Source organism: Sciurus carolinensis, chromosome 2, assembly GCF_902686445.1.
Source record: "Sciurus carolinensis chromosome 2, mSciCar1.2, whole genome shotgun sequence".
Taxonomy (NCBI): Eukaryota; Metazoa; Chordata; class Mammalia; order Rodentia; family Sciuridae; genus Sciurus; species Sciurus carolinensis.
Window position 1 is genome coordinate 198,081,616 of NC_062214.1, and position 281,290 is coordinate 198,362,905.

The 281,290-nt window shown below is 47.9% G+C and overlaps 7 protein-coding genes, 2 long non-coding RNA genes and 1 pseudogene across 34 annotated transcripts; 5 read left to right on the plus strand and 5 right to left on the minus strand.

Moving 5' to 3' along the window:
• Positions 1–934: 934 nt before the first annotated feature.
• Positions 935–8,076, minus strand: Bag5 (BAG cochaperone 5). 4 transcript variants are annotated; one of them, XM_047538547.1, is made up of 2 exons: positions 7,998–8,076; positions 935–5,117 (listed from the first exon to the last, which is right to left on the minus strand). In XM_047538547.1, exon 2 carries the CDS (start codon positions 5,087–5,089, stop codon positions 3,746–3,748), a length of 1,344 nt encoding a protein of 447 aa, XP_047394503.1. In that variant the 5' UTR covers positions 5,090–5,117; positions 7,998–8,076; the 3' UTR covers positions 935–3,745. The 4 variants fall into 4 exon arrangements, with proteins under 4 accessions (XP_047394503.1, XP_047394505.1, XP_047394504.1 ...); XM_047538549.1 differs by lacking the exon at positions 7,998–8,076 and adding an exon at positions 7,022–7,206; XM_047538548.1 differs by lacking the exon at positions 7,998–8,076 and adding an exon at positions 6,498–6,988.
• LOC124975979 (cytochrome c oxidase assembly factor 8) lies at positions 6,732–32,775 on the plus strand. Its single transcript, XM_047538550.1, has 5 exons — positions 6,732–6,900; positions 17,725–17,922; positions 18,906–18,969; positions 29,673–29,763; positions 32,515–32,775. The coding sequence occupies exons 1-5, from the start codon at positions 6,778–6,780 to the stop codon at positions 32,618–32,620; spliced, it is 582 nt and encodes a 193-aa protein (XP_047394506.1). The 5' UTR covers positions 6,732–6,777; the 3' UTR covers positions 32,621–32,775.
• LOC124974267 (heterogeneous nuclear ribonucleoprotein D-like) lies at positions 14,336–15,128 on the minus strand (annotated as a pseudogene).
• Positions 32,776–36,240: 3,465 nt separating the features above from the next.
• On the plus strand, positions 36,241–40,993 carry LOC124975980 (uncharacterized). The gene is made up of 3 exons (XR_007106945.1): positions 36,241–39,331; positions 40,321–40,425; positions 40,523–40,993. It is a non-coding gene; the product is annotated as an uncharacterized LOC124975980 (long non-coding RNA).
• Positions 40,994–53,462: 12,469 nt separating this feature from the next.
• Positions 53,463–110,566, plus strand: Klc1 (kinesin light chain 1). Of its 14 annotated transcripts, none has more exons than XM_047539815.1 (17): positions 53,466–53,665; positions 65,105–65,155; positions 77,206–77,467; positions 79,716–79,946; positions 82,606–82,684; positions 83,148–83,373; positions 84,882–84,969; positions 85,560–85,661; positions 87,858–88,031; positions 88,364–88,463; positions 90,362–90,411; positions 90,484–90,551; positions 91,862–91,970; positions 94,948–95,109; positions 100,921–101,051; positions 109,895–109,961; positions 110,215–110,566. In XM_047539815.1, exons 3-17 carry the CDS (start codon positions 77,207–77,209, stop codon positions 110,269–110,271), a joined length of 1,905 nt encoding a protein of 634 aa, XP_047395771.1. In that variant the 5' UTR covers positions 53,466–53,665; positions 65,105–65,155; position 77,206; the 3' UTR covers positions 110,272–110,566. The 14 variants fall into 14 exon arrangements, with proteins under 14 accessions (XP_047395773.1, XP_047395775.1, XP_047395774.1 ...); XM_047539816.1 differs by lacking the exon at positions 65,105–65,155 and adding an exon at positions 68,658–68,703; XM_047539817.1 differs by lacking the exon at positions 65,105–65,155 and having other exon boundaries at positions 53,463–53,665; positions 94,972–95,109.
• Positions 107,202–119,492, minus strand: Xrcc3 (X-ray repair cross complementing 3). Of its 7 annotated transcripts, none has more exons than XM_047539828.1 (9): positions 119,146–119,477; positions 116,135–116,220; positions 115,886–116,028; positions 114,089–114,229; positions 113,030–113,242; positions 111,302–111,456; positions 108,888–109,100; positions 108,690–108,736; positions 107,202–108,603 (listed from the first exon to the last, which is right to left on the minus strand). In XM_047539828.1, the coding sequence occupies exons 1-9, from the start codon at positions 119,221–119,223 to the stop codon at positions 108,375–108,377; spliced, it is 1,305 nt and encodes a 434-aa protein (XP_047395784.1). In that variant the 5' UTR covers positions 119,224–119,477; the 3' UTR covers positions 107,202–108,374. The 7 variants fall into 7 exon arrangements, with proteins under 7 accessions (XP_047395784.1, XP_047395788.1, XP_047395789.1 ...); XM_047539832.1 differs by lacking the exon at positions 116,135–116,220 and adding an exon at positions 116,438–116,589 and having other exon boundaries at positions 115,886–116,085; XM_047539833.1 differs by lacking the exons at positions 116,135–116,220; positions 119,146–119,477 and adding exons at positions 116,438–116,586; positions 118,265–118,279 and having other exon boundaries at positions 115,886–116,085.
• Positions 119,493–119,803: 311 nt separating this feature from the next.
• On the plus strand, positions 119,804–146,584 carry Zfyve21 (zinc finger FYVE-type containing 21). 4 transcript variants are annotated; one of them, XM_047540620.1, is made up of 8 exons: positions 119,804–120,004; positions 129,856–129,906; positions 130,347–130,515; positions 131,155–131,230; positions 131,317–131,408; positions 131,869–131,916; positions 133,848–133,990; positions 141,732–146,584. In XM_047540620.1, exons 1-8 carry the CDS (start codon positions 119,867–119,869, stop codon positions 141,792–141,794), a joined length of 780 nt encoding a protein of 259 aa, XP_047396576.1. In that variant the 5' UTR covers positions 119,804–119,866; the 3' UTR covers positions 141,795–146,584. The 4 variants fall into 4 exon arrangements, with proteins under 4 accessions (XP_047396576.1, XP_047396577.1, XP_047396578.1 ...); XM_047540621.1 differs by lacking the exon at positions 141,732–146,584 and adding an exon at positions 134,131–134,720; XM_047540622.1 differs by lacking the exon at positions 131,869–131,916 and having other exon boundaries at positions 141,732–146,299.
• Positions 134,808–222,638, minus strand: Ppp1r13b (protein phosphatase 1 regulatory subunit 13B). Its single transcript, XM_047540619.1, is given in 18 exon segments — positions 134,808–135,944; positions 136,693–136,892; positions 138,786–138,952; positions 139,767–139,900; positions 139,973–140,110; positions 140,752–140,786; positions 140,789–141,520; positions 142,649–143,150; positions 143,474–143,643; positions 147,370–147,550; positions 149,892–150,032; positions 153,211–153,407; positions 154,509–154,683; positions 157,327–157,428; positions 174,855–174,931; positions 179,469–179,588; positions 190,127–190,274; positions 222,363–222,638. Coding segments are annotated over 18 exon segments (3,270 nt in total). The 5' UTR covers positions 222,372–222,638; the 3' UTR covers positions 134,808–135,902.
• LOC124977215 (uncharacterized) lies at positions 147,626–158,907 on the plus strand. The gene is made up of 4 exons (XR_007107124.1): positions 147,626–151,474; positions 155,712–155,844; positions 156,814–156,936; positions 157,088–158,907. It is a non-coding gene; the product is annotated as an uncharacterized LOC124977215 (long non-coding RNA).
• Positions 209,110–209,679, minus strand: LOC124977214 (eukaryotic translation initiation factor 1-like). The gene has a single exon (XM_047540624.1). It carries the CDS (start codon positions 209,625–209,627, stop codon positions 209,286–209,288), a length of 342 nt encoding a protein of 113 aa, XP_047396580.1. The 5' UTR covers positions 209,628–209,679; the 3' UTR covers positions 209,110–209,285.
• Positions 222,639–281,290: the final 58,652 nt, after the last annotated feature.

Here is a 281,290-nt window from a genome sequence, read left to right on the forward strand (position 1 = left end):
CCTTAGCACACCACAGTGGGCACTACAACAGCACCCTGCTGTGGTCCACTCGCCTGTGTGGCCCTTACCAGGAATTCCAGTCCCAGCACTGTTGTTGTTGTTTTGGTACCAGGGATTGAACTCAGGGGTGCTTAACCACTGAGCCACATCCCCAGCCCTTCTTCATAATTTCTTGAGAGGATCTCGCTGAGTTGCTCAGGGCCTCATCAAGTTGCTGAGGCTGGCCTATGAACTCGAGATCCTCCTGTGTCAGCCTCCTGAGCTGCTGGGATTGCAGGTGTGTGCTACATCTGCTCCCCGCCTCTCCCAGCATTCTTTTGAACCTGTGCAACTTGCTTTCCATTTTTGGTCTCTCAGCAACTGCAGGGCCAGACAGGCTGCCTCTGCTTCTGCCTGGACCACTAGGAAGATCGAGGCAGAAAGAAGACAGAGGCACTGGCAGGAAAGTGCTGGAAACAGGATGTTCACACTCATGTGAAGGCTCCTGGGAGACAGGCCACCATACAGAAGAACCCAAAGGGTACTCAGTTCAGGCATGCAGGCACCAGAATCCAACACCTCCACTTGGGGTCGTGCAAATGCCTTTAAAAGCACAGCCTAAGACTCGTTTTAGGGAGAGGATCTTTTGAGAACCACATCCCTGAGATGCTTTCTACAAATACAGTCCACTCTGTGCTGGGACCTCAGGCAGTCCTGGGGATGGGGGAGCAGAGTATGAACCTGACCGGCCATAGATTCACTTCCTGGCTGTTGAGGTGGCCACCCAGGGATGCTCACTTCTGCACAGCAGTGCCACCGACTATAGGAAGGAACCCCTTACCCCCATGTCTCACACACCAGGCATAAGGATTCCTCCCCCAGGAGGAACAGAGGTGACATATACAAGGACATGAGGCCAGCAGAGAACAGAACACACCTTGGACTCGCATCCTTTCTCCACCACCAAGATGAGCTAAGAGATTCGTTTTATTTCAGTAATAATTAAGGGAATACTAATTTGTCTATTTCAAGATAATACTGAACTATTTTAGATATACCAATACAATAGTCATACAGTGAACAGGGGCAAGACAGGAGCCAGTACACTGGGAGACACACCTGCATACACATCAAAATCACTGATAAACACTTCTCCAATTATTAAGGGAAAAATACCCAATTGACAAAAAGCTGCAAAACTGTTAAAAATGTTCTTGTACAGAAGCTTAGACCTTTAAAAACCAGATAGAAATCCACAAAATAAAACAAAGAAAAAGCAATTGAATTTCACTATAGCAAATATATAGGCATTTTAGCAAAATAAAGCATTAAACTGTACTTAGTAGACTCATTCATTACATTTATTGTAGTAACTACTTTGTCACAGGGTGGACTCATCTATTCGGACAAAGATGATCTGAAAGCGAAGCTCACTGAGTTGGGTAAAGAAAGCAAACATTCCCAGCCATTTTTTTGCACGAACATGGATGACATTGTTTAATGCAGACCCAAGGCCACACATTTTTGGAGAGTAAATTTTACTGGTAGTACAGAGTCTCTTCACGAAAGATCATAAAAATACAATACAGTGTGATGAGCCCAACTTAAAAATGACATGCAGCAGTCCACATCCACACACGGCTAAAAGAGGACGAGAGAAGCCGTCTGGTGTCCACTAGGGCTCGTTTCGGGAGGTAATCGGGTGTAGGGAACTAGAACAGGTTGGAACTTGGGACTGAAACCATGCCCAAGTTCCAAAAGTCACATAAAGGTAAACGATCATCTCCGTGACCAAAAGAACCCATGTGAAACCCTCGCCCAGCAGGGGAAGAGGTCAGCGTCCTGTGCTCAGGCAGACTCCGAGCTCAGTGATGGGACACAGAAAACATCGAAGGGACAGGGAATCTGCTTTCATGGGTCAATGGACACTTCTAAAGGCTGGTATTTGACTCTTTAAAATGAAATTTAAAATTAAGCACAACCTAGGGAAGGATACACCGGAAGTGATTATAGTGTAACCTTGGTTGTCCAGTAGGTATAATTTAAAAACTCAAGATTTTAAGAGCATTCCAAAATTATGACACAGAAGAGCAATCCTAAAACAACTTGACCTAAATGAGATTCCAGTGGCTTGTACTGAGAGCCTGCTGCTGCCTGGAGCTGGCCTGCAGTGGGTGGGACTTACAGCCTGAAGACCCCACTGTCCTTTGACTCTGGGCTCCAATGTTTCTCACTTTAGTAGGAAAGGCGAGGGAGTCAAAGTGAAGATGAGGGCTATTCTTTCACTACCTTCAAGGTATTTAAGGTCATTCCTTTTACCTGTCGTTTTGGCTGTTTAAAGTTACATTTTCCCTGCACAGTTACCAAATCAGTATCTCTGAAACAGATCCCCAAAGGGTTCAAAAGATGTGCCCTCAGAGGATCATCCAGTGAAAGGTGACTAGATAAAGCAGTCTGACAGGCACTGCAGAATTTGGGGGAATCCTTTTGCCCACATTAGCAAGCAACTATAAAACTGGATCCTCAGAAAGTATTTATTAAAATAGTCCCTTTGGCAAAGAAAAACACTTCATGCCTGATGGATTCTAATAGTTCTTTCAGGCATAGGAGAAATCCCCACACCTGTTACTGTTACTAAGGAGTCCAGCAGGTACCAGGGCAGCCTTCAAGTGCCCCCAGGCGCAGGTGGCATTTAGTGGGCTGGTAGCGGCAGTCAACTTCCTCTGATAAGCTATGCACACCTGGTCCTGCTGGGCTACTGAGAGCCTGCTCTGATGTTCTGAGATGACTGGGGGTCTACCAAGCTTGTCTTTTTACAGCCTTGACCCACGGAAGTCCAACACGGGCTGCAGGTACTTCGGCTGTTTCAGTGCAGCCTGATGTTGGTGAGCGACTCCAGCTGCATTCTCTACAGGTATGGGCGTCGCCTTTTACTTTAGAGGTCAACTAGTTTTTCTTTTTTTATGCTCCCTTCCTACTAATCGCTAAGGAAAATCTTAAGATCAGATCTTACATACAGAAACGACTTGAAGGTATCGATGATGCTTTGTCCCTTCTCTGGTGCAGTCTCAAAAGGTCTTTTGGTTGTTAGTTTTCATAATTTTCTTGTGCTGCACACAAAAATAAGACTCACTTTCTTATAAAATACAGAGTATGGGGGAAAGCAGACACTGTTCTTTGAATAAAAATGTTCGTGAAAGGAACAATATAATAATTAAAAAAAAAACCCACCACATTAAACTGGGTGGGACCAATCCTGCTTTATATTTTTAAAAAAATCCTCTGGTTCATTTAGTATAATAAAAATTATTGTTGTACTGCTTTTGTGCTAGGACTTCACTCCCACTTAACAAATTCCCCCGTCTCATAATTTCCCTAGTATTATATAAGCTTCCATCTATTCCTAGCTTGTGAAATTTCTGCATGTTATACTTGTACAACCCACTTAAAAACTTACAAATGCTGCCTTTATCTCATGTTCTGAATAAAAACACACAAAACAAAATAAACACAAATCAAACAAACCACACCACATCGTTTGGATAAAGATCCAAATGGAAAAGTTAATGTGCTGTAATGACATTTGTTTTGCAACATCAAGAGCAGCAGAGATACTGAATATAATTTGCTTAAATCATAAATACTGAGATTGAGATATGCATGTATAAATCACATGTAGGCTCCGTGAACTGAAAGCTCTCTATAAATACATAGAAGTCTATATAAAGTGCAAAACCATCAAGATCAACATGAGATCTCGGGCATTTTAGTACTCCCACTCATCAGATTTCAGGTCGAGATAGCTGAGGATGTTCTGAGCGAGCTTCACGGCCTGTTTCCTGGCAGCCTTACACTTCTCTTCTCCCTGCGGGTCCACAGCATCCAGGGCCAGCAACTGCTTGGTCAGCAGCTCCTCCAGCCGAATATAGTTCTTATCGGATCGATTTCCATCAAATGAGAGGACTTCTCCCTGGATCTCAGACAGGTTTCCAAGAACGTTCCAGACCGCCTTATGTGATGGGTGCTCCTCACAAGCAAACAGCTTCCTTTTTTCAAGGGCTTCCTTCAGGTCGACATAAGTGATCAGAGTTTGCACTTCAATCACTGCTCTTCTCCTGGCTTCCCGGATGCAGGGATTTTTTTCAAGACTCACTTCATCCAGTTGTCCAATCAAACCCTGCAGTTCTGTCTTGGAGCTCAGGTACAATTCAGGAGGACTCTGAGCTTGGAGAAGTTCATTTTTTATTTCTCTCATCCTCTTGAGGACCTTTTCTATTTTCAAAATGGAATGGTTCTGACCCAGGTCAAACGCATAAGTAGTATCGGCTTCCTCTTCTAAATCCAAATACTTCAATAATTTGTTGATATCTTCGACTACTTCCCTCCGATAATTTCTGATTTCTGTACGTCCACACACATCTAAAGCATCCAGGTCAGCAATCAAGCCTGAGAGCACACATGATAAGTGCCTGCAAGTCTCAGTACTGTCCACTCCCATCAGAAGTGCGATCAGAGTGCCTCTGGCCTTGTTCACCTCGCACATCACAGAGTTGATTTTGGCGACAGAAGGATGTGCATCCTCAGAAAGTGGCAGGGAAGGCTGCTTTTTCATGCAGTCTTCAATAATCTCTTGCACAGCACAGATTTTGGTTAGAGTGTGATACCTTGCTTTCCGTAAGGAGATCTTCCCTCCGGTTTTAACATGTGTCAGCCTCAGAATGATATCCTGGAGGCCTTCCTCAAACTCATCTGTCACGCAGTTGCCTCCGCTGTAAAAAGGCACGATCTTCTCTTTCACAAGGGCTTGGGCTTCCTTAAAGATGTTCTGTATTTCGATCCGGTGTGGGTGGTTTGCATTCTGCTCCAACTCTTTGAGAAGGCGTTCTGTCTCCTGTGCTGCCCTCTTCCTAGCTTGCTGAATATCTCCTTTTCCTTCTGTATCCACAGAGTCTATTTCAAAGAGTTGTTTTGTTAGAATTCTCTCCAGTTTCTTATAATTCTTGTCATCTGACAGACCACTGAAGCCGATTACTTGCTGTTCTATACTTTTTACTTCCTTTTGGATTTCCTGAAGCCTACTAATAGAAGGATGTTGGTTTCCCATATCCATACTTTTGTTGTGTTCAGTTTCACAAGCACTAAAAGATAACAAGAACGATAAAATTACATCACAGAGTCTCTGCAAAATGACAATCATATTAATTCATTCCACGATTCTCATTTTTAAAAGATACACTTAAGTTGCCTGGCATGGCGGTGCTTGCCTGTAATCCCAGAAACTGGGGAGGCCTAGGCAGAAGTATCCCAAGTTCAAAGCCACTTCTCCACAACTTAGCAAGACCCTATCTCAAAATAACAAATAAAAACAGTTGGGATGTGGCTCAGTGGTTAAGCACCCCTGGGTTCAATCTCTGGTACCAAAAAATAAGAAAGATAATAAAAATGAAGATTTTCTTGTCATTGCGATCCAACAGACACTCGAGTACAGAAGGGAGGTGACTTACCAAGTCCCTATCCTGAAAATACATGAACATGGATGTCGTGGTTTGGTTTGGTTTTGGCACCAGGGACTGAACCCAGGGATGCTTAATCACTGAGCCACATCCCCAGCCCTTTATGTATTTTATTTAGAGACAGGGCTTAGCTAGGTTGCCGAGGCTGGCCTTGAATTTGTGTTCCACCTGCCTCAGCCTCCCAAGCTGCTGGGATTACAGGCGAGGGCCGGCGCGCCGTGGTTTTTAGGAACTGCAGCTACTCAGAGTCGTGTGAGCCGGGGCTCCAGGTCCGAGGGTTCTTCAACGCACACGCCTTGGTAAGGCCAGCCTGGCCCTGGAGCCAGCTCAAGTCCCCAGCTCAGAAGCTGTTCTCGGGAGCCAGCAGGGAGCCTCCCACCCCGCCAGTCTGTACACGCTTCAGACGTCACCAGGCCAAGGAGCGGGTCCAGCCCAGGGCCCACTGCTGCCGCGTGTGCAGCCCACGCCGCGGCTCCTCCCGCAGGGCTCCGGGCTCCCCCGAGGGGCGGCCACGCCGAGCGCACGGGCCGGCACTCCGGGCCGCCCCACGCTCGCCCACCCGGGCGCTCCGCGCTCCGCCACTCGCCTCCCATCGAGAGTCGCTGGGCCCGGGCGCATCTCCCCGCTCCCGGGTTTCGCCCAAACGGCTCACTCGAGGAGGACCGGCAACCGAAACCCGGCCCGGGGGCGTCGGGCCCGGGCAGGCCCCCGCCCGCCCCCGCCGCGCTTTACCCCGAGGTCTGGGCGGCGGCGGTCTTGGCTGCCGCGGCGGGCGGCGAGGTGGCAGACGGCCCTTCACGGGGAGCGGCGCCGGAGCGCGGCCCCCAGCTGCATCCCCTCGCCCCTCCCGGCTAGGTCTGACCCGGGCGGCCGGTGAAGGGGCCGGCGGCGGCAGCTACTGGCCGCGGCGGCCGCTCCCCGCGTCTCGGCCGGGCCCGCCGCCCGCCGCCTGACCTCACAATGGGCGCGGCGCGGGAAGGCCGCGCGCCGCCACCCGGCGCTCACCTGTGTTGCCGGCGCCATCGCGCTCCGCCGCCTCCACTTCCGCAGAGCCGCCGAGGCCCGCCCCGCCCCCGGCCAAGCAGCACCCCGCCCGGAGAAAGCGGTGGTCGGCGTGGCGCCGCCCCTCGAGCCGCACGCCCACCCCCACAGCCTGTCGTTTCCGCAGGGCATGCGCATGGTCGGCCGCGCCGCTCCCTGCTGGAGCTTGGCGGTCTTGCCGTAAGGCGGCCCCGAGCGCTGTCGCGACTCTGTCGTGCGGCGCGGGAGCCAGCGGCCGCGGGCCATGGAGGCCGCGCGACGCCCTGTGAGGGTTCTGTGCCCGGCTCTCTTTCGCGCCTTTGCGAGCCACGGCCGGCGGCTCGCCCCGGAGCGCGGCGCCGAGCGCGGGGACGCGGCGCCGAGCCGGGTAAGCGGGGCAGAGCGCGGGCGGCGCCGCCCGAGGGAGGCGCGTGGCCCTGGGCCTGGAGCGGCGCGTGGCGCCCGGGACCCGCCGCGTCGGTGAGGCGCGCCCCTTAGCGGGAGCGGACCTGGGCCGCGGTGCCCGGTCGGAGGCAGCGTGACTGACGCTGCGCAGGGCGCTGCAGATCCGTACTCCAGCAGAGCGCCCGACAGCCGTTCGCCGTGGTCGGTGGGGCCGGAGAGCGTGGCTAGACGTAATTACGGACGGACAAAAAAGAGCCGCTGAGGAGCCGCCGGCAGAACGGGCCCGCCTAGTAAATGGCTGGCTTTCGGCACGCCCCCAAGTCCCGTCCGGTCTGCAGTTGGAGCCACGGCCGCCAGCGCCACGGGTCCCCAGGCCCCGCCCGGCCTCTGGCTCAGCGCCCCGCACAGCCGCCCTGCCGTGGGGCGGCCGGGTGCCGCAGCGATCGAGCGCGCCGCGGACCGCGGAATCCCGCCAGGACCCCCCAGGGAGACGGCCCCGTGCTGGGAAGAAGCAGCACCCGGGGGCTGGGGAGATAGCTCATCTGAGTTCGATCCCCAGTACCGAAAAAAAAAAAGAAAGAAAGAAAGAAAGAAACAGCACTCGGGCCGGCACTTGGCGCCCCTGTAGTCCCGGGAACTCCGGAGGCCGAGGCAGGAGGAGCACCAGCTCTAGGCCAGGCTTGCAATTTAGGGAGGCCCTGTCTCAAAATGAAAAATGTTGAAAAGGGCTGGGCCGAGCGCGGTGGCGCTTGTCTGTAATCCCAGCGGCTCGGGAGGCTGAGGCAGGAGGATCGAGTTCAGAGCCAGCCTCAGCAACTGATAGGCGCTAAGCAACTCAGTGAGACCCTGTCTCTAAATAAAATACAAAACAGGGCTGGGGAGGTGGTTCAGTGGTTGAGCGCCCCTGAGTTCAATCCCCGGTAGCGCCCCCCCCCAAAAAAAAAAAAAAAAAAGGCTGGGTGTGTAGCTCAGTGGCAAAGCGCCTGTGGATTCATTCCCCAGCATAAACAGGCAGCACAGCATCCTAACAAGAATTTCTGCATGATCAGAGGGCCCCTTTTAAAGTAAAAGAGGTCTTACCAGGGTCTGGTCCTCAGGCTGAGACCTCTCTGCCTTTTGTAGTCGGGGTGTGCTGCTTACCTGTTGGACTGCCTGTTCTGTGGAAGGTGGTGAACATGATGACGCTGGCTGGGGGGGGCATCTGGCCGTGAGTCAGAACTTGCCTGGTTCTATCCTGAAGACTAAAACTCTGTTTATTTAGAATCTAAATGCTCCATTATACTAGATGTTGGACGGCACATAAGAGAACAGTTTTTGCCTGGGGGCAGTTTGTATTTCCTCTGTTTGTTACCAGCTTTGTTGCTTCCTGAGTAATTAAATTTCTGCAGCACAGATTGTTGTCTTACTGACTGAGTATAAGTATCAAACTTTGAAAGTAACAGGTTGAAAACCTTTTGTTTTTGTTTAATATTTTTTAGTTGTTGATGGGCCTTTATTTGATTTGTTTGTATATGTGTGGTGCAGAAAATCCAAACCCAGTGCCTCACACATGCTAGGCAAGTGCTCTATCACTGAGCTACAACCTCAGCCCTGTTTTCTTTATCTACATAGATTTTATGTTTTAATCCTGTATATCTGTATATCTAGCTTACTCTGCATGTTTTTTGTTAATTCTTTGCCTTCCACTGCAGTTAAGGAAACCTTCATAATTTACTTCCATCTCTGATCTCTGGATACCAGTTTCTTTCTTTCTTTTTTCTTTCTTTTTTTTTTTTTTGGTACTAGGGATTGAATCAGGGGTACTTAACCACCAAGCCTCATCCCCAGCCCCTTTTTATTTTGAGACATGGTCTGGAGAAGTTGCTTAGGGCCTAGGACCTGGCTAAATTGCTGAGGTTTGCTTTGAACTTGTGATCCTCCTGCCTCAGCTTCTCAAGCCACTGGGATTATAGGTGTGTGCCACTGGACCTGACTCAGATACCAGATTAAAAAGATTATAGATATTAAGGGTTAGGCACCACTCTTCCTCTCAAACCCAACTTAAAAATGCAACCCTTAATAAAGTGTTCTTTATTTACTCCATACCTGCTTATACTTTATTCATGTAGTACCTATGTAGTTGTCCTTAAACTTGTCTGCACATTAGAGTTAATCTGGAAGACTTTAAGAAGTACTCAGGGCTGCTGGCAGGTGGTGCATGCCTACAATCCCAGAGATTCAGGAGGATTGCATGTTCAAAGCCAACCTCAGCAATTTAGCAAGACCCTGTCTCAAAATAACAAAAAGAGCTGGGGATGTGGCTCAGTGGTTCAGTGCCCCTGGGTTTAATTCCCAGAACCAAAAAATAAAAAAAATAAAAAGTACTCAGGACTGGGGAGGTGGCTTGGTGTTAGGGAACTTTCCTGGCATGCTTGAGGTCCTGAGTTCCATCCCTAGTACTGCAAAAAAAAAAAAAAAAAAAAAAAAAAAAGTAGTACTGAGTCTGGGTATGATGGCATACACCTGTGATCAGAGCCACTTGGGATACCTAGGATCATGAGTTCAAGGCCCACTGGGCAACTTAGTGAGACCTGTCTTAAAATAAAAACGACTGAGGATGTGGCATAGTGGTAGAGCACTGTATGGCCCCCCAAAAAAGTATGAGGGCCCACTCCCACAAGATTTCTGATATGATTGTTCTGGAGTGTGGCCTACTTGTCATCATCCTTGAGGGTGAGGCTTTTGAGTGGTGCAAGTTTGAGCACCACTGGTTTCATTATATGCATCAGCTGCTTATAGTTCTGGTTTTTAACATGTATGATAATACTCAATATTTACTGAGTGTTTTCATAAGTTAATATTTTAACTGATTTAATTCCACAATTTTATGAAGTAGGTGTTTTTATAATCTCCATTTCACAGATGTAGAAATCCAATCTCAAGGCCTGTGTGTAGGGAATGTGCATATCCTATATGAGGAGGATAATTTAATATGTTCTAGTAATTTTTGGATGAAAATGAACAAAGAAACAGCCCTTTAGCATGGGAAGGTAATATTTACAAATAACAGTAATGGAACCACATTCTCACAAATTTGCCCATGTTTTCCTTGAGGAGGATGTTTTTCAAACCTCCAAATGCCGATTCAGAATAAGCTTCATGGGAAGGAAGTGGAACTCAGGATAACCTACTACAGATATTGATATTCTCACATTTAAAGGCTTTTTAGTTATAGAGAAAATAATAATAAGCATGTAGTTCATAACTACTATTTTATTTTTATCTATTATTATTATTTTTTTAATTAAGAGATAGTTCTCACTCTGTTGCCCAGCCTGTTCTCAAACTCCTGGACTCAAGTGATCTTTCCATCTCAGTATCCTGAGGAGCTGGGACTACAGGTGCATACTGTCATGTGTGACTTATATTGTTGTTTTATGGCACTGGAAATTGAATCTGTAGCTTCATGCATGCTAAGCAAACTCTACCACTGAGGTGTACCCTCAGTCCTACTGTTTTACAGAAGAAGAAATTGAGGCCCCGAGAAGTAAAGTGACTTGCCTGGTATTACACAGCAGAGCCAGGACTAAAATGTAGGTCTTCTCACTCCTGGTCCAGTGTTGTGATGGGATCAAATGTTTTTTCTTCATTGAATTGATTACATTGTGTACTGTTTACTTTGTTCATGGGGGAGAATTACACTGATTTATTAAAGTTTTTTTTTTGTTTGTTTGTTTTAACTTTTGGGACATTGAAGACATGTTTAAATACATAAAACAGGCTGCCCAGTGGTGGAGCACTTGCCTAGTGTGTGTGTGGCCCTGAGTTCCACTCCCAGCACCTTCAAGAGCTGGTGATTTTCTGATGTTAGGTCAGTGTTATCTTCCAGGATAAACCCAACTTGGGGCTGTCAGATCAACCTTTTTGTATGTTGCTGGCTTTGGTTTGCTGACTTGTCTAGCCTCTAATTCATAAGTGAAATTGCCTTTAATTTTCCTTGCTGGTACTGTCCCCCAGCTTGTGGTATCAAAGACAGTTAGCCTCAGAATGAGCTGTAGTGTGTGCCTTCTTCCTGTCCCAGCAGTTATTCACTAAGGTTTCAGCTCTTCTGTGACTGGTGAAACCTTCTGGAGCCTTGGGCTTGAGTTCTTGTAAGAATGGGCCAGGTGCTGGGGTTGTGGCTCAGTGGTAGATCGCTTGCCCAGCATGTGTGAGGCACTGAGTTCGATTCTCAGCACCATGTACAAATAAATAAAATAAAGGTTCATTGACAACTACAAAAATATTAAAAAAAAAAAAAAAAAAAAAGAATGGGCCACTTTTAGGCTCTTATTTTTGAATGGTGGTTTAGAGTTACTAAACTAACAAATAAGGGTGAGGCTTTGCACACTGACTTAAGATAGCTGAGGAAGCCTTTTCTGCATTCCTAAAAATCACACCCTGTAGTCTGACCAAAATTTCAGCGGAGACACTTGTCCAATAGTGGCTGGTGTTTCCTGCACAAGTTCTTGAGGCTCAGGGGTACAGTACAGAGATAAGTGAGTGGCATCTCACGGGGGGCCTTGCAGGCAGGACTTCCTGTCATCATGTATTCCCCCTGCCTGTAGATGGCAGGAGGGAAAAGCAGGCTGGCACACGTTGAGGAAATCCAAGCCTTTGTTGTGGTGCCAGAGGATGCACAGGAAGCTTCTAGATGAGACTGGGCCTCCAGCCTAGCTGACTCAGGACTGGGGTTTGGGCAAGCCCGTGAGAATTAGATGGAATGAGGTTGTCGCACAGCAATGGAGTGTGAGCCTTGAACTAGGCCTTGGATCCAGAGGTGGTGGGAAAGAGACTGTCAACTAGGTCTTTAAAAGTAATAAAAACCATGAACAGAGCGTTACCAGAGAGGGTGTTGTCCTGTTATATAGGGTCATTGCCATGTACAGGGAGGTGTTCCTCTGGCCTACGTGGTTTTCCCTTGCAGTTGGTATTCCTGAAATTGGCAGACTCCTTAATTGACTTTCTAGAATTAAACTGATTTTGGACTCCTGATGAGTTATCATCTTTATGAATTGCTAAATTTGGTTTGCTGATTTTTCTAGAATAGGGAACTGAGGACCATTACCCTCACTGTGGGAAAAGCTTTTGAGTTTCTGCCTCAGAGGAGTCTGGAATGATAGGGCAGGAAGTGAGGTAGGACAGAAGAAATAAGCAGATGGGAGATATAAAGGAAGAACAAGGAAATAAGATGTTTAATTGAGGAGTTCCACATGCTTTTCCAGCACTGTTCCTCCCAAGTTCCTGAGAAATCTGTAAATTTACCCATATGCTCTTTTTTTTTTTAATATTTTTTAGTTGGACCCAATGCCTTTATTTTATTTATTTATTTTTATGCAGTGCTAAGTATCGAACCCAGGGCCTCACATGTGCTAGGAAAGCACTCTACTACTGAGCTAGAACCTCAGCCCCTTAACTGTGCACTGTTAATCAACCTCCCAATAAATAGATTTAGCAGAGAGATGACATTTTAAGAATCCTGTAATTTAGGGAATTTTCCAGTGTTACCTACTCATCAGATAGTGAAGACCACATCAGCCTAAGGATCCTGAGATCACAGACTTAGATCATCCCTATGTATCTTTCCATAACGCCCCCCACAGCCTTCCTCACCAAGTTTCCTGTAAAAGAAGATCCAGGAACCCCCAAAATGCACCTCTCACTCTCAAGATGGCTCACATTTTCCCTAGGACAGAGAGAATCTGCTTTCCTAAATAAACTTCCCCCCTTTTGCCTGGCACCCTCTTTATTGGCATGTAAGCCAGGGTACCTTCTGATCCTGAGTCAATTCTTCCTCTTTCTGCGGAAACTCATTACCTCCTGCTCCAAACCCTGGCTGGTAGAGGTGGGAGTGCTCCTTGGTAGAGAGCCAGGCTGGGGCACAGAGCTGGGTACAGGGAAGCCCATATGGGGCCATCCAGCCCAGCAAGTTACTGGTAAAAAATAAAAGTGATTCCAACAACTGGAAGCTTGACTCCCCTCTTCCCAGGGATGAAGTTCAGCCTGACAGGTGAGGGTATACAGGTTCTGCCTCCCCCAAGGGGGCAGGATTGCTAGGCTGCCTGTCCCGGAAGTGTCAGGTTCCAGCATGCCTCTCAGGTTTGCGCCCACAGGGAACCTGGCCTGCCCACGCACCGCCCTCTTGCCTGAGTTTCAAGACCTGGCATCGCAGCTTATGCTGTAAGAGCTATAAATTACAGTCATTATCCACATTAGCAGGGAGTCTGCCTTTTACAAAAGCCTCATGCCTCCTTAATAGCAGCTGCCTGGTGAACAAAGAGAAGCATTTGTTTTTAGGGAAAAGCGGAAAACTAGCCTGTCATGCTTGAAGTTAAAATCTCTCAAATTACAATGGAAAAAAAATGGAGAATGGCTGGAAAAGTAAGAAGCAGTAGACAGGTATGACAAAGCAATGCTTGCTTTGTTAGGGCAGGCAGCCTGTAAAGGCCCCTCCTGGCAGGAGTCTGAGAGGAAGAGAGGAAAGAGGTGGGGAGATGGGGAACAGCCCTCTGCAGCGCCTGTCTGCTGGAGGAGAGCACAGGTGCAGGGGGGCCCTGATTCGCCAGTCTGTTGGGACTCGTCTGTGCCAGTATCTACACACTATAGTTGCAGAGGCTTTGGGGAAAGTCCAGAAACCTTTTTTGTTTGTTTGTTTTGCAGTGCTGTGGATCAAACCCACTGACCTGCATCCCAGTTTTAAAAGTAATGAAGTAGTTTGTGGACCTCAGTTGTCAATATGGAATTTATAAAGAAGACTGTCATATTTTGTTATCATTTTTAAATTGTGTGCTGTACATTCTCAAGAAGAAAAGGTGGATAACAACAAATATCCATCATGTTGAACATTTCCCAGCACCTCATTCCCGGGGGGCGGGGGTCTTTATCAGGGAGTCTCTCTGCCGCCGCTGTCCCCATGGCTTCTCTGTTCCTGTCCCTGCAGTTCCCATACCATCGCCACCTGCCCATAGAGAATGGCTCATGCTCACAGCTCAGCAGGCCTCAAGACCTTTCTTCTGCCCTCAGGGATCTTCAGAGTTTAGGCTTCAATTTGCTGTGCAAATGCTGGTTAAATTTGATAGAACATTCCAATTTATGATAGCAGTTTTTACAACATCTATAATTCATCACTATATCCTATTCATGGTGATTGGTTTTTTTCCTTTTTTAAAAATCAAAAAAGATTTAACATGAAATCATACAAATAAAACTTGTATAAACACAAATGCACATTGAGTCATAAAAGCAAAGGACAAAGTAAAAACAAAACTATTTGGTGGCGACATGCAGTTGAACACAGTTGTGTCTTGTACATTAAACAGTTGCCTTAGATCAACAGCAGACCGGTCTTCAGTGTAGTCGTACAGGATGGATTTCTCCAGCATCCTGATGATTGCCGTCCCTCAGAAGCCATCAAGTGCTGGCTGACCACTGTCGTCTGCATAGCCCGTCCACAGTGCCCACAGTTAGACCCAGTGTCATCATATCTGCCGCAGCCACCGAAATTCTGGTCTCCACCATGGGCACTGGATTTTCTGCACCCTTCATCATATGGTTCCTAAGCCCTTGGTCCCAGTAGGCCCTGGGCTGGGCAGCCAGTTGCAGCCCCGCTTCCTCCCCATTGTTCTTGCTGCCACCCATGAACCTCTTTTATGTGCAACTTGATTTCACACTTCCCACGACCAGTTTGGTATCTGCTTTCGCACATTTTCTTCTCTAGTCTTCATCTGTAAATGTGACAGAGCAAAATCCTCTTTCATTTGTTCTTAAATCCACAGGAAGTTCAATGTTTCCCATCTCACCAAAGTCTCCAAAATATTCTTTAGTTTGTTCTTCAGAAGTGTCTGGATTCATTCCATCCACAAAAAACTTTTAGGGGATTTGTTCCCTTTAAAACTTTGCCCTTTTGAGGGCTATCAACTTGCCCTCTAGTTTTTACTTCCAAGATCTTATCAACATTAGCAGCATCTTTGAAGAGGACAAATCAAACTCCTCTTGATCGTCCAGTGACTGCATCTGTTTTAATCGTGCACTACAACTTCCCCAAGTCAAGAGACATATGCAGTCAGATCCTTCTTGCTGTGTCTCAGCTGGAGACTCCAACATTTTACTGACCAATCCTGCTTATGCCCGCTGGTGTTGATCTTGGCTCCCTCTGAACTCCTCTCTGCTGGTACTCTCTGTCACGTTCTCCATGGTGTCGGTGCTGTGGGCACAGGGAGTGGTCAGCAAGGGTGCTGTGGGGGCTCACTCATGCTGGAGGGAGGCATGTCCTGGCATGCATTGTGGGTCCCAGCTGCAGAGTATGGTGTGAAGCTGGATTGAAAATAGAATTCTCTTTGTTTTGGTTGTTACTGAGCATTGAACCCAGGGGTGCTCTACCACTGAGCCACACCCCCAGCCCTTTTTATTTTGAGGTAGGATCTTGCCAAATTATCCAGGCTGACCTTGAACTTGAGATCCTCCTGTCTCAGCCTTCTGAGTCACTGGGATTACAGGTGCATGCCATACCCAAATTTTCCCATTCAAAAAATTTACTTTATAGCCAGGTGTTATGGTGTCTACCTGTAATCCCAGCAACTGGGGAGGCTGAGGCAGGAGGATCTCAAGTTCAAGACCAGACTCAGCAACCTAGAAGAGGCCCTAATCGACTTAGCAATACTCTGTCTCAAAATAAAAATAAATAGGGCTGGGATGTGGCTCAGTAGTTAAGCTCCTCTGGGTTCAATTCCCAGTATCAAAAAAAAATTTTTTTTTTAGGCTTTATTGAGGTCTGATTATATGTAATAAAATGAATATACTCATTTTTAGTGTATAGTCCACCGACTTTTGAAAAAAGATTTAGATCTGTTCAGTCTCCTTCCCAGAAAGTTCCTAATGTTGTACAAGTGGAATCACACAATGAGTACCCTCCGTGTGTTGGGCAGTACGTCCCTGTCTGTGCCTCAGTGGTTCCCCCGTGCTGAGTGGTGTTAGGTGTTCCTGGAGGGAGTGCGCCGTTGGAGGTGGGAGTCACGTCGTGGAGGCCATGTCCAGTGTGCATCCCGACGGGCCTGTGCATCTGAGTCACCCACACTCCTGTCGCCCCTCCTCTCCTGCCACCAGCTCCTGTCTGTTCAGAAGGACATCAGTGGGACTGTAGAGTGACTTCTTCAGTTAGCATGCTGCATTTGTGATCATCCTGTGGCATGTCGAGTGGTGGCCCCTGTGTGGACCCACCAGACCAGCTTTTCACAAGCGGGAGGGCAATTGTGCTGTTTCTAGATTCTGGTCATTATAAACAGCGTCTTCCGACACTTGCATGCAGTTTGGTGTGAACGTGTGTCCATTCCTCAGATGAACACCTGGGAGTGGGGTGCGGGTTGCACGTTGTGTGTGCCTGTCTTTGTGCTGGCCTCATTTCTGGAGGGTTGTCATTTTGCGTTCCCAACAGCACAGGATGGAGCTGAATTGTTTCTTGTCCTTGATGACACTGGTATCACAGTTGTTTCGACCATTCTGATAGGTATGGCTATGGCATTGTGGTTTTGGTTTGAGTTACCCTAATGAGTAATGATGTTGAGCTTATTTTTATGTGTTTATTTGTCACATATGTTCTTTGGTGAAATAATTGTTCAAAAAACCTTTCTTTTTTTTCTTTTTTTTCTCAGTACTAGGGATTGAATCTGGGAGTGTTCTCTCTCTGAGCTACAGCCTTCACCCTTTTATTTTGAGATAGGGTCTCACTTAGTTGCCTAGGCTGGCCTCAAATTTGTGATAACCCTGCCTCACCCTCTTAGTAGCTGGAATTATAGATGTACACCACCAAGCCCAGCTTTATTAAAATATTTTGCCTATTTTGAAGTTGGGTTCTTTTTTTCTTATTGAGTTTTGTGAGATCTTTAGGGGACAGGCCCTATTGCAGAGGTGCATATGTTTTCACCCAGTTTATGGCTTGTCTTCTCATTTTCTTAAGTGTTTTTAGAAAAGCAAAATATCTGAACTTCAGTGAAGTCCGATTTTTGTTTTATGGATTGTGTTTTTGTTATATCTAAGAAGTCTTTGCCTAATCTAATCTAAGGTTGTAAAGTTGTTGTTGTTTTTTTTTTTTTTTTTTTTTGGTGGTACTGGAGCCTGAACTCAGGAGCATTCTGCCTCTGAGCTATACCCCCAGCCATTTTTAAATTTTATTTTGAGACAAGGTCTCATTAAGTTGCTGAGACTGACCTTGAACTTGCAATCATCCTGCCTTAGGCTCCCAAATTGCTGAGATTACAGGTGGGCACCATCGTGCCTGGCACTTGAGTTAGTTTTTATATGTGGGGCAAGGTAGAGGCTGAATAAGAGTCTTCTCTTCCCTCCCCTCCCAGCCTCCACCACATCCTCCTCCTTTTTTGCACTGGGATGTAGAATTATTCCAAACCATATGATGAACATGATATAATGATGTTAATATTCATTATAGTTATTTAAATTCTACCAGGTTAGGGTTACACATGCCCCGTAGTCTAAATTATTCCAGAGGCTGAGGCAGGAAGACCACAAGTGCAAGGCTAACTTAGGCAAGTTAGAAAGACCCTGTCCCAAAATAAAAAGTAAAAAGAGTTGGAGATATACACTGATCTATATCAGTGTAAAGCACCCCTAGGTTCAATTCCTAGCATGTTAATAAATAATTAAATTTGGAAATCCCTAGGCATGTTGTGGTTTTAAGACAAGAAAACCAGGGAGGGACTTTAATAAACGCAGGAGGCTGATTTCATAATGTTCTGGACTTGTCTGGTTGTGTGTAATGCCGTGCATTTCCTTCAAGGTTTCAAGATTCTGCCCTCCAAGAAAATCTTGCCATGACTGGATAGGACCCCCAGATAAATATTCAAACCTTCGACCTGTTCACTTTTACGTTCCTGAAAATGAAACACGGTTGGAACAAAAGCTTAGAGAATTAAGACAAGAAACACAAGAATGGAATCAGCAATTCTGGGCAAACCAGAATTTGACTTTTAGTAAGGTAAGTATAGGTTTCAAATGGGATGAGAAATAATACACATGGCCACTTGAGGGTGCTAAGTCTTTAGTGTCTGTCTGGTGTGTCTCAGCCCCTCCCCCATGTGGCGTGTGTTCATGCACACACAGGCATGTGTAGTCCTTTCTATTTTGAATTTTCCTTTTTTCTGTGCTGGAGATCAAACCCAGGCCTCATACACAGTAGGTAAGTTCCCCTACTGAGCTGCACTCCAAACCTGGGTAGACCTTTTAACTTGTAACTGTACATGGGAAGCACTGGCCCTTCTTGGATCATAGATCTCAAGACTTTTGAGGAAGGAAAGTGAGCAGTAGAGCCAGAACCAGAAGTACCTGTCTTACCTATGTGTTCATGGTTGTAAAAATTTAGCATCTGTGACATGTTGTCATTATTCCTGATATTTCTTTTTCTTTTCTTTTTCTTTCTTTTTTTTTTTTCCTCGAGGTACTGGGGATTGAATCCAGGGGTGCTCTACCTCTGAGCCACATCCTTGCCCCTTTTTATTTTTCATTTTGAGACAGGATCTTCCTAAGTTGCTGAGACTGGACTTGAATTTGTGATCTTCCTGCCTCAGCCTCCCAAGTAGCTGGGATTATAGGCGTTGACCATCACGCCCATTAAGATTTCAAAATTCTTAACTGCTTACTCGAACGAAGGGAACTATATGAGAAAAAAGTAAATATATTCTAATTGAAAAAGAAAATATTTGAGCTTCATTTATCCATTTGGATGGACCAAGTCAATGGAGTCTATTCCTCATGTTTATAAACAAGCTGCTTCCCAGAGTTTATTGAATATCTAGTTTTAAAATCCTGTTTCAAGCATGAAACTTTCAGCCAGATTGAGGTGGTTTAAAACAGGCTTTGAGATGAGCCATTCCTCAGGAAACCCACGTCAGACTGCTTTGGAATGTGCTGTGGCCAGAAGGAAGTGGAGACCGAGGGAGTTCTGACTGTGTCTTCTTTTAGGAAAAGGAAGAGTTCATTCACTCGAGACTGAAGACCAAAGGCCTGGGCCTGCGCCCTGGATCAGGTCAGTACATCCATGCTTCTGGCTGACATGGTGTTGGTGTGAGCTGGTGGGAAGCTGGGTGTTGAGGGTAGGAGGGGAGTCTATGGCAGGCCTCCCACCCCCCTGCAGCCTCAGGGTCATCTCCTCCCTTCTGCTGCCCCAGGGGCTTCTTTCCCTTTGTTGCCTCTTACACGGGGACTAAGTCCCCACCAGGACCGTCGCTTCCTCTTCTCTCTTGGAGTTCTGTGGTGCCCTCTCTGGTTGTTAGGTCCGGGTGGGTGACTTCCAGCCTGAGGTCCCAGGCTGGAACCCCCCTCCGGTCCCAGGCTGGAACCTTCCTCCCCACTCCAGCTCTTCTTCCTGGATTCCTGAGTCGGTTGGTAAGCAAAAAGGCAAGAGAAGCAGAAGGTGTTCCTCACCCTTCCTTGGTTTCCAGGTCCATCTCTGGAGCATTTCTCAACACTTGCTGCTCCCTGCCCTTGAAATATTGCTGAAGTTCAGGCCTTGTTTATTCTTTTCCTGTTGCAGTAACTTCCTAGTTTTTTGCCCAACTTCCAAGCTTTAAATCAGAGGCAAGCACATTTTTTCTGTAAGGGCTAGACAGTGAATAGTTTACCCTTTGTGGGCTCTGTGGGATAACTTCTGGAAATACTCCATGATGCTGTTGAGGACAGTGCTGTGTCCCAGTAAAACTTTGTACAGAAACAGGTGGTGGACCATCTTTGGCCTGTAAGTGGTTTGTCAACCATGCTTCAAATCCATTATGTGCACCACAACCAGACTTCCCACCAGTGCAGGTCTCACAGTTGCCACCCAGCTTAGGTTCCTGGCCTTTCCTCACCACAGCTTGACAGCCTTGCTTCTCTTCTGTGTAGGAACCTGCCTGGCCTGGCACCCCTGCCCCTTCTTCTCTCACCTGTTTTCTGTCCTGTCCCTGCTGGCCAGGCACTGCCAAATTACCTCAGTCCCCTTTATCTACCAGTACTTCTATTTTCTTTTTGACCCAAAAGTCTAGTGCTCAAAATAACCTTTGACATTTTCTCTAGGTTTTGTTATTAGGCCTTAATAACATTTCATGCTGTTTATTAATTGAATGTCTACTGTCAAGACATTATTCTCTTGCCAGGCATGGTGGTGCATACCTGTAATACCAGTGGCTTGGGAGGCTGAAGCATAAGGATTGCAAGTTCAAAGCCAGCCTCGGCAACTTAGGGAGGCCCTCAGCAACTTAGTGAGACCCTGTCTCTAAAAAAAATATATAAAAAAAAGGGCCGGGGGCCAGGCACGATGACTCACGCCTATAACCGCAGCTGCTTGGGAGGCTGAGGCAGGAGGATCACAAGTTCAAAGCCAACCTCAGCCAAAGGAAAGTGCTAAGCAACTCAGTCAGACCCTGTCTCTAAATAAAATGCAAAATAGAGGACTGGGGATATGGCTTAGTTGGTAGAGTGCTTGCCTTGCAAGTACAAGGCCCTGGGTTCAATCCCCAGCACTGCAAAAAAAAAAAAAGTAAAAATAAAATAAAATACAAAATAGGGCTGGGGATGTGGCTCAGTGGTCGAGTGCCCCTGAGTTCAATTCCCGGTACCAAAAAATAAAAAATAAAAAAAACTGGGAATGTGGCTCAGTGACTCAGTACCCCTGGGTTCAATTCCTGGTACCAAAAAAAAAAAAAGAGGGAGAGAGAGAGAAAGACATTATTCTCATGGAAAATACAGAATCATTGATCCCAAAAGCCAAGTCTGTCCTTGGGCTGAAGTACCATCACTCTCTCATGAATCCCTAGCCTGGCCAGGATTCGCATAGAAGAAGGTGCTAGGGCAGCAGGGCAACTGCCTCTCGGTCTTGGGCAGTGCTGGGGACTGAATCCAGGCTGCCTCCATGCCTGCTAGGCAGGGGCGCCACCACCGAACTGCTCCCCAGCCCAGAAGGAGAAACCTGAGTCCAGCCTCACCTGTCTCAGGTGTGCTGACAGGCCAGGTCTGGGAGGACGGCAGCAATACAGTACTGTGTCCTGTCAGCACACAGGAAGGACAGCTCAGCATAGGGTCCTTGCTCTGCAGGCACTGTGCCAAGTCCTTGTATGTATCACTCACAATGACCAAATGAAGGAGGTGCAATGATTTTACCATTCTGCAGACAGGAGCCTAAGACCTGCTGACAGCAAAATCCCTATCCCAGATCCCTTGATGAGGAGGTGGGACCTCGATTCTACCTGGGGAGCTAGGTCCCCGGGCCTGCAGGGTCTCAGCAACCCTCAGCTCATCCCCTGCTCTGTGTATGTGGGGGTCTGTATCAGGTGGCGGCAGGCTGGCTCCTGCTGCAGACGCGTGTTGGAGACTAGCCACTCTCCTAGCAGATGGAAGGTTGCTTTCAGTCTTACTAATATCATAGCATCCTGTTGATGGTTCTGCTAAATGTTGAAAGACTGGCCTTAAGTCAGATTTTAAAATTGATGGGGTAACAGAACAGCAGTATGTATCAAGGAGAGGGAGCACAAGTGGAGCCATCCACTTTGTGTGGGGATGGAAGCTGCATGTCAGAGGACAGAAGTCCCAGCTAGAAGGGGTGAGTATGTTCCCCAACCTACTGGACATCATGGTGGCTGAGATAAGTAGTGAACTGTTCTTGAAGGGTGCTGAGCGCGAATGTAGTGTTGTCACCACAAAAATGACAGCTCTTGGGGTGGCGTGTGTTAGCTAGCTGGATTTAGGCATTCTGCAGTGTATAATTGAAAGCATGCTGTTGGTGAACTGAGGGTGCAGCTGGGTGGCAGAGCACTTGCCTAGCATGTGCCAGGCCCTCGTTTGATCTCCAGCACCAGAAACAAACAAAACAAAGCATCATGTTGTAGCCAGTAAACACAAAAAATTTTATCTGTCAATATAAAAATCAATGGATTGGGGCTGGGGAGATAGCTCAGTTGGTAGAGTGCTTGCCTTGTAAGCACAAGGCCCTGGGTTCGATCCCCAGCACCCAAAAAAAAAAAAAAAAAAAAAAAAAAAATCAATGGATTGCTGCAGGCTTCATTGATTGAAATGAGGGTGGGGTGACAGGCAGGTCTCCAGAGTGGGTCAGAACACACATGTTAAACACATTCCAAATGAGTTCAGAAGCTAATTATTAGGAATCAAATATTCAGGGACCAAAGAGTTGAATACAGAACTCGTAGCTGAAGAAAGTAACAGAATCAGGAGAAATAATAGCCACCTAAGCTTGGTAGTGAAGATAGAGGACATGGCCCCTCTGCTTTCAGTCACTGCAATGAGACGCCTGAGCGACTAATCTTATAAAGAGAGGGTTAGCCAGGTGCGGTGGTGCACACCTGTAATCCCAATGGCTCAGGAGGCTGAGGCAGGAGGATTGCGAGTTCAAAGCCAGCCTCAACAATTTATTGAGACTCTGTCTCAAAACAAAAAGGGCTGGGATGTAGCTCAGTGGTCAAGTGTCCCTGGGCTCAATCCCTGGCACAAAAAAAACAAAGAGAGGGTTTGCTCAGCTCTCAGTTCTGGAGGTTCCGCTCCAAGATCAGTGGACCTGTTGCCACGTTGGATGGCAGTGGCAGGAGCATGTGGCCGAGCACACTGCTCACTCGTGGCCAAGAAGCAGGAGCAAGAGGAAGGGGCCCTTAGTCCCCTCTGAGAGCATGCCCCTGTGACTCAAGGACCTCCCACAGGCCCTGCCGCCTGAAGGTTTCTCTGCCTCCTGTTGTGCCATCTGAGGATCATGTCTTCAGCACGTGACCTTTGGAGACATTCGAGAGCCAAACCTAGAGCAATGTGGGAAGTGAAAACATCCTGTGACATCACAGGAGGCTCAGCACCAGGGGTAGGTGGAGCAGGTCCTCTGCTGTAGCCTGTCTCCAGTGGAATCAGCAATGCCAGGACTCCTTCCTTTCCCCTTTCATTTTTACACTCCTCTACTACTCTTTCATCCTTACTGTAAGCTGGCTTACTGTGTCCCCCAGTTCGACCCTCCACAGTCATGAAGCCAGCCTGAGTCTGGCCTTTCCCCAGGCAGGCCTCCAGCTGTGCTGAGTCCTGTCAACCAGGCTGGTGCCATGGAAACGCAGGATGGAGGCGGGCTGGGGGACTGGGCAGACAAAGGACTCAGCGTCCAGACGTGTACAGTTAGGCATGAACGGCAGATGGGTAAGCACTAGTGGCAGAGATGACACGGCCCGTTTAGACTTTTGAAAAAGCTTCACCTAGATTTTGTTAATAATAAAGTGATCGTGAGGAGAAAAGGTTGTCAGACTCCAAACTTTACAGTGCATCTGAAGCAACACAGCGTGGTTTTGTGCTTCTGCATTCATGGGGAAGGTTTTCCTGCTGAGACTCTGCTTGTGGGGTGACCTTGATGGTTCCATGTCTCATTGTGGGGAATTCGTGAGTTCAGCAGGGTGTCCCTGGCAGAGTTTTCTTTAATTACAAAGGACAGAACGTGTCTCTGTCCAAGATAATGGGTTAGTTAGGGCCTGGGTGGCCCACCCTTGCTGTGTGTTCCCTGAATGACCAGCGGTGCAGGGAAACTCCTGATCTTCTCCAGGTGCAAAAAGCAGAACATGGGGCTGGGGAGGTAGCTCAGTCGGTAGAGTACTTGCCTTGTAAGCACAAGGCCCTGGGTTCGATCCCCAGCACCCCAAAAAAAAAGCACAGAACACCCTCATTTCAGTTCTGCGGTCCCCCAAATTAAATGGGTAGAGTGGGCAGCACAGTGGGTGAGAGGGTTCCTTCTTGTTTCTTTTATCACTCAAGTGCTTGTGCTTCAGGGGAAGGAGGGTGCATGGAGCTGGGTTCCCCATCAGTTGGTGTCTGAGGCACCCCATCAGTGGCAATCCCTCCCACTATGTGACCCTGGCCACGCTGGGTCAGTAACAAGCTGCAGTGCTGAGCTGTGGTGAGAGCCACGTGCAAATGTTCCTGCTACTCCTGCTTTCTGCAGAGCATCAGCCTGTGGGTGCTGGGGCTGAGGTGCCCGCGGGCCTGTCCCAGGAGCCCCTTGGGAGTCCTCAGGCATGGCAGCTCTGCTTTTATCTGCTTTCAGCATCCCTCCTGCCAGGTCTCAGAGCCACCTTGTGAGGGTGTGCTGTTGTGATCACATGCTGGAGATGAGGGAACAGGTGCAGGAAGTCAAGGCCACTTGGCCAGTTGGGGACAGACCATGGCTCTGTCCATCCAGTGGAATAGTTCCACTGCTGCCATTGAGAGGAGCTGCTTTTTCTACCTCATGTGGTCATGAAAGGCCAAGAGGGGCCTCAGAGGCTGACTTGGGCACACAACTCTCTCTCTTTTATTTATTTATTCATTTTTTTGGTACTGGGGATTGAACACAGGGGCAATTAAACACTGAGCCACATTCCACCGCTTTCTTATTTTCTATTTTGTGACTGGGTCTTGCTATTGCTTAGGGCTCTGCTAAGTTACTGAGGCTGGCTTCAAACTTGTTATCCTCCAGCCTTGGCCTCCTGGGCTGCTGGAATTACAGGCATGCGCCACTGCACCCAGATACTGGGGGGCACACAGCTCTAAGGACGGTGTAGACCACCTCCCTCAAAGCTGCTGCTGCCGCTTGCCCTCATCCACCTGTGCCTACCTCTGGGCTCGGCTCTGGTGCCCTTCAGCCAGGCACCACTGCTCCTTATTCATGGCACCTCCTTTCTCTTCCACCTGCCCTCCTGCCTTACCTGGTCCAGGGCCTAGAGTGACCCCCTCTACCCCACAGGGCCCTGTTCATCTTCAGACCAGCCTATGTCACCTTCCCTGTGAGCCTTTGTCACTTGCCCCTCAGGTAGTGCTCGCACTTTTGCTCGAGTAGCTTCCATCCTTCCAGTGAGTCACCATCCTAGAGTCCCAGCATGGCACTTCTCCCTGGGACAGGGTGGAGGGGGCAGAGATGTGGACGTGCTAGTGGGGCAGGAGGGGAGCCTGCACACAGAGGGTGCTGGGACACTGCACTGCCAGGTGTGTCGACCAGAGAAACTAGCAGGGAAGTGGGAGAAATAAGGACGAGGGCACTGGGCAGCAGGAAGACTGGCCAGGATAAGGACATGTGTCCGTGGTAGTTGACAACTGCCGAGCCTGCAGCGAGAGCCTAGGCCTGCAGTGTGCCGTGTCAGCGGGAGTGCGCGGACACCGCTGCCTTGAGCAGCTGAGTAAAGGGAGGCACAGACAGGAAGTTGCCCACCTGCTGAGTGAGCCGGGTGCAGGTGGCTGTGGAGCTGGCCTCTGTTGTGAGGGGACAGCCCTGCTGGTTTCTGTCTGGGAGCATGCACTTGGGTGGGCTCCCAGCTCTGCCTGACCTGAGTGTCCAGGGGGCCATGGAATCAGCACAGCCGTGCTGCCAGGCTGCCGCTTCGCTGGGGGTGAGGGCGCTCCACCCCTGCAGGGCAGGAGCAGGAGCCTGGCTGCCCCTCGCCCCAGCCCTGCGTTTAGTGCCCAGGCTCTTCCGGGAGACGGTAGTTCCTGTTCAGGGGCTTGGGCTTCTAGGCCAGGTGCCCTTCGCCCTTTCCCCACCACGCAGTCTCATTCCCTCGCCACTGCTGGTGCAAGCGCCAGACCCTGAGCTGCTCGTGGACCCCCCCCAGGGCCTTCTCCAGGCTCGTGAGGGGTGATTCCGAGAGTGACAGCACCCGCCCATGGGGAAAGGCTGTGCCGTTCCTGCACCAGCCCCCACCCAGCGCCCTGTTGGTGCTCAGAGCTCGCTGAGCAGGCAGCACCCCGCCCTCCCCAGGCTGGAGGCCCCTTGCTGCCCCTTCTCACAGCTCTTTGGTGGGAGCCTGCGTACACTGGTCAAGTGTGGTGAAGCAGGCACGTGCTGTGGCCTGCATGGTCGTGGGGTCTCCTGTGAGCCATAGGTCTGATGATGCAGCACATATATTTCACCCTTAGTCCTTTTTTCCCTTCTGAAGTGTAACCCACATACCTTAAAATCCACCCTTTGAGAGTGTGTGATTCCAGGTTTTTGGGGTTCACAGATCGTCCTCGCATTCTGTCCAGTCCCAGGATATTTCCATCTTCACAAAGGGAAACTACCCATTTCAGTTCGCTCCAGACCCTGGCAGCCACAGTCTGCTGTCAGTTATCTGGAGTTACCAGTTCTACACGTGGTGGTCTGCCTGCCTGCCTGCCTTCACCTGGGGTACCATGGGTTCAGCTCATCCACGTTGCAGCCTGCCTCCGTGCTTCGGAGACCCGCCTGTGGCTGAATACTGTTCCATTCTATGGGTGGAGCGTGTTTTCTCTTTCCCTCCTTGAAGGGTGTTTGTGTTCCCTCTCTGACTCATGCGACTGTGAGCAGGCGTGTGTAGTATACCTACAGGAGAGCTGCTGGATCTGCAGGTCTCTTCCTCCTGATGCCAAGTACATGGTAGTGGTATTCTGTTCTGTTGTTGTTTTGGGTTGTTTTCTTTCTTTCTTTGCTTTACATGGGATGGAACCCAGGGCCTTGCCATGCTAGATAAGTACTCTACCATTGAACCACACCCCAGCCCTTTTATTTTGAGAAAGGATCTTGCTGATCCCAAGTTGATCTTAAACTCGTGATCCTCCTACCTCAGCTTCCCCAGTAGCCAGGATTACAGGTGTGCCACATCATGCCCAGGTACATGGTTATCCTTTTCAGCCCTCTTTGTCCAATTCTCCAACACTATTTGAGTGTCTACCAATTCAATTCTGATACTGTACACCTGGAGTTGGTATCAGATCCCACAGGATAAAGGGCTCAGTCCCCAAGACTACTCCCCCTTCAGAGGCCAGTCCCTTCTCCCAGACTTGTGACTGACAGGCTGTCAGCCGGGGCTCCCTGACCTCTTTGAAGGCTAAAGTGACTTACTTCTACTGGTTTATTACAAAGAATAACCATCAGGAAAAACTAGATGAGACACATGAGGCAGGGTGTGGGGCACAGACTTCCATTTCTCTTCCTCATGCTATCTCCCAGCACCTGAAGAGTATGCCACCCTGGAAGCCTTCTGAACCCTAAGGCGTAGGGGCTCCCTGGAGGTTTTATTAGGCAACAGGGTAGGTTAAATCATTGGCCATCTGTGATCAGCTCCATCTCCAGCCCCGCCCTGCCCTGGAGATTGAGTTAGACTTCTAATCAAGGCTTGGTCTTTGTTTTTTTTCTAATTAGTTATACATGAGAGTAGAATGCATTTTGACGCATACATAAATGGAGTATAACTTCTCATTCTTCAGTTGCATATGATGTGGAATTACACCAGTTGTGTAGTCATATATGCACATAGGGTAATAATGTCTGATTCTACTGTCCTTCCTACCTCCATACCCCTCCCCTCCCTTCACTCGCCTCTGTCTAATCCAGAGTACCTCTATTCTTCCCTAACCCCTCCCCCTTATTGTGAATTAGCTTGCACATATCAGAGATAACATCTGGCCTTTGGTTCTTTGGGATTGGCCTATTTCACTTAGCATATTCTCCAGCTCCGTCCATTTACCGGTAAATGCCATAATTTCACTCTTCTTTAAGGCTGAATAATATTCCTTTGTGTTTATATACCACATTTTCTTTATCCATTCATGTGTTGAAGGGCATCTAGTTTGGCTCCACAGTTTAGCTGTTGTGAGTTGAGCTACTACAAACATTGATGTGGCTGCGTCACTGTAAACCAAGGAGTGGAATAGCTGGGTCTAATAGTGGTTCCATTCCAGATTTTCTGAGGAATCTCTGTACTGCTTTCCATGGAGGTTGTACCAATTTGCAGTCCCATGAGCAGTAGATGATTGAACTTTTCCCCCACATCCTCACCGAGACTTGATTTTTCTGGCACCCAATCTCCATCCTGAAGTTATCCAGGAGCCAAGAATTGCCTCATCAGAGCAAAAGAAGCTGCTGTCACTCAAACCACAGTTTGACCAGCACCACTCAATTATGCATGCCTGTTGTCCCCACATCAGCTCTCCCTCTATTTAAACCCAGAGCTCTTGTCAGGGCCCCAGAAGGCAGGGCTGCGGCCTAGGGCCCTTGCCTCCCTGTGTAGTTACCCTGGTTCAGCTTCCTTTGCTGCCTTCACAATCATTCCTGTCTTCAGTTGGCATCTTGGGGCAGGAGGTTCAAGTTTGTTGGGACCCTGGAGCTGGGACCTTTGCCCTAAAACTCCAGTAATAGTCTTATTTAGGTCCGTCTTGTTGTTTTAGGCACACATGACAGTGGAGTGTATTTTGATATATCATACATACATGGAGTATAACTTATTCCAATTTGGATCCCATTCTTATGGTTGTACATGATGTGGAGTTACACTGCTTACCTGTTCATATATGAGCAAAGGAAGTTATGACCGATTCATTCTGCTCTTTCCTGTTCCCATCCCCTCTCCTGTCCCCTCGTTCCCTTTGTCTAATCCAGTGACTCTGTTATTCCCTCTGCACCACCCTTGTTGTGGGTTAGCATCTGCATATCAGAGAGCATTCCACCTTTGGTTTTTGGGGTTTGGCTTATTTCACTGAGCATTATAGTCTCCAGCTCCATCCATATGTTTGTCTTTTTGTGTGTGTGGTGCTGTGGGTTGAACTCAGGGTGGTGGGCATACTAGGCAAGTGCTCTTAACATCTGAACTGCCAAACTACATCCCCAGTAATTTTTAAAATTTTATTTGATTTTCTCTTATTTATTTATTTTTTTGGCAGTACTAGAGATGGAAGCTAGGGGCACTCTACCACTGAGCTACATCCCCCAGCCCTTTTTTTTAATTATGAGGCAAGCTCTCACTAAGTGGTCCACTTTGGCCTTGAATTTGCAGTCCTCCTGTCTCAGCTTCCCGAGTAGCAGGGATTTCATCAAACCTGGTTTTAAGCCTCTTTTTCTAACTTCTTCCTTCTGCCTTCTTCCTTCTTCTTCTTCTGATTAAACTCAGGGGTGCTTAACTACTGAGCCACATCCCCAACCCTTTTTTGTATTTTATTTACAGACAGGGTATCACTGAGTTGCTTAGCACCTCACTGAGTTGCTGAGGCTGGCTTTGAACTCGAGATCCTCCTGCCTCAGTCTCCCAAGCTGCTGGGATTACAGCCATGCACCACCATGCCCAGCTTAAGCCTATTATTTTTGATGTTATAGTGGGTGGAGTTGTTTTCTTAGCTTTATTTCAGATTATTCATTGCAGTCGGGTGAGTGACATATGTCTATAAAACCCCAGTTACTCAGGAGACTGAGGCAGAAGGATCACAAGATTGAGGCCAGCCTGTGCAACTTAGTGAGATACTATCTGTAAATGAAATTTTAAAAGGGTTGGAGATACAGCTCAGTGGTAGGGTGCTTACCTAGTATGTGCAAGCCTGGGTTCAGTCCCATATGCTGCAAAAAACAAACAAAATGAAATGAACATCAGATTGTTTATTGCTAGAAATCAATTGATATTTGTTGATCTTGTATCCGCAAGCTTGCTGAATTTGTTTATTAGCTCTAATAGGTTTTTTTGTTTCTCTATTATCCTGAAGTCTTTTTTTTTTTTTTTTTTTCCTTTTGGTGCTGGAGATTGAATCTAGGGATGCTTAACCCTGAGCTGCATCCCCAGCCCTTTTTATTTTTTATTTTGAGACAGGGTCTCACTAAGTTGCTTAGGTCCTTGCTAAGTTGTTGAGATTGGCTTTGAACTTGAGATCCTCCTGCCTCAGCCTTTTGAGTGACTGGGATTACAGGCAAGCACCATTGCACCTGACTTGTCTTGAAGTCTTAATGTATAAATTCACTTTTACTTTCAGGTCAAAAAGCAACATTGAATGCAGAAGAAATGGCTGACTTTTATAAGGAATTTTTAAGTAAAAATTTTCAGAAGCACATGTATTATAATAAGTAAGTGTTTCTTTCCTTCCTAAAAGTTGGAGTAGGCAGAATTGTTTTCTGACCTGAATTGAGCAACATTGAGGTTTATACCAGAGGTAGAAGCTGCATGATTTTGTCAACTTCACTTAACGTTTTTTGTTTGTTTGTTTAGTTGTTGGTATACCTTTATTTTATTCATTTCTTTATATGTGGTGCTGAGGATGGAACCCAGTGCCTCACACGCACAAAGCAAGTGCTCTACCACCAAGCCACAACCCCAGGCCTATATTTTATTTTATTTTATTTATTTTTTTTTGCAGTGCTGGGGATCGAACCCGGGGTCTTGTGCATGGAAGGCAAGCACTCTACTAACTGAGCTATCTCCCTAGCCCAGGCCTACATTTTAAAATGAAATGGCTAGCCACAGGTGATTGGCATGGCAGCACAGTAGTTCCTGCCCCTAGTCCACAGGGGCTAGCTCATCCATGTGCTTCCTTGAGAAGCCCTGCCAGGTAGGAAGGGCACAGGGTGAGTGCAGAATGTCTGGCTAGAAGGGAGGGAAGCGACTGTGGGGGCTGACCAGATGTCAGGCAGATGTGTACCTCTGCACTCATGACAACTGACAGAGGCTCACAGGTCGCCTCAGTATGGCCAGGCTACCGAGTCGTCACTCTGGAAATTGGTAAATGGAAGGAGAGACTCCAAAGCATGCACAGCTCTTCCACTTTTCCTGCACCAGCAGTGTCCCACAGTGACCACAAAGCATTTCCTCTCGTAGGAGAAAGACAGCCAGTGCAGAGAGGTGGCTTAGCAAGTTCCTGTTTTCCAAGTGAAATAACAGATCTAGGCAACAGTCACCCTAGCAGCCAACACCCCTGGCTGGAAGACTGGTGGGTGGAATGATAATGGGTCAGGACTACTCACCTGCGGCCCCAGCATGGCTCCATGCCGTGGAGCAGAGCAGCCCTTGAGACAAGACAGAAGCACAAACAGTGCGCTGTGTGGGCTTCTTACAGAAGACGGAGTCTCATGTGGTCGGGACTTCAGACAGAATGCTGGTTTGCAGGGAAATGCTAAAGGGGCCATGTAGAAGACAGTTTTGAATGAAGTCTGAAGATGCCCAACACCGAGGATTCTGCAAACCAGTGAGTCAGGCTCTTCAATAAGTAGATAGGAGAATGACCACAAAAAAGGGCCCAGGTGTGGCTGGGTGGTAGAGCACTTCCAGCATGCTCAAGGGCCTGAGCACCATCCCTGGCACCAAAACCAGGCAGGGACAGGGGAGCTGTTGTAGTCTGGACAAGGCTTCATGCAATGTCTAGGCCTTGTTTGGGTCCTGATTGACACATGGCACCTGTAAAGAAATGTTTGGATGAAAGAGGGATTTGGGCAGGGGCTGTGTATAAGCTAGGGATCATCTTGGATATAGTGATGGCATTGTGATCATGGGTTTTAAAAAGGCTTTACTGGGTCATAGATAACATGTAAGGTGTCCTGTGTTTCCAGGTGAAAGACAGAATGGTGGTTGAGACCTGCTTTAAGATATGAGCAGTGACAGAGTCGGGTGGGCACGTGAGACCAGACCAAGAGGACAGGGAGGGTGGTTGAGCTGAGTGAGCTCCTGAGAGGAACTTCAGCCAAGATTAGTCCTGAAATACCTGGTTCCGTTCCTAAGACTAGGAGTGTCGCTCCGAGCTGGTGAAGCTTTTAACTAAGTGAGTGTGCCTGATCCCCACTGCTGATGTGGACGCCCAGGGCTCACCTTCCCACCCACACAGGGTCAGCTGTCTGCACCAGTGAGAGGAGTCTAGCTTTTCCTGAACCTCAGACCATTTTGTCTCCCCAGAGCCATTTATCTTAGGCTCTGCTCCTCACTGCAGCCTCACCTCGGTCAATAGAAACGGAATGTTCTCGGTCGGAGAGTGGAGGTGGCAGAAAGCCAGTGCGCTCCCCTCCAGTGGCTGCTTTAGTGCCCTGGGTCATTCTCCTTGTTCACACTGAGGCCCAGAAACCATTGTGTGACTGAAGCAGAAGCTGCGCAGGCATGCGCCGTCTTTGCGGCGGCCCCAGCTTGTCCCAGCTTGTCCATGAGGGGAACTGGTGCAGTTCCCTTCATGGGAGCTCTCCAGGCTGCCCTCGTTCATAGGTTTCTGTTGGCTACTGTCCAGTAACCAGCAGGCAGTGCAAACTCCACCAGCAGTGTGACCTGTCCCTCAGAGGAGCCTAGGTCCCCTTTGAGAGGAGCACACAGAGCCTCTCAGTGCCGGGCTTGCCGGAGCACTTCTGCTGTGTGCTCTCATGCAAGTGAGGGCCATGTTAAGACTGGCCCCGGGGCTGGGCTGTGGCTCAGTGGACAGCACTCGCCAAGCATGCGTGAAGCCCTGGGTTGCATCCTCAGCACCACATAAAAATAAAAAAAAAAAAATGAAGGTATGTGTGCATCTACAACTAAAAAATAAGAAAAAAAAGACTGGCCTGTATTTCCTGCAGAGCCTGCTGGCTGTGGCTCTGTGGTCCCTCTTGCAGTTGTCCCTCTTCTCAGTTGTCTCTCCAAGAAGACCACTAGACATAGGATGGGCTCTTAGGAGTCCTTCAGCAAGACCAGAGGACAGGGGCAGGTGCTTTACTTGTACCTGTCCTGGTGGGGGGCAGGTGGGACACCTTCGGTGAAGACATAGCTTGGGGAGGAGGGCAGAAGGCAAAACTCACCTCTGTGGGAGCTGCGTGCTTGTCAGGCCCTGTCCCTGGGGCTCATCCTGGGTGCCTCCTGTTTCCCTGCAGAGACTGGTACAAACGTAACTTTGCCATCACCTTCTTCATGGGGAAGGTGGCCCTGGAGAGGATTTGGAACAGGCTGAGATGGAAGCAAGAGAAGATGAGCACTTAGGAGTCCATCCTGATGCTGGCCATCAGAGCCTGGGTTCCACTTACAAGGGCCCTGGGCCTCCATCTCCTGTCGGGGCCCACTGCTCCCTCCTGACCTGGGTCTCTGGCTGGCTTGTCATCACAGATGCAGTGTTAAATAAAGCCCAGTACAACATGCCTGTTTTCTGAGTCTTGAATTACACCAGTTCAGGATAGAACAATGTACAAATGTTAATAAAGCTTCACTTGAAAAAGTGACTCAGTGGTGAGAATCATTTGGAAGCTGGTTGCCAAGTGCAGTGTCCACTGGCTGCAGTGTTACTCCCCTGTTCCATGAGTTAGCAGCATGTCACTGAGTGTGCAGGGTCCAGGCCCTGACCATAGCACAGTTTTCTTGGAATATGAATAGGTGTGGCAGTCTGTCCATGAGGCTGGCGATGGTGAGGGACTCCAGCAAGCTCTCCTGCTCTGTCTCAGTGAGGTAGAACCTCTACTTCCATCATCACAAACTTGTAAGGGGAAATGCTGGGTACTGAGGGCAGAGAGGGAACAGAGTGTTGCGGCAGGGGGACTCTTGGATGACCTCTGTTAAGGTTTGGGTCTGAAGTGACCGCCAGCCAATGGCGCTGTTGGGAGGAGGCAGGTCCCGAGGGGCGAGCCCTTGCAGGGGCTCTTGGGGCTGCCCCTTGCTCTCTGCTCCCTGACCTGCATAGGTAAGCAGCTTTGCTCTACCACATGCTCCCTGCCATGATCGTTTGCCTGACCACAAGTAACGCAGCTGGATCCAGCCAGCCATGGATAAAATCCTGACACCAAAATAAACCTTTCTCCTCTCAGGTATTTGTCACAGCAATAGGAAGCTGGCTAGCATGTCCCTGGGAAGCACTGCTGCACGGGCCTTCTCAGACCCTGCACGCCCTGTCCCTTAGGTACTGAGCCCCTCTTAGCCCTGAGTGGTCTGCCCGGGACAAAGACAGCCCAGGCATTGAGCACATTCTCTGCTCCTCAGCTCAATTGGTGGCTAGTGGCCAGGGCAAGTGTTTATATGGTGCAAGGACTGTTGTACCACAGTTTTTCTAATCACATCCCAGGTCACCTGTCTAAGGTCCTCAGGGATCCTAAGTCCTGTTTCCTGGGGTTTCCAGGAAGAAAAGGTCAAAAGAGCTCTGGTCAGGGGTAGAGCAGGTAGTGTCAGGACCAGAGATCTCTGGAAACAGATTGCCTGTCCCCACAGTGGGCAAAGCCCCAAACAGTGTCAATCAGGGGCCCTCTGCAGAGACACTGGCTTCCAGCTAATGGGTGACTGGTGGTTAGAGCAGTGACTGCAAGCTCAGAGTGGGAGGCAGAGCTGTGGGCCAGGCAGAACTCACCCCTGCCCTCTGGAGCCCCTCAGATCTCACCAAGAGTGCTGTGGTCAGTGGTGGCTCATGAGTGAGCCAGAGACAAGCACAGCCTTGGGGAGACAAAGCTCCTGGAGAGCCATCAGGGAGGCCCTGACCCAGGCCCAGCCAACCCCAGCCAGCCCCAGCACCTGTGGGGATCGCAGGTCAGGAATCAACCCAGAGAGCACCAGAGGTCTCCATTCTGTACAGATCCTGTGCATCTCCTGCACCTGTGCCCTGTCATGAGCTGTGTGGCAAATTGGCAGAATAGTCCTGGCTGAAGACCTACACTGTGCCCGAGCAACTGTTTGTTGCTCTGCATTCAGTGCCATGAGGTTTGACTCGATTCTTGGTGTTCACCGTGCTGCTGGATTTCAAGTGCCCTACGCAAAGTGACATGCCGTGCTGTGCTGCCTTCTTGCATTCCTCCACCTCTTTTATTGTGGTGCTACTGACGGAAGCCAGGGCTTGTATCATCCAGCTGCATCCCCAGCCCTTCAGCAGCACTTCATCATCTCGTTACATGTTTGCCCTTGAGATCATGAGAGCAGAATTTAACCAATAATTTAACCAAGAATTGCTTCTCTGTGACAAGTACTGTCTTTTTATTTTCTCTGTCAGTATTGGGGATTAAACCCAGGGCTTGGTGCCTGGGTAGTGCAAGCATTCTACCGCCAAGTTATACTCCCTGGATATTTATACATTCAAGATTAAATAAGGCCTGGGGATGACAGACTGCTTGGTGCTTGCCTTGAACACATGAAACCCTGGGTTTGATCCCTGGTGCGCCCCCCAAAAAAAAACCAAAAAAATGAGCAACTGTGGTTAATGACCTTAGGTTGTAAATAAATGTGACTAAATTGAGGTTACTTTGATCCTAAAATTTTTATGCTGTTTAAAAAAATTTTTTTAGTTAAGATTATTCTGTCATAGCTAGTAGTTCAAATAAAGTGTTTCTGAGAGTTTTTTCATTTTGGTACTGGGGATTGAACCCAGAGGCGCTTAACCACCGAGCCACATCCCCAGCCCTTTTTATTTTTTATTTTTTTTTTAAATATTTTTTAGTTGTCAGTGGACCTTTTTTTTTAAAAAAAAAATTTTATGCAGTGCTGAGAATCAAAACCAGTGCCTCGCACATGCTAGGCAAGAGCTCTGCCACTGAGCACATCCCAACTCTTTATTTTTTGTTTTGAGACAAGGTCTTGGGGCGGGGAGATAGCTCAGTTGGTAAAGTGCTTGCCTTACAAGCACAGGGCCCTGGGTTCGATCCCCAGCACCGCAAAAAAAAAAAAAAAAAAAAAAAAAAAGAGAGAGAGAGAGACAGGGTCTCTCTAAGTTGCTTAGGGCCTTGCTAAGTTGCTGAGACTGGCTTTGAACTTGTGATCCTCCTGCATCAGCTTCTTGGATTGCTCTATGAGTTTTAAAATATCTACAAAATAAAGGCTATTCCAGTAATGTATTTTATATTGTTTTCCACAAAATGTTAGCTTGATAAAATATTTTTGTTATTTAGACTATGACTAAAGGTCTTAAAAAGTAAAGTAAAATTGGCTCTCCACCTCCCTCTGTTGGGTGCTATGGACAGTGTCATTCATTTACAGTGCGGCCCTCTGCAGCACCAAGGTCAGTGGCAACAGGATGAGTGGTCTCTGACCGCGGGGTCTTTCCCTAGTCCTGATGCTGGGGCAGGAGCCTGTCTGCCCCAGGCCTTGGCTTCTTTTTTTTTTTTTGGGGGGGGGGGGTGCTGGGGATCGAACCCAGGTCCTTGTGCTTACAAGGCAAGCACTGTACCAACTGAGCTATCTCCCCAGCCCTGGCCTTGGCTTCCTTGGTCCTAACAGTGCCGAATGGGGACGAGGCGCAGTTCCTGACCCTTCCAGGCTCTTCAGGAGTGCTGTGCCTTCCTCTGCAGGGGGCTTGCTCCAGAGATGCAGGGGGCTCCAGCACTGCATGTGGAGTGCCGAGGTCTGTGCTTTGCTCACCCTCCACACTCACATGTTGGCTGCAGGGAAGCCTGGCCCCCAACCATGCCTGGGTGCTCCTGGAGGGTTGTTGACCCCTTTGTCCCTGGAGGGCAGGGTCCCGAGTCTCCTCCCAGCACACCCTGGGCTGTCTCTCTGCAGAGAACCGGCTACTTCTGAGCCTTTGTGTCCCTGGCATCACCAGTACTAGACAGCAGAGAGCCACAGTGGGTCTGGTGGCAGCCCTTTGCTTCTGTAAGTTTGCAATGAGTATCTTTCATGTACGACCGAGTTTTGTGTTTGCTGATGTTTTTTGCTACTGGCATTACTTTTTTTGTTTCATTTTTTAAAAAACAAATATATAAGTAGCTGTATTCAGTTGACATTTTTGAAGTTAAAAGGTAAGAATGCCTCTGCTTAGAAAGTAAGCAGCACAGGAAGCAGTGGACTGCGGGGAGCCGCCTTCCGCCTCCTGAGAGAGCCTGCTTCCCAGGGCAGGGGGTCCTGCTCAGAACGCTCTTGACGCTTTTCCCTTAGGTCTTGTAAGATTCCCTTTCACACCTATACTGTTTGTTTTTATTTCCAAGCAATTGCTTCTTCACATCTATCTTCTGAATTTGTGCTGGAGTGCCTGGATTTCTCTTCAGAGACTTTTCAAGGTGTGACCCATGTTTCTGAGGGTCTTGGGGTCCACCTTCATCTTGGACAGCTGTGAATTTCCAGTTGCACATGCCCGCTTCTTGACTGCCACCTTGGTTTCTCCCTGGCTCCAGGCTCTGGGTGTTGAAGGGGTAGGCAAGGGAACAGCTAGGACCTTGTCCCTTCCTTGATTGGGTGAGCACCCAGCCCTGCTCTGTGCTGGGCACACTCAGACCAACAGGACCTGGGCGAAAGAAGGGTGGAGACGGTGAGCCTGCCCAGCAGAACCCTCTGCCCTGCGGCCCTCTCCCTGTGCACCAGCTCTCAGAGGCTGGGCTGCTGTCACTGCAGCCGCAGTCCCCATGCCACACAGCTGGCTGCCATCCTCTGCAGGGCCCGTCCTCTCCCTGCTCCATCCAGTCATCTGGGCGGCCCCTTCTTGGCCTTTTCTTTCTGCTATTGCTAAGTACAAAAGAAGAAATCTGGATTTTCCACCTGTTTTTAACGGTCATAATCAGTGTCTTGCAAGGCCCCACCCTCCACCATGCTACGTCACACTGTGGAGGGCGCATCTGGGGCTCAGCAGGTCACCAGCAGGGTCTGGCCTGAACCACCCCTGCCGGTCATCAGCCTTGCCAGGGACCAGACAGCAGCAGCTCCTGTCTCCGTCCAGTCCCACAGACGACACCAGCCCTGCTGGATATTACCCACTTCTACATTCCCTCCCACTGCCCTGGGTGGGACCCTGTTCTGCCTCCAAGTTGATGGTGAAGTTGCCCCTGCAGGGCTAGCTCTGCACCTTGCCAGCTGCTGAAGTCAGCCCCAGAGCTCAAGCTGCACAGGGCAGTCCCAGGGTACTTGGCACCCAGGTGACCCCTCTTCCCAGAGGTATTCTCTGACCTCTGCTCAGGGCCCTGCACTCTGCCTGCTGCACAAAGCCTCCTCCTCAGGACCTTGGGCAACTCAGCTGAGCCCGAGACAGGCAGAACCCCAGTGGACTTCAGGACCAGCACCTTGCAGGCAGGACCTGGCTGCCAGAGGTGTCCTTCCGCAGCCTCCAGAGCCCTGGGTGCCTGGAGGTGCAGCCAAGGCTTATCGTCCAGGACGCAGCCTAAGACTTGAAAGGAGCCAGGGAGAGCAGGTGCTGCGCCTATCACATCTTGCTGGGAGGCGGGGTGCATCCCTCTCAGGAGTCCCTTCCTGATCCTCCTGGGTTTCCTCACCCGCACTGCAGAGGCCGAAGGAAGACAGCATCTGTGGGCACAAAATGCTGCTCTAGCCGCCCTCAGTGAGCAGCACACACTGCTGCAGCCATGGCCTCCCACCATGGACTCTCACATCTGCCCCGGTGACAACCTGGTCTCCCATCCCCCGCCCCGGTGCCCCACTCTGCCTTCTGCCTCTATGAACGTGACTGCTCTGGGGACCTCACCTAAGTGGAATCCTACAGGACTTGTCCTGTGACGGGTTGACTTCACACAGCTCAGTGTCCAAGTCCACTCTGTTGTAGCCAGGGAATAGCGTTTGCCTGCCCAGACTGTCACAGCCCTGGGAATGGAGCTGGGCACTTGACCACCCAGGTCTCATGGGTCCCGCCTTTCTGCCCTGTGCCCACGAGCTGGGTGGCACCTCCCCTCACAGGGCAGACACTGCTCACCAGGCTGATCTGCCAGCAAAGTCATTTCTTCACTTGGATGCTGTCAAAAATAAATTGATCCATCTTCCAGAAATGTTCCGGCTGCTTCCAGCTGCATTCTGAGCCACTCACTATTGATCGTCATAATTGTTTCCACTTTGCTCTGAGTCAGTCCTTTGGTGGAAAATTACAGGGGGAGCAGCTGGAGGAGGGTGATTTGGGGAGGAGGTGAGTGGCCAGAACAGCGTCCATCCCCAGGTCTCCCTGGTTGACGGCACCACTGCCTCACATGCCCACTCATGCCCAGGGGCCAGCTGGCCATCGAGTCAGGCTTTGGTGCTGGTGCAAAGCCAGATTGGTAGGCAGAGGGCCTCAGAGAGGACCGTTCCCCTGCTTTTGCCCCCAGCCCTAGCTGCACCTGGCAGAGCACAGTAGCCCAGGCTGACTGCAAAGGACAGTCAGTGACTTGGGAACAGCACCAGGCCAATGAGCATCTGATTTTGGAATTTCAGCAATCCAACAGTGCTGGGGACTCGAACCCGGGTCTGGAGCTTGAGAGGCATGCACCCTATGTGATGGGCTATATCACCAGCACCAAGCATCTGATTTTAAACAGAAAGCAGTGTCCAGCATGGAGTTGGTGGGTCCCCAAGCCTGGCCCCGTGGTCAGGACATCCAGCAGCCCTGGCATGTCAGGAAGTGGGGCGCATTGGCAACACCTCTGACCATGGGCTTTGGAATCCCGCCACCTGGTTGTGGGCACGAGGCCGAGCATTCACAGCGGGCCTTGACCTCTAAAAGGACAGAGCCGTGACTGTCTTGACCCACTCTGCCCCCCGCCCCGTGCCTCTTGCTGCCTGGCAGAGCAGGACTTTGGTGGATGTTCCAGAGCCGGTGAGCCTTTTAACAAATGGCAGCAGACGGTGTCAGACCTGCCAGGCCTGACGCTGCTTCTCAGAGGGCTGCGCACTGTGACTCCACAGGGCTGGGCTTGGCCCGGCCCTGCCCAGCTGCCCTTTGGAATCCAGGCTCTGCTCTAACTGGCTGTGCTGTCCTGGGCTGAAGCTGCTGTCGGGTGCAGGTGGGAGGACGGGCAGGACTTGTGTTCACTGCAGGTATGAGGGAGTTGTGTGAACAAACAGGCAAGCCAGCCTCCTGGAGGGCAGGCAGTGTGCAGCAAAGGTGTGTGATTGTCACAAGGTACTGTGTGCAAAGAGTAGTCAAGAGAGTTTGGGGCAAGCAGATGGCACAGGAGTGGATCCAGCTGGGGACACCCCTGTGGGTACTGTGACTAAGGGGTGCAGCCGGTGCCCTGCAGCTGCCTGGCCAGCAGGGTGCCCAGTGTGGGAGGAGGCCTTCGGGAGGACACAGGTGGGTGGGTGGGCAGACCCTTAGACCTTGGCCTTCACTCCAGTTCCGTGGGAAGCATTGAGGGTTCTGGGCATGCCAGAGCTACAACCTGATCACTCTGCCTGAGGGGTCCAGGGCCGTGTGGGGGCCCCACCCAGGCTACTACCAGGCCCCGGCTGGTTCCCAGGGGTTGATGGAGACAGTGATTCCCGGGACTGTGCCGTCTGCTGCCATAGAGGAGCCATCAGCTGCCTGTGGCCATGTACGTTTCTGTTAAGTCAGTGAAATTAGAAACTGGTCACTTTCCAAGTGCCACTGGCTGCACAGAACTGGTAGCTACTGTACTAGACACCACAGGGGTGTTCACTGCCACCACCAGAGCCCTGCAGGAGATGCCATAAGGTGTGATGTTCCCTCTTTGGCCAGTAGTCACTTTCTCTGTGTAACATCTCTCACGAAAAAGGCCATGGTGGACATGGGATGCAGAGACTGTCCACCACCCTTTGGGATCAGGTGTGACTGGGTGGGATGAGGGACCTGGGCTGGGGTGGGGCCTGGACTCAACTGGGCACTGGGCAGGATGGACAGGGAGCCCCAGAGGGGATCAGAGTCTAATATGTGTGTTGGGGGGATGCTGTAAGAGTATGTCCACCAGGAAAGCTCAGTACTCCACTGAGGATGGAGTGGATCCAGATGTGCTGACCAGACCCCTGGAACTTTTCCCGTGGTGCCTGGTGGGGACACGGTTTTGCAGATGGTGGCTGCTGACCCCATGTTGCCAGGAGCACTTGCAAGGGGGCCCTTTTGGAACCGAGAAGTGCTACTCACGCAGACCACACCCAGAGTCCGAAGGCCACAGGTGAGGAGCGTAGCTTGGGTCCCCTTGCTTCCATGGTGAAACAATGCTATTTTGGACACGTTTGGTTGAATAAGATATTAATTACTTTCATCTTCAGTGCTGGAGATTGCGCCCTGGTCCTTCCGCAGAACTGCACCCCAGCCCAACTGTGTCATCAAACAGCTATGGAAGGAACAGAGCTCCAACACATGCAGCTCCTGGAGCCTGGAGGATGCTGTGCTGCCTGAAGGCCACCACTTGCCAAGGGCACACTTGTGTGACTCTGCTTACATGAGGTCCCTAGAGCAGCTGAGCCCACAGACAGAAGGAAGAGTGGTGGTCACCAGTGCTGGAGAGGTGGGGAGGGAGTTCTGTTTAATGGGGACAGAGTTTCCATCTGGAAGATGGTGGTGGTTTGAGGGTTACACAACAGTATAAACGTACATAATGTCACCAGACTGCCCAAATAAAGTGGCCAAAGTGAAAATGTTCTGTTATTTTGCCACAATTAAATTTTTTAAAAATTAATTAATTGATTAATTAATTTTGGTACTGGAGAGTAAACCTATGGCACTTAACCACTGAGCCACTTCCCCAGAACTTTTTATTTTATTTTTTTAATTTTGAGACAGGGTCTCACTAAGTTGCTGAGGTTGGCCTTGAACTTGCGATCCTCCTGCCTCAGCCTCCTGAGCTGCTGGGGTTACAGGCATACTTAATTTTTGTTTTTATTTTTATTTTTTGGTGCTAGGAATGGAGCCCAGGGCTTCGTGCATGTGACGACACACACTACACTGGGCTGTGCTCCCAGTCTAATTTTTGCAAATTTTAATAAAATTTAATAAATTCTTATAAAATTGGCTGATGAACAACATATGAGGGTATGCATACATATACGACGTATATAAATCTATGCATATTAAAGTTAATGACACCAACTTTTTTCTTTGTTCTTTTTCTTTCTTTTTTTGTGATACTGGGGATGGAACCCAGGGCCTTGCACATGTTAGGCAAGCACTCTAATGCTGAGCTACATCCCCAGCCCCTACTCCCCTTTTTCTTAAAATCTTGAGACAGGATCTTAAGTTGCTCAGGCTAGTCTCAAACTTGCCATCCTCCTGCCTCAGCTTCCCAAGTCCAAGCAGCTGGGATTATGGGGGTGTGCCATAGTGCCTGTCTTGCTTTTCTTTCTTTTCTTTTTTTTAATTGGGGCTCTCAGGAAGTTTCTAGTGACACGGGTTCGCAGAGCACCTTCTTGGACAATGGAGCCGTAGTGACAGGCGGAGAGCATTTCAGGTTGGAGAGAGCCCTTGCAGCCGCTGGACTTGCTGGCAGGTCAGCTTGGCTCACAGAGGGCTGATAGTCAAGCTGGGCCTTGGTGGGCAAGTCCATTGGCCTGTTAGACGTTCAGGTCAAGGAGCATTTTCTGCACAGGGCACTTGCCAGGAATTAGGTAGCCCATGGCCCCCAAAGAGCATCTGCCCGGACAAACTGAAAGCAATCGGCCTCCTCCTCCTTGAAGAGGCTCTGGGCACACGTGTAGAAACAGCTTATGGCACCTTATAAATATGTACAATTTTTATGTCGTTATACATCAGTTGAAAATAAATCTAGGGGGCTGGGGAGATAGCTCAGTTGGTACAGTGCTTGCCTTGCAAGCACAAGGCCCTGGGTTCGATCCCCAGCACCGCAAAAAAAAAAAAAAAGAAAAGAAAAGAAAACTAACGTAGGTCAGGGGTAAAGTGCCCCTGGGTTCAATCTTCAGTACCAAATAAATAAATAAATACATTTAATTAAAATCAGAACAAGAGGGGCTGGGGAGATAGCTCAGTTGGTAGAGTGCTTGCCTTGCATGCACAAGGCCCTGGGTTCGATCCCCAGCACCAAAAAAAAAAAAAAAAAATCAGAACAAGAACCGGCAGTGGGATGGAGCTGCGCTGAGAAGAGAGCAGCAGCCAACCTCAGTAGGTGCACTCGCTCCCCTGGCAGGAGGGCTGCGCCTCCTGGGCCAGCCTCCCTGTGGACAGGCCTCTGGCTGCTGAGAGGGCTCCAAAACTGCACCTGCATCTGGACCCTGCTTCTGAGTGTGGCCTCACTTGGAATCGGGTCCTCGTAGCTGTTGTCATGTCAAAGATCTCAAGAGGTCACTCTGGGTGGGCTAACATCCAAAGGACAGTGTCCTAGGAAAGGAGGGGGAATTTGACACACACAGACACCAACAGGAAGGGCATGTAGCGACAGAGACTGAGACCAGAGAGATGCGTCTGCAGACCAAGAAGTATCAAGGGCTGCGAGGAGCCTCTAGGAGCAGGAGAGGGTGCGGAGCGGGTGGCCAAGCCTCTGGAGAAGGAGCCTGCCCTCAGGTTGGTGCCCAGCCGTGGCCTCCAGAACTGTGAGGAGGGACTTCTGCGCTTTTCAGCTCACAGGCCATGGTGATTTGTTACAGCAGCCACAGGAGACACACACTTGCAGAATCAGAGCCGAGGAGGGGGACAGCAGGATTCTACAGCTCTTGGAAGAGACCCAGCTGATGTGAGGTCCTGGGTGTGGAGAGGAGCTTCCTGTGTGCCAGGGACTCAGCCTTCTGTGCAGCAGATTCCAGAGAACTGATAGAGGATGCTGGCAAGGCCCAGCCAGTGGGCTCCCCGAGGAGCCGGCCCCAGAGTACACCACAGTAAATGCTTCAGGCCCACTTCCTGCAGCTGCAGTGGGTCCAGTGGCCAGACCGGAGTTGAGCCCTTGCCACCAGTTCTCCCTCTAGTAGCCTCAGTTCTCCATCTGTACAGGGAAGGTGCTCCCTGCCCTGACTGGTGCTCATGAGAAATGGGTGTGAGGTTTTCTGGGCCTTCAGTGGGGGACACGAGCCATACATGGTTATTGAGGTTCTGTGGGCAAGGGAGTCATGGGGGCTGGAAGCAATGGACCTCCCTCAAACCCACACGGCTCACCCCCAGCTCTCCTCCCTGACGCCTGGCTGCTCTTTTCAGTATGCTCCATCTTAGCCCCCAGCAGAGCCGTCTCCATTTGCTTGGTTCCTTGCTCAGTGTCTGCTATATTTTCCCAGTCCCAGACCCTGTCAGGGTCTGTCCTGCAGGGCCGAGCAGTTGGCACCATTGGAGCTCGTTCACAGACTTGACTGCACGCCACCTGTGAGTGGGGACCAGCTCTGTCCCCCACTGCAGGAGCTGGCTGCAGTGTGCCGCTGCTGAGCCTCAGCCCCATTGTGACTGGCTTCCCATCCCAAGCCCTGTCTCCTGGTGCTGCCAGAGGCCTGTGGTCCCTGCTGGGCCCTCTTGTGAGCAGGAGGAGATTCATGGCTCTCTTCTGCCAACATGGCTATGAATCCACCAGCTTATCCTCACCCCAGAGCTCACCTGGGGTGCTCTGCTGCAGGGCTGACTGGGTGAGCTGGACCATCCTACGACTGCTGAGCTGAGGGCAGGGGTGCTGCCTAGGGAACGGGGCTCATGGACTCAGAGATGGAGGCCACCCTGCTGCATTTCCTGTCCCCATCCTGCACAGCCTGTCCCCCAAGGTGGATCCCTCTAGGCCTAAGACTGTAAAGATGGGTCCAGGTGGCCTGTGACCTGGGGAAGTGGAATCCAAGGGAAGCCTGGGAAATTTCCTTCTTGAAAAATCACTTTAGGGTTGGGGAGATAGCTCAGTTGGTAGAGTGCTTGCCTTGCAAGCACAGGCCCTGGGTTCAATCCCCAGTACCACAAAAAAAAAAAAAAAAAAAAAAAAAAAAATCACTTTAAAAAGTTTTCTGTGGTGCTGGCAATTGAACCCAGGGCTTCATGCCCGCTAGGCAAGTGCTCTACCACTGAGCTGCACGCAGCCCCCACAGTCCGATGTGTTAAAAGCTTGGTCCCCAGGCTGATGCTCTAGGAAGGTGGTAGAACCTTTGAGAGGTGGTTGGGGCATGCTCTTAAAGGGGATTGTGGGACACCAGTCTCTTCCTCTCTCCCCTTTTTGCTTCCTAACTCTGAGGTGGATGACTTTGCTCTGCCATGCACTGCTCCCATGATGTGCCACCACAGACCCCATATGGGGCCAACCAATCATGGGCTGGAACCTTCAAAGCTGTGTGCCAGAATTAACCTCCTCTCTTTTAAATTGTTCTCTCAGGTATTTAGTTATAGTGATAGTGATGGGAAGCTGGCAGACAGAGTGAGAGGATTTGGGAACAACCCGGGGATGTCAATGTGCCCACAGAAGCCAAGGAACATGGGAGAGGAAGCTCTTGGGGCTGCCTGGTGACAGCAGCAGGCTAAAGAGACAGTTGCTCCCTCTGCTGGAAATGTAGCACCTAGGGGAGGAGAGAAGAGGGCAGGAGGAGAGGAGTGGGGTAAGTGGGGAACTGCGGGCCACGCTCTGCCCAACCTGGCCCCTGCTGTGCTTCTCTGTTAGGGCTGAGCTGTGACCCCCAAATCTGGATGTTGGAATCCTATCCCGATGACTCAGAACATGATCGTACTTGGAATCAGTTACTCTGCAGAAGAAATTGACAGAGATGAGGTCATACTGGAGGAGGGTGGGTCTCCTGTCCATGATTGCCTCAGAGCAGACCCTGCTCTGGGGCTGCTCCCCAACACACCACCCCTCCAGGGGTCCTGTAGCGGCCCACTCGCCGTCTGTCCCATGCCGTCTCTGCCTCTTGCACTGTCTCTATCTCTTGTCTGTCTCTCCAGCCCCCAGTCACTCCCCCCTGCCTCTCACAGGGAGGTGCAGCAGGCTGCTGGAAGTCCTCTGGCACCAGGTGCCCCTGATTTGTGGTGTGGTCCAGGATGGTTTTTCTGGCCTCCTTGGGGCCTATAGCCTAGACCTTCCTGCAGTCTGCCAGTTCAAGAGCCAGGATACCCTGTGTCTCAGCACTCTGTGTTGGGTTTTGTGCCTCACAAGAGCAATTGCTGATGCTGGGAGCTGTTGGCAGCCGTTCTCTTCCAGTGTGGATATCTTTTTAAAATTTCTTTAGTTGTATATGGACACAATACCTTTATTTCATTTATTTATTTTTATGTGGTGCTGAGTCTCGAACCAAGTGCTCTACACTGAGCCACAATGTGTGGCCCCTGGAATTTACCAAAGTGAAAACCTTTGTCTCCCAGATCACTGCTACTCTGGACACTAGGGCAGCTGACATGCAGGTAGCCTTGGTGAACTATGCACAACCCCAGCCCAGTGTGTGGGTTTCTTAATTTTGGCAAATGAACCTCAGTAATGGAAGGTGCTAGGGATAGGGGAAGCTGGGAAAGAGGCGTATGGGAACTTTCTATACTATCTTTGAGAGTTTTCTGCAAGTCTAAGATTATTCCAAAATGAAAAGTTTATTAATAAAAAAAAAATGGAAACAATTCACCTGTGAAGTACTCTTATCAAACAACACTGATTCAGGATCAGGTCTAGCCTTTAAGTCTTCCAGGAATGTGAGGACAGGGTCTTGACAGAAGACCCTACAGGGACACAAGAAGCACACCCAGATTTTGGGTATCCATGGGACTAACACCCTGGGCTCTTCAGTCAGAAAATATTAGCAGCAGGATAGAGAGGAACCGATAGTTTCCAGGAGACTAAAGAGATAGATTACAGAGCATGTTGCATGAAGTACCCAGCAAGGCCCCTCCTCCAGGGACTGCGTGTCAGTGGGCTTATTTAGTATTTCCCTTCTAGATGCTTATTTGAACAAACCAACTTCAACAAATCACTTATAAACTGGGTGCAGTGGCACATGTCTATCTTCCAACTATTCCAGAAACTGAAGCAGGAAGATCAAAAGTTTGAGACCAGCCTGGGCAACTTAGTGAAACACAATCTCAAAGTAAAAAATAAAAAGGGACTGGATGTAACTCAGTGGTAGAGCATGTGCAAGACTCTGGGTTAGATACCCAGTACTGAAAAAAAAAAAGTTTATGAGACAATTGGAGAAACCTGAACATAATCTTGTAGTTGATTATATTGGGGCATATTTTGGTGGAATATGATAATGTCTTGTGATTATTTTTTTTTCCAATACTGGGAATTGAAACAAGGGGCACTCTGAGTCCCAATAAGTTACACCCCCCAGCTCTTTCTAGTTTTTGTTTTGAGACAGGGTCTTGCTAAGTCACCCAGGCTGGCCTCCAACCTATAATCCTCCTGCCTCAGCCTCCCAAGTCATTGGGACTGTAGATGTGTGCCATGACTGGGTCCCCCAGCTGCCAGTCCTTTTTTTTTTTTTTTTTTTTAACACAAGCAAGTCACAGACTGGGAGAAAATAATCACAAAACATGTATCTGACCAAGAACATGTAAAGGATTCCCACAACTTAGTGATAAAAAGACAAAGACAACTCTATAAAAAAGTATCTAAAGGCTTGAGCTGACATTTCACAAAGATAGAAATATAAATGGCCAGTAAGTAAGAGAGATGTTCAACATCTTAGTCATGAGGGAACTACAAATTAAAACCGCAGAGAGGGGCCAGGTGTGGTGGTGCAAGCCTGTAAACTCAGTTGCTTGGAGACCATGAGGGAGGCAGGAGGATGGTGAGTTTGAGGACAAACTAGGCAACTTAGCAAGACTCCCTCTCAGAACAAAAAACAAGTCACTCTCCTCCCTGAGAGGATCCAGTGTCTCTTTTCTTTTTTTTCCCTTCTCCTTTTCCTTCTAATACTTTCTAAAAGGCAGAACATCCCTGGGTTCAATCCCCAGCACTGCAAAAACAAAACAAAATAAAACAACCACAGAGACACTTCATATTCTCCAGAATGATTCCAATTTAAAAGACTGACAGTTGGAAATATGCGCTTGCCTCGTATTCGCAAGACATGGGTTTGATCCCCACTACTGCAAAAAAAAAACCTGAGGACAGTGGATGTTGGTGAGGATGTTGGGTAACTGGAAGACCCATGCGCCCTGCCGAGCATGCATGTGGCCTGTCACTCAGGAGGAGGTGGGGAAGCACTGTCCAGACCAGACTCACACCTGCTCTGTGACCTCGCATCCACCGCGGGGTACTGACCCAAGAGAAATGGAACGGTCAGTTCCCAAAGACTTGTCTGAGTTCAGGTAAGCTTTGTGCACATCAGTGGAGGCCGAGTAGCCCGGGTCTCCAGGGACAGGCCAATGACAACGTGGCACAACGTGAAAGATGCCATGATATGAGTGGAGCTGAGGAGGTCACAGGATCCTGTACCATACTGGTTACTTGTAAAGAGCTAGAACGGGCAGCACCTATGGTTAAAGAACAAGAAGCCCAGAATGGGTTGTCTGGGGCAGGTATGGGCCTCTCGGGGGCTGCAGGCTCAGGACTGTGGTGGAAACCTCCCATGGCTTGGTAGGTTTCTACCACGCTGATGACCGTTGTCTCAAACTCTTCAGATCACTGTGCGTGTGTCAGAACCCACAGAATTCACAATACAATATGCAGTACAGAGTGAGCCTCAGGTCGACTCGGGGCTTAGTCGATGCATCAGTATGGGCCTCTCAATTTTAACACACACTACGCTAGCAAGGTGTGATAATGGGAAGGGGAAGTACATGGGAACTCTTTGTATTTTTTGTTCAATATTTCTGTAAAAATCTAAAATGGCTCTGTGGCTGGGATTAGTGCAGTTAGAGGTAGAGGCCTTGCCTAGCACATGCAAGGCCCTAGGTTCAACATCCAGCATTGTCAATGATAAAAAAAAATAAATAAATAAAATAAAATGGCTTTAAAAAAGAAACTAGCTAGGCGTGGTGGCACACACCTGTAATCCCAGCAATTTGGAAGACTGTGGCAGAAGGATTGTAAGTTTGAGGCCAACTTGGGAAATGTAGTGAGATTCTTTTTCAAAATAAAATAAAAGGGCTGGAGATGTAGCTCAACGGTAGAGCATTTGCCTAGAATTCATGGGATCCTGGGTTCCATTCCAAATGCTGCAAGGAAAAAAAAAAAACTCTTCAGTTTCTGAAATAAAGGTACATTTAATGCAAAACAAAACTCTTTGAATGTCATCCTTAAGGTGTGTGTATTCCACAATATGTAAATATTCTCTAAAACTACAAATATTGAACTTAAGGATATGAATGCTGAAGCAGTCGGGGGTGAAGTGTACTGATGTTTGCAACTTAATTTGAAATGCACCAGTAAAGGAAGAGCTGATGGACACAGATAGGAAGAGAGACCTTTGATAGGTAGACTCTCAGTGGTGGGTAAGTGGGGCTTTCCTGCACACATTTCAACTCTTCTGTCCATGTGTATTCACGGTAATATGTCAAGAGACACTGATGCAGAATCTCTGTTCCCAGCACCTGGGCCCAGCACCAGCTCATGGTGTTTGTCAAGCCGTGTTGGAACTGCTGGGACCACCCTGATGCTGCCCCTCTCCCAGTTTCTGGCAGGGCTCTTTCTAGATACCCACGTGCAGTGGGTCAAGTCTCCATGCCAGATGTGCGCAGGGCTCAGAACTTACCAGGCACACTCATGATTCAGAAGCCAAGTAGGATGAATATTCTGACCACTTGAAGGGTGGGCCTTCCAGCTCCCAGCTCAGGTTCAGAGACCTGTTTGGCCTCAGTAGATGTGAGATGAATGTACAAACGCACATGCAGCCAGAAACACTTTTGCGTGACAGAGATGTCCTCCCTGTCCACCTTTAAGCATCAGTCCTCATCTGTAGATCTCTGTGCAAAAGTGCTGTACGTGGCTGGGTAACTGCCCTCTGTCTTTTTTTCTTTATTCTTTGTTTTTGGTACTGGGGATTAAACCCAGAGGCACTTAACACTGAGCTACATCCCCAACCTTTTTTATTTTTAGGCAGGGACTTGCTAAGTTGCTTAGGGCCTCACTAAGTTACTGAGGCTGGCTTTGAACTTGTGATCCTCCCGCCTCAGCCTCCCAAGCTGCTGGGATTACAGGTGTGTGCCACTGTACCTGGCTGGGGTAGAGCCCCCCCCCTTTTTTTTTTTTTTTGGTTGGGGTCTTTTCTTTTTTGGAACTGGAGATCAAACCCCCAGGGCTTTGCATATGTAAGGCAAGCACTTCACCACTGAGCTACATCAGAGTCCTGGGCAGTGGCCCTCTTGAGGCTGAGGTCTCCTCCTCCAGCTGTACAGTCTACTCGCTGTCCAGGTGAGGGTGCAGTCAGGACATGACAGCAGGGACCTGAGTCTCCAGAACTGAGAAGCCCAGTTACCACCCCCTGGGTTTCAAGACAGGGAGGAACTGCCACAGTGGCCTGCCAACCTCTAGGAGAACCTCTGGCCCCATTTCCTTGGGGGACTTGGGCTCTCCCAGCAGGACCCAAGCCTCAACCCCCAGCCTTCCAGAGGAACTGGTGTGGGGCAGGGACAGTGAGGGGCAGCTTAATGGAAGCCCCTTTCCTCATCCTTGTGCTGCTACTGCTTTCTGCTTTGTTCTGAAGGAAGCTGCCCCTGGAGCTTTGTGTGGGGCAGCTCTAGCCCTGTAAAGGAAAAAAAAAAAAAACTGTGGAAACTACACAAGTTCCATTTTTAGAATTAAAGCCTGAGTCCAGAAAGGGTGTGACCTGCCAACAGCAAGGCAGAACTGAGCCCAGATTAGCCCGGTCCGGATGCCAAGCAGGCACACCCTGTGACTCGTCCCCAAGCCTCCTGCAAAGCCAAGAGGGGCCATGGGCTGCAGAGCTGGCCTGCGCTGTCCCCACCCCTGCCTGTCCTTCTAGCTGGGGAGCACCAGAGGCCACCCCTCCCTACCTGCGGACCAGCCCTAAGTACTGCTTCCCAATTGGGCCTCTTGACTTTCCTCTCCTCTTTCCCTCCCTGTGTCTTTCTCTCTCCAGCTACTTCTCCCTCCTTCCCTCTCTTCCCCCTTTTTAAAAAAGGTTAAAAAAAGAGAGGCTTGAGTGTTTGAGGGAGTATGCTTCTCTTCCTGTGGGAAGAGGTGGAGACCTGCTGGATCCTTCTCACAGCCAGGTGAACATCTCTGGGCTTCCAGTCCCAGCTCCTGCAGGCTGGCAGCTCACCAGACCGGGTTCCTTCTTCTCTAATTGCACAGTCTCACACCTGACAGACAGGAACACAATGAAAATAAAACTGTGTGCTTCCAGTTTATCTCTGATTCTCCCAGCACCTAGCAAGCTGCAGGAGGTGGTGGTTAGCCATGGGTCAGTGCATACAGGTGGGCTTTTCATTCTCCTGGGACCAGGATCTCCGCTTCACTGGGCTGCTGTAGGTTGCCTCCACACTTGCAGCTCCAGCCCTGACCTCTGTTTAGAACTCCAGGAGGCCTGCTGTTCTCTCCCATTGGGACCAGGGCAGTGAATGGACCCAAGAAAGAGAGATAGAAATACAGAGGGCAGGGGACCGGGCTGTTGGGAAAGGGGAAGGTGGAGAAACAGGCAGGACAGAGGAGGCAGCACCCACCACGCAGTCTGCCTTTGTCAAATGGGAGAGTAGTTTCAAGGGAAAAGGGGGAGAGCCTGCTCCCCTCTCTGTTGCTGGAGGAACCTCTTGTCCTGCCTTTGGGGGTGGGGTACGGGGCCAAGGTCCCTCCCTTAGGGCACAGCCTTTTCTGCAACCCTCCAATCATTTGCTTGCCCCAGAGATGCTCAGAGGCACGAGAATCTGCATAAATAAGGGTTTAGGCTCCATTCTGGTAACCCCCGTGTTTGTCCTCAGGGCCCTGTTCCTCTAGGCTAACTAGGAAGGGCAGATAATGGGTTTGTTGCCCTGCAGTAGCCCTACCAAGGCTTCCTCAAAGGAAAGGCAATGCTCCCATTGGATACCAATTTATTGGCTCTTCTGGTGCCTACACAAGAAGCAGCAAGCGTTCTGTTTTCATTCCAAAAGCTGGATGACAATCCCTCTACAGCAGGCAGCAAGCAAATGCTGGAACTTGCAGGGTCCCTGCAGCATCTGTAAAATGGGGACAGTGGTACCCTACCTAGTTGCTGTGAGGGTCAGAGCACAGGCAGGTGGCTCAGTGAGGGGGTTGCTCTTCATCTCAGAGAAGGGCCCTAGTTGAAGATGAGCTGGAAACTCCTGTGATTCAGCTCCTTGCTGGGCAGGCATCCTGAGAGGCTCCACTAGAACTGTTGGAAATTTAGAAGAGTAGCGCACAGCATCTGTGTCTTTTGGTACTAGACAGCACCTGGGGAGGGTGGGGAGGACTTCGGACATTAACAGCTCCTAGGCCTGGCAGGAACTCTTGAGGACCATGGCAGAACTCAGGGACTCAAGGGGATCCCACGTGTCTATTCCATCAGAGGGGCTGGCTAGGCAAAGGAGACCTGGAGAAGGGTCCACCTGATCTACCTGTTGTAAATTTGCCCCCACGGCCTGCTATGCAGTCTGTGGCAGGTGCTGGGCAGGGCTTGGGGATGAGTAAGACATAGGTCCCTCCTGCCTAGTGCCTCTAGGCCCAGGGGCAGGCAACCATGTAAACTGACCACAATGCGCATCAGGGGAAGGGACATGTGGGAACTCAGAGGAAGGCTTGTTCAGGCTGGCACAGGCAGGGAAGGCTTTTTAAAGGAAGTGACACTTGGCTCACTCTTGGAGTATCTGGGGACAAGGAGGAGGGAGAACATTCTAGGTACAGTGCACACAGTCAGGGGTGAGATGGTGGGGGAAGGACAGGGTGAACTCAGGGTCAGGCGAGGGTGTCCAGGGGACAGGGGGACAGACAGCGGCAGCACTAGGTTTTGTGGGCTCTGTAGACCAAGCTAAGGAGTTTGGACTTGGTGCTGTGCTGACAGCAGCATGGCAGGATTGATGTGCGCTGGATGACTTGGCCTTTTCTCCTTCCCCCGCACTCCAGGCTCTTCCTGCCCAAAGACTGGTGCTGGAGTGTTCTATGCTGGTCTTGAGGGGCTGGTTTCTTCCTGACCTTTGGGTCTCAGTTCACTTACCTGCCTCAGATCTCAGCAAAGTCAGATATTTCCCTGTCTTTACCACTTGTCTCTCTCCACTAGAACTGAACTCCTGGAGAGCAGGGGTCTATCTGCCTTGTTCATCAGTGCATCCTGCTCTTCTCCCCACAAGGACCACAGAAGCTAAACAGACACTGGTTGAAGGGACAGAGGAACAAGAAGATAAAATGGTGGCAGTGGGGATGGATGAATTAAGTAGAGTCTTGGCTACCCATCAAAGAGTGCCATCAGAGAGAAGGCAAGTCCAAGAGAATTTGCTGGGGTGACAGGAAGCAGGGGAGCAATTAGGGGGCCCAGAGGCACAGAAAGAGAAATGGGCTTCTATTCAACTGGTTCTTCTCTTTCCTGAGGCACTTGGCCATGAACCAGGTGCTTTGCAGGTGTTCTTGATGGTGACTGTTGTGCATCCTGGAATGTACCAGATCCTAGGGCAATGGTTGATGAGCAGGTGACATCCAACGTGCAGTTTGTCTGGAATCACTGAGGGTAGTGTGGAGGGAGTTTGACCCTGGCCCTCTGCCTTTCCCTGCTCCAACCCGAGCTGCTCTGCTACCGTTGGAGCTCCCACCCTTGTTAGCCCACCTTTGCATTTATAGAACAGATCAAAATAATAGGGCCTCCCTGGGAAAACCGAGGAACATCTGCCTCCTTAGACTGCAGGTGTGACTGCAGGATGCCCAGGGCTGCAGGCGCCGGTGGTACTATCAGAGGAGGGCAGCAGTTCCCACGGCGGGGCGGGGGGCTGGCACCTGCATCCCTCTCCTGCAGGCACCTGGAGCCCTGGCAGGCAAGCTGCGCTTGCCGCTGACTCAGCGCCCTCCGGCCGGCTGCTGAGTCAGGCCTGCAGCTGGGGTGCATGCGGCAGCGGGAGCCCCAGAGCTCCCTGGCCAGCGGGCGCGCCCTGTAGGCTGGGTGGAGGCCGAGCGCCGGCCAGGCCCTGGACCTCCTCCCTTCCTTCAGGAGGCGGGATCCGCGCCAGGTCCGGGTGCCGGGCGACCCCCGGAGCTCGACCCCGAGAGTCTCGTGACCTCGTGCGGGGTCTCGCGGGAGACCGGCGGCGCTGCGGATTCGCAGGCCCGGTTCCCGGGTAGAAGCCCGGCGCGCCACCGCCCAGCCCGGCGCGCGCCTCAGTTTCCCCGGCGCGTCGCGCTGCGCCCCGCCCGGCAGCGCGAGGGCGGGTGACGTCACGGCGCGCGGCATTGTGGGCGGGCGGCGCCGGGACGCCATTTTCGGCGGCGGAGCGGGCGCGGCGAGGCTGCGGGAGCGCGGGCGGGCGGCCGGGGATGCTGCGGGGTGGCCGCGGAGGCGCCCCTCGCTGGTGACCGCGGCTCCGCGCCTCGGGCGGCCGCTCCCAGCCCACAGCGCGAGCGAGCGCGGCCCTCCGGACGGACGGTGAGTGCGCGGCGCGGACGCGGCCCGGCCCTGCCCACCACGGCCCGACAGGCCGGCTCCGGTCCCCTCCTCGCCCGCGCCCCTCCGGGCTCGGTCCCTGTTCCCTCCTCGCCCGCGTCCGTCCAGGCTCGGGTCCCTGTCTGTCCCCTCTCACCCGCGCCCCTTGGTGCTCGGGTCCCTGTCTCCTCGCCCGCGTCCGTCCAGGCTCGGGTCCCTGTCTGTCCCCTCCTGGCCCGCGCCCCTCGGTGCTCGGGTCCCTGTCCCCTCCTCGCCCGCGCCCCTCGGTGCTCGGGTCCCTGTCCCCTCCTCGCCCGCGTCCGTCCAGGCTCGGGTCCCTGTCTGTCCCCTCCTCACCGCGCCCCTCGGTGCTCGGGTCCCTGTCTGTCCCCTCCTCGTCCGCGCCCCTCGGGGCTCGGGTCCCTGTCTGTCCCCTCCTCGTCCGCGCCCCTCGGGGCTCGGGTCCCTGTCTGTCCCCTCCTCGTCCGCGCGCCTCGGGGCGCGGGTCCCTGCCGGCTCTCCACCCGCGTGCCTCGCGGCTCGGGTTCCCGGAGGGCGCTGCCGCGACAGCTGTGGGCCGGGAGCCGAGCGGCGGGGCTGCGGCCGCCCGGGGAGGCGGCGAGGGGCGGCGAGGGGCGGCGGGCGGCTTTGTCCGCGCACCGCATCCTTCCGGTCCCCGCCTTCCGCGGCACCGCCCTGAGCGACGCGCTGTCATCCGCGCCGCCAGGCCCCTGGCTGCCAGGCGGGCCTTTTCTTTCACTGACCGATCCAGAACCTCCCAGGGGACCGTGGTCTCTGAACGTGCGGCAGCCCCAGTCCTCGAGTGCTTTTCCGTGTCGCATGTGGTGTTCCCCTTTCCTTAAAATATTAAAGGGTTAAAAAAGTAAAATTAGGGCTGGAGTAGAGCCTAGCATGTGTGAGGCACTGGGTTCGATCCTCAACACCACATAAAAAAATAAAATAAAGGCCCATCAACAACTAAAAAAATTTTTGAAAAGTAAAATTAACGTGTGATGGACTGGTTGGTTTTTATAAAAAGGGTTTTAGACCATTCCAGGTCTGTTGTGTTAGAATTATTGCAGCTTATTTTATTTAAATATGTTAATTTGCATATTAAGTGACAACAAGGAGTACCTGCAAAAATGCTATCTTTAAAAAGTGTGAGAACAGAGTATTTGAGATATACCGTTTAAAACTACTGTGTTAAAGGCAGTTGCATCTTTCATTCTTTTTGTTAAATTCCAAGGCTTTTTTTGGGGGGTGGGGAGCAGCATGACTAAGCCTTTGATCAGAATCAGCTTCAAATACATTGTAATAGGTCAGTGAAAAACCCATTAGGAAATTGGAACAACATTTTAAAGTCTCTTAATCATATTACAGCTAAGGATTTACTTCTTTCATGGACTGGCTGTAGGCCTCAGTTTTGGTGGGGCATTTGACTCATTGTTTCCTAAATATTTGTAAGGATGCAGTGGTACTAAATATTTAAAATTTCAGATTGCACATGTGAAGACAGGTACTCTCCATCATCAAGGAATGCAATATCATCTTGCAGTTGAGCCTGGCAGCCCTCTGATGGTCCTGAATGGTGTGGGACTGGGCAGTAGCTCACTGCAGCTCCTGCTCACTCTCCTGTCTTGGCAGTGTCTCCTGAAAGCACAGTGCATGGGGATTTTCCTCAGACAAGGAGGGAGGGCACATTCCTGGGGAGGGTCACAAAGTATCCTAAATATTTCACAGTTAGCACTTACTCATATTTGTCTAAATGTTTACATTTTTTAAAAACATACATTCTTAAGCATGTTCATGTTGAAAAAAGTGTGTAACTTTCTAAACAGTCATAAATAATTTTGAAACATGATGGTTTAAACAGAAAATGAGAAATAGAAAAGTTGAAAGTTGAGTGAATTAAGTGACAGAGTGATTAAGTTTTTTCCCCTCCTGGCCCTGGGGATTGAACCCGGGGACACTCTACCACTGAATTATATCCCCAGTTCTTTTTTTTTTTTCCTTTTCTTTTTTTTTGAATATTTTTAGTAGTAGAAGGACATATGACTTTATTTTATTTTATTTTATTTTATTTTTATTTTTATTTTTTTTTTGGGTGCTGGGGATTGAACCCAGGGCCTTGTGCTTACAAGGCTAGCACTCTACGGACTGAGCTATCTCCCAGCCCCCTTGACTTTATTTTATTCACTTATTTTTATGTGATGCTGAAGATCGAATCCAGTGCCTCACACATGCTAGACAAGCGCTCTGCCACTGAGCCACAACCCCAGGACCCCTCCCCAGTTCATAAAAACTTTTTTTTAATTTGAGGCCGAGTCTTTAGCTAACACACATTCATATTCTCTCTCTCTATCTCTCTCTCTCTCTCTCTCTCTCTCTCTCTCTCTCTTTCTCTTTCACTGGGGATTGACCCAATGAACACTCAACCTCTGAGCTGTAACCCCAGTTTATTTCCAGCAGGGACTCACTAAGTTGCGGAGCCTTGACCTTGCTATCCTCCTGCCTGTTCAGAGGTGCTAGGATTACAGGTGTGTGCTACCATGCTTGACTAAGGGCTCAAACTTTGAATACTCCTGCTTTAACTTCCCAAGTCACTGGGATTACAGGAGGGATTACACTACACTTAACTAAGGTTAGTTTTAAGTATGTGAGTGAAATATCAGGAACCAGGATTTGATGTTACAAAGACATGATTATTAGTAACCTGAGCAAGAGGACCTGGTAAGTTTTTGTCAAATTTCAAGGCACAGAGTAAGATTTGGAAGGTGTGGCTTTAAATGACTTGAGAATGCCCTGAATGGCAGGCCCTGCTAAGTGGCCAGAGATTTGGAGGTGAAAGCTGGCAGGTAGTCTGGCAGGGTGGAGCCACTGAGGTTAGAGGCCTAATATGATACACCACTGAGGCAACCATCCTCAGAGACACTAGAAGGAAAGTGCCAGTTGTCAGGGTGGCCTGGAGCTGTGGGCTGAGGGTGAGCTGCTGTGGAGAGATGACAGGGAAGATGGGCTGGGAAAGTCTGTGGAGCCTGTGAAGGACCTTAGAGGCTGCTCTCATCCTGGGGCTAGAAGGAGGGTTGGAGGACTAAGGAGCTAGGTGGCATTTAGAATGGGCAGGGACTGGTGCTCTGGCACAGCATGTGTGAGGCAGGTGGGGCAGCTGGTGCTGGTGACTGGGATGAGCAAGTTAGGTAGCCATTCACCCCAAGTGAGGCCTGTGAGTCTGAAATTAGGCAGGAGGTGCAGAGGAGCAGTTGCGTCTGGTGGTTTTAGGGTACTGTGGGCCTGCCTTGGTGCAGGGAAGAGGCTGCAGGTGGAGGGAGAGGGTGGCAAGGACCCCCCATCCTTGTATCAAAGCAGGCCTATGCAAACACTAGTGGGCCATGTCACTTCTCTGCTAAAATTCTCACCAGTGCCCTCTAGGACCCGGCACTATCTGGCCTCCCTCCAGCAGCTCTGCCACTGGGGGCACCACACCCTCTGTGGTGGTTTGAGCCACATACTGCACTCTGTAGCCCTTGCCCTGCCTGACTTTTCTGCTCCTCACCTAAGTGCTGTGTTGTTTTGCTCTATCATTTTCTTACTTTGTTTACTGTCTGGTATAGTCCTCATCTCAGGAAGGGCAGGGGTTTTGTTTCTTGTACTCACCATCAGTGCTTGGCACCCAGAAAGTACTTCATAGGTGTTTGCTGAAGGAATGCATCTACAATGACTTCCTCATCTCTAACTTGACGATTCATTGGCTGGTGACATCCATCACAATAGGGAAAGTGGGAGGAGGACAAGGTGGTCTGTGCTTTTGGATATAAATCTGGGGTGCTTGTGGGGGCCGAGGGGGTAGCTGGAGATGCAGGTCTGGAGTCAGACAAGGGTTGAGGCTGTGGTCTAAACTACATCGTGTTGAGGGCCAGGGTGTTGTTGGTAGTGACCATCTGGTATATAGACAGTGGAGCAGCCCTAAGAGGAGAGCGCTTTGGGATACTGTGGGAAGAGGTCACCATTCAGTGACTGAGTTCGAGGAGGAGTGGGTCTAAAAATGTCTGTTGGCTCTGTCCTCTAGACCAGTTACCAGGCTGGGAATATAGCTCAGTTGGTAGCGTGCTTGCCTCGTAAGCACAAGGCCCTGGGTTCAATCCCCAGCCCCACAAAATAAATAAATGAATGAATAAATAGACCGGTTACCAATGATCTTTCAGGTTTCCCTGGAAGCAGGAGCCCAAGTCAGTGGTCTGCGTTCTACCTAGGGCATCCTGTGTCTTTCCACCTACGTGGCAAACTCATGGATCAGAAATAAATTGTTTGTTTTAGTTTTAACATATGTTTGGAGGCAGATGAAAGCAATTTGGATCTGTAATTTTAAAATATGCTTCTAATATGTGCTATCTATACTTAATAAAATGGGTAATGCGTATCAACACAACAAACATTTTTCCCCCCACAACTGGAGATTGAACCCAGGGGTGCCCTATTATTGAGCTACACCTCCAGCCCTGTTTTAAATTTTACTTTGAGACAGGGTCTCATTAAGTTGGCCAACCTGGCCTGGAACTTGCTATGGTCCTGCCTGGGTCTCTAACTTGCTGGGGTTACAGGTGTGTGACATCATGCCCTGCAGCACAACCAGCCTTTTAAGCTGAGCTGCATGCGTAGGTAAAGTAGAAGTCACATCTTGGTTCTGAAATATCCCAGTTAGCCCAGCTGAGATTGTGGGCTGTTCCTGACTTCCACTGCACATCATGGGTGTTTGTGTCCAGGACCTCTGGGGGTCACTGCACTGCTATCACTAAAATGTCACAGTGATGCCAACACTGTTCCAGTAAGATCAGAGCTGTTGCTGACTCCATGTTTCTGGTGAGGAGTGGGAGGTGAGAGGGCAGTTAGGGCTGCAAGGCATCTGCTTCTGCAGTCAAGCTTGGAAGCACCTTGCAGTACTTGAGCTTCACCCTGAAGTGAGTCTTCTAATTGCCTTTATCAGGGAAAGCTTTGCGCCCACTTTCACTTTTTTTTTTTTTTAAGAGTTACATTTTAACCACCTATACACACACTGTTCAGTAGTGTTAAGGATCTTTGCATGTTTGCAACATGTCTGCAACTCTGTTTAATCTATGGTACTGAGACCCTGAGTCCATGAATCACTGTGGGAACCACCTTTCTGCTTCTGATTTGTGGTTCTGGCTTCCTACATACTGCGTATGAGTGGAGTCCTACAGCTGTTGACCTTCTGGGACTGGGGCATTTCACTAGGCGTAGTGTTTCCAAGGCTCTTCCATAACTCTTCCTTTTAACTAAAACATCGTGAAGTTCTAAGGACTTTTGGTGTGCTCTTTATATTAATTTCCCATGGGTGCTGTGCTCAGGTCTTACATGATAGTGTCCTTGCTGTTCTCTTCTGGAGATGGGGTACTCTGCTGAGCTCTTGGGTTGTGACAATTCACTTCTCTTGGTGGTAGGACCAGGGTCCTCCTTTCCTTGCTGACTGGCTGTCAGTAGGAGACTGCTCTTGGTCCTAGAGCTGCTGTCTCTGCCCCTGGCCTCCTCCGTTCTTCAAAACCAGCATGGAGAGTCTCCCTACTCTGAATTCCTCTCATACTTTTGAGTGTCTGCCTGCCTGCCTCTGACCACTAGACCCACTCTTAAAGAGCTCATCTGATTAGGTCAGGCCTTCCTAGATAATCTCCCTGTCTTAAGGTCAACAGCTTGGGACCTTAATTACATCTGTAAAGTCTCTTTACAGAGATTCCTGACCCGGTGCTTGATGGAGTAGGTGTGTGCAAGGGAGTCTGGGGGAGAAGTGACTCTTAACCCCCCAACATAGCATCTCACAGTTATACTGTACTCTCAAAACAAAACAGTTTGTAACTACCTTCCAGTTAATATCTGAGTAACTTCTGAATAATACAGTATTAAATATTGGGAAACATTTTTTTTAAGAATAATTTATTCTTAAAAATTAATTTATTCATTTTTATGTGGTGCTGCTGAGGATCAAATCCAGTACATCACATGTGCTAGACAACCACTCTGCCACTGAGCTACAACCCCAGCCCCATGGGAAACATTTTTTAAAAACTTAAAATATAATTTACATATAGTAAAATGTTAAGATCTTACTTATGCCATTTTGTTGGTTTGATTAATTTGTATCAAGATACAGCCCAGAAATTTTTATATGTTTTCCTATCCAGCCCCTTCCCTTCCTCCCTTTCTCCCTCTCTCTCTTTCATGGTGACAGTGATTGAACCCAGAATGTGGCTCTACTAATGAGCCACATCCCCAGCCCCACCTTTTTAAAAATATTTTTTAGTTGTCAGTGAATTTTTATTTTATTTATATATGATGCTGAGAACCAAACCCAGTGCCTCACACATGCTAGGCAAGCTCTCTGCCATTGAGCTACAACCCCTGTCCCCCTCCCAAGCCCTTTTTATTTTATATTTCGAGAGAGGGTCTTGCTAAAATGTTAATGGCCTCACAAAATTGCCCAGACTGGTCAATCTTGTGATGCTTTTGCCCTGGACTCCCGAGTTGCTGGGATTATAGGTGTGGCCAGTGAACCCAGCATCTTATTTTGTTTAGCATACTATTTTTAAAATTCGTGGTATGCATGTGTCCCTTTCTGTTGTCTTGATGTGCATCTGGGGAGCTGCTCCTCTTTGTACAAACTGTGAAACATACATTTTCATTTATTTTGGGTAAATATCCAGGAATGGAATTGTTCCAGGGTAGAGGTATAATTAACTTTTAGAGAAACTGCCAGTTTTCCAGAGTGGTTGTGCCTCTTTGTGCTTTGCCCAGCTGTGTGTAGTTCTGGTGGTTTGCATCCTCTCCAGCGTTTGGTACTGCCTATCTGTCATCTTGTCCACTCCAGAGGTGTGTGGCAGGTCCTGATGGTGGCTTCTGTGTGCCTTGGCTTTTTGTGACCTGCTTTTGTGAAGTGCCTGTTCAAGGCTTTTGCTTCTTTAAAAAACTGGGCTGGCCGAGTGGTGCTGTCTGCTGTGTTAGGATTCAGCATGAAGCCTCCTCAGATGAGGCTGCCCACGCTGGGACTCTTCAGCTGCAAAATCACGACAAATAAATCTCTTAGGGCTGGGGCTCAGCTCAGTGGTAAAGTACAAGCCTAACATTCGTAAGGCACTGGGGTTCAATCTCCAGCACCTCAGAGAAAACAAACAAAACATAGAACAGGAAAAATCTCTATAAAGTGAAAGAAAATTAAAAGTATAATTTTTTTTTTATTATTATTAAGTATAGAAGTTCTTTACATATTTTGGATACAAGTCTTTTGCCAGATACATGTGCTACAAGTATTTTTGCCCACTCTCACTTAACTGGTTGTGCCTTTTAATAAACCAATAGTTTTTTTTTTTTTTTTTTTTGTGATATTGGGAATTGAACCCAGGGGTGCTGTACTGCTGAGCTACATCCCCAACCTTTTTTGCTTTTTATTTTATTTTTTGTTTTTAATTTTGGTTGGTGCTGGGGATTGAACCCAGGGCCTTGTGCATGCTAGGCAAGCACTCTATATCCCCAGCCCTTTACTTTTTATTTTGCGATGGGGTCTCCATAAATTGTCCATGCTGGCCTGGAACTTGTAATCCTCCTGCCTCACCTTTCCAAGTAGTTGGAATCAAATCCACTTTGTGCAGCAGAGTGGGTTTTCTTTCTTTCTTTTATGTAACCCTTTGTGCAGCAAAGTGGGGTTTCTTTCTTTCATGTACTGGGGGTTGACTCGGGTAATTTTACCACATCCCTAACCCTTTTTATTTTGAGACAGGGTCTTGCTAAGTTGCTTAGGGCCTTGCTAAATTGGTGAGGCTAGCCCAAACTAAGATTCTCCTTCCTTAACCTCCTGAGTTACTGGGATTACAGGCGTGCAACACCATACTTGATAAGAACTGCTTTTTAAAAATGTTTTCTGGGACTCGGGTTGTAGCTCACTGGTAGGGTACTTATCTAGTACGTGTGAGGCACTGGGTTCAATCCTCAGTACCACATAAAAATAAATGAAAACATAAAGGTATTGTCTCCATCTGCAACTAAAAATCTTTAAAAAAAGCAGATAGCTTTATAATTCCTTCTAGAACATGGAAAATAAAGGAAATATTTTTTAAAATGTTTTCTATAATTATCTTTCTTTAGAAAATTATTCCGCTCATTAGCACTTAAATATGTAACCCAGTCTTGTGACATTAGGTTATCTGTTGACATTTTTCCTGTTTAATCAAGGCTGCTTTCCCTGCCCAGAATTAAAACTGCCCACACTAATGTTTTCTGCCCAGATTCCTATGGCACCCTGCTCTGCATCCTGTTAGTCATACAGTCAGCTGAAGCTGTTCATTCTTTTCTGCTTGCTCAACCAGGGACATTTGGACTCACTCATTCTTGTTTAGGAAGAAACATGTTCTACATTTTCATATAGTCCTCTTCTCTGTAGAGTTTTGCTAGGTGATGGGCCTGTGGTCTGGCAGATCAGTGATCTTGCTGCAGGGGCTAGCACCTGACAGCTGACCCAGAGATGCAAACATCTCTTTGCTCAGGTACAACCACAGTTCTAGACAGCCCTCTGGATTTCTAAAAGAGCAAGTAAGCTCTTGAAGGTTTACATGCACACCTTGAAATGGGTGGTGACATTTGGTTATTGCAGAGCTGAAGGATCTAGCACAGAGGTAGCTGATTTCCAAACAATCCCTCTGGCTTTGGGAGCAGGCCGGGAGAAATACCTGAGGGTTTTGGACCTCATTTTCCTGGTTCTGAAAGTCTGTCTACAATAAAATCCCCCGGGAGCTGGGGTTGTGGCTCAGTGGTAGAGCGCTTGCCTAGCACTGGGTTTGATTCTCAGCACCACATATAAATGAATAAAAAGAAGGTCCATCAACAACTGAAAATTAAAAAAAAAAAAAAAAAAAAAATTCTCCAAAGGCAAACAAATGTTTTTTTTCTGTATAGTAGTGCAAGGTGTTTGGGGTGTAAACATTCAGAATTGCTGCCACTTTTGGGGTCTGTCTTTTGAACATGTTTCACTTTCTGTGGTTACTTTGTCATCATAGATTCCTCTGTTGGGTTCATTCTTATGATTCAAGTTTGAAGAGGAGATAAAAGGTTAAGTTATATTAGAGGAAAGAATTAGACCAAGGACAAGTAGGAAACCATGAGTCAGAACACTTTCAGCTCTAGGGATCTTTTGGGAAGCTCTGGAGATGAGCTTCGTGCCCCAGAGGTAGTGCTGGAGGAGCCTGACCCACAGGCAGAATGTGGGCATCTCGTCCCTCCCTGCCTCCCTTTCTTCCTGAGGGTGGGACCCAGGGCCTTGGCAGTTAAGAAGTGCTCTACCACTGCATTCCACCCCCCACACTGCAGTGATTCTTCGTTGGGAAAGGGTAGGAAATTGGGAGATGGTTAGCTGTACAGAACTTATTTATTGTTATAATACATTTTCCTATATAGAAAAATGCAGGGGCTGGGGAGATAGCTCAGTTGGTAAAGTGCTTGCCTTACAAGCACAAGGCCTGGGTTCGAACCCCAACACCGCAAAAAAAAAAAAAAAAAAAAAAAAAGAAAAAGAAAAATGCAGACTACAGAGGAGTGCCATATTTGTTTATCCAAAGATGTCATGGTTTGAAAAAGACTGAGATTCCAGGAGACCTTTTGGGGTTTTGCTAGAATGTGAACCTTAACTTTGATGTTTAAACCATCAGATCTTCCCCACTCATCCCCTCTCCTCTGCCTCCACTGGACCCACAATATGAATGTGTTTCGCTACTTTCAAGTCATATTCCCCCTTTGACTCTTCACTATAAAATTTTTGTTCTGAAATTTCAGAACAATAATACATATGTAATTTTTACTGCTGGTATTATCATTGCTTTGGTTTAGTGATGATAGGTAGTATATTTGGAAATTTCTAAATATACTAAAGACAACATAATGATTTTGTTAATATTTATTAAAATGGGATTATGCAATAAACTAAAGATTTGAGAAGTGAAGCTTTCTGCAACTCCTTGACAAAGCTAAAAAAGATTAGATCACAAAATTGGTTGTTTTGGTTGAACTTGATTTAATTTGAGAAATTTAATTCAAGAGTGCTTGCCTCGCATGCAGGAGACCCTGAGTTTGATTCCCAGCACTGCAAACCAAACCTGTACATGTTTTTATTGCAGTGTAAATCAGGTATGATAAAATTCACAGGGTTTTGCAGCCAACATGTCCAATTCAAGAGTGTTTTCATTACCGCCCCAAATACCTTGTATCTGTTAGCAGTCACTCACCATCCCCCCTGGGCAACCACTAACCCATTTTCTGTCTCCATGGACATTTCATGGAAGCAGAATTATATAATATGTGGCCTTTTGTATCTGGTTCTTTGAGGTGGCATACTATCCTTATTGTTGCATGTATCAATACTGTGTTGTGTGTGTGTGTGTGTGTGTTGTGCTGGGGTGGAACCCAGATCTCTCCTAGGCTAGGCCATTGCTCTATCACTGAGCCACATCCCCAGCCCTTCTCATTTTTATCTTTTACTTTGAGACAGTATCACTGAGTGGCCCAGGCAGGCCTTAAACTTGTGATCCTCCTGCCTCAGACACCCAAGTTGCTGGGATTACAGGCATGTGCCATCACACCTAGGCCTGGCATGATTTTTTTTTTTTTTGGGGGGGCGGGTACTGGGATTAAACTCAGGGGTGCTTAACCACTGAGTTACATCCCTACCCCCTTTTTTAAAATTTTATTTGAAGAAAAGGTCTTGCTGAATTGCTTAGGACCTTGCTGAGTTTGTGAGGCTGACTTTGAATTTGTGATCCTTCTGCATCAGCCTCCTGAGCCACTGAGATTACAGGTGTGTACCACCATGCCTAGTTTTTTTTTTTTTTTTTTTTTTTTTTTTGTAGTTGTAGATGGACAGCATGCCTTCGTTTTATTTGTTTATTTTTATTGGTGTGAAGGATCGAACCCTGTGCCTCACATGTGCTAGACAAGTGCTCTACCACTGAGCTACAGCCCCACCCATGAATTCTTATTATACTTACTACATGTGTACCTTTTAGTTTTGTTTTTATCAAGTTATGCATTCTTTGGTTTTCTCTTTGTTTTAAATTAGATTTTTGAGGAATTCCAAAGATTGAATTTCTGCCTTCCCTCCAGCTTCCCCAGTGCTGACGCCTTGCATCAATGGGTGCATTTGTGGCAACAGTGGAATAAACACCAGAATATTATTATTAACTAAACTCTTCTTTATTTGTGGTCACTAGGTCTTCCCTTATATCCTTGTTCTGTCTCAGGATCCCATCCAGGACACATATCAACTTGATCATTTTGCCTCCAGCTCCTTAGACTTAGACTTCCCTTGTTTTTGGTAACTATCTTAGTTTGTTAGGGCTTTATGATAAAGTATCAAGACTGAGCAGCTTATGAACAACAGAAATGTATCTCTTACAGTTCTGTATGCTGGAAGTCCATGAGGTCAGGGGCGTGCCCAGCATGGTTGTGGTAAGTGCCCTCTTGCAGGTGGACTGCCACCTTCTTGTGTCCTTACAGGGTGGAAAGAAGGTGAGGGAGCTCTCTGGTCCCTTTTATAAGGGTACTAATTCTATCATGAGAATCTTCTCATGACCTAGTCACCTCCCAAAGGCCCTATCTCCTAACACCATCACATTGGGAGTTCAAATGTCAACATGAATTGAAAGATGTGTTAACTTTCTATTACTGTAACAAATACCCATGATAATTAACTTATAGATAGAAATGGTTTATTTTGACTCACAGTTTTGGAGGTGTCAGACCACAGTCTGTTGATTTTAGTCCTGTGACAAGGCAGCATGTCATGTCAGAGAGTGTTTTAGAGCAAAACCATTAACCTTCCCACCAGGATTGAAAAAAGAGAGATGAAGAGATGAGGGTCCCACAGTCTTTTTCAAGGACATGCCCCCAGTGAGCGTTAGACTTCCTACTGGGGTTGGTGTCTCTGTCTTTCTCTCTCTCTCTCTCTCTCTCTCTCTCTCTCTCTCTCTCTCTCTCTCTCTCTCTCTCTCCCCCCCCCCCCCTCTCTCCCTCTCTCCCTCTCTCCCTCTCTTTCTCCCTCTCTCTCTCCCTCCCTCCCTCAGGTCTTGCTCTGTTTCCCAGGCTGGCCTTAAATTCCTATGCTCCAGTATTCCTCCTGCCTCAGCCTCCGGATTAGCTGGGACTACATGTGTGTGCCCCTGTGCCTGGGTTAGGTCCCATCTCTCATCTCTTAAGGTTTCTACCACCTCCCAGTACTGCGAAGCTGGGGGCTAAGTCTTTCAAACATGAACCTTTTGGGAACTTTTAAGTTCCAAACTACAGTAGGGGAATCACACATTCATTCTGTTGTAGTGACCTTGACAGTTTTAAGGAGTGCTGATCTGGCCCTTTGTGTAGATAGTCTTTCAAGTTTGGTTTGTTTGCTTTTTTTCTCTTTTTTCTCATGACTAGACCAGTGTTACAGTCTACCAGAACCCCTTGGTGAGGTGGGTGATTCTAGGCTGGGGCACGTGAGACACAAGATGTTACAAGATGAGCCTGGAGCTTGCAGTACTAGGAAGGAAGTAGCACTCAAGACCCACAGGGATGGGCGTGTGTCAGAGGACACAGACTGGGGTACCACATGCTCAGAGTCAGAGCACTTGGCTAGCATGCACAAGTCCCTGGGTTCATTTCTGGAGGGGAGAAAAAAAAAGAATAAAAAAAAAAGAAAAAGAAAAAAATAATGGAGCCAGTTTGAGAGCTCCCAGTGACTAGAGCCTGAACAATCTGAGCAATGCACTAAGTAATGTGGCTTTTTTTTTTTTTTTTTTTTTTTTTGGTACTGGGGATTAAACCCAGGGATACCTAACCACTGAGCGACATCCCCAGCTCCTCTTTTTTATTTAAATTTTTAAATTTTATTTTATTCATTCTTTTTTTATGTGGTGCTGAGGATCAAACTCAAGCTCCATTCCTAACCTTTTTTTGTTTTTTATTTTGAGATAGGGTCTCACTAAGTTACTTAGGGCCTTTTTAAATTGCCCAGGCTGATCTTGAACTTGGAATTCTCCTGCCTCTGTCCCGAGTTGTTGGGATTACAAGTGTGTGTCACTGTGCCTGGCTTAAATAATGTATTATTAATAATTGGTAGATGAGTATAACCTAAACTATAAAATAAATATCCTTAAGTCCATACTGATCTAAATGATGAAATATATCACCAGGGTAGAGGCAGAGGAGAGAGATCTGCCCTAGACACTTCCCATGAATTGCAACTGTTCCACTCTCAAGGAAGAGAGCCCAGTTGAAATTCCTTCCTGCCCTGCCTGTGGACTGTGCTGAATAGTCTTTCTCAGGAGCGTGTGTGTAGGGCAGTCCTACAGGGGCAGGCTGCATGCACCGCCCGAGCCAGGTGCCAGGTTGTCAGGTTGTCAGGGCGCTGATGGCAGTGTGGTCGGGACAGCACATGGGCCTTGTTTGGGACAACTTGCCCTCTCAGATGTTTTTTTGTTTGTTTGTTTTTTTTGGTGGTACTGGGGATGGAACTCAGGGCCTTGTGCTTTCGAGGCAAGCACTCTACCAGCTGAGTTATCTCCCCAACCCGCAACTTGCCCTCTCTTCTGTCTCCCAGAAGTGACGCTGCTTACTTCTTCCAAGTGAGCTTTGACTCTTCCCTGCTTTCTACTGTTTCTGTGTCTTGGTTTTCTGAGTCTTTGTCATTATTGACCTCTCGTCATTATTGACCTTTGGGGTTTCCCTCTTTCTCTGCTCCTCCTATCCATACCTGATTTCTGTGGGCTTCTTCACAGCCTCCCACAGATCAGCTTGTCATTTGTTTGGCTCAGTCTTAACCGTTTGAGCACATTTCAGTACCCTGAGAAAGATGCTCTGGAGGTAAAAGGTTTTGAGCTCTGATCTGTCTGAAAATGCTATTTTACTGTCACAGTTGATTGAGAGTTTGATTCTAGGATTCTAAGTTAGAAACAGTTACCCTTCAGAATTTTGGAGGCATTTATTTAATTGCCTTTGGAATTCAGTGTTGCTCTCAAAAAGTGTGAACGTAGCCAGGCACAGGTTCAATCCCCATTCCCCCCCCCAAAAAAAATGTGAACCCTTTTTTTTTTTAGTTGTTGATGGACCTTTATTTAATTTATTTATTTATATGTGGTGCTGAGAATCAAACCCAGTGGTTCACACATGCCAGGCAAGCACTCTACCACTGAGCCAGGACCCCAGCCCTGAACCCTTTTTTTGTTTTGAATTTTTTTGGGATTGAATCCAAGGTCTCATGTATGCTAGACAAAGTCTCCACCATTGAGCTACATTCCCCACCCCTTTATTTTTTATTTTGAGATAGGGTCTCGCTAAGTTGCCCAGGCTGACCTTAAACTTCACTCCTCCTACCTCAGTCTCCTGAGTCACTGGGGTCCCAGGTGTGTGCCACTGTGCCTGACATTTGTCCTGATGCTGGACAAACTTGTCAATTTCCATTGTTCCTGTTGGGAAGGCAATTGTCACTCCAAAGTCTCTTCTAGTCACCAGAAGAAAGAGTTAAAAAAAAAAAAATTACTCATCACAAGTCAGAAGAACAGTTTTAGTATGTAGTAAGAACTATTTTCTATTTTGCGTATTATTTCTGCTTGGATTACTTCAATTACTTGGATTATTTTGTTCAGAGACAGGGTCTCACTGAGTTGCTTAGTGCCTCACTTTTGCTGAGGCTGGCTCTGAACTTAAGATCTGCCTCTCTTAGCCTCCTGAACTGCTGGGATTATAAGTGTGCACCACTGCTCCTGGCTTTAATTTTTATTTTTGAGACATGGTCTCACTAGGTTGCATACAGCCTCACTAAGTTGCTGAAGCTGGCTTTGAAGCTTTGATCCTCCTGCCCCAGCCTCCCAAGTTGCTGAGATTACAGGTGTGTGCCACAATACCCCACTCAGGCATGGGTTTTAATAATTACTTTTTATGAAGGATCTTTTTAAATTTGTTTTCTGTGTTTCCACAGGACAAGTGAGCCCTTTGAAAGAAGGACATTGGACTTTCCTTTTGGGGTAGTATTTAAAGACTGTTTATTTTTATTGTTTTTCAAGTGGTATTTAGAAGAGAGTCATTGTTTTATTTCTGGTTTATAGCCTGCTACAGGTGGGATTTAGTCAGAGGGTGAATGTGGAGCCAGGCTGGGTAGGTCTCGGCATTCCCAGTCTGCATCCAAGTAGTGCGAGTGAGTGAGGTGACCAGGAACCATGCACATTAATATAAACCTTCCAGGCATGTGGTGCAGGCCTGTGGTCCCAGCTGCTTGGGAGGCTGAGGCAGGAGGATCACTTGAGCTCAGGAATTGGAGGCTAGTCTGGGAAGTTCAGTGAGATCCTGTCTCAAAAAAAAAAAAAAAAAAAAAAAAAAGGCAGAATGTGGCTAAGTCTTAGAATGCTTGCCTAGCATGCAAGGGGCTCTGGCTTCAGTCCCAGTACTGCAAACATGAATCAATCAATCGATTGCAGTAAACATTACAGAGATTGAGTCACTATCCAAAATAGCAAGGACAGAGTGAGTTCTAAAATAAAATCAAAGTAATAATTGTTTCAGGATTATTTTCACCTTCATTATTTTAAATAAGGACTCTTAGGATCTGCAGACACAGTATGCACTTCTTTGGCCTCTTGGAGCCTGGACTTGAATTTGGCCACAGATCTTTGCCTGTTGAACAATGGCTTTCAGAGGTTTGAACCTACGAAGGTCTCCTTGTGTTTTAGGTTAATTCAGATAGATTTGTAAGATTCTACATTGGACATTTTGCATTGAGTTCTCTTTGACTCATAGCAAATAATTGGCCTTTAAAGAGTTCTTTTCTTTTATTTTTGGGAATAAAAGCATATTAAAAAAAGTTGCTATGGTTAATTAATTAATAACTTGGGACTAGATATTCCGTGCATCACCTGGAGAAAAGGGCATGGGAATGTTTTAAGCCTGTGGTGTGGTGCAGGTCAGGGGAGCAGCGATGCCACCTGACACCCAGGAGGCCAGGGCTCTGCAGTCGTGTGGAGGTGGGAGGTGGACATGTGACCTCTGAGGCCTCTTCCCTCATTCACTGAGCACATCTTTGTGGCATAGTTCTGGTTGCTTCCTTGTCCTACCAAGTCACCTGGAGGCACACAGGACATCAGAAGTTGAAATCAAGTGCAGGGTTGTGTGGTTTGTAGGCTGGGGGAGCAGGCTGTGTGGGTGTGAAGTAGGCTTCTGGGGAGCTTTCAGAAGTCAGCCAGCTGTGCCTGTCTTGAGCCGCAGTCTGTGCAGTTCTGAACTGTTCACTGAGATGGGCTGCAAAACAATGTTCTCTCAGAAACGGATTTCGTTTCTGCATCCAACTCAAGTGGGCTGTGGTCAGTCTTTCAGTTTCCTACTGTTGCTTTTATTCACAGAATGTGCTTTACTTTTTTTTTTTTTTTTTTTTTATGTTTTATTTTGAGACGGGGTCTTGCTAAGTTGCTTAGGGCTTACCTAAATTGCTGAATCTGGCTTTGAGCTGAAGATCTTCCTGCCTTAGCCTCCCAAGCCGCTGGGATTACAGGCATGTGCCACTGTGCCTGGCAAATGTGCTTTACTTTGACCTATGTGCATATAGACCTTTGCCTGTATTTTCTTCTAATTTCTTGTGTTTTTAGAAAAAGCACAGTTAGGACTGGGAATGTAGCTCAGTGATAGAGTGCTTACCTAGAATGTATGTGGCCTTGGGTGAGTCAGCACTGCAAACAAACTCCCACATTTAATTTTTTGATCAATTTGGAGTTGAGTTTAGTGTGTAGCAAGGGTAAAGCCTTTTCTCTTTTTCTCTTTCTTTATTCTTTTTTTTTTTTTTTTTTTTTTTTTTGCGGTACTGGGGATCGAACTCAGGGCCTTGTACTTACAAGGTAAGCACTCTACCAGCTGAGCTATCTCCCCAGCCTCTCTTTCTTTATTCTTGAGATGGGTTCTTGCTATATTGTTTTGCTGGCCTCATACTCATGAACTCAAGCCATCTTCCCTTCTCAGCCTCTCGTAGCTGGGACTACAACTGCGTGCCCAGCTTCCCTTATTTTTTTTTCTAATAGCCAATTGCCTTAGCATTATTTAGCATTGTTACGGTTTAGATATAGATATCTCCCAAAGGCTCATGTGTTGAAGACTTGGCTTTTAGTATGGTAGCATCCAAAGGTGGGACTTTTGGGAAAGTAATTGGATCATAAGGGCTTTGACTTCGTCAGTGAATTAATCCATTTGATGGGGTTTTTTTTTTTTTTTGGTTATTATTATTATTATTATTATTATTTTGCAGTACTGGGGATTGTACACAGGGGTACTCATACCACTGAAATATGCCCCCGCTCCACCAGCCCTTTTCTGATTTTTAAATTTTGAGACTGGATCTTGCTAAGTTGCCTATGTTCACCTGGAACTTGCGGTCCTCCTGCCTCAGCCTCCTGAGTTGTTGGGATTACAGGTGTGCACCATGGTGCCCAGTTAGATTAATAATTTGATTGGATTACTGAGAGGAGGTGGAAACCATGGACAGGTCAGGCATGGTTGGAAGAAGTCGGTCACTGGTGGCATGCCTTTGGGCACTGTCTTTTCCATGTCTCCTTCTTCAGTGTCTGTTTTTCTCTGCTTTGTGGCTGCCATGAACTGAGCTGCTTTCCTCTGCTGGACCCTTCTATCTGGATGTTTCTGCCTTGGAGCCAGTTGACAATGGACTAAAACTTCTGAAACCCTGAGCCAAAATAAATCCTTTCTAAGTTGTTTTTCTTAGGAACTTGTCACAGTGACAGCTGATTAACAATCATGTAACCTACCTTTGGTTATAATGGCACAGAAAGGGACAGAGATATCAAGCAGTATAAACGTATGTGCCCCTGCCTGTCTTCCTCTTGTAAACATGGCATCGATGTTTATGTTCACGTGATGGTGACTTGGATGAGAGATCCAGAAGTCGTTCTGACCTGAGCGTGGTGAGAGGTGTGAGCTTGGGAGATGCAAGTTTTGGTGATCCCTGTTTCTGCAATGTAATACTTGAAATGTGATGTGGATGATGCAGGAAGTATTTTGTGTTTATTTCAGAGGGAAGAAGTTAGCTCAATGAACAGAAGTTATAGGAGGGATATTTCTCTCTCTCTTCTTAGACATATTCTCTATTTTTAATTTAGAAACTTTTTTTATGTATTCTAATTAGTTATATATGAAAGTAAAATGCATTCTGACACCTCATGCCTAAGTGGAGTATAACTTCTCATTTGTCTGGTTGTACGTGATGTAGAGTTACACAGGTCATGTTATCATATATGCACCTAGGTTAATAAAATCCAGTTAATTCTACCATTCTTATGCCCTCTCCCCTCCCTTCACTCTCCTGTCTAGTCCAAAATACCTCTACTCTTCCCCCAAGGAGGAATATCTCAATTCAGGAAAGGTATAACTTTCTAACTAAATATTGGATCAGTCAAACAAGCTCAGTTGCAGCAAGTGTGTCTGCAGAAATCCAGCAGTTGTTTACCAGGGATGTGCCTTGGTCTTTTCCTGGAGTGAGAGATTGGTGTGATTATCTGGTGGTCCCCGTTTCTGGCACCTACTGTGTGTAGCACCTCACATTCCAAGACCATGCTCCTAATGCCAGAGCTAGTCTACTGATTCCTGAGCCCCAGGAAGGCCAGGGACTTTGGTTCATAGCCCATGCTTGCCAAGGCGCCTGTCTTGTCACTTCCCAGGAGAGCTGTAGACTCCAGAGCACATTTGGATTCTCATTAGTTCTTTCTTTTTTTTCCCTCTGCCTTCTCCTCTCTTCTGTCTTCTTTCCTTCCTTCTTCCTTCTTCTTCCTTCCTCCTCCTCCTCTTCCTCCTTCTTTCTCTTCCTCTTCCTCTCCTCCTCCCCTTCCCTTCTTTCTCTTCTTCTCTCTCTCTCTCCTTTTTTGTCAAAACTGGAGATTAAATCAGGGCCTCCAAGTATTCCTAAGCATGTGCTGTACCACTGAACTATACCCTCAGGCCCATGAATTCTTTTTATTCCCCTTGTCCCCCACCTCAAAGAATCAGAATCTTGCTATGCTGCCCAGGCTGGCCTTGAACTTTTGAGCTCAAGGGATCTTCCTGCCTCAGGTTCCCAAGCAGCTGGGACTGTTGGTATGTGCCACCATGGTGGGCTGACTTCTCTGGCTTCACGAATTCTTCTGAGTGTAAACAACAAAACAAAACTGCCTTAGGGGGCTGCTCTTTTTTTATACTTTTTTGGGGGGAGGGGTGGATTGGGGATTGAATCCAGTGGTGCCCTACTGAGCCACATCCCCAGCCCTTTTTATTTTGAGACAGGGCCTCACTAAATTGCTGAGACTGACCTTGAACTGGCGATTCTCCTGCCTCAGCCTCTCAAATCTCTGGATTACAGAGGGCACCCCTGTGCCTGATTCCTTGTGTGTTCTGTGTTCTTGTCTGTCCTTAAAGCCCTTGCAAGAATGTCTGACACCAGTTTTGTTGTGTGTTCCTTGAGGAACTCAGATGACTTCTTTAAATATATTTACTTATGCAGACTTTTTTATTCAGGCCTCCTGAATAAGCAATTAAGAGTTTCTCACTTTATTTTGATATTTTTTTCTTCGTAAGGCAAGAGCGGGTGGAGATGCATGTTTCCAGGGCACAGTGGTCAGGGAAGTGCCTTTCATGGTTTTCCTACTTCTCGTTAAGCCCTGCCCTGTGTTTGATCTTTTGTAGATGAACAAAGCTGGTCTACTCTCTCTCCTTTTCTTCTACCACTGTGACCTATAGAGGTGGGAGGGATGTTGACCATCTGTAATTGGAGAGGATTAATCTTTTTTTTTTTTTTTTTTTTTTTTAATGGTGTTGGAGGTGGAACCCAAGGCCTTTCACATGCTCTGCCACTGAACTATGTCCCCAGGTCTTTTTAAAATTTGGAGACAGGTTTTTTGCTAAGTTTTGTAGGCTGGCTTCAAACTTGCATTCATCCTGCCTCAGGCTCCCCAGTAGCTGGGGTTATAGACGGGGACAGGATTTCATCTTACATATGCAGTTTCCTTGGGTGGTTTCATTCACGAAGTGCATGACTCTTTTGCATCCCATGGACTCTAACATGGTTGGAAAAGACTCCACAAATTTGCTGGCCAGATGTTGGGCTTTTGATTTATATATGACATATATGTGTATGTATGTATATATATATGTATGAATGTGATGTATATTCCTATGTGCATTATCCATCACCCCTCTGGTGCTGGGATGGAACCCAGGACCTCATGCATGCCAGGCAGGTGCTCTACCACTGAGCCATACCCCAGGTGTTGGGCTCCTGAGGAGAGGGATGACTCTCAGGCCAGCCAGGGCTGAGGAAGCAAGCACAGCATATCTGATGTATTATTCCCAGGGTGTTATCACCTGACATCCTCTTTCCTTTCCTGAACTCTGTCCCCAAAACCCTCATCTCTCCTGGCTCTTGCCTTCAGAAGGCACCCCAAGCCCAGGACCTTGTGTGCTTGATGGGCAGGTTCCTATGTTGTCCCTCTGGTGGCCTCTCTCAAGTCTCTGCCTTGATTTTGCTTGCCCTTTGGTTCTTCTGTCTTAAGGCGTGCTGTGTGATAAGGTTGGCTCTTCCTGTGGTGGGATTGACCCCTGCCCCTCATCCTGCTGTGCTTCCCTGTCCGGTGACCATTCCCCAGCCTTTGGTGCTTAGTGTGCTTGTTTGTGTATCTTGTCTTCTACTAGCCAGCACATCACTGAGGGCAAGACCTTTGTCACTTTGTGTACTGCAGGGCTTAGTTTAGAGAAAGTTTTAGTAAAACACCTGCATCCTTTCATTTGGGAAAGATAAAACAATACATGTTGCATCATTTGGAAATAATATGTGAATACTTTGCTGCCAAGAATGGAGAAAGGGAGAGAAGAAGGCCTTGATTTTTATTTTCTTTCTCCAAGGAGATGAATCCTGGGGAACCCTTCCCTTTGCTGTAGGAACCTTAGAGATGTCAGATAAGCATTTTAATCTACTGCAGTGTGATTTCATTGAAAGCTGATCCTAGCTGGATGTTGTGGCGCTTAGCTGTGATCCCAGCAACTTGGGAGACTGAGGTAGGAGGATCACAAGTTCAAGGCCAGCCTGGGCAATTTAGTGAGACCCTGTCTCAAAATTTTAAAAAGGTTCTGAGATGTAGCTCAGTGGTAGGGTACCCTTGGGTTTGATCCCCAGCACCAAAACCAGAACAAAACAAACAAAAAGCCCAACTGATTCTAACCTGCCTCCTATAATCATTTAGCACAGGCGTGCCGTTTGGCAGCCTGGGAATGTACGCTGTGCAGGACAGATGGGCTCCTGCTCCTGGGAGCTGCAGCACAGCCCGGCAGTGTGCCCTAGCCCAGCCTGGTGCTTGGCTACAGTGGAGTCGGAGAGCCATATGCTGAGTAGATGTACACTAAAATTAATAACATACATCGTGCTGCTGGGCAGAGGGCTTGCCCTTGTTCCATCATTGTTCTCTGGGCTGCGAGTGGGAGGAGTGAGACTTCTAAATAGTCCTCTGGGTAGCCTCCCAGTGTCAAAAGGATTGTCTTCTTATTTATTAAAAAAGGAAATCATTTTTGCAGTGTGAAGTTGGTGGTGCAGAGGCTCACATGGTCCTGCTCTCGAATGCTTGTGGCTTACACCCCCAATTTGTGCATGCGTGGTCTGCATCTACTACTTCCCCTTCTTTCTTTCTTTTTTTTCCCACATTTTTTAAAAAATTTATTTTTATTGTACACAAATGGAATACATATTGTTTCTCTGTACTTGAAGTAAAGGCATACCATTTGTGTAGTCATACTTTTACATAGGATAATAGTGTTTGATTCATTCTGTTATTTTTCCTTCCCCCCACCCCTCTTTTCCCTCTATACAGTCCCTCCTTCCTCTCTTCTTACCTCCCTCCCACACCCCACTATATGTCATCATCCGCTTATCAGGGAGATCATTCGTCCTTTGGTTTTTTGAGATTGGCTTATCTCACTTAGCATGATATTCTCCAGTTTCATCCATTTGCCTGCAAATGCCTTGATTTTATTATTCTTTATAGCTGAGTAATATTCCATTATATATATATACCACAGTTTCTTTGTCCATTCATCAATTGAAGGACATCTAGGCTGGTTCCACAGTCTGGCTATGGTGAATTGAGCAGCTATGAACATTGACTGATGTGGCTGCATCTCTGTAGTATGCTGATTTTAAGTCCTTTGGGTAGAGGCCAAGGAGTGGGATAACTGGGTCAAATGGTGGTTCCATTGCAAGTTTTCTAAGGAATCTCCACACTGCTTTCCAGAGTGGCTGCACTAATTTGCAACCCCACCAGCAATGTATGAGTGTACCTTTTCCCCACATCCTCGTCAACACCTGTTGTTGCTTGTATTCTTGATATTTGCCATTCTAATTGGGGTGAGATGGAATCTTAGGGTGGTTTTGATTTGCATTTCTCTTATTACTAGAGATGTTGAACATTTTTTCATATATCTGTTGATTGTTTGTAGATCTTCTTCTGTGAAGTGTCTGTTCATTTCCTTAGCCCATTTGTTGATTGGGTTATTTGTATTCTTGGTGTATCCCCTTCTTTCTTTCATCCAACTTCTGCCCATCCATCCATTTTCCAGATGGTGACTGGGTCAGGAGCTGTCCTAGGTGCTGTGCATTCCGTAGGGAATGAGACTCATGCGCCAGGCAAGTGTTGTACAACTGAGCTGCACCCCAGCCTCCTCCTCTCATTTGTAACAGTGTCTGTTCTGGGGCTGTAAGATAGTTTGTGAGGACACCAAGATTTCAGAGAGTGGCAGGTGGCACAAAGTTGCTGTCCTGGATGGATAATCTGACCTCTGTGCCACTTAATAGTGTGCAGAAGTGGTCTTCATGTGACTTAGTTTTTAAAACTTTATTTTTGGATTTAAGACAGAAAAACTGAAGAAGACTGTAAAAGGCACTGCTACTCAGTGCCAGCAGTTACCAGCACTTGGCTAATTCCATTTCAGTGCCCCTTCCTTCTCTCTCTCTCTCACGGTGGAGGTGTGATGGCTGTACCAACGTGGATTCACTTCAGCCCCTCCCTGGGCTTTGTCCTCCTTGATCATGGCCACATGGACTGTCCTGCTGGGTCTTAGGCCTCCTGGTCTGGCCCTCTCTAGCCCTTCTAACTCCCCCTTGTGCCTCTACTAGGTTTTCTTCTTTTGACTGCATTTCATTGAGAAAATAAAGCTTGCAAACATTTAGAGAAAATATGTTCATTGAAATTGTATGTTTTGGATGTTTTGCTGCTTTTAATCTTTGGCATTAATTTTATGGATGTTACTCATCCATAAAAAAGAATACAGACATAAAGCAGAAAAGTAACTTAATGGTTTTGCAAAGGCAAAACAGGAACAATGTATAGTATTCAAGATCATAAATTGCAGATATGTATTATTTATCTATGAAATGTAAAAGTTTTCGCAAATGTTTATTTTTTAATGCTGTAACAGAAGTGAAGCCTATAACAAGGTGTTTGATTCTCCTTTTTCTCTAGAATGTATGACAACATGTCCACAATGGTGTACATAAAGGAAGACAAGTTGGAGAAGCTTACCCAGGATGAGATCATCTCCAAGACCAAGCAAGTAATTCAGGGGCTGGAGGCTTTGAAGAATGAGCACAACTCCATTTTGCAGAGTTTGCTGGAGACACTGAAGTGTCTGAAGAAAGATGATGAGAGCAATCTGGTGGAGGAGAAATCCAATATGATACGGAAGTCACTAGAGATGCTGGAGCTTGGCCTGAGTGAGGCGCAGGTAGGCGTGAGAGCCAGTTGACGTGAATGTGGACTTGATGGTTTGGAAAAGTGGAATCTTAAAATAGGTAGTTTAACTCAAAGAGAAGATGCCTGTAGAATAATAGAGATCTACTTGTGTTGGGGTGTGTCTGTTATATAAATGAAAACTCATTTTGGCATACCTGAATTTTACAGAGAAGTATCCCTGTGTATCACTTAGGATTTGATTTGGTCACCTGTGTCCAACAACAAAAGCAGTAGCTTAAGCAACAAAGTCATGGATGAAATGAGCACCAGGTGGGCTGCCCTGGGCAGTTTCTGCAGCTGCCCGGTCAGAAGGCATGCTGGTGCTGCTGCCACCTGCTGCACTGCATGCTGGCAGCCTGTTTCAGGAAGTAGGTGGAGCCCAGTGGCAACCACATGATCGTGTGCGAAGACAACAGAAGTGAGAGGAGGGCTGTGCCTCCTCCCTCGAGGCTTCCCCTTGAAGTGTGTGCAACACTGCTCACTGGCTGCCCTGGGTGTGAGGGGCTGGGGACTGTTGTCTTACCTGCTCACAGTTCAGGTGCATAAACCCAAAGAGCTGAGGGAGAGTAGACTTTGGCCAATAGCCAGCAGGCTCTGCAGTAGCCAGGCCAGATTGCTTTATGTGTCTGACTAAAGGTCTGTTTCTGTCATGTGCCACATAGACATGAAAACACTGGAAACGTCTTGGCTGCTTCCCTACCCCTGACAACTTCTGGCTCTGCCAGCAGACCCAAGGGTAAAGTCAGTACATCGAAACTTGGCCTTTCTCTCAACTTTTTGTGTGTCAGTTCTTCTTTTCTAAAAGCCCCAATTGTAGAGTTCTTCATCCCACCCAGTTATAGATGCTTGTTGTAGACCTTCAACTTTGGATTTTGTGACCCTGTCATTTCCCAAGTTCTGTTGTTGAAAGACAATGTGAATATGAACTTCCTTTTTCAGTTTGGTAGATGGTAGGTTTTTTAAAAAAAAAGGAAGGAGGAAGCTGGGCACAGTGCCTCACACCTGTGATTTCAGCAACTTAGGAGCCTGAAGTGGGAGGATCACAATTTTGAGGCCAGACTCAGCAACTTAGTGAGACCCTGTCTCAAAATAAAAATAAAAGTAAGAGCTGGGGATGTGACTCAGTGATAGAATGCCCCTGATTTCAGTCCTCCATACCAGGGTGGCAGGAAGTAAAAACCCACCTTCTAGAGTTTTGAATGAATGAATAAATGAATTTACTGGGAATTGAATTAAGGCACTTTACCACTAAGCTGCATCCCCAGTCTTATTCATTATGTTTAGATTTTGGGACAGAGTCTCACTAAGTTGCTGAGGCTGGCTGCAAACTTGGAATCCTCCCACCTCAGCTTCCTGAGTTGCTGGGATCGTAGGTGTGTGCCCACACCTGGCGAGTTCAGTCACAGACCTAGAAGTGTGGTAATGCTGTTACTGTGCTAACAAAGGAGCAGGCAAACGCCGGATCCACAGAGGCACCAGGCCAGTGGACTCCTTGCTTCTTTTTCCTCCCTGCATTGGTACTGAGGATTGAACCAGAGGTATTCAACCACTGAGCCACATCCCCATCCCTTTTAGTTTTTATTTTGAGACAGGGTCTTGCTGAGTTACCCAGTCTGGCCTAGAATTTGTGATCCTTCTGCCTCAGCCTCCCAAGTGACTGGGATCACAGGTGTGCACCACTGTGCCTGGATCCCCACCCTTTTCTGCCTTTATGTTTCTTGCAACTTGCTCAGAACAACCTTAGGCAGGTCTGCCCCAGATGCCAATGAGCATACTGTGGGCAGAGCATGGAGCAGCCAGCAGATTGTGCAGCAAACATAGCTAGTGGACGTGTCAGTGCCTGCTGATGCTTTGTGGCAGCTAGAGACTCCTCCCTTATGTGGAGGGAAGTCTAATCCCCCTCCCCGATTCTACCACCAGCCCCTTGCCTACCCATGCTTGGCACAGGTGCTCTCATGTGGAAGGGGCCTATGCAGAGGTGCACTGCTGCTGAGCATCAGGAGAGTAGATGTGTACCCATGCTAATCACCTTGAGGTGCTTGCACATAGAAAGAACTGGTGTGTTTTGTAGCTGTTCTGAGCACATGATACTTTCCACAGACCCTGGAGTGTGGTCTGTGGCTGAATTACATGTGCCATGAAGAAGATGCTGCGGGTGTCACCTAGAACTGCTCTCAGATGCTCACATGGATAGGAGGGGCTCTTGTTGCATGTCGTCCTATAGCATGTCTTCTGTCCAGGTTATGATGGCCTTGTCAAATCACCTGAATGCTGTTGAGTCAGAGAAACAGAAACTGCGTGCACAAGTTCGTCGTCTGTGCCAGGAGAATCAGTGGCTGCGGGACGAGCTGGCCAACACACAGCAGAAGTTACAGAAGAGCGAGCAGTCTGTGGCTCAGCTGGAGGAAGAAAAGAAACACCTGGAATTTATGAACCAGCTCAAGAAGTATGACGATGACATTTCCCCCTCGGTGAGTAGCTCTGTCATGAAACGCTGCTGACCTGCACCACAGCTGGGAACTGCGAATGGAGGCCCAGCGAGAGTGGACATTCTGTGCGTCTTTCACATGTGTTTTTAGAACAGTGATCAGAAGGTTTAAAGGTGTTTTGTAAGTGCAAGACCTCGTATCACCAAGTTCTCCACCAGCTCCAATGCTCCTGATCTTCCCTGCCCTCTCGGGCTGGCCTCTGTACCCACTGGCTGCTGGGTCAGCAGGGCCAGTACCACCATCCGAAACCTAACTCTGGGCTTGTCCTCGAACTTGTCCTTGATGCCCTCCCAGGACACTGCCTGGTCTTCTGCTGCCCCTCTCCTGTTTCCTCGGCCTCCCTGGCCAGCTCACCTCTCCCTTCCTGGAACATCAGGGTGCCCCGAGGGTCTTACTGTTTCTTTTTCTGTTGGCTCTCTTTGAATGTTCTTTGGGTGTTCATCCTACTCTCGGTTATTCTTCTTCCACCATTTATTTCTGATTCAGTTAGCTTCTTTTTTATTTTGGAATAATTTTAGATTGAGAGAAAAGGTTGAAAAGGCAGTGAAGAGAATTCCCATATCCCCTTCACTCAGTTCTCCCCAATGTTGACATCTTACATGATCATACATTTTTCAAAACTAAGAAGTTAACATAGATACATAACTTTTGACTGACCACAGACTTTATTGGGATATTGTCAGTCCTTCCATTAGTGGTCCTTTTCTATTTCAGGATCCAACCTCCAGGATTCCATGGAGCGTTTAGAACTGGGTTTTCTTCTATGCTTCCATGATGCCAGACATGTTCACATGCATTATCAGTATACCAATGAGTTCCATATTGGTGTTCCTAGTTGGAACCTCCATCATAAGGCCTCTGGAGCAGCCTTGTGTGAAACACAAGCAAACCTTCACTTGCCCTCTGCTTGGGTCACCATAGTGAAATACCACAGGAGGCTGGAATCTGACGTCAGAGTGCCAGCAGGATTGTTCTGGTGAGGGCTCTCTTCCTGGCTCGCAGATGGCTACCTCCTTGCTGTGCCCCCACGTGGTGGTGTGAGGAGAATGTGTGCTCGTGAGCTCACTGGGCCTCATCTCATGAGGACGTGAGCAGTGTATCACAAGTCCCCCGAGGGAAGTAGTTGAGGTGGTAGCACTCTGATTGATGAGGCTCCCCTGTCCCCCTTAGGTCTCCTCGGTCAAGGGGCAACCAGATGTTTCGATTTAGATTGCTGTGGGAATAAGTACATGGTGTGAGCCAGTGATTGACCTGCAACACTGCAGAGTGTTGAGAAGGAGACTTTATTTTGAAAAAACTCAGACTTGGAGAAGACGTGTTTGGAGCTGATTCTGATGAGCTGTTCCTTCTGAACCGCTGGAGTGGGAGACAGGCACCTCATGGTGCTGCCCCTTGCTGTTGCTGGGCATGGTTCCCTAGTGAGGGTATTCTCCTGTGAAAGCCTAGGCCCAGGGCAGGTTCAGTGCTTGAACTTGACTGGGCACCTTGTCCCCTCTGCAGCCTGGATGTCTCTCTGCTGATGTCTCAGCAGTGTCCTTCCTGGCATGTTCTCACTGCATCTTGGGTCCAGTTTGGGACTGCATGCTGCACACCCTTGTCTCCACTTTTCAGCTCTCTTTCATCTGTAGCAGCCCTCAGTCATTCTGTCTTTTTTTAAAAAATATTTTAGTCGTAGATGGACATAATACCTTTATTTTTATGTGGTGCTGAGGATGGAACTCAGTGCCTCACATGCGGGAGGCAAGTGCTCCACTGCTGAGCTACAACCCCAGCCCCATTCTCTGTCTTTAGTGACCTTGGTGTCTTGGACAGTGCAAGCCAGCCACTTTAACCATCATTTCTCAGTTTGGGTCTGTGTTGTGTTTGGATTCTGCACTCCAAGAGGCTCACTCTAAAAGTGACATGAATACAAAGTTTCCCCTCCCAGCACCAGTGTCCATCTGCCCCATGACTGCTGACTTCTTACCTGGGCAAGGCACTGTCCGTTTCCTGCTCCGGGCTGTGCTAGGGCTTGCACTGTGCAGTGGTCTGTGGGGAAGTAGTCACAGGATGGACTGGTAGCTCCCACCTGTTCTCTGGGCTTCTGCAGTGGAACCGTGGTGGGTAAGAGCAGGGAGTTCAGCTGATCCTTTCTGTGGCAGTCAGAAGTGCTCCACAGTAGTTTGTTTGCAAATAAGATTTTGTTTTGAGCAAACCCTGCTCTTCTTTGCTGAAGCCTCCTCAGAACACAGGTGAAGAATTGGAGGCAGAGGAGTGTAGTAGTCTGTCTTGTCAAACCCCGACCTGCATTTAAGTATTCTGATGTCTAGTCTCGCAAACACTTTGTTATTCTGTTGAACCAATGGGTGAGCCCCATGACCAGTGACCCTACATGTGAGCTTAAACACTGATTATCTTTTTTTTTTTTTTTAATTTTTTTTAGATGTTGCTAGACCTTTATTTTATTCATTTATTTATATGTGGTGCTGAGAATTGAACCCAGTGCCTCACACATGCTAGGCAAGTGCTGTACCAGAGCCATAACTCCAGCTCCACTGATGATCTTTCCTAAGATTTTTCAGTTAAAGTGAGTTTTATGTTACAGATTTTCAGGCAGGATGTGTACTGCTGTAGAATGAAAGATGCTGTGGGTCTCTTGTAGGAGGACAAAGACACCGATTCTGCCAAAGAACCCCTGGATGATCTCTTCCCAAATGATGAGGATGAGCCAGTCCAAGGAAGTGAGTGGCGAGTGGGTGGTTCATCATGTATTGTAGTGGAATCGGCTTTCTCTCTGAGGGTACTCCTGACAGTTAGTGGGAGCCATAGCACAGAAGCCCCAGCACAGTGGAATTATTCTTGTCCCCCAAGGATGTTTGTGTGGGCTATGATGGTGCATAGGCCAAACCCTGAGAACCAGGTGTGCACTTGCAGCACAGAGGTGGCCTGGGGGTCCTTGCAGATAGAAGAGGTTGGAGTTACTTCTTCCTGTTAATTTCATACCCAGGAAGTCTGATGGCATTGGCAGCAGACAGGGTGCCCTCCCTCTCAGACTGAGCTGCTTCCCCATCTTGCCCAGGGAATATTTGCTGGTTGAACTGGCATAGTGCTGACTTGAATCAGAGCTGGTGGAAAGATGTCCAACCAACGGTCCCTGTGTGTAGCTGTTCTGCCAACCCTCTGAAGTGTGCTTTCTCTGTGCAGTCCAGCAGCAGCATAGCAGTGCCGCCGCCGCCGCCCAGCAGGGTGGCTACGAGATCCCAGCACGGCTGCGCACACTCCACAACCTGGTGATCCAGTATGCCTCGCAGGGGCGCTATGAGGTGGCGGTGCCGCTCTGCAAGCAGGCCCTGGAGGATCTGGAGAAGACTTCAGGCCACGACCATCCTGATGTGGCCACCATGCTCAACATCCTGGCCCTGGTGTACAGGCTAGTCCTTAGGTTTTTATGCTAAATTGTACTAGAGACAGCTTTTTTTTTTGGTACTGGGGATTGAATCCAGTGGCACTTAACCACTAAGCCACATCCCTAGCCCTTTCTATTTTTTATTTTGAGACAGAGTCTCACTAAGTTGCTTAGTGCTTCACTAAGTTGCTGAAGCTGGCCTCAAACTTGGAATCCTCCTGTCTCAGCCTTCCAAGCCACTGGGATTATAGGCATATGCCACCATGCCTGGCTGGAGGCAACTTTTTTACCAGCTTGCCCCTTAAAATACGTTTTATAAATTTATGTGATCTACTTTCCAATCTTATCATCTGCTTCTCTTCAAATAGGCAGGGGTTAAATCCAAAATATTTAGCCAACTCTGTGGCAAGGATCTCACTAAGCTGGAGTATATATTGCCAGTATACACCTGGGTCAGCCTTTTTTTTTTTTTTGGTGGTGCTGAAGATAGAGCCCAGGGGCCTGGTACACAGTGCACGCTGGGCAAGCACTCTGCCACTATGTCACACCCTAGCCCTTTTTTAATTTTTAATTTTGAGTCGGGTCTCACTCAACGTCCCAGCCTGGCCTTGAATTTAAGGTCCCCTTGCTTTAGCCTCCCTGCATAGCTGGGATTGCAGGGGCACAGCTTTGCGCCCAGGTTTAGAGTAAATCCCCGAGGCAGGCTAGCAGTGATCTGTGATGGTTCTGGGAACTGCTGCTGAGCCGCTCTCCAGAGCTGTGCACTCCTGCTACCACACCCCCTCTGGGTAGTGCTAGTTATCTTTTTGTTTTAATTAGTATTTCTTTGAGTCATGTGTATCTGCCTGAGAATTTCTGCTTATTTTGCCCATTTTTCTTAGGATTTTAATGCTGCCCTTATTTTCATTTTGCATCTGAATTTCTGGTGGGCTCCCCAAGTCCCAGTATGCTTGGCCCTGCTCCCAGAGCTCCTGACCAAACCGGTCTGGGTGGTTCTGGCCTTCAGACAAGCTCCAGCTGTTGATGCTGCTGGTGGGCCTGGCTCGGATGTTGGAGTCCATTCCTTTTGATACCAAATGCGAGCTCCTCCCTCCCTTTCTAGGCTGCCTCTGGTGTTCTGTGTGGGGCAGCTGGCACATGCCGCACAGTAGGGTGATAGCTGTGTTATCCCTGTGGGCAGGTGTGAACCAGAGCTCGCCTCACCCAGGTGCATGAGTTGACAGATTTCCTTCCAGTTCTTTTCTGTCACAGGTAGATTAAAAAAAAATAATAAAAATTATATATATATATATGTATATATATATATATATATATATATTATTTGGAGCTTAACTTTAATTTATATAGTTCCAAAATTGCATTTAAAAGGAGTGAAGGAGTTAGGAGGCTGGGTGTAGCTCACTGGTAGAACATGTGTGTGGCATGCATGAGGCCTTGGGTCTAGTGCCAGCACTGGTAGGTGGGTGGGTAGTAGGTTGGTGTGTGGGTTTAGTTACTCACACTGTAACACTTACTATGTGATTTTGATTTAGGGATCAGAACAAATACAAAGATGCAGCCAATCTGCTGAATGATGCTTTGGCCATCCGTGAGAAGACACTGGGCAAGGATCACCCCGCGGTTTGTATATCTGATTCTTTGGATCTTTTTACACTTTTTTTTGGCCCAGTGTGATTTTTGTCCGGCTCACCCAGTGTCACACTCAACAGGGAGGGCTGAGAGCCGCTTCCCAGATACACAGGTAGGGCTCTGCCCCGTGGCAGGGCAAGCTCTGGTGCTCACGTGCCCAGTCACTCCTGATTTGTAGATCACTGCCCCCCACCTGGCTCACCAGCCATACTCTCTGATCCTAAATCAAATTGCATGTCCTCTTCCAGATTTGTTTCTCAAGAATCTGTTTTATCTTTTTATTAAATTCTAGTCAGATTTGCAGAGATCTGTTTGATTGGCTTTGTAGCTTCCAGGGAAATTTAAAAAAAATTAAGATCAAGTTGATGTTGATTTGTTTAATCTTAGAACTGTTTTCTGCACTGTGTGTTGTGAGTGGTGTGATCTCTCCTGAGCGAATCACTGTTCTCTTGCCCCGAAGTCACATTTCCACGCAGTGATGAGTGCTTTGCCGCGGTGTGGAGAGTGCCTGGGTCTGGCTGGGGTGTGTGGCTGCTGCTGTTGACATCTCTTATGGTCCTTGTGGCCTCCTGTGTTGGCAGGTGGCTGCGACCCTGAACAACCTTGCTGTGCTGTACGGTAAACGAGGGAAGTACAAAGAGGCTGAGCCATTGTGTAAGAGGGCCCTGGAGATCAGAGAAAAGGTGCGAAACAACCAAGAACTCATGGTTTGAAAGGATTTTTGTTTCAAATTTTGAGAAGTAAGCACTGTGATAGGTCATTACTGATCATTTACTGAAAATGACTTGTTTATAAGGGTCGATAAACTGGGCGTGGTGGTGCACATCTATAGCCCAACACTTGGGAGGCTGAGGCAGGAGGATCCCTTGAGCCCAGGATTTCAAGACCTGCCTGGGCAACATAGTGAGCTCCCCTCTCAAAAAAATAAATAAAAAGACAACCCCCCAGCGGAGTCCAGTTGGCGCAGTTAGTGTGTGAGGCCATTTTAGGCGAGTGTTCAGGATGGCACTGTCCTGAGTAACCCAGAGACAAGGGGCCCCTGAGCTGCATTGAACAGTGCTCATGCTTCTCAGTAAGTTCACCACGTTCCTCACACAGCTTTAAAGGTAGAGTGATTATTAGGACTGAAGACCAACTCAGAGCTATAGGCCAGATCAGCGTTGGGGGTATTTATTAGTGACGACTGCTCCAGCTGGGCGTGGTGGTGCACATATGTAGTCCCAGCAACTCAGGAGGGTGAGACAGGAGGTTCACAAGTTCAAGGCCAACCTGGGCAACTTTGATCCTTTTCTCAAAATAAAAATTAAAAAAAAAAAAAAAAAAAAGAGCTGGCAGTGTAGCTTAGTGGTAGCATGCCCCTGGGTTCAATCCCCACCACCACACATACACACAAAACCCCAAACCAAAACCAACCAACCAACCAAACAAACAAATAGAAACTAAAACTACAACTGATGCAGCTCTATGTGAGTGCCTCCAGATGCCACCAAGTCTGGTGTCAGACCTGTCCTGGGTGTGCCTGAGAGTAATAACTTAAGTTGGCATTTTTTGTGGTTGTTTATCAGTGATACTAAGAGATTGATCACTTAATTTTGAGACATATGGCAAGGAATTTGGGGAGAAAATGAAAGTGGGCTCATCGCTAGGTTGTATAGGTAATATTTTATCATGCTGTCATCTGCATGGTACTTCCAAAAGAAAATGGTCAGTTGAGTTGGCCATGGTTCACATCAGAGCACACAGAGGCAGCAAGGATCGTGAGCTCTTAAAAAATGATCTGCCAATTGAGCCAGGCATGGAGTGTACACCTGTAGTCCCAGCCGCACAAGAGGCTGAGGTGGGAGGCTCCCTCGAGCTGATGAGTTATGGGACTGACCTGGGCAACAGAGTGAGACCCTGTCTCAAAAAAGAAAAGATCCGCCAAGTTTATTCAGATATTTACTCTGATTCATTCAGACCCCCTGGCTTGGTTAGCACCCCTGCCTGGTTGCACAGTCCACCAGTTAGACCTGGGGACCAGTGACCTGTCAGTTGCAGGTCGAGCAGTAGGAGAGGAGTGGGCAGGCCTCTAATCTCAGGACTGGCAGGGCACTGGGCATGGCTTTACAGAGGAAGTTGCTATTTGAGCTGAATTTTGGATAGCTGAGTTCAGTTTACTGGGCAGGGAGAGGTAGGGGGTGTGAAGGATGCAGGGCAGTGTGCTGTCTGGGGACTGCGTGCCTGAGGCACAGAGCATAGGACAACACTATCAAGATTCAGGGGGCCACAGGGCTTGTCTTCATCATCTTTAGCCAGGTACCTCTTTAGCCAGGGTCCTGCCACTGTGCTGGTGGATAGGGTGGAAGGTGTGCACTCCTGGGCTGTGTCTCCCTGGATGGGTCTGGCAATAAAGGATGAGGACAGGGTTTTGGGTCGTGAGACTCACCAGGGAGGGGAGAACAACCTGGCGAAGTGCTCAGGAGACAGGGATGGGGTGAAGGCTCCGGGCCTTGGTTGTGGGGTCCCCTCTGGGAACTGAAGAGAGCCCTGGAGGGTGAGTCATGGCAGCATGGAGGCTGGAGAAGAGGGCCCCAAGCAGCAGGGACAGCGTTTGGGCTCAGATGACCCACGCCTTCCTGAAGCCCAGGTCTCTTTCTTCGTGGTATGGTGGGTAGTAATGGTGCCTGCCCCGAGGCTTGTCACAGAAAGTGAGCACTCAAAAGCAGCCCAGGAAAATCAGCACAGTTCCTTCCCACCTTCTGGTTATTTTTTTTATCTGGCATGGGAGCCATTTAAGTCTGGATGTGGAACACAGCATATTTATGACTTAAAGGGTCGGTCCGTCTGACAGGAGGACGTGACACAGCTAATGTTTCCAATGCACCATTCTCTATTCCCAGGTTCTGGGAAAGGATCACCCTGATGTTGCCAAGCAGTTAAATAACCTGGCCTTACTATGCCAGAACCAGGGCAAGTATGAAGAAGTAGAATATTATTACCAGAGAGCCCTGGAGATCTACCAGACAAAACTGGGACCTGATGACCCAAATGTGGCCAAGACAAAAAACAACCTGGTATGTTACAGATGTGGTGGGGATGTTTTGCACACCTGTGATCCCAGCTACTCAGAGGTGGAGGCAAGAGGATTACAAGTTCAAGGCCAGCCTGGGGAATTTGGCAAGACCCTGTCTCAAAATAAGGACAAATTAAAATTAAAAAAATAAATAAAAGAAAAAAATGTGCTAGGGTGTAGCTTAATGGTGGAACACTTGCTTAGCATGTTCAGAGACCTTGGTTCAACTCCCAGTCCTGAAAATAAAACAATCCAAATGTTTTGTTATTTCACCTGTGGATGAAAGTGTTTGTTTTATTTGTGTGTGAAGGACACTAAATATTTTATTTTAAGGCATCCTGCTACCTGAAACAAGGAAAATTCAAGCAAGCAGAAACATTGTACAAAGAGATTCTCACTCGTGCACATGAACGGGAATTTGGTTCTGTGGATGGTAAGCAGTAGCTTCGCATGTGTTAAAAAGTGTGATTTCCAATTTGTCTGTACCCCCATTCTCCCAGTGTTTTCTTTTTTTCTTTTTTTTTTTTTTTGCGGTACTGGGGATCGAACTCAGGGCCTTGTGCTTGCAAGGCAAGCACTCTACCAGCTGAGCTATCTCCCTAGCCCACTCTCCCAGTGTTTTCGAAATAGAAGTTGCTTTGAATCTCATGGTTTTCTGAATGAGGAGATGGCATGGCACATTCAAGTGTCCATTCACTTCTTTGCTTGTTCATGTGTCCATTGCTTGGCAAGTGTGGTGAGCGCCCTTGTGCTGTGCTGGGCTTCCTTGGTAGCTCTGGGAGGACCCTCCCTGCTGAGGAGCTCGGGGCCACCTGTTCCTCAAATCTTCCCTTGCTGCTGCTCGATTCTGCTTGCTTCAGCCTCAGCCTGTACTCACTAGCTTGGAGTACCTTGCTGCAGCCTCCATTCTGTGTGACCCCAAGCAACCCTGCCTGTCAGAGGTGTTACCTGCCAGTTGTCTGTCTCGAAGAGCCAGGCCACATCTCCTGTATACGCCTTCAAGTATTGCAAATGCTGAATACACAGTTGTGGAGCAAATATTTTACTGAATTAAAACTGTTCAGTTAAAAATAATTGTTAGTTTTCCTTCACTGGGTGTTATCACAGGCTTCAGGATAGGTCCAGTTGGTGGTGGTGTGCAGGGGGCCTTAGAATATTGTTCATCGATGCACATATGTTCTTTTTTGTCCACTGAGGCATTTTATTTGTGCGAATGTGTTGCATCCTAGAAAAAGAATTTCAGGATTTCCCCTCTGCATGGCATGGGAATAGGTGGTTCTGCTATTACCTGGGTCTCTGTGTCACATCTGGGGCCTGTCACTCCATGGTGTAACTTGCCTGGACTTCCCCACCGGTTCCCCAGTCCTCCTGGTGGCTCATGTCAGACTGGGGAGCTTGACTTGCCTCCTGGCCATAGCAAGGCACACGCTGATGGTGCTGAGTGTGGGCCTGAGCAGTGTTCTGGGGTTTCAGCAGGATGTGGGTGTGGCTATGGGGGCAGCCGCCAAACGTGATTACTTTTTCCTTTTACAGAATTTTTTTTTTAGCAAACATCTGCCAAGAATGTACTTTGTTTTTCTGCTAGTGAGTGGAGTGGTCAGTCTGCTGTTGAGGCTGAGTAGGCCCGGGGTTTGCTGGTCTGGTGCAGCCATGTGGCAGGGTTGGCTGCCCCACTTGCCTGGAGTGTCGCAGTTCACAGGGAACATTCTGACTTGCCTGCCACAGAAGTACCAGGCCACCTCCTGATGCTCCTTTTCAAAAGTTCCCCTGAAGTGGACTGATTCCTTGGGATTTGCTGTCTGCTACCTGCTCACGATAGTAATGGACAGTGTAGTTAGTTGGGCTCAAGTTTAAAGCAGTTTTCTTTACTGGATTTATCCTCCATGCAAATGCTAAAACACCTTTTCATAAGCCTCGTTGTTAAGGTCCTTCTTTCATTTGTGGTGTGGGTCCATTGTCTAGTGGAGGTATTCTTGTTCTGAGCAGTTAGGACTTTGAAGGAATATTGGTTTATTCTTTTCTGCTTTTGCTCCCAAACTCTTCTACCCTTTCTCAGTCTTGGTGTAATGTGAAGTGCTCAGATTCCGAATGCTTCCAGTATGAGGCAGGCCTGCATCTGTAGGGTTGTTGGCCAGGCACTTGCCCTGCAGCTTCTGCTCTTGCAGCTGCAGTGCTTGATGAGAGCAGCCTTCTCCACCAGCATGAACTTGGCATGTCCAAGGAGCAAGAACGGGAAGGAGCACACAAAACCTCGCAGTCACTGAGACCTAGCAAGTTCTGCTCACTGGGCTCTTGCTTTGCGACTTACAGAATGTTATTCTTCTTCCCTAGATGAAAACAAGCCCATCTGGATGCACGCTGAGGAGAGGGAGGAGTGCAAAGTAAGGCTGGCGGAGTGGAGGGGTGTGGTGCTCAGCCCTCACGGCCTTCACGTTGACTCTCTTACCGTTTAGGGAAAGCAGAAGGACGGGGCGTCTTTTGGAGAGTATGGAGGCTGGTACAAAGCCTGCAAAGTTGACAGGTGGGTCTGGTCAGCTGGCAAACTGAGATACAGAGGGGCGCTGCAGCTTGGGATGGACAGTGGGGATGTCCCCAGTGTCACATAGTCCTGGATTTCCCCAGTTCCAGTCAAGATCCCACTGTCTCTGCCAGTGGACAATTTGCACACACAGAGCCTGCTGCAGTAGTGTGGGTCTGCCCATCGCTGCTCTGTCAAGGACAACCACCTAGTGGGAGGAAGTGTGGGACTTAAATGAGGGGAACCGAGGCAGCCTCACAGCTCCCAGGGTGGACGTGCAGTGGACTCGGAAGGCCCGCACTCAGCAAGCCCCCCCAGCTGCTTGGGCGTGCTGACGCACTCGCTCTGCCTTTGTGGCTCGGGAGTGATTGTGTGCTCCTGATCCTGTGTCACCTGCACTCATGTGCTGTAGGGCTGTCACAGCCCGCTAGAACAGTGTACCTCGTCTGCTTCTGTTTCCGTCTGAACTTTCTCCTCCTCGAGGAATCGCTCCCCTCTTGTCCTGTTTCTTCAGGAAGCCTGCTGGAGCTGCCCTCCCTGAGCTCCCTGCAGCCCCTCCCACAGTGCATGATGACACATCTCTTCTTCTCCCCTCTGTGCACTCGTCTCACAGACATGGGAGTGGTTTATTTCTATACCTGAAAGACCTGTCATTGGTGAGAGAAAAACACCTCTCACAGTGCTCATCTGTACTGAAGTGCTGTGGGGTTTGTTAGACATTAGTAGACTTTCCTGTCAGGAGTCCAGCCACACTCCTTCCTGTCTGCAGGCTGCTCTTACTTCCTTAACTCACAAATTCACCAGCTGTTGAGGCTCTGGTGAGATGGGAGGTTGTGATTGGCAACATGGCAACCTGCCCTCGCTCTTGCCCAGCACAAGCCGAGCTCTCTCTCCAGGAACGTGTGCTGACCCCTGTGTATGCCAGCTACATGCTTCTGTGGTGGCCAGGGGGCCATCAGTGGCTAGGCCCTGGATGGATGCAGTGTCTGCCTGCTGTGAGCTTTTGCCGGAAGTGACAGGGTCTGACAGCGCTGGCAGCAGTGGGCAGCAAGCACTCTTTAGAACATTGCAGTTGAAGGAAGAACAGGTCCCGTGGCGTCCCTGTGAGAGGACTCTGTGCGATCCTGCTGCACTCCGCCCAGGGCACTGACAGTGAAGCAGGGTGCACAGTGGGGAAGGAAGCAGGGACCTCGGAACATGGCAGTACAGTGTCACACAGCACAGCTTCCATAGACCTCCAGGTTGCCTGCCTTTGACGGTGGCTGCCTGAGATGTGTCCTTAACGGTGCTGCATGTTGTATGTGTTTTTATAGCCCAACTGTTACAACTACTTTGAAAAACCTTGGAGCACTTTACCGACGTCAAGGGAAATTTGAAGCTGCAGAGACGTTAGAAGAAGCCGCCATGAGGTCTCGTAAGCAGGTGGGTCATCTGGCCATCAAGAGGAATGACGTACTGACAGGCTGTGTCAGTGAGCCTCGAGACCTTCAGCCCTGAAGGACAAATGTAAGGTTCCATCCTTACATCTGAAGTGAAGCATTCAGAACATGCAAATCCTCAGAGGCAGAAAGCAGGGCTAGAGTGGCTGTAGTGGTAAGAGGCCCTTTTGGGATGAGGAAGGTTCCGGAAGAAGATAGAGGGGACAGTGGCATAAAGCTGACAGTAATTGACACTCACCTACTGCTCCATTACATAGATTGCATCTCTTTTTAAAGAAGATTGATGAAAAAGAAAAGATGTCTGCTTCAAAGTTTTCTTTTTTCTCTTTTTGGGTACCAAGGATATAGAACTCATGGGCACTCAACCACTGAGCCACATCCCCAGCCCTATTTTATACTTTATTTAGAGACAGAGTCTCACTGAGTTGCTTAGCAACTCACTGTTACTCAGACTGTCTTTGAACTTGTGATCTTCCTTGCCTCAGTGTCCCAAGCCGCTGGTATTACAGGCACATGCCACTGCACCTGGCAAAGTTCTCTTTTTTTAACCTCTTATGGAAACCCCAAAACTATGCACACTAGAGATGGCTATGGAGAGCAGCCCCTGTGTGTGCCTGCCTGGATGGGGCCATGCATAGGTTCCAGGGTGGCCATCCCTTGGAATGGCCTTCTCTGTGGCACAGTTGTCCTTCAGTGGCAGCTGGCCCTTCCCAGGTAATCATTAGAAGGCTGCATGTGCAGTTAGCTGGCTCAGTCCTGCTGGCTGGGTAGAACCTTTTATTGCCTGATTGGTGGGGATTCTGTGAAGAAGCCCTTTGCTTCTTATCTGGGGATATATTGACAGTGCCAAAACAGGAAAGATGCCTGTGCTTGCCCTTTGACCACCAGTTCAGGATTAAGGAGTTATTTTTATGCAGAGGTATGTGTGTACATATGACGCTAGCAGTTTTTGTTTTGTATTTTTAGGGTTGGGGGGCAAGTGTAGGTATATTCTCTCTGACTGGAATACACGTAGGCTATTTTTATGGTTGTGGGTTTACAGCCACTTCTTGCTGAGTGACATGTGTCCTGTAGAGCAGTCTCACAGGGTGAGGAGAGAAGAACACGTGCTCGTGAGCCTGGGCCTTTCTGCCCTGCCCTGCCCTAACCCGCCTTGCCCTGCCCTGCCCTGCCCTGCCCTGCCCTGCCCTGCCCTGCCCTGCCCTGCCCTGCCCTAACCATGCTCCTCCGGGGCCTCCCACGCAGTTGGTGTGCAGAGCACTTCCCCTGTGAGAAGGGGTCCCAGGTGAGGTCTGGGGCACGGCTGGTGCTGGTCCTGTGACAGGAGGTGGCACAGGGGTCAGGTGACGTGTGTGTGGGGCTGTCATCAGGAACAGGGTCAGTAGGCCAGGCCTTGCTTTGGATTTCCAGGTCTTGTTATGAAATGGAGCTGGGGGTTGCAACAGGGAGTGCTTTGTGTCCCCGTGTCTTCTGGGCTTGTGCCTCAGAAGAAGGAAGCCACAAAAAGCAGAGAAGGAGCAGTGTCCATAGGAGGACATCAGACTTGCTCATTGTGGCCCAGGCAGCAGGGGAGGGCATGGGGATCTCCTGCTGGGCCTCAGCGCACTTGGCCTCACGCAGATGCCAGGGAGGGGCTGTGGACCAGAGAGGATGCATTCTCATTCCGCTGGCTACTCTCTTTTCTTATTTTGGTACTGGGGATGGAGCCCAGTGTGCTACCACTGAGCCCCAACCCTTCCTATTTTGTATTTGAAGATAGTGTCTCACCATGTTGCCCAGACTTGTGAACCTCGTGGCTCAGCCTCCCAAGTCGCTTGTCACTTCCTAAGCTGTGAAAGTATACTTGTAAAATACCTTTTGAGAGTCAGTGACTGGTTGAAGAAACTTTCTGTCAAAAATAAAACTAGGGCTGGGGCTGTGTCTCAGTGGTAGAGCACTTGCCTAGCACATGTGAGTCATTGGGTTCCATCTTTGGCACCACATATAAATAAAGGTATTGTGTCCATCTATAACTAAGAATATTAAAAAAAAAAAAAAAACAAAAAAAAACAGAAAAGTGAACTGGGCACAGTGGCACACGCCTGTGATCCAGGGACTTGGGAGGCTGAGGCAGGAGGATCACAAGTTCCAGGCTAGCCTAAGTAACTTAGACCCTGTCTCAAAAAATAAAAAGGGCTGGGATGGAGCTCAGTGGTAAAGATCCCGTGGTTCAGTTGCTGGCTTAAAAAAAAAAAAAAAAAGAAGGGAAGCAATCTTTGAGTTTTCAGAACCTGAGATGCAAGGGCACTTCGGTCACTGGGTAGACAGTGTCACTGGCATCCCACAAAACTCCTCACACCTGAGGAAGTGTCCAGCTTACCCTGGTTCTTCACCTGGATTGTGTTGTGTTTCAGATGCTTGACCTCATCTCTTTTAGCCATCCTTCCTTCCTTTTGAAGGATGGATCATTTGTAGGTGTTGGTATACTTCCTACTGAATATTTCAGTTTATAAATCATTACCTAGAACTCAACATCTATTTACAGCTTTCTTTCTTTTTTTATTGTACCAGGGATTGAACCCAGGGGTGTTCTACCACTGAGCTGCATCCCCAGCCCTTTTTTATTTTTTATTTTGAGATAGGGTCTTACTAAGTTGCTGTGACTGGCTTTGAACTAATGATCCTCCTGCCTCAGCCTCCTGAGCTGCTGGGATTGCAGGCATGTGCCACTGTGCCCGGCCATTTTACAGCTTTTAATTTGGAGGAGACACTCAGAGAGAGTACTTCGGTCCTAAGTTGTGACTGTGGACACGGTGTAACCCTGAACTGTTACTGTCACTTAGGAAGCCCTCTAACGAGCCATTTTCTGATTTTTTCCTCCAAAGTAATAAGAATGGGTCTTTTCTTGAAGTGTCTGAGAAATCCATGCTAAGACCTGAGTGCTAATGGGTCCTACCATTTCCCCCCTGCCTGACTCACAGGGTCTTGACACTGTTCACAAACAGAGAGTGGCTGAAGTGCTAAACGACCCTGAGAACATGGAGAAGCGGAGGAGCCGGGAGAGTCTCAACGTGGACGTGGTCAAGTACGAGAGTGGCCCTGATGGAGGGGAGGAAGTGAGTATGAGCGTAGAGTGGAACGGGGTAAGTACAGTACACAGCTGGCCACACGGGGCTGCTGGCTCACCCGGCGGGAGTGCTCGCTGACCCTTGTCTGTCTCCTGTGCTAGACCTTCTCCTCCTGGATTACATGCCGAAGCTTTCCACAGCCCTAACTGCTGCTAATACTCAAGTCCCCCACTTGCTTGAAGTGGCAGCTTCCCCTCGGGAGCCCACGAGAGCTGCTTGGCTTAACCATGAGCTCTCCATGCTGATTGAGTGTCCTGGCGACTCAAAGCATCATCCCACTCAGGCCTCGTCACCCCCCGGGTCAGTGTGGCAGATAACTAACTTGCTTCTCTAATTCGCCTGTTTCACTGCTAACTCAGTGTTCCTGACTTCACTGAGCCGGCTGCTCTGGATGTGTTAGAGTTAACCAAGTTGCCTTCAGAGAGATGCTGGCACTTGTTTTTAGTAAAGAACAGCTCATGGATAGAAGTGTCAGGGTGGCCGCACCTCACTGGCCCACCTCAGTCTTGAATGCCACATTTCCGCTCTTGGGGGCATCTGGTGATCCTGCTCTTCACTGTTGCCTGACCAGCCTCTCAGGTGGAACCTACCTGTGTTTGAAACAGGCATACTCCTGAGAGCTGCACAGATCCCACCTGGCTCTCCTTGGCCGGCTCTGGGGAAGTCCACTGCCCGGTCTACCCAGTGTTGCAGAGAGCACGTGGCCCCGGATGCTTTTCTGCGTGTGGAGCTGGTGTCCTCATCAGCAGTGATTTGCCATCCACACGCACCATCCAGTGTTTGAAGCTGCACAGTGGTTTGATCAGCTGCAGTTGTGCAATTTTATTAAATTGCAGTCTGGAGCTTCTTATGTCCGTCTTACAAAGAATTCATTTGTCTTCAGAATTTTCTTTAGCTGTAGCACACTAGTAGGAGCTAGCATCCCAACTGAACAGTCTGGATAGGTGGAGCAGCCAGAGTTTCAGGGAGAACATTCTCTCCACTGTCCTCACCTGGCAGCTTCCTTGCTTTGGACCGTTCTGTGCCAAGACAACCAATCAGCATCTGCTTTGACTGCTGAAGCCCCGCTGGGCAGTGTCCCAAACCACAGTGAGGGTAGGGAGTCCTCCTGCCTGTGCCTGCCCCATTGGAGCTGTGTACTGTACTCTTCTCAGCTGCTTCACGCCTGCATGCTTTTCCAGAGGGGGCCTGCCCTGCTTGGTCTTTAGATGCCTGCGTGCAGAGTTTGACTCTTGAATGAAGTTCTGGAGGAGCTTTCTCTTGAGACAGTATTTCTAGGTCCATATCCACATGACTTCTGTGGCAGTGAGATTGTGGCAGCCCAGGGATCCACTGTGTCTTCAGGACGTGCTGGAGAAGGAAGGGGGCTGCTTCTGTCCACTTGGGAGGGGGCTTGGGTACCTTCCTGGCTCGATGTGGCGGGGGGTGCCCACATGGTGGCCAGGAGAGCACCCCCCTTTCTCCTGTCCTGTTTCCTTTCTCACTTTGGGTACATTATCACGTAGGACAACCTGTGCTGTGGGGCTTTTCTTTTTCTGGATAGCACACTTGACTTGCAGACTGGTGCCCCAGCAGGATGCCTTGCCTGCAGGGGTGACTTACTGACCCATCCAGTAAGTCGTCCAGTGGTCATCCAGTTCAGAGGTTCCTAAGCAGGGCAGGGTGCCCTTCTTCCTGTGGAATGGCCAAGACCTCGCATCCTCCTGGGATGGCTGTGGCCTTCAGATTGCTCTGTGTAGCATTCAGCTCCCCTGGCTTTTGATGACATTTTATTTTCAAATTGTACGTCGACTATTTAAAAAAGGCAGTGGTGGCAGTATGCATACACAGGCATTTCTTTGTCAGCTGAGAGGTGTGATCACACGAGGAACAGAGTTGGTTTGGTTGAGACATGAGCAAGCTGCAGCCCGGCATGTTGGTCTGTTTGCACGAACAATCAAATGGTTTCTCCTGCCGGCTCTAAGTGAAGACTTCTTTGAGGTCACCCAGCAGGCTATTTTAAAACGGTTGCTATTGCAACCACTGTTTTCATCAAGGTTTTTATCAGGATTGTGCATTTGAGATAAAACAAGTGAACTGGGTGTAGAGGCAGATGTCAAGATTGCACCTGTCACCTCTAAGCTCAGATCCCAAATTTTCATTTAAAATTGGGGTCTGTGTAAGATTTTAATTTTTAGAAAAAGGGTTTCAATATCTGATATCGGGTGGGAGTGCTGGGGAGGGAACCCAGGCTGGGCTCATGCTGGGCCAGTGCTCCACCGCTGAGCTCCACCCAGCCGCTTAGCGTCCTTCAGAACCTTGCAGCCTGCCACGGGGCAGAGCCATTGGCCCTCTCAGGTGGTGGCACTTTCAGCAGAGCTAATGCGAGGCCTTTTGCTTCAGTGAACAGTGGCCATTTCCTTAGGATGTTAGGCTTCCTTTTTCTCAGCATTCAGAAGTGGCATCTAGAACAAAGGGTGCCATGGTCAGAGACTGGGCAAACTGGTCCTGGTCATTGCCCCTGCAGTCTTGTCTCTTGAGACCCGAGAGCAGGGTCACGTGTGGCAAAGGAGAAGGCAAGCAAGGCCACCAGCATGCTGCGGACTTGGGGAGCGTGGGTGTCAGGTCTGGACGCTAGGGTCGCATGCTCGGAGGTGCAGTCTGCCCTCTTGCCTGTGCGCTACCAAGGCTGCCACTCCCTGGGGCTCCACAGGCAGGCCAGAGGTCCTGAGCCCACTGTGGGGAGCAGAGCTGCCTTGGGTCTGGGAGCCCTTTTCTGAGTAACGCTGGTTTCTTAGCCTCTGTCCATGGGGCTTCATGTCTACTGTGGAATGGGCGCTTCAGTCACAGGCACCAAGGGGCCCCTCTGGGTCATGTCCTGCTGAGAGCAGTGTTGTGACACACTTCCAGCACCCAGCGCCCGGGGAGTCTCCTATCTCCCAGCCTGTACTGATCAGGTGCCAGCTCAGAAGCAGCCCCCGGCCCGTCTCCCATCTCCCATCTCCCATCTCCCATCTCCCATCTCCATCTCCCATCTCCCATCTTCCGTCTCCCATCTCCCATCTCCCATGCTGCTCTGTGCTGAGATTTTCCTAAGTTTTTAATACACTGAATTCTTACCCAGAATTACTGGGGAATGGGATAATGGTTAACTAGAAATAGATTTTTATTTTTGAAAAATTACACTCAGAAGACAACTAGATCATACCAAAAAGAGAAGTTTGAAAACTGCAGCATCTGCAGCCTCCATGCAGAGGGTGGTCACCACTGCATACCGTCCATCTCTGCTAGAGCCCATGTGACACCACGTCTTCATGGCCTGTAAAGAAGAGTCAGGATGCTGGGGCCTCCCAGCTCCCAGTTTGTCCTGATGAAAATCTGCCTGGGCTCTGGGTGGCTGCCATCCTCAGGTGGCAAGAGCAGGGTGGGGACCAACCTGAGGGGGCAGGCCTGTCCATCATGGGCCCAGCCTGGCCTTGAGCACCAGCTGTGGACCTTGTCTTGCGGGGCTCACAGGAAGTGGCGGGCGACTGGCCTGCGTGGGCGTCCCCGTGAGTGTGTGCGTGTGCATGTGAGTGCGTGCCCACACCCTGAGATCCTTTTGGACCCTGGGGAGGGCGGTGAGTGCCGTGGTCAGCCTAGGGTCAAGCCTGGGGACGGTGAGCACCTGCGGCAGGGTGCAGTGGACTGCCGGGGCTGTCCTGCACCGCAGGCACAGGGCACCAGCCTCCTTTTTGTGAAGAGCAGTGGGAACTTGTTTTATTTCCTCCCAGCATTCTTGAGGCTTTGGTAACAAGTTTATTTTTCCATTTTAAAGATGAGAAAGATGAAGCTCGGGCTGGTTAAGTGACTTGCTCAGCGTGAGCCCCATGGTGAGTCAAGCGGCTGGGGACAGGCCTGCGTCTGTGCTCCTTGTCAGATGCTGGTTGCCCTCGAGCTGGACCCAGGAGGCTTGCTGCCTGTGGAAACTCATTTTATTCAGATTGTCAACTGCATGTGTGAAATGTGCTGTCGACTTAAAGTCAGCGGTTCTTCAAGTCTCTGAAACGTCTAAGATGTCAGTGTTTTAAGAGAATGGGAGCCATGCCTGACTTGGGGAGCAGTCACAGCCTGGGTACCAGGAGAGGCTTAGGGGGAGCTTCACAAGACAGGTCCAAGTAGTGCCATCTGTGGCCGACATTTTGGTCCCTGCACATGCCTTCCAGTGCCGAGTCTCCTTGGTGCAGTTACCTGTGAAGCCTCTCTCAGTGGACAGTGGGCCTCAAAGAGATTTCTAACACGCCCACCCAGACTCCCAGAGCACCCCTTCCCTTCGACAACTGTTAGGAGTGTGCCCACTGAAATCGGCAGGGTACCCTGGGGCCCAGCACTGATCGCTGCAGAGCTGGTGGAGGCAGATGGCAGAGGCAGTGCCCAGTACTGAGGCTGCACAGTGCTGTTGAGATCCGTGACCTAGAAGTACTGTTACCACGCTGCGCAGAGCGGGGTCTGCTGCCCTGTCCTCGCTGCGGGCTCACATGGCTCTCTCTCCTTTCTGTCTGACAGGCCTAGCCGCCCCTGCGCCTCTCACTCTGCTCCTGCATGACGGGCGGCGCCCCTCTCCGGCTTCCCTCTCTCTTCAGTGCTGCCCGCTGTGTCTAGCAGCCCCTAGGAGCTTGTCAGAGCTGCACCTCTGTGACTGGCCCTTCCTCTCGGTGCTGCTGTCCTCTTGGGGGCTCCTGATTTCTGTATACATGTAGCTTTGCCAGATATGTACTTAGTAATAAGAACTGTATTAATAAAATCCATTTACTGTGTAATACACAAGTTCAAAAATTAAGAGCGATTAGCTGTTCACTCTGATACCAGGTAGTTAGAAGTGTCGCACAGGAGTTACCATGGTGGCATGACGGTGACCTGTGGACAGTCGCTGAGCTGTAGGAGTAGGGCATGTGCTGCACGTTCCTTTGTGCTAGAGGCCTGGTGGGGCCCTGCAGGGCCTCCAGGACACGCTGCAGTAGTTTGCTGTGTAGTCTGTGTGAAGTTTGGCGATTCTGCTCTCCTCTACTAATCCTCAAGTGCTCGGTGATATGTGTATTTGTGTCTTTCTAACTTCTAATAAACTCACTCCAGCTGACCTGTGTCCTGCGTCTGTCTGCTGGGTCCATGAGCGCCGTGCTGCCGCGCCCCGGAGCAGCAGGTCCCCAGGGTCCTGCCAAGGGGCTGTTCTGAGAATAAACGTCGCTGTTGACACACGTTTCCTTCTGTGTCTGATTTCTGTTGGGTCCTGCCAGGAGTTCATTCCTAGTGTCTGAGCTGGTCACAGTGCCAGGTGGTGGCTCTTTTACTTGCTTTCTTTAAGGTGTCTGAGGACGTTTAGTTATTTGTAGAAAATGAACATTGTATCTAATTTTCTCACTTGATACCCAACACTGATGAGACCCTCTGTGCAGCTGAGCACTGCCCGTAGGTGGAACTGTCCAGAGCATTCCCGTCTGGACCACACGTTCACCTGTTCCCTGAACATGGAATTGGATTGGGGTGATATTCCTAGAAGCCGCCCTGGTGTTCTTTGGAGTGTGTGTCCTCCTTGTCTCTGGCGCAGTCTCATTTCCTGGCCTCGGGGAATGGGGTGGCTGTTCCCAGAGCTCCTCCACTCTCCAGGGGTTCACCACACTGGCTCACCTTTGATGAAACTGCCCAGCTGGTGGCCTCAGGACTGGAATGGCTGGGCAGGGCTGGGCAGGGCTGGGCTGGGCTGGGCTGGGCTGGGCTGGGCTGGGCAGGGCTGGGCTGGGCATCCTGTTCCGCCTCCTGCTGGGCCTGGGGGTCCTCCCACAGCTTCACGATTGTTCACATTTTTTTCAGGATGGCACTGGATCTTTAAAACGCAGTGGTTCCTTTAGCAAACTCCGGGCTTCCATTAGACGCAGCAGTGAGAAGCTGGTTAGGAAGCTGAAGGGAGGAAGTTCACGAGAGAGTGAGCCGAGGAACCCTGGGTAACTATCTCCCCAGCCCAGCCCTCCTGCCGCCCAGGCCCCCCTCCTCCCCAGGCCCCCAGGCACTTCCTGCCTGGGCCCAGACTCAACAATGGGAGGGGTGTAGCAGGTTCTGTCTTCGTTCAGGATAGGCTGGAAAATAATTGTGAAACTTCCTGTTCGTGGTCCAAAGGGTTGATGCCTTCAAAAGAAATTTATGGAATTCTTTGATTTTGTTACATGTTTAAAGAAAGCCTTTGCTGTGAAAAGTGGGAATTTAATATTACAACACTGTGTGTTTGGGACTTGTTTACCCTAGATAGGAGTTGCTTATTTTTAAAAAAAATTAGCATTAGTTCAAATGCTTTAAAATTTTGATCTTTCATAAGCAGATGTTAACTATGAGTACATTAACTCTCATGCAGATATCACTACCAGGAGAAAAAGGTTTTTGATAAAAGGACTGTAGTTTTATGACTTTTTATAAAGAGTTTATATTTTAATACCTTCAGTCTCCATGTGCTTAAAAAAGGTCTAAGTCACGGGTCTTGGAGTCTTCTCTACAACTGTGTCCACACTGCTGACGTTTCCCATCTGGGCGCAGTGGCACCTGCCTGTAATCCCAGCAGCTCAGGAGGCTGAGGCAGGCGGATGGCAAGTTGGAGCAACTTAGCAAGATCCTATCTTAACATAAAAAGCACTAGGGGTGTGCTCAGTGGTAGAGCACCCCAGCTTCAGTGCCCAGCAGTGCAGGGGCAGGAGGCAATCCCACTGGAAATGTTCTGCAGTCAAACTCTGGTCAGCTCAGAGCTGTCAGTCCACTGAGAACTTGTGAGAGATGTTGAGTCCCGTTCCTTTCAGCTGTTTAGTTATTCTGCCCTTTAAAACAGAGGCTGTTCTGATTCCCTTGGGCATGTAGGACCTGTGCCTGAGACCCTGCCATCACCCACACCTCGTGCCTCCACGCCAGTAGAGGTCTGGCCAGAGGGTCCACAGTGGTCCCTGCTGTGTCTGCACTTGGCCCTCTTGACCACTCTGTCCTTCTAGGAGTAGATTCACTTATAGGTGAAAACTTCTGGTGGCTTTTGGGAGCTGGGTGTCCCTTGGCAGGCGCAGTGTTTATTCTGCTGTGGGTTCCTCAGGACTGCCCGTGGGGGTAGTTCAAGGTCCCTGGGCCTCGGCACACCACCTCCTGCTGGCTTCCCTCGGGAGACGGCTCTGGCCTGCCTTGGGATGAAGTGTCTGATTCTGAGAGGTTTGCACATTTTCAGGTCTGGAAGGACAGGTCGCACCAAGTGACTCTGGAAGGGCTGGATATTTCTCGTGGCACTGGGAGGGTTCAGTGGGCTGCTGGGTCTGCCCCTGCCCCCTTAAGGTGACTTTTTTGAGCAGAACAATTTGGACATCAGAACACCTTGGCCAGGGCTTTAGTTCCTCAGAGGCTTTGGGACCTGAGTCCCGTGGAGAGAACGAGGCAGGCTTCTCAGGCTCCTCTCACCGGCTGCCTGGCATCTGCCTCTCCAGCAAGTGCCAGGGTGGTGCTGAGCCTGCTGGACTGGGGCCGCCGTGTGAGTCGCTGACCAGACGTGTCAGGAGTAGGCATGGTGGCTCACTGCTGAGCTTGGACTCCCAAAGGCTTCGTCCTAATATTTTGAATGCCCCAGAGTGAAAGGCAGAGTCACTCAAGGGGTCACGTTGAGGGAGAAGGCTGTGTAACTATCTTAGAAGTTAATTGGCCACTGAGAGAACAGTCAAACCTGTGAGGACAGAACTGAGTGGTTTGATCTTGCACTTTGTCGGGAGTAGTTCTAGGTGGAGAAAAACTAGTATAGGGCTCTGGCAGCATCCCGGTGGCTTCTCGGACAGTTCTGTCCTGTTGGGACATCCTGGGTGCGTTTTGCTTGGGGAAAGGTTAACTCAGGTCTGCGTGTTGCCGTCAGTGAGAGCTGGCCAAGACCCGCTTACTGGACACTGCTCCCATGTCCCTGGCCCTCGCCCTCAGCTCCCATACCCACACCCCCACCACTGGTGTGCAGTTCATGTTTAGAACCACAGGTCCCGTGGGAACTCTCCAGGGACATCAGCAGTGTTACAGTGTAAAAGCTGAAGTGACTTCATGTCCAGAGGTGTCCGTGGAGGAGGCGAACAGTGAAGTGATTTTATGAGTCTCTATATTTTAAATCTAGGTTACCGGTAATTCGCAGGCCATCTCAAGTATTGAAAAGTTATTAAATGGGAGAACAAGTAAATATATGTATAAGTGGCTGTATTTCTTTACATGTAAAGACATGAAATTTGTTTTAAATGCCGGTTTTCTAAGTAAGAAATACTCCCTTCAGAATTTATCTTATTGGGCTGGGGACATAACTCAAAATTACAAAAAGAATTTATCTTATTAATGATAAAATTGTTTTTCCTTGCTATTAATATATAAAACGTGTGAAATACAGAACATACTCGTGTGCCTGTTGGAGCTTCACAGTGAGCTCTGAGTCTGCCCTGGGGTGGGGCGAGCCCTCCCTGACCCTCCAGAGCCCGAGGGCAGAGCACCGCGCAGAGGGGCTTGGTGTGCCCGAGTGCCTGGGTGCTTTGCTGAGAGATGCAGGAAACTGGGCTTTTGTCCAGGGCACTGAGTAGCAGGGGCTTCTGTGTTCAGTCCAAGCTAGGGAAGGCCCACTCCCAGGTGCTCCTGTCCCAGGGACCCCTGTCCTGCTGGCTGGCTGACATGCTGATCCGTTTGTCTTTGTATGTCCGCGTCCGTCGCAGCATGAAGCATGCCAGTTCTCTGAGTGTTCTTAACGCGGGCGGCGAAGATCATTCCCAAGTAAGGAGCCTTCCCTGTTCCTGCCCTGGCTACTCTGCACTAGCTGTCCCTAGCACCCTGGAGGGCTGCAGGTCCGACGGCCGGCTGTGCCCTTCCTGCTCAAGTTGGTCATGTGAGCCAGGGGTGCTCACGTTGCAAACTCCCACAGGAGAGTGGTTGACCTAGTCCAAGCGATTTATTCTGATTCAGTAACATCAAATCTCGACCGATTCTGGCATGATGAGCTGGTGTGATTTTCAGTCTCTAACTAGTTCTTTGCCTATTAAGCTGTTAGCTAGTACTTTAAAGGTGGCCAGCACCAGGTGGCATGTGGCTGGCGTGCATCTGGACACTAAGACCTTCAGTGCTTGGCTGCACCATCCATTCACACACGTGCAACACATTGTGTTTCATCTTGGCATTTGTGACTGTTGGCCTCTTTCTCCACAGAAGTGGCCTTTTTGGTTTTTGATTCTCTTGAACATCTGGTGTGGCCAGCCCTTTGGGGGGCTTCAGAAACTGGCCCTGTTTGCTCAGGTCCCCGAGCGGACCTGGCAGCCCTGGTGGCCCTGACTCACTCTGACTCATAGAGCTCACCCACAGTGGCTAATTCCCGGGCACCACACCTGGAGAGCCAGCAGCCATTTAAGTGGCCCAGATCCAACTGACCTCAGTGAGTCACTGACAGGAGGGCCAGCAGCACCTGGGAGGCACTGCCCAGGGCTTCTCCAGGGCCCCACGAGGCTGTGGGAGGACACTGCGCACTCCTGGCAGTGGGGGAGGGGCTCGCTGTTGCTCCCGGCACTGGGGATGACCCCACGACAGCACTGCCAAGCGTGCACTCCGCTGTTGGGCTGCAGCCCAGCCCAGAGCTGCGGTGGATGCAGACTTGAGGCCCTCGGGCCTGAGCACTGGAGCTTAAGCGTCGTGGAGCTCGAGGCAGGCCCCAGCCTCATGGAGCAGGTGCCATTGGACGTCCCGGCTAAGCAGAATGTTTTCATGCAGGAATGAAGTAATTGTCTGCAGACTTAGAGCTCTGAGTGCCAGCCACACTGACCTGGCCTGAGGATCAGGACAGAGCTAGACAGGATCCCTGAGAGTAACGGAGCACTGAGACCCTCGCGGCCTTGACGGTGGCTGGGCTTCCTTTCCTAGATGGTGATGGCTGCCAACCTCAGGGGCTGCCTTTGGAAGAGCAGGCAGCCATGCCTCAGAGTTCTATTCCCCACCTGCATCTGTGGCACTGGCAGGCCAGGGCACGTTTGGATGGGCCAATTGCACATGGACACACCTGCATCTCTCTGTCCCCCTTTTGCCGTGACATCAGATCTGCTTTAAATTTTAATATTGCGACAAGCCTGTAAGGCGTCAGACTTAGAGGACACCCTTTCAGAAGGGAGCTTGAGGTGGTCTGTTAGAGAAGCCAGGGTGCTAGAGGGAGGCTGGCCAGGCTCCATCCCTCCCCTACCCCGCGTTTCCTCAGGGCCTCTGTAGGGCCAGCTGCTTGGTGCCTGGGGCATGGTCCCGGCCCTTGCCTGCTGGCCCCTGTAGCTAAACACAAAGACATGTGTCTTAAGTTTTTTAGAAGCTTTTTGACGGGTGAGTGTTCACAAGAACCATTCGGATCAACCTCCAGACATTGCTGCTTCAGGCAGCGCACGAGGCACCGGCAGGCCACGAGTCCAGCCCCAGCAGTCTCTGCCCGAACTGGGGTTTCCATTCTCACCTAGCAGCATAGGTGGCGGTAGCCACAGCCTGCCCTTTGTTTGCATTCGGCCTCCTCGGTGCTTTCCTCTGCATGCTGCTGGACCAGGGGTTGGTCGGCTGTCTGAGGCCTGCCAGGCCCACGTGCCGGTCTTGAGCCCACAGCCAGAGGTGACAGCACCTGGGGTTTTGTTGCAGCAACTGGCCTTGAGATGTCTTCAGATTCCCTGTCACCAGCTGTGGTGCTGGGAGGGCATCTGTTTCCAGAAGGCCCTCACGTGCCCCCAAGGGCCTTGGCCAGCTCCTACTTGGGTGCTGCCTTCCCACTGCTTCTTGGAGGCTCCTGGCTAGTTTGCGTTGCAGCTTCCCAGGGGTCAGGAACCTACTTTCTAAATGCTGTCCAGTGGGGTTTAGAACAGCCCTTGGTGTGACAAGCTGCTCCCCACACAAAGCTACCCAAGGAAAAGGGAAGCTGCAGGCCCCAGCTCCCTCCACTCCAGGCTGTGGGACCTGCAGCCCCTGGGAAGGCCAGAGTGCCCAGAAGGCAGAGCCAGGCTCCTGTGGTGCACTGCTGTGCTCCAGCCTGTGTGGAAATGCTGGGGGCTGTGCAAAGCCCGCTGCACCAGGGAGCCGCCCTTCTGCAGAGGGAGTAGCGTGCAGCCTGCCTGCAGTGTGGCCATCTGCTCCTTAACATTCTAAGGACAGGAGTGGTGGAGCATGCCCCCGGAGGAGCGAGGACCCCGAGTGAGAGTGGCACTCGTCTCTCCAGTCTCTGTCAAACCCAAGTCAAAAGCCATTCTGGGCCACGTGGTGCACAATGGGGAGGCCGAGGCAGAGGGATCCCAAGTGCAAGGCCATGCCAGGCAGTTTAGTGGGACGGTGGCCTCGCAAGCCCTGGGTTCCACCGCCAGCACTCACAAAATAACAAAACACAACCAACATCCTGACAGTGGCAGGAAGGTGGGGCAGCTGCTGCCCAGGGCCGAGTAGCCATGTGTGCTAGCCACTCTGGGGACTGTCCATAGATATCACAGGAGCGCGCCCAGGTAGGCAGCACCGTGAGGCAGAAGCCAGGCCTAGGGTGGGGACTGCATGGGCTCCTTCCCAAGTGGCACCTGGTCCCAGGTGTTGATGGGGTTGGAGGGAATTAAACCTACAGCTTCCTTTTTTCCTAAAAGAATCGATCAATCAATCAATCCATCCATCCATCCATCCATCCCTGTCACCTAGTCCCAAAGCTGCGAGGGATTCCATGTGGTCAGAAACTCAGTGCTGAGCATGAGCAGTTGCCAAGGTTGTTCGTGACTGGTGGAACTTCTGGGTTTGCAGCAGCACTGTGATTAGACTTCTGAGAGCGACATGTGAAGTCGCACTTAAGGCCCACCCTGGGCAGAGGCCAGGCTCAGGCTGTGCTGCCAGTGCAGACGTGGTTTGTGCAGGTGGGTGGCAGTCTTGGGCTGACCCACAACACTGTTGACAGGTGGTTCCCTGGCATTGTGGAAGGAACTCATGTTCTAAAAGCGTTTCATAACACGGCAAAAAAAACAGTCCTTGGGGAACAGGAGGATGGTCTCCCCGCCCAGAGAGCAGACCTGCATAGACTGAGCCAGGCAGGTGGGCGTGTCCTTTCTGTGCCTCCAGGCCTGCGACCTCTGCGAAGTGAACCTGTCTGGGGCTGTAGTTTATTTTGTAATTGATACATTTTACCTAGAAAGTCTCTTGGAATTGACTATATTTAGTTACAAAAATAAAGTGTTTTACTTGCTGCCCTTGGAGTCCCTGCACTTTCGCAGGAAGGCTGTTTGGGCAGAGTCCAGCCCCACAGCCCCAGAACAGCTTTATGCCAGTGCTCTGGCGAGCTGAGGGACCGTCCCACCTGAGGAACGTGCAGTCTGAACAGGCATGGCCCCAGTTTCAATGGGGGGCTCCCTCTCCAGTTTCAATGGGGGGTCTGCCTCAGGGCCGCAGGATGGCCCAGCCACTTGGCTGTCCTGTGCTGCAGTCTCCCCACTGGAGAGAGTGACAGGGACAGGGCCCGGCAGACTGTGTAGAGCCCACTGTAACTCAGCCCTGCCTGTGAGGAGGCCAAGTCCCCCAGCGACTGCTGAACCTCAGGTCATGGCCAGGTGGCCAGATTCCAGGGTCCACTGTGCTTCCAGGAGGCTTCATCCTGTAGTTAGAAGTGAGGGTAGGCTGGCCCTGTGCAGATGGCCCTGCTGGGCATCCTGTTGTGTCCCCAGCATGGACACTGTGCCAGGCCAGTGCTGCTGCATGTCCTGACTGGATACTGCTGGTTCCTTGTCCTCTCATCGGTTTCCCAGAAGCTTTCTGCACTCGGGTGGGGAGGCAACCGGAAGTCCAGCCAGTCCCACCCCCACCGAGGTCTGGGATGGGCTTGTTTCCCTGCTGCCTCAGACTGTTTCCAGGCAGCATGTGGAGGGTGTCTCACTGAAGCCTCAGCAGTGCGGGGGTTGAGGACCACCCTGCAGGAGGCGGGCACTCCATTGGGTATGCTCCCAGGTCCAGGGGACTTCAAGGCCCCAGCCCACAGGGGTGTGGATGGGGCGAGCTGAGGACAGGGCAGCCCCTTCTGAGGCATTGTAGCGACGACCCCAGAAGCCATCGGCTCTGTGGAGTCTTCTGTCATTCAAGGGCCAGCAAGCAGGGTGGGTGAGACCCAGAAGGGAGGGCGCAGCCTCAGCCGGGCATTCCTGTTCACCATCTTCTTCTGGCTGAGGAGGGCCAACAGTGACCCTGGTGGACCATGACACTGTGCGTCCGCACTGACCACTTCCAGGGCTCAGCCAGAATCAGGGTTTCTAGGGACCTGGTCCACATTAGTAGGACTCAGCCCCTAGTGCCCCTCGCACCCCTTCTGTTTCGACTGTGTAGAAGCAGGAGGAGGGGGGCAGGTGAGGGGCAGAGAGCACCTGCAGGATCCGGGCTGGGTGGCCAGGTGGGCCCTGGGCAGCCGCCGCCTCGCGGAGCCGGTAGGCCATCAGCCTCATGAGGAGCTGGTTGGCCCAGGTTATGCCGAGGGCTGGGGAGAGGTGCTCATCCCAGGGCCTGCAACACGGAGGACAGGCGGTTGCTCCTTATGGAAAAACGGTGTCCCCACCCTGTGCCCAGTGCCAGGAGGTGCCAGCACTTACCCTGGCGGCCCACGTGCTGTGCACTGCTCCTCCATAGCCTCTGTCACCTGGAAGAGCCCAGTGGGGTCAGTTGTGGTGGCCGAGATTTTGGGGAAGTTTCAGTGTCAATCAGCACAGGAGGGCCACGTCCCGCCACCACCCACCCTCCTGGCGCATCACCCGCCCCGCCTTCCCTGAGCTCTGCTGGCCGTGGCCCACCTGGTTGATGCAGAGCACAGGGCTCTGGAAGGTGCTGCTCAGCTGGCGCAGCGTGGCCCCTAGGGACTGCAGGTGCCTGGCCCGGGCGGCTGAGGCCTGGCCATCAAATTCACAGCGGAAGGGGCCTGCCACGGAGTCCACGACCACTAGGCGGGCCATGCCCCGGGACAGCAGGACGGGCACCTTCGTGTTCACACACTCCAGCAAGGTGTCCTGTGGAGAGAGGGCCGGTATCATGGCCTGCACTGGCCACGGCCTTCAGGTGACCAGGTCCCCAGGGCACTGCCCTATTGGCTGTGTCCTCACTAGACACTGCACCAGTGCCTCGAGCTCCACCTGGGTCTCTCCGGGGGCTCCCGTTTCACAGGCTGCAGGCCCTCCCAGGCAGTGGCCCCTTGCAGCAGCATCCCACCCTGGGGGACAGCCTTTCCTGAGCTGCCTGTGCTCACACCTGGATCAGGCTCCTCTCTGCCCCGTGGCCCACTTCCGCCAGTGGCCCCACACATATTGAGACCACCTGGCCCCAGATGCATCTGCAAGGTCAGCTGGTGGCCACCTGATTGCCAGGCTGTGCCCATCAAGCAGGTCCGAGCAGGGGTCCCAGAGTCTGTCCTGTATAAAACAGGCATTGTCCCAAAAGTAACTGTGTCAAGTCCTGGGATTGCATGCTGGGAGACCATGCAGGTGGGGGTCAGTTCTCCCACCACCCTGTGCTCAGAAACCAGGGCCAGGGGTGGAAATGTGCCCCTGCAAGGCAGGTGTCTTCCCTTTGGGACCACTATGCCTTTTGGGCCCCAGAGCTGGTGGGCTGTGATGCAGTCGGTGGCCAATGATGGCAGAGAGCACCAGGCAGGAACACATGGGGTGGTCAGGCCTGGGGACACAGGCACTAGTCCAAGGTCTGCAGGCAGTCACAGCCAGCCAGGCTGTGGCACCTGCAGTGCCAAGGAGCCACCAAAGGCCTGGAGTCCAGCCCAGCATGACACCCGGTCTGTGCTTCTCTCCAGGGCGTCCCCAGCAGAGCCTCTTTGTGTGGAGAACGACAGCAGCAGCCTAGAGGACGCCAGCTCTAATGTGAGTTTGCTCACTGGCCCCCGCCAGGGCCAGAGGAGGTGGAGGGGACAGGCGTGGCCTGAGGCCCTGCTCTGCACAGGGCAGCTGCCTTGCAGAGAGAGTGCACAGGCCTCCCAGCCCTCAGCCCCAGCAGGCTGGTGCTCAGCCGCTGCCTCGAGGCCACAGCGGGGAGGGCCCTGAGAGCTGCCTCCAGCGCGGGCCTGGCCTGACCTGCTGCCTTCTCTTGCAGTGATTCTGGCCTGGTCTGCTCTAGGGTGCCAGGACGCTGCCCCACGCAGCCCCGGAGCTGGCCCTGGGACCGGCAGGCTGAGGCTGGGAGGGCCCTCGGCTGGGGCTGCGGTGCTAACTTAGTTCTCCTGACCGCCACCATGGAGCGTGATACTAATGACCACCCTGCTGGCAAGGCCTTAGAGAGGCACTCGGCTGGCTAGGCAGGTGACAGCAGGCAAGTGCAGTCCTGCCCCTCTCTAGAAGACCGTCGGGGACAGGGCATCCGTGTCCTTGCCTGCCTGACCTCCCTGTGTCCTCTGCCCTGTGCTAGCTCCTGCACTGTGTGATATGTATTTTATTGTAAATTTTTTAAAATTAAAAGTTTATACACCTCATCTTTTACTCGAATGAGTCTTTCCGTAACAACTCTCAAAGGCGGGCCCTACCCTGTGTGGAGGGTGCCCCTCCGTGTTTATATCTGGTGTGGGGGTTTGCTCCTGCCTGACCCTGCTGGCCGGGAGGGGCAGTGCCACACACACAAGGACAGACGCCATCAGAGGCAGGAGGGGATGGCCAAAGGCTCCTCACACCTGGGCTGGGGTCTGGGGGTGGCCAGGAGCCAGAAGCTTGCCCCACCTGTGGGAGGTCCTGGGCCAGAGGATGCCCCTGTCCCCCTGTGCTTCTCTCCCACTCTGTCCTCCTGGGGGCTGGCGGATGAACCTCCCACCCAGTTAAACCTGAATTCCAGGCAGCAAATGCTGGTGACTCGAGCTCAGGGCAGAGGGGCCAGACAGCTTGTGCTGCTGGAGGACGCACAGTGGGCCGCTGTACCCTGCCCGCCAGGCTACAGGCAGCTTCCAGCCAAGACCCTTCGCTTGGCCAGAGTTGCTGGGGTTCCCGAGTCCTCTCCCAGCCCCACCTGGGCACGTGCTTGTGCAATTGGGTGTCAGTGACTTAGTCCCTGCTAAGTGAGGGCAGCAAGAACCCCACTGTCCACACCCACTCACCACCAGGGGGCTGGTCACCCTTCACCACAAGTCCCCTGACTGCTGACATCTCTTGGTAACTTCCACCCTCTGACCCCACCTGCCCCACTGCCTGGGCTGCCGTAGCACCCCAGGGACACTCACGGCGTCGGCAGCGTGCTCCACGAAGATCTGGCTGCCGAAGCGGATGCTCTGGACCACCTCCTGGGGCACATCTGCCCGCAGCTGCCGCTGCTGCTGCATGAGCTGCTGCAGCCGCCGGCTGGGGAAGGCGTCCTCTGTGCAGATGTAGACGGCCCCTGGAAAGCCCGACGCCCCACGCTTCAGAGGAGCCGCTGTGGGCCTGTGGCCACACAGCAAACCACTGTGCGGGTCAGGGTCCTCCCCTCCGGCCTGAGCTGCGGACCAGAGCTGGTTCCCATTCCACCCAGGGTTTGCACACATCTGTTGCCTGAGCCCGGGGCCAGCATGGCCCCCTAGGCTGGGCAGGGGAGCAAGTGGATGGCCAGGGCCAAGGGGCTTTTGGAGATGTCTTTCCCTTGGACCTAGAGACCCTCCAAGGCTCTTTGGAGCAGAAGTGTCCCCTGCTCTGCTCTCCAAGCTCCTCCTGCAGCTCTGCTGTGCAGTGACATTGCACCTTGGTGGTGACTGGAAGACTCAGGAAACGAGTGGTGAGTGGCTGGGTCACTGGGGCCTGCACAGCCCCTGGCAGCGGCCTGGGCCTGGACTCTGCGCTCAGGAGTGTGCTGAGAGCCTGCACTGAGAGCCGGAGCCGCCCACAGCAGACCCTGCGTTTTTGGGCATCTGGCTTCTATCAGAGATGCCAGGGAGCTCGAGGAAGAGGAGCCTCTGCACAGCAGGTGCCAGGATGACTGGATGTCCACCTGCAAAGGACTGAAGCTGGACCTTATGCCATGTGCGACAATGAACTCAGAATGGCTCACACATGGGCACCAAGACTCTTAGGAGAAAACACAGGTAACTTTTCATGACTTTAAATGACACCAAACGTAAGCAACCAAAAAAATAAATAAATAAATAAATTGCACTTCAGAAAGATGATCCAAAGAGAAGGCATTTGATAAGGGATGTGTTCCCAGAACATACACGAGGTTCTTAACACTTGATAAGAAAGCAGTTTTAAAATGGCAAAGATCCTAAGAGATGTGTCTCCAAAGCCAACAGGCACAGGAGAGACGGCCAACATCCCTGTGGATCAGGGAGGTGCGAATCCAGACCACGAGGGACACTGCCGCATGCCTCTAGTGACAGAGAGCAGCAGCGAGTGCGGCCTCGTGCGTGCCCGCTGGGGATGCATGTGGTGCCGGGGGCAGGCAGGTGCAGGACTGGGCTGCACAGTCTGGCAGCAGGAACGTGGGACAGCTCCGACACCAGCCCTGCTCTGGGAGCTTGGCTGCACCTGGCCACTCCTGGTGCAGCTTTGCACGTGCACAGGGATGTGGCAGCGTGGTGTCTTAGCTGTCCTGGGCTCCTGACCGTCCCTCCTGAGGCTTAGGGAGCGGTGTCACATGCCCTTGCCCTGCACTCTGGCTGTGGCCATGTGCTCTGCAGGGGACATCGGCCAGTGGGTGTGGTGTGTTGCAGGGTGGTGACTCCGAGGGCTGGCATCTTTGTGCTGACCAGTGACCCTGGCAAGGCTTGGTCTGCAGAGGGGCTACCTTTGAAGGCAGGCCGTGCAGGCCAGGCCCCAGCTCGCCTTCCCCTTATTCTTCTGCAAGAAGATGAGAATCATGGGAAATGCCCAAGGCTCCCACTAGCCCACTTGGTGGAAAGCAGCTGAAAGCAGAGCTGGGACCTGGAGCCACCAGGTCAGGATCCCCTCCCTGCCCCAGGAGGAGGGTGGCCACTCACCAGCCTCCAGGCCTCCGTGCCGCTGTGGGAACTGCACGGCCAGGCAGAGCTGCAGTGCCAACTGGGTCTTCCCAGCTGAGCTGTGGCCAGCCAGCTCTGTGATGCCCTCCAGGGGCAGGCCGCCGCCCAGGAGCCGGTCCAGGACAGGGCAGCCTAGGCTCAGGCGCTGGTGCTGCGTGGGGAAGCGCTCCCTCTGCTGGTACAGGTGCAGTGCTGCGGGGTGGGGTGGGGTCAGGCGGCTTCCTGCCCAGCGCCCCACCCCTGCCCAGGCTGTGGTGTCAGGAAAGACAGGCCAGGGGTTCACACGGGGTGGGCAGAGGGGAGGTGGCCTGGCTGGGTGGTTGAGTGTGCACCAGGTAGAACCCAGGAGAACCCGTCCCTGTTAGACTTCTCAATTCTTGGCACAATAACCCAGGGACGTTCTAAGAGGCTGCTCCCCCAAGCCTGGGACACCAGGCTGAACTGGACGCCACAGCTGGCTTGTTGTCAGAGTGCGTGAAATTAAAATGGGCCTCAAATCCTGATGGTTCCCAGGGTCGCAAAGCAGTTTGGCTGGGCTTCAAGTTGGCTCAAAAACCAACAAGGCACAACCAACGGTTGCTGGGAAGGCATGTCTGGGGCCAGGCTGGCCACAGCGGCCAGTGTTTTGCATGATCCAGGGGCCCAGGACCACTGAGTGTCTGCAAGGGAGGGCGGGGTGAACCCCCTGTCTGGCCAGGCACGCAGGTCATGGGGAGCTGGCGACCCAGCACACCGGGTTTCAACACTTTTGGTGGTGGCCCTGGGCGGGTTCCTCTGCTGCCCCAGCTGGGCACTGCTGAGCCACTGCCCCCGTACCTGTGGCCTCGTCCCTTCTCTGACCTAAGAAAGCAGCCAGGGGTGCCCGCACCTCCCGTGGAAGCACATGCCTCACCCTCCTACACGCACAGGCCCAGGACAAGTACAGGGGGCCTGGGCACGGGCTCCGCCAGGTGGTCCGTGATTGGAGTCTGAGCACATGCTGCCCACAGCTCCTGGGACAGGACTCCAGGTGCCTGCCCACAGATGCTCTGCACCCACCTGTGAGGACGGGGCCCCTACGCAGGTGCAAGGAGGCTGCTGTCAGCAGGTGCTGGACGTCAGGGCTGGATAGGCTGGTCAGTCTCTGCAGGTCAGCTCCAGAGAAGTGCAGGACCTCCTTTGCTGTCCTCAGCTTGGCCGCTGTCAGGGAGAGTCGGGAAGTCAGACGATGCTCACGAGCCAAGGCTGTGCCCCCGGATCTGGGACCCTGTGCTGCCAGTCCTGGGAAGTCTGGCTGCAGTGGGACGAGGACAGTGGAGGCAGGGAAGCCTGCAGGGACCAGTGTGCGGGGCCTTCACTGCACACTGCCATCAGGCCACGGGGCCTGGCGTTAGCAGCAGCGGGAGCTGGAGACATGGGCAAGTCCCAGGTGCCACGAGGTGACTGTCACACCATTCCACCCAGTGGAAATGGCTCCCGAGGGCAGTGCTGCCAGGCACAGTGGCATGCGCCTCTGGTGTCACCCCTCGGAGCCTGAGGCAGGGGGATCTGTCTCAAGTCAAGGGCTGGGATGAAGCTCCATGGAAAAGCACTTGCCTGACACACGCAGGGCCCTGGGGTTGAAAAAGAGAAAGGGGATGGGGGAGGGCGCAGGGGCAAGCGTGAGGCCGGGGGGGACGGCCAGGGCGGGAAGGGCTGACTGTGGGGGTACGCAGCCTGCCACTGGAGGGCCGGGCATGCGCACTACTTTCAACTTCTGAACTAGCAGAAAGAAAAACTGCTGCCGGAACACCCACAGCGGATCCGGAAAGCGGCAGGAGAACACGAGAGGAGGGGACACAGGCCGGAGCCCAGCGCAGCCGGCGGTCACCACCGCTGGGCCACATGGCTGGAGGCCCAGTCAAGACAGGTTGGATGCATGAAAGGAAACAAGTCCTGAAACGCTCTGAAAGAGACTCGCGGAAAGAACGCAGAGGCCAGGAGTGAGGAGGTCCACCCAAGCACGTGGGCGCTGATGTCAAAACAAGGGCGCGGTGTGAGGGAGGTTCCTGGGGGCAGCCGGCAGGTGACAGATGAGAAAGCACGGCTCTCTGGTAGAGCCTGTTCTCCCTGTCTCCACTGCAGGCATGGCGTTGGTAGCGACGGCGACCATTCTGTGATCATGAGGCCACCAGCAGCAGGACGAGGTCAGCAGCCGTGAGCAGGGGCAGTGGAGCCCCTGTGTGTGCTCGGGGTTCCGCGCTGTGATCAGGGAGTGTCTTGAGCTGAAGCGTCCCTACAGAGACCCCAGGGGATAGGGAGGGCGAAAGGGGAGCCCAGAAGCAGGGCCTGGGGAACAGCCTGTGCAGCCTGCAGAGGCAGCTGAGGACAGCGTGTGCCTGGGGTGGACAGCCTCACGGTGAGCCGCCCAGCCCTGGAGCACCTAGGAAGGAGCCAACGGACCTGGCCCACCAGCGCTCCGGAAGATCACCCCAGGGTCCACTCAGCGGGAGTGCGGCGCAGGCCAGCCCTCGGCCCTTAGCCCCATCAGGAAGCCTCGGAGGACTGGCAGCAGGGGGACCAGGCCATGCCAGCAGCACACGTGACTTGGGAGCCCGATTAAACCCAGAATGCTCAGGGCGAGCAGACCACCGCCCTCCTCAGGCCACACGCGTGCACGCCGTGACAGAAGAACCTTGAAAGTCCTTTCAGGTGATACACGTGGAGGAGCCCACAGCATGTCCCAACCCTGGTGCCAGTCAGGATCGGGGCCTCGGGGAACACTGGGCAGTCGACGTTCTGTGACTCTTCTGCGTCAAGCATGCCTGCACACCTGCCCATTCACGTGATTCGCCAATCTCGCGGAAGTTAAAATACCTTTCTTAACTGCGTCAATAATCCTAGGATTCAGGTCCAGCTGGTCCAAATCCATGTCCTCAGTGGGTCGACCACCAGATCGTGTTCCAGGGGGACAGAGTGAGGGCCACCGGTCTGAGGTGCTGGCTTTCTGCGCAGGCAGCCTGAAGGAGCGAGCATGAGAAGGGCCGTGCTCACCACCAGTGTGGACAGGTCTCCACCTGAGGACAGAGGAGGTGTACACTGTCCCATGAAGTCCAGAGCATCTACCTCCAAGAGCGACGTGGCAGCTGAAGCCCTGGGGTGCTGAGGACGTCTGGCCTGAGAAGCACACCCTGCCAGCACCCACTGCTCTCCTGGAGGTGGGGGCAGACAGACAAGCGCGGTGGGAACGCGGTGGACACTCTGCAAGCTGGGCCCACGTGCTGACCCCGCGCACTTTCTTCTCTAAGAAGCAACTGACAGCAGCCCTGCTGGCCTAGTGGACAGGACACGTCGCAGTGCTCAGCAAACTACCCACTAACTGCAGGCAACATGCAGGCCTGGGATAGTCGATGGAGGAGCCCAAGTTACCCTGAAGGTGGTCAGGAGGTCGGGATGATTCCTCCTAACCCTGAAATCCGCAAGCGTGGATGGGTAAGACTCCAGTTAGGACCGGTCAGCATGGGCCAAGGTGACCAAGAGTCGTCATGGCAGAGGGTCCTTGAAAATCTGATGTCATCCTGCTGTCAGTCAAAAGTCAGGAGGTGGACCTGGGCGGGACTCTGGAAACTTCCCTGGGACCCAATAAAACTAGAGCGCAGGAGAGGCACAGTGTCCCTCTTGCTTGAGACTGTCCCCTTTCCCCTTTCCTATCCCTTCAATGAACTCATTCCCGTTACTCTGAGCGACGTGTCTGAAATCTTTGACTTGGTCACAAGAATGGGGGTTAAGAGGGGTCTTCATGCTGCCTCAGTTCTTGCAAGGCCCCAGCTCTGTAACAGTGGGATGACATATCTGGCCCCAGGTCCCCTCAAATGGGGCTCATAGGACTAAAATGTCCTTGGCAATCTCCGGCTTAACTTCCCTGGGGATTCAGGAAAACATGGAGAAAGTATGCTTAGGATCTTGCAGGAGCCTGGGGGACCCTGGCAAGGCAGAAGTAAGTGGCTGCAGGGCGAGGCTGCTGCCCACCTCACACATCGACATGTGGTGCCCTCCCAGGAAGGGGTACCAGTGGCCTGAGATGCTGGGATCTCCCGCCTGGGACGGCTGTGCAGGGACTCAGCCCTTTCCAACAAGCTGTTCCCCGGTGGCCTCCCAACAGCAAGGTAAGGAATGCAGCTGGGGTGCTGGGAAATGTGAGGCCAGTGTCCTGGACAAACCAGCACTTGGGGGCTGGTTCTACCCAGGGGAAGCGGGCAGCAGTGGGTGAGGCTTCCCCCATGGACTCGGGGTGTGGCGATGTCAGAACCAGGCCTGCCTTCTGCATCCTCCCAGGCATCAGCATGGCTGAGAAGCTGAGAATGGCTACGGTTCAGACGCAGCACCAGGGCACAGCTGCGCCTCACCAACCACAGCACCTGGAAGGCATGGCTGGGCAGAAGGAAGCTGTGGCTGGAGGACACACTTCCTGATGGGGTCACAAGGCTCCTGGGGCCCAGAACTGTGGGCCTTCCAAGTCGGCTACTGGTCCTGCCCTGCTGTGACCTGGAGCAACACATGGGGAAGCTCTTGGGCTGGGCTGCTGACAGCACTGTCCAGCTGGACAGGAGACACGCAGAGTGTGTGTGGTCAAGAGACAATGGACAGCAGATCTGAGCAGAAGCTGGCTTAGCAGCTACAGAGAACCACACCATTAGGACTGGGACCCATGTTCCAAAGGAAGCAGGGCTGGGAGCAGGCCAGGCTGAGACTGGGGGAAATGGGGACTAAACCAGCTCAAAAGCTGCTGGCAGAGCTGGCATCTGGCATGGGGGAGTGAGATTCCCGAGCAGAGCCAGTGTGCTGTTTGGAGGCCAGGGCGAGTGTCTATGTGCTTCCCTCTATGTGGGAAGCTCCTGGGACGCTGGCCTGGGGCCGGCAGGGGGCTGCTGCCTCAGGCTGGGCTGGTATCAGGCAGCACAGAAGGGCCTGCAGGGACCCTGCACCTCAAGCTTGCGAGGGGGCGAGCAGACTGGCTATTCATCAAGACCCCCCACTTGGCTTTTTCTCTTTGCAGTGCCTGGGTATCAGACCCAGGGCCACTAGCATGACAGGCAAAAACACTAGGGCGGAGTCACACCGCGCCCCTCTTGGCTAACTCGTCAGCTCCTGGGTCCTCTCCCAGTCCCACCTGCACACACGGGGGAATCATGTGTCAGCGAAGTCCTGAAGTCCTTGCTAAGTCAGTGTAACAAGAACCCAACTGTCCACACCCACCTGTCATTCCTCCAGGCTCCTCATCCTCCACCACCCAGGTGGGGGCTGGTCACCCTTCACCACAAGTCACCTGACTGCTGGCATCTCCTCTTGGTAACTTTCCTCCTCTGACCTCACATGGGCTGTGTTCCGGTGGGCCTTGTATCTCTCTCCCACTACCCTGGTCCCTGGATCAACCGTGATGCTCTTTGAGCTTTAACAAATGCCATTGAAAAACGTTTTTCCTTTTTTTCTTTTTGCAGTGCTGGGGATTGAACCCAGGGCCTCAGGCTTGTGAGGCAAGCACTCTACCAACGGAGCTATCTCCCCAGCCCGAAAAACTTTTTTCTTTAACCCCAAACATGCACTGTGTCTGACAGTGGTCAGGGAGCTTGGTAGACTGCCCCACTCTTGTCTTCTAGAGTGTCCAAGCTAAGCTACTGCACAGTGAGGTACAGGTCACCCAAGGAAACCAGGAGTGGGGGATGGAGGGGTGCAGCCCATCTCTGTCACACCTTCTGGGGCTGCACCATCTTCAACACTGGAACTATTATTTTCCTGTTAAGTTCAGAGCTAAACTCAGGTAAGGTAAGTCCACTGACATCTCCATAAACCACCAAGGGTAATAAAGCGTGGGCACTAGCATCTGTCCAACACTTGGGATCTTCCAAGGACTGTCGGAACCTGTGTTAATTCCGCAAGCCTTAAACAATGATACTATGATCTCCGTTTTGACCAAGCACAGAGGGGTCAAGTCACAAGGTTAGCTCACGCAGCCTGGATTCAGGGGCAGGCAGTATGCTCCAGGGTCTGTTCTGAGCTCGGGAGCTGCAGCAACCTGGGCCTGGCCTCCATTCCCTGCGTTCCCCACCCGACCGTAACAAACCCAGCGGGAGCCATACTTTCGGTGCATGCGGCAAAGTCGTCGCCCGAGGCTCCGTTCCCGCGGTCCCTCGTGACCCTGCCGCGGGACCCTTCATCCCAACAGGTCCTGCAGGCCGCGGAGCGCGGGCCCTGGGCCGTGCTGCGCTTTACCGCGGCGCCGGGCCCCGCCTCTCCTCAGCCCCAAAACTCTGCGCGCCCACTCGCCAACCAGCCCCGGAGGTCGCGGCGGCCTCCCCGGTGCCCCTCGGGCCACCTCGGCTGTGGGGCACGGACTTCTCCCGCTGCCCCGGCGCGGAGGCCGCGACCGCAACCCACCGCCCAGGCTCTCACCAACCGCGCGCTCCTCAGGCCTTTTCGCGCCGGCCCGCCCCTCTCAGTCTTCTCTTCCAATGAGCGCCGGGCGCCCCCGAGCCGGCCACACCAATCAGACACGAAGAGGCGCCTACGTGACCGATCAACCGGCCTGTCAAAAAGTCTCGGTCGCCCCTAGAGGGGCGGAGTAAGCCCAGGCCAGCCCTCGCCGCCGATTGGTGGCGGCCCGCAGGGTGGCAGAGGTGGGGCCCTTGCGCGGATTGGAGAGAATTGCTAGGGGGAGTCTCCGACTCCGATTGGCCCGTGCTCTGGTCCCGGCTTGGCGATTGGGCGCCGAAGCTGTCAGCCACGCGCGGGCGGGGCGGTGCTGCCCAGCTGGGTGCGGTGCGGGGCGCAAGCCGGGGCGCTAGGGGCCGAGGTGGCGACATGTCCTCCGGGGTGGCCGCCCGCCGCGACGCCAAAAAGCTGGTGCGCTCCCCCAGCGGCTTGCGCATGGTGCCCGAGCACCGCGCCTTCGGAAGCCCGTTCGGCCTGGAGGAACCGCAGTGGGTCCCAGACAAGGAGGTGCGTCCCCGCTTGGCCCGGTCCTGGCTCCTCGGAACCGCCCGCGCGCGACCCCGCCCGGGCCCTCGCTCCCTCCCGGCCTGGGCCCTGGAGGCGCTTGGCCGCGTCTCTCTTCGGGAGTACCAGCACTCCTGTCCTCCCACTCTCTAAGTCTGCGATTCCGCTGCGGATCCGCTGTTCCCGCACCGCTGCGGGAGCGGGAGGCGCGGTCTAGACGCGCGCCTGCAGCGTGCGCCTCGGCGGGTGGGCCCGGGCGAGGCTGGCCAGCACCTGTCCAGGTGGGAGGAGGAGGGCGCCATGGGCTCTCCTGCCTGGGTGGTGCGGCCCTCTGAGATCTCGGAGTTTGCACTCTTAGAAGTTCTGGAGTCTGCAAAGCCAGGCCACTTCTAAGAAAACGGAGGCGCTTCAGGCATTCCTTATAATTTCTTATTTCAGAGTAAATCAAAAATGTCTAAAAGATACCAAAGTACTGGTGACTTTTGGAAATGCTCTCCCATTGGGCGACTCTGCCACAGACAGCAGAGGAGTGAAATCAGGTGTTAGTGCAGTCACCTGGCGGGCCCCTTGCGAAGCGACCTGTGCGCCCAGAAGCTGGGGAAGGCGGCCACAGGCTGCCCTGCGCCACCTTCCAGCTCTGAAGTTAGACCAGAGCCCTGAAGAAGATGGCGCAGATCAGCACTCAGTTCCCAGAGGCCCAGAGAGGGTGCCACTCCTGGGCGTGTTGGGTGGGGTCAAACCCCTGACTTTCCGTGCTGGTCCCTGCGTACCTGGGGTTCCTGCCCTTTTCTTTCTGCACTTTACCCTTGGCCCTTGTCCAACTCACAGCACCTTCCTGCCTCCACCTGGCCGCCTGACTAGTGCTGATTAAGCACAAACAGGGAGTGCCTGCAGATCCTGAAGAGTGTGTGCAGAAGGGAGTCAGGTGGCAAGTTTGTTATGTGCGTTTTAGCACAATAAAAGAATTGGGGGAAAAGATGATTTTTAAAAGTAATGTTACAACTCTTGTGTGGATAGAAGTGAACATGTGCTTTGGGTTCATTAATTCACTCAGTGAGAAACCCGAGCAGGCCTTATGACCTGTTCAAGCAGAGACTGGGAGCACAGACTGACAGATGGAATGGGGAAGAGCAGGGGCCAGAACTTGGCTGCGGGTGGGGAAGTGCTCCCCTTAGCGTGGCTAGGCCAGCAAGTCTAGACTGGAGCTTCTCACCCATCTCATTGCCCCTCGAGGAGCCCTTTTAGATCATTTTTCCCCTGACTGTCCCCCAGTGAAATATTTGTACTTCATCTTAGCCAAAAAGCTAAGGAGCAATCCCTGATGAAATCTTTGAATAAAAGTTTTTAAGCCTACAAGTGAGGCTATATGTATTTGTGGTGTGCCCTATACAATCTTTTTTTAAAAATATTTTGTTTTAGTTGTGGGTGGACACAATACCTTTATTTTTATGTGGTGCTGAGGATTGAACCCAAAGCACATGTTCACGCATGCTAGGTGAGCGCCCCGCGACTGAGCCCCAGCCCCAGCCGACCCTATACAATCTTAATAGTGCTCACATCCATGTGGACCTTGTGGATAGTGTGAGAACATGTGGTCTGGACAAGGTTTTCCAGTTGTGAAATCACTGGAATCCTTTTGGAATCACCTGTGATAACTGTTTCACTTCTTACTCTAAGTAAGGTGGCTTTCTTTGCAGTTGGCCTCTTATAAAGGTGCTGGGTGGTGAGGTGGGACCAGGGCTCTGCCCAGGCTGTCTTGGGAATTCTTGGCATGGCTGACAAGCTGGGTTGAAATGCTCTTGGTGTGGTGTCCCTCATATCAAGTTTGGTTCCCCCGCCCAGAGGGAAGACGGGGTGTCCCAGGACCACCCTCACACTAGGGCATCTGAAGTATGATTAACCAATCTGAGTAGCCCAAGAAGGCCCAAGAATCTGAGGGAGCTAAAGCTCTGACTTTTATTTTTTTATTTTTAATTTTTTTGCGGTACTGGATAAAGCTCTGACTTTTAGAAAGTGAATTTTGAGGGCTGGGGTATAGCTCAGTGATCGAGCCCCGCCTATCGTGCATGAGGCCCTGGTTTCTGGCCCTAGCACTGAAATAAAAAATAGCTTTTGAATTTTTATATATATATATAAAATTTTACATATATACATATGAAATAAATATATATATGTATTTATTTGTAAATGGACACACCATTATTTTTTATTTAAGTTGTTGATGGACCTTTTATTTTATTCATATGTGGTGCTGAGAATTGAACCCAATGCTTCACATATGCCAGGCAAGCACTTACCACTGAGCCACAAACCCAGCCCACCATTTTGTATTTATTTATTTTTATGTGGTGCTGAGGATTGAACCCAGTGTCTTACATGTGCTAGGCAAGCGCTCCGCCACTGAGCCACAACCCCAGCCCTATCTTTTGAATTTTATTGGATTATGGCCTAGAATCTAGAACCTGCCAAAGTTTTCTGGAGGAGCCTTGAAAAGGGGCAGGTTGGACTGGTTGGGATAGTCCCCAGGTCACTTCCTGTACTGGTTGCTGACCCTTGGCAGAACAGGATGCACCCAGCTTGCTTTGAAGGCCACGTGCAATGCTTGACTGTGCTGGGAGGTGACCCAAGCACAGAGGTATCCGACTGTGGAGAACTGGCTACTTGCGTGGCTTGCGATGAGTGGACAGTGCAGTAGGTCGTGCAGCAGGGTCACTCTTGCCGCTCCTGAGACGGCGCCTGTGAGCACAGCTCTGTTCTCACTGGCCCTTTCCAGAGCTGGGTCAGTCTGAGTCTAGCCCAGCCCACAACTGCTGAGTTCATGCCAGGTTATCTCTTCTGCCCACGAGGGTTGTGGCTCAAAGATGCTGCAGGACGTTTGGGGAGTGTGTGCCTGTGCCTCCAGGGGCGCCAAGTGTTTGGAAGGAGGTGCTTTAGGAGCTGGAGGGTGGGTTGGGGCCGGGTTGCTGGGCATGCCACCGTAGGGACTTGGATTTTATCCGTGAAACTCATCCTGCTTTTCCTTCCCATCTGTGGCACTGCCTACAACTGTGGCTGTCATTTTGACACACGGATACTGTAGATGCAGAACCATTGGGAATCCAGTGTGTCATACAGGTACTGGGCTCAGGAGGAGGGGTTTTATTTAGTAGGACAGCTGCCCCAGAGGGACTGATGAACACATAGTGGGGCAGCTAGACTGGAGTTCTGCAGGTGTCTCACAGGTCAGGCTGGAAAGGGGTACTCTCTTGTGGGAGGAGTGGCTGCAGATGGAAGAGGTGGCAGCTCCCACGGTAGATCAAAGGCCAGCTGGGCCAGGGCTTCGGAAAGAGCAGCTTCTCTGCAGTACAGTCCTGTGTCTGGGCCTTTGCTCCACTTGGTCAGTAGCGACCAAGTTGAGCCAGTGCTTTGTGGGGCAGAGGGATTTGGAGGGCCTGCCAAGCATGGCCTGGTGCAGGAGGCCAGGGCACTTGTGACCATCGCTAGGTTGTACGGGGAAGGTTAGTGATTTTGAAATTGTTTTCCAGGACCACAGGGTAAGTAAGGTTCACCTTGCGAGGTGCCGAGGCTGCCAGAGCCTCCCAGAGCCTCCCAGAGCCTCCCCAGGTGTTCCGGAACTGGCAGTCCCATGTGAGGATGCTGCCTGGGGCACAGAGCTTCCTGAATCCCTGTGGCTGGCTGAGCTTGGGTCATGTCAGGAGAAACTGGCTGACACTGTGATGGAGGGATCCTGGGTGTCTGTCCCTTTTGGGATGGTTCCCACCTTTCATTGACTGAATTATCTGAGAACCCTGTAAATCGAAAGCCTGAGAGCAACGCAGGAGGTTCTATGCTTGAGGGCCCCGGATGTCTGCCCCTTGGGCATCGTCCTCTCTCACACCCTCACCCCAAGGAAGACAGCTTCACATCTTCTGTCTGTCACATTCATGTCCTCATCACTCATGGCCTCTCTATGGATTCTCCTTCCAACTGGTTTCTAATATCTGGTAGGTTCCCGAGTAAAGCAAGGCGTTAGCTGAGGTCTTTGGTAGAAGCTGTGCTCTTGCCCTGAAAAGTGGCCTCTAGCTAATGGCACATGGAAACGTGCATGTGAAACCCTCGTCAATGACTGAAGTTTGAAGAAGCCCCGCTGGCAGCGTTTTCACAGTGCCCCGAGGACAGTGGGGAAGGGTGGCTGCCCTTCTCTCCAGCCTCACCGGGAGGGACCCATGCAGCCTGAAACCTCATTCTTTCTACCGGAACTTTGCTTGCACGTCCACATAAGCCCTCCAAACTCGTTTCAGATGGCGTCCACCTTTTGGTTTCCCACCTGCTGTCAGGTAGCCTCTGCGGGCTAGTCCTGAAGAGCTGCCCTGTGAGCTTGCCTCTGGGGACCGCCCCTCACTGCAGGAGGGTGTGGCCCCAGGCGCCTCTGGCTGGCAGCAAGGCGGAGTCTTCACTTGGCACCTTGATCCAGGTCTGGGTTTGCCCTCGGCCCCTTGAGTGGCATCTTTTGTGCTCAAGGCCGACTTGCTTTCCAGCAGGACGCTTAGTGTAAATACTGCCCAGGTGGCAGAGTCAGCATTGGTGACTGGACCAGGAAGGAGTCAGCAAGTGCCCTCTGGGGCCTGGCAGCAGGGAAGTGGGTTCTGGGGTGGGGACTTTACTGGGAGCACCTGGTGCCACCTGCCCTACCTCCTCCTTTCTCTTTCATCTGGTGACCACCCAAGTTACCCTCTGGGCAGCTCCACAGCTCATACTGCCCAGCCTCTGCTGGACTGGTAAAGAAGGTGACAGTGAATTCCCTGCTCTCCCTCTGCCGCTCCCTGTGGAGCAAGTCCTGCCACCTGTCCTGGTGGGCAGTCTGTCCTGGGCAGGTTGTCTGTAAAGTCCTGGCCAGAGGATCAAGCAGCAGATGGGTCTCATTAGGTCACCAGCCAAGTTGACTCTGCCTCTCTCTTCCTCCGGGACTCCCATTGTCCCCGAGCACTTGTCACCACCTGTACCTGGTACCAGTGGCCTTCACAGGCTGCCAGCCCTGCCTTGCCAGTGTCTGCTTACTGGGACATGTGACTGTGGGGCCGACAGGCTGGTGTTGCAGCACCCTTTGCTACACGTGGTGGAGGCAGGTTTCTGGGCCTCGCTGTGTCCTCTTGGCCTCCTGAAGTAGTTGCATTGCCCCCAGCAAAGCCTGCGAGCCCAGCAGCTGGCAGCCTCTGACTTGTCACCCTTTTTCCCTTCTGGAGAGGTTTGTTATCTGGGGTTGCTATTTGGCAAGATTTCATTATTAGTGTTATCGTTGTTAATATTTCGTCTGGGGCTGGGGTTGTGGCTGTGTTAGAGCACTTGCCTAGCAGGTGTGAGGGACTGGGTTCCATCCTTTGTACCATATTAAAAATTAAAAAAAAAAGTTATTAAAAAAATATGTTGTCTGGGTGCTGAGTACTGGGGATTAAACCCAGGGCCAAGCACTCTAACACTGAGCTACAACCCCAGCCCTTTCTATTTTTTATTTTGAGGCAAGGTTTCCCCAAGTTGCCCAGGCTGGCCTTGACCTTGATATCCTCCTGCCTCAGCCTCTGGAGTCACTGGTGGGCATGTGCTGCTGCACCCAGCTTTTGGCAGGAATTTTGCTCTCAGATTCACCTGTTATTTATTTCCTTGTTCTCTTTTCATATTATAATGCTGTTGTTTGAAATTGAAAATCTGAAATTTTTCTTTTAACTAGTGAAATCAACTTGTTTAAAAATCTGTCCATTGTTTTGGCTGGATACAGTGGCACATGGCTGTGATCCCAGTGACTTAGGAGGCTGAGGTAGGAGGATTTCAAGTTCAAGGCCAGTCTCAGCAACTTAGCAACACTGTCTCAAAAAAAATTTTTTTTAAAGGACTGGGAATGATTGTCTAGCTTGTTCAAGGCCCTGAATTCAATCCCTAGTACCAAAAACAAAACAACAACAACAACAAAAAAACACAACTGTTAATTTTCTCAATAAGTTCATCATTATTTAGAGTAATAAAAGCCTTGTGGATCATTTATATTTTTAAGGGAGCAGATTTATACCCTAGACGTGGTCTCCAATGACAAGTCTCAAGACGTGCTGTGGCGCTGGGGGCCGCCAGGGACTGTAACGGCTGCTCGCTCTCAAAGAGCCATGGCTCTCTGGTTGAACTCTAGTCACACCACTGTGAGGCCTCCTCCAGGGGATGCTAGTGGTTTCTGTGATTGGCGGATGATTGGGGTTGAGGAGAAAGACAGTGCACAGCCACGAAGACTATGTCCAGCACGCAGAGCATTCCAGAACCTACAGGCACTTGAGGGTGAAGGCAGCCCAGGGCAGAGATGCTGACTGGCTTCTGGAGGCTGTGGAGGGCCAGGCCTGGTCTCCCAAGTCCAGACACCAGTGTAGGGGAGAGGAAACAAGCATTTGTCATGGAGGCTCAGGGTTAGAAGCCGTGTGCAGTGCGGGCAGTGCCACATGGAGCGTGGCGGAGTGGAGGTGTGCTGCCCTGTCCTTACAGAACAGTGACGCCCTACAGGACTCCTGGCTGTCCAAGTGAAGGCACATTTGCAGCTGTGGGTCTCAGAGGATTCCTTCCTGAGGCACAGCAGAGTCCAAGCACCGCTGGCCTCTGGGCTGGACCAGTACTACGGCCAGCTCTGGGCATCTGAGGGGAACTTCAGGGCTGCCCATTTGCATGCATAGCTTTTGTAGAGCATCTGTTCACCAGCCTGGTGCTGGGACACCATCTGTGGGGTCCATGGATGGAGGAAGCCCCTGCCTCTGGGGAGCTTGCAGGCTCATGGAGTCAAGACAGGGCAGCAGGTGATGGTGGTTCTGTGTCCTTGACAGCTGCTTCACACCAGTGTCTTCCAGGTCTGCATGTGAAGAGGCTGAGGCTGAGAGGGGCGTGCAGAGCAGGGGCAGCGTTACAAGCCTGCAAGTTGGGGCAGCAGAGGGGACAGTGAAGAGCCTCCGGGACTTGTGGGGGCATTTGGTGTGTGAGTTAGTGTGCTTCTGGCTGAACAGAGTAGATGGCTGGTGACAACTGGGGCAGATACCAATGACAGGTGCTACTCCTTATGGCCCCTGCCCAGACCTGCTGTCCTGTTACAGAAGGTGCCCAGTGGCCACAGTGACCCCTATTCCTCATCTGGTCTGTTGCCAGGGCAGATAGGCCAAGCCACATTTGTCAGTCCTGTGTTTCAGCCTTAGGCCGCGGCTGTCAGAGTTGGAGGTTTGTGTCCCACGACACTGAGTGCTGGGGCTGGCAGTGTAGCACTGCCCTCTGTCCTTGGTGACAAGACCTGGAACCACTCGTGTTAGATAAGGAGTCTGAGCTCTTTTTTGGCTCTATTCTAATGTGGCCATTTCCATCCTGTCTCCTTTTTGAGCTCCTCAAGCCATTTCCATGGAGGAATCTTGGCTTACATCTTGAATGTAGATGATTCTTGATAAATATTCAACTGAGTCCTTAGTCACCAAAAGCAAAGAGGCCTCCATCTCTCCCTAAGGAGAGACCCACTGCTGAGTTACTGGCTCATTTGTGCACTCATGTCCAGGTTGCCCCTGGCTGCTCAGGCCATGTCCTGACCTGGGGTCTCTGGCAAGTTGTACCTGTCACACCAAGGGGCTACCTGGGCACTAGCCTTCTGGCACTTTTGTTTGGTCCTCACAGAGGCCGTGGGCTCCCCAGGGCTGCAGGACATAGGGGAAAGCAAGCCTGGCTCATGACACTGAGAATCTCTATTTTCATGGAGATTTCCTTTGTTTGGTTAGAGGGTGCGTGATGGAACTCCTTCCCAGCCAGGATCCTAGTGTGTGCCACCTGGGTGTCAGTGATGGAACAGCTCTGTATCGCTCAACCAACAGTGTCCCCTACCAACAGGAGGCCATTCCAGGGCAGAACCTTCCCAGTTGGGGGTGAACCAGTTTGCATACACCACCCTGTGGTCACCAGGGGTTTGTGCCAGGAAACCTACCTAAGTTCGACTGTGTCCTGGTTGTGTTCTGAATGGAACAGAAAGCCAGGAGCTCTGGTCTCCAGAAGTAGGCTGAGGGGTGCCCGTGCTTGAGTGGGAAGCTCACAGGCAGTGTTCTCACCTAGGCGGTGACAGTGAGGACTTGGGCTATGACTTATTTCAAGATCTTTGCTGCCTGCAAGGGGACCCTGGGGACTTGGCTAGTGTTCCAGTTGAGGCTACACACAGTGCAACATGACCTTGGGCTTGCAGGCTCTCCCTCAAGGGCTGGGAGCCCAGTGCTGGCAGGGGTCCAGCAGCAGGGATTGGACAGGCCTCAGTCCACAGGGACCTGCGCAGAGGGCTGCCACCACCACCCATGAGTGACTGCAGGGAATGGCTGGGGGCACTTGATCATTGTGCTGGGCACTGTAGTGAGCATTTCGAACTTGCTTTCTAAGTGGATCAAGTTCAGTTCTAACTGTTGCAGACCACGCGGTCTGAAGCGAGCTTGGGTGCAGGTTCCCATGGTTGTAGCCTCTCAGCCTCCCTTCCTGCAGCGCTTCCTCGGTGTCAGGTCATCTCTGTCCCAGGCCTCCCCTGGGTACCCGAGTCCCATCTGCCCCAGCTGGGGTCATGTGCTGTGTGTGCAAGGCTACCCGGGGCATGGGATTCTTTTAGATAATTCAGAAAGAAGGTGATGATCTAGCCCTGCTGGGAGTGAGCAGACACCCACGGCCAGGAGCCACAGTGCCTTCCTTGCTCTGCTGTTCTGGGATTGCGAAGAGAATGTTCCTCCTCAGGGTCATAATGACGCTATGCCCAGCCACAGAACCTGAGGCCCCAGAATACTGGGAGACGTTCTTGTTCCCTGGATTTCACTGGCACCAGGCCACCTGGAGAAAACATTTTTCTGCTCTGGGCATTGCTATGAACCGGCTCCTCTGAACTGGGACTACTTAATTTGATTCTGAGGTTCTGCCTTGAAGAAACTGAAAGTGTGGGCCAAACTTAGCACAGACAGTGCCCTGGCTTGCTGCTATGGGAGGGAGTGCAGCAGAGGAGGCAAGCACTGCAAGGGGCTTGATCCGGCCCTGTTCACCATGTGGCCTGGCCCTGTTTGCTGACCACTTGGCAGGTCCCCATCAATCCCCAGGTCTGCCCATGCCCAGTCATTCTTGTCTGTCTGCATGCAAATGCTGTCTGCGTAGAAATTTCACTGCCAGAAGGGGCAGCCTCTAGAGCCCGAGGCTGTGGGTCTCAACAGTCCCCTCCTTGTGCCTGTTTGAGGAAACAGCTTTAGGGCATCTCCAGGCCAGGTACCCGTCCATATTGGACCCCCCTGTCCCAGATATTCCTTAACAGGTCTGGCCTGCACCCAGAGTCAACTCTGTCTCAGCTGTCTGGACTTTTATCATATGGAGGGCCCCTTAGCAGATTTCCTGGACTTTCTTCATTTGTAAAGCAGAGTGATAACATGTCCTTTCTTGGTCCAGGTCAACTCCTGCTATGAAATGTCATGGTCACTTTCTATGACGCCAGCCTTTGGCTGTAATAGCACTAGGGCTAGACAGAAGCCCCTAGGATGACCCAAGCACTGTGATACAGATGCAGCAAGTCCTGCCTGGGGACCTGCAGGACCTGCAGGACTCTGCCCCGGCACGCAGGCCTTGGCATCACTTGCCTCACCTCAGGCCTGGGCGAGGCCCACCGAGCCTGCCTAGCTTCTGAGCCGGGCAGTAAGTTCGTGTGTGCTGTCCTGCCACTCACTGCACAGGACTGCCCTGCTGCCAGCTGTCTCCAGATGCAGGTGGGAGACTGGCTTTCCGCTGGTCTCAGTGCCTCCTGGTCCTGCCTCAGCAGATTAGCCAAGTGGCAGGGCCGGGCTTTAATACCCTGTCGCATTCTCTCCTAGTGTCCAAGATGTATGCAATGTGATGCCAAATTTGACTTTATCACCAGAAAGGTGAGTTGAGGCCATCAGGTGGGTGGTGGTAGGAGCACTGACCTGGGTAGGCCCCAGTGGGACAGTGAGCCCCTTTTCGGGAGGGAATGGATAGTGTAGGGTCCTTTGGGTTCAAGTGATGCCCTGTTCTGGTGGGTCCTGAAGAGAGTCACATGCTGCTCCTGCACTGGTGGGGCTCCTGCGGCCACAAGCCACACAGGCTGCCCTTCGGTGCACCCATTCCTGCCTGGGCAGCAAGATTTGAAAGGCCAAAAAAAAAAAAAAAAAAGTTAAAAGTGGCCCTTTTGATTATTTTTTAAAAAGACCCAAGCTAGGCAGAGGCCAGCCATGTGAGGAAGACCCTCCTTGGGCTCACGAGGAGGTGGCACACGGCCCCAGGTACAAGGTGGGCTCAGGACACCCATGTTCTGGCCCTGCTCACGGACCCTCTGCCCTGCTAGCACCACTGCCGCCGCTGCGGGAAGTGCTTCTGTGATAGGTGCTGCGGCCAGAAGGTGCCACTCCGGCGCATGTGCTTCGTGGACCCCGTGCGGCAGTGCGCCGAGTGCGCCCTGGTGTCCCACCGCGAGGCAGAGTTCTACGACCGGCAGCTCAAGGTGCTCCTGAGCGGTAAGCACGGTGCGGCGCCCCCTCGCTCCAGTGCACATCGGCCCTCCCATTTGTCTCCGATCCATTTAGAAGCAGTCCTAGACCTTCTCTTTTGAGGTAGAGATGTCTACAGTGCTGGTTCTGGCTTCTCTGGGCATAGCCTTCAGGTGGCAGGGGACCCTGGTTCCGCAGCAGCTTCCTCAGGTGCTGTCATCAGTGGTCACGTCTTTGGGACTATGGCCCTCAGAGAAGCAGTCAAGAGCCCAGCACCTTATCAGGTGCAGCCCCGGCTCTGAGGCTGTCCTGGGATGGGGTGGGTGACTCCCGGGGGCTGGGTCTGCCTTGGAGCCTCTGGGGAACAAGCAGCCCTCTTGGCCACAGATCTGCTGCTCCTTCGGTCTGGGCCTTGTGTCCTTTCCTTGCAGGACGTAAAAACATTCCTAGGAGCTTCATAAGCAGCAAAGCCCAATTCCTTTTGCCTTACTTCTGAGACCCCTCGCTCACTGCTGCCTCTTTGCTCAATAGAGGGACCCTCGCACAGAGCTGTACTCTGCTTCCTGCTTGTTGCACTGTGGGAGGCGAGGACTCCATGCCTCAGCCTGGGGAGGGCAGCTGGAAAAACAGCACATGACATTTGCTCATTTGGTTTTGTCTCCCAAGGAGCCACCTTCTCTGTAACTTTTGGAAACTCAGAAAAATCTGAAACCATGGTTTGTCGTCTTTCCAACAACCAGAGGTAAGTGTTAGAGCCCCACTTGGAGCTGGTGGTACTGTCCCGGGCTGCGGGCCTGTCACATAGTTGGAACTCTTCTGTTTGCGTAGATGCTTGATTCTGGATGGGGACCACCACTGTGAAATTGAGATTGCGCACATCTCCACTGTGCAGGTCCTCACAGAAGGCTTTGCTCCTGGAGGTATGTGCCTGGTGGCCTTCCCGGGCAGGAGGGTATGGTCACATGAGGGAAACCGGAGGCACAAGCATTTGGGCCTGAGAGGCCTACCTTCCTCTTCCTTGAGGCTTGTATTCAGTCAGTGGATTTAGAACTTGCCAGGTCAGTGGGGACGTAAAACTGTAAGATAAAGGAGGACTCTCGGCCTGAATGTCATGATGGTCTACTGCTATGCAGATCACTGCACTCCTGCTGGACAGTGCTCCTAGTGCTGTAGCCAGTGGAGTGGCAGCTGGCAGGAAAGCAGCACTTGCCTGCTGCCACTGCCTTGTCCCCTGAGGCAGCTGACCTGCACGCTTCCCTGTTCCAAACCTGAAGATGGTGCTGAAGAATCCACCTGATCTAACCCTCTTGCTCTCCGTTTTCTGAGTGGCTCTTGACTGTTCTTCTCTCCACTGCCTGCCTACCTTCTTGACGTAGAAAGACACTCACACTTACACCAGCGTCCTGGGGAGCCAGCCCACCTCCGAAGGTCAGCCTCGTCCTCTGCCAGCCGCTCCCTCCAGCATGCTGTGGGCCCTGTTCCTCCTCTGGCCACTTTGCTTCTGTCTGGGGTTCATGCCAAGGTTCCTTGTGAAATTCACTTCTGATTTATGATAAACATGGGTCCAATACATGAGTCTATAAAGCATAAATGCAAACATCCCAACAGAAGAAAATATATTTGCTTAGTTTTTCTGTCTCAGGGAAGAAGCATTAGCAGATAGTTGCTGGCTTTCTGTCAGTGTCTGCCAGCCCTGAGCAACTGAGGCCAGGGCTGTGGGTAGCCATGGAGTCCAGAGGCACTGGGCCTGTGGAGAGGCTGGCAGCCTTCTCTGCCACTGCCCCTTGTGGCTTGGCTAGCTGTGTCCACTGTGACTTCCTGGCTCCCAGCACCTCTGTCTCAGCCTCCTGAAGCAGGCAGTGAGTGGCTCAGGCCAATGTTGTGCTGTTTCCTGAATGTAGGGACATGCATGGGGCACCAGGATGGCTGAAGACACTCTGGTGCCAAGGGTAGTATCTGAGAAGCTAGGGTCAGCCCCTGGGTCCCCAAATGCCTGTCTCCACCTATGGAACCCAAGGCTTAGGAATACAACTCACCACAGCCACTCCCAAGGTCAAGGGGAAGGTAGCCAGGACAGGGATGGCCTCTGGCAGGTCCTGCAAGTGTACGCAGACCGTCCTCAGCTGTTCTGCTAGGCAGGCCCTAGGACTACTGGCACCACATGCCCTCAGAGGCTTGGGGAGTAGTGGCCCCATACTGCCCAGCATTTTCTTAGGTCCCTTAGAGGCCCATAACCCTGTCTTCCTGTGGAGGGTGGGGGTAGGGACAGTGTGAACCACTCCCTGAGCTGAAGCAGACTGAGGAGCTGCCTACCATCCTGGGCCATTACAGCAGGGCTGACACTTGTGCTTTTGAGAAATGTCAATGACAAAAACCATCATAGACAACAGGGGGCCAGGGCCGTGTTCCAGTATTTACCAAAGCAGGCAGTGGGCAGAGCCAAGGTCTGCCTGCCGCAGAGCCTGAGCAGGTAGCTCAGCCCAAGGTCTTCAGCAGGGACCCTGGGCTTGTGAAAGAGCTGCTCAGGGTGCAGCTCTGCAGTAGACACAGTCCTCTTATGGTGGTCAGGCCTCTTCAGTCAGTGCACTCACCCTGCTGACCAGTGGAAATCCTCCAAGGTGGGTCATCGTGAACGTCACCATGTGGAAGGCTGTAGGTGAAGTCCATGTGCTACAGAGGGGCCCTGTAAGCTGTGGGCCTTTCCTCCAGTGCTTTGTTCTTTGAGCAGGTGCTGGAGTCAAGACACAGTGTCTGGGCAGCTAGTCACAGCCCAGAAAGGTGGGGACTGGGTCCCTGCAGGCCAACTTCCAAACCAGGGCTTGATGGGATCCTGTCAGGTCTGGGGGAACAGCATGTGACAGGATGGTCTGGCATCTTTCTGGCATCAACAGTCTGCTCAGCCTTGGCCCTGGTCTCTGTAGAGGATGGCCATGGTCTCTGACCTCTAGGTATAAGACCAGCCATGAAGTGACTGTCCATTTGGCCTGTCTGATGACCGGTGCTCTTAAGGTGGCTTCAGCACTTCTGCAGCCCTGGCTGTGGACAGGTATTATCTGGGAGTTCTCTGGAGGCAGGAACAGGGGCTCCATGGAACTCAGGAGGTGCAGCATTTTCTGGATTTTCCAAGAACAGTGTTCTTGGTGATGTGGTTCCACTAGTTTGTCCCTGGAGGGCACCAGGCCAGGTGACATGTCACCTTTCCCACCCACTGTTGAACTCATGTTCTCCACAGAGGCGGGAGCTCATGTCACTGTGTGGTCCCAACAAGGCTGCTTCCTGAGTAGCCCAAGGTGGGGCAGTGCTGGCCACCATTGCATCAGGGCCCCTCTGGGCCTCCTCACCTCGTCCCCCTCTTCCAGGAGGTAATGCTCGGGCCACAGGTATGTTCCTGCAGTACACAGTGCCAGGGACAGAGGGCGAGGCCCAGCTGAAGCTGACCGCAGGGGAGGACGCGAATGCCAGCAGGAGGCAGGCCACAGCGTGGCTGGCAGCCATGCATAAGGTACCGTGGGTGTGGGTGGGTGAGTGGGCTTAGAGGAGAGCCCGCCTTTCCCAGAGGAAGACCTGCCAAAGCAGTGCCTCTGGAAGGCACAGGGCTGGGCTCAGTGCAGCCAGGCACGTTTATTTTTGGTCACCCTGCAGGCCGCCAAGCTCCTCTATGAATCTCGGGACCAGTGACAGAAAGCTGCACGTGGAGTACATCTGGTCACCAGGGCTAAGCTGCCTGCCCCTGCCCAGGCACTACAGGGCCTCACCCTGCTTGTGCTGAGAAATGCAACCTGAGTATTTGGAGCAGCAAGGCGTACACTTACCTAGTGCCGCACGCACACGGCTCATTAAATGCTTCACACAGCTGCGCGCCAGTCGTGAGGCTGAGCTATCTTTAGCAGAGCCTTATGATGTTCCCAGGCTCACCAGAAGTCTGAGGCCCACCAGTCCTCATTGCATTAGTTCTCCCACAGAAGCTAGTGGGGGGTGGTAACTCAGGCCTCTGGTTTGCACTGGGGCCTGCACTCTTCCGTAGCCAGTTTACGACGTTGCCTTAGCCTGTGTATAGACTCTCTGTTGACCTTGTCACTAATTTGGGGCAACGGACAACCCTTTGATACTTTACAAAGCAGACAGCATCAGCTTTGTGTTTTCTACTTCTCACTCACTGTTTCATCTTATTAAAATGACGGTACAGCACTCTGTATATAACGCATATGATTAAAACTTATTTTGGAAGTACAGAGCAGGCTCTGGTCTTACTGTATCCATCTAACCTGAGTGCGAGTGGCCTGGCTTAGTCCTGCCACCAGAACACAAGACACAGCAGGTGTGAGACAGCAATTTATTGTGCACATTTACACAGCGTCAGCAGTGTCAGGGATGGCAGAGCTGCTCTACAGTGGTGTCCCTCAGTGCCACACCCTGCGCAGTCAGCCGTCAACTGCAACACTGCCTCTGTGGGTCCATACACATATTTACACACGGATCATACACAAGATGCACATGGAAAATAAAGCCCAAGGGCCTGTGTGTTAATGAGGAAGAGAACATTTCCAACACAGTTCTGATAGTTTCGAATGGTCTAGTTGAAAAATAATCTTGGTGTATAAAAAGCCTGTCCACACAATCCAGGCTCCAGTGTAGTGTCTGCCTCGTATGGAGCCAGGGACCAGGGCTAGACTGCTACCTTCCAGCTGACCCATGTGGCTACTGCTCCTCAGCCCTCCAGCTGCTTTGTCTGAACTGGTCCCTGCCCTGCCTCCTCCACACAGACCTTGATCCATCCTGGCCCAGAGTGGAGTCTGACTCGGAACAAAAACAGATTCAAGCTGTGCAGCCAGAGGCTGTAGCAATCCGGATCAAGCTGGACATCCGATCATCTGTGCAGGGGGACCCCTGGGGGATATCCACAGGGGCAACCTCGGGACAGTTTCCACACAATGGCTCCTTTGGTAGTAAAAGGAAGAACTGTGGGGCGATGAGGAAGGGTGGTGGGCTCTAGGGCTCTTGGAGGTGGGCTGCAGTGGGGCACCTGGCAGCAGCTTGGCTTCATGATGGGGGTATAAGAGGCAGCCTCAGGGCCAGGCCAGGCCAGGCCAGAGTTTTATCTTCACTGGCAACCAAGAGGGGTCCTAATAATTACAGGGCTTCTTATTGGCAATAGGGGTGGGAATTCTGAAAGCTGGGTATTTATTTGGATTTACAGTAATTGGCAAAATTCAGTCCTCTTGGAGGCAAAAGTACCTCTCCCAGCTGTGGCAGACTGGAGAAGGCCTCACCTGGGAAGTGCAGGAATTCACATTGTGGGCGCTGTCTGCTAAAGTGAGCACCATGAGGCCGTCTTAGCATCAGCTTTCCTGGGACAGCTGATCCTCTCCAGCAGCTCCTGGGAGCCAGCAAGACTGTGGTGCTCCAGGGGGAAGCTAGGCAAGTGTTCGCTGCCGAGGCTTGATCCGTGGATACAGCTGGGAAGCAATGGACACATTTGGGGTGAGCAGGAACTGGTCTCCAGGGCCTTTCACACCTGCCTCTGCACGCCACCCAGAAGGCTTGTCCTCCCAGGTCTGAACACAGTTGTCCCCTCTCTGAGACTCTTCCCAAACTACCATTTCAAAGAGTTCCACCTCAGAGTAACCTGTCCCTATCTTTCTGGCAGCACATCATACCACCCTAAACGGTGTCACTATCTGCTAAGCCCTTGAGGGCATAAGCTCCCTCAAGGCAGGTGTCTTGCAGTGGATGAGGAGCATCTGATAGTCCTGTCACGGCATACAGGAGAAGCCAGCAGGGTGTCCCTCTGCCAAAGGACTGGTGCCACCCACCATGAAGGAGATAGAGCTGGCAACCTGCAGAGTCTGGCCTCCCCTGCCTGTCCAGATGGGGAAGGTCTAGGTGGGTGGCCCAGCTACTTGCCAAAGTACGTCGTGAGCAGCACACGCTGGCTAGCAGCCAGCCAGTGCTCCTGGTCTCCATGTGGGGTGGGTGCAGGCCAGTTGCCTCCAGGGGCTCTGCCTGAATCCCAGTGCTCCAACTCTGCAAAGCAGGGGCTTGCCCATGTGCAGAGCAGTCTGCTAAGGCTTGAAGAAAGGTGGCCTCCTGCCCTGGTCCCCAACAGAACCAGACCCCATGCCATGAGGTGGATCCTGTGACAGGCACAAGTACACAAAGCCAGCTGACTTTTTAACATAACTTCATAGTGCGCCAAGTGCTTACCCCCAGCAGGTTTTTGGGCACGTAGCCCTCCCGGTCCCCAAGCCGAGCCCACCACCAGTCAGTCTCGCTGTCATCCTTGCGCCTCAGGACTGTGATGGCATCACCTTCGTGGAAGGACAGCTCGTCGCTGTTCTGGGCCTCGTAGTCCCACAGGGCGTACACCGCACCTTTATTCATCACCCCCAGCTTCTCCTGCACCCCTGGGACCAGAGAGCCACAGTGAGGCCTTGCCGAGGGCAGCCCAGAGAAAGCAGCCCACCAAGGAACAAGGCGGACACTGCTGCTCAAGGTGGCTCCCAGTGGGCTGCAGGCCAGTGAGGTTAGAGACCAGGGCCACTCCACCCTACACTCTTCTAAGGTCCAGCTGCTGCCCCTTGGTTTACTGCACACAACCTCCTCTCCATCCCTGCAAGACAGTTAACCTGTCCCTCTGTATCCAGGAGGGTGGTTCCAGAACCCCTGCAGACACCAAAATCCTCAGGTGCTCAAGTCCTTCTTGACAAAATGGCAGTGGTGTTCACATAAAACCTACACACATCCTTCCATGAACATCATCTCTAGATTACTTGTAATACCTGAGGCCAGGTAAGCAGGTTGAGAGAGTAACAAGAAAAACAGTCTATATATTCAGCACAGATGCCACTTTTTTTCAAATAGTCTTTCCTTTTTCTTTTTTTTTTTGTACTGGGAATTGAACCCAGAAGCACTTTGTCACTGAATTATATCCCCAGTCCTTTTTATTTATTTTTTAAAATTTTGAGACAGGTCCTTGCTAAGTTTCTGAGGTTGGCCTCAAACTTGGAATTCTCCTATCTGTCTCCTGAATTGCTGGGATTATAGGTGTGCATCACTGTGCCTGGTTTTTCTATTACTATAATTATTATTATTATTTTGGTACTGGGAATTGAACTCAGGAGCCACATCCACTGAGGATTGACCACTGCGCCACATCCCCAGCCCTATTTTGTATTTTTTTTTTCCTCTTAATTTAGAGACAGTGTCTCACTGAATTTTTGCTTAGTGCCTCGCCATTGCTGAGGTTAGCTTTGAACTTGCGATCCTCCTGACTCAGCCTCCCAGCTACTGGGATACAGGCATGCACCACCATGTCTGGCTTCAACTATTTTGATCCATGGTAGGTTGAATCCAGATGTGGAACTCATGGATAGGAAGGATCAACTATTTCTACTGAAATCCTGGTTCCAGAAGTAAAGGTGTGTTGTTCTAAAGGGCATTTTTAAAGATGAAACTTAAAACTCATACCTAAAACAAATTTTCAGAAGTTGGCAGCTAAGCTCCTGACCCTGTGCTGTGCTGCAGAGCAAATGCATGGCCAAGCACTAGAAGGAGTGCCCTGAGAAAGGGCCTTCTGTGGACACTGTGCTTCCAGAGGCCAGCATGGTCACACCGGGAGCTGTCCTCCCTCAGTAGGTGGGCCGTGACTGCAGTCTCAGCCAGATTCACCTGGGGTTCTTGTGTCTGCTGAGTCCCACCACAAAGCAGGAACCTGTCACCTGGCTCTTTGACACTATCCCAGGACCCACCACAGAGCTGAACACGGGTGAAATGAATGCCTGTGACTCCTACCCTTGGAATAGAGAAGACATCTTGGCTCTGGGGCAACCTAACCCTGGCTACAGCAGCTTGATTAGGGGTAGAGCTGCATCTATCAAATGGTTCAGGGGACAAGTGGCCAACCCCAGGCCAGCGCAGGGATGGAGAGGCCCTACTCACTGCAAGTGCTGGTGCACCCTAGCAGCCAGTGAACAGATGAACAGCCACCATCCATACACCCAACTCCTGTGCCCCATAGGGAACCTCCGTGCAAAGCACAGTGAGGTCATTTTTACTTTTTAGCAATGGCACAGACTCCTCCTACCAATGTGGATAGCCCAACGTGTTTGCAGGAGTGAACCAGCAGTGTGCCCGCCTTTCAAATGAGGACTTCCCGGCTGCTGCGGAGAGTGGGAGGGCTCAAGCACACTGGACTCTGGGCCCTCTCTGGCCACTGGGAGTTACCACCGCAGCACCACTGCATACAGGGCTGCCTTGCCCAGGGGAAGACGCCAAGGTGCAGCAGACACTCCACATACCATAGAGGAACTGGGAGCACTGTATGTAGCCTTCTTCCATCTCCTCACACTTGTCTGCGGCTGTCTCAATGTCACTGATGGTTGAAGCAAAGATGGCAGCACCGCTCTCGACCAGCTGCTTGCAGAGGTGTACACTGTTGCAAGAGGCTGCACAGTGCAGTGGTGTCCTGGAACCAGAGGGGTGAGGGTGTAGGTCTGGTGCTATCCAGGGCCACCTGGCTCCTGCGTAATGCAACCCTTGAAGGATCCTCACAAAGGTGCCATGCCTTCATGCTGGGCAAGTTTGTGTGTGTTTTTAAAGGTCTGACCTCCACTGATGGATCGTGGGCCACATAGCAATTTTTGAAAAGGGGGTGGGCAGAGAGCAGTTTAAGGAACAACTTATAAATAGGTGCTCACGGCACAGAAATGTCAATGTACTTTACCATTCTGAAGTGGACATTTACAAATGGCTAAGATGGCAACTCTTATGGGTAGTTTATAATAATTTTTTTTTTTTTTTTTTTTTTTTTAAAGACAAACAGCACAGTGAGAACTGGGTTCAAAATACCCCCAGTGAGACCATGGGCCCTGCACAGCAGCAGAGTCCTTATTCTGAAGGCAAATGGAGATAAGAACACACACACCTAAACCCTCTAACAAAGGGGGCTTTCTGGAGTTACTTTTCACATATTCATAATATGTGAATTTGTATTTCATATAAAATATCTGAAAAAGGGAAGAGTGACTAATTAGGAGAAAGTTTAGACTGTTGTTAAGGCATCCGAAGAATAAACACACAGCTACGTTTCTAATAAAATTTTTAAAAAAGCTAGAAAGATACAAAACAAAATGCTGACAAACAGCTATCTTTTGGGGAATGAACTGATGGGTATTCTTGCTGTTCTTCTCCATACTTCCCCATTTTCTAGAACGTGTATATTTTCCTTTTGTAAGATGGGAGAAAGTGAGTCCCAACCTCACACCCCCAGGGGCCCTCACCATCCATCACTGTCAGCAGCGTTCACATTGACACCAAAGTCCAGCAGGAACTTCACGATGTGATGGTGGCCAGCACAGACTGCGTTGTGCAGCGGGGTGATCCCTTCATCATTGGGCTTGCTGGGGTCCTCCACCTAGGACAAGGACGTGGGACACTTCAGAGTTAGTCCCCCATTCCCCACAGCACCCAAGGGGGTGTGGCTCACCTCGTAGATTATCCTCTGCACCAGATCAAACTCTCCTTCCAAAGAAGCATCTAGAAGCAGTGCCAGGGGGTTGAAGCGTACTCTCAGCCCATGGCCTGTCCGCTCGGAGTTGGGTTTCTTCAGGTTGGTTCGCTTGCTCTGTGGGAAGGAAGCACGTTTTCAATGTCCAGGTGACCTACAAAGCAAGGGCCAGTCCAAGACCTACACCTGTGGGAAGGAGGAGCAGGAACTAAACCCTAAGGTAGTGGCTCTCCAAGAGCAGCCCAGGGGCCACCTGAGGAGGGCACTGGTATGGGCTTGAGCTCCTGGCTATGCTCACAGAGGGCAATGGCTGGTTTGGGTTGCTAGCCCACTTCCTGTTAGAAGACCCCATGAAAGGGAACATGGTCTATGACAGCCAGCTGCTAGGCAGATGAAGGCCCAAGGGAGCTGGCAGGTTGTCCCTATGGACACAAAACATAGCCAACAGCTGTAGCACTGAGAGATCCCAGGTGAGAGGACCTGCTGTATCTTGAGAGGATGCCCAACCTCTCTCTGCTCCATCAACACTGACTCACCCCAGGGGTCTCTGTCCAGAAGGTTCTTCCTTCCCTTTGCCCATTTCCCAGGTTCCAATGGCAACACCCAGGGGCACTGTGCATCCCTCCTTTGTGCCCCTTGGTCTTTCCATCCCCTGATAGCCCTCTCCCCAGCCTAACTGTGGGCAGCAGGGACATGCCCAACTCCTCACAAGGAGAATGCTGAGAGGAGCCCTGCTTTGGTCTCACAAGGACACCCACCACCGAGGCAGCTGGCGGGTGGATGGCAGGGGAGGAGGTGCCGGAGGGACATGTTCTTCGCCTGGAGATGGGGCCTCAACCACAGGGCTCGGGATCTGTTCTGTGGAGGGGACAGTGGCCACATTGTTGTTGTTATCCTCTGCAGGCTCAGCAGTTTGGTGGGTGGTTTGGGGACGGATGAGTTCCTCGGGTTCAGGGGAAGGTAACTCATTGTCGTTGGCATCTGAGGATGGGGCAGGCTCCTCAGGCAGTGGGGCTGTGGGCTGGGCAGAGGTGGGCTCATCCAGGTTGCCATTGGTGTTGGTGTTTCCATTGTCCACATCGGCCAAGGTGCCCACAAAGTCCTGTGAGGGGCTGGGCTGGTAGAAAGGGGTGCCCTCCATGCCACCAGCCAGGGTGTTGAAGCGCTGGTACAGCAGCTTTTGGATGTTGGGTCCGCTGGGGCCCTCTGGCTCCGTGATGGAGCTGCGCTTCTTCAGGGGCCGGGGTGCATTGGCCAGCTTCCTCCGCAGGGCCTCCAGGTCCGCGTCACTCTGGTAGCGCAGCGGTGAGTGCACAATGGGTGTGAGCTTGGTGGGGCTGAGAGGCCGTGGCAGGCTCTCCACCGTACTGCCTTCTCCAGGCGCAGCCGGGCCCTCTTGCTCTGGCTCTTTCTCAGCACATTCTGAAGATGGCTGAGGCTGTGCCGTGCCTATGCCCATTGACCCATGAAGAAACGGTAAGGGTGATGGAGATGTTGACCCCGATGGTAGGACAGGCTTGCCATACACTGGAAGAGACACAGAGAATAGGGCTCAATTTCAACTTGCTGCTGGGTCTTGGGCCCAGTTCCTGAGCACCGATTCCATGAGAGATGGGCTCCTCCTCTGGCTCCTGTGTAGTGGTTTTTATATTGGAGTTTCTAGAATTGGGTTTTTTCAAAGGAAGAAAAGGCTGTTGACCTGACTTGCTGCCCTCAACAAGCCTGCTTTGTTTTCCAGCCAAGGGAAAGTATGAAGCTGCTGCGCTCATCTCTGAACCTTAGACAAACTCGGACAACATGAGGACACTTGCCTCCAGGGAGCAGGAAGGTGGGACCTGGCAGCCCAGGAGCTTCCCCCGGGGTCAGAATACGGCCCACAGGTAACACTGCACACCCAGCAACCCATGAACCATGAGTTCTGGACACTGCAGTCAATGCCTGAGAATGCCTGAGGCAGCCCAACCCGGAACTGCCCCACAGGATCCTCCTGGAAGGGTCAGAGTCACCGTCAGCTCTGGGTGTATGGAACTGATCTACACTCGCTCATCTGCCTTCCAAGAAGGGCCTCAACTCACCCTTTCCAGAGCTTTTCTCCCCCATGGGCTGGGGACCCTCCTAAGGAGCAACACCCTTCTCAACTCACCCACTCCCAGGTCACAGCCAGGAAGCCCAGAGGACCAGTGGTCAAGTCTCACCCTTGGCCCCTACTCACCAGATAGCTTCTGGCACAAGCTACCATGAAGCAGGAAGAAAAATGAAATTCCTAGAATCTCATCCTTCCAGGAGCTGGATTTCTATGTGGTATGAGAAGGCGGTCAGACAGGCAGTCAGAGAGCTACAAAGTGCCCGCTGTGTTTCATCTTGTCCTTTCATTTCACCTGATGCCCACGGACATACTTATGTAAGAAATGTAAGAACTATGCTTCAACCTAAACAGCAAGTGGCTCCAACATAAGGATGTGGATCCGTACTTTTTTTTTTGAAGTTGTACATGGAAAGAATGCCTTTATTTTTGTTTTAATGTGGTACTGAGGATGGAACCCAGAGACTCACACGTGCTGGGCAAGCTCTCTGACCCTGAGCTCTGACCCTAGCCCTGAACTTCCTTAGAGTATAATTTCCTAGGCCCCAGAGGAGAGGATAAATTCACCATACCTGCTTTAACTGACTTGTTTAAGGTGCCGTGCACTGCTGGTTGGTAATTCTTAGGTGGTGTGGCTTGCTGGAGGTACATGGAGTATATGGAACTTGAATTCACCGTCTGGGGTCCTTTCCTGGGAGACTGTGGCCTTGATCCTTTATCAGCCAGAAAGGGCCTAATGGCTACCGTCAGTGGGAGTTCAGGTTTGCCATCTCCAGCTGGAAAGGCAGGTGGCCCTGATGGCGGGTACGTGGGACTTGGAGGCACAGAAATCCTCTGCTGGATCTGCTGTGAGGAGCCTGGCTGGGGGGCACTGGCTGCAGGGGGCAGCGGGGCAGGCTTCGGCCGGCTGGGTGGGCCTGTACTGGGTCTGGGTGAGCTGCCTTCTTTCCTCCTCTCCAGGGAGCTTGCTGACCCTGGGCCCAGGGGTGCAGGACTTGGGTATGTCCCATAGCTTGGAGGCAGTGGCTTGCCTGCACCAGGGATGGGAGGTGGCCCTTTACCAATATCCACGCCCTAAATTTAGGTGTTAAGAAGAGAAACAAGTTACTCTTTGGAAAGTTAAGCACATTTAAACCCATACTTGCAAAAGAATACATGGTAGAATTTGTAATCCTTCAAATCAGTTGTGACCAGGACACAGGGCACACTGTTGGGCTCATCATTTGCAAAACTTAGGCAAAAGTCCTATGCATGTGTGTTCTGCACAGGCCCTGAAGGTGTAGTAACCCTAGAATCCTGGGGGTGATGTGGATTGATTTGCTTCACGCCCCTGAGTTTGAATTTAAGGGGCTGGTCCTTAAACTCATGATACTCTGTGGTAAGGACAGGTGGCCTACCAGCTTATCTGTGGCTCCCAGTGCAGACAAGGGTAGCGGCTGACTTGAGATCGCACCCTGCTTTAGAGCCCCCTCCACGCCTGGGTCCTTCCAATCCACATTGGCCATCTGCGCCGGCTTCATCGAAGAGCCAGAATTCTGCTTTAATGTTGGCCAGCTTCCATCATTAGCTTGAAAAGAACACAGAATTCTAAGTGAAATTTTTCTTGAAATCAGTTGCACCAATCTAAAAGCACACTTTGCCAGAATACAAATATCACTGGGACTTCACATTCTGAGGGAGCTCCATGAACCAAGAGGACAACCACCATCTGGCACATGGAGCTATCGACCTGCACAAACCCCCACAGGTCTGTGCATGAGCCCAGGGTAGCCTCTATGGGAAACTCCTGGCTAGTGTGGCCAACAAGGCCAGAGACTCAAAGACCATGCTAAGGCTGGTGCAGGACAGGTTACACCCACTGAAGTACAGGTCAAATTCACTACACCCACAGCACAGAATTAAGCAAGCAATAGAATTTAAGAAATTTTTTTTTTTTTTCTTTTGGTACCAGGGATTGAACTCAGAGGCCCTTGGCCACTGAGCCACATCCCCAGCCCTATTTTGTATTTTATTTAGAGACAGAGTCTCACTGAGCTGCTTAGTGCCTCTCCATTGCTGAGGCTGGCTTTGAACTCGCAATCCTCCTGCCTCAGCCTCCTGAGCAGCTTGGGATTACAGGTGTGTGCCACCATGCCCGGCTGCACTTAGCTTTGAAAACTGTTTATAAATACAATTTTGTACAGCAATAAAAAAGATCCTTTGTTTTTTAAATCCTTAAGATTTATCTTTTGATTTCCTAACAGGTTTGACCTGTACTACTTGCACGATTAATCAAATTTCTCCTTCAGTGAGGAAGTCCTTTCTGCTAAGATAATTAGCAATCACAAGAGGCCAGCATAAGTTCCCACTGATCTGCTGCAGTGATTAGAGAGCAGTCATCATCCCCAGGTTTCCAGGAAAGCCACTGAAAAGATTCATGTTTTTACAGAGCATTTTCCAAACTGAAAAAGGGTGCAGAGGGGCTCCCTGGTCATGTAGGGTCACACACCATGATCCATGTGTCACAGCATCTGTGGATCAGTTGTGTACCCTGCGTGGATGGGCACCTACTTTGCTTCAACAAGCAAGGTGCAGAGCTGCTTAGACGTGGCAACTGCTCCAGCCACCAATAGTTTGGGATGGACAGAAATCAGCATAGACAGAAGGGGTAACTAAGCAGCACAGGGTAGTCATTTGTCTTCACACCAAAATTTGAGGTAAAACATGAAGAGTAAAGAGCTTCTCAAATGTGCTCTGGTACAGCCTGAGTGCAGCAAGCCACACATAGGCTGCTCCAGAGCCAGCCTGACCTGCAGCAGTGCTGCTGCATGGCCTGCTGCGCTCACTGCTGTGGGGCTTGATTCCTACAGAGCTGAGGACGCCACCCAAGTCACCAGGCCCCGGCCAGTGTCTCAACCAGCGCAAGCTGTCAGCCTCCTGCAGGCCACACGTGCGTGTACCTCCATCCCCTTAGAGTTCTCTGACTCTGAGGACATGTGGGCCCTGAGGGGAGCGCTCTGTGCTGATAGGGAAAAGCAGAGCCCACCTGAGCCCCAAAGAGACAAGCAGGAGGAGCAGGTGCCAGTCCAGGACCTGGATTTCTATCCTCTCGGGGCACATGGCTGTTCAGTGGCTTCTGAAAGCCCTCAGCAATGGACATTTTTATGAAATCAGCCATGGAGGACTAAGAAGTCACCTTCTTTTCTCAGGGAACAGCTGGAGGCACACAAGGCAGGACACTGCTTCTCATACCGTAATACTTTCCATTATGATGGGAGATTCTTGCACTGAACATAAACTGAAACTTCATCATGAACTCAGAAAATCAGATGAACTTTTTTTTTTTTTTGGTGGTGCTGGGGATTGAACCCAGAGCCTTGTGATGCAAGAGGCAAGCACTCTACCAACTGAGTCACATCCCCAGCCCCTCAGATGAACTTTTGAAAAAGAAGCAAACAAACAAAAACTACCCCAAACCAAAACTGTTGTGTGGCAGAGCCTGTAACTTGGTGTGATTGGGCACGTGGACCAACTCGACACCAGCTGGGGAGAGACTTCCACATCCAGATGATGAACAGCCCTTTGTCAGTTTGGAAAAACAAATGGTTGCTGATTCGGTCTGTGTGAAAGGAGACTGAAAGCATCCCACTAAGCCCATTAGCCACATACGGTTTATGAGTGGGCTTGCAGAATGCCGCAATGAGCTGCAGTCAAGCCTGATGTCCAGGTCTGACACTGTCCACGTGCTGGTCACTCTGGATCTACTGTGGCCATCTGTGTGACACAGAACCAGGATAGCCGACAGCGAGGGTTAGTGTCCCCATCGTGGGGACCTCATGCCCTGACTCCATGTCTGAGATTCTGCCCCCAGCGTGGGTATACACAGGTTCCTGTGTCCAGTTGCTCTACACCACGGTGGAAGGACTGAGGCCAGGCTCTGCAAGGCCGTCTTCTTCCAGCAAGCTGCTAAGGCAGCACAGCACAGAGAGGAGAGTGGGTACAGGAGCCGCCTTCAGCTGGAAGGAGCTGGCTGTGCTCATTACCTGTACTGACGCAGACAACCACTCCTCCCACAGAAAGGGTGGCTCAAACCATAACAGAAGCTCATCAGAGAACACCACCAAGACCAGGGCCATGAAGAGATCTGAGCAGCGGCTGTGGTCTCCAAGGACTTGCAGTTCAGATGGAGCCCTGAGCCTCTCAGTGGGAGCAGCAGATGTACCGCTGTACTTACTAGGTACCAGGTCAGAGCAAGTGTCACAAACAAAAGACCAGCACACATCAGTCACCAATCCTGAAAACAGGACAGAACAGAGGAAGAGCAGCTGCACTGTTTTCATAAATGAAGGGATGTCCCAGTGTGTCGGGACATGACCTCCTGACACTGTGTTACAGGAAAACAAGTCAACCCCAGTCATGAAGAAGGTCCTATGGAAAGGAGCCCCAACTTTTTTCTTTTTTTCTAGTACTGGGGACTGAGCCCTGAGTGCTCTACCACTGAGTTACATCTCCAGTCACCCTCTTTTTTGCTACTGGGGATTGAACCCAGGGGCACTTGATAGTGAGCCATATACCCAGCCCTTATTTTATGTTTTAAAGACAGGGTCTTACTAAGTTGCTTAGGACAGCTTTGAAATTGTGATCCTCCTGCCTCAGCCTCCCAAGTGCTGAGATTATAGGCATGTGTCACTGTGTCCAACTCATCTCCAGCCCTTTATATTTTTAATTTTCAGACAAGGCTTCAAAGTTGCTGACACTGGTCCTAAACCTGCAATCTTCCTACTTTACCCTCCGAGTCATCAGAATTATTGGTGTGCGCCACCATGCTCTGCTAGAAGCTCCGACTTTTTAATGTGGTGGGTTTAAAAAACAGACTATCATGAGCCTGGCCCGGGAGCCTACTCACACAGCACTACTGTGCCAAGATGACAATAATGGTTTGTGGAGTTTTTGATTGAGAGGACCTAGCTGAGCAGGGAAAGTAAAGATGAGCTAAAGGCACTCTGTCCACAGGGCAGTGGCCTCTACCTGGTCTCGGCTGTGCTTGGAGCCTTCAGGGCACACAAACCTGTGGTGACAGGGAGTGTTTTATTCAACCCTCGGTTCTGAAAAGTCACAGTGAAGACCTTTAGATGGATAAGAATAATTCACTTTCGTTTTAGGGGCATCATTACCACAGTGACACACAAATGCTCAAACACTGCCCAGAAGACCAAGTCCCTCAGTGGATGGCCTGGAGTCTGGTATTGGGCAGGGCCTCAGGGTCCCTACCCTGCTCCAGCACTCTCCCCAGGAGAGGGCCTGGGCTACTCACCGGATTTAGATCTCCCGTGGGCAGCATTTGAGGCAATAGTGAGAGACTGGGGTTTTATAGGGTCCCCCTGGACGGGATAGCTCCCAGCACTTGGAACTTGGATGTAAGGCCCCACAGCAGCAACCCTGCCAGACGTGCTCAGGGGTGACTGTGGTGAGGACGTGCCATTCACACGGTTCAGCTGTAAATCAGGAAGAAATGAAGAGTTAAGATTCTTCAAAATTAAAAAAAAAAAAAGGGGGGGGGGGGGGTTGTTTGGGGCACTTGATCAAGCCATGGGAGCCATTCTCTGCACTGAGGATGTGAGGCTCTGACTCCTGATGGTGAGCCTAGTTCTTTGAGGGCAGCTGTGCCTTTCTGAGCAAGGACACAGCCAGAGAGAGAGAGGATACTGGCCACAAAATACTGCCCAAGAACAAAAGGGCCTGACTCCTTAGAGTCCCTAGGCAGGCCTTCTGTGGAGGTCCGCAACCTCCTGCAACTGTCTGCACATGTCACTGTGGCGAGAGGATTTGTGACTCTCACAACTGCTCAGAGTACTCAGGACCTTCATGTGGAGGCGCATCTCTTCAGAGGCACTGAATGACTTCTCAGAAACCCCAAGGCAGCAGGTAGAAGGGATAAAGACATTCTGATAGTTAATTTTATGCAACAACTTGGGTAGGCCATGTGCACTCCGAGTAAGGCAGATGATCCCCTGGGGAACGTGGGCCATATCTAGTCAGTGGAAGGCTTTAAAAGAAGACTGAGTTTCCCCAGAAGACAGGGTGCTACAGTAGACTGCCTTGGATTTGAGCTGCAACACCAACTCTCCCTGGGCCTGCAGCCTGGACTTGCTAGTCTCCACGTTCACATGACCAACTCCTCAAGATTAATTCCTCTATTTACATGTGCACACACACATAAGTTAGTCACAAACATATGCACACACACTGTGATTGTACTTCTCTGAGGAACCCTGACCATCACACCAGTACTAAAGCTCTGCTACGTAAGTCAGCATGGAGCAGGTGCATGCATCCCCTCACCTATGGCCTGTGCTGTTCATAGGAGAGAAAAAGGAAAAGCATCATCTGAAAATCATAGTTACACAAACTACTGACCTTCAAACTTGGGTTGAAAGAAGGGTGGATTTATAAGTAAAAAATGGATTCTGCTGTGGAATAGCAGCTTCCCTCTTCCTCTATCATCTTCCATGCCCATCCCATCTGGGTAAGGCCCTGAAATCCATGCCTGCCTCCTCACAGAATCCTTCAGAGTAGCAGAGGCTGACAAGAGGACACTCTGCCACTGCCCCACAAAAGTGTCAATCACTTTGTGTGTGCACGGGAACTCTGGGAAGACATCCTTGCTATCAGGCCATCTGTTCCACTCTCATGCCCCATGGGCTCTGCACTCAGGCCCTGAGTGCCACCAGTGCAGAAAGGTCACATGCTACACCCAGCCAAAGACACAGAGGGAACAGCAGTCCTTCATCTGTGCAGGCACTCGGTGGTGCACGTGCTCCCCAAAGCACCGAGCAGCAGCAACACACAGGACACCCTGCCTGACTGGGGTGTGGTGGAAGGGAGAGAGGCCCTGAGACCACAGAGCGGTACACAGATGTATACAGGAGAAGTGACCAAGAGACAGCATGCTGCAATTACTAAGAAAACACAGGTGCAGCCATGTGGCTACTGATTCTGACCATCCCACTTAACTAAATTCTACCTCTCTGTCTATCCGGCACAAATGACAGGGACCGCCAGCAACAGTCTCCACTGAAGAACAAGGTGAAGACTGGCATATTCCTTTAAATATTTCTGTACTATTTCAATTTTTGTTCAGTGAGTATTTACTATCTTTTGAAATTCATATTAACGAAGATTTTTTTAATATAACACCTATAGAACATTTTGCTCAAGAGTTTACAAAATCCTTTTTTTTGGGGGCGGGGGATTGAACCCAGATGCTCTACCACCTGGGTTTTATTTTGAGACAGGATCTTGCTAAGTTGCTGGGGTTGGCCTCAAAACTTGAGATCCTCCTGCCTCAGCCTCCCAAGGTTACTGGGATCATGTGTATGCACCACTGTACACTGCACCCAAACAGATGGGTTATTTCTAATAATTCTTACAACAAAGCCTGGGACAGGCAGGACAGATCCCTTTACAACAAGAACATGAATGGTCAAGAAATTTACCCAAAATGGAAAATGGCAGTTTAAAATGATAGAACACAGACCAGGACAGGTGCTGCAGCTCCAGAGCTAACACTCTCAAGTGCTGAAGAGGCAGAAGCCCATGGAAAAGGTGGAGGCACGGACACCAAGCCAGGCTGGGTGGAGTCCAGCCTCACATGCTAGGAAGCAATTGGGTCTTTTGAGAAAGTGAACTTTCTGTTACTGTCACTCTAGGGGCTTATGGCCAGTTTGCTGACTGGCTATGGCAATTGAGGGGAGCATGGTTCATTGGGTGAAGATCAGTGCTTGTAGATGAGCTACTACTTGAGTTTATCTCACAGAAGTTTTCTCGTTCACATGCCTGGATCTTTTTGCCATAAAGACGTTCACGCAATTCACTGATTCGCTTGTCCATCATGGCCACCTCCATGTTGCGCTTATTTAAGAGTTCCTTCTGCTGCTGGAGTTTTGAATTCTGTTCCTGGTTAAGCTGGTTACGAATCTGTAAAACAGAAAGCACGACTTTTAAGACTTGTATTAATGAAGAAGTCAAGTTCTCACTTCAGGGAGAAAAAGGAAAGAAAGATAAGGCAGACTTAAGTTGGGATGGTGTTTACATAAACACACTGCCACCGAGTGCTGTGTCCTGTAGGTGTGGCAAGGCAAAGCCAGAGCAGAGCTGTTCTACAACAAAAAGAGAGCAGATGTGTGGAACCACAGGTCCTCTTCAAAGTAGACACAGGGACCAGGGCCAAAAGCGACTCTACGAGATTAGTGTGGAGCCCTGGGGACAAGCGCCCGAAGGCAGAAACTGCAGCAGTCCCCTCAGAACCCTCAATGCTGCTCCTGTTCAAGGGCACAAATGAGCCGCTTTACTAGGAGGCAGTGGAAGCTCACAAAAATGACCTGAAGCACAAAAAAACGTACTTATTCCATTGTAGTGGGTTGCAACAAGTTGTTGTTGTTGTTGTTTTTTAAATAACAGGAGAGAACAGATAGCATGAGCGTGCACCCCGCACTGGTACCTCTTCAGGTGCCCACAGGACTAGCACACATACCTGCCTGTTTGCACCACAGAGGCAAAACTAGACTGCAGTCCAAAACTTAGAGGAGTAAAAGAATGTTTAAGAACTTAACAGCAACCACAAGTCATTTTACTTTCTCAATACCTTCATTTCACAAAACAATATAGTACTATTCTTAGCAAGTGTTAAAAAAAAAAATCACAGAACTTGTTTCTGGCTTGAAAATTCACCTGCTGAATGATAACTTCTGAGAAACAGAAATCTGAAGGTTACGAACTGAATGTTGGTGGCCTCCTCCTCACACACTGAAGCCCTTCCCCCTGTGTGATGGTGTCTGAAGGTGGGGCCTATGGGTGGTGAGTGATGAGGTTTGGAGGAGGTCAGGGGACAAGCACGCACAATGTGTTGGACATGTGTCCTTCTGAGAAGAGAAGAGAGTCAGGCACAGTAGTGCACAACTGTAATCCCAACCACTGGGGAGGCTGAGGCAGGATTCCAGGTTCTAGGTCAGCCCAAGTAACTGTTTCAAAGTAAAATAAAAAGGTCTGGGTTCAATACCCAGTACCACAAAATAAAAAAAAAATTTTTCCAATTAAAAACAAGGAAAAGAAAAAGAGGAGGAAGAGGGGGAGGAGAGGAGAGACCAGCACTCACTCTCCACTGTGGGAGGACACAGCAAAAATGCAGGCATCAGGAGTGGGCTCTCACTAGGAACTTACTCTGCCAGCACCTTGATCCTGGACTTCCAGCTGTATGGTATTTTGTTACAGCAGCTGAGCCTGAGAAGACAAGGATCTAACAAAGGGAATCCAGCTCATCGGAAGGCAATCTGCAGAGCCCTTTCAGAGTGTGATCTCATGCTGCAGACATGGAGTGAAAGCAGCCAGACACAAAGCCTGCACGTCGCATGATTCTGATGGTGAGGTCCACAGTGGCCAAACCATAGACAGAGGGCCAATTTGTGGTTGCTAGCTCCAGGGGGAAAGGTGGTTATGGGTGATGACTGAGGGATGTAGGGCTTCTTTTGGGGGTAGTGAAAATGATCTAAAATCAATTATGGCAGAGGATGTATGACTACATGAGGATACTAATAACCATTGACACACCTTAAACAGGTGAATTGCTGATGTATTACACCTCTTTAAGCCATTTAAGACATTATTTTATGCAGGAAGTTTATCAGTGCTGCATAGGTGCTAACGGTAGACACCCAGGACGCTCCACCCCCAAGGTAGCAGCCAATGATACACATCTATGGAGAATGTCACACAGAACAAACAGAATCCAGGGGTCCAACAGATGCAGAGCCTGTGGACAAGGACAGGGCTAAAAGCCTGGTGGGTTTTGACGTGATGGAACATGGGAATCATGTGGATTGAACCCATTAGTGTTCCTCAGTGCTGTGTGGTTTCTGGTTTAGTACATGTATCTTATGACTACAACCATACGCATGATTACATTTTACCTCATTTTCCATACCAGAATTATATTAGGTATCTATAAAAATTGTATAAAAACTTTTGTATAAAAACTTTTTGTATAAAAAATTGTGTAAAAACTTTTAATTATATGACTTTTAATTTAATTTTATTGTATTAAGTAACCTGACACAAAATGAAAGTTAAAATTGCTTCCCCAAGCCATACTTCTTTAAAAAATAATTTATTTATTTTGACTGATTATACACAAAGGGGGTAAAACTTATTTCTCTGGTTATACATGAAATAGAGTCACACCATTTGTGTAATCATACATGTATATAGGGAAGTGATGTTTGTCTCAATCTTTTATTTTTCCTTCCCCCACCCCTCCCACCCCTCTTTCCTCTATACAATCCATCCTTCCTCCATTCTTGCCTCCCTCTCACCCCCCCATTATGTATCATCATTCGCTTATCAGAGAGATCATTTGTCCTTTGGTTTTTTGGGATTGGCTTATCTCACTTAGCATGATATTCTCCAACTCCATCCATTTGCCTGCAAATGCCATAATTTTATTCTTTATGGCTGAGTAATATTCCATTGTGTATATATACCACAGTTTCTTTATCCATTCATCAACTGAAGGGCATCTAGGTTGGTTTCACAAACTAGCTATTGTGAATTGAGCAGCTATGAACATTGATGTGGCTGTATCACTGTAGTGTGCGGATTTTAAGTCCTTTGGGTATAGGCCAAGGAGTGAGATAGCTGGGTCAAATGGTGGTTCCCCAAACCATACTTTTAATCAAAGGTCTGTTAAAAATCCAAGTTTCTAGAGCCCTCTAAATGTCTGAATAAATAAGTTCCTTGGAAACCAAATATATATTTGTACAGAACATAGTTTGTGCCTGCTTTTTACTTTTTTTGGAGGGGGATTACTAGGGGTTGAACTCAGGGGTGCTGAGCTACATCCCCACTACTTTTTATTTTTATTTTGAGACAGGGCCTTGCTAAGTTGCCCAAGTAAGCTCAAACTTTCGATCCTCCTGCCTCAGACTCCCAAGTCACTGGGGTTAGAGGTGTGAGCTACCACGCCCAGCTTGGTTTGTACCTACTATTAAGTTAGAATTGGTTAGTTCATTTCCAGTCCCTGAATATCCACTCTATGCTCAGGAGAAAGCCAGAAAGAGGAGGAAGTTTTTATATAAGCCTTCCCCAGACCCAGGTGAATCACCTGTAATTCCTGGTAAAGTCTCTTCAACTCCACCGCTGCTGGTCCTGTCAGTTTGCCGTTATGAGACTGGAATCCATTCAGTTTTCCTTTCTTTAAATCTTCCAATTGTTGACTAAGCTGATCAACTCTTAAAATTGCAGTCTGTACTTCCTGCTTCTTTTCCTGGAACATGGCACTGAATCTTTCTATTTCAGCAGCTATAATTGCCCACCAAAAAAAGAAAAAACCTCATTTAACTGACATCCTGTCTCAATATCTATATGCTGCACTCAACTTTGGTATTATTTAGTGCCAGACCATGGATTAAAGTGTCACATCATCTAAAACACACTTCAACAAGTCTTTGGGACACATGACGTGACCTACAGAGCAAATAGTTATACTTCTATTAGTTACTGAATATTTCTAAAGGCAACTGATCCAAAAGCTAGCTTGGTCAAACTACTTAGGAATCTCATGCACCAACAGAACAAAGGCCTTGTGAAGGTCTTGCTAATCACTATAACCTAATGTAGGCAGTAACTGAAAAAAATCACAGAGCTCACACAGAAACAAAAACCAGCACCCACATGATGTTTAAAACTTCAGCTATTTCATGACAACAGATGTTCATGATGTATGAGTCCTGGAGCAGCCCTAGCCAAGCCAAAGGACCATGGTCACTTGAGGACAAAAGGATATCTTGACTGCATCAACAGGGCTGACTAAAATAAACTGCTCCCCATGAACATGCACAATTGCAACTGTTAACAAAACTTTTAAAAGGAGATAGAAATGCTAACTACCTTGATTTGATCAATATACACTGAATATCTATATCAAATTATCTTGCTGTATCCCATAAATATGTATAATTAAAATTATATTAAGAGGCTGGGGTTGTGACTCAGTGGTATAGTGCTTGCCTAGCATGTGTGAGGCACTGAGTTCGATTCTCAGCACCACATATAAATAATGAATAAAATAAAGGTCTATCGACATCTAAAAAATATTAAAAAAATAAAAAATACTAAAAAAACAAAACCAGAAAATTGATGTTAATACAACACTATTAACTTGAATACAACCTAATTTGGATTTCACTAGTTTTATATAAACTTTTTTTGAGGGCTGGGGAAATGCATAGTTAAAAAAAAAATCACTTAACCTAACACCCCAATTTTCTTAGGGGTAGAAAACAGTAAAGCTTTAGTGCACTTGCTGTAGCAAAATTCCACATGAATTTGTGACTGAACCATCAGCAACCAGCCTCTGACTTTATCTAAGTCTGGGGAGTATGGACACAGCGGGGTGCATACACAGATTGCCGTTCATAATTTTGCTGTAATCGACTTGTCCTCTCATGGCACGAATTTTCTTCAGTTTGTTTTCCTGGGCTTCAACTCGTTCTTTCAGTTTCTGAAGCTTTTCATTTTCAGAAATAGACTGCTGCTGGCGGCGTTCCTGTTGCTTTAGAAAATGTAAACGTTGTTCCTGACAAAGAAGGAAAAGATGTAACTTTGCAAATTAAAATGTACAATTACATGTATACATTTAAAAAACTGAGTGTATTCCATACCTACCCTAACAAATGCTAGAGTTGTCCCTCCTCACCTCCGTACCACGGATTGAATCCAGGGGCACTGAACCACTGAGCCATATCCCCAGCTCCCTTTTGTATTTTATTAGAGACAGAGTCTCGCTGAGTTGCTTAATACCTCACTAAATTGCTGAGGCTGGCTTTGAACTTATTATCCACCTGCCTGAGCCTCCACAGTCACTGGGATTACAGGCTCGGCACTACAGCAATCTTGTATAGAGTAGTTCACAAAAAATTGAAATTACTGGGTACAAATGTAAGATGGGACGAGTCTGGACATTTTCAAGAGGATCTGACTAAGCGCACCACTCTCCATCACTTGGCCAAAGTTAGCACCTCTGCAGAAAGTGCAGACAGACTCACAGCAGAGAGCATGTGCTCACTGTCGTTTCCTCTGCATCCCACCACAGCTGTGAGGTCCCTGCCCTCCTTGTTTCTACCCAAGTGTAGGCGTCCTGCTGTTACAACACTTCAATCGCCCCTTAAGGAAGTGACCGTGACCAGCAGAGAATTTTACATGAAAACAGAAAAGGTCATCAGTCAGGAGATGAACTTCCAATTTCTAAGGGACACTGAACCATCAAGGAAGTGTTTGCTTTTCTCAGGATTAACAATAAAACACTTTAAAAGCAGGATAATTCTAAAATAACAATATATGTCCTACTTTGCAGTAATTTTTTCCCTATTAATGTGAAAACATATCTTAAGGATAACAGTCAACATTAAGTATTCATGCCAACATGCATGCATGAAATATACCCAAACAGAGAGGCTTAGGTAGGATTTTGCAGACATTACATACCACTCTGTGCAGGACAGGAAAGATATGCTTGAGTATTTAAGATCTGGAGTTCACTGTGGTCTACATCACTGACTATATCTATAAAATTTTGTTTTGTTTTGTTTTGTTTTTTGTTTGCAGAACTTGGGATTAACTAAGGGTCTCAGATGTGCTGGCCAAGCTATCTATCACTGAGCTACACCCCAGTCCTTATTTTAAGTATTATTACTTCCTTGTGGTGCCGGGATTGAACCCAGGACCTCACACATGCAAGGTAAGCACTCTGCCACTGAGGTATGTATCCAGTTTTATCTATCTATCTATCTATCTATCTATCTATCTATCTATTTAAACTTTGAGACAAGGTCTTGCTAAGTTGCCTAGGCTGGCCTGGAACTTGCGATCCTCTTGCTTCAAACTCCTGAGTAGCTGGGATTTCAGGCACGCGCTATCACACCTGCCTATAAAGTTGGTTTTGTTTTCCCCAGTAATGGAAATTGAACTTAGAGGCACTTTACCATTGAGCAACATCCCAAATCTTTTCCATTATTTTTAAAATTTTGAGACAGGGCCCCACTAAATGACCCAGGTTGACTTCAAACTTGTAATCTTCCTGCCTCAACTTCTCTAAAAGCTGGAATTCCAGGCATGCGCTACCCCACTTAGCCTATTTTTTTTTTTTTTTTTTTGGGTGCTGGGGATCGAACCCGGGGCCTTGTGCTTACAAGGCAAGCACTCTACCAACTGAGCTATCTCCCCAGCCCCTATTTTTTTTAAAAATGGAAATATTCTTGGATCAATATTTAGAAAGAAAATAGGCAGAATTAGAAAATTTATAATTATATACTATATATATCATCTTATAAATCAATAGGGTGAAATAATTTCTAATTTTAATAATTTTGTTTTTATTCCTATAAATCCAGTAAACTTTATGAGACAATGTTTTAAAACAAATCCAACAAATTATTATTTACATAAAAGTAGATAGTACAATGAATGGTACATTCAATGCATGAAAAAAAATGAATTGGTCATTTATTCAATTCAATCTCTCTACAGAAGAAAGCAATAAGAACCTAGCTGGCAATGTCTAAAGGTTCTCTCTAAAGCATTTCAGAACATTTTAACACCATTTACAACATGAATCAGTTTCAGGAGCATGGGCAATAGGTCTGACTTTTTTAGTCTATCAAGTATGACTAAAACACGATTTAGAAAAATTCCAAATCCTACTTTACAGAATCTCAACCACAACTGCAGAATCCAGTGAGCAACTGTGCCTGGCACGTCATCAACCAGATAGGTCTAGCACAGTGCAGCCTACCAGGCAACCTGTTCACCAGCTGTCTGCCTCAGGGCCCAGGTGAGCTTCCAGCATAGACTGTGGGGCTCCTCTAGAACACTAACACCAACCCTGGCAGAAAACATGCCAGAGGAAAGCAGAAGTGACAGCAGAAAGCATTCTTTCCAAATTCTGTCCAACATTTGAACAAGGCTGACAATTTCCTGTTTAGGGTGCCTGCTCGTCAAGGGTCAGAAGGTCTTGCTCTGATGCCTCCCCACCACCATGATGCTAAGAAACATCTGTTAGCACAGAAGGGATCACATGGAGAAAAAGACACTGTGTTAGCACCTGCCTGGGGGGCCTCATCTGGCAAGTGTGACCCGTGCAGAGCAGCTAAACTCCAATCTGAAAGACTCATGAAGCTCACACATCTTGAGCAGAGTTACCTTACCTACAAGTGTCACTTACCTTGGCAACCAACATTTGCTGCTGATTTTCAATCTGCTGTTGCTGCCTAGCTGCCATATCTTGGAGCTCTGAGAGGGTAAGTTCAACACGTGGATTCCCAACCTGCAGAGAATGAAAGGTATTCATTGATATCGATGTTCATGTGCAAAATCATCTTCCTCTAGTGTCAGAATTCACACACATCCAGATTTTAGATAGGTTCCCTAGAAGTTAAGACAATGCAAATGAGTTTATTTTCTCATAAGAACTTTTCCTAATTATTGACTAATTTTATTAGGTATGAATAGCAAGTTTTAAATTTTTTTCCTAAATAACATTTTTCCTAATACATGAACATCAGACACTACAATAAGGGGGGGGGTAAACATCAAGAAAATGTGTTTTATAAGTAAATTCTTTAGGATCGAAGGAGGGGGTTAATAAGTATATCTGAGCAGATGGGGCTGTCAAATATTTAAGGACATGTAACCAAAAAAGCAAATGTACTGATGATACTCAAGGACAACTCTCATCCTACTATCACCTGATTTTGAGAAAAGAAATACATAACAGGTTCTAAAATACAAGTACTTCAAGGAGGATAAGTTCGGCCTACAGGGAGAAGTGACACAGCATCCGACAGAATCATGTATGTGAAACGAATACAAAAAGGTGATACCTTGGAGTGACAGCTGGCCACACCCTCTCCTCTGTAGCAGGCTCTGAACTACCTGCTGTACGCCGGTGGACCCTTGAGGGTTCATTTCACAGGTAAGGCAACACCCACATTTCACAGGTAAGGAAAGAAGCAAAGGCAGACGCTCTCCACACAGCACACTCTCCCCACGTCCTTCTGTGTGTGCACTGCATTGTGCCAGGTGTGTTTCAGGTACCATGCCACATGTTCTCCAAGACAGGCCTCTCTGCTGGGGCTTGAGGCCACTCAGTGAGGGGCACGCCAAAGGAGGCAGCTTACAAAACAGCAGAGCTCTTCTCTGACCAGACTGCCTTCCTCCGCCCCTTCAGTTCCAATCACAGTGGCCACACTGACCCTCAAGACCCTTTGCTTTCCACCACCCCTTAAACCTCTCATGATTCTTAAGATCAGTTCCAATCCCTCCCTCTGGCTCCATGTCTTCCCAACTTTTTATGGTATTTGAGCACATTCTTTACTCCAGAACAATGGAATAAGGACTAGTCCAACGGTCTTACCTGGAGCTCCCATTCTATGTATCTAAATTAGCTCCTTGGGAAACAATGTGAAGTTCCCCTCTCTTCAAAACTAGGTATAGTTTTTTTTATTGTTCTTTTTAGTTATACATTTACAGCACAATGTATTTTGACACATCATCATACATACGTGGAATATAACTTCCAATTTCTGTGGCTGTACATGATGTGGAGTTATGCTGGATGTGTATTCATACATCAACACAGGAAAGTTATGTTCGATTCACTCTATTTGTCTTTTCCTATTCCCTCACCCCTCCTCCCTTCCCCTCAATCCCCTTAGTCTAAACCAGTGAACTTCTATTCTCCCTCTTCCCCCACTGCTTATTGTGAGTGAGCATCCACATATCAGAGAAAACATTAGGCCTTTGGATTTTGGGGATTGGTTTATTTCACTTAGCATGGTAGCCTCCAGTTCCATCCATTTGCCAGTAAGTGACATAATTTCCTTCTTCTTTATGGCTGAGTAACATTCCATTGTGTATATGTACCACATTTTCTTTATCCATTCAGCTGTTGAAGGGCACCTCAAAATGAGCTATTTTAAATTCTAAGTTACAGAAACTTCCATTTGAAAAGAAAATGATTCATACTACCAAAAATAAGTCTGGCAGAGCAGTCCAAATGACTGAAAGACTATCTCTAACACTAGTAAATGGTTACTAATTTCCACCTACTAAGATTTCCCAATCACCAAAGCAAAAACTTTTCTTCTTTTTTCTTTCTTTTTCATAATTTTCATGGATTTACTACTCTTCTTCCACCACTGAGAGAAACTGCCAAAAGAAAGGGCTGAACATGCACAAGAGGAATACTGGTGTCTGCAGCTGGCTCCCAAGTGAGTCTCCGAAAGAGGGACTTAGCCACACAATGCACTACAAGAGTGTCTGTTACCATACATGGCTGCTGGTCAGTTTCAGTTCCTCACATGCTGTTGGCCAGCGACTGTCCTCAGCTCCTTGCCACTAAAGACTCTCTGTTAAGGGATAGGGGAATCTCCAAGTCTCAGATCCCACCACCTTGTGGGGTCCACATCTGGAGCAGTTCCTGAAACAGGACTCCTAGACTACAGAACTCAGTGGCTCCACCCTCCTGGAGTACATGTGGTATCAGTCAAAACAAGACTGGGAAGGGTAACCATCTACTTCCCTGGGCGACTACGTCAAGGTATCTGTTCTCGCCAGTTCTATTAAAGACTGTACTGGAAGTTCCAGAATTCTGGACTAGAAGTCCAGGATCAAGATGCCAACGGGGTTGGTATGTGGCAAAGGTTCTTCCCTTGGGATTCAGGGGGCTGACTTCTTTCTTTGTATCCACAGAAAAAGCCATGTGGTGAGTGGTGATGTGAGATGAAACGAGGTGAATGGTGAAGGCACTGTGGCCTAGTGTCAAGCAGTGAGATTTCCTAAGGATTCTTCAGGAGGAGGATCATCTGCTTTGGGTGGTCTTGGATCACTGGGCCACAAGGTTGATGTGGCTGGATGTCTGGAGCAGATGATGCTGACAGTGTGGAATCCTTGAGAGCTGAAGGCTTTTTTGCCAGAACAGATCCCTGCACCCTGTAGTACTGGGGACTGAACCCAGTGATGCTCTACCTGTGGACCACATCGCCAGATCCTATTTATTTTTTATTTTGGGACAGGGACTTGCTAAGTTGCCCAGGCTGGCCTTGACCTTGTGATCCTCCTGCCTCAGCCTCCTGAGTCTGAAATAGACTGTTACCTCAAAATGCCAAACACATCTTCCAACGCAGTCTTTGCCTTCGAGTCACCTATCCAACCAGGGTGGCAGCTAAGTTCTGAGTGCATAAGAGAAGACTCCAAAGGTAGCTGTTAAAGGATTGGAGATTTTACCTCTTAAACACTTTTCTGGCTAGAGAAAAACTATGTCCATTGAACAAATCTTTCGATTTATATTAACTTCATAATATTATAACTTTAGGGAAAAAAATACCCCCAAACGTTTCCTTTGGACTCCTCTTCCATCAAAGTTTAGAATATCAATGAAGAGGATAGAAGAAAAACTTAAGTCTTTGTATTGTACATTTAACATAAGAAAAAGGTAGAGCTTATAAAAATTTTTATATTTGTTTAAAACATATTTTGTCACCATATACATTTATACTCTTTGCAGGGTTGTGTGTGTTTTTGCTAATGATGAAATTAAGATATGCCATACTGTCAGAAAGCATTCAGGTGTTGTGTATATACACTAATAAACAGCAATATTTTTAGTGAAGTAGAACTTTTTTTTTTTTTTGCGGTGCTGGGGAATTGAACCCAGGGCCTTGTGCTTGCAAGGCAAGCACTCTATCAATGGAGATATCTCCCCAGTCCCTGAAGTAGATCTTATATATAGAAAAGTGTGATGAACCATAATATACAACTGAATAAATTATTTCAAAGTGAATAATTCACTTGGTGTTATTTAATTGTATTTAAATGGATTATAAAAACATGAGCCACCATAAACTTGTAAGTCAACCAACATGAAGCAATTTATATTTTAGTACATATTCCCTTAACTGTGCAATGTGAACATTTAGCAACACAAAGCACTTTTTCAGTTTTTCAAGAAAACAAAAATGCTTCAATGAAAAATTGATCCTTTTATAAGAGGTTTGTCACTGTACTACATGTACACAAGCCCAGCTTACTTTTTTTTTTTTTTTGCAGTACTGGGGATCAAATTCAGGGCCTTGTGCTTGTGAGGCGAGCACTCTACCAGCTGAGCTATCTCCCCAGCCCCCAGCTTACAATTTTAAAGTTTCCATCTGAACTCAACTTATTCAAACAAACTTATGACCTAACTCCTTCTTATCTGTTTTCAATGCAGAATGAAATCAGATAATGGCCAGAACACAAAGGAAAGGCGTGGCAGCCTTCTGTCTGCTCCAAGTATCCTCACTGAATGACTGCCTGGGGCTCGGGGTCCTTGCCAATGTCCACCATCACTACCTGAGTTCTGGATTCTGGGAAAGCAGTTATGTTCCCAATGAACTTGGTTCATTCTCTGATTAATGCTGGCATCCTCATTTTTCCATGGTGAACACAGCTCACCCCGCTCAGGTCTGACTACCCCCACTCAACCCAGCACCAGCAAAGTGGTCATCTGATCACTTCACCCCTCTTTCTCCTAACTTCCACAAATCTACTGTGGAAACGGGAACTTAAGAGACTTTAAGTTCCACTGTGCATCATTTTTACATACACAGTATTAACTGACAGAAGGCTTGTACCAAGAGCCTGCTAGCTAATGTGAAGCTTCCTGAAGCTATGAGCTATAGGAACAACAGGTCCTGGCCTGGTTCTGGCCATAGCCCCAAGGACCAGCATTTCCTAAGTTGACTCAATGCTTCCTTCTCTCTCTACCAGATCCCTGCCACAGTCTGCCATGGTTGGTCTCTTTTCAAACTCAAATGCCCAGACTTCTTTCATTCCTCCCCCTTGAAGAGTCTACATCCTCCTCACCATGATAGTTTCCCTATAGATCTCTCCAAACCCCTCACTAACCCAAACGATTTCTGGCCCCTATCACTTCCTTCTGACCATGTCACCTAATCTCTGTCTGTCAATGATGGCAATATGCTGTGGTGCAATGGATGTTCATAAACAAAAAAGCTAAACGATGTGCTTTGAGACTTGGTACCCAAAAGCAGTAGGGGGATTGAGATTGGTGCCCCACTCCACACACAAGGCTCTGAGAAGTCGAGAGGGGAATACTTACTTTCTGGTCCCGAACTATCCAAGCTCAGCACCACAATACCGTGGTAATTCATTCACTTCCTACATGCCAGACATAATTCCAGACCCTGAGGAAAGGTAAAATCACTCTCCCATTGTTTTCCACAAGACTCTCCTCTGATGAAAGAAAAGAGACTCTCACATGGAAGCAACCAGATTATACCATCAAATTCAACTATGACCATCATAACTGAGCTCAGGTTTTCTTAACACTTGTATTTTCACTGAAAAATAAAAGCAGCATTTCCTAGGTAACAGTGAGAACCTGGATCATTACCATGCACTCTGGAAGCACTATGTGACCCAGGCATGCAGGCTCTCATTTTTCATACAGCACAGGTGGTTGACACCCTCCCCCACCCCACCACAACGGGCAATCACCACATAAGCGCTAGGTCCAAGAAAGCCCAGCTATCTGCCCAAGATTCACACCCCTGAAAGTTCCCAGCCCATCCTAACAAAAGCCCAAAGCCTAATCATTTGGGTCCCCAGCTGATCTGGCCACTCCTCTCTCCAGGTGTGTCTCACTTTCACTTTAGTCCCTGTGTTGCTACACTTTTGTTTCCAAGGTAACTGCCCTAATCTTAGGCATGATACCCCAGGACTGAAGCATCATTCCACAGTCGACTCTCAAATCCAATAACACTACCACCCGAAACAGTGAGCTCAAATGAGAAGCTAAACCCTGTATACATTATCATTCCTAAATTTACAAAAATTTCCAAATATTACCTCACAAAACCCTGCAATGAACAAAAATAAAACAAGATTTTCAAATTTTTATGGCCCTAAGTTTAAGATTAACAATGTTTTAAAAAAAAAAAAAAAGTACAGGGGCTGGAACTGTGGCTCAGTGATAGAGCACTTGCCTGGCATTCCTGAGGCCCTGGGTTCAATCCTTGGCACACCACATAAATAAATAAATAAATAAATAAATAAATAAATAAATAAATAAATAAGATCCATTGACAACTAAAGAATACTTTAAAAAAAAAAAGTATATATTCTAGTCCAGTTTAGATCCAAAACTTCAAAAACTGCCATACTGGTAATAAGTTAACAAAATGAATAAGAAATACATAGTGAAGCCAGGTCAATGGCGCAGCAGGTAATGCCAATGACTCAGGAGGCTGAGGCAGGAGGCTCCCAAGTTCAGGCCAGTCTAGGCAACTTAGCAAGGCCCTAATCAACTTAATGAGACCCTGTCTCAAAATAAGAAATAAAAAGGGTTGGGGATATAGCTCAGTGGTAAAGCAACCCTAGGTTAAATCACTAATACCATTAAAAAAAAAAAAAAAAGAAAAAGAAGAGTAGACAGACACAGGTGTAGTCATGTTTACTCTTATCAAGGGCCTGGTGAATGCTAGGTAAGTCCTCTATCTAGCCCAACATTTACTTATAAAATCAGTTTTAGAGGGTTGGGGAAGTGGATCAGGGGTAGAGTGCTTGCCTAGCATGTGTAAGGGTCCTAGGTTCAATCCCCAGCACCAAAAAGTAAAATTAAATTAAAATAAAAAAGCTTTAGGCTTAATTTACATGCAATCAAATGCACCCATTTAAAAACATACTGTTGAATGAGTTCTGACAACTGCATGTCACAGTGTAACCTAGATACAAACCATTTCCACCATTCCAGAAGGTTTCCTACTATCCTTCCCAATGAATGCCCACCCCCACCAGGCAACCCCTGATCTACAGGGCCCTGGTTGCTGCTGCTGTTCTGGCATGACAGATTAGCTTGATACACTTGGTATTGTTAAAGTTTAAATGTTAACTGTCCTCTTTCAAATAAGATGATAGCCTCTTGACAAAGAAGGGATTACAAATAAATGGTATTTTCACAAATAATGAAATACACTAGGATCAGACTTTCAATAAAAAAGCTAGCCTATGATTTGTCAAAAGTTAGATAAGAAAAGGAGGTTTATTTTCCACGTTAATCTCTCATCATTGCTAATTATGTATGTGAATCAAGACTTGAGAAGATACTAAAATAAAGAATATTTGAAAAATAGGCCAGCAAAACTAGATTTTTACAGCTACAACTCACTTGATAATTGCAGTTGGGAATTTTAATCACAGGTCAGTTGGTGACAGGGTTTTAATCAAGTACATTTTTTTGTCTCCACAGGCAGTTTTATGTAATTTTAAACTGGTGGCACAATAACCCAGGTGTTAAAGACATATTGTCATGGTCAACAATGATGCAATATAAACACATATCTTCCATCATAATAACATGTTTCTGTAGATTTTTAGTCTTTCTAAACATTGTAAGAAAGACAGTTTTATATTCTGTTTAATATGGAACATTTTGCCAATATGTGCCAAAAGTAACAGTGTTATCGAAGACTGTAAATTCATCTAGAAAACAGAAGGGCCATCACATTATGGACTTACCTGGCACAACTCTACTTAGTTAATAATCCTTAACCACTGCAGTTTTGGAAAAACTATGCCATTTTTCATATAATTTTTTTTGGGGGGGAGTGTAAGGACTCTTTCATCCAAAAATGCACTAGCTAAATACCGTGTTAGAAGTGATACCTTGATATTACAGTTTCAGGCAAACAGACACACTCACCATCTTGCTCAACCAATCCTACTCACAGACCAGGGGATAACTTGAAACTGTGCAGCGTGGATGAATCCAAAAAGGCAGCTTCTGCGCTCCCCACGCTGCTCTGTCTATGCACAAGTGCAGCTCTCAAGGGTTCTGTTCAGCTCATGTTACCCTAAAGATGCTTTCTTGTCCTGTAACTATTCAGCAAGTGCAATCTTTCAAAAAGTTGAAAATTTGGTGAAGAAAAACATTCAGAAGGATGAATCACACTCCAAAGTCATTCCAAAGAGTGGCTCCCTTGTATCCTGCCTCCACCAACCACACCTCCCTGAAACACTCCTCTCCTTCTCTGCAGGCACAGCACTTTGATTACACGGCACTTTATGTACCAACTGTATTTGTATGTTACTACTACTATTTATATTTGTGAAAATTACTTGTGTATCAAGAGGCTTTTTATTTATTTATTTATTTATTTTTGAGAGGGGGTCTTCTATGTGCTACGCAGTCTCAGCTGGTCTAGAACTTGTGGGAGGGCTCAAGTGGTCCTCCTGGCTCAGCCTATGAAACAGCTGGGACTATAGGCATGTGCCCCACACCTGACAACAATCCATCTTTCTTCATGCCTTCATCGATCATATGTTTTTATCTTTGTGAAAATGATTTGAGAATCAAAGTCCATCTTCATGATTTCACAGACACCCTCTGTATTAACGGTCTACTGCTGAGGAACAGGTCACCCCAAAACATACAGGCCTAAAACAACAAAAAGCATTCTTAGGGCTTAGTTTCTGTGGACAAGGGATTTGGAAGCAGCCTGGCGTGGTGACTGAGATTTCTGCCAATGTTGAGTCACATGTCAGCCAGGGCTGCAGTCATTTTAAGGTTTGACTAGGGATCAAGGCTCTGATTTCAAGAAGGCTCACTCACATGGCTAGTGAGTTGGTACTGGCTGCTGTTGGGAGGTCCAGTTCACTCCCCAAGTGAGCCTCTTCACGGAGTTGCCTTAGCATCCTCTCAACATGGTGGTTGGTTTCTCCCACAGCAAACAATCAAGAAGAAGCACCAGGAGGAAGTTGTCTTTTTAAAAAATTTTTAAAATGAACTAGCTTCAGAAGGAGAAGCAAGTCACCAAGTCTGTGAAAGGAGGGAAATTAAGCTTCACATTTTGAAAGGAGGTGCCAAAAAATTTGCAGATGTTCTTAAAAACTGTCTCAGCCATTTACTGTAAACTACTACAACAACTCTATATACTTCAACTTACTTTCTCTATTATTCCCTACTTACAGGAGTTCAGATGTTATTCCAAACAGCACTGTCACAATCCAGAGAAGAGAGTGTGCCTATCTTTTTTCCCTTTCCCTACCCCACTCCCTAAAGTGCCTACCTTCAAGGGAGCTACTACCACTAACAGAGGTTTTAAATATGAACAGTAGTTTCCCCCCTCAAAGTCCATCATAGATTCCTTGGCAATCATTGATAGAAAAGACCAGCAGATTTTTTTTGTCAGCAATTAAACACTTAACTGGTAAATGGGTCATTTCAGATGTCCCTAATTTTAATACTCAACCAAACAACCTCCCCTTTGGTTATAATAAATAACAAAGTCATTGTAATATTATTTGGGGAAAAAAGATGAATTCAGTGAGAAGCCACCGGAACAGCTCCACCACCTGCCCAGCCCGCTGCAGCACTCAGGTCATACTAGAAAGCACACTTCCACTATGGTCCAGCCTCTCTCCAGTCCAACTCCTCTCATTCTTCCCAGGACTGGCTTCCTCCCCTAAATTCCCTATAGTGACTCCAGCATGGTCACTGACTTGAGCCTCCCTTGCCCAACGTTCAAGCTGTGGCTCAAGTGTTCCTTACCCTCTCACGCCTGGCTTGCCTCTTCATTCCAGAACCCACTCCTCCCCACACCCGTGTTTGCTTCATTCTTTCTGATATCTATAATGCCAGGCCCCTAATTTCTAAACTTTGCCTATCCTTAAAGAAAGACCTAGCAGCATGGCCATCTGCTTCCTGAAATTGTTCCTGATTCACAAAGGAACTACCCATACAATTGTTGAATGCAGGATGTTTATTCACTTTCAGAGACAGGAAGAACTCAGTACTTTTAAATTAATTCTGAATTCTAGAGAATCCACAATTAATACATAATGAGGGCCTATTGCACATTAGCACATATGTAGAGTGTATAGACAATTTTATATACCTTAGCTGAAGCTCACAGAAGTAATAGGTAAACAGTTCTTAAGTTTATTTTAGGGATAAGAAAGCTACAGCTCTGGACAGCTGGTGACTGGCTGCTCTGATCTTCGAGAGGTAGGTAAGCAGCAGGCCAGGACCCTAGCTGAACCCCTGACAGCAGGCAGATGATCTTTCCATCAGACAAGGGATATTGCCACCCATCTGTGTGCCAGGCTGCAGCACAGGCATGCCTGACTGCTCCTGGCCAAGAATGTTTATCACATCAGAGGGTAAACACTCTGACAGACACCATGGAAACCTACTAGCTCAATCACATGAAAATACTTTTTTGTATGGCCACATACATCAACAATTTTATACAGTTCAACCTAACACGAAAGGATTAATTCCCCCTCCCTACCCTTGAAAAATAGGAATGCTGAAGATAACTTGATTGAGAATAAAATAAAAAGAGAACGATGAGTGGGCTGGAAAGGTAGCTCAATGGTAGAGCACTTGCCTGTCATGCATGAGGCCCTGTGTTCTATCCTCAGCATTGCAAAAAAAAAAAAAAAAAAGGCTGAGTGTGAGCAAAGCAAGCAGAAAAGAATAATGAAAACTTTAGGTGACAGTTTTCGGAAGATTTTGAGAAATAACAAAATGAATGTCTTCTGCCCAGTGGCACAGAAAGGCTTTGGAGGGTAGTGGTGGCTAGGGTAGCATTGCCAGGCCACTCCAGAGGAAGCCTAACCCCATCCTCACCTTTCTCAGTGTAACTTCACTCAAGTAGACAAGAACAGATTGGAAAAGGTAATGAACAGGTTGTTTTGTTTGTTTTTGAACTGGGGATTAAACCCTGGTGTGCTTTATCATGAGCTATATCTCCTGCCACCTATACTTTTTTATTTTAGGTAGGTCTGGCTAAGTTGCTGAGGCTGACCTCAAACTACCCATCCTCCTGCCTCAGGAGTAGCTGGGATTACAGGTGTGCACCACCATGCCCAGCAGAGATACAAGCTCAAGGCCAGCCAGGGCTATTTGGCAAGATTCTGTCTCGAAACAAAAAATAAAAAAGGACTGGGTGCAGCACAGTGGGAGAGCTGTCCTGGATTCAAACCCTAATGTGCAAAAACAAACAGAAAAAATATTTCTAAAGGATCATTTTGCAACTTCTCTGGTTTAAGGTATCATCTCAAGGAATATTTTTTCTGAATTGTAATTTGTAGACAACTAGACACCTTTTGTACTTCTATCACCATCTTTTGTAAATTTTACTTTCCAATATTTTTTTAAGTGATTTTCCCCCTGAGATTCAAGTTGTAATGACTACTCTGTGGAGCACCACAGACCAGGGCCTCCTGGGGCTCTGCCTCCGGGCAGCTTCCTATCCCCAGCTCACCACCCCACCCTTCCACTGCTACAGACTGTACCAGGGCCCCTCTAAAACAGCTCAATTAAAATCTGTGACAGGTGTAGTGGTACATGGCTCAAGAGGCTAAGGAAGGAGGATAGTGAGTTCAAAGCCAGTCTCAGCAAAAGTGAATTGCTAAGCAATCAGTGAGACCCTGTCTCTAAATAAAATACAAAATAGGGCTAGGGATGTGGCTCAGTGGTTGAGTGCCCAGAGTTCAATTCCCAGTACAAATTAAAAATATGTATGTGTGTGTGTGTGTGTGTGTGTGTGTACCTATATCTGTAGGATTTAGTCCAAGCATTTAGTAAATGAAGACCCAGCACCTCCCCAGTTGGTACTCCATTTCACACCCTTTCAGGGTCTCCTTCCTTCCCGTCCCACCAGTTTTCAGCTATCACCATAAAATCTCCTGTTTTTTCCTTATCTCTGCAGAAGCCTCTGATTCCTTTCTCTGAGACATCTTTCCAGATATCCTCCTTGATGCAGTTGATCAAACATGCCCTACTACTGTGGCGCTTGTTCTACTTTCTCTACACTTTTCAGACAACTGAGTTATTTGTTTACAAAAGCACCTCCGAAAACACCCTTTCTTTCTCTATCAAATCTGAGAGGAGACTCCAAGTGGCCTTCACCAAACATCTTCTATACGTCTTTGGTCTCTCTGAAATTAAAATAAACTGGACAGAACAGTTTTTAAAAAATAAAGAGAAATTCTAAGTCTGGATTGTAATGCCCTAAGTGCCCCTTTGTAATTCTTTATACTGACATGTTTTATAGATTCTTCTTCTATGTGAATATCTCACAATAAAAATTACTTTAATAGAAAAGAATTATATGAACTGTACTGTACCCTATATTATTTGTAATTATATTGTAATTTAATAGTCAAGATTCTTTAAAAAGCTATAAATATTTTTTAAAGTATAAGTGGCTTCTCAAGCATAATGTCACTTCAAAACTAACCAACATTCCTAAAACACAACTCGGGCAAAATCATTAAGATAAAACCTAGTTATGCTCATAAAATATTCTAGAATATTAAATGATTCCCCTTTTTCCCTACCTTTTCAAGGGCATAAATTTTCAGGTTTGGAGACTATTTTTACTTGTCTGTTATACAAATACAAATGATAATGACATCAAGATATATTATAAGATATGTTTAGGAAAACTAAGGTTCTTGCTTCTCTAACATCTCATTGTATTCTGGAAATTGAATATTTCATATTCCAACAGTTACTAAGTCTCACAAATTAGAAAGAGCCTATTTAGCATGTGCAAGGCCCTGGTTCCATCCCCAGCACCAAGAAACAGACGAAAACACCCAGGACCCAGTTAGATATCTAAAACATGTACCAACACCCTACCCCCTGCAGTATGATTACAGAATGGCATTTGTTCTTTAAGTGTGGACTATATATCCTGTAAGTGTGAATTATATGTATGTGGGCGATTAAAACTCACATCAATTCAGTTCAGTTCAACACATTATTATACCTAAGCCAAGATATTAGGAACCAGGGCTAGAAAAGATCAGAAGGAAAATAGGGCCATCAACAGAATAAGAAAAAACACCACACCCTGCTGTAGGACAACTGCAAGCAAGATGGGGGGACTGCTTCCAACAGCATGGTGGACAGGGCACCCTGAACTGCATTTGCAATAATAGCATCTAAAACACAAAATAAGCCCAGCACAGTGGCACATGCCTGGAATCCCAGCGACTTGGGAAGTTAAGGCAGGAGGATCTCAAGTTTGAGGCCAACCTCAGCAACTTAACAAGACCCTGTCTCAAAATTAAACAGAAAAAAAAAAAAAAAAAAAAAAAAAAAAAAAAAAAAGCAGCAGCAGCAGCAGCTGGGAAGTAGCTCACTGGTAAGTATCCCTGGAGACAAAATTAATAAAAAACAACACAATTCAGAAAAAAGATATTTTAAAAGCATTACATGCTGACACAATAATAAAACGAAGCAGACATTCTGAGCATTGAAGGAACACCAAAGTTGGCTCTGGCCTGCAGGTCTTTGCTCACATGGACACTTGCACTCCAGCAGCTAGAATGAACATTTTATGCACAAGTGGGCACAAACATCTGCTTTCATTTCACTCCCGTAGATGTTTAGGAATAGAATTGCTGGATTGTACAATTGATATAATTTTAATGAAACTGCCAAACTGCTTTGGAGATTACAGTTTTGCATTCCTAGCAGCAAAGCCCAAGAGTTCCAATCTCTACCTTCTTCACCAGCACTTGCTATGAGCAGTCTTTTAATGTTAGACGCTGTACTGTTTTGTGCTTTCCCAAAGACAAGTGATGATGTTGAACATCTTTCCATGTGCTTGACACTCACATATCCTCTTTAGTCAAAGGGAATGTTGATTCTCTTGCCCATCTCTTTAAAATTGGGAAGCTTATTTTCTTGTTGAATTTTAAGAGTTCCTTATATATTATGGATACACATCCTTTATCAAGTATAGGATTTATAAGTATGGGAGAAACTGTCCTGTCTAAAAATAAATATTAAAAGTACCTTATATGAACTAAACAGTCATGTAGACATGGCTGAGGATAAAGGTCATCGCCTTTGATATATCTTACAAATATCCTGAACACAGTACAAAATGAAAATATGAAAAAAATTCAGAGAAGTTAAAAGAAATCTACACCTACTTTTTAAAAAATTTTTAGTTGTAGATGGACACAATTATTTTATTTATTTATTTATTTATTTACTTACTTACTTATTTATTTTTGCAGTGCTGGGGATCGAACCCAGGGCCTTGTGCTTGCAAGGCAAGCACTCTACCAACTGAGCTATCTTCCCAGCCCTTGTTTATTTATTTTTATAAAATAAATGCTGAGGATGGAACAAGTGCCTCACACATGCTAGGCAAATGCTCTAACACTGAACCACAACCCCAGCCCTCTACACCTAGTTTTGCTCTAAGTGGAGGATTATTTGATCCTAATTCAATTAATTCTCCAAACTCTACTATATTAGAGTAAAGAGATTTTCAATATTACATAATATAAAACCAAGAAACAGGACTAACAGGAGCAGAGACAACAACCATGCCAGAAGCAGCAGGGTAGGATGAGCTGGGCCCTACTAAATCTGAGACAACCCTTGGCCAGGAGTAAATCTGGATTAGCAACCCCATACTTCATACCACAGTATGGTCATGGCCATAGGAACTGGCAATACCTCGGTAACGGGGAATGAAATGGAGGGTACTGAGGTAAGGCAGACTGAGTGAAAGGCAGCAGGCAAATTCCTAGATCTCCTCCCCAACTCCATGCTTCTCCTACCTTGGCAGAAGTCTAGAAGTTTTTTTCTAGACAATTAAAATATTGTCTGACAGGTAAGTCCTGGATACCACAATGTAAAAGAGGGACTTGAGTAACTACAATAACAAATGCTTACAAAAATAATCCCACATTTATGGTCAATTAATTTCACAAAGGTGTCAAGAAAATTCAAAGAGGCAAAAAACAGTCTTTTCACCAAATGGTGCTGGAATAACAAGATATTTACATGCAAAAGAACGAATGTGGATCCCTACTTAACACCATACATAAAAATTAACTCAAAATAGATCACAGAAATGCAAGACATAAAACTACAAAACTCTCTTAGAAAAAATCATGGAAGGCAAGATCAACTGGTCTGGGGAACTTGCAGGGTAATCAGGAATAAAGCAGAAACCAATTTATTTTAATCTGTGTTGGTTAAGAAAACAGGACAGTGTTTCAAGGACATTAAGCAGAATGTGTTTTTTTCCTTTGCTGATTGGGCTGTGTCCTTCTGCTATAGTACATCATCCTATGAGTCCTCCTAGCAAATCATGGAATCTGGGGGTGTTCTTGAGAACCCCAACATAGGAACATACAATGAGACTAAAGCAATGTGCCCTTTATAAGAAAAGAAGAAGAAAACTGAAGCCACCACACAGATTAGCCTAACTTTGTGGACCTGCAATTTTCAGAGACTAGAACTTTCCCAGCCTCTTGCCTCAGCAGTGCTAATGGCCATGAATCATACTAACTCAGCATCCTGCCCTTTGTTGCCAACCCACCCTTTCCTCATAGCTGCTGCTTGATCTATTCGGAGTTGCCTCAGCCCCAAGGTTTAGTGAGCCATTATTCCACACCAAGGATATACACAAAAACCTTTTTAGGGAAAGATGTTTTTAACAATTATTATTTTTTAAATGCATGTAAAAGTGCTTTGTAGACAAGGAAGTACTTTACAAGGAAATGCGTTACTAGGCTTAAAAGGCAGGTGTGTGTGCTATAAAATACAGCAACATCTTTGATGTGATGCTTCCAGCACAAAGTTATTCCTCTAGACCAGGTCTCACACCTTCCTCTAATTATAAACTCACATAAAGGGTATACATGTATTTTAAATTTTGATTTCAGGTTTCAGTTTTGTTGCTCTTAAAATGTATACATTATTCCACGTTAACAAATCAACTTCATCAAGGGAGAGAAGATCACAGACCCATCACATCAAAACTGGCCTTCTCATGTTATTACACCACTGGAATCCTTTCTTTCTGAGTCCCCTCCATGTATCATAGAAACACAGTCACTCCACCCTACACACTGCCTACTCAATGTATTCTTGTCACCATCCCTAAAGTTCAGGTCATGATCAATCTTAGCACTCAAAAAGACCTTCAAATCTCTGCTGGATGAGTAAGTTTTAAATGCCTACAATAGTGTGTACCTGTGATCTGGAGGTTCCCAAACCTGGCAGGGCAATACAGTCACATGGGAGTCTTCTAGACTCCATCCAATTTACTGAACCATATTTCCCACCAATGCCTTTACTCGTTAAGACTCCCTGAAGTAGATAAGGTTGCAGGGCTCTAGAGTTGGAGTGCACAAATAAGTCAGAAGGCAGAAGTAAGATGAGGAGTTAAGCAATGACTTTTACAAATTGGAATGTAAGAAAGGAGAATCCACCACAATCTTGAATCAAGGACATTCCTTCCTGGGTCACAAAAGGATTTTGACATTGAAACAAAAAAGAAATTAAAATATAATCTAGTATACCACATGGCTCTGCAGTAGATATCTGTGAAATCTAAAACAACAAAACTACTAACTGGTTTTTAACCTTAAATTACTTGTAAAAGTTATTACTAAATTTTCCAGAAAAGACCAGGTTGAAAATTCCCCTACTTGCTCTTTCTTTCAATGTACATCCTTAAAAAGGCTCTCTCTTCTATTTTTTTCTTTTTTTTTGTTTTTGTGCAGTACCAGGGATTGAACCCAGGGGTGCTCTTCCACTGAGTTATACTCCCACCCCTTTTTACTTTTTATTTTGAGATAGGGTCTCATTAAGTTGCCCAAGCCAGCCTGGAACTTGAGACCTTCCTGACTCAGCCTCTTGGGTAGCTGGGGTTACAGATGAGCACCACTGAGCTCAGCTAACTCTCCATTTTCTTCCTCACCAATAACTAACATTTACTCTGCTTGTCACCTCTGCACCAGAGTGATAAGCGAAGATACTTCTCTCTGAGCCAGCTATTCAGAAGACTTCGCTCACTACCCATCTTGTCAACACTGGAGACATGAAGTTAAGTCTGCCTGCTTGACAACTACTTCAGAGACCCCTCTGCTCCCACATGTGCCCCAGGCACATGGCTACTGCTCTAGGATGGGAAGGGTAGCATGTGGAAGGAAGACACAGGGCTCTGCTCTAGTGGAGACTCTGGGCCATTAACCATCATGTGGACAGGCAAAACCACTTAGGGACTGCATCTTTGTAAGTTCATAAAATATTTTTAAATTCAATGGAAATAAGAATTTCTATTCCCCAAATAATTCTTTAAAAATAAAATTATAGTGTGTGGGGGGGAATAACAAAGAATCAAACATCATTACCCTATGTAAATGTATGATTATGCAAATGGTATGCTGTTACTCCATGTACAAACAGAAACAACATGTATCCCATTTGTCTACAATAAAATAAATTTTAAAAAAATAAATTAAAAAAAATAAAATTATAACCTAAACTCATTAGTTGCTGGGGCTGGGGGTATAGTCAGTGGTAGACAGCTTAACTAGATATATGAGGCCCTGAGTTTCATCCCAGCACCCTCCCCAAAGGACAAAAATCCATTAGTTTCTATAAAAGCCACTATTTAAAAATTCAATTCAGCTGGGTGTGGTGGCACATGCCTATAATCTCAGTAGCTTAGAAGGCTGAGGCAGGAGTATCGTGAGTACAAAGCAAGACTCAGCACCTAGTGAGGCCATAAGTAACCTTGGTAAGACTCTGCATCTAAATAAAATACAAAAAAGGGCTGCGGATATGGCTCAGTCAATGAGTACTCCTGGGTTCATTCCCCAGTAGTCAAAAAAAAGAGTTCAATTCAGTTCACTAAGACTTACCCCATTTTCAGTGCGTTTTTCTCCAGGTACATTTATTACATTTCTCTGAGTTCTTTGCTCTTGGGTCTGACGGCCACCTAAAAGAAATGAAAGACCAAATTTACTAAAATGCATATAAGAAAAAAACAATGTTCTTCCATTTCTTTCTTTACTTAAATACTTATTGAACATAAGTCTAAAATTCCAAGCTGAGAAAGTCAAGACTTAGTACAGCTGAGCCAGGCATGTCGCACATGCCTGTAATCCAAGCCACTCTGGAGGCTGAGGCAGGAGGATTGCAAATTCAAGGCCAGTCTCAGCAACTTAGGGAGACCCTATCTCAAAATAAAAATAAATAAACAAAAAGCACTAGAGATATAGCTCAATAGTAAAACCTGGGTTCAATCCCCAGTACTCATCCCCCAAAAAAGTACAGTTGATAAAATGTTCCACGATTAATCTTTCATAAAGTTGTTTAACCAGATACAGTAGCACATGCCTATAATCCCAGCAACTCAGGAGGCTGAGGCAGGAGAATCACAGGTTCAAGGCCAGCCTCAGCAATTTAGTGAGACCCTAAGCAACTCAGTGAGACCTTGTCTCAAAATAAAAAATAAAAAGGGCTAGGAATGTAGCTCAGTGGTTAAGTCCTCAGCACCAAACAACAACAAAAGTAACCAACGTAAAGTTGTTAAATGAAATCCTTTCTATCTATTCTATCTCAATCTTGAAACTGACTTGTCAAAATGGAAAAGATGGTAAATTTTATGTTAACGTGCTTTACGACAGTATAAAATAAATTTTCAAAAAAGGCTTTTATATTTCAGAAGGAACTAAAACAGAATTTAGTCCCAGGATGCAAAAAAACTGACCTTCACTTATTGGGTTAAAACTGAGATGGTACACCCTCTCAAATCTGACAATGTCATGAATCGCCCTTTATTCTGTAAAAATTACAAATTTTGTTTAATAAAGGCATCATTTTAAACTAGAAAACTTGTCTATTTGTTCTGGTACCTTCTCTCTTTTTTTTAAATATACATATATATTTTTTTCAGATGTCGATGGACACAATACCTTTATTTTATTATTTATTTATTTTTATGCAGTGCTGAGGACCAAACCCAGTGCCTCACACATGCTAGGCAAGCACTCTACTACTGAGCCACAACCCCAGTCCCTGGCACCTTCTTTGAAGAAAGTAAAGCATGGTGAGGATTCTACAGCATGTGGCTCTGCAGAGCAGGACCTATGTCTCTGAGGTGCTGCAGGCCTGCTCCTGCCTGGCCACATGGTTTGCAGTTGTCAGGTAAAGAAAGTCATCCCCAGAGCTATTTTAGTACCCAAGAACACAAGACCTCAAGGGTCATGGACCTAATGTTTAAAAAATGTTTTCCTTCTATTTCTTGCCTACTTTGAAAAGTGTAAAGACAAATCAGCTTTTGGATGGACAGTTTCATTAAACCACATGTTCTCAGAAGGCGATGACAGTGCCCCAACGAGGGCAGAAGCGGGTGCTTTGTATGCTTTATGTTCAAAGCCAAGACACATAGTACCTGAATGTATAAGAGTAGGCCAGTGGAGGAAGGAGGAAGGACAAGTAAGAGCCCAGCGTCCACACAGCTAGTCACAGAAACGTTCACATGTGCAGAGTCACACAGGAGGACTGGAATCCTGCGGATTCCAAATATTAGATTCCTTACAGTTTATCAGATGTTTTTATTTAAATTAAACTCATTAATTTCATATCTCTGAACAAATTATAAAAAGTTATTTTAAAAAAATGCAATGTCCAAAAAAAAATCTTCCTTGGGGGACAATAATGATAGGAGATTACAAAACCTATGACGTCTATCAGTTTACATTTTAAATTCTTATTTTTCTTAGTATTTTTAAGGAACAAGAGATTCAGGCTAACTTAATAATATTACTTTTCCAAAGAGTAAACTATCAAGAAATCAGAAAACTATAAATATACAGCATTATATCACACCAAGTATACTTCATCTTTGATAGTAAAGGAGAAACTTAGTGATCTTACATCTCTGAATCAGAAAATAACAAATAAGCTGACATTCAGTGAGTGCTTCACCATGTCCCCAGCCTTTCTACACACTCAGTACCTCTCTTAACCCTCTGCACAACTCTGTGGGCCCTGTGCACCTCACAAATGAGGAAACTGAGGCACAGGGGTGAGAAGACAGCTGTCAAGGTCCCACGCAAGGCCCAGGCTGAAACCACGTGCTCTTGCTCTTGATGCCATCGTATACTTCCAGCTCTGGTTAACTGGGTGTGTGGCCTCACTTCACCTCTCTGTGCTTCTGCTTCCCAAGTGCAAAGGGGACTTGAAGTAATGTCCTCCTATGCTCTCACTGGCTTCTAAACAGAGAAGCTGTTGAGAGCTATCTCTTATTTGTTTTGAGTTCTGACGTTCTATGCAACTCTCACTTGAGATTTCTCTTAATTGACACCAATCAGAAACAACTACCCTGCCCTCAGCAGGAGGCATAAGTCTTGGGTCCCAACTGTCATCTTAGAACATAAGCTGGAGAGACAAGTCCTGAGCAGAGAAGAGCAGGCCAGGGCAGAGGCAATGTGGTGTGTGAGCACTGAGCACTTCTCTCTGCAGCTGCCCCTCAGATGAGAGGCAGAATACATCTTAGCACCAGCAGAGAAACAAGGCCTATGGTGGAGCCTGGCAGGGTCAGGGGGTTGGGCCTGAGTCAGGGTACACAAGACAATGAATGAGCAAGACAGCCTGACTGGAAGAAAGAGGGGGACAGTGAGGGTGGGAATCTGGGCAGGTCATGTTAGAGATGCCAGTGAAGCCCACCTGAGGAACACTGACAAAGGGAGCAGGCAACCTGCCGAATGTTCTGGGTAGTGTAGTGTGAAAGATGTGTACTGAATTCAGTTCCTCCAGTGAAACCAAACTCCTGTTCTAGCCCGCATGGAGAAGGGGTGGTGCCCACCACCCATGCCTTGCTCAGTCCCTCAGGCACCCTCCGGCTACTCCCCGCCTGGCATGCAGCAGCCTTCACTCTGCCCACATGCCCCACTCTTCCTCAAGACCCCCATCCTTCTCAGTGCTCTGCTCGACTCAGAGGCACATGGATCTCAGCACCACTGGGACCCTCCTCTGGTGTGTACGTACCACCATCTCCACACTCAGACTGAGCAGCAAAGGGAGTGAAAAGAATAACCCCTTTTTCTGGGGCATTAAGATATATGTACATTAATAAAAGTGAAAAATAAAACTTCTTATTTAAGTATAGCTAAAGAAAGGAGGGTACAGGTAACTGGAAAGCTCAGGTAGAATTAAAATAAACCCTTAGCACTAGAACAGCCCTTCCACTGTGACCAGCTAAGCTCCTTCTCAGGGCAACTAACTCAGAGAGGAAGGCCCTTGCCTAAGGTAAAAGTGAAGGCAGTTGGGCCCAGAGCCTCAGGTCCTGACTGCAGATGACCAGAAGCAGTGGAGGAAAATGTGACAGTGCTCACAGTCATGGGGAGATGACTTTATAGCAGATGCCAGCTGGACCTAGGGGCACAATTACCTTTAATACAGAACAAAGGCACTTGATACATTCACAAGCAAACACCCAACTGTTCTTTTCAAGGTCATGCAAAAAGCAGCAGCTTTGCACCATGCTCTGGTCTCTGAGCACGCCTGGGGGAGGGCCCAGGCCAGGGCACGGCGTTTCTTCATATGTAGGGCTACCCAGCAATGCTGAACAGTGCCTGTTTCTCAACACCCTTGTCAATCTGTGTGAGCAACTGTGCTGAGCGTTGCCACTGTGACAGGAGAAACAGCATCTCAGTACAGGTGTCCCTGCATTTATGGTATCTTTTCATACATTCTGGGGCGGTGTACAGCTCCTTTTCTGTGAACTGTGTGTGCATGTTTCCCTCGTTCTTTTCAGCTTTCTTCCTGTTGCAGCACTTGGGACTGGACTCGGGCCATGTGCATGTTGGGCAGGTGCTCTACAACAAAGCTGCACCCCACTCCTTTTCACTTTGAGACAATCATGCTAAATTGGGATCACCCTGCCTCAGTCTCCTCGGTAACTGGACTTAGGTATGTGCCACTGTGACTGGCTCGACTCCCCTCGCCCCTTGTCAGTTTTTAGGAATTCTTTACATGGAAAGGAAGGCAGACCTCTGCAATATGAGGTCCACGATGTCTTCTGACTCTGCTCAGGATGGGTAGATCGTGCAGGCTTTTTTGTTTTTGTTTTACATAATTCATTTATCAGTCTTGTCTTTCACAGTTTAATACTACACTTAGGTTTGGTTCAATCTAAAATTAAAAATATCCCACAGAATTTTTTTCTACTCATTTCATGGCTTCATTTTTAAATCTAGGTATTTTGCCTGTCTGGTACTTATTAAAAACAATCTCTTTACACAGACAGTCCTTTTAAACCAATTGAGAATCCTGAGAAGGAAACTGGTTTTAACCTGTAATAACAGAATCCAAAGAAACATGAAATACTATCTGTCCCTCTCACCACTCTGGTGAATGAGAGGGTTAAAAAAAAAGTGTGAATAACTTACTTCAGCATTCACTCCAATTTTTTTTAAATTAACTTGTAAGGCAAAAGTTAGTAAATAAGGAAAAACGTAAGTATCTACCTTGTTCAGTGTTCTCGGCTGGGGAGTCCTCATGTCGAAGGAAAAATTTCACTTCTTCCCTGCGGGGACCCCACTTCTGCAAGTGCTCGTACATCATGTGGTCAAAGGGTATGGGACGCTCTAGGAGAAAGACCACACTTTACTCACTCCAGAACCACCACACTAGCCAAAAGTGAAAAGAAACTTAAACAGAGGTATACATGTACACACATACATACATGATAGGATCCAAGGACAGGCTAAGTCCTGGACTTCAATGAGCAACAAGAGAAGTGTGAATGGGAAATAACTGGCAACATGTAAACACAAGAAGGATTCACAAAAGCAATTTTACAACATTAAGTACTGAACAATGAAAACATGCTTTTCAGAATATTTATTTATCACAAAACAAGTGTGCCTGCCATTCTTCTAAGAAATACAACAAACTGTCCACACCATGGTATTCATTAAAATCTTACACCTGGCAATCAGGTATGCAAAGTTTGACCAGGGCACTTCCTGGCAATCCAGATAACATTATTGTGAATGTTTGCCAGTACTTGCAGAGACCAAAATTTATCAAGTTAATAATAAAAATCAAATTCTATAGAACTTCAAATACTTTCAAGTATTTCATTTTTTTTTTTAAAGGCAGCTCATACCACGTGTGGTGGCACATGCCTGTAACTCCAGCTACACAGGAGGCTGAGGCAGGAGGATCTCAATCTTGAGGCCAGCCTCAACGACTTAGGAAAACCATGCCTCAAAATAAAATTTAAAAAGGTCTGAGGCGACCTAAGTCAATCCCAAAATAGCAAAAGCCAAATGTTTTCTCTGATATGTGGATGCTAATTCACAATGGCAGGGGGCACTAGGGAAGAACAGAATTACTTTAGATTAGGTGGAGGGGATTGAAGGGAAGGGAGGGGACATGGGGATAGGAAGGATAGTAGAATGACTCAGACATTATAACCCTGTGTACATACATAACTATACAACTGGTGGGATTCTACATGTACAACCAGAAGAATGAGAATTTATACTTCATTATATATGATATATCAAAGTGCTGCTGGGTGTGGTGGCGTATGCCTGTAATCCCAGTGGCTCAGGAGGCTGAGACAGGAGGATCGGAGTTCAAAGCCAGTCTCAGCAATGGCGAGGCACTAAGCAACTCAGTGAGACCCTGTCTCTAAATAAAATATAAAATAGGGCTAGGGATGTGGCTCAGTGGTTGAGTGTCCAGTACCAAAAAAAAGTGCATTCTATTGTCATTTATAACTCATTGAAACAAAAAAATTTTTTAAAAGGTAAAAAAATAATAAATAAATAAATAAAGAACTGGGGATGGGGGATGTAGCTTAGTGTTTCCCTAGTATGTTGTGAGGCCCTGAGTTTCTGAGTTTCATTCCCAATATTGGAAAAACAGTAAAGCTCACTCACAGAACTACTCTCTGTACCAAGGACGCAAGAGCACACACACAGCTGTTAAATTTTAAAGCATCACTTTGACGTTTACAATGCACCACCATTCTCTGTAAACTGTCTCAGGTACTGAGCCAGTTTAAAAAATCTGGGGGGTTTGGCTCTTTCTTAGCCATCTGAAGTATTTCTTTACATTATGGAAAAACAATAAACTTGGATATTGATTTCACTGATACCTTTTTTATATGTCTTTTTTTTTATTGTACACAAATGGGATACATGTTGTTTCTCTATTTGTACATGGCGTAAAGGCATACCATTTGTGTAATCATAAATTTACATAGGGTAATGTTTGATTCATTGTTATTTTTTTTCCCTTCCCCCCACCCCTCCCACCCCTCTTTTCCCTCTATACAGTCCTTCCTTCCTCCATTCTTGCCCCCCTCCCTAAACCTAACTCTAAACCTAATACTAACTCTTCCCACCCCACATTATGTGTCCTCATCCACTTATTAGCGATATCATTCTTCCTTTGGTTTTTTGAGATTGGCTTATCTCACTTAGCATGATATTCTCCAGTTTCATCCATTTGCCTGCAAATGCCACAATTTTATCATTCTTTATAGCAGAGTAATATTCCATTGTATATATATATATATACCACATTTTCTTTATCCATTCATCAATTGAAGGACATCTAGGTTGGTTCCACAATCTGGCTATTGTGAACTGAGCAGCTATGAACATTGATGTGGCTATATGTCTTAAAAATTTAAATATAAGCAGTTATCAGTCTTCCAAACGTGTTTTGGCATTTCTTAGCCCTTTGTTCTTGTATATATTTTAGAAGCAGCTTGTCAAGATCTTTTTTTTAATTTTTAGTTATATGTGGACACAATATCTTTATTTATTTACTTTTATGTGGTTCTGGTGATCGAACCCAGTGCCTCACATGTGCGAGCCAAGAGTTCTACCACTGAGTTACAGCCCTAGTCCCAAGATCTTTTGTAAAGGGTAGACTTTTTTTTGGTACTGGGTATTGAACCCAGGGGCACTCAACCACTGAACCACATCCCCAGTCCTATTTTGTATTTTATTTAGAGACAGGGTCCCACTGAGTTGCTTAGGGCCTCACTAAGGTGCTGAGGCTGCCTTTGAACTCTTGATCCTCCTGCCTCCACCTCTGGAGCCGCTGGGATTACAGGCGTGTACCACCGTGCCTGGCAAAAGGTAGGCTTTTTACTGAAACCATATTTATTTGTAAGTAAATCTGGGGAGACTTGACATCTTTGTGATACTGAGTTTTCCAGACCATGAACATGATTTTGTCTCCATTTTTTTCACACACCTTGAGTTCTTCAACTAGGTTCTTAACTTTCACCATAGCAGTCTTACACATTGTAATGTATTCCTCTGCACATCATAGATTTTTTGTTTGTTTGTTTTACACATGCAATATTATCTTTTAAAAATAATTGTTTTATTCTGAAATAATTTTGCATTCATACAAAAAAAAGTGGCCAACACAGCAGAGAGTTCCTATATGCCCTTCATGCGCTTTCTCCAAATGTTAACATTCTACTTAGTGATGGTCTGTCTGTCAAAATCAAGAAATATACACTGGCATGGTAGTGCTAATTAAATTCCAAGCTTTATTTGGATTTCTCCAGTTTTCCACTAAAATGTCCACTTTCCGTTCCAGGAGCTGAACCAGAAAACTGCATTGCAGACACTCATCATTTTCCCCTGCCCTCCTCTGTCTATTGCAGTATGGCAATTCCTTGGTCCTTTTTTTAAAAAAATTTTGTACCAGGAATTGAACCCAGGGGCACTTTACTACTTAGCCACATTTACTTTTTTATATTTTATTTTGAGACAGGGTCTCACTGAGTTGCCTAGGACCTTGCTAAATTGCTGAGGCTGGCTTTGAACTCACAATCCTCTTGCCTCAGGCTCCAAGCTGCTGGGATTACAGGTGTGTGCACCTGCACCTGGCTATGGGTCAGGCATTTTTACAACATCTGATGCTTTTCTCACAGTGAGACTGAGCAACCTCATCACACAGTGTCAGGGTGCCTGCCATTGTCCTGACCATCCCTGGTGGTGTTGAGCATAGCAACTGTGGAGGTAGAGTCTGCCAGGACTCTCCCCCAGGGAGCTGCATTTTCCCCTTCCACAAACTGTCCCTGGAAGCAAGCATGGGACAGGATGAGTCCCACCTCCCAGAGCATGGAGTATCTATGTATATTCTTTGAAATTCTCTGTAAGGAAGATTTGTCCCTTTTCCCCATTTATATATTTATTTATTCAATCATTTATACTGGTATGGACTTATGAATACTTAGTTGATGCTTTGTGTCATAATCCGACACTATGTTCTTTTGTTGCTCCATCTGTTCCAGTTTTTGCCATGGGAGCTCTTCCAGGTTAGCTTGATGTCCTTTTGACTTTTATTTCATTGAGTACTTTCTTACCTCCCAACACAATATGATACTCCAGGTAGATCTTGTTAATTCCACAGTTTCTTTTACCACTATCTATTGTATTTTTTTCCACTGATGATTACTGCTATATGCCTATACTAGGAAAATACCTTATTGGGTTTAATGAGGTTTTTGCAGGATTTTTTTATGTAGACAAAAACAATGTTGACAGATGTGGACAGTTTCGGCTCTTCCTTTTCAAACTCTTCTTTTCCTTATCATGCTGCACTGGACAGAACCTCAAGGTGAAACTCTGAACAGAAACTGAGCAATCTGTTGACCTCTTCTTCCTGGCTCTATCAGGTTGTGTATACAGTTCAGAGCCAAGTGTGAATTCTGCTGAAGTCTCAGTTTATTAAGTTAGGGAAGTGCCTTTCTATCCCAACTTACTAATAGTTATTATCATGAGGAATTTGCTTTGATTATACTGAAATGCTGCTATGCCTCTTCTGCCATGTGAAGACACAGCAAGAAAGTACCAACTATGAAGCAGAAAGCCCTCAGCAGACACTAAATCTGCTGGCACCTTGATCTTGGACTTCCCAGCCTCCAGAATTGTGAGCAATAAACTTGCTGCTTATAAATTACCCAATCTCAGGTATTTTGCTACAGCAGCCTAAACAGACTAAGATACAACCAAAGTACCCAGCAACTGATGAATGGATAAACAACTATGTTATACGATGGAATATGATTCAGCCATAAAAAAGAAATGAAGTACTGATATATGCTACAACATGGATGAACTCTGAAAACTTGCTAAGTTAAAGAAGTCAGACCCAAAAGGCCACATATTGTACAATTCCACTGACATGAGGTACCCAGAATGGTCAAATACATACTGTTAGTACAGGACAGTGTTGTCAGAGTGGGGGAGGGGGGATGTGGAGGCAGAGTTTGATGATCTTTGTACGACAGTGACTGCACTGAAATGCGCTAAATTAAACACACTGACATGGTCATGTTCACATTATGTGACTTTCATCTCAATTTAAAGATGCAAAAAGGAATTCAAGGAACCTCACCACTGCTGCTTATGCTTAAAAGTGAGGAAGGACACCAGCAGCCCTAAGGCTTAGGGAAACCACCTGGGAGAGCTGCAGCACAGATGTGGACAGTGCTTTCCACCCTTCCAACACAAGACTGTGCCTGGGTCAGTCGGAGAACTTCATGTGTGGACAAGAGAAAGAACTTTTTTTTTTTTTTTTTTTTTTTTTTTTTTTGGTGCTGGGGATCGAACCCAGGGCCTTGTGCTTACAAGGCAAGCACCCTACCAGCTGAGCTATCTCCCCAGCCCCCAGAGAAAGAACTCTGTGATCTGCAACCTACTCACACATTCAAAGCGTGACTTCCTGCTCAACTTCTAGGTGTGGTGTAGATTTCCATAGAGAAAGCCCTGCCATTCAGAGACACGTGCCACGCACTGTGATACGATCGCTGCCCATGTCTCAACAAGCAGGCAAACTGTGCTGCTGAGGCAATGGTCTGGCTGAAGGCGAAGCCCACGTGCTCAACTCAGGTTCAGCTCAGAATTGAGTACTTGTACAGAAAACAAACAGGCATGAGTTAAATAATAAAGAGGTGGATTTTATTCTATATTTTGTTTCAAAAGTAATACTTTTCACATACAGGCCTATAAAATGATTTTTAAAGTAGATATGTATTTGCCTTTCTAAACAATAAGGTCTACATTTAACCTGATCATGCCACTTAGTTTAGCATAAAATTGTGTCTGAGGCCATATTTTTACTCTTATTGCTTTGGATTATGGTTTTAGGAGCTTTATTTTTGGTTGCTTTACTAATTAACATTACCAATAAATTTTCATGTTTTTTATGTTAATTAAAACCTATATACAACCTTTATTTAATTCTACCAAGTCTAAACTTAATAAAAATTAAATTCCATTTTCTTAATCCAGTTACTTAAGAGAAATTTATTGTCTCACTTTAACTATTTTTTGAATTATAGAATGGTTGTCTAGGGCTGGGGTTGTGGCTCAGTGGTAGAGTACTTGCTTAGCACAAGTGAGGCACTGGGTTTGATCCTCAGCACCACATAAATATAAATAAATAAAATAAAGGTATTGTGTCCATCTAAAACTAAAAATATTCTCAAAAAAAAAAAAAAGGAATGGTTGTCCAAACTATTTTCATTTTAAAGTGAAAAAAACCTACCTTAAACATGTCATAAAATATATAACATTCTTCATTAACATCTTGTATTGTGGGAATCTATGATAAAATTTTTAGGTATTCTTGGATAAGGTGAAAAAAATCAAGGAGGAAAAGTAATAAATGGGGAGACAAAAGGTTCTATTACACCACAGATCTGTGTTGGGGTTGACACCTTTGTAGGACAGGGAACCACAAAAAGAGTAGGATAATAAACTGTCCAAATTAACACTCTTAGAGGATGAGCTCTATTCCACCCTAAATCCACATGTTGAGGTCCTACCTCCAGTACCTCGGAATGTGACTGCATTTGCTAATAAGGTCTTTAAAAGAGGCAATAAGTTTAAATAAGGTCATCTGGGTAGGTCCTAATCCCTTCTAATCCAATGTGACTAGTGTCCTTTAGATGAAGAGAACCACCTGAGGACAGGGAAGAGACAAACCTACAAGTCAAGGAGAAAAGCCTCCGAAGAAACTAAGCCTGTTGACACCTTGATTTCACACTCTTAGCCTCTGAAATTGTGAAAAAATGTTTGTTTGTTATGTCAGCTAGCCAGTCTATGGTACTTTGCTATGGCAGCCTTAGTAAACTAAAATAAGGTTTACAGAGAAATGTTCTCTATTCAGAAGCACTAAAGGGCTGGGCATGGGGTACACAACTATAATCTCAGTGGTTTAGGAGGCTAAGTCAGGAGAATCTCAAGTTCAGTGCCAGCCCAGGAATTTAGAGAGACCCTGTCTCAAAATAAATAGATAAAAAGGGTTGGGGATGTGACTCAGTGGTAAAGCATCCCCGGGTTCAATTCCCAGCACCAAAACTGGACTAGGGATGGAGCTCAGTGGTAGAGTGCTAGCCTACCATGTGTGAGGTCCACGGTTCAACCCCCAGCACCAAAAAAATAATGACACACACAGGTGCACTCCCTGTCTCTCACCAGGCGATTCCCTGAACTGCCTCAGGTCTCTCCATTAAGTTACAACCCTCTATCTTGGACCTCCAGAATCATGAACCAAGATAAACCTCTTTAAAAAAAAAAAAAGCATTGATAATTACTACTGTACTACTATATCTACCACATATTGATCACACTAAGAAGTCATGAGTTACAGTTGCAATAAATTTTTATGCAAGCACTTTATGAAGCCTGAAAATTGCTTTAAGAGTTCCTCCATGTTAAAAAGATTGAGAAAGGGGACTAGGGTAGAGCACTTGCCCTGAACTTGTGAGGCACTGGCTTCAATGCTCAGCACCACATAAAAATAAATAGGTAAAGAAAGATATCGTGTACATCTACAACTAAAAAAATATTTTTTGAAAAAGCATTGAGGAGCTGGGGTTGTGGCTCAGTGGCAGAGCGCTCACCTAGCATGTGTGAGGCACTGGGTTCAATTCTCAGCACCACATATAAATAATAAAATAAAGGTTTATAAACATCTAAAAAAAATTAAAAAAAAAAAAAAAAAAGGACTGAGAAAGGCTGGTAGAACTTCCCCCTCCCTTTGAATTGTATGTACTAGAAAATCTCTTTTTCTTCCTCATTTCACACAGTGACTTAAGTATTTACTAAATGCTTACAATGAGCTGGGCACTAGGGATATGATGGCGAACAGAGAAGTTCCTGGCTTCAGGAATTTTAGTTCAACAAGAGAGATGAAAGGTACTTTGCTTAATAAATACCATGACAGTACTGGTGCATAGGAGAGAGATAACTAACATCCCCTGAGCTTCAAAGAAGGGATGAGAAGCAAAGAATAAACAGAAGTTAGCCAAGCTCCTAGGAAGTGTTCTACACAATGTAAAGAGTATGGCAAATAGTGTGTAGTGATGCTGTGCTTCAGACAGTAGTCCTTATCCCTGCAGAAGTAAAACCAAAGGTTTTGAGATGGACTTGGAGACAAGAATGGCACCAATCAAAGGATTCGCACCAGGGAGATAAGCATTTGTGGGTAGCCATGGACCATTTGGGATCATGACACCCATGCGAAATTTTCTTTCTTTCCAAGCTAAGTCAGATAGAAGAGGGAGAAAGAAAAGGAACCAGAAGTGACAGAAAGAAAAAGAGCTAAGAGTCTAGAGAAAAGAAACAAGGGTGGAATACTCAGGTTGTAACACAGGTTCCCTAGAAAACATTAATTCTAATTACTAACTGCCCCCCTTCCTATGGCTGTCATCAGGTTTTCAACTGAGGACCTATCCTCTTCCTTATTGTTAAGTAAGAATTCAATATTTATTAAAGTCAAGTTTCACTCAATGTATCCTTGAAGACTTTTCTCTGACTTCAAAGGATAACATTAAAAGCACCGAACTTTGGGAGAAAATAATTTCATGTCATATTCCTTATAAGGGACTGGTATCTAGAATATATAAAGAACTCTTACAACTTAATAACAAAAAGACAAATACCCCACCTGTAATCCTAGATGCTCGGGAGGTTGGGGAAGGAGGATTCAAGTTCCAGGCCAGCCTTGGCAACTTAGCAAGAATCTGTCTCAAAATTAAAACTAAAAAGGGCTGTGGGGATAGAGCACAGCGGTAGAGCATTCCTGGGTTCAATACCCATTACCACAAAAAGTATGTAAAGAAGTAAATTAATAAGAAAAAGGAAAAGAAAAAAAGATAAACATCCCAATTTAAAAAGAGACACAAGTTTCCAGGTATGGTGGTATACCTACTTGGACACTGAGGCTGGAGAATAGCAAATATGAGGCCAGCTTAGTGAGACCCTGTCTCAAAGTAATAAAAAAGTAAAAGGTTGGGGGTGTAGATCAGTAGAACTCTTGCCTAGCTTGAATGAGGTCCTCGGTCCAATCTCCAGCACCAAAAAAAAAAAAAAAAAAAAAAAAAAAAAGGCAAAGGATATGAATGGACAGCTATCCAAAGAAGATGTAGAATGACCAATACAACATGAAAAGATGTTCAACGTCATTAGTCATTAAGGAAATGCAAACCAAAACCACAATGAGGTACCACTTCTTATCCAGTATGATGGCTGAAACCTAACAGACAATATGAAGTGTTGACAAGAATGTGGAAAAATTAGACCCCTCATACACTGCTGCTGGGAAAGAAATGGTATTTGCTTTGGAAAACAGTCTGGCAGTCCCTGAAAAGGTTAACACTGAATTACTAAGCAAAGTTACTTAGGCCTAGGTATATACCTAAGAGATGTGACAAAAGATCCACACAAAAATCTGTATGTAAAAATTCACAGATCATCATTCATAAAGCGTTCTCCTGAAAAGGAAATAACTCCAATGTCCATCAGCTGAATAACTGTCCATCCAATGGATAAAGAAAATGTAATATATCCATACAGTGGAACATTTAGCCACAAGAAGAAATGAATTACTGATATGTGCTTCAACATGAATGAACCTCAAAAACATTAAGCTGAGTAAACAGCCAATCTAAAAAGAACTGCATATTGTATGATTCTATTTGTATGAAAGGGCTAGAATAGGCAAATCTACAGAAACAGAAAGTGGTTACTGACAGGTGAGGGGGTGTCACTGCTAATGGGTATGGAGTTCCTTTTTTGCTTTTGGTGGCAAGGAAAATAATCTAGAATGAATGCAGTGATGGTAGCACACTCTGTGAATATAATAAAACCACTGAATTGTATGTTTTAAACGGGTGAACTGTATGATATGCAAATCACATCTCAAAAATGATGTTTAAAAAAACTTAAAGACTTGATTATCTCTAAGTGTTCTTTAGACACTTCCACTTCGTATCTATCTCATCACCTCCATCCAATGTGGTCTAGTCAATCATTCTCTCACTGTCCCAACATAGACACACATGTACAGTACTGTTACCAGGCTCATTGCTTATTGACCAGCATTATTTTTAGAATTGTCACTCTTTAATTAAAATCCATACAAATTCCCTCTGCTAAGCAAAGGCCACAGCACTCTGCAGAGCTGAAGGCCTGCATGAACTGCTTTGGCCTCTGCCTGCTGCAACCTTCCCTCCATCCTGGCCTCAGTTGTCTCCGCAGCACACCGTATTTCATTCTCCTCTTTTCTTCATTTGCATTCCTTCTGCTTCCCAGGTAGTGGAATTTGGATAGACAATCCTATACAAATTCAACTCCTTCTTTAGAGTGCAAACTATTTTGCAGAATTTCTGGTGCTTGCTAATCATATTACCTCCATGGCTCTTCTCTAACCTGCTAGCTGACAACTTTCTTCAATATGAGTCAGGATTTTATCTTTCTCAATTTAGTAATATTTACAGAGTTTCTCATGTGGGAGAAAACAAAACTTTTGCTTTCGCGACATTATCAGAAGAGAAAAAAAGAGTCACTGACCAACTTGGCATGTATTAAAAAACCCCACAAGCGGACCAGGGAGTTCTCATTTGGTTGGTGGGGAGAGGAAGAGGCACATCTTACACTAAAGCTAGATCTACCCTCCCTGCTTATCTTACATGGCTACGGTAAGTCAAATCACACAAGGCTTTTTTACAAATACCATTTTGTAAAACCCTACCCCCAAGTAAAACAATTGATTTTATATTAATTACTGAATTCCTTATCACCTCATACAACCAACTGACAATATTTCCATCCTTAAAGAAAGTAATACATACCATTTCCCCTCCATACTTCAGCTAAATGACAACTGCCTTCTCCAGGCTCCTTGCAAAATTCTACAACATCTCGACAGGTTGTTTCTGGTGTTATAGGAACTTCTGTTAAAATCTGTTCATTGTTGCTCAAGAACACGGTTAATATCATCTGGAAGAGAAAAGATCAAAGTTACAATTTAGCTTACTTGTTATGAAGAGATTAAGTATAAAATGATCCCTCTAACACCTCCCCCTTCCCAAATGCCTGCAGGATTACTTTCTGGAAATAGGTAAGCTGACTCTAAAGTTTATGGGAAAAATTTAAGAAAGTAAGATAAATCAGGAAAATCTCCCAAAAGAATAACATTAGCAAAGAACTAGCACTGCCAGACACTATACAGTTTCAAAACCACATCACAGTAGCACACAAATAGATCAATGGGACAAATTGATCTAACACAGACAGACACAATTCCATACAAAAGATGAAGGAGGTGCCTCAAAATTGAGGGGAAAAAGATGATATAATGAATGATGTTTTAGCAACTAAAATACCCACATGGAAAAAAATGGATTCATACTATACATCATATGCTAGCAAAAGTTCCTAATAGCTCAAGTACTTAAGATATAAATCACAAAACCATAAAAATCCTATAATGAGGGCTGGGGATATAGGTCAGTTGGTAGAGAGCTTGCCTTGCAAGCACAAGGCCCTGGGTTCAATCCCCAGCACTGCAAAAAAAAAAATAAATAAATAAATAAATTCTATAATGAAACCTAGGTAAATTCATTTGTATATCTTCAGAGTATAGAAGCTCTTCCTAGCCAGGTGCAGTGATGCATGCCTGTAATCTGAGCCAGGAGGATCTCAAGTGCAAGACCAGGCTCAGCAACTTAGTAAGAGCTTGTTTCAAAAGAAATCTTTTTCAGGTGGAAAAAAAAGAAACCTTTTTTTAGAAAGGACTGGGAATGTAGTTCAGTGGTAGAATGAGTGCCCCTGGGTTAAATCCCTAATATGGGGGGAGCTCTTTCCAACTATGACTCAAAATCCAATACCATAAAGATTGATACATTCAAGTATATTAAATATGAGTCTGACAAACTAGGGAAAAATATTATAAATAAGTGGCTCGGGTTGGGGTTGTGGCTCAGTGGTAGAGCACTTGCCTAGCATATGTGAGGCACTGGGTTCGATTCTCAGCACCACATATAAATAAATTAATAAAATAAAGGTCTATCAATAACAACAAAGAAAACTGAAAAAAAAAAAAAGTTCTTATGTACTCTTTAAAAAAAATTAGTGGGGCTGGGGAGATAGCTCAGTTGGTAAAGTGCTCACCTCGCAAGCACAAGGCCCTGGGTTCAATCCCCAGCACCACAAAAAAAAAAAAAAAAAAAAAAAAAAGTAGTGGCTCATATTACAAGTAAGTGGCTAATCTCAATAAATAAAGAGTCCCTAAAAATTGATAAAAAGACTAAAAATCCAATTTGTTTAAAAAATTGCAAGGATATATAGTAAAGGAAAAATAAATGATCCCAAACATAAAAATACACTACAATGCATTTGAAAAAAATTTAAAAATAAAAATTGCCAGGTAGATTTCTTAAAAATTCCAAAATTCTACCACTTTGATCTAAGATCTTAAGATATCTTATTGGAAGGGATTTAAAAAAAAAATACTCCAGATGTAAAACTTAAACCAATTTTTTTCTTTAAATCAGAAAGCATTGCAGATTAATTCTATTTATTTTTTCATCAAAGTTGGTGTCCCAAAACTCCCCTCTCCCTTAAAATCTGTTTTTTTTTTTTTTTTTTTTGTGGTGCTGGGGATTGAACCCAGGACCTTGTGCTTGCGAGGCAAGCACTCTACCAACTGAGCTATATCCCAGCCCTAAAATCTCTGTTGTCAACTAAATGTAATTTCAATTAATTGTTAAATGTTTTTCTTAAGAGATGCTCCAATGTCTACATTTTGAGACTGAACATGTTCATATCAATGGTGGCGATTGCATGTAACAGTTTAGAGCTGGTTTCCCTGACACCAGTTTCTGGGACCCCAGCCCATCCACCATCATAAAAGGGCCATTTTCTAAATGTAAATAAATCAACAATGTCATTCACTTGCTTAAAACACTCAGGACTCCTGCTGCCTGTTTTGTCACCAAAACATTCTCTCTGGTATATAAACAGGAAACAGGGTTTCTTTTCTTCTTAACTCTAATGTGATGTTCATGTGAATCTCTAACTTCCCCTCAGAGAATCTCACGGGGCTTAGATTTCTACTCTGAAAAAAACCTAGAGGACAGGACACACTGCAGAGTCCAAGCTTTCCAGGTCCTACTCCTCTCAATACGGAACTTCGCTTCCTCAGTTCCAAAGGAGTTAGTTCTCTCTGGTCATGGTCCCTCTCCCCAAGTCCCTTTTCCCATTAGCTATAAACTCCTATTCGCTCTTCAAAACAGTTCATTGCTACCAACTGCCACCTTTCCTGTACCTCCTCTTCCCTCCAGGGAAGCTACAGGCTCCTGACTCTGTGATCTGTAACTCTTCCCAATCCTCCTTACATCACTTCAGTGAGCATTACCATGTCTCTCTTCCCTCTCTAGACCACACCTTCCCAGCAATTCACTAATCTTTAGTTTCCTGTTGCTTAGTCAGTACCTGACACATGGTAGGCACACTAAAATCTAGCCAATTTCATGAATTACACAAAAGATAGGACCCCACCATGCCTGAGAAATATGTACACATTAGCAGGGCATGATGTACCCAGTCTACTCAATAAACCTGCATTATCCATCCTTCTTTTAAATACTTCCTCTTTTTTGTGTGCTGGGACTTAATGAACTAAAGAATCTTCAACACAAATGTCATACTGTGCTGACTCAAGAAGCATTCTTTGTTCATATTGTAATATCTCTGAAATCACAATATACCATGTAATTGATGGCATGTCACAATTTAATGGATAATGTTACTTTTTCTTTAATAATATGTACAGAACAGAGAGGAAACACAATAGGATTAGGGAACTGAAGAACACTAAAGGAAAAGAGAAGTTAGTACGTTTATCCTTCCTAAAAGATTAATATGTTAAAAATAGAAGATTTGGTTAGCTATAATAGGAAAGGAGAGCTGAGCCTCTACACTGTAAGGGACACGGCATGCTGACGGAGTGCTCTTTACTCCTTTCTGAAACCATTCCTTTGCCCACATCACACAAACACACCTGTTCCTGAGCACCACGGTTCAGCCTGAGGAGGCACCTCCTCAGTGGGACAGCACCCACATTATACTACCACACTTTTCTTGACTGCACCCTCTACTTCGTGTTTGAGACTCCCCAGAGTGAGCTGTGACCCATTACTCATCTTGAAATCACCTGAGTGGGTCTTGTTCTGTGCCCCCCGCTTTTTTTTTTTTTTTTTAATTGAAAAAAGTTTGAAAAACTCAGAACTAGATTCTAAGGCCACAGAGGGGAGGCCTTCTGTTCTCTAACTTGGTGCCTGAGTAGAACACTGGACACACAGAGGTACTCAGAAATGAAGGTCAGGAGGCAAGTACCCACCAAATCACCATATCAAATGGCCTAAGACACCATACCTTGTCCTTGCTTTCAAGAACATTCAAGCTACATAAGAACATAGAGGGGCTGGCACTGTAGTTCAGTGGCAGTGTGTTTGCCTAGCATGTGTGAGGCACCGGGTTTGATCTTTAGCACCACCTAAAAATAAAAATGAATAAAATAAAGGCATTCTGTCCGTCTACAACAATTGAAAAAAAAAAAAAAAAAATAGAGGGATTTAACCCAGGGCGTTGAGGACATTCCTAGCCCTCCACCTAAGCCTTTAAAAAAATCTTTATAAACCTGGCTTTTAAATGATGTTCTTGGTCTATAGAAATTAAAAAAAAAAAAAAAAATACACAAACTAAGAATGTATAAGCCACCTCATACAGTAGCACACACCAGCAACACAGGAGGCAGAAGGAGGAGGTTCACAAGCATGAGGCCAGCTTGGGCACCTTAGCAAGACTCTGTCTCAAAACAAAACAACAAAATTTTAAAGGAGGCTAGGGGTATAGTTCAGTAGTAGAGCATCCCTGGCTTCAATCCCCAGTACAAACTTAAAAAAAAAAAAATGCACAAATCCTTAAAAAGTTGGAATTAGCTGGGCACAGTGGCTTACACCTATAATCTCAAAGACTTGGGAGGCTGAGGCAAGAGGATCCCAAGTGCGAGACCAGTTCCAGTAACTTAATGAGACCCTGCCTCAAAATAAAAAAATAAAAAGGGCTGGGGATGTGATTCAGTAGTTAAGATCCTGGGTTCAATTCCTGATACAAAAAAAAAAAAAAAAGATTGGACATATCACCTGTCCTATAATCAAAAAGACCAACAACCAATAATGTGAAGAGAGAGCCTACTGAGTGGGAGAAAATCTTTTCCACACACACTTCAGACAGAGCACTAATCTCCAAAATTTATGAAGAACTTAAAAAACTTTACACTCAAAATACAAAGAACCCGATCAATTAGAGAAATGCAAATTAAAACCGCCCTAAGATTTCATCTAACTCCAATTAGAATGGCTATTATCAAGAACACAAGCAAAAATAAGTGTTGGCGTGGATGTGGAGAAAAAGGTACACTCATACATTGCTGGTGGAGTTGCAAATTGGTGCAGACACTCTGGAAAGCAGTATGGAGATTCCTCAGAAAGCTTGGAATGGATCCACCATTTGACCCAGCTATCCCACTCCTTGGTTTATACCCAGAGGACTTAAAATCAGCATACTACAGTGATGCAGCCACATCAATGTTCATAGCAGCTCAGTTCACAATAGCTAGATTGTGGAAACAACCTAGATGCCCTTCAACTGACAAATGGATGAAGAAACTGTGGTATATATACACAATGGAATATTACTCAGCCATAAAGAAGAATAAAATTATGGCATTTGCTGGTAAATGATGAAGCTGGAAAATCTCATGCTAAGTGAAATAGGCCAAGCACAAAAAACCAAAGTCCGAATGTTTTCTCTGATAAGTGCATGGCAATATATGATGAGGGGGGGTAGCAGGGGGAAGAGAAGAATGAAGGAACTTTGGATGGTGTAGAGGAAAATGGGGTGGGGAACAGAAAGATAGTAGAATGAAACAGACAGTATTATCCTATGTATATGTATGATTACATGAATGGTGTGAATCTACATTGTGTACAACCATAGAAATGAAAAGTTGTACCCCATTTGTGTACAATGAATTAAAATGCAGTCCATAAAAATAAAAAAATTTAAATAAAATAAACAAAATATTTTGAAAAAAGAAAATATTAAAAAATAAAAAGGGCTGGGGATGTGATTCAGTAGTTAAGATCCTGGGTTCAATCCCTGGTACCAAAAAAAAAAAAAAAAAGATTAGACCTATCACCTGTCCTATAATCAAAAAGACAAACAACATTGACAAAAATGTGGAAAAATAGGAACCCTTTACCCTGGAGGTGGAACTGCACCACAGTGCAGCCATTTTGACATTTTGAACAAGGGTTCATCAGTTTCTTAAAATGTGAAACACAGATAAACCACAGAGCCTAGCAATCCCAGTACTAGGTGCCTGCCCTGGAGGAGTAACAACATGTGTCTATGCAATATTCATGGCAGCATTGTTCATAATTAAAGGAGGCAACAACCCAAATGTCCATCAACTAAAAGATAAATAAAATGTGGTATATTATACAACAGAATACTGACATTCGGCAATACAAAGCATTGTTGCAGGCCACTCGTGGATGAACTCTGAACACATGTAAGTTAAAGAAGTCAGACTCACACACACAAAAAAATTCCAAACAAACCCATATATCATTTTGTTTATACGAAATGTTCAAAGAAGTCAAAGCTGTGAAGATGGAAAAATCAGTGACAATGTGGAACTGGGTGGTAAAGAGGAGTGAGAGCAAACAGGCACATAATTTCTCTGGGGGATGACAAATGTTCTAAAATTAGATTGTGATGATGGTTATACAACTCTATAAATTTACTAAAGATCACTGAATTGTTCACTTAAAGTAGGCTAATGTTATGGTGTAAGATCATATCTCAAAAAAGCTGTTTTTTAAAAAGTGGTGTATCTAGCTGGGTGCAGTGGTGCACACCTGAAATCCCAGCAACCCAGGTGGCTGAGGCAGGAAGATCCCAAGTTCAAAGTCAGCCTCAGCAACTCTGTAAGCCCTAAGCGATGTAGTGAGAATCTGACTCAAAATAAAAACAAAATGAAAAGAGCTGGAAATGTGGCTCAGTGGCAAAGCACCTCTGGTTTGAACCTCAATACAAAAAAAAAAAAAAAAAAAAAAAAAAAAAGTGGAATTTCTAAGACTTCCAGAGAGGGAAATAAGAAGCTCTACTTTTATAGTACAAACAACCCCAGAGTAAGAAACCCATGTTCTCTCCTTAGTTCTGCCACTGATTTTGCTGCAACCATGTCTGGGTCTTGGTTTCTCCGCAGGAGTTCAGCAGATAACGCAAATGAGACACCTGTTAGCACAGTGGCCCTCAGGCTCTTCTGGTCTCGACCACTCAGGTGGAGCTTTAACCACATCACACCTTCTACTTCTACTGCTACTTCTTAGTAAAAAAGGAACTCAGGGAAAACAAAAAATAATTGAGGAAAAGTAAGATAATAAAAGTGATACCAAATTTTAGTTACTCATAATAACTCCCTTGGTAGGTAATAAGTATCTCCCAAAAGTCACAGAAAGGATCTGATAAGGCAGGGATGGAGGGACATCAGGAAGACCGTCCTAGCTTTCCAGTGCGACACTTGCCCCAATATGGGAACTGACACTAAGATCTGTTCCAGGCCTAGTATGTTCACAATTCTGTTCCCTGAATGAACATTTTAAGAAAAACTTCTAAGATGTCACCTTAAATGCTTCAATCCCACATCCCTGAATCAGCCTCTCAAAAGACTGAAAAACATGCATCTGGAGCCCTTACCCACCCACACAGAGCAAGGAAGGTTAAACAAAGGCTTGGCTTGATTCTTTCGTCTCTTATACTACAAACAATATATTAATGCTTTCAACCCTAACTTCAAAATGTACCCCAAATCTGACCACATGTCCCCATTGCTACCACCCTAGCTCAAGCCTCTACCACCCCTCGGACAGGATGTGTGCAAGAGCAACCTCACTGGGTTCTGTTTTGACTCTTGCCCTTTAGATATCACTTCCTTCAAAACCTTCCTGTGGTTTCCTGCTCTGAGAGAATTCCAAAGTCCTAACTGCTGTCTGCCAGGCCCACATGACCTGCAACACGTACATTCGCGCTGCTCTGACACCACCAATGACCATACTCCTCGTTTCCAGACACACAACCTTTTTGCTCCTCCTCCAACAGGGCAAGCCAATGCCTACCTCAGGGCCTGTGCACCTGCTGTCCTGTTGGACAGTTGATGATATGGCTGGACTACCCTCTTCCTTAAGCACCTTATCAGGGACGTGTTCCCCAACCAAATACCTAAAATTGCAGTGGTACACCAACCTCAGTCCTCTTACCCTCCACACTCGCTGGCTACCACCCACCCAACCTGTTACACACTCACCTGCTTACCCCTGTCTCCTGTCACTACAGCATAAACTCCTAACGGCAGAAATTCCAGTTAATCTACTGCTGTGTCATTAATGCCTAGCACATATTATACACTCAATAAACTCCCCTAATTATATACAAAATGCCTTTTCATATTATGTTTTCTGAATCACGGAAGATAGAGACTTGTCTGCCTTTTCATACATGAAAAGACAACCAATATTTTACCCTTTAATCACTTAGTCCACACCAGAGAGAAAGAAAAAAATCCTGAAAAAAAAAGTCGGTGTGAAAGTCAGATGCCCTGAACAAATCAAGTACATGATATTTAGCAGATTTCACGCATAGCCAGACATTCCTTGACAAAGCCTTTCCTCTTTCCACAAGGTGGCACTGCAGGGTAACAGGGGGAGGGGGTGATTCCCACCTGCTGCAAATTTGGGGAAAAAGAACTCTAAAGAAGACCTTAAACCCTAAAGTGTGACCCAACCCTCACACTATACCTCATGCTTCAAACCCATAACCCTAAACCCTAACCCATAATCCTAAACCCTAACCCATAATCCTAACCCTTACCATATTTCCTAACCATATACCCTAAGTCTTAATATTTAATCCTATCCCCGAACCCACTGGCATTGCTAATCATCTCATCCTGCCCCTCAGTCCTCCCCAAGCCTGATCCAACCATGTGCCCCTAACCAAACACACAAGCACTCACTCTCCCCTCCCTCCCCCTCCCCCAGAGAAAGGATCAATTAAATACGATTTCCATGACTGGATTTTGGGCTATTTTGGAAAATAAGAACTGACCTTAGGAAAGTGATAAAAACTCTTTTCTAAATAAATGAGAAGCATAAGACTGCAGAGATACATATTTAACCCTCTTAAGAGAATAGGTATACTATTTTAACCCTCTTAAGAGAACAGGTAAAATATTTTAGGAGCATCTAGTCTAAGTTAAATGGCCATTAAATTAGACCTCCAATAACCATATCAGTTTAGTTCAAGTCACTATTTGCTTTAGTAATTTAACATTTAACATATATTCCATCATATAAAAATTTCCTCTCACTAATTTGAACTGGCAGTGTTGCTGGGAATAGAAAGACATACCTTCATCTTATTCACTTAATTCCATCAGTATTTTAAAAAATGCATTTTGAGGCCAGGCACGGTAGCACACATCTGTAATCCCAGTGGTTTGGAAGGCTGAGGCAGGAGGATTACTGTTTGAGGTCAGCCTCAGCAATTTAGCAAGGCCATAATCAATTTGGCAAGACCCAGTCTCAAAATTTAAAAAAAAAAAAGGCTACGGATGGGGCTGGGGCTGCAGTTCAATGGCAGAGACCTTGCCTAGCACACGGGAGGCACTGGGTTTGATCCTTAGCACCACATAAAAATAAACAAATACAATAAAGGCATACTGCCCACCCACAGCTACCAAAAAAAAATTTTTTTTAAAAAAAAGAGCTGGGGATGTGGTTCAGTGGTTAAGTACCCCTGGGTTCAATCCCTGTTATGTATGTATGTATATATGAATAAACAAACAAATAAATAAAGTGCATTTTAAGAAAGCTCCTAAAACCTGTAATAAAGCAGAATTCATGAGGCTTTTCATAATTGCTAGATGTGTCACAACCACAGGGTGTAGAGGTGACAGAGGTGGCTAAATTTAAGCTAGCCATTAAAGCTTAAAGAATATTCTAGAACATATAAGAAGAGTAGTCTCGGCACCAAGGCTCAGCAGTGTTGGAAATCTCTTCCTGAAGTGACAATTGCTTTACTGACATTCCTACAAATGTTACAGAAGCAGAACAAACACTGAACTTCCAACTGTAGGCAATGATCCACCAGTGCACTGCAAAATCAATTGTGGACCAGCACCAGTTTGTTTTTTAATGAAACATAACAAAGCAACATAAAACAGCATTAAAATAATGAAAAAAAAAAAGGTTTCATACTGGGAGAAAATAGTTATAAAATACATATTTAATAAAGGATTTGTATCATAAATACACAAAAAAAACCTCTTAAAACTCAGAAATATACTGAGCCAATTTCTGAAATGGGAAATGATCTGAACAGATTATCTAATCAAAGATGACACAAATATGCATATGTAAAGAATGCCCAATATCACAGTCCACTAGGGAACTGCTATCAGAACAAAGAGACACCATGCTCACTATTAGAATGGCCAAAGTCCTCAATGCTGCCACACCAAAGGTGAGAATGGGGCAGAGCAAAAGGAATTCGCAGGTGTGGATATGAACTGCCATGGCCACTTTGCAATACAGCTTGATGGTTTCTTACAAAACAAAAAGGACTTTTACCATGTGATCTAGCACCAGTGTTCCTTGGTGTTTACCCAGAGCAGTTGAAAACTTATGTCTACACAAAAACCTGCACACTAGTGTTTATAACAGCTGCATTCATAACTGCCAAAACATGGAAGCAGCCAAAATGTCCTCCAATAGGTGCATAACAAACTGGACCATGTAGACAATGGGGTATTATTCAGCAGTAAAAAAGAAATGAGCCGTCAAGTCACACAAGACACAAGGACCCTTAAATGCATGTTGCTAAGTGAAAGGAACCAAGCTAAAAAAGTACTTAGGATTCCAACTACGAGAACCTAGAAAAGCAAAACTATGGAGACAGTAAAAGCACCACTGGCTTCCAGGGTTAGGAGAGAGGGACAGCAGCATTGGCAGACCTTAGGAGACTGTTAGGCAGTGACACTATTCTGTATGACACTAAAATGGCAGCTACATCTCCTTACACATCTGTCAAAATTCACAGAATTCTACAGCACTAAAAGTGAACCCTGCATGAGCTACAGGCTTTAATCAACAAAAATGTACCAATATTGGTCCATCCACAGTAACAAATATCCCACACTAATGCAAGACATTAGCGATATGGAAAGCTGTGAGAAAGGAGGCAGTGGTTGGAAAACTGTACTTTCTGTTCCATTTTTCTGTATGTCTATAGATGGGGAGGGGGTGTAAGAACTGAGTCAAACATGCTTCTTTGTGTGGGTCATGGTCCAAAGTGTTTGAAAAATACCATGAGGGTCTCATGAAAACTAACAGGACTTCCATAAAAAACAAAAACAAAAACAAAAAAAACTAATGAAAAGTCACTGAATTAGAAAAAGTCCATTCCCATCACTATTTTTTGGTGCTCATTCTTGGGCACTGTGCTATACATACTTTACATATGCTTAATTCCCACACAAACTTTGTGAGATAAGGTACTACTGTTCATTTTACAGATTAGGAAAACAGGCTTAGAGAGGTTAAATAACTTGTCCAAGATCAGTCACTAAGCTAATAAATATCAGAGCCAGGATATAACCCAGTCTTTATACTCCGAAGCTTAGGTTCTAAACCACTACTCTGAACTCCTTCAAAATAAAATAAGAGCCAGATGTTCTGGTACATGCCTATAATCCCAGCTACTGGGGAGGCTGAGGCAGAGGATCAAAAGTTTGAGGCCAGCCTGGGCAACTTGGCCAGGTCCTATCTCAAAACAAAACAGTAAGAACTGGGATGTAGCTCAGTGGTAGAGCACTTGTCTAGCACATGCAAGGCCCTGAGTTCAATCTCCAGCACCACAAAATGAAGAAAGAAAACAGAAGACAACAGGTTAGGGGTATAGCTCAGTGGTAGAGCACTTGCCTAGTATGCCTGGGTTCAATCCCCAGCACAAGAAAAGGAAAACAAAAGTTTTAATAAACACCTTCCAAATATACTCCCCCATTATTTAATAACTTCTCTATTAGCCAAGTTTTACCTAGTGTTGGCATTTAAAACCATCAAATGCAAGGTGAGAACTTTTAAAATTATAATCAGTATGAGGGAATCAGAACAAAGAATCATAGCATTTTTTCTAATTAATCAATTATAAAATTAACTAAAACCACATTAATGTTCTAATAAAATTTTCTTGATTTTTCCAAAAATTTATATTAGGTACACCAACAATTTTCAGAATAAGACTTCCTCTTTCTACCACTGCTTTATAAAATATAATACTGTTTTGGGAAGGAAGGAGATTGATAGGGCCTTGCTATGTTCCCAGGCTGTTCTCAAACTCTTAAGCTCAGTGATCCTCACCCAACTAGCTGGAACTATTAAGTGTGCACAATCAGGCCCAGCCCTGTATGTATTTGCAAAAACATATACTTATCCATTCCTATTTATATGCCCAAGAGAATTAAAAACATGTTCACACAATATCTTGTACACAAATTTTTATAGCAGCATTATTCATAATAGCCATTCAACCCAAACTGATGAATGGCTGAACAAAATGTGGTATATCCATAACAATGGAATATTACTTGCTCACAAAAAGCAAGGAAATGAATGTTGTATCACACATTAACTCTGGAAACATTATGCCAAGTGAAAGAAGTCAGGCACGAAAGGTCATACTTCCAATGATCCCATTTACAGGCAAAGAGCAGAACAGGCACCCCACCGAGACAGAAGCTCAGTGGTTACCCAGAGCTAAAGGGGAAGAGAGATAGGGAGTAAATGCCCATGGGGCAGGATTTCTTTCTGGGATAATAATACTCTACAACAAGAGAGTGGTGATGGTTGCATGACTCTGTGAATAAACTAAAAAACACTGAATTGCACACTCTGAAAAGGGTGAAATTTATGGCATATAAGTTACATATCAAAAAAATCTAGCTATGCCAATTATTCAACTATATAATCAGTATTTTTTTTTCTCATTGAAAACAACTTTAAATAAAACACTGTATTATTTCCTTGTATATATCCTTCCTCTTCTCTGGTAGTAAACATTTACAGTAGCACAAATCCTATTTTTTCATGTCTGAAAATACCACAAATTCACTAATAATCCTTTTGTCAGCAAGAAAATGGGGCTTAAAACAAAGATAATTAGCAAAATAATGTCCTCAAAGAGCACTTTTATATAATCATGTGTACAGAGACACCAAAATCGGAAAACAATTTCCAAGGGAAAAGTAAATCCAACAGCATCCTATCCTTGTAGGATATACAAATGCCTCCGTCCATTTTTTCTTTTAGATGGGAGTCAGCTTTTGAAAGCAATGATGCTACTTTGAATTTGCTCACAGAGCTTCGAGCTACTGCTCTCAAAATGTTTTTCATCTTTAGAAAACTAAGCAAAAGTAAAAGATAGAAAACAAAGGGCCAGTGCCTGGAGATTCTCTATGCCATTTACAAAAGGACAGTACTTACACAGATGTCCCTAGGCTTGTGGAATCTCTTCTCAGGCACCACCAACAGGAGCCAAGATAAGACACTTAATGAAACAAGACAGGTCCCTGTGGTTACTGCAGTGACGGGGGTGAAGTCTCACCTAATAAGGGGAGTTTCAGGGGAGAAAGGGCTGAATTGGCACTGCTAAAAACTGCAAGCAGGACCTAGAAATCACTATCAAAATGAAGGCTAAAATTTGCTAATCTCTGTCAAGTTTTATATTTTAAAAGTCTAAACTTGCCTGAAAGTTTTAAAAGAAGTCTCTACAATAAAAATGTTATGATCATTAAAATCAATTGAGTGTTTAAGAGTACATACAGAACTACAAATTCTATTTTTCTAAATTCTGTTAGTATTGACATACTTTAAGTGCTTAATATCAGAATGAAACTTATACCTAATATTCAAAAGACTTTTATCACCCTTTATGATAAAAAAAAAAAAAACAGCCATTATTTTTATTATTTTAGTGTTACTGAAAGGGACAGGTCCCCTTTTCTATCCACACTGTATCATTTATCTCTCCCAACAGACCTATGGGCCAGGTACTGGAATGATCTCATCCTGAGGACAGAAGAGACTGTCCAAGGTCACAAGATAACAAGAACCTAACCCAAGAGCATCTGCTCCAGACTCACATTTTTGCTTCAATAGTTCAGGAATAGAACATGAACACTAGTTCATGGATAACTTAAGACCCAACTAGTCAAGTTCTTCATTTTGACAAAACTGCAGAAAATAAGCTTTATCCAGAAGTGATCAGACAGGAATACAAAAATCAAACCATGAACTCACTTCACATGTATAATGTACATGTACCTTTGGAAATCAAAACGTGATAGTAAGAGAGTAAATTGGTAGATATTCATTATAAAATCCAAAGATAAATGTACTTGGCAGCACAGACTGTCTTCAGGCAAGAAACTTCCTACAAAGAAAAGAAATGAGCTGGGCATGGTGGTGAACACCTATAATCCCAATGATTAGGAGGCTGAGACAGGAGGATCACAAGTTTAAGGCTAGCCTCAGCAATTTAGCAAGACTCTGTCTCAGAATAGAAAATAAAATAAAATAAAATAAAATAAAATGACTGGGATGTAGTGCAGTGGTAGAGTGCCCCTGGGTTCAATCTCCAGTAACAAAAAAAAAAACAAAAACAAAAACAAAAAAAGACTAAGAAGAAGAAAAAAAAACAGAAACAAGACATGGGAATTCCAGTGTCTTCCCCCTATATATACTCATCTCTTCCTCAGCACCACACAAAAAGTAAACAAATAAAACAAAGTTATAAAAAAAAAAAAAAAAACCTCATGTATCATCTGCAGAATATCACCATTCCTTTTGAAGAGAAAATCATGTATTCCACAACTCTGGAAAATGAGGCTGAAAATGAGATTCCATATATTACACAGCCATGATTTCTATTCTTCCAAACAAGTTGTCTTACGAACAGTGGAATTTCTGAATGTTAACAGGTACATATTTTCACAAAGGGAGAACGAACATTTTCTCCACACCTGTGAGACCATCATACACCAGCTGATTCAGTCCTTACAGCAATATCAGCCAGACAGCCTTCACAGGATGACTCTCCTCCCTCAATGGGACTCAGTGCCCAGGGTTCATTCTTATTTTACTAGGCTGCTCTCCCTCACCACTGCTGGCTCAACTAAAACACTCTTCATTCCTCAAGTATTCTGAGTGCCTACCAGGTGCTGGAGAATCAGACAAGTTTCCTGCCCTCGTGAAATCTTTATTATAGACCGGGGAAAGCCCCAAAGTAACTACAACATACAGTATAGTGGATGGTGATACAGATGGTAGAGGATGCTGGGAAAGGGAGCAAGTGCAAAGACCCTGGGGCAGAGTGAAAGCCTCACAAAACCAAGGAGTCAGTTTTAACCAGATAGAGGAAACAAGGCAAAAGGATGGGAGATGAGATAAGCAACTAGTCAGGCTTTATCCTGGAGGGAGATCACAAGCCCATTCAGTGTTTTAAGAAGTGCACTATTTTGACAAGGGGATTTTCAGGGTCACTTTGGTTGCTCTGCTGAGAACAGGCTGACGGGGAACAAGCACAAAACACAAAGACAGCTCAGTAGCCAAGTGAAGAATTCAGGTGAGTGAGAGTCCTAGAGCTGGGGAGACTCTGAAGGTAGGTCTTACTAGACCACTGATGGCACAGATGTGAACTGTAAGAGAAAAGTGCCATGCCCCGGCCCTGCTGCCAAGGTTCCCAGAGCTGTCCTTTCCTGTCTCATCTGAAGATCTGGTTGTCCAGCTCTCCTTCTCGTATCTTCTCAATGAACCCCTCTTTTCTAAGGTTATAAAATAAGAGCTGGTTTCTGTCACTTGGGACCAAGATGAACTTCATTGTTAAAATTATCATCACTCTATGAAGAGAAACCTCAGGAGTGAAAGGTCTAGCATTCATCCCAGGCACCTCAGACACTCACAAAGGTGCTGAGACATGGACAGCATGACCATCTCCAAAGGTGTGCTCGGTGCATTAGGCCAGTTGCCCTGGAGGTCTTGAAAGGTCCTCTACCTGCCCATAGGTACAGAGCTTAACAGAGGGGTGGGACAAGAAGTCCCACAGCTCCCAGAGCTCCCCAGGCAGGCCTGAGAAGCAGGCACATCCTGTTACAGAAACGCCCTTCCTTTCTGGCCACCCAGCCAGGCTCAGGCCTCAGCTCCTCCATTCAGCAAACAGGGAAGCCCAGATCTACCCAGTTTAAGGTTTTGGCTGTTTTCATACAAAGAGGAGAAAATGGGGCTGATGGCGTTTGCTTGTCTGATCATCTTCCTATACACCACAAATAGTTTTCTCTCCTCTGGTCTCAAAAACAGTCTACATGTTAGTATTGGCTTAGCAATTAAGATGTTCTCGCAAGGAATCATTTTAACACAAAAATAAAATGTTTTGTCCCCCAAGATAACATTCATACTACTCCAATTAAAAGAAAAGCATTGGATTGGAACTGCAGCCTACTGGGTTCCATCCTTAGGACCGCATAAAAATTAACAAATAAAATAAAGGCATGTTGTCCATCTACAACTACTAAAAAAGAAAAGCATATACTTTAAACTGAAAATTTGAGACAAGAGTTTACAGATACTTCAATTTTTTTCAAACTAAAGTTTTTTGGGTGATAAAAGAAGTGATACAAGGTATTTTTTGGAATTTGAGTTACTGATCAAGTGAGTGGCACCTGCTTCTTAATCCTCTGTAAAGCATTCAATTCAATCTGGTTCAAAGGATATGCTGAGAATTTCAAACAAACTATCAAAAAGATCAGTCATAAAATCTTGAAGCCAGATTAGAACCTAATCCAACATCCTTTCCCCATTTTATAGAGGAGTCAACCCAAGCACAGCGGATATAAGCTGTCAAGATTAATAAACCTTGTCAGTAACCAAACGAAGACTAGAAGTAGGGTCTCAGCAGAGCAGCCTCCCTGCCACAGGTACTAGTTATGACATTTCCTATCACATGAGATGTCTGTGAAGTCTAGCACAACACCTGGACTATGATGTTCTCTCAAATCTCATTCCCTCTCCCTTTTTTATTTCAGTATCTGACAATAATTTGGGTACTAAAAAAGTAGGGAAAACCCACCAGTACTTTATAAATTGTAAAAATGAACTGAAATTAAGTCACCAGAGGACCATGAAACAAAATTAACACAGCAACACATAATCAAGTACAAACTACGAAGAAAAGGTACCCAATCACAAAAAGATCTATAATATGCATTGAAAACACAAGAGAGCTCCATAAATACCAGTGGGATCCTAGAAAATATAAGCTAAGTTACAACAATTTGTTAGATAAATAAGTCAAAGACATCTAATTGGGACATAATCGAAGTGACCATACAATTAAGAACCAAATATGTCACTTTTGAGTTAGGAAAAAGGAGCTAGCAGGACAAATTTCCAGGACAACTGGTCAAACCAAAACCTTCCATTGCACATCTAGATGTAGGGCCACCCTGGATGAATCATGTTTATGAATATCTGCCTTATCTCACCCACCAAACCCCCCTATACACATACACGCACTCCTAAGAGATAAGCATTACAAAGCAATAATATTTAATAAGCCAGTTCTAAGGGGGAAAAAAAACCCAAAAACCTACAAAATAAATTTACCTTTTCATGAAGTTTGTTTCCAATTACCTACTTCACCAGCAGATAAATGGCCAATCTAATAAAAAGACTCATCAATTCCTTCTCAAAAAAACTCTCCCTATCCTTCCTGAATATGAAAAGAACAGCAAACAGAACCATTGATGCCCCGGAGCGGATAAAGCGGGCAGCAACACAGATTGAGAAGCAGGTTCAAGAAAGCTGAAGCCCTGGCTCCACACCAGGATCCAATCCAGAGATGACTCCTCAACAATATGCCTGCAACAGCTCTTTGCCACAAGGGTCCCTTATAGGACAGCACAATTTGGCAAGCCACTTTCCCCCTCTTCAAGGCAAGATGGACAGTGATGTTCTCAAAATAGAACTTGGTGGGTGGACAGAGAGGAAGAGAAGGGCACTGTCCACATGTGCTTGGAACACCCCACCTCTTGGATCACAGCTGGCCTCTTCTTATGAGGCTAGCCAAAGCTCATGGACTCTGGTCCCCACCTGACAACCAAGATCCTACACCTGGGAAATCAACTGACCTCAGAAATTCAAATCCCCAGAACCCAATTTCAACCACTGAGGGCTGTGCATCCTAGCAGTCTTCCTTCTCAGCTGCCACCTCCGATAACTGTAGTCCTGTACCTGCACCCATTTGCTGACACCATGCACTAGACCTCATGCTGAGCACTCTCCATGTACAACAACATCTCATTCCTGCCAGGAATCCTGGGAAGCAGGCTTTTCTTTCTTTTAAGTATCTTTATTAATTTTTATGTGAAAACACACAGTTTTTTTTTTTTTAGCTTTAAAAATATTTTTTAGTTGTCAATGGACTTTTATTTATTTATATGTGGTGCTGAGAATCGAACCCAGGGTCTCACACATGCTAGGCAAGTGCTCTACCAGAGTTACAACCCTAGCCCACATGTTTTTTAAAAAAGTGTGAACAACAGAGGAAATAAAAAAGAGTCCCCTGTGTCCCACACTGTATAGCTAGTGTGTATATATATATATATATACACACACATATATATCCTTTCATGCTGTTTTCTATACCACAGAATATTTTTCTTCTTTTTTTTTACAAGCCACAGAAGGCAGAATGCATGTTTTTTAGTTAACAATATATTTTGGGCATTTTCTCATGAAAGTACACATAGTTCTACTTTGTCCTTTTAGAGGCTGTATGTTATTTCTCTAGGTGACCACACCATACTTTATTTAGAAAGACCTTATTCCTTTCATTTTACATGATGCAGAGAAAGGCACAGTAGTACATGCCTGTAATCCCAGCTAGTTAGGAAGCTGAGGCAGGAGGATCCCAAATTCATGGTCAATCTGGGCAATATAGCAAGACCTTTTTTTTTTTAATTTCTGAAAACAAGTTTTATTTAAATAAGGGTTTAAATACATTACATAACATTAAAACTGGAAGGGAAAAAGAAAACCAAAAACCAGTTTATTACTTCACATGGCTCTGGGCAGCTGTTGCTAGTGAGTTGCAAGCTCTATAGCTAGCTACAGGACTGATAACATCAGTTTGGTATTTGTTCCCTTGTCAAAAGTTTAACTGATTTTAAGCTGGCCTCACATTCTGTTGTTCTAGACACCCCTTAGCTAGAATATGTCTAGTCAAAAAGACCTTGGTGGCAAGCCAGATGTCATTATCACCTCACTGGAAGGAAGGTGGCCTTTGAGTTCTGCCCACCTGGTCAGGTTAGACACCAGGGGCTCTTTTTTCTTTTTCTTAAAAAACAAAACCCACCAAAGGCCCCCTCTAGTGGTACAGCTGCCTTACCCCATCCTCCTGCTCAGGTCATCACACTCTTAGGACAGGGGCCTCTTCTGAGGGAGAGTTGAGAAGCTTCTGGTCAGACACAGCCATCTGATCTTGGGCCTCTGGGCTTTGCTGAAACATCACGATATTGCTTTGTTTCAGAGTGGACACTGCCAGGCACCTACTGCTTGACCTCTGTTTAAATGAGGGACTTCAAGACTAGACAGCATGGCTCTTTTCAGTTTATTGCATGAAGGAGTTACACTAGTCCAAGTTAAAAGCGGACCCCAAATGGTTACATTATACAAGCTGTGAGGTTTTTAAACTTGTGACAAGGGACAGAAGGGAAATTCTACTCATTGCAAGGAAATCCTCACTTAAGCTTCAGTGAGCCACAAGCACTTAAAACCCATGAACCTTCAGTTGATCGTCCTTAGCCAGTCCAATCTCTACCAGGAACTGGCATATGTTCTTGTGCTGGTCACCCTGTAGCTGAATTACTTCTCCATATTCTGGATGCTCAATTACAGTACCATTGCAGGCAAATTTCTTCTTAAACGCCTTCACTAGTTTCTTTTTATCGTAATCATCAGCAATCCCTTGGACAGTGGTAAGGGTCTTCCTGCCGTTTCTCTGTTGAATTCTTATATGGATATAATCCTCAGTGCCAGCAGGAAGCAGGTCATCACCCTTACTTGCATCAGCAAAGGGGTCGAAAGAGTGGAGGTTCTGGATAGCGGACATACGATACGATTCCTTTTCCTTGGTGGAAACGGCCTGCGGAAGGCGGCGGCTCAGTGACTGGGGCTAGCAAGACCTTGTCTCAAAGTAAAAAGTAAAAAAAAGACTGGGTGGGGGGAGATGAGTGATAAAGCACCTCTGGGTACAATCCCCAACACCAGAATACAAGTTCCAAGAGGTATGTAATTTGTCTAAGGTCACACAGCTAGTAAGTGGCATAGCCAAGTCTGGAACCAGGATTACCTGATTCCAAAGACCATGTTCTCAAATACTCCTGCTCTACCAGATATCTGCTTTGCATGTTTCCACCAATTAGACTACAAATGCCTTGAAGATAGTGCCTACCATTGTGTGAGCACACAATAAATGTTAATATCTGCTGTACGCCACTTTGGAGGTACTACATTTATCTTCCCACCGTATCTTTCTCAATGCCCCGTCAGATAACAGAGTTGAAAGCACTGATCCCAGCAAAGAACCACCTACTGCTCCACTGGGGCCTCTTGGCCTTCCTGGTTCCCAGGATCATTTGCAACTCAAGACTCAGACTGCTGCTTCAATAGAAGCTTCTCCAGCAGATGCCTTCACATGGAGAACCCTCTGCTCCACTCACAAGCCCCAAGAAATCAGGGCTTCGAAGGGTCTGTCTTAGTAGTCCTTTTCTGTATTTGTCCTCAATTTGGAGAGACACAGATCATAAACTATTGCTTCATGACAAACCAATAAGGCTGCAGATCACAAGAAGTATACAATGAAAATTTCTAAATAAAAGTATGAAGCAATGAAGTTAGATCATGCTAGGTACTACCTGAGGGGGGGAGGGCCTGAATATGAAGGTAGTGAGATTATGCATAGATCCACATGTTTATTTGAGTCTCCAAAACATTGCAAACCCCCACTTTATGCCTTGCCCTGCCAACTTGGTCTTACTGAAGAATTCTGGTTTTGACAATTTGTGGTCAGACTTCTTTTGAGTATTGGCCAATACCTCATAAACAGATTCTTACATTGTGTCATTAAACAAAAAGCTAAGACACTTAATAAGAGCTGTCACATAATGAAAAAGCTGGAAAACACAAAAGTTCACTTTTCCATTAAGTTTAGTCATGGAATTTAATTACTTTTGACTTTACCATCAAAAGCATGAGGGGCTACTATTGCTATTACTAAAAAATCCCATCCTCTCTCTTCTATAATCCTACACAAGTATCCAATTACCAGCAACCCTCAAAAAGGACTAGAGGGCTGGGGTTGTGGCTCAGTGGTAGCACAGAGGTCCTGGGTTCGATCCTCAGCACCAAATAAAAATAAAGGTACTGTGTCCACCTACAATAATTTTTTTTTTAAAAAAGGACTAGAAACCCATTGGACAGAGGGTATTCTCTAAATTAACATGGATTTATGAAGGTTTGTTCAGTTCTAGAGGCAAATAACCACATAAGACTAAAATTCAGCTTTTGAGTTTGATTTGTTGTTTTGTGGCAAGACACTGCACTATAACAGGCAGAAGTCAAAGCCCACAGTATGAAGTATACTGTTACTTCATATGTAGCATAAATTGGACACAATTACAGGATCAATCATTCATTCATTTAGGAAAATTTTATTGAGCTCAATCTGGCCCAAGGCCAGGCTCTAGGCACAGAGACAATATGATTGGCCCAGCCGCCAGTCTCACTGAATTTGGAATAGAGAGAGAAGGGACACCAGAAAACCACAGTGCAGAGTACTGTGAGATCCCAGGGCACTTTACCACTGAGTTACATTCCTAGTGCATCACGTGCACATGCACATGCACACACACACTTTTTTTTTTTTTTAGTTGTAGATGGACATGATACCTTTATTCATTTTTATGTGGTGCTGAGGATCAAACCCAGTGCCTCACATGCACTAGGCAAGCACATCACCACTAAGCCACAACCCCAGCCCCCACACTTGCTTTTTTTGAGACAAGGTCTCACTAAGTTGCTTGGGGCCTCCCTACAGATCCCCCTGCCTCAGCCTCTGTGTCGCTGTAATTACAGGTTGCAACACTGTGCACACCAACCCCTAGAAATTTCTGACTTGCTCTTGTGGCTCCACTGAGTGCAGTTCATCTACGATGCACCCAGCAGCTGTCTATGTCACTGATATTATTTACTCCTCTCTGATGACTCAGGCATCTCAGGAACTTAAACTACACCCTGTGTGTGATCTGTAATTGTGAAGCCTCAGGTGCTGACAGGTCAGGCTCCCCTACCACAGTCTCTGGGCATGCTTGAAGCTGTCTCTGTGTGACTTCCAGTCCATGCCGTGCATCTGTCTGACATAGTTACACCCCTTCAATACCTTCACATGTAGCACCCAAGCCTGAGCAGCTAGGCAACTAGAATTGTGTGACACAAAAGAATCAAAGTTCTAAGGGTGTGGAGTCTGCTGCAAGTTCAACTCTGCTTCAATACTCGGTTCCTTGACAACTATTTTGACTGTTGAGAAACCCTGCTCTGCTCTGCTCTGCCCACTGCAGGGACTCCTCCACTCTACATGCTGTCCCAGCCTAACCCCAAAACTGTACAACTCGTTTTAAACTCCTCAACAGTATTTTCAGTTTGAGGAGATGATGGACAGTGGTGATGACTGCTTAACAACGTGAATGCACCCAATGCCACTGAACCACACACTTGAATGGAACATTTTATGTCATGTATATTTTACCAATATTAAAAAAAAATCCTTCACTAGTTTCACTGTCCTCCGGATCACACCCACACTCTTATGCAGGTCACCTATGGCCCCAAATTTTGACCTCCACCAATTTTTCTGGAGTCATCCCTCTCTCTGGCCTTATGCCAGGCACCTTCCCTCCACACTGAGACAGCAGTGCTCTGCACATGTCAGCCTCTCTAGCTGCCAGTCCTTCCCCATCCTCTCCAGCCCCTCTTCCTCCTCAACGACAGTCAATGTCACCTCCTCCGAAACTTTCCCTGCCATTCAAGGTTGCAAAGACCCTTCTCGGGCTGGGGAGATAGCTCAGTCAGTAAAGTGCTTGCCTTGCAATCACAAGGCCATGGGTTCGATTCCCAGCACCACAAAAAAAAAAAAAAAAAAAAAAAAAAAAAAAAAAAAAAAAAGACCCTTCTCACCATTGTGCTCTGCCGCACCAAGTACTCTGTAACTTTGATCTTTGATCTTTGGCATTTTTTGTTTACATCCCACATTCGAGTTCACTGAGAGCTAGGACAGACCCAGTGTGTAATTAACGCATCCTAAATGCCTGTTGAGCTCATTCAGTAAACAAGTACTCACTGAATGCCAACCAGGGGCACGCAATGTCCTCAGCACCAGGATGCTGCAGTGGGAAAAGAAAACAAAACTGCTTTCAAGAGGCATCCACAATAATTGCCAGGCAGACACAGTACTATAGGAGAAAAAAGCACTGAGAGGGGAGGGGTGTTTCCTACAAGGTGGCCTGGCAGGAGCCAACTAGGTATTGATCAGAAAAGGGGGAGTGAGCTTCAGATTTTCAGCTTACTGGGGGAACACTGGGTGAAGTGCATCATATTCTGCTTCTAGCTGGGTCTGAATAGCATAAGTACTGGACAGGGAAGGTAAACTTTAATTTCTAAGAAAAGCAAACCATTCCCTCTCTGTCCTATGAACTTGATAGATTTTGCAAGTACATTTGTGCTTCCCTCACCAAGAAGGACATAAACATGCTCCAAAGGCAATAAGGACCTTTTCTGACTGAATCCTGTCTGCCGTGAAGCCCTATGGTCACTAGAGAAAATGTAAGAGGAGCAAAGTTTACCGAGTGCCAGTTAGACAATCGACACTCTAAGCACCTAACGACCTCACAACAACCTTACTAAAGACACTGCCACTAAAGCCATTTTAAAGAAGATAAGGTACAAAGAGGTTGAATAATTTGTCCACAGCCCCACAGAGCTCCAAGTGGTGAAGCCAGAAGCAGAAATCTGCCTTAGTCTGAGGCTGTGCTCACAAGCATATGGTACACACACTCAAGTCTATATTCCCATCACAAGGCACGTTGTTCCTATTATTTTTTTTTCCTTATTAATCATAAAGTTACCAAATTTTACTTCATCTTTCTGAACATTTTAACTAAACCTTACTTTTCACTTCTAGTTCTATCCCAAAAATCTCTTCTATACTTTGGCTAATTGTGATGTGAACTATTGTTTACCAATATTATTTTCAAAGATGTCATTAGATAGAAATGTAAATATGCAAAAGAGCAAAAGGAAGATCACAACTACCCTGCAGACAAAAATTACACCTCTATAAAAAGTACACATAGAAACTCTGCCAGGTGCTTGCAGCACCAAGATGGAAGAGCCTGTCAAGCCACTTCCTGGGAAGCCTGGGTCAGTGGGCCTGGGGTTTGACTGACCAGGCAAACTGGTCCAAGGTGACATTGTGTGGTATGCTGCAGATGCCCAGGCAGCAAACTGTCATGCCCCAAACACATTTAAATCCATTTAGTGTAAGGCAAAAGATTTTTTATTAAAACTTATGTATTAACTGTAGTTTAAGATTTAAGAGCAATACCTTTCTGGATATAACCAGCATCTCAAGCTCCAACACAGCCAAAACAAAGCTCATCGTTCTCACAGATCCTTAAACCTATTCCTTCTCAATTATTCTCTAACTTAAAGGAAAGATAAGCCTAGACACTGAAGCAATAAACCTGTTATCCTCAGCTCCAGCCCCTCTCCTTCCTTCCTTTTTCTTCCTTCCTTCCTTCCTTCCCTCCTTCCTTCCTTCCTCCCTCCCTCCCTCCATCCTGCTCACTCCATCAGATCTATTGACTAGAATTTCCACTTCTCCTCAGGTCCTCAAGTCAGGCCTGTACCAAGTGGTCTCCCAACTGCTCTTCCCATTTCTTTTAATCTCCCTTTTTCCACAGACCCTCTATCCTTTAATGGCTCCAAAATTATCTTCCTTCCATACAGGTTGACTACATAACTTCATTTTCTAAAAACACTGGTGGTTTCTGATCACTCATAGGACCAAGTCCAAACCCTGTTACAGTAGGCAAGCACATACTTAACAATACACCCCTTTCCAACAGGGTTCAACTTTACTCTGCACATCTTTTCTCCCTTTATTCAAATATTTATTGAACACCAACTATGTGCCAGTCATTAGGTTAGATGGCAGGGGTATAACAATGAATAAAAAGAACTCCTGTTCTCATGACATTTACAGGACAGGACAAGAAACAGAGATTGATCAGTCACACACACAAATGTTTAAGATTACAACTACAGGTTTAACATCCCTAACCCAAAAACCTGAAATGCAAAATGCTCCAAAACCCAAAACTTTTTGAGGACCAACACAAGGTCACAAGTGAAAAATTCCACACTTGATTCATGTGATGGGTGGTCAAAATGCAGTTTGTGGGCTGGGGTTGTGGCTCAGTGGTACAGCACTTGCCTAGCATGTGTGAAGCACTGGACCAATTCCCAGCACCACCTATAAATAAATGAATAAAATAAAGGTCTATCAATATCTAAAAAACAAATTTAAAAAATAAGTTAAATTTTAAAAAAATAAAATAATGGCATTATGTTCACCTACAACTAAAAAAAATTAAAAAAAAATATTTTCAAAGATGCAGTACGTTACAAATATTGCACAGAATTATCCTCAGGCTATGTTTATAAGGTATGTATGAAACAGTAAATGAATTCTGTATTTAGATTTGAGAACTACCCCGAAAATAGCTTCCCTCCACCTCTCTCTACTATATGCAAATATTCTAAATTCAAAAAAGGTATGAAATCTTACTTTCAAATTTCACTTATGGTCACCAGGAATTCAGATTAGGGATACTCAACCTGTATTGCAAACATATACTAGGCAAAATATTCTTTAAGTTAAAGAGTGGCAATGGTTGTACAACCTTGTATAAACACTAAAACCACTGAACTGTACATGTTAAAAGGTGAATTTGGGGCTGGGGATATAGTTCAGTGGTAAAGCACTTGCTCTAGTGTGTGTGAGGCACTGGTGTCAACCCCAGCACCACAAAAAAAAAAAAGGTGAATTCTATCATTGGTAAATGATATTCTTCCCTCTCACCTCAAAAACAACTTCCCTCCTCCCCGCAACGCGCACACACAGCAAGCTGAGTGCCTTAATGGTGGCCTTAGCCAAGGCAGAGATACTGAAAGCTTTAAAAAATGACTTATTACAAGTAATGTTTACTGAGAATTTACTACATGCCAGGCACCTTTCACTGTAATAGTCCAGGGAATCTACTAATCCTGAAAGGTTACTATTGTTGTTGTTATTCTCAATTTAGAGACAAGGAAATCAAGTAGCTTTACCCAAGGTCAGAAAGCTAATATATGGTGATGCCAGAGTCTACACTCTTACCTGCTCCAGCGAAGTCATCTAGGCAATGCCTGCTACTTAGAACTCCTTAAGATGCAATAAGCAGACCACTGTTTTGTTTCTTATAATAGAAACTTCCTTCTGCCCCCTTTGTTGGTAAAGTAGCCTTTAAGACCTTACCAGACTGATCATACACCATCTTTCTTTCCCCGTTATCTTTCTGACTTCTCCTCCATTTTCCACCTTCCTTACTCTGCTCCAACCACACAAGCCTCCCTTTTGTTTCCCCAGTGTGCTGGATATTCTCCTGCTACTGGGCCTTATTTCTGCTTGAGGTATGATGATGACAATCACAACGTATGGTACAAATCATGACTGTGCCCAAACTTCAGTTAAAGTTTTCTCTAAACATACCAACAATGCCACTAAGAAGATCCTGCTCTGAACTGCACACTAATATCTCAAATGTCAAGTTAATTTTAATGAAACCTGCCTCATCTTGCCAGGCCTTTCACTGTTCTGCATAAGGTCACTATGCATAGGTTTATATTTTACAAAATCAGCACCAGCACCTGTTGCTTTCCAGTTAGTATGAACAATCGTAAAGCCATCCTTGCAGTAAAACAAAGCAAAGCAATCAAGTCAAGAAAGTGTCACAATAGGCTCAGTTTAGCCCTAGAGCCACTGTTTGTGAAATAACTATGACAACAGCACTTTAAAGCTCCCAAATCCCACCACACTTTAGCTGAGAAACTCTTCCCCTACTGGGCAAATGCACACAAAGATGCACATTGGCAACATGTTACATAAGTTCAACACAATGACCTGGTGGTTTTTGAGTTCCTATCATGCTAAAAATCCTAAGTAACTGTTAATCATACAGACTGTCATAGACTGCTCCAAGTATGATGCTGAGAAAGGAAAGAAGATTCATTTACATGTAAACACAAAGTGAAGACAGCTATCACTTCTGAGGTTCACCCTAGTATTCTTTTAAACATTAAGCTGCATTTGACATAAATAAAGGGAAAAACTTCTAGCAAATTCAATATAGCAGCATCTCTAGCAACATGCCTCTACTACAGCCGCCTCTCCCAGTGACGGGCGCAAAGCCCAGGAGCAAGGCGTCTGCATCAGGCTGCTTATTTTCCAACCTCGTCTCACAACTCTCTAGCTAGGAGATCATGGTCCAGTTTCTTTACCTCTTCAGCCTCAGCTCTCTACACAGAGACATCTGACAAAGCCTATAACACAGTGCCTTAGCACATAAGGACGAATGCCATTTACTGAGCACTCACTGCTACCAAACTGAGCTGTAACAAGTTAAGAAGCTACACAACTTTTTGGCTAAGAAAAAATAAATTAATTAATTAAAAAAAAAAAAAACTTGGGTTAAATTGTAGTCTTATGAAGGGTTATCCAGTTAGACTAAGTTGGGAAAAACTGTAATAAAGGCTTTTTTAGCCCATCTTTGTATCATTGAGACTTTGCTTTTCATTTAGAAATCTCTGGGTAATCCAAAGTCAGAAATAGATGATCTCAAATGGTAATATATGTAATTTTTATTTTAAAGAAACCAGACTTTTGGTATGCATGAGGTACTAGGTATTGAATCCAGAGCCTCATGCATACCAGGCAAGCACTCCATTCACTGAGTTACATCCAGTCCCCAACCCCCCAAAACTGGAATTTAAAAAAAAAATCTTGTCCAGTCTTCAGTGTTCTGTTTACTTAATTAGGTTGCAAAGTCAAGTTTATCAAATGGCTGAATTACTAATTAACAATAATAGCAAATATTTCCTGGGCTCTTATTATGTTCCCTACCATACAAAAATCCTTGGGCAGCAAGTTTACCAAAAGGTTACAAAAACAAGAATGAGGTAGCCTCATCTTTTATGTGGCCAATATGAATGTTAGAGATTTTTCACGAAAGAATCCACTATAAATCAACCAGCACAGTTACAGATACTTGGAAATCACCAGGTAAACCTCTTTTGCAAATGAGAAACTAAGGCCCAAAGAGATGAAATTCAAAGGTCATACGGTTACCAAGCGGGGGCTAGAATCTAAGTCTCCCTAATTCCCCATCAATGTTGTCACCTATATGACAGATGATGGTTTAAAAAGAGAAAGACCTACACCTCAAAATGTTTCTACACTACTGGAAAGAAAAATCATTCATTTATCTGGGTGCAGAGGTGCATCCCTGTAATCTCAGCTACTCGAGAGGTTTGAGACCAAAGGATTGCAAGTCGAAGGCCATCTGGTAACTTAGAGAAACCGCCTCAAAATAAAAAATAAAAAGGGCTAGGGATGTAGCTCAGTGGTAAAGCACCCCAGGGTTTACTCCATGGCACCAAGAAAGAAGGAAAGATCATTCATTTAAATACCTGAACTAAGTACTTCCTTAGTATTCAGTATTCAGAAAGCTAAATATCAATCACAAATTAATGTTATCTATGCCCCGCAGTAAATAACGCTGAAAGGGCTCCTAGAACATAAGTGAGTGGAACCAGGCAGTCACATGGCATGGTACGTCTGCCCACCACAGTCCTTTCCTTGGGAATAAAACACTTCAGAGACACTGGTCTTCCCCAATCAGGCCAACACTCCTCAGAAAAGGAAAAGTATCCTTTAGACCCATTCCACACACAGCCCTCACCTCCTCATCAAGTTTTACCAGCTTCCGAACATCTTTCAAAAACAATGATGCTGAGTCTAGGAAGTTTTCATCCTTTCCATGCTCAATCAGGCTTTCCAACTTTATCTGAAAGTTTTTTGGGTTTTATTGGTGGTACTGGGGATTGTACCGCATGATGCTAGGTAGCACTCTAGCACTGAGCTACATGCTCAGGCCTTTTAATTTTGTTTAGACAGAGTCTCATTAAGTTGTTCAGGCTGGCCTCAAACTTGCAGTCCTTCTGCTTCAGCCTCCTGAGAAGCTGGTATTACAGGGTGCGCCACCAAGCCGGGCTATGCAAATATTTTTAAAATGTCAAACGCTAACAAAAAGGTGAGTGACTACAAATACCAGAATGCAATACTATTTCCATAAAGGAAAATTCCAAAATATAACTGCTTAAAAGAAGAGAGTCAGCAGTTGGTAGAGCGCTTGCTTCACATGCACACGATCCTAGGTACGATCCCTAGCTCCACAAAAAAAAAAAAAAAAAAAAAAAAGAAAAAAGTTGTTTGCTTGTTAAAACTTTGTATAACAAGCAAACAAGACTTTTACAAAGAATTTATTTGGCGGATAAGAAATTGGCCAGATACACTCCTTTATTTCCAGTAGCTGAGAATGGGTGCTGTACTAAACTATCTGATCAATTAAAAGTTAACACAAGGGGTTTGTAGTTCAGTGGTAGAGCACTTGCCTAGCACGTGAGGCACTGGTTCAATCCTCAGCACCACAAAAAATAAATAAAGGTATTTAAAAAAAAGGTTAACAATAGCCAGGCGTGATGACGCAAGCCTGGAATCCCAGCAGCTGGGGAGGCTGAGGCCGGAGGATCATGAATTCAAAACCAGTCTCAGCAAAATCAAGGTACTAAGCAACTCAGTGAGACCCTGTCTCTAAATAAATTACAAAATAGGGCTGGAGATGTGGCTCAGGAGCCAAGTGCCCCTGAGTTCAAACCCTAGTACCCCCCCCAAAAAAGTTAACAAAGACACTACAAATTAAACACCAATTTTCAAATAAAATATACTCTAAACCTATGTTACCCAACATAATAGCCACCAACTACATAGAGCTATTGAGCACCTGAAATGTTCCAGTCTGAACAGAAGTGAGATGTAAATGTAAAATTTCACTGGAGCGCACACAAGCTTTCAAAGACTTAGTACCAAAAAAAAAGTGAAATATCACATAAATGATTTTTTCATATCAATTACATGTTAAAATAATAAGTTTGGATATACTGAGTTAATAAATATACAAAGATTCATATCTTAATCTTTTACTTCAATGTAGTTACTAGAAATTTTAATTGAATAGTTAGCTTGCATTACATTTCTATCAAACAGAGCTGCTTTATATAAACCACAAAAGATGATACAATCTTTCTTTGATGATTCATCATGATGATGAATACCAAATATATGATAAAGCAAGAAAAATCTTATTTACACTTTGGATAAACAGTTTATGATATTCTCAAGTAAGTTCTTAAAACTTCTATTAAATTTACAACCACCTCCAATTATGTTAATAAAGGAAAGACTCAATCCTACAAGTAGTATTTTTAGGGATCAAGAAGGAAATAGGAAATACAAGCCTGGTGGGATGGCGCAAGTTTGTAATCCCAGCAGCTGGGGAGGCTGAGGCAGGAGGTCCAGAGTTCAAAGCCAGTCTCAGCCAAAGCAAGGCACTAAGCAACTCAGTGAAACCCTGTCTCTAAATAAAATACAAAACAGGTCTGGGGATGTGGCTCAGTGGTCCAGTGCCCCTGAGTTCAATCCCTGGAATCCCCCCTCCCCCCAAAAAAAGAAGGAAATACAAAAGTAAAAGTCACAAAAGCAGGATTAAGAGAAATATCATCTGTTTTGAAAAGGCATTTAAAATAAAAGCAGCGTTTTTAATAGTTAATAGACCTTTGTTTAAAAAAATACTATTTGATTATTTTGAATAATGGGATGAAATTTCCCAATTGCCAAATAAACAAACTTCTTAAAAAGGAAACCCAATAAAGTAGACTGGCAACTCTAATCATGTTGAAGAGAAGCATAATACCTCAATGTACCAAACAGAAAACGTAAGCCAAGCATTCAAAAGTAAACATTATACTATGATGAAACCAGCCAAAATTTTGATAGATATCTTTCAATATTACTATAGTAATGCATCAATCAACTATTACAGGCTTTAACTAAAACTGCTTTCAAAATTCCAAAACAGCACTGTTTCTTCAAAATTTAGCCAGCAAGAATTATGGAGGAACAGTTTCCAAATGCCTTATCTTCAAGAGGTTAAAAATAGAAATGGAAAATTCAAAACCATCGTAACAATATTTGCATGGCATTCTGCTTAACAAACACTTTTGGACACATCAACCTATCTGATCCTCAAGATGGCCCTTACATATTGTTGATTTTATTTCTACTTTAGAGGTAATTCCAAGTTCAGAGACTTTGACTTATTCAAGGTCACACAGCTAAAAAGTAGCAGAACCAGCTTTTGACCCCAGATCTTCTGATGCTCAATGGATTCTTTCTAAAACAATCATTCATTTAAAACCATGTTTAGAATCCCAACAAGCTTAATGCCAAAGAAGGATCTACGGATCAACTAGGTCAAACCTTAAGACTTTGCAAACACCAAGCATTTTAATCAATTCAAAAAGGGGAAAAGAGATTACTAAGAGACAGGTAATGATTAGGAGAATGGGGGGCGTATAATCTACATGTCCTTGGGTACAGCACAGCAGAACAATAGTATTCAAGTAGAAAATGTAGACAAATTGTACTTTTCTCCTGGAATGTGATTTTTCAATCTAAGAGCTGTAAGCTAAAAAAAAATTGTGTTGTTACTTTACTTTAAATATCTTTGAGAATTTTACTTAATTTATGGGCACTACAAAACCTCATACATACTGGGTACAACCGGTTCCCCAATTTTTCATAAGTCATAACGCTTACTTCACAAAAAGCAGATTTTAAAAATGAGAATTCAGTGTCCACTGCTATTTAGATCACAGGTAAAGGAAAAGACTGGGTAGGAGGATGGCAACCCCAATGGCCATCATCTTCCTCGCGGCAGGCATCCTAGAGGGCAGGACAAAGGCGCCAGCGGCACTCAGGACCCCGCTCAACCTTCAGGACGCTGGGACAGCACACCAGTTGGAGCCCAGCGTGCCCCTGGGGAAGACTGGGGAGAGGGGACTCCTAAGATGGCTCTCTGAATCCGTGCGCGAAGCGCATTCCTCATTACAACCGAATTCCAAAATCGGGGAGGGGAAATGCGGATTCCCAGCGCCGAGCAGCACACCGGTGCCCACGCTGGGGTGCCCACATGCCGGCTCCCGGCGCCCCGAGGAAACCCAGGCCGGGGTCGCAGACACTCCGCGAGACCCGCACCTGGCCTGACCGCACACCAGGACGCACTGGACCCTGCGCTACCCCCAATTTCGTCTCCGCGGCCCCGGGGAGGCCGCCCGGGCTCCTGCGCCGAGCGCCGAGCTCCCGGCCGCCGCCCCCCGGGCACCGGGCCCCCGCCTGGCCCGCTGACAGCCCGACGCCGCCCCCACTTGCCCGCCCCCGGGCCGCGAGGCCGGGCGCGCCCGCCAGGCCACTTCCTTCCCGGCCCGGCCCGCCTGGCGCGGGCCCACGGGGGCGGGGAGCCGCGGGGGAAGGAGGCGCGCCCGCGGAAGAAGCGCCGCCGCCGCCCGCACCCACCGGCATCATCGCGGCGCGGTCCGCGGCGCCCTCCGCCGCCTGACAGGACGCTGGCGCCGCGCCGCGCCCGCCGTTCGGCCGCCCTCACAGGCCGCGCGCCCGCCGCGACGTCCTCCAGCCGGGCCGCGGCGAGGCGGCGGCTGCGGCGGGCTGCGGAGCCCTCCTCCGCACTGTCGCGCCGCCCGCGTGCTGCGCCGCCGTCCCGGACCGGCTGCCGCCGCCGCCGCCTCCGCCGAAGCCGGCCGCCTCCCGACGCCCGCCGGGCTCGCCCCGCAGGCCGCGCAGGCCCCGCCCCGCGCGTCGCCCCCGCGGGCCTGCGCCGCTCCTGATTGGCCGTGCCGCGGCGGGGGCGGGGAGGGGCGGGCTTCCACGGCGGCGGCCAGGTGCGAGCGCGCCCGTGCGCGTCCGCGCTCTCGCGGCGGGGGAGGGGCGCGCTGCGGACGCTGGCCCCCGCCCCTCCCCCCTGCGGGGCGGGCTGGCAGAGGGGTCGCGCTGTGGCGCTGAGCCCGGGCCCTGGGACACCTCGGGCACCGGGATGAAGGGTAGATGGGCCGGAAAGGGAAGGGCCGGCCGTGGTCTGCAGAGAGCCACAGCTGGCGGAGACTCGAACCGCAGGCCCGGGGCCGACGGGTGGGCGGGGCACATCCCTGCTCTGACCGCGACCTGACCCCGGGGTGCCAGCGCCCCGTGGAGCTGCGGGCGGGAGCCCGGAGGATGGGTGCGGAGTGCCCGCGACGGGTCCGCGTGACCGGCTCCGCTTTGCTCAGGACGAACCCGGGATCCCGCCTGGAGCGCTGGGGCCCAGGACATCTGATCCCGCTGCGCTGCTCACGAGGGCCACGCTGGCCTTGCTGGACCCTCGTCGGCTCTCAGCCTAGGCCCTTCACACGAGCGAACCCCCGCTTTAAACGCCTGTGCCCACCTGCACCAGCATCCTTCGAGGTTCGCCTTTAAAGCCTCAGGACAAGGTCCAGTTCGCAACTCCAGGGTCCCCATCTCTCCTTACAGTCCTGTTTCCTGTGTCACCTAGCCTTCTGGCCTCAGAGCCTGAGTGATAGAGATCATAGAGATCGGAGCAGGACCCAGAGCAGACCCCCAGTAAAGGCTGCCGAGTTGGCAGGTACCCTTTCTGTACGCTCCATATTGCACCATTCGCCTGAACCCTGACGGAAGTGGCTAATGGACTTTCCTCTACAGTACTTCCATGACCACTTCCATGAGCACCCAAAACAAGGAGGCTTGTGGATGGCTACAAACACCGAAGCTGGAAAACACTCTGGGAAGTGCCCCACTCCCTGGAGAGTGCAGCAGGTGTTGACAGGGGGTGGTCTGTAGCTTGTCTGGTCCTCTGAGAGGCTGGAGGCTGCTGCCAAATAGGGGCAGAGAGGGAGGAGATCAGGGAGTTACCCCCAGCCCCCTTCCTGAGGAGCCACGCCTGGGCTTTGGAGGCCACAGGGTTAGTGGTTGAGAGCATGAACTTTCCAGGTGGAGAGATTTGGTTCAGCACCACTTCAGTTACACCCTTGCTATGTGATCTTGGGCAAACCACATCTTTCTGCATCTCAGGTGTCTCTCTCTCTCTCTCTCTAATAGATTGGGATAATCCTGCTGGCCTCTGGGATTGCTCAAATATGATGCACGAAAAGAACCTACCACAATCTGCCACAGAGGGTAGCTGTCCTCTAATTGAATTCTATAGTTATGCTATCACTAGCAAGCAGGCTTAAAGTACAGATATTGCTGGGATTTTTAAACTTACACTGGGAAGTAAATGGCTAGTGACACAGTTTTTCTGGGAGCAGGGTCTGGAGAGAAGAGGAAACTTTGGTCAATGAGTGATCCTAGGTTAGATGGCAGAGACCAAGGCTCTAATTCCAGCTCTGCTTCTGACTCCCTTAGGGGCCTCAGTTTACCTATCTGTAGTAGGAGAAGGGGGTAGATTCTGTGATTTTTGGGCCTTCCAGCTCTGACATACTAATGTCCATGAGTTGGGAATGGGTTGGTACTGGTCCACTAAGCCAAACAAAGACCAGGCTCTGCTAGGGCACTGCACTTGAGGTAAGGTGATCCAAATGAGTCCACTCTAAAGAGGGAGACTCTTGGCCACAAGGGTCCCATTGTTGCATGCAGGACCACAGGGCACAGATAGTAACAGCTGCCTGGCCCTCAAACCAAGGCCCCTGTATCCTCCAGGATAGTCTCCAGGCAGGTGTCCATTCAAGCCAGGCATCCAGTCCTCCTCCTGTCCATCCTGCCAGACACAGCAGGCGTCAGGCTCCCTCACCTTGCACTCGACCTCTGGCATCCACAATGGGTCTCCCTGCGCTAAGCTCCTACAGCCCCAGCCACTTCTCACACACTCCTGCATTCAACCTTCCTGGAGCACAGACAGAATTTGTACACACACACCCACACTCACACACCATAAAACCCTCAGTGTCTCCCTGGCCCAGATCAAAGTTCACAAGAGGCCTGTCAGGAAGCAGCTGTAATGGTAGGATGCAGGCATTAGGGTTACATAAGATTTCCATGTTATTCAGAGATGCATCTTATCACACATGAAGGATCTGGTATTTGCATAAAACCAGCTTAGCAGAGGGAAAGAGAGCAGTTAGGAATAGCTGAGGCCTAAGTGGCAAATTCTCCATGACTCTTGAACCTGAGCAATGGAACTGTTGCACCTTCCTCCCTACTTAATATATTTGAAGTATATTAAAAATTGTTAAGTACTCTTCAAAGCAAATAAAATGAACTTTTGGGGAGAAAATCAGTATATAGTCATATTTGCCTAATACAATTCTGGAAGGATCCACAGAATACTAGTAACATAGTGACTTCAGGTGAGAATGGGAACTGCATAGATAAGGGACAGAAATTGGAGTGAGACTTTTCACAATAACTTTGAAATGAACTTCATTTTTAGAATGGCTTTAGATTTACAGAATAATTGCAAAGATAACAGAAAATTACCATATGCAGATTGCCCTGACTTATGATGGAGTTACTTCCAATAAACCCATCAAAGATGAAAATACCCTAAGTGGGAGATGCAGTTAACGTCCTAACTTACCCAACATCCTACCTTAGCAGCCAACACACTGTGGAACCTGTGGTGTCCCCTGGTGAGGGCCTGGCCACCTGAGAGCTATGGCTAGCTACCATTGCCCAGCATCACAACAGAGTGTCGAGCTAAATGTAGCTAGCCTGGGAAAAGTTCAAAATTCAACATCCCAGGATGGTTTCTGCTAAATGTGCATCACTTTCACACCATTGTAAAGTAAAAAAAATCTGAAGGGGAAATATCATAAGTTGGGGACCTTCTGTATAGCTTTCCCTATTAATGTCTCATATTATTGTGGTACATCAGCTACAATTAATGAACCAGTATCAATACACTGCTATTATCTAAAGCCCATACTTTTTTCAGATTTCTAGTTTTCACCTAATGACCTTTGTTCCAGGACCCCACCTCATATTTGGTCATCATGTCTCCTTAGGCTCCTCTTGGCTGTGACAGTTCCTCAGACTTTCCTTGTTTTTCATAACTTGGGCCATTGTGAGGAGTGCTGGTCAGGTGTTTGTAGACTATCTGACCTTCTCCTGACTGCACTGAGGTTAGAGGGTTGGGGAAGAAGGTCACAGAGGTGAACGCCATTCTGGTCACATCATGTTGAGGGCACATACTGTCCATGGGAGTCTCACTGTTGATGCCAACCTTTATCACTGTCACTATTGCATTTTATGCTTGGCATTTTAATAGGGTGAATATTATCACTGTATTGAAATAAAATGTGCCGGGCACAGTGGTGCATGCCTATTATCTCAGTGGCTCAGGAGTCTGAGACAGGAGGATTACAAGTACAAAGCTAGCCTCAGCAAAAAGTGAGACGCTAAGCAACTCAGTGAGACAAAATTGGGCTTGGGGATGTGGCTCAGTGGTTCAGCGCCCCTGACTTCAATTCCCAGTACTCCAAAATAAATAAATGAAAATGAAATGTAAAAAGTTAAAGACCTGTATTAGTTTACCATGCCCACAATAGCAACATGTAGCGAAGGGAGTGACAACTGCAATGTGTTTTTTCACAGTTCTGGAGGCTGGAGGTCCCAGGTCAAGGTGCTGGAAGCAGGTCTTCTGCAGCCCCTCTCCTGGGCTTAGGTGACTGCCTGGCTGTCCACAGTCTTCTGTGTGCGCACATCCTGGTGTCTCTCTTTTCATGGGGCGCCAGTCATATTGGATTAGGACCCAGCCACAGGACCTCCTTGGGCCTTGGTTTCCTCTCTACAGGCTGTCTGCAAATGTAGTCACACTCTGAGGTGTACAGAGGTTAGATTCCAACAGAGAAATTTTGGTGGACACAATCCAATCTATACCAAGACCTTACACAGTATGACTCCTGCCGCCCTTTTCAAATTCATCTCCCATTCCCCCTCAGCCCACACCCTGGTCTAATATCCTAGCCACAGGGAACCTGTCCCCTCTCTCCTTCAAGTCTTTGCTTATCCACCTCCTGTGTGTGAGAAAGCATTCAGTCAGGTCCCGGTTCCAGTCACAATTCAAATCCTCCTTCTGCAACACTTCCCCAAAACCCTCAGGAGAACTCTTCCCACCACCTTCTCCTAGGCTGCTGAGTCCTGGGTCACCTGTCACAACATGCAGTTTTAGAACTGTCAGTGTTTGTGTCTCCCCAAGGGCCACAAGCCCTCAGTTAACAAGTGTCCGCTGCTGGGCCCTAGTGACACAACCTCAAGCAAGACAGAAGAGTTGCCTGTCCTCATGGGGCTTGTATCTGATTAAGGGAGAAGATGATAATAACACAGAGCTAACACCTATATTAAAAATGATGTAGTCAGCAGACGTGATGGTGCATGCCTGTAACCCCTGCAAGTCTACAGGCCAAGGCGGAGGATGGAGAGTTGGAGATCAACCATGAGGCCCGCAGCAACTTAGTGAAGCCCTGTCTTAAAAAAAAGAAAGAAAGAAGGAAGGAAGGCTGGGGATGTGGCTTGGTAAAGTGCCTTTGGGTTCTAGGGAAAAAAGAAAGAAGGAAAGGGGGGATGGAGGAAGGGAGGGGAAGGAAGGGAGGGAGGGAGGGAAGGAAGGGAAGGAAGGAATTGCTCCCAGTAGAAGGTGGCATTTGAGTTGGGACCTGAATTCTGAGGAAGCAGCCTGTGGGGGCTTCAGGAGAGGGGTACTGAGGAGAGGTAAGGGCAGGCGAGAGGGATCCCCTGGAGGGGTCTGACCAGAGCTAGAGGCTTGATGTGGGAGGTTAGGAGGGTGAGGTCAGGTTCAGCTTATATACCATGGTCAGTCTGAATTTTGACCTGGAGGGTTTCCAGAGAATTAAAGAGGTGTGACTGATGTTCTTCAGTGGTCAGTGTGGGGAGGCTGGCTGGTCTGCAGAGTGGAGGAGGGAGGCTCTTTAGGAGGAGTAAGGTGGAGGCCTGGAAATGGGGAAGGGAGTCCAATTCGCGATATGGCTCAAACCATGAACTTAGGTGCAAAGGAAGAACTCAGACGGTTCCTGCCTACTGCTGGGACTGGTCCATTTACCAGGTGGGTGACAGTAGATTCAGGGCTGAAGTCAGTGCTGCCTGCTCTCCCGGGAAGCCTGTATTTCAGCACTCCTCTTCCTGTCCAGCCTGGACCTGCCTCCCACCCCAGGCCGTCCCACCTGCAGCCAGAACCCAGCGTGGCACTACCCAATCCCTACCCGCTAACAGCTTCCCACCGCACTCTTTCTTCTAATCCCTGCCGCCCTGCGCTTACCTCTCAGCTTTATCTCCAGCCTCCAATCTAGCCTCCCTAAGGCCAGAGGGGGTTTCTAAAGCGGAAACAGCACCAGTACTGCCCGTTGGGCCCCTCAGCGCCACCCACAGCCCCCGGCCCCGCGCAGGGCATAGTTAAACCCCACCCCCACCCGGACCTAGGTCTCCAGCTCTCAGCCTCAGCCCCTCCCTCTGCTGACCCCCACCTCACTCGCACCCAGCCAACTCCAACATCACTGTCCGCTGGCAGCCCCTCCCTCGGTGTGGGGGTGGGGCAGAGGGACAATGGGAACGTTCCGCCCCCACGGCTCCCGGGAGATCTGTTTCTACAACTGCTGGCGGTGAGGGAGCGCCGTTCCATCCCTGCTCCGAGGCATTAAGTAATTCCTTTCGCGATCAAGGTCAGAAGTGCCCAGCAGGCTGCGGGTCTCTCGCGTTTCGTGCAGGGCTGAGTGGGTCCGCGCCGATTCCCAGGGCCGGCTCGGGGGGCGCCCGATGAATGTCAGCCGAGCGCACTGCGGCGGGCATCCAGGGAGACGCAACCCCCGCCGCGGTGTGAGCAGGGCGCACGCTCGTGGGGAGCTGCCGCTCGAGTTCTGGACCTCGGGGCGGGGGGTCCCGGGGGCCGACCTGCCCGTGTCCATTCCTACGAGCAGGCCTCTGCCGCGGGTCACCACCCGGGGTGGGAGATGGAACTGATCGCCTGTGTCCATCAGGCGGCCACCCCAACGCTGCCTGCAAGACACCGGGAGGCAAGTGTTCTCCGAAACCCAAGAAAACTTCACCCCTGGTCCAGGGCCGCCGAGCCGAGGTCTACGGGGAAGTGGGCTCGAACCCGCGGCGCCGCCCCCGCCGGCCGGGCTCCCTGGGCTCCGTCCCGGGGCCTGGCCTCCCGACTTCCAGCGCGCGCTGGGACTCCCGAGCCCGCACGCGCGCGGGGCGTCCTCCCGGGCTGAACCGCACTCTCCGCTCTTCTCGGGAAACCGGCGCTGCACCGAGGGAAGGAACCTGTGCTGAGCGTGGGCACTCCATCCATCCATTCATTCGTTCCTGACCTTTGCTCTGCCCCATGCTAGACCGCAGCACCGAAGGTGTCGCAGCCCCTACCCACAGACAGCTTCGGTGGGGAGTTATGTAGTGCAGTTTAGCCTCCCTTCTTTTACTTTTCACGAGGCATCCCCACTCCGCCCCTACCGCGCTTTTTTGCTAATATTCTTTTTACCTCCCACCCAACAGCTAGCTGTGCCAGTCGGCTGACCTACCCCTCCCCGCGCTCTCTGCCGCCTCAGGTGCTTCCAGTATCCGCTGTTATTCTCCACGCTGTCACATCAGTCAGGGTCCCGTGGGAAACAGATGGCTTCCGCAAATTAGGGAGATTCCAGGAGGTTTATTTACAAAGGGCAACTGCTTACAGAAGTGGGGGGACCACGGGGAGGGTGTGGGGCTCTGAAGCCAGCATACAAGGACTGTTTCCACCCCCTGGACTGAAGAGAGGGAGGGGACGTCTCCAACTGTAGCGTTTATCAAGGAGAGGCCTGACCTTGAAAGCAAGGACATTTGCTCAAATGAAACAGCTCGTTGGAGGCGACCCCACAGGGAGAAGTCAGATTGATTTTACTGACCTCCTGCTGGGTAACTCTTCGGGCCTGAGTTTGAAGGTCAGCACCCCGTGGGTGCAATTCTGGAGAGCAGGGAGAAGGGTGGAGCTGGGATCTAGGGGGAAGAGAACCAGGCTCCCAGCATAGGGGTGGCAGGAGACATCTGTGTGGGTTGTTTTTTTTTTTTTTTTTTTTTTGTTTTGTTTTGTTTTGTTTTTTTAGGGGATTTCTGTAGGATAAGCTCCCATAAATGAATTCCCAAGCCAGAGCCTTCTTGGACCATAAAAGCAACTTCATTTTAACAAGACTCAAAAACATGTCACTTCTTTGCTAAGACCCTACCATGGGTACCATCAATGCCTGTTATGAAGAACCCATACCTGGTAGCCTTACCTGCCAAACCCCCACACTTGGCCCCACATGGCAAGCCAGACTGCCATGATCCCTCTATCTGCCTATGTGGCCTGGCCTATGGTTCTTAATGGCCCTTCTCTTCCCTTCTAGGTGTATGGACTGAACCCCAGCCTATCCATCAAGCCCTATTCTGAAGCTCAAATATATTTACCATGGCCCTTTGTCATGGGCTGACTGTTTGTGTCCCCGCAAAATTCATGTGTTGGAATCCCAGCCACCGAGGTGATGGCACTTTAGGTGGGCTCTTGGGAGGTGAACAGATTTTGAGACCCTGTGAATGGGGTTACAGCCTTTGTAAAAGAGGCTGGAGAGAAAACACTCCTCCCTTCTGTCAAGAGGGGACCGGGTGAAGACATGCTGTTTGTGAACTACAGAGTAGGCTGTCATGGATACCAGTTCTCCTGGTGCCTCACGCTTGGACTTCTGGACTCCAGAACGGGAAGTGAGAAATTTCTACTGTTGTGTCATCCAGTTCAGGGTACTTTGTTACAGACACTTCGCACCCCATACTACAACCCTCCAGACCCTAGGCAGTGGACATAGGTGTTAGCTCCTCACCCCTAAAGTCAGTGCTTCTCCTCTGCAGAATTCAGAAGCATTGGGAAGCAGGTGCCAACCCTTTGTGGCTTATTCAAGAGGACCCAGCCTGAGGCTCTGCATTTCTAACTAAGTTCCAGGTGATCCAGGAACTGCCCATTAAGAAAAACTACCCATGGCTGTCCTCACCCCTGAGGGCTGAGGATGCAGTAGGCCCAGGTGTAGTCCTCACAATGACTGCTGGAGTGGGCGGATACTGGCTCTACTTTTTCTTTTTCCATAGCACTTCATGCCTTCTAATACAACATTTCACTTAAAACTTCCATGTGTTTATTTCCTCTTGTTCCTCTCAGAATGTAAGTCCCAGGAGGGCAAGAATGTCTGTATCCCATGCACCTGGAAGGGCATTGGTCACAGGGAAGGCCCTCAGCAAACGACTGTTGATCAAAGGAATGCACAGAGTAGCCTGAAGGCTGGGGCAGCTGTGGAACCTGCCCAGCACCTGCTCCCAGGGACTTTTGCAGTTGCTTTGTGAATATTAGGGAGGGGTCAGCTGGGAGGTGGATAACAAGTGAATGGAAAAATGTGGGGTTGGGGGAGACCCAAGGGGAGGGGACACCTCTGAAACTGACCAACTACCTCCCTGGGGGCCTGCTCCCTGGCATTGAACCTGGCTCCCTCACATGCTCGCATGTAACTAAGTGGCAGAGAGGAGTTGCCAGCACTGCCCCCATTAAACTAATGGGGAACCGTTTCTGGTCCTCAGCCCAACTGTCTCTTGTTCCCTTGCTAGGTCCCAGGCTCTGCCCCACCCAACCCCAGTGCTTGCCTCCCTGTAATACCCTGAGTGGGCACCCAAGGACCTATTTTTTTTTAATCTTAGTTGTAGATGGACACAATACCTTTATCTTATCTATTTATTTATCTTATGTGGTGCTGAGGATCAAACCCAGTGCTAAGCAAGCACTCTACCCCTGAGCCACAACCCCAGACCCCCAAGGGCCTATTTTGACCCAACTCTTTGGGAGTTCCCTGTTCTTCCTGCCCACCTGGAACGCTGCTCTTCCCCTGGTCACAGGTGCCCACAACTGGAAGGAAACTGAGGCCCATGGAGAAGGAACTGGGCCTGCTCGCTGGTTGCCAGTCCTGCTCTGTGCCTCCTGCCTCCAGACCAGCCTTGGCTCCTCCTCCCAAGGACAGTGTCCCTATCCCAAGCTGCAGCTCTGATTCCATCCTCTGTCCTTTAAAACAAAAGCCACCCTCCTTGGAGCTGCTCCGACCTCCCTTCATTTCCTGGGCTGGGGATCTCTTGCTGGTCCGTCTGGGGTTTGCTTTCCACAGAATTCAGGTCGCCTCTGAGGGGCTCTAACTTCTTATGTTGAAATTTAACCTTGAGTTTAAAAAATGTCCTTATACTGTTCCCAGGTGTTTGGACAGATTTTTATCTTATTTGCCCATCTCTACACCCCTGTGAAGGAGATAACATTCCCTTTATTACAGGAGGAGGAGGCTTTGGAGGTCTCAGCCAGAGTGGGAGACCAAGATTTTAATTCAGTTCTGCTATGAACCCTGCACCCTACAGGCACAGATGTCCCATTTTATGAGTTCAGGATCCATTTTGCAATAACTATGTGGATATTTTATAGTAAGAAGTTATCAAAATATAACTGCCCATGGTGATGCACACCTGTAATTCCAGCTACTCAGGAAGCTGAGGCAGGAGGATCCTAGGTTCAAAGTCAGCCTGGGCAACTTAGTGAGACCCTGTCTCAAAATAAAAAATAAAAACAGCTAGGGATGTGTATCAGTGGTAGAGAGCTTGCCTGGAATATGGGAAGTCCTGGGTTCAATCCCTAGTACTAGAAAAAAGAGAGAGAGAGAGAGAGAGAGAGAGAGAGAGAGAGAGAGAGAGAGGGAAGGGAGAAGAAAGGAAGGAAGGGAGGCAGGGAGGAAGAAAGAAAAGACAGGAAAAGAAAGAAAAAAGGTGATCAAAACGTGCTTTCACCTAGTACCTGTGATCTTGGACTCTGTAGTTGTCAGCATTACATAGAATGATGGTATGCTCCAGAGCAAAAGCCACATAGGCATTTGCAGGTTGGGATACTGCTGCCTGGCCAGGAGGGTCCTAGGTCTCCAATCACCACATCTATCCATGACCTACAGCCTTGGGTGCTCTGGCCTCCCAGCCTGACCTTGAGATACCCCACCAGCTGAACAACAGTGTCTTCTTCCCTCAATCGCCCACACTGGCCTCCCCCACACAAACGAGCACAATTGGGAACAGGGTGATCTGTCCTCTGTGCCAACACCAAAGAAGGCAGCTGGCAGCCAGGTTGGCTCTCTTGGTATTTAGAGCTAATGAAACTGCTGTAACTCGTACCAAGGTGCCTGAGACAATTCTGGAAAAGTTCAGCAATCTCCTCTGAAATGAACAAGGAAGGTGCTGTGTTCAGCTCCTAGTCCCTGGAGGGACACTGCCAAGCCCTTAGCCTGCAGGGCTGTTTAGATGAAGGAGGGGTGGACACAGCCAAGCCCACGCAGGGGCTTTGCTGGAGACTGCTGGTCTTGGACAGGGGCCAGAGTTTCTCTCTCTCTCAATCTCCCTCTCTCTCTCTCCCTCTCTCCTCTCTCTCTCTAATCCTCTCTCTCTCCCCCCCTCTAATCCTCTCTCTCCCCCTCCCCTGTTCTTTTTCTTCTCTCTCTCCTCCTCTCTCTCTTCTCTCTCACTCCCCCTCTTCTCCTCTCTCTCTCTCCCCCCTTTTCTCTCTCTTCTCTCTCTTCTCCTCTCTCTCCCCTTTCTCTCTCTTCTCTCTCTCTCCCGTCTTTCTCTCTCTTTCTCCTCTCTCTCTCTGCCCCTCTGTCCATCTCTCACACACACAAATGTAAGTTACAGCACACATTGCTTTTCGTCTCCTCCAAACTGACTTTCAATGTTCTTTACTGATAGCATAGTAATTGGAGTCAGAAAGATTTGAATTCTAATTCAATTCAAACATCCAAACCCAAAATAGTTGCCTGGAAAAAAACATCCAAGATTTTTATGTTTAAAAGCAACTCATTAATTCATATTTTATCAAAATAATTCATGTACTTGATTTTTTGAAAAGTACTCTCAGAGACTACTTTTATGTTTTAATTTTTTACAGCCTGCATTTTGATTCATCGTACACAAATGGGGTACATCATTTCATTTCTCACAGACTACTTTTTAGAGCAGTTTTAATCTTACTGCAAAAGCGAGAAGCAGGTACGGAGATTTCCCATGCACCCCTGCCTCCCCATCACCAAGAGGCCCCAGAGAGCCTTCCTGGACGCATCATGGTCACCCAGAACCCCTGGCTTGATCCTTGGCTCGCACGAGGGGTCACTCTTGGTGCTGTGCATTCTGTGGATTTGGAAAAATGTGCACTGACATGTGTCACTGCTGCAGCCTCATACAGAGCAGCTTCACGGCCAAAACATCTTCTGTACTCCCCTGTGCACCTGTCCCTTCCCCAGCCCCACCATCCCGGATTCCTTTAATTTCCTATGGTTTTTCCTTTTCCAGAATGTCAAATTGCTGAAATCATAGCCCTGTGTCTTTGTAGACTGGCCTCGTTCAGAGGGTAATCTGCATTTAAGTTTCTTCCAGTATTTCCATGGCTTAGTAGCTCATTTCTTTTTGCACTGAATATATTCCCTTCTCTGCAGGTCCCACAGTTGATTTATGCTTTCACCCGACAAAAGACAACCTGATTGCTTCCAAGTTTGGACCATTTTGAATAAAGGTTTATAAAGGTCCATGTGCAAGTTTTAGTATGGATGTTAAGTTTTCTATTCACTTGAGAAAATACCAAGGATGGCACTTATATTTGATTGTTTCTGTGTATTTTATTTTAGGCAGACAAGTAGTAAATGGGCTTCCAGTGACACACAGCAGACTCAGACCCATTCCTGAGTCACACGCCCCAGGGACAACCACTTCCGGTTCTGTTAGGTTTTGTTTGTTTGTTTTGTCTTTGTATTTCTAAATATTTTGCTCATGCTGTGAATCTTTGTTTTTCCCATTGAAGCATAATCAATGGCTCCCTGCACTGCAGGGGAGGGTTTAGTCCTCTACCAAACTCATGTTTGCCCTTCTCACAAAACAGTTATGTCATATGTTTGGTAAAGTGACATTCAGGATTCCAGCATTGTGCCCAGTAAATTCTGTTCACTGCTGATCCCAACTGTATCCAGACCTTCTTTCTGTAGCAATTGTTTTATTCATGCAAATTAGCTCACAGGTGATTGGCAAGCAAGCAGGGGACAAGGTCAATGTCACTGGGAAGTCAAGTTATTCATAGGCATTTTCTCTCAGCATGTTTAAAAACAAACAAACAAATATATATATATATATATATATATATATATATATATATATATATATAATGATAGACCTTTATTCATTTATTTTTATGTGGTGCTGAGAATCGAACCCAGTGCCTCACACATGGTAGGCAAGTACTCTACCACTGAGCCCCAGTTCCAGCCCTCCCAGCATGTTTTGAAACCAGCAGGGACAAATATCCTGACAATTAAAAACTGGGCTTTTGCAATAAATGAAGAGCTTTTTAAAAAGACAAGCTGAAAGCCCTATGGAGAAGCCCTTCCCCAGTTTGAGGGGGCAGAACCATGCCCCTCCCACCCTTCACTCTGGAGAAGCTGAGCTCAGTTGAGGGAACATCCGCAGGATGCAAGGGATGCCCCTGCTAAAACCTTGTGTGGATTTTTGATTGATAAAGAAAGCTGCCTCTGGCTTCTGGGTTTTTTTGTTTGTTTATTTTGGTAAGAAACAATATATTTTATTTTTCTGACACCACAGCTCTGGCGAGTGGTTTTGTACCAAATTTAGTGGAAGTGACAGAGAACGATTTTCGTATGGGAGGTGGGGGGTGGAACGTGGGTTTGTGTTCTTACTGTCGATGAAACTGATCTCTTTTAGAAGTAAATGTCTTCAAGGATCTACTTGTCCCAGGACAAAGCGTAACCTGCAGAGCCTCCAGTTGCAATATTAGGTGTTAAGGCAGAGAAGAAATGACTAGTGTTTTTATTGGTATCATTGTTGCTTTTATGAGGGCTCTGGTTACAAAGTTCCAAGATGCAAAACACAAGCCTAATAAAGGATTTGTATCCAGAACATATAAGGGTCACTCATGATTCAGTAGTAAGACAAACAGCTCAATAAAAACAAGCAAAAGAACTTGAACAGATGCTTCAGCAGAGATATGGATGACATACTGCACGTGAGAAGCTCATCGCTGGGATCATCGCTCCTGTAGTAAAGTCTGAATGAAAAAGACCATGATATCACCTGCAGGTGCTGGGTGCCTGTCACTTCCAGACACAGAGACACCAGCGGGAGCTCAGCTCCTTTGGAAAGCAGTTTGGTATTAAGAAATTGTGTGTGTGTGTGTGTGTGTGTGTGTGTGTGTGTGTGAGCATGCAGTTCACTTCAGCCATTTGCCTTTGAGAAATGAAAACATGTTCACGTACAGACCTGAATGCGATGTTCATAGCAGCAGAGCAGCCATGACATCCCCCAGCTGGAAATACTGCGGGGTCTTTTCAGCTGGCAAGGGTGGAGCTTCTGGTAATGGAATAAAACATGGGCATCCAAGAATGTCAAGCCAGGTGAAAGGAGCCAGACACAAAAGCCACATGCCGTGGGTGCCCTTCCCAGGACACTGGAGCCAGGGCCACAGGGACACGGTTGTGGAGAGTCAGGGACGGCTACACGAGGTGCAAGGGAAGCTTTGTGGGGTAAGGAGACGGTTCCTGGTCCCAATTGTGGTGTGCTTGTGGGACAACCTTTCTCATAACTCACCAAATCAAATTTCACAAGGGGGAATTTTATCGTATGTGAAGTATACTTCAATATACCTTTATAAAATGTCCCCAAGTTTCAGCAGTCTGTTCCTAACCCGCTTTTCCCCATAAGCCCTGCATTTTTAGTGACTGGGTTTGTAGAAGGCAAATTTTAAGGAACATTTATAAATCATTGTAAAGTGTCCTTGGTACGATGATGTCGTCTTTCCTCTCTACTCTGCTCTTCTGGGGGTTAATACTGCTGCAACCTGACAGAGTTGCCCCCTAGTCTGCCGCATGCTGGGAGTTTCCTTGTCCCTTGCTTGTAAGACAGTTCTGTTTCTTAGATTTTTTTTTTTTTTTTTTTTTTTTTTTTCTGGGTCTGGGAAGAGAACCCAGGGGTGATCTATCACAGAGCTACATCCCCAGTCCTTTTTGTATTTTTGTGGCCCTGGGGATTGAACCAGGCCTCCTGCCTCAGCCTCCTGAGGCTGGGATTACAGCCTTTGCTACCACACCTGGCTTTAGGAATGTTTCTTCAAATCGTCCTTGATAATTTCATTCCTTCTGTTTTCTTTGTTTTTCTTTGTGTAATCTGACATGTAGATGTCAGTTCTACCAGTTCATTCTTTCAATGTTATCTTTTCTCCCCTGGTTTTTATCTCTTTGCCTTTTGGTTTCACTTTTTGGGAGATTTCTCCAACTTGATGGAATAACAATCTTGAGAGGATCGTGTCCAGTTTCCTGGCTCTAAATGGTGTTTATATACTCATGACTCCCAAATGCATGTCTCCACCTGACCTCTCCAGGAAACCCCAGACTCCTTTATCTTACTGCCTTCTCAACATCTCTACTTGTGTATCCAAAATGCATCTCAGATTAACACGTCCAATCCTAAATTCCTATTTCTCACCCCTGTGGTCAACTGAGAAGATAAGCACGTCCTCATTTCTGGGATCTGTGGGTGCAACTTTATATGGCAAAAGGAGACTTGTGGATGTAGAGATGGGATCCTCAATTATCCAAGTGGTGCTCCCTGCCATCTTACGTATTCTTATAAGAGGAAGTTGAGAAGGTCACAGGAGGCAGTGTGGCAATGGAAGGAAGTGGCTGGAGGGGTGAGAGGAAGGGGGTCAAAGGTCACCGGATGCAGGGGGCCTCCAGGAGCTGGAAAAGATAAGGACACAGCTTCTCCAGAAGGCACTGGCCCTGTGACTCTTGGCTTTACATCAGTGAGACTGGTGTCCCATTTCTGTCTCCAGAACTCTATGAGAACAACTGTGCGCTGTCTAAACCGCCATGGTCAGAGCCACTTGTTACGGCAGCGGTCAGATCCACTCCCCACCCATGCTTCTCCCATAGCCTTCCTGAGTGGGGCACCCTCAGCTCTCTGTGCTTAGGCCAAGGCACACCCTATACCCCACACCCTATGTCCAACCCTCCTGGAAAGTCCTTCAGTTTACCTCCCACATCCCTGTACTCATCAGCTCCAGGGCTCCCACCATGGGCCAGCTAGTGTGGACCCTCCTGGGTTTGGATGTGATCTGAGTGTCCCAGGGTTCCGGAAGCTTGGTCTCAGTGTGGTGGTAAGCTGGTAGGCCTTTAAGAGGAGGCCTGAAGCCAGGTGGAGGGGTTATGAGGGAGTGGACCACAGAGGACTGATGAACCTCCACCAGGCCAGCGGGGTCTCCCAGAGTGTGGTTTCAGAGGAAGGCCACCCCTGCACTTGGCTGTTCCCTTTTGGCTTCTTTGGCATGTTGTGATTTAGACAAGATACTGAGCAGCCCTGGCTCGGGGCAAGGAAGCCTCCTCTTCTGCCTGGCTCAGCCCCAGTGGCCTTTTGCCTTTAGAAAGTGCTCCACTTTCCCATACACTCCCCTTCCTGGCTCTACTCCCTTGACTCGCCAGAGCTCACTGCTGTGGAGTTCCAGAAGGCAGTAGGCCCTGTCCACTCTAACCAGGCCCCTTGGCCTTTCTCAACCCTGTCTCCCTCCTCCAGAAGGCAGTTGTTACCCTTCCTGGGGCCACTCCTTTCCAATTCCTTGCCAACTTGGTTAACCCTCATAACCATCTCCAGAGGAAGATACTACAATTGTCACCCACAATTTTTAGATGAGTGGACAAAATCAGAGAGGTTGAGCAATTTGCCTGGGGCCACGCAGCTGCTAAGTGGTGGGGTGGGGACTTGAATGACCATAGAGCCTGTGCTCTAACCGTTCACATGCCCCTGGCTGGGTTTATCCAGGTTTGAGATGGTGGTGGTAAGTGCCTGCCCTGGCAAGCCTTTTCTGCTGGGAGGCTCTGGTACAGTGCTTGCTGTAATTAGGCCTCTGGTGTGAGGATGAGCTACCTGCCAAGTGCCGTTTAGGAGGCTGAGGGGAACTTGCTCCTCTTTCCTGGAGTCTTCCAGAGCCAATGCCTGCCTCCCTCAACCCACAAGCAGCCTGAGGCAGCACTACAGAAAGGATGGGGCATCTCACAGCTCCGTGCTCAGCTCTCACTGGGCACCCTGGCAAGTGGCACAGGCCCCAGGACAGAATGGTGCAGACAACCTGCCCTGGGCTCACAGCCACATCTGGCACTAGTGCTACTGCGGGTCCTATGACCCATCCAGTCTCCAAAGCCTGGGGATATACTGCAGGGCCCAAGGGAGCCCGGCCCTGCTGGAGACGGAGGAACTAGCGCTGTACCTCGAGGAGGGGTGAGGAGCCCACTGTTGGAGGGACTCCACAGGGTTCGAGCATGGCCTGTGTTCCAGAACATGCCCACTGGGTGCCTTCTGAGTGGGCACCCTGGTGGCCTCCTGGACGCTGGTGGGCTTGTAGGTAACGCTGGTGTGCTTTGTGCGGCCGAGAGCTTCCTGTCTGTCTCCCCATCTGCCAGCTCCCTGGGGTGCATCTACACACACGACCTCCTTCCCCCTCACTCTGGCCGCTCAGAGTGGGCACATGAGCAGAGATGCCCAAGGTCACACAATGGCCCTGGGCCTGGAGCCCCTGTGGCCCAGCACAGGTCCAGGAGCTCCCTGACCTGCGGGCAGCAGTGGCAGCGCCTGCAGTTCCACCAGCAGAGCAGCCTGGTCTGGGGCCGGGTGGAGCAGGGCGCCAGGCGGGCGGAGGACGCAGTCCTACGGGGCTGCGGGCTCTGTTTTGGGCCCTGCCTTCCAGGAGGAGCGGTCCATCCGGGTTATCAGACACGGCTGTCAGGGGTGTGTGTCTCCTTCACTGGCCCATGTGAAGAGTAGCTGGGACTCCTCTGGGGCACCCTGGAGCAGGCCCTTAGACCCTAACTCCCTGCCTCCTGGCAGCCACCCAGGCTTGGTGGGAGCTGGGTAATAACAGGGCAGCCCCAGGAGGGCTTGTCCTGGAGGAAAGTGGGCATGGTCTTGGAGGTCTGCCAAGGTCTCCCCAGGGTCTGCTTCAGGGTCCTCCACCAACGTGATCTCCAGGGTCCCAAGGCCACATGCTGGAGGGGCCTGAGTCCTGCTCCTCACTGCCTATGGCTCCTGTTCCTGTTGACCCTCCACCCAGCTCCAGCCCCACCACCTCCAGCCTCCTGCTCTCACTCCCCCTTCAGGCCGCAGTCACCGCCCCTGCCCAGCCTCGACTCCAGCTGTGGCTGGCCCCCACGATGCCCTGGCCTCTGTCTTCTCTAGTTAAAATCATTTTGACCTTCAAGGCTCAGTTCAGGTTCTCTCTCCTTGAAGAAGCCGTCCCCACCTGTCGGCCTGGCCCACACTTCCTGCTCCAAACAGGCAGACTACAGGAAGGGTATGGCTGACCTGAGGTCCCGCTGTCCTGGGGATTGCCAGGGGCTTCCCTCTCAGGGATTTCTGGGACTGCACTGATCCAAGGCTCGGGGTTGGCTGCCGAGGCCGCAGGGATGCATCCTCAACACCCTGCCCGGGTTGGGCCCCCAGGGCCAACGCTGCCACCATACCCTGCATGGCTTCTTACTGACAATGACTTATACCATCTTGACCCTCAGTCTCCTCATTTGTGAATTGGAAATAATGAGACTTACCGCAAAGCTAGGTGCAGGTTAGAGCATGACAGGCCTCTGCAACTCTCACCTATCGGTAGTTATGTCCTGGCAGCTGTGACTAATGACAATTTAATCCATTCAGCAGCCATGCCTGTGGGCAATAGCCAGTGTTAGGTGCTCATGCCTCGGGGAGGGAAGGGGGCAACTGCAGTTCTGCCTCATCTCAGCCTTCAAGCACCAGCTCTGTGTCCCTGCCCTGCCCTCCTCCTCCCCTTCCCTCTTCTCTGTCCCCTGGTCATATAAACCAGCTACCCTGCACGTCTGTCCTTCCCCTCTGACCTCTCTGTGACCCTGGCATTCTGCAAGGGCCTGGCACTCAGAAGTGCAGGGGGTGAGAGGCCTTCCAGCTCCCTTCAGTTTGCACGTGGGGGAGCCGAGTCCCAGGGAGGCCAGGAGGCTGGCCCGGTGGTGCAGGAGGCGGGCAGTGTGGGAAGCAGCAAGCCCAACCAAGACCTGTCCTTGGTTGGATCACAGGTAGCATTTGGGTCCTGGAGCGCAGTTATAGGCTGGTTTTCAGGTCAGTATGTGGGGCGACCTGGGGACACTGCCTAGAGCTCCAGTGTCCGGGTCTGGAGGAATCTGGGAAGCAGGGAGCATGGCAGTGGGGGCTCTCCACACAAAGGATTCTGGGAGGTCAAGTGGCACCCCTCTGCTGGGCCTCCTGGGAGGGAGGGGACCCCGCGACCCGCTGTGGCATGCTGGATCCCCAGGTGTCTTCAGGCACCCTGGGACGCACACCAGGGGCCTCAGGCTTCCCTGCGTTCCGGCCCCTCTGCTGAACCTCCTGGTCCCTGCCCAGCCCGGCTCCTATGCCCCCTCTACGGACATCAGCGCCATCCACTTTGCTTCCTGTCCCTATTGTATTCTTCCTGAATGTCCACACAGTGGCTGCCCACAGATCCATCCTGTCAGGCTGGCTCCTGATTGCCCACAGGATAAAGCCTGACCTCCTTCTCCTACAGTCTGTGTATCCTTAACATGGCGCCCTTTGAGGGTGGGAGGTTCCACAGGTAGGAGGGGGCAGAGCAGCACCTGTTCCAGATGTGGGGTTCCTGATTCCCCCCAAGGCCTGGGCTCAGAGACCCTCACTGGCCAGGTCTGGCCTCGGTCAGCATAGGCAGGAGGTTGCCAAGAGGAGGGTACATGGGACCCCAAGCCAGGCCTCTGACCCCTGTGAGTACAGTCTCAGGCCTGCTCCACACCAGATTCGAGATGGAGGGGTTGAGCAGATGGGTTCCTGTCCTGCAGCTCAGTACAAATCCTCTTGCAGGCCTCCAACCTGGTGCCTCCAGCAGCCTGACAAGTCCCAACCACCAACCCTGCTGGACCCCGAGAGCTGTAGCCCTCCTCAGGGTGCCAAACTCTGGTCACTTTCACCCTGGGGCTGCCCTCCTTCTCATCCATGGCTGTCCAGCTGAACTCCTAAGCATACCCACCCCATGCCCTTGGCTGGCCCTGACCACCTGCTGGGTAGGTTCCGTGACCATCTTTCCCAGTCTCGGCTCCCTGGGTCACTGTTAATGGAGCAATAATCCAGGTGTGGGGCGGCCGAGGTAGTCACCGGGACAGCTGTAGCTGGTGTTTGTGTCCTGTTCACAATCGTCCCTGGCTTTATGATTCGGTGCTTCCTGTCCAGAGGGGTTCAGGAGAAGGGCCCTGACTAGCCCACTGCCTCAGACCCAGCCTCTTCCTGGGTAGAAAGCAACTCACAGGGGCAGGCTGTGAGCAGAACCTGCCTGGCCTTCTTCATTCCTGAACCCTTTCCAACTGTCCTGGTGGACACACCCTGACACCAAGCTCAGGCACAGTCCAACCTGGCAGACCCCTCCCTGGGGTCCATGAACATCCCAGGCAGGGAGTACCCTGTGTTCAGGCAGCGTCCCTTCTCCACCAGTGACAGTGAGGGTGAGGGCACACTGGGTGGGGGTGGGGTGGAAAGTTCTAACCAAAGGCCGCTGGACACACCATCCTGAAGGCCACAGAGGGCTGGCACAGGACGCAGGTCTGGATTTTGCAGTAGGGTGTCCAGGGCTCTGCAGGGGTGCCAGCTAGGTCATACCTCCGTGAGGGCTCTGGGGCCATCCTGCCTAGGTCCCTCCTGCCCGCCACCTTCCTTCCCATTGGGGGCTTTTGTCTGGCCCAAGGGTCCTGCTGTTCTTTCCCTGGGTCCCCTTCCCTGCCTGCAGCCACCCCTTCTCCTCTGCTCCTGTGTCCTTGACTGGGTGACAATGTCAACATGAACATAAGGAAAACCTGGGCTTCTTTGGCAGCACCCACCCTGCTTCCCAGGCTCCCACCCTGGAGGGGAGCGTCCTTCATCGGTTGTCCCTCCCCTCCCCCCAACTTCCGCCTGCACCCAGACCTCTTACCCAGCTGCTGACCCCCTGGCTCAACCTCCTCTCCCTCAGGCGGACCCAGTTTAACTTCATCATCTCCAAAGAGTCACACTCCTCCACCTCTCCCAAACTCAGCCTGTGACATGGTGGCAGATGGATGTGAGGGCTGATGGCATCTCTGGTGGGCCACAGGTCACTTCCACAATGGCCACCACCGCTGTGGCCCAGCTCAGCCACAGGATCTTCTCCTATAAGACTCAGGGTGTCAGGAGGACTGTCAGTTCAAAGCCTGCCTTAGCAACTTAGGGAGACCCTGTCTTAAAATTAAAAATAGAAAGGACAGGGGTGTAGCCCAGTGGTAAAGGGTCCCTGGCTTCAATCCCTAACCAGGGCGAACTTCCCCCCTGGTGGAGGCCTTCATTCTCTTTGAGCTGGAAGAGATTGAAGAGAATGGGCAGGTCAGGGGCTGTAGGTGGCAAGGGCCACATCTCATCCATGTCCCCTCCCCCAAGCCACACCTGGGTGGTCCCTAGTTTTATTTTTGTTTTTTTCCACTACTGGGGATCAAACTAAGGACCTTCCACATGCTAGGCAAGCACCCTCTTACTAGGCTACACCCCTGCCCAGTCTCAGTTACTTTTAAGGGGGAAAAGAGGTTTCCAGAACCACCGCCAGTCATTGGGAAGTGTCCCCTGGGAGAGCCTGCAGGCACAGGGTGGACAGGGGGAGTTGGAGGGGGCCCGGCATCGTGTGCAGGTGCAGCACCAGGTCTCGTGTGCAGGTTGCTCCATGGTGTCTGCACTGAGCCCTGTTGTGCCGTGGTTTCTTGACGGACACCGACTCCGGAAATGTAGCTAACTTATGTTGCCCCCCAACCTTTAACATCTATGCAGAGTTACCTTTATTTCTTCTACTTCTTCTTCTTCTTCTTTTTTTTTTTTTTTTTTTTTGGTAACTAATATTCTTTCTACCACATGACCCAGCAATTCCACTCTTGCGGGTGTAACTAAGGGAAATGAAAACACACATCCACACACAAACCCGTACATGTGTTTGTTAGTAGCGTTATTCACAATTGGACCCAAAGCAAAACAAGCCGAATGTCTACCAGCTGATGAATAGAAGAACAATATGTGATCTAGCCACACAATGGAATACTATTCAGTCATAAAAAGAAATCATGTTCTGGCTTGGGTTTGTGGCTCAGTGGCAGAGTGCTTGCCTAGCATGTGTGAGGTACTGGGTTCGATTCTCAGCCACATATAAATAAATGACAAAAATAAAGGTCTATCGACAATTTAAAAAAAATTTTTTTAAAAAGGAATAATGTTTCTGGTACAGGCCACATCAAGGATGAACCTTGAAGACTTGCTAAGTGGAAAAAGGCAGTTATTTTTAAAAACCCTGCATTTTGTCTAACTCCGTGTCTATGAGTTGTCCAGAATGGGCAAGCCCACAGAGGCAGAAAGTAGATCAGTGATTTCGAGGGCTATGGGAGTGGGGAGGGGCGAACTGCTAACAGGTATGGGGTGAAAACGATGGAATTCCATAGTGCAGCTCTGGGAACATGCTACAAACCACCAACTGGACACTTTTAAAGGGCACGTTTCGGGGCTGGGGCATCATAGTGGGAGAGCATGTGTTTAGCATGCTCAAGGCTCTGGGTTTGATCCCTGGCCCCCAAATAAATAATGAATTAAATGAAATTGCACATTTGACGGTGTAAATGTTATATAGCAATAAATCTGTTGCATGTAAAGTATGTGTACTTTCAGCCTGGCCCTGACCCCCTCTGGGGAAGTTCAGGTTCCTGGTGTCCTCCTAGCCTCCCCTATTGGCCCCAAGCTCTGGATGTGAATGCTGTCCAATACCAACCTGCAAACACACACCACCCTGCCAGGGGCTGAGGCTGGAAAAGGATCTGGCAAAGGATCGGAGCCTCGGGATCAGAGTTATAGTAAAGACAACCTCCGTGTGCTGGACGCTGCCCGGTGCCAAGACTGGCTGGGTGTTCTGCATGCATAGTCTCATCAAGTCTCGTGACGATGGTGGGGTCAGGTGACCTGTCCCCAGGTTATAGATGAGGAAACCGAGGCTGAGACATGATGGGAAGGGGCTTTCCACAGCTGAAAAGCAGTAGAGCTGAGTGGAACCCTGACCTCTCCATGTCCAGGAGCTCCTGATGCCCTGCCTGCGTTTGCTTCTGTCGCTAAGTCGGCTTCCTCATGCTTGTGCTCAATACAGCTGTTCTTGTACGTGGCTCAAGTCCTTTATCTAAGAATTTCCCAGAGAACAGCCTTGGTGCAGAGGGAGACAGTGGGGCGGGCCCAGACCCTCTGCTCCAAGCTCCCTGGGCCTTCTTCCTGACCTTGGGCAGGTGGCACCTGGGCAATGATGGTGACTGCCCCGAGGCAGACAAAGGGAAGCCTGTTTGCCATTGCGGGTTCTGGAATTAGACAATATTTATTTTTCCCTTAGTGGGGAAGCTCTCTGCTCTGCCCCCACTGGGCAGGAACCGGTTCCTGTTGGGCAGGGTTGGCCTGGACACCAGCCAGGAACTTGTGTGGGGGGGTCTTCTCTCTGACAGCTCCCTGTGCTCTGTCCCTTGGGACTGGTTCCAGAGGTTTAATCATTAATGGACACATTTAGCCTTTGGTTGCAGGCTGGAATTTGGGATCTGTGCCCAGGAGTAATTACCTCTGACACGTTATTTTGTGTAAAATCACTTTTAGCTGATAAAGCTGAAATAAAGAGGGGTTCATTAACCAGCTCTGGCCTCTCAGCATCTGGGGCTCCCTGGGAGGTGGCCTTTTGGGGGTTGTGAAAATTCACTAGCGGATGTGCTTAAATGTGTGCCCAGCGCTGCTACTGCAGCGCAGGCCCTTCCAGACCTCTGCACGTGTGGCCTGAGTCTGTGGTTTATGGCTTGGCGAGGTGCCCGGAGAGGTGCCCTCTGCAGACCCACTGGGGAAGAGTTGGCGCCCACTTCGCCCCCAATTGTCTTCCTCATCCCTAGTGCTGGAACCCAGCGCTCAGGCTCCCCTTCTGGCCTCTGACCCTAGTGTCAGTTGGCCCATGCCACCGGTCCCTGAGGATAGTCCTATCAAGCACGGGGCCCACAGACCCGGCAGCCAGTGTATTTCTGCTGCTCTGGCATTTTGGAGCAGTTAGCTAGAGGGGGCCTGCATGGAGGAGGGGTGGCGGTCCCAGTCTCCATGTGCCCTGCCCTCCCTCCCACCTGGGCTTTGTTCTCAGGGTTCCTGGGGTCCCTCCCTCTCCATACCCTCTTAGCTCAGCCCCAATACTCCAGCACATCTCCCTTTAGACTCAGCCCCTTGAGATCTGCCTGTTTTCCATGGCCCAACCTGAAATTCCCACATCACAAGGGGACCCCACCAAGCCCCCAATGGGGCATCTGGAACCATCTGGCATCTCCCCAACTCCCTGTCCTCCTGTTTCTGCCTCCCGAGTCCAGCACTGCAGACATAACCTGAGACTGGAGCCTGGGACCTTGCCTCATCTTCCTGCACACTGCGGAGCCTCCCCGTGGGCCGAGCCATCCTGGTCAGCACGGCCTGGCTCGGGTGATTGCACAGTCAGCTCTGCACAGCCTAGGACACTCTGGAGTTTGTCAGCTGGAAGACCAGCCTTGGGGGATGGTCAGTTGAAAGCTCTCAGATGGGAGGGTGTAAAGGCCCAGGCCACATGGTCAGGGCCAGCACTTGAGTCCAGTCACAGCCACTGCCTGCTTTGCCCCAAATAGCATCATGCCCTCCCTGTGTGGCTCTACTCTGTGACTGTGGGCCATCCCTGGGCTTCACTTCCTGCAGCTCTCTGAGGCTTGGGCCTATGTGACCTTAATAGCCTTCCTGCTGGCCAGCCCCCAACTCCAGATGGCCGGACACCCTCCCAGAAACTCCGCCCAGTTTCGTGTGGTCAGTCTTCACAGGAAGGGCTGACCAGAGCTGCCGGATGGGCACACCCTTCTTAGGGTCTTGCCCAGTGCCCCCACTGGAGCCTTCCCAGAATCCAGGAAATTGAGGGGACTCAGACAGGAGACCCAGGCCTCTGGCAGGATTCTGGGCCTGTTTTGGACCATGACTGGGAAGTCAGACCCATTGCCCTAGAGCAGACCTGCCCATAGGGTACTCGCAGGAGAAAAGGTCAGGGCCCCACCAGGACAGGCCCTCTGCGTACCCTCCGCCCTGTGGCCTCTACACTCCACACAGATGGCCTGTTGCCTGTACCAAGTTGGCTCTTATCTGTACCTGTCCCCTGTCAGGCCCTGGCTCTCAGGATTAGGATCAAACCTAAAATCATAAGGAACTTGACCCACAAAGAGGCAGCTCTGCAAATGAGAGGAGAAAGTGTAGATCATTCTCTAAAAGTTTAGGTGATTTTCAAGAGATTTGAGCTGGCTATTCCAGAGCTTTATTTCACACCATTCCCAGAGACACATTCCAAAGTGAACTCAAAACTCTGAAGCCTCTGGAATAAACTAGATAGGTGTGGGAAACTCCCAAGGAGGGGTGTTCTGCCTCCCAGGGGCACGGGCACCAGCGCCTGCTCCCTAGGACTCATCACTGAGAAAACAGTTTGGATACAAAGACCGTGGGCTGTGCATGTGGGTGGGGGTGCCTGTCTCCCCAGCAATCAGGCTGTGCTATCTGCAGGGAGATGATGCTTTCCAGATGTGTCGGGAGCTGCCTCCCACCCCAGCCCTGCCCAGGCTGAGCTCCTGCTGAATTCTTTGTGTGTGTGCCAAGTGGTGACTCTCGGGCCCTGCGGCAGCATGGGACGGCCTGGGTGGGGTCCTCTGGCCCGCAGACACCCGTGTGTGGGCCTGCGAGGATCAGCTTGGGGGCCCAACCTGCGCTCAGGCACTCCCCACCCAGCTGGGGACAGCCCCAGTGCAGCTCTCCCTGGTTCAGTGCCAGGTAGAGTCGCTCCTGAGGGAAGATGGGCTGGGCACACAGGCAGCACTTGAACAGGAGGCCGGCAGGGCACCTTGTCCACATCCTGCACACCTGCTGGTTTCTAGGTGCCATTGGGATGAAGCAGGCCCGCTCCTGCTCTGGAGCTTCTGTCTCCCGAGACCAGCAAGATCAGCAGGAAGGCCACTCTTCATTAACTGCCACAGCCGGTGGATCAAGGTGATAGATTTGTAGAGGCAGCATGGCCAGACCTATCTTGCCCCCTGCCCGACTCTGTCAAATGGGGTGAGAAGCAGAGCACTTCCCCACAGATGTGGTGAGGATGAGATGGCACAACCTGGGTGCTGGCACTCTGGATGAGACCCTGGGTGTGCCCAGGTCTGCAGCAAGTTCAGACAAGGGCAGGGGGCTTTGCTGAGTCAGGCAGGACTTCTGCCTCTGCACCGGTGGACTGGGTTAAACTCATGGACAAGGGCACCCTGGCAGACAACGCAGACTTAGGCAGACTCCGAGGCCCCAGAAAGTGTGTCTAAGGACTGGGGCATGGGGCTGAGCTTGGGAGGGTGGCTAGAGCCCCTCTGGCTGGAGGATCTCAGGAGCCAAGTGCAGACCAGGAGGGCTGCTGCATGAACTTTCCCTCAGCTGTCTCCCAGAATCCTGCTGCCTGTGGGGACCTCTGGACCCCAGGAGGCCTGGGCTAGTTCATTTCCAGTTGAGATTCTCAAGATGCCCCTGAAGGACTCAGCAAGGGCCCAATAGTAAGGGTTCAGTAAATGTTAGCTTGAGAATCTGTTGTGCCACAGATTTGCCTGGCCCTCTCTCTGCCACCCAGCAAAGCCACACGGTTGGGTTCCTGCAGTTGGGTGTCTTACAGAAGAGAGTCACAGCTCGGAGAAGAAAGAGCTCCCTCAGAGCTTCCCAGTTGACCTCAGGCCAGGTTGGGCTTTAAATCCAAAGCTGTCATCCTTTGGGGCAGCCCTCATTCTGCCATAATTGCTGTGTGTCCTGAGTTAACTGATTCCTCTCTGCAGGCCTCAGTTTCCCCATCTATAACACGATGGTACCTTAGAGTCTCATTGTCTTGGACAGCTCCAAAAAACAACAGTTTGGCTTTCCCAGTGGGTCCTCCTACCCCAAACCCTCAGGATTTCTGAGAGGGAGCCTGCCCAGAGTCCAGGAAGGGACATGCCCATCCCAGACTATCTCCACACACCCGTGGTCACTGATCCCCTAGAAACCTGCATTTCCACACCCCTTTCTCCAGGCCCTAGAAACTGGCATCCTGAAAAATGGATCCAGAACACCCAGGAGATGTTGTGTGGGGTCACTTACCACCCACTTTGGACTCTGACTTGACCTGAGGAGTCCAAAACAAACAAAAGAAGAGACTGATCTTGGCTCTGTCTGTGGCTAGAAAGGATGAGCCTGTCTTATGTCATACCTCAAATTCCTTTGGCCCAAAGAACCCCCCACCTGCCACCATAGCTATCAAGGGAGCCTGGAGGAGACCTCAACCTGGGGTCCATGCTCAGGGACATCCTTGTTACATGTCCAAGGCTGTGGTTGGCAATGATGATCTTGTAAGTGGTCATGGCCACACTGGTCTCTACTGGGCTTCCTTGAGGGCAGCAGAACCAAAGTTGGCAGGGAGGACCCCACCCTGCCTGCAGCCCCAGGTATGCACTTGGGCAGGTCATGTCCATCTACTCATTGAAGGGGAGGGGCAAATGGAGGGCATTACCTGATTTGGAGCCATGAGATTCTAATGGAAGCCACCCCTATTTTCAAAGGACACCCCTTAACTGGGTTGGCTCACAACCACATCTGGGCAGATCAGCCTGCTCCAGCAGCTTCAGTCTACAGGTCCCTGTGTGGGTCCCAGAACCCTGAGGGCCACAGTCTGGAGGCAGGACCATAATTGAACAAGCATTGTCAAAGCCCCAAATTACAGCAAATGTAGTGTGAAGATTTTTATTGACTTTTCTTTCTTTCTTTCTTTCTTTCTTTCTTTCTTTCTTTCTTTCTTTCTCTCTCTCTCTTTCTTTCTCTCCATTCCTTCCTTCTTTTTTTTCTCTTTCTTTCTCTCTCTTTCTTTCTTTCTCTCTCCTTCCTCCCTCCCTCCATCCATCCCTCCCTTTCTTTCTTCTTTCTTTTTCTCTTTCTCCTCTTTCTCTTTCTTTTTCTTTCTCTCTCTTTCTCTCTTCCTCTCCTTTTTCTCTTTCTCTTTTTTCTTTCTTTCTTTCTCCTCTTTCTCTTTCTCTTTTTCTTTCTTTTTCCCTTTCTTTCTCTTTCTCTTTCTCTCCTCCCCTCCTTCCTTCATCCCTCCCTCCCTCCCTCTCTCTTTCTTTCTCTTTCTCTTTCTTTCTTTCTCCTTCTCTTTCTCTTTTTCTTTCTTTCTCTCTCTCTCTCTCCTCCCTCCTTCCCTCCCCCCTTCCTCTCTTGTTTTCCTTAGAAGACTGAGCGCTCTCACACCCTGCCTGGACTCATGGATCTCCAGGACAACCAGGTCTGTCAACTGCTGGTCAACCAAGAGCCTGGTCAACCATGAACTGCTCACTCTTGGGAACATGTGCTGACTAACTACCAGCTGCTGCAGTGTCCCTCACACATGGCTTAAGACCTGATTTTCAATTCTAGATCGGACAATACGTTGGTCCATAAAATCGCGTAAGTGTTCTGGTGGCTCACAGACAGAAAAGCTGCCAAAAGCAGCAATAAAAAAAGCAGGTTGGTCATTTCGAAGTCACTTGCTTGTAATGAGGGGACCAGCAGAGACCACAACAGAGAAATAACTGCCTGGTTGACAGCAGACTGCTTTTTTTGGTAAGGAATGAAGTCGAGGGAACTTCCTCATCACGTAGATTAAAACTGGTCTGTTTGGAAACCTGCTTGTTATCTCTTCCACTTTCCTGGGAGGCCTAACAAGGTAGCTCAGTCTGGAGATGTGGGACCTCACGGAGTGTCTCCATTGGACCTTTAGCCGGCTCTCATGGGGCCCAATGTCCTCTCGTATTTCTATTTAACAGTATAAAGATGCATATATCAATATTAGACTTGAAGAAATTTTCTCTGTCTGAAAGCTTGTTTTCTTCTGATTTTGGAGAAACTAAAACATTTCCGCAGGAACTGCCACTGAGCCTCACAGGGCGTGGGCCTGCTTGGAGGCAGCCCCGTCTCCACCATGCAGTATCAGAACCTGGAAGCCCCTCAGATCCAGTAGCACCCTAGGACCTGCCTAGGGCTGACGTCAGTGCGGTGGTTTCATCTGGCTGTAGCCTGTGCAGGAGGCTGTGTCTCATCACCAACACACCCAGAGCCCCCTCCACAGGTGAAGACCCAGGGCACATCGCTGCTTTGCCCGGGGCTGGGGCCACAAGCAGCCTGCTGGGTGCCAGGATGAGTCCTGCAGATTCAATGAATACTCGAATACTCGGAATGCTCTTTATAAAGACAGCTGAGCAGCTTCCTCCCCTTCCCCAGGGCCCCTGCTTCCTTCCTTTCTGTTCCTCTGAGCCAGTCAGGGCATGAGAGAATGAGTCTGGGATCAGAGGAGGGCATGGCTACTCCAGACCCCCTCATCCCCCCGCATCCTGGACCTGAACCCTGTTTATTCCAGCAAACAGAGATGTCTCTGAGGTCACCTATAGCAGAAGGATTCTCTTTGGGGACAGGCAGAGCTATACATTTCCTGGATCTGTCCAGAGTGGAATCAAGTTTGGGTCAGAAACCAGCAGAGCTGGCTCCTCAGAGAAATCCAGGCCCTGGGGAACTCTACCAGGCTTACCTGGAACTGGGAAAGAAGCTGGAAGTGGGGATGTAAACAGAAGCTCCAGCCAGTTCCAGCTGGCCAGTGATACCGCCGTTTACCGGTGACGAGTTCTGCTTCTTCTAATGTTGAAGATTAAGCACTAGAGAAGCACGCCAAGGCAAGCATATTAAGCAGGTTTATTTAAAGGGAATAATACAGACTTCTCCCGGCAGGGAGAAGGGGGCCATGGCTGATGTTCTAAAGTCCCAAGAAGCGAGCGCGCACCCCACATCTTCCACAGGTCAAAGTCTCCCCCGTTCTCCAGTTCCCCCCCCCCCATCCCTCCCCCCTTCCCGCCTACATGACCAGGCCCAGTTCCGCACAAGTGAGAAGCCAAGGGCAGGGGGAGGGCCAAGGCGACCCAGGCAGACAAGGGCCAGGGGGCACCAATTAGCATCCCCTCGCTCGCAGCCCCCGACAAAGGCAGGTAAACCTGGCAATCAATGGGCTCCGGAGATCCCCGACATTCCATTCTTCCAGGGGCAGTCTCCAACTTCCAAAGGGAGATGGCTTCATGGCTTCATTTCCTCGAATTGACCCGATTTCCTATTTCTACACTAACTACCTGTCCTTAATTCTGGCTTCATTCCCCCCTTTAGCTATAGGAACTCCTAACTGCTTTAAGGAAAAGGGGGCGTCGGTCGTTCTGGCTGCTTCGAAGCTGAAAGGGGGCAGCGAGGGGTAAAGCAGTTTGGAGTTCCTTTTTTAAAAATCGGGTCAATCGAGGGGTCCAAGGTAGAAGTCTGGTTGGGGAAGAGCAGGTTGTAAAGTCATCTGGGGGTGGGTGCTTCTATGATAGAACAAAAAGACATGAGTACTGAAATGAGATTAGTACAAAGTAAATGTTGCAGCATCTGGAACATGCCACTGAGTATCATGAAAATGACAGAAGTCAATCTTTCACCAGGCGGGTGGAAGAATTGAGAAATTGTTCCCATAACTAGGCCTAGCAAAGACTGGAAAGGACAAGGCCTTTATTTGGGAACTTTAACATTGTCCAGGTTAAACACAACATTTAACTCTTAATGTCATAGATGTCCCAAAAAAAACATAGTTAAGCTATACTTAATGTCATCTGATTTTTGTAAAATATCCCTTTATTGGTATAACCTGTGTTTAGTAGAGAGCTCTATACTTCTGTTACTTAGGGATAGCTAATCATATGAGCAAACATAGGTTAAGTCTACCTGTGTAGCTTAGGAAGGTCTGCAGGCCTTAAACTGACTAAAAACTTCTGACTCTGGCAGTTTCTCTTGATAGTTATAAGGCACATTTGCTGAAGAATCTTTCTTTCATTTGTAGCTTCCAGTCTTTATTCTAGTGGGCTAATACAAGTGTACATCTTAAGTTACATTTAACTATTATTTCTTTTAAATGCCCAAGAATGATTATATTTTGGTTTTCACTGTTTTGCTGGGTGTCTAAGATCAAGCTGGTCAAATTGACCTGATTCCTGTCTTGTTAAAGAGTCAGCTGAGTTCCCACAGGGGCCACTTGTAGAGAACTTAAGAGCAGCTTCTTAGCTCCACCAGTGCCATTGGTTAGGTGGGGTCTCCTTGATGAGGTGACTTCCTTTGGAAGCATTAAGGGATGTCTCCCTTTTTCCATGACCCTCCTTTGCAGCAGATGCACTGAGTGATTTTTCATCCTCTAGTCTCAACAATCTCCTTGATCAGGAGGTTGTGTGACCCAGAGTTGCAGCACTCCTTAGAGAAGTCCTCTTATTCCCTGGGTTCAGGCTGACTGAGAGCAAAAGATCCAAATACTGGTCTATCTTGCCTTCTGTATTTAATTCCAATCTCTAAGTTTGATCTTAATCATCCAGCAAGCCAGTCTCACCAGTCATAAAGTAAGAGTACTGGGCTTTAACTTTAATGTCCATAACTTTACAGTTATTTACCCTTTTATCTAACTGGAGTCTGCATTAGTTCTGGAAGTTACCACTATCTGTTAGGTGATGGCTTATTATCACAAGTTACCTAGGTTGCGTGTTCTTGGAGCAGCTACTTCTGCAAAACATTAACAGGTAACAGTTTTACAAAATGAAATTAGCAAGAGTAAAAATATATTCAGCTTGTATAATAGCTATGTTGAATTTTGACTGAGAACCACATTATATTCCCTATTTGAGATCATAGTAATTTTACAACAAAAAAAATAATCTTTTGACTATAACTTTAAAAAATAAGCTGAAGTCTGACTAACAAATAAATAAGCTGGAGTCACTCTAACATGCAGTAAGGTGGGAGGCAGAGCCTTATCTCAGGTAAGGCATGGCTCTTTACAGACCTTAAGTGTTCTTATTCTGATGTTGATTTTTGTTTCTTCCTTAAATATCATTAAGTAGTTCACATATACTGTTTCCTGAGTCTATATAAACTTTATAATTAACACAATTTAACATTGTATCTAAAACATGAATCAAAGAAAGGCTGAGAGAGCTTTTAACTTTCCTTTTGTGTGTCAAAGTGGCAAAATATTTTCATGTTTCACAAAATTAACCTTTAAACAAGTCAGGCTCTAATGTTTAGAAATACATTTACATTTGAAATTCTTTATCTCAGTGTAAAAAGTAACAAATTTTACATATACCCTATTGATAACAGGTCCTATAATAGAACATTAAATGATAGAAATAAATCCCCAATAAAATTTACTCTTTATAAGTTTAAAATTACCATTACAGACAAGTTTAATCTGGAGAATAGCAGCTGGATAAATTCCCTGCTTTAAAACTTGTATACCTGAAAAATATGAACACATTTAATATACAACTAGTGACCACTTTACAATTACCTTGACACTTTTTTCTTATCAAATTTAGTTTTTAAAGAAAAATGTAGACTCTGTAACACAGTATAATACTCTAACAGTTGTTTAACCATAATTGTATAAACCCCAATTTTTAAGACTAATTGTTCTAAAGAAAAAAACTTAATAGACACAAAGTTAAGAGTAAATTAGTGTTTCTAAGAAATCCTTGCCATTTAACCATGTCATTTTACCATATAGATTAAACTTTGGTTTATATCAGAACATTAGTATTTCACTTTAGGAAAAACCTTAAATAGCTTTAGCTGTTTCACATACATACAACCAACTTAGTTACACGCAAACTTGTTGGAACTTGCCCTTTACGTACACAGACTTTCTTAGCACTTACTTAGACCCTCATGTATTTCATCACACAGAAACATTTCCTTTTCCCTTTTACTAAATATATTTCCATACCCAGAACCTTTTATTTTCTCTTTCCTATCTGTTGACCCTTTTTTGTTCATATTCTGAAACAACTCTTATGAAATTTCTGAATTTAGATAAATTGCTCTATTCTAATAAGATTAAATATTTTGTTGTTTATAGTACTCTAATTGAAACACAGTTGAAACTTTTGGGACCCTTTGTACATAGAATTGCACTTGTTAGGACATAACTCTTAGTAACCTTGTTTTTAGTTCAGTGATGACACAAAGCAAGTTTAAACCCTTTTATTTACCAACCTATAAAAACACCAATAATGTTTAAGTATGATACCCCATGGAATTTAAAGAGTTAAGAGTACTTGATGTTATTTAACAATTAGCATTTTAACTTTGAAAATTAATCAGATGTCTCTACAAACACATTTGAGTAATCCCATACATGTTAACTCTAATTCACTTATTCTGTAAAAACCAAGAAAGCAGGCAAGTGTCCTGAACAGTATTTGCTATCTCTTTCCTGTTGAAGAAAAGTCCCAGAAACAATTGATATTAGACATTTTATTAACATCAATATTTTATTAGATTGACCACCTAGAGACTTGCGAGTTATTTTCAAAGACATTTTACTTTCATTAGTTTACCCAATTTGAATTGAACCCTTAAATCACGTGAATTAAAAGTATTTGGATCCATTTTTAAATTTTAATTTTAGGAGCGCTCAGTTTTGATACAGACAACAGACAGCACGACATACAAATAACACAAAATCAAAGGCCTTGTAACTTTATAGGTGAATCTCCATTGCAATTTAACAGATGTTCAAAAGCTGTAGTTGAATAAAAAAATAGAACTTATCAAAAAAATCATGAGCTCAAAAAATATATAGAATTAAAAAAAAACAAGAGTCCTGGAAAAATGATACGGCCGTTAATTACTTTAGTAAAGCACCATAAAATTTACTTTTGCTGGAGTTTAGGTAAGGCTCTTTTTTTACCTTTTTTTCTTTGGGTTTGAGACCGGTCTCCTACTGAGCCTTTGGGCTTCTTTTATTTACATTTCAATGTAAGCCTTGACTGAGATCTGGAAGGACCTAACAGATTTGAATAGAAACCTTGTGCCTAAGGCACTTTAGCCATCTCATCAGTACAGGTTGGATGTCAAAGAAAATTATGAGACCTTATTTTCCATTTCTTTTGAGAATGAAGCTACTTTGCTAAGTTCCTCACTGAGATATGCCATTGGTTATTGAGTTGCCTATGGCTGCCTATCCAGGATTTATTTTCCCCTTTTGTGACAAACAGGTTAAATCTTGCTTCATAGGTAAGCTGAGGACAGGAGCTTGAAGTAAGGCCCCTTCCTGGGGCAGAATATTGTCCTATAGTGGTTATTTTCTGTAGTATTGAACCTGTTGATGACATAATTAAGCTTTATTTTTTGAGATCTTATAATTCCTATTAGCTAAGAAGTTTAGGAGTTCTGCAATGGCCTTTTGATATTCCTCCTGGGTGGAGGCACATAAAGTATGTACTTTACTTACTGGAGAACAATCACAGAATGTTTTATCTCTGAATTTTGTTAAGTCCTTAGCTAAGGTTTGTCCGGAACAGGTGAGGGCCATCTAAATCCTGAGGCAATACTGTCTAGGTTAGTTGAGATACAGTATCTGGTTACTCAAAGGCAAACAAATTGCTATTCAGAGTCTAGCATAAACAGGAAAAACCATCTTTTAAATCTAACTTAGTAAACCAAGCAGCAGTTGGAATCCAAGATAAAAGTGTATGAATTAAGAAATACAGGGTGGGGGAAATTACTGCTTCATTATTCTAAGGTCTTGGACTAGGCAGTTTGCTTTTAACTCCTAAATGGGCAAATTGCATGGGCTATTGCAAGGCATTAAAAGTTTCTATCAGTTTGAATGATCTTTAATAAGTCCTTTTTCTTGCCTATATGTTCCCTTTTTTCTTTTGATGTCTATTAAAAACAGAAGATGCAAGCTGGAGAAGATCATCTGAGGATTGATCAGGGCCACGTGCCAATTTTGAAATTTCCTCTAAATATTTGGGGCTGACTAAATGATAAATTTATACTTTAAAAGTAGGTGGCCCTTTATGGATTCAGGATTCAGAGTGGTGTGCTTTCTTATTGCTTTCCTAAGTCTCTCCATGAAAATAGCAGGATTTTCGTGAAGGCTGCATAATAGTTTTTTTATGCATCCTACTCATTATTTGAATCCCAGTTAGGATGGTTTCTGGGAACTGCCTGTTCTCTAGATGGTTAATAGCATAATTTTCCAGGTGAAGTCAAATACCTGGCGTAAGTTTTGTAACATCTCAATATTTATTAGGATCCTCCAAAAGCCTCCTTAAATTTATTTTTGCCTATCTTAAGTTGGGAGGGTTCCCTCAATTTTCCTCCCTTAGTGGGCGATTCCTCAAGACTTTCTCCTCTCATGGTAGAGATTATTGCTGTCAAGCATGGTAACATATGAAAGGCACTTTTCATTTGCAATTTAGCAGTATGCAGGCTAGTGGTGAACCTGGCAATACTGTTGAGAGAGAAGCTCCCATCTAAGTGAAGAAAAGAAAAATAGACCTCAGGCGCCCATGCCGGAGACTATGTGCAGGGACGTCTCCCTAAGTTTGAGCTTCAATCCGGTCCAGAAAACCCGTCTCTCACTACCTGGCTTTGCCAAAGTATTTCTGGCCTCCTTCGGCAAAGTGCTGGGGCTCTAGTTTGCCCTGTGCTAGAGACCCTTGGAGGATTCAGACTTAAGGGCATTACTGCTTTCCTCCCTGCCACTATAAACTCCTAATTATGAAAAACGATGACAAAAGTAAAAAATGTGCCTTTTGCCTATCTTCTTGCCCTGTAAACTAAAGGAATCTCCGGAGGGTGAGGGGACATCTATTGGTTGTTAGGCGTATAACACCCTTTGCTTGGAGGGTCTCACGGGAGGGGTTTTTAAATGCCTCCCTCTTGCAGCTTAAAGAGAACACAGTGAGCACATTTAAGCATGGGAACAGTAATGGGGAGACTCTAGATGTCTAGACTAGTGAAGGCTAACTATGCGAACAAAGGGAACCTGGGCCTTTTCATACTATTCATCCCAGGCCTTAATCCTACAGCTTGAATTCCTAATGTCTGACCAGCAAGGGAAGGGGAGCATCCAGGAGGGAGTGGATGTGCGGGAGTGTTGTGCACTGTACAGCCCATACGGAGGCAAAGGTGATTGGCGCTTTCCCTCAGTGCCATTGTCTACCAATCAGCCTGGATACCCTTCAGGGCTGTCAGGAGGGGGAGTCTGGAGAAGGAACCTTTGGGGTCCACCCGAGAGTAGCCCGGGCCGAGAACCCCGCAGTTGCTCCAACCTTTCCTCCACCTCCACGCATCCTGGGCAGATCAGGACTAGGGACACTGTGTACTTGCGGCAATTGCGCTCCGGGCCTGGACAGAAAAGTAGGAAACGGCTTCGGCACAGTCCAACATGCCTACAGAGCAGGTGATTGGAAACTTGCCTGGGCCGGGAAACCTCTCACCCGAGTCTTAAGAATGGCGGCTGCACTAACTGCATTTAAGTAGCCGACGGGTGCCCATTTTGCCCTCCAAAAATAAAGATACAGAAAGAAAGATGTACCTCAAACAGATGTGGGGTGCGTGGAGAAAGAAGCTTACTTACCTTGGCGTAAATCTCGGTGGGACCTCCAAATCTGATACCGCCGTTTACCGGTGACGAGTTCTGCTTCTTCTAATGTTGAAGATTAAGCACTAGAGAAGCACGCCAAGGCAAGCATATTAAGCAGGTTTATTTAAAGGGAATAATACAGACTTCTCCCGGCAGGGAGAAGGGGGCCATGGCTGATGTTCTAAAGTCCCAAGAAGCGAGCGCGCACCCCACATCTTCCACAGGTCAAAGTCTCCCCCGTTCTCCAGTTCCCCCCCCCCCATCCCTCCCCGCTTCCCGCCTACATGACCAGGCCCAGTTCCGCACAAGTGAGAAGCCAAGGGCAGGGGGAGGGCCAAGGCGACCCAGGCAGACAAGGGCCAGGGGGCACCAATTAGCATCCCCTCGCTCGCAGCCCCCGACAAAGGCAGGTAAACCTGGCAATCAATGGGCTCCGGAGATCCCCGACATTCCATTCTTCCAGGGGCAGTCTCCAACTTCCAAAGGGAGATGGCTTCATGGCTTCATTTCCTCGAATTGACCCGATTTCCTATTTCTACACTAACTACCTGTCCTTAATTCTGGCTTCACCAGGACTTGCCTGCGTCACTTCTTCCTTCCTCTGCCTGGAGGCTGGGCTCAGGCACCCCATTGCTGCTCCAGGTGCCACTGAGCCTTCCCCCTCTGCTCCCTGGGTACCTCCTGGGCTACTGAGGCTTTCCCAGCTGGACACTGTGGCAGGGTGCTGATTCACGAGGGTGGCCAGCCAGCCCCAGACCAGAGGGCCTGTCCAGGATCCATGCTCTCCCCCTGTGCTTCACAGGCCTCTAGGTCCCTCCAGGCTGGCCCTGTGGAAATACAGAAAGCAGCCTTTGAAGGAGCAGGTAGGGCAGAAGCAGGTCACAGCTCTAGCGGGGAAGCTCGAGCAAATGGCTGCACATCTGGACCTTCCCCTGGTGGCTGCTGCCCTGCTGGGATAATGCATGCTGTGATGGCTTGGGCCTGTCTTGGGCAGCACACCCCTGCACACCTGGGTATGGCCTTTGACCTCTCTGAAAAGGCTTGGCAGGGTTGGGGCTCATGGACACATGCTGGCTCCATTGCTGGCCCTGCCCCACAGTTGCCACATTCCACTTGCCTTCCAGCAGGGACTCTGCGCTCCTCCCCCTGGCCTTGGCCTGGTCTATCCTGGAGGGCACTAGGTTCAGAACCAGGAGGGAGGGCTCCGTTCTGACGATCCCCTGACCAGACAGTTAGGACCTCTGGAATCTTTGTTTCCCTAGCAACCCACTGGAAATCCCAGCCCCTGCCTGGACTCCATGAAAATGCAGGGTGGAGCTGTGCGCATGCAGAGAGCCCCACCCCCCAGGAAGAAGGCCTCCCTCTGAACCAGCAGCAGACTCTCCCGCAGCACCTGCTGGGCTGGCCACTGGGCACCCCAGCTCCTGCTCCCAGGTCCCCATGGAGTCCACCCTCTCCCAGGCCACGCTCCACCAGGGCTGAAGGTGAGTCGGACTCCATGATGATCCCGAGACCGGAAGGAGCAGGTGAGTCACCTGCGTCAGGAGAAGGAAGTGGGTTATTACCAGAACTGTCACTGCTGAGGACCAGAGAGGGAGAGCATGATATCACAGCAGTGACCTCATTGGCAGGGACAGGAAGCACCTGCCTGGCTCCCCAGGGGCCTGTGCTCCACTGTCCCCTGTCTACCCCTGTTCCCTGGGCCTGCATTGAGCCCCCCCCAGGCTGGAGGACCAAGACTGAGGGCCACGTCTAGGCCTGAGGGCCATGTCCAGGTCAATGAGGGTGGGTCGGAGGTGGGGGCACGCAGTGGCCACCCTCGTGAAAGGCCTCGACTGTGAGTGGTCAGCACATCCCCACCAGGCTGTGTGAGGGCTGTGGGCCGGGAAAGGTTGCTCTATGAAATGGAAATTTTCAGGGAAGTTGCAGGTTTCTAACTCTGGGGTGAATTTGTCCCTCTGTTTTCCTTTCGTTTGTTTGAGTTTCTGCTTTGGTTTTGTTTTACCCAACTGTAATGGAAGAGACTCTGGCCTTAGAGGCCCACGGAAGCCCCTCAGAGGGTCCAGGCTCCCAGGCCTGGAACAGCAAGAAAGCTCCAAGGAAGGAGGGTCAAGCCGCAGCCTGGGGTGCCATGTGATGCCCCAGATGGATCAGTCCCCACACCCTGGCCCCAGTCCTGCCAGCTCCTCTGTGTACATGGGGGAAACAGAGGCCACCAATACCATCAGTTTGGGATAGAGGAATCAGGAGTGCTGTTCTATGGGGCTGGCAGTGACAGCTGCCCCAGGGCCCTACCCACTCACGGTGCGACCAGACGCCAGCCACACGGGAAGCAGTCGATTTCCTTCCTGGTGGGAGGCAGCAGCCAGAGCCCAGCGGGAAGAAGGGCACCCACGACAGGCATGTGCCAGGCTGAGTCAGGCCACGGCAGCTGGGTGCAGCCTCTGGTGCCTTGGCCCCAGCTCTCCAGGCCTGGGAAGCCAGCCCTCTCTCCACCCCAGGCCTGGCAGCAGGAAGCATCTGGGAAAACAAGATAGGCAGCATGCCGGGTGGTCAGGACGGCCGGGGCACTGGGGGCCAGCCGCCTAGCTGCTTGTAGCCTTCCACCCGCCCAGCCCACACGTGTCAAGAAAGTACTGAAGTATGGGTCAGCGTCAGGTTGGGAAGGGCCAGGGTTCACTGTGCCTCTCTGCCAGAAGGACGCCGATGCTGATACTGGCAAATTGTGATTGGGCGAGTCACCTCCTCATCCTGCCCAAGCTGCAAACACCACCCACTCAGTGCTTAAAGGTCTTTATCATGAGCATGCATCACCTCTGTAATCAGAAAATGACAACAGGGCACTTCAGAAACAATCAAGTAATAGCCCCCAGCCCAGTGGGGGCAGCCCAGACCATAAGCTGCGTGGGGGCGGGGCTTCCGTGTCCAGATGCCCCAGGCCACCAGCCTGACCGCCCCAAAACCAGCCTTGGCACAGTGACCCTAGCCAGCCCTTGGGCCTGAGGTGGCTTCGGGATGACTCCGCCCCCTTCACACCCCTGTGGTAGGTGCCCGGTCCCACACTGAGGCTGTGCAAGGCCACCTGTGGGGAAGTGCAACCTTTCCCGGCCCACAGCCCTCACACAGCCTGGTGGGGATGTGCTGACCACTCACAGTCGAGGCCTTTCACGAGGGTGGCCACTGCGTGCCCCCACCTCCGACCCACCCTCATTGACCTGGACATGGCCCTCAGGCCTAGACGTGGCCCTCAGTCTTGGTCCTCCAGCCTGGGGGGGGCTCAATGCAGGCCCAGGGAACAGGGGTAGACAGGGGACAGTGGAGCACAGGCCCCTGGGGAGCCAGGCAGGTGCTTCCTGTCCCTGCCAATGAGGTCACTGCTGTGATATCATGCTCTCCCTCTCTGGTCCTCAGCAGTGACAGTTCTGGTAATAACCCACTTCCTTCTCCTGACGCAGGTGACTCACCTGCTCCTTCCGGTCTCGGGATCATCATGGAGTCCGACTCACCTTCAGCCCTGGTGGAGCGTGGCCTGGGAGAGGGTGGACTCCATGGGGACCTGGGAGCAGGAGCTGGGGTGCCCAGTGGCCAGCCCAGCAGGTGCTGCGGGAGAATCTGCTGCTGGTTTGGAGGGAGGCCTTCTTCCTGGGGGGTGGGGCGCTCTGCATGTGCACCGCTTGATCCCCATTGTCTCCTCAGTGAGCCTGAGCACAGGGGCTGGAGTCCTGCAGGGGAGTTCTGCACTCTGACTGCTTCTGTGGCCCCAGTATTAGGACTGAGCTCCCCCCTTGCTCTCCAGCCCACCTAGGCTGTTGTGCCTTGAAGGACACAGGTCAGCTCCGTTCCTTGCGTGGGGTCTCACCAAGACCTGCTGACGTGACATTCCAGCCCCACCTGCAGGTGAGGACACTGAAGCTTGGATGGAAGTGAAGTTCAAGTGCCCAGCTTGCACATGACTAGGCTGAGTTCGACCGGAGCCTGGTGTGGGGTCACAGCTGCCAGTTCATCTTACTGAGCACAGACAACAGGTCCAGGCAAGGAGGGGTCGGTCGCTGCAAGGAGGGAAGTGACCAGAGGACCGGCAGTCTGAGCCAGGGCCAGGACCACCTGTTCAGACGTTGCTTTGGGGTGGAGCAGCGAGTTTTTTCCTTGGGCCTGCCTGGTGCTGACAGCTGTAATTTTGGTCTGCCAAAGTCTGGAACTTGGTTCTGCTGATATAAGCTCTGTGCCCTTGGACAGGTGACTCCATGTCTCCGAGCTTCAGTTCCCTATCTAGAGTGTGGGGATGGTGACCTTACCTATCTCCTGAGCTCTCGTAAGAATTAGCTGAGGGGATGTGCTGGTATAAGAGTGTGGCCAACAAAGCAGTAAATGGACCAGGGATGAATCTCCTGAGGGGACAAGGCCAACCTGCAATGACCAGCACTTCGTGGCCAGGGTCCTGAGGAAGCCAGCTGCCTGGCTTTTGTGCTTGGCACAGAGGCTGCCCTGAAGCAGCAGTTCCCCCGGTGGTAGTGGGCTGCTGTATTTCTTAGCTCTGTTGCCTGCAAGCCAGACCTCCCACAGGTGCACCAGAGGGGTCCTTGGTGCCCATGATCCATGGTGTCTCTGGGGAGCATCTGGCAGAACAGGTCCATAAATGCTGCAACTTGGGACCCCAAACTAGTTCCAGCACTCTCCTTTCCCAGCCAGGCCCCAGTCAGCACCTGTTTCTGAGCTTAGACCCTTGCCTGGACACTGGGTCCCTATTGTCTGCCAGGGCACTTCCCTGGTCCTGGGCTCCCCCTGCCCACTGCTGGCATCCTGCCTGCCTGCCCAGGCAGCCTCCTCCTCTGCCCTCTATTAGGGCCATTTCAAGCCCTGGGCAGGTTTCATGCTCCTTCCCAGCTCCCTGCCCCAGCTGTTCTCCAGGGCCCGACCCTCTGGGCACAGTGCTGCGTCCTGTTTACAGGGAACAAATTCCCCCAGGAAGCTCCCAGGAGCCCAGTGGTCGCTGGGCAGCACGTAGAGTCTCCTGGGAGGTTGCCTCTATAACTGTTTTCCCTAGTACCCTCCTGGGAGTATGTTCTGTAGTTGACACATTTCTCCTTGGTCTGATCCTTCAGGCCAAGGTGACAGACAGATCTAAGGAACTCATCAGCCCACATGGAACCCAGGATCCTGGACTGTGCTGCGTCCTGGGGTCTGGCCCAGAGCAGGTCTTCCAGGAGTGTTTGCTGAATGTGCCCAAAGGGAAGGTGTAGGTTTCAGGCACCCTCAGCTGGCTTGTCCAGGTCTGGGAGTTTGGGCTCTGGGGAACGTTTGGAGGAAGTACCTTGGGTGGCGCCTGGATGTCCACCCGGAGAGGACCAATGGTAGAACTCATGAGCAATGTGGTCAGTGAGATGCGTCTGAAGGGTCCTCAGTAGAGCCTCACGTTCGGGACTGCAGCCCGAGGAGCAAGGTGCTGGTGTTGGCAGAGGCCCTCTTCCTTACCTGCTTCCTGTTCTTTCTTTTTTCTTTTTGGTATTGGGGATTAAATCCAGGGGTGCTCTACCACTGGGCCATATCCACAGCCCTTTTTTAATTTTTTTTGAACTTTGAGACAGGGTCCCACTAAGTTGTTTAGGACCTTGCTAAGTTACTAAGGCTGGTCTCAAACCTGTGATCCTCCTGCCTTAGGCTCCTGAGTTTCTGGGATTATAGGCATGTACCACCATGCCTGGCTATTGTTTCTTAGCTGCTGGAATACTTGTTCACTAGCCTCTTTTTGGGTTTGGTATACATTTTAGTGTCTGATTAGTTAATTTTGATCTGACACATTTTCTCTTTTGTAGGAAATATTCACAGTGTTTGGCATGAAAGACCTGATAGCTGAGTTTCCTTTCTTCTAGTATTTTTAGTTGTTGAGGGACCTTTGTTTATTTATTTTTATGTGGTGCTGAGAATCGAACCCAGTACCTCACGCGTGCTAGGCAAGCGCTCTGTCACTGAACCACAGTCCAGCCCAGATAGCTGGGTTTTCCAGTTTCTCCAAATGCTTGCTGGAGTTGGTCACCAGTGACCAGGGCTGAGTTTCCAGTCCTTACTGCAACTTCAGACACGGCTGGAGCTCCTCCAGGCCAGGCCACCTGGAACTCTCTCTGATCTGGAAACCAGTCTGAGGCCAGCAGGGAGGAGGGGCAGTGTGTTCTTGTTAAGTGGATAAATGACTGCCACTGGAGGCTGGAGGTGAGAGGAGTCAGGGCGGGAGCAACGGGACACTCGTGAGACTCATTCTCCCCACACGCTTGCAAGAAGGTGCTATTTAAAATTTTATTTTTTAAAATCAGACAGTAGTTCTTGAACAGTCTCAGAAAAATTAAAGCATTATCAAGAAAATTCTAGTCTATCTTGATCAATTCCCTTTATCTTGCCCCATTTCTTGTTTTGTTTTGGTGTCTAATTTGCTAGACTTTGTCCCATGCATCGCTTACCTGTATGTATACACCTGTAGAAGTTTGCAACGTTGGTTGTGTGTGTGTGTGTTAAATTAAACACATTGCTGTGTCTGGGCATGTGAATTGCCTTTCCTCTCTACAAATTGCATCTTGGGGCTCTTGGGGCGTTGGAGCTCCACTTTACCACCTGCCCCTGCCGCAGAGGATCCTGTCCACAGCAGGTGTCCTCCACAGGAATGGAGACACCATTTTATGGATAAGGAAGTTGAGGCTCTGAGGGCTGGTGTGACTTGCTCAGGGTTGCCACCCACCCGAGGGAGGGTGAGTGTCTGGGTGAGGAAGGAGTGACAAGCAAAGGGGGCCTGAGCCAGGGGGAGGGGATGGGGGCTTTGGAAATGCTGTGGACACCAGCTGTCCCTGGGGCGGGACTGTGCTCAGGTGGGCCCTGGTGGGTTATGCAGATGCTGTCCGGTCACATTCTCTCCCTCCTCTGGGAACCAGGCTCCCTGAGCTTCCTCTGCTGACCTGGGAGATATGTGCAGGCTGGTTGATGACCCAGCTGGTCCTGCCCTCCAGGATATGAGGCCCTTGTCCGCTTCTATGCCAGTTGGGCCGATGGCACTCTCATGGAAGGTCAGTCCTCCCACAGCACCAGTGTAGGGTGGCCTCTGTGCTGGGTATCCATCTCCTGGGATTTAGGTCAGGCCTGGCGCGTGCTGGAAAGGGCCAATAGTGTGACCTGCAGAGCTTCCCATGAAGGTCCAGCGGGTCGACCCGCTAATTAGGGCAGGCATTCGAGGAGGAGAAAGGGGAATGCTGGGAAGTGGCCTCCATTCTTCCAAGCACTGCTTCCCGCTGACATGGGGCTGGTCTGCTGCCTGCAGGCTGCAAGTCACCAAAGGCCCCAAACGTGGACACCTTCCAGGTCCTGGGTGTTCCCCCATTCTCCCCAGATGGGCCTCAGCTGACCTGCCTCCATTCCTGGCATGTGGTTGTCTGAGGCCAGGGCCATCCCCTGGGAGCGGGTGGGAACATACTTAGGATGAAGCCAGGGTGTGTCCACAGTGCCAGGCCTGTGCAGTGTCCTTGGCCTGGTTTCCCGGGGCTGGGCCCCACCTGCCTGCCTTGTTTCCAGCTTCATAGGCTCCATGAGCCATAGGCTCATTCACAAAGCCACAGGTTCCTAGTTGCTAAAAGGTACTGCTCCCAGCAAGTGACTCGCCTCCACAAAGGGCAGGTCCCAGGGCAGAGGTGCTGTGCCCCTCAGAGCTTAGGTTGAGGGTCCCAGTCACCCCTGTACAGCTCTCCACAGGCTCCTGTTCGGCAGGACATGACTAACCAGGCCACCTACACACTCACAGACTTCTTAATGTAAAATGCAGACTCAGAGTTCCGCTTCAAAGGGCCCCACCTGGGTTCCAAAGGAATGACAGCAGGCCCTGGTCTGGGGTGCAGGGGCGCCCCCTTGCTGTCTGAGCCTACATCCCTGCCCCTAGCCCGTCCTGTCAATTCCCACTCCCTGGGTGCCTCTCAATCTGCACAGTAGGACTTCCTGGGAAGCACTCATAAAACTTCCATTGTGGAATACCGAACATTAGATAAAATTCTAAATTTGCTGATGTTTAACGGTGAGCTTTTTGGGGAAGTAGGCAGCACCCACCTCCTCGAACTCGCGGTGCTTGGCTTGTTCTGTTCCTCCTCCTCCCAGTTCCTTTCCTCTCATATTATTTTGAAGCTGCCTGAGGAACTTTTTGTTAAAAATGCACATGAGCCAGACTTCCACTCCCAGGAATTTGACCCAGCCATCCAGGTGAGACCTAGAGAAAGAGTGCTTCAGCAGAGCTCCCTGGGACCAGCCAGGGCTGAGTGTTCAGGGAAGTGGTAAGACCCCAGGGAGAGGGGAGGGCAGGGACCTTCCAGGGCCCCACTCGGAGGGACTAGTATCTTCCCTCCAGACAAGCCAAGAAACCAGACAGGCTGCTGCCAAGTGGGGCAGATGCCCCTGTTGCCATGGGGGCATCCTCCTCCTCCGGCATGGGTGTCTGGGAGGTGGAGGTTGACCCCACTTGCCTCCTGGAGGGGGCACTGCCACATGGTCAATGTTTCCCTCTGGGAGGGGAAAGGCCTGCAGGACGAACCCGCCCTGCATGGTTAACTGGGCGCCTATGAGTCTCGTCTTCCCCTAGGGCTGTGCTGGCCAGTTCCTGTCCACCAAAGCCTAGCGCTGGCGGAACGTGGACAAAGGGTGCTTTGTTCACCCCTTAAAGCAAACACTTCCCCTGGATATTTACTCCTGGACTCAAATGTAATATGGGGTGTAAGTTACTCTTTAACAGGCAACTGGATCCTGGCTGCAGAGCTTTCCTGAACCAATTTCCTGGAGGAAAGGCGTCACACTGGCAGCTTGGGTGTTGATCAGCCACCCCTCAGCGGCCTAGGACCCTGAGAACCAGAGCATGGCAGCCACCCCATGGAGCTTCCTCAAGGACCAGGGCGGGGGGGGGGGGGGAGACAAGTGAAACAGGCCCCGCAGAGGTGGTTTTCTTCCTGCCGGATCCTTAGGAGGCACAGTTTGTGTAGGTTCCTGATCCCGAGTAAGCAGTCATTGCCCCCATTCTAGCTCAGGACTTCAAGATTGGGGTCGTTGGCTGGCCCACTATGACCTGTCAACTTTAGAGAGGAAATCAAACTGTGTAAGAGCTGGGGAAGCAGCCCAGCGCTCAGCGGAGCACCTGCCCAGCACGTGCAAGGCCCCGGTTCTACCCCAGCACTGAAAATAGATACATACGACTGCACAAAATTGGGAGTCATACAAGTCAAGCTTAGAACTCAGATCGGGGGTTTCGGTGGTGGAGAGAAACAGAAAGTGGAGCTGTAGGAGAAGGAAGCTGGCTCCCACTAGTGTGGAGTGGACCACGGGAGGAGCCAGCCCAGGACAGCTCCCTTGCAGGCGGGCAAGGGCCCCACAGCCTGGTGCAGGGAAGATGAGCGGGGCCAGCCACATGTCCTGTTCAGGGGTCTGAGTGGAGGGGAGGAAGGCTCCTCGAGGAGGGCCACATGGTAATGTCGTGTGGTGCCACGGGGCCCGCTCAGGATCACGGGTCTGCCCTGACGGGAGAAGCAGAGTGGTGCAGCGTGGGCGGGCACAGGAAGAGGAGGTGGCTGGGGACAGCATCCAGACCCCCACCTCCCAGACTACCCTTCGCCTAGGACCAGTCACAGTGCTGGGATCCAGATGGCCTGGAGCCCACAGTGCCCTGCATGGCCCCTCAGAATCCTGAGTCCTGTCTGGGACCACGTGAGTGACGTCCGCTTCTTGAGGTTGAGGGTGAGGGTGTCTCAGGTGGACCTCTGGACCTGCTGTCTGCTCTCCTTCCAGACTGCCACTGCTGCCTCCATTCCCTGGCAGGAGATGAAGAGGGCCAGGAGCTTGGCCAGGGCTGCCACCTGCACACGATGGGGGTGGGTTCTGCGGTGGGCCTAGAATCAGCCAGATACCTTCCTCTGGTACACGTGGGCTGTCTTGCACTGGCTGGACCACTGCACACACTGACCCAGTCAATGGTCGACCAGCTGAGCAGGTAGGGAGAGGTGAGTCTGAGCCTGGTTTCTAGGGAGGGGGTGACATGCATGAGGGGCCTGATCACCATGGGGACAGACCAGGTGGGAAGGGACACAGGAGGATGCTCTCTTCCATAGTGACATTAGCTATGCATTTGTTGTGTGTGTGCCTCTGTGACACACAGTGGCCCTCACTGTGAGGGACTGGACCAGGACCTCCTGCAGGTCTACGGATGCTTAGCTGCTGGAGCACCTTAAGAAGATGTGTGGTATTTGCCTAGAACCTGCACCCTCCTCCCCTATTTTCTACAGATGCAAAATTTTTTTGAATATTTTAATTTTGTCAGTGGTTGAATGTGTGGCTATGGAACCCAGGGATGTGGAGGGTTGACTCATTTCTTTTTTAACCACAAATTGGGGGTTGGAAGAGAGTTCATTTCCTAACAGGGATCACACCAGTGAGGGAGGCAGAAACTCTGCTACCTGGCTTGATACTGCTCACCAGCAGGTGGCATGCAGGAGGAGTGGGAGCCCAGGCCAACGGGGCCTCACTCCAGGCCCCCCAGAGAAGGAGCTCAGGGAGCCCCCTGCATGGTGAATGCTCCTGGTGTTGTCAGGACAGGCAGCAGTGCAGTGCTATGCAGTGGGGTGGGGCGGGGCAGGCAGGGCAAAGCACCCAGGAGCACAGCCTTTGGACATTGGAAGCCTAGGTCAGAGGGGCTTCTCTTCTGCTAGCGACATCTGTTCCACCCACCACAGAACTGCAGACGGTGAGGCCTTGCTGAAGGCCTTGCTCCAGGCTTCCTCCAGAGGCAGGCTCTTTCAGGCCAGTGGGTCTTGAACTTGAGTGTGCATCAGAATCTTCAAGGGGTTCCTCAAAATGCAATTGCTGGGCCCTCCCCAGGGCCTGAGGCAGCAGGTCTGCATTTCTGACAGGTTAACAGATGCTGCTGCAGCTTCCACTGCAGGATCCCTGGAGTGGAGAACTACTGCTGCTGGGCTGCAGGCCATCACAGATAGGATTGGATTTGCAGATATTCACAGCCTTTACAACTCCTTTCATTGGGAACACGTGGGACTCTCCCCAGGCCTGGCTTGGGTCTGAGGGAAGGGAGCTGGCAGGAGGGCAGAGCCCCTTCAGTCCTGTGGGAGGGAGGTGGGTTGCACAGACGGCCTAGCAGTGCTCATGGCTCAGGCAGGCTGTCCAGCGGGCCTAGGGAGCCAGTGTGGGTGATGAGATGAAGCTGGCCCCAGTTTGGAAGCCAGAAGTGCCTCTGCACAAGGTGAGCTTTGCAACTGCTCAGACTCCCTGGGTGGATGCACAGGCGGACACAGGGCCAGTTTCACTGGAAAAGACATTTGATTTCAAGGCCAGAGTGGGGAGAAAAATACAGGCTCCCTCTCAGTCCCTTTTCAAAAGAGAGAAAGCCTGCACTTCTATAGCAGAATGTCTTCATTGAACCTGTGAGAACCTGAGTCCACCAGGACAGGCAGCTCCTCTGTGGCTCCTCTCTGTCCCCACAGCAGTCCCTTTGTGAGGCAGGGGAGATGGTGGGCCTGCTGCCAGTGTCTCGGATACCTGAGGACACTGGAAGGTCTGTGGTGATGTTCCCAAGCCTCGGTTTGGAGTTAGTGGGTCACCTGAAGGCAGAAGGCGGAAGAGCAGAGGAGAAGGCGGTGGTGACTGCAAGCTCATGGTGTCCTTCCCAGCAGCCCTGTGTTTCTGGGTGTGCTCAGAGTCTTAGGGTGGGCTGCCAGAAAGCCTCTCCCAGGTGAGGATTCGTGTGTGGGTGACTGGATGGGATGGGGGAGCAGGTTTCTAAATGCTAATGGAAGCAGAAGGAGTCAATCTGGGCCCCGGGTGGGGGACCTTTGTTCTAAGTCTTGTCAGGGGAGTGGCAGGAGGCCTGATCCCAACGTGGGTCCAGGTAACCAATGGTCACAGGCCACCCTGGGGACATGATCTTCTAGCACCCCTGGCTCTACTTTGGGGAAGCCAGCCAAGTTGGAAGGGTGTTGGGGGCCATGAGTGATCCCAGACGTCTAGATCAGGACCCTGTTCACTCAATCTGGTTCTTTTCTAGACACTTCAAGATGGGCAGAAATCATCCTTGAGATCCTTTTTTCAATCAAAGAAGGTGCGTAACGAGTTCTTCACCAGGAATGCATGTGCAAAGCATGTGAATGACAGTGGGACCCTGGGTTCTGTGTTGGGGCTCCTGGGGCAGACCCTGGACTGCAAGGGAGAGGGCCTGCTAAGGAGGAGCTGTTCAACACGCAATGTGAGCCCAGGAAGCCAAGGCTCTGAGCTTGGAATTCTGCATCTCAGAGTGTGCTCCAGGCAGAAGGGGCCCAAGGTGACATTTACCAGGGATATTATGGGTGGAACTTTAGTTGGCCGCCTGTCAGGAACCCCTGGCCTCATGTGTGCACTTGCACTGTCTATACAGAGGGTGCCATCCTGAAGCTCCTCCTCCCTTCCTGCAGATCCAGTGGGAACCGTGTCCTGGCAGGTACCTGGGAGAGCTCAATTCAGTCCCGGGCTTTCCACATGTGACTACTGTAGACTTCTCTGTTGTGCTTCAAGTAGATTACACTTCCAAATCAATCTTGAGTGAGTGCTGTTTTGAATTCAACCAGCAAATATAATGAAATCTTTCACTGAACTGAAGAGAAAGTAAGTTTGTGTTCTAAAACACTGAGTAATGAATTATTTAAAAATAGCTGTTGATGACTCAATACTTAAGAAAAAGTCCTCTCTGCTTACAAGTTCACAGTCTCTCCAGCTAGATATGAATGACATGTAATTAATTACCTCCTCACGTATTTACTTGTAAGTGGGTACTTCAGTCTTTTTTTTTTTTTTTTTTTTTTTTTTGTGGTGCTGGGGATTGAACCCAGGGCCTTGTGCTTGCCAGGCAAGCACTCTTCCAACTGAGCTGTCTCCCCAGCCCCTTCAGTCTTTTTATTTGGGACAGAATCTAAGTTGCTGAGGCTGGTCTTGAACCTGCCATCTTCATACCTCAGTCTTCCCAGTGACTGGGATTACACATGTGCCACTGACCTGGCTTTAAATGGGTACTTATGAATGCTAATGGATACTTATATTCTAGGAGCCCTTAAACATCTTCATGTTACTGCTGTCTTTTTGTTTAAATAGCATTACTAAGAAAAGATTTGCTCATATAAATGTAATTTTCAGCCCATGCATTCTTAGGATTATCACTGCTGAAGTGATAAGATCTAATGTCCTGCTGGATGTGGTGGTGCACTCCTGTAATCCCAGTGGCTCAGGAGGTTGAGGCAGGAGGACTGGGAGTTCAAAGCCAGCCTCAGCAATGGTGAGGTGCTAAGCAACTCACGAGACCCTGTCTCTAAATAAAATACAACATAGGGCTGGGGATGTGGCTCAGTGGTTCAGTGCCCCAGAGTTCAATCCCCAGTACCCTTCCCCCCCAAAAAAAAGATCTAATGTCCCATATCAGGCCTGAACAAGCAGGTCTTCACATTTTGAGGGTTTGTCTAGAATCTTTAAAAGATTTTTACAGTCTTATTAGGGTATGATAATATGCTCACATATTTTTTTAAAAATTTTAAACATTTTTTATTGTTTGTTCTATTAACATGATAGCAGAATGCATTTTGATTCACTGTACAAAATGGGGTATAACTTTTCATTTCTCTGGTTGTACACAATGTAGAGTCACACCGTTTGTGTAATCATACATGTTTCTGTCTCATTCCACCATCTTTCTTTCCCCCCACCCACTCCTCTCCCCTCATTTCCCTTTACACAATCCAACGTTCCTCCATTCTTCCCTTACTTCCCGCCTCGTTGTGCATCAGCATGCACTTATGAGAGAAAACATTCAGCCTTTGGTTTTGGGGGATTGGCTTATTTCACTTATATGCTCACATATTAATATTTGTTCTGTGTGATATTGAGGTTATTAATGTATAATAAATTTCACATATAATTGCACAATTTGATGTGTTTTGACTATGTGCACCTTAGTCACACCATTGCCACAATCAACAAAAGGAACAGATTCATCATCCTAGTTTCCTCCTGCCTTTTTATAATGCATCCTTTTCCCTTTCTGTCTCTAGGTAACCACGATATTTGTCATTACAGATTAATGTTCCTTTTCTAGAATTTCATACAAATAGAAAGATATAAGCATGTATTAATTTCTGCTGGCTTCATTCACTGAGCACAATGGTTTTGAGATGCACTCAGGTTGTGTGAGTTTTTAACGTAGAGTAGTATTCCACTGCGTGGCTAGACCATAGTTTGCTTGTCTACATACCTGCTGATGGACATTTGGGGGGTTTCTCACTCTTGGCAATTACAAACAGGGTTCTATAAACACTGATTTTTTTGTGTGGTCATATGCTTCTATTTTTTGTGGGGTAAATATTTAAGAGTTCATTGGGTTGGGTCACATGGTGGGTATACAAGCACCTCTTCTTTTTTGGGGGGAACAGTTTCTTTTTTTCCTGAATTTTTATTTTTAGTTGTCGATGGACCTTTATTTAACTTACTAATTTATATATGGTACTGAGAATTGAACCCAGTGCCTTATACATGCCAGGCAAGCACTCAACCACTGAGCCACAACTCCAGCCCCTACAAGCAACTTTTAAGAGATAGTTAAGCTATTTTTCAAAGTGGTTATACCATTTCCTGGTCTTACCAGCAGTGCATGGAAGTGTTGCTCCACCTTCTCACCATTGTTTGGTCTGATCAGTATTTTTATGCTAGTCAGGCCAGTGGGTATGTGGTCCTTATGGTTTTAAATAGTAATTCTGTAATGACTAATGATATTCAGCAGCTTTTTTGGTGCTTGTATGCCTTTTTCTTGGTGAAGTATCTATTCAAATCTTTTGCCTGTTTTTTAATTAGATATTGATTTTCTTTCATCATTAAGTGCTCATTGTGTCCTGTTTAAGAAATCTTTGTTTAACCCAAGCTTTCTAAAGTTTTCTTCTGGAAGGTTTGTGATTTCAGCTCCTGCATTTATGTCTGTGACCTGTTTCCAGTCACACATCTCCCTAGTCTCATTTGGATAGCTGACAACTGTGCACCATTTGTTGAGATTGGAAAAGATGATTCTCTCCCCACTGTCTCAGAATCTGATTGTAAATTAGCACGCAAGGATGAGTCTACTTCTGGACCCTAGTCTACTCCATTGGCCTATACTTCATCTTTTCACTACTTTCTCACTGTTTTGATTGTAGTAGCTCTATAATAAATTGTGAAATCAGGTAGTCTTAGTCTTCCAAACTTGTATTTTTTCAAAAATGTTTTGTTGCTGGGTGTGGTGTCGCACGCCTGCAATCCCAGCAGCTCCAGAGGTTGAGGCAGGAGAATCCCAAGTTCAAAGTTAGCCTCAGCAACTTAGTGAAGGCACTAAGCAACTCAGCAAGACCCTGTCTCAAAATAGAAAAAGGGCTGGGGATATGGCTCAGTGGTTAAGCATCCCTGGGTTCAATCCTCTCTACCATCCACCCCCAAAAAAACCCAAAAAACAAAAGCAAAAACCCCCAAACAAACATTTAGTTATTCTGGACCATTTGCATTTATGCATTACCTTCAGAATCACCTCAGCATTTTTTATGAAACCTACTGGGATTTTGATTGGGGTTCTCTTGAGTTTAAGAAGCTTGACATATGAACAAGACTGATTTAAGAGCATGTATATTTCTCCATTGATTTAGCTCTTTAATTCCTTTTAGGGATGTTCTGCGGTTTTTAGTAGTTAAGTTTTGCACATCTTTTGCCAAATTTATCTGAAGTGTAATATTTCTACATTAATAATTTTGCAAATGGAACTTCTGAAAGTTCAGTTTTCATTGTTTCTTATCATTACATAGAAATACAACTGATTTTGTATATTGATTTTTGATTCTGTAATCCTGCTAAACACACATAACAGGTCTGGAAGCCATGTGGTAGGTTCTCCAAGATTTTGTACAAAGATGATCATGACACTATAAATAAAGTTTTACTTTATAATATTTAAGTCTTTGTATATTTTTCTTGCTTTATTACAGTGGTTAAACTTCTAGTATAATGTTGAGTGGTCTGAGTACATATCCTTGCCTTGTTCCTGATCATAAAAAGAAAGCTAAATGCTTTCTTCACAGTTTTTCACAGATGCTCTAATATTGTGAAAGTTCTCTCTAGTTCTCATTTACTGAGAGTTTTCAACATAAATGGATATTTAATTTTGCTCAATGCTTGATTTTTCCTTCTACTGAGATATGGTTTTTCTTTCTGTATTCTATTAATATGGTGATACTAGAATGTAGCTCAGTGGTTGTTCAGCATGTCCAAGACCCTGGTTCCATCTCCGGTATGGAATATAAGGCAATTTACACAGACTGATTTTTGAATTTACAAAAGCAACCCTGCATTTCTTGGATAAAGCCCACTTGGTCATAATGTGTATCCTTGATATGTTGTTGCTAAGATTTTTACATCTGTGTTCATGAAGCATATTGGTCTATAGTTTTCTTTAATATCTTCCCATGCATTTTTATATCAGGATAATGCTGGCTTCATAGATTGAGTTGGGGATGCTCCCTCCTATTCAGGAAGAATTTGTGTACAGTTGGTATTATTATGCTCTTATATGTTTGGTGTAATTTGCTAGTGAAGCCATTTTGGCCTGGATTTTTCTTTGTGAGAAAAGTTTTAAATTACAAGTCAATGTCTTTAATAGATACAGGTCTATTCAGACTCTACCTTCTTGAGTGAGTTTTGGTAGTTTGTGTCATATTAGAAATTTATCCATTTCTTATGTCCTGTAGAATTTATTGATGGAATGCTGTTCATGAGACTCCCTTATTATCCTTTTTTAGGACTTCTTTGCAATGCTGGGGATTGAATCCAGGGCCTTGAACATACTAGGCAAGTGCTCCACCACTGAGCTGCCCCAGCCCTTATTATTCTGAAGAATGTGTAGAATCTGCAGTAACACACCTCTCATTCCTAATATCAAGTGTGTCTTCCTATTTTTTTAATTTAAATTTTTATTTTTACAGACTGTATTTTCATTCTATTTTTTCTTTATCAGTCTGGCTAGAGGTTTATCTATTTTATTGATCTCAAAGAACCATCTTTTTGGTTCATTGTTCTTTCATCATTGTTTTTGTTTTCTATTTCATTAAAATGTTTCACGTCCTTATTTCCTTTTTTATTATCAGACATTATGTACCATCTTTTGCTTGCTTTGGGCATAGTTTGCTCTTTTCTTCGTAGTTTCTTAAGTCTCAATCTCTGGTCTGCTTAGCAGTTTTATTTGATTTCTATCAATTGACCCGGAGTCCAGATTGAGCAGCAATGTCTTGGGAGTTCAGTTCTGAGATTCATTGCCTTCAGAATGATTAGCTCTAGAAGACAAACTAGACCAAATTTTTGCTCTGGTAATGGAAAGAACCAGATCCCTGGACTGAGCCTGGTTTTCCCATCTGGCCTGCCTTAGTGAAATCAGAAACCATTTTCTCATTCACTGTCATTAGTATTAGAGTAAGTTTTAATATAGTCACTAGAGCTAGAGAACTTAAAAAAAAAAAAAAAAACTTAAAAAAAAATAGGATACGAGGTCTTGCTGTGTTGCCCAGGTTGTCCTTACACTTTCAATCCTCCTGGCTCAACCTCCTGATTAGCTAGGACTACAGGTGTGTGCACCACTGTGCCTGGTTGAGAAATTATTTTTTAATTGGCATACCTATTCAATTAAATTAATTTAAAAATCAGAATGCCTACTATAAATGCCTGGTCTGATGTTAGATATCAGGTATAAAGGGATGAACTCATGACCTTTACATAAAATCTGCAATTTATGGTCTATGTCCCGCAGTTGCTTCACAGCTCAGTTTATTTTTGGATAATGGAATTCAGGTTCATCACAAATCCATTAGTTATAGAAGCACAGAGCTGAGAGGGACTCTGGAGGTCATCCAATCCAAATCCCTCATATTAGAAACAGGAAAGGTGAGAGGCCCTGAGAAGTTGAGGAGTTTGCCTGAAGCCACATAAGCAGTAAGTGGCAGCTCTACCCAGAACCTGGACCCAACTGATTGGAACAACCTTAGGTACAGGGGGACATAAGCTATATACTGAAAAGGCACTTGCAGACATCTCCTTTTAGGATAAATGGTACAAATACATGCAGTATTTCCAGGAGGCAGAATTCCTGATGAGAAGAGTGGCAGGTGCAGGCAGATATAAAGTGCTCATTAAAATGTAGGTTGACAGGAGCCTCAGTTTATAAGGTCGTTTCTATAAATATAGTTTGTTAAACTTTTTGTTAAAGAAAGCTGGGTGTAGCTCAGCACTTGCCTAGTATGTGCAAGGCCCTGGGTTTGATCCCCAGCACTGCAACAAGTCAACCAACTAACCCAACATACAAAAAAACGAAGTTAAAAATCACATACTTGTCACATACTTTGTCAGTTTAGAAAAACTGCCACGAGATCAAACCCATAGTAAAACTACCCCCAAGGAACAGAAAAAAAAAAAAAAAAAAAAAACTTTTATTGCATAAGACCAAAAAATTCTGCATGCCATATATGATGTTGTTATACATTAAGAAACTTAGGGGCTCAGTGTTTAGCTCAGTGTTTAGAGTGCTTGCCTAGTTCATGTGAGGCCCTGGGTTCAATCTTCAGCACCACATAAAGATAAATTAAAATAAAGGTACCGTGTCCACCTACAACTTAAAAAAAAAAAAATATATATATATATATATATATATAAAATATATATATATATATATAAAAACAAAAAGAAACTTCAGTACTGGGTTCTTTTGCCATTCCTAATTTCTATCAGTTCTTCACACACTTGGAATATTCCAGCCCCAGCACCATGACATTTGTAGTTTTTGCTGAGGTAAAGATAGCATCTTCTACTTCTTTTCAGGGCCACTGTCCCTGCAGAGTGCAGCCTAGACCCTTCTGGTCATGTCATGTCTTTGGTGCTGGCAGCAGTGGCAGATGCAGTGCTGGAGCGGTCAGTGCCTACCTCCTGCTTTCTGCTGGGGAGGGTGAGGTCCCCCGAGAACCACTGCCACCTGCTGCTGTGGGGTCTGGTGAGCTGCATCAGGGTCTGAACTGCTGGGGCTATGGAAATGAACAGCTGACTGCCACAACTGCCTTTGCACTTTTCCACTGGGTGAAACCTGCCTCCTTTGGATGTTGGAGCCAGGAGACAGTTCCCATAGGATGCACAGCAATGTCTCCCTGCCATCCACCTCCCTGACCTGTCCTGGAATCCTGAGAGCCACCAATGCAGTATGTGTGGCTGAGGAGATGGCACAATGCCAGGGCCAAGCCTCGCTACCAGCTGCTGGGAGCTCCGGCAGCCTTTGCCTCCTCTTTTAAATGGATCTAAGACACCACCTACCAGATGCTTGAAAAAAATGAAGTTTTGATGTTTTTAGTTGTAGATGGACACACCACCTCTATTTTATTATTTATTTTTATGTGGTGCTGAGGGTCAAACCCAGTGCCTCACACGTGCTAGATGAGTGCGCTACCACTCAGCCCCTGTTCAAAATTCGTAACGATCTGAATTCATTTTCCTTAAAAATGATACATTAATTCAATTTTTTCTCAAATGGTATTCATCTAACAAGGTATATGGGAAGTTCTCCATGCTGCAGTACTGGACCTTTTTTATTATGGAGTAGAATATATTTTCAAATGAAAAGCCCAAATTCTAAGGGAAGAAGGAACCCAATGACAGTATAGAAACATTCACTGTCACAACCATTTTGGTTTTGATTTAAAAGATAGGTTTTGCTCCTAACTAGAGTTTTTCAACATTTTCTTCCCCTAGGCTTAAGCATTTACTAGCTCAGTCCTTTATCAGATCACTATAAAAGAGGGAAACACATTCTACAAGCTGACTCTTCCATCATTTTGATAATAGACCCTGGATGTCTGACATGACTAAGTCCAAAATAACCGAATCAAAGTTCACGGAGGTGTTGCCTTCAGTTCCCAGGGGTGCAGTGCTGGCTTCTCAAATAGGTATTATAACACTAACAAAGGCTTCAACTGAATGCCTTTTTTTTCCTTAAGTATTTTAAAAAACCTTTGAGGGAAGTTGAACATAGATCCACATACTAGGCAGAGAATAGTGTAGTACATCCCCATACGTCTGTCCCCCACCTTCCACACATCACAGCCAATTTTACTTCATCCATCACTCAGTCCACACCTACATAATTGCATCTGCATGCTGAAACCAAAGACATTTTCTTCAATTACATATCATTATCATGGTAATTAAGAAGTAATTTTTTTGTATCCTTAATTCTCAGTCCACATACAAATTTCACTAAATGCACCAGAAATGTCTTTTGGTGACTGTTGTGTTTGAATGGGGATGTATACCAGGTCCACGTGTCTGAGCTGGCATTTGGGCAGATGCTGGGCTTCTGACACCTGAACCCAACATGACTCACAGCCAGGTCTGATGCTCCCACCATCATGAATGACCATTGAAACCAGACATCCCCTGCTGTGCACTTCCATACATCGCCATGATCTGTTCACACATCTGTTCTCTAGACCCTAAACTTTGGGAATAAAGGGGCTGTGTCCTAATTGCCCCTATGTCCCCAAGACATGCATGGGCTAGTGCAGATGAAGACCTTGAAGCTAGACTGTAATCCAAGTCCTGATTCTAAGTTAGATAGTCAGATTTGAATCCTGGTTCTACTAGTCAACTAGTCGATTTGCCAACCAAGTAGTTATCCTCTAATGCAAGCTTACTATCCTGTCTGGACCTCCATTTCTTCATCTATGAAACTGGGTAATGCTACAAGCTCAAAGGGCACAGAGCAGATTCATGAGTTCAGTGCAAAGTAGCCAGATCAGGGTCTGGCACTTGGTGCTCAGGATCCATTAGCTCTAGAGGTACAACCCCACTGAGGGCCACAGAAGACATACCCTCTAAGGTCTCTGATGGGATTATACATCCCTGGGGTAGCCAGTGACAAGCAGGAACAGGATGCTTCCTCCAGAGGCTCACTTTGAGCTAGGTTAAACCATACTGTTTAAAATGACATCTTCAGAAGCCTGGGACCCATGTTCCCTTCTGCCTTTAGGGCTGCCACATAGTAGCACTGCATTAAGAATGGGTGTGTGGAACCTTGGAGCACCTTCCTGAAGTTGGCTGCTCCCTATGGTGGAAGCTCCTTTCGCCCTCCAAACACTCTTTTAAATGGGGCCTGTCACTGCTTTGCTGGTGCCCTGTGGTTCCTCCAAGACCACTGTAGTGACATTGCCTGGTGGCATGCTCTGGCTCCACCTACAGGCCACCTTCAGTACGTGACATGCTTCTCCCTCTTAGTTTCTGGGCTAGCAAAACAATTCTACTGGTTCCAGCACTGCACAAGATGTGGCCTATCCTATGATGGGGCTAGACATCCCTTTACAAAAGATGACTGAACCAGTTTCTTTCTTCTGGTACTGGGGATTAAACCTAGTACTGTTCTACTATGAGCTATATTCCTAGCCCTTATTATTTTTGGACAGGGTTGGTCTTGCTAAATTGCTGATACTGGCCTTAAACGTGTGATCCTTCTGCCTCAGCCTCCAGAGTAGCTGGGATTGTAGGCCTGCACCACTGTGCCCAGCTTATCCTAACGATTTTGACTGAAGGAACCCTTAGGTAGTAATGAGAGAAGAGCCAACAGTTCAGCTCTTGTGGGAAGTACTCAGGGGCAGATGCAACCATTCCATTTGCTTCTATCCAGTCCTTATCTCTTCCCTTTGACACCTTTGGCATCTTACTGCCTCTCTCAGCCTCAGTCTCTTCTGTGAGCTCTACACCTCATTAGGGCCTAAGGACCAGATGCACTAAGCTGCATGGTGCAGGGTTGGGTGTTGGGGATGCTCCCACAGTGAAGAAATGAAGAGTAGTGGCCCTTAGGCCTCCAGTAGGTGTCAAGGCAGAGCTGGAAGTCTGTTCCTCCTATGGGCAATCTCCAAAACCTGGTAGCGGGCATCCTTGGAACTTGTTAGAAATAAAAACTGTCAGGCTCTTTACCAGACCAGTGGGATTAAAAAATGTGAAGACCCCAGTCTGTGCCTGCCTTCTAGGCAATTCCAATGCACATCCCAGCTTGAAAAGGGGTGGTGCAGATCAGTCATTTCTCAGGTACTGTACCAAGTTATTCTCAAGGCTGAACAGAAGAGAAGTAACAGGAATTCATACTCCTGTGTCAGAACCAAGCCACTGAATATGATGCTAATGCTTTCAGGAAGCCTTCCCTGATGGGGAGGGAAGGGCACAAGGCAGGTTTATCCCCATCTTAGAAAAGAGCAAAGTGAGGCTTGGACAGATCCCACAGTTAATGGCAGCCATCTGTGGGACACGTGCCATGGACCAGACCCCATGCCAAATGCCGGAGACACATCTATGTCTAAATAAATAGGAGGTCTCCAGCTTCAGAGGAAGGATTCTGAGGCCAAGAGTGGGTCATCACTTTTATCCCACTGCTGGATTACTGTATTAACCTGCAAACACCTGCTCTCAAATTGGACGGACTTATTCCCCACTTCAGGCTAATTGCTTTACCATCTTTTCTGGGTGTGATTCTAGGGGTTTGGGCAACTGCCTCATTGAGAAGGAGATAAGTATGCACTACTCCTTTGATAATGACCTGACTAGAAGAAGCACCAACTGTTTTATATTGTTTACTTTGCCTGCATTATTTCCTGATAAAATTTTCTAATTTTATCAGGAAATAATGAGCTTCTAATTTTGCTGTGTGGTCTAA

Bases quoted from the DNA above. Each gene is read 5' to 3' on its own strand.
- Zfyve21 (XM_047540620.1), top strand. From the start codon at position 119,867: ATGTCCTCCGGGGTGGCCGCCCGCCGCGACGCCAAAAAGCTGGTGCGC. The intron at 131,231-131,316 runs GTAAGTGTTAGA...CTGTTTGCGTAG, and splicing joins CGTCTTTCCAACAACCAGAG to ATGCTTGATTCTGGATGGGG. The intron at 131,917-133,847 runs GTCAGCCTCGTC...CCCCTCTTCCAG, and splicing joins GAGCCAGCCCACCTCCGAAG to GAGGTAATGCTCGGGCCACA.
- LOC124977214 (XM_047540624.1), bottom strand. From the start codon at position 209,627: ATGTCCGCTATCCAGAACCTCCACTCTTTCGACCCCTTTGCTGATGCA.
- Bag5 (XM_047538547.1), bottom strand. From the start codon at position 5,089: ATGGATATGGGAAACCAACATCCTTCTATTAGTAGGCTTCAGGAAATC.
- Klc1 (XM_047539815.1), top strand. From the start codon at position 77,207: ATGTATGACAACATGTCCACAATGGTGTACATAAAGGAAGACAAGTTG. The intron at 90,412-90,483 runs GTAAGGCTGGCG...CTTACCGTTTAG, and splicing joins AGGAGAGGGAGGAGTGCAAA to GGAAAGCAGAAGGACGGGGC. The intron at 91,971-94,947 runs GTGGGTCATCTG...CCTGACTCACAG, and splicing joins CCATGAGGTCTCGTAAGCAG to GGTCTTGACACTGTTCACAA.
- Xrcc3 (XM_047539828.1), bottom strand. From the start codon at position 119,223: ATGAAGGGTCCCGCGGCAGGGTCACGAGGGACCGCGGGAACGGAGCCT. The intron at 116,029-116,134 runs GTAGATGCTCTG...TCGCTCCTTCAG, and splicing joins CTGCCACGTCGCTCTTGGAG to GCTGCCTGCGCAGAAAGCCA. The intron at 108,737-108,887 runs GTGGGCCACGGC...GGGCTCTTCCAG, and splicing joins CTGTGCTCTGCATCAACCAG to GTGACAGAGGCTATGGAGGA.
- LOC124975979 (XM_047538550.1), top strand. From the start codon at position 6,778: ATGGAGGCCGCGCGACGCCCTGTGAGGGTTCTGTGCCCGGCTCTCTTT. The intron at 17,923-18,905 runs GTAAGTATAGGT...GTCTTCTTTTAG, and splicing joins AGAATTTGACTTTTAGTAAG to GAAAAGGAAGAGTTCATTCA. The intron at 29,764-32,514 runs GTAAGTGTTTCT...GTTTCCCTGCAG, and splicing joins AAGCACATGTATTATAATAA to AGACTGGTACAAACGTAACT.